This window comes from Glycine max, chromosome 8 (genome assembly GCF_000004515.6).
Source record: "Glycine max cultivar Williams 82 chromosome 8, Glycine_max_v4.0, whole genome shotgun sequence".
Taxonomy (NCBI): Eukaryota; Viridiplantae; Streptophyta; class Magnoliopsida; order Fabales; family Fabaceae; genus Glycine; species Glycine max.
This window is the reverse complement of record NC_038244.2, coordinates 16,779,091-17,067,448: the sequence shown is the minus strand read 5'-3', so window position 1 is coordinate 17,067,448 and position 288,358 is coordinate 16,779,091. Positions and strand designations below refer to the sequence as shown.

The following is a 288,358-nucleotide window of genomic DNA, read 5'->3' as shown; positions in this document are numbered from 1 at the left end:
TTGACCTTTATCAACAGAATGAATGAAACTACAATTTATCAATTACAAGTCTCAAATTGAATATGCTTAAAAGAGGCAAACTAACAGGCTATGGATTAGAGTTTGGTCAATTATCTTTATTTTTCCTTTCACGTGAATGATGGTTATAGATGAAGAATAATCTGTTCTCATGCATTGAGAAATACTTAGGAAACACTTAAGGTCTTGTTTGGATAAACTTCTTTGTAAGTAAAAGAAAATAAAATGGTCAAATGAATTGAGATTTTCCTATAAAGTTGAAGTTAACTTGTGTATCTCAGCTTTTGGAAATATTAGATGAGAAAAGTTTTATAGAAGTTATAAATTGAATTTAACTAATAGGAAAAACTCAATTTATTTTAGCTTATTTCATGTAGAAAGTTTACTCAAACATAGCGTAATTATTATTTAGCCGTGAAATTACCATCAGCTGGCTCTGTTGACAACAAGTTGGCAATATGTGATGCTGAGGCATCTAAACCCTCCCAATCATCTGGACCATCTTCTGAAAGTTCTCCCATATCAAACCCTGATTAATTTTAGATAAGTAAGGTTTAACTGCAAGTTCTAGCTTACAGTAACACAGTGCTGATTCAATCAGAATGAGTAGAAGCACAAGAGGGGGTTTATTTAATATTACATGCAGTGCAAGAAAAACCACCAAGTATGGTTACAGGACGGGTAGGAGCAGTTGGGCAAATCCATTTTATCTGCACCACATCACATCATAACAAACATCATATATTTTGTACACGAGAATAGATTTATCAGAATATTATAGGGATAAAGTGAGAATATGTTTGTACAAAAGCAGAATAGGAAAGTTTATTTCTTACATTTGGAAGTGGAAGAGATTCCAGCAGCTGATAAGAGCTGCAACAAAACCAAGCTCAATATTTTTATTATGCTTGTCTCATTAATTACAATCAGAGATGAATGCAAACGTCAATTAGGATAACACAGATTTACTAGATAAAAATCCATAGATTAAAATGATCAAACTGAATGGTATTTTCTGTGACAACACTAAACACACTGTTCAAAGAACAATTCTAGAATGTGCTAGTTTTTCTAGTCATTAAATATTCTTCTGTCAAAAGTCATGTCAAGTTGCTCATTTTAGAAAAGAAAACAAATGATCTCGTGGTCCCCTAATTGAGAGTCTGGTATATACTCTTCCAAAGCAAACTTCCAACAATTAAATATAGCGACTTTTTCCAACAGAATTTATTCCATTTAGTATCTCAACTGAAAGAAAACACCACACTGAAAGCATACAACACATCAGGAAAACACAAGTCTGCACCCCTCTGATGTATTTGAATAGTGTTCTTGTCAGAAATACTGCCCATACTTACCTCAACTCTTGAACAGCAGATAAAAAAGAAAAACACAAAGAAGGTTTTGGTGAAGAAAAAGTAACAACTAGGAGATAACTCATAAGGTAGAGGAGGAAGAGAAGACACAAGCTATGAAAGGATCCACAACAGAAAAAAGTACAATATATGCCTCATAGGTGAATTAGGCATATAACAATATTAAAGAGAATGCCATCCATACCTCAAACCATTGTCACCAAGACCATGCAGCCAAACTATAGTAGCTTGGTGTTTTCCTTTTGGCCTCACCACATGTGTCTTCCCAAACTCCAAGCTTCTCCTAGCAGTTCTACTACCTGCAAATGGCATATAAAGTTTGAAGATAGCTGATAGGTTTCAAAACATGTGGAAAAAGTAACGATTACCTTCCAAATGGACCAAGGAAACTATCATTGATAACAGTTAAACGATAGAAGAAGCTAGAACCAAAAAACCAGATGCATGAATTATAAAAAAGACTTTCCAAAGTCATGCATTTTATAGAAATGAAAAAGTTAATGCAAGCGACATGCAAGGTGTAAGGATAAAGAACAATCAAGAAGAGCAAAAGAACTAACCAGAGCCCATATGATAATGTGGATAGCTCATTTTGCTGTTACAAACAATTCACAATACTTTCTAGTATTGAAGTGTGTCAAGGGACTATGAAGAGGTTATGCAATGAAGAAAATGCAGAATGGTGATGCCTCTTTATACCCAGAAGGGTGAGGTGGAGTTGGAATAAAATGTGTATGTGTGCATCATCCCTGTGTACGTGTAGTGTTCACACCACACCAGCAATAGAGTGTGCCTAGAACCGCCTAAGAAAGCATCAATGAAAAGGAGAAGGTATAGACAGACAAAAGCAGAAAACCTTTTATGGGCAAAAAGAATCCAAGCAGTGTAAAAGCAAATTCATCCATTTCTAAGGCACACAGCAAGGACAGAGGAATCTATGCTTGTGGGCTGTGGCCAGAAAATAAAGATAACAGCAACAGCAGCTGAAGAATATTACTGAAAACAAGAAAGAATAACCATTGTGCTTGTAAAGATCATATTTGTTTATCAATTCCCCCTGCTCGATTGATTGATGGATACCCATTAACCTCAAACTAAAGTATTTTTTCTCTTTTCCTTCACTTTTTGTGTCCTCAAATTATCAGAGAGAAAGAAATTTGAGTAATAAAAATGACTGAGAATTGCTATTGGAGAGGGAACCGCAGCTTCTAGGTATTTTCCCCTACTTTCTATCTCTTAACTCATATTAACATTTAAGCTGTGAGTAACCTGGATCTCAAATTAGAAGTGACAAGAAAAAGCATGTAAGCCTTTTACTACATTTGCCTCTCTCTTGCTTTCTTGTTTGCCACTACACCTAGTTGCTCAAACCCCACTTGAAGAAAAGTTTTGTTTGTTTATAGTCATGAGAAACTGCTGCATAAGTCCAAAGGCTATTGCTTCTCTTGTTGAGTACTTTGGTAAAATAAAAACAAATGAGATAAGCTCTTGAACACACTAAAACACATTAGATGAAAAAAAAATAAACATCCTAGAATCTTCATGCATTCTTTGTTTATGTATATGCATTGAGCATTAAGCCAAAAGAAGGAACATTAAGAAACAAGAAGCACAATGGAACAAAACAAGGCCATTGTTTACAAAAATCTCATTTATAAATTATTAGTAGCAGATTGCTGATTATGTTCTGGTATAGAAAAAAGGCTTTAGTTGACTCTAACTTGGATACACAGCACTGGCCAGTTGTTTTATTTGGTTTATATGTTGGTTTTCCTGTTTTCATGTCCCCAAGTGGTGCAGATATTTGCAGCTTTGATTCTCGCAGTAATAGAAAATATGTAGTTTATTATGAAAAGTGGAGCTGGCATATATTCACGCCATCCTCGCAACAAGATAAATTTGAAGTATACATTATGCATAAGTCAATGACTACATTCATTGTACTCCACTATGTCTGTTCACCTATAAAATGCAGCTTTCATGCGGCTTACATAGAAATCTTAAATTGCAATATGTGCTTCTTCTTTCACCTAACTAGTTAGTAGTTTGGTGCCTCTTGGACTAACCTATTCATGGGTTCGAATCCGGAAACAGCCTCTTTGCATATGCAAGGGTAAGGCTGCGTACAATATCCCTCCCCCATACCTTCGCATAGCGAAAAGCTTCTGGACAATGGGGTACGAAGTTTTAAATCAAAGTTACTAATCTTTAGAGGGCGAGCCCTGGTACAGCGGTAAAGTTGTGCCTTGGTGACTTGTTGGTCATGGGTTCGAATCCGAAAACAGCCTCTTTGCAAATGCAAGGATAAGGCTGCGTACAATATCCCTCCCCCATACCTTCGCATAGCGAAGAGCCTCCGGGCAATGGGGTACGAAGTTTTTTTTTTTTTTTTAATGTCGATCAAACTTTGATAATATACAATGACTTCTCCTTCTTGATAATATGCATACATAAGAATTTTAAGTACTAAATGTGTTTTGTAATACTTACCATAAAAAATGCATTTAATACTTTGATAATATGTATCCTTATTTACTGAATATAGGACAGTGTTAGTACAATAACAGAAACATTAACATTAAACTTATTGACTTAAACCTCAAATAAGTGTACGTCCCACTTGCATGGCAGATTCTACCTGGATGGCCAATAAATGGTTAGGAAAAGGTTAATGTGTTTTCCCTAAGTCTTCCTAGGAAAAAGTTAAATGTGATTCTACTTACATGGCAGATTCTACTTGGATGGCCGATAAATAGTTCAGCACCTAATGTCTTCCTAGGTCCAAAAAATTAATGTGTTTTTCCTCACATAACAACTTAGAACAACTTTTCCCCCCCAAAGTCCTCCCTAGCCTCACAATACACTAAAAGAATAGCTTCAATCGAAATAATGATAATTAATAATTGCATTGTAAGTGTTTATTTAGGAAAAATTAAAGGTTGGTTCACACAACTTTGGTCCTATACTCTCTCGATACGTGTCACGTTAGATTCGGTTTAAAAGTAGAAAGTTAACCAAAGAGTATATAGACTTTGTGTAGGATACATTATGTCAAATTTCCAGGGCTCGTTTGTTTATTAGTAGAAAATATATTTTGTTATGAGTACCAACATTATATTAGTACCGGTGAATTTAGACTTGGATGTTTAAAGTAAAGTCTTGTATTAATTCAAATATTGTGAATGAAAAAATATAATTAAGAGAAAAAATTAATTGAAAATTAATCATGATAAGATGAATTGATAATTCGCAACACCTTCTCATTGAAGATTAAACAACTGCAATATTGCATAGTAGGTAGCTTAAATAGGCAAGACTGTTCTAGCAAGGGAACATAATATTGAGTACCAAATTGAAAAGGCAAGTAAACTAGGAAATTTTAAAATTAGTGCAACTCGAGTGTGACCATTTTCAAATATTTTTAGATCTTTCATTTGCAATAAGCTGTCATGCACATTGGAAAAATATATCCCTCTCCTGCTGATGAAGAAAACGATAGCAACACAAATTGAGAACTTCCCTTTCCTTGGGAACTAACAAATAACAATTAACAAATTTACGGATTTGTTATTTAAAGTTGCACATTACGCCTGTGGTATATATTATTTGGATCACTTTCATATAGGCTATGAAGATGGTGCTCATCTATTGAGTAGACATTTGTGAACCATAATAACTCTGTTACAAGCTTCACTTTCTGTCACTCACAAAGTATATAGATTTATTATCGGATGAGGATAAAATAAATTACTCGATCTTTGTTAGGACAAAACGAACTTTATATACTTTTGATGGGAAAGGTAGTAAAGGCACCATCAGAAAAAATTGATTCTTCTCGATTCACTCATACATATATTTTCTTTCATTAACAAAATTCGTTGTTTTTTTACAGTTTACTTGTAAACATATGAAAAAAAGAGTATAAATAAGCACTCCATGTTAATACACCCAGAGAAAGAAAAATAAAAGAAAGATAACTGTACATATAATAAAAGATATCATGTAACAAAAAAGCAATTTGATGTCAATAAAATGTTTACACTCTAACATGATTAATGATTTTTGAACTAGATGTCATAAGTCAAATACCCTTTTAAAAGGCCGCAACCCCTGTCAATAATAAATCTACATAAAATTGCACAAAACACACACTAGTGATGTGCTTTTGCTGTCATGTCAATTAATTGAGATTTTATTATCTTCATTTCTGTGTGAATTTTCAACTATCGAATCAATTGATGTGGCAGAGTGGATGCGCATTCTGTAGTAAGTAAATTTTACGATACAACTTATGAATCTTAAAAAGTGAAATAAAGTTGACGAAAGATTTTTTTAAAATCAAGAAGATATATTTTATTATTTTATTGACAAGACATATAAGTTCTTAATCAAAACCAAAATCATATAATATAATTATTTAAAAAAATATAATACTCATCTTTTAATGTTATCTTAAATGTAACTTAATTGTTTAATTTTATTGTAATAAGATTTTAATTTAATTTGTTGCATTTTTTTATCCTTAGTTAGATATCGTAAAAATCTTTCAATTTATTGGATTACATTGCTCGCATTGTGATTGTTATTCACTCATCCAAAAAAAATTTATATATTTTAAAAATCAAACAAATATTCTCTCATTATACAAATCATTCTCATAAATATAAGCGTAACTAGACCTTAGATAAGTACACCTTACACCATTAAATTGTTGTAAATATTTAAGTTAAATTAAATGGAAGGATATGAATAAAAGTTCACTATCAAATGTTATCATAAATAATCAAATTGAAAACATATAAATCATGAGTTTATTAATAGATTTTTTAAGTGATAATGTAATTTTAAAATACTAAAATTAAGATGAACCAATATGGTACATATGATCATATATAGATAACTGAAATAAGGGTTTTTAAAATCAGGCCATCACCTAAAAAATATCAGACCTTTTAAAAAATTCTAATGATTTTTAATGATTAATATTTATTTCTCTTATTCTCACATACAATATCTATTGGTATTAAGTGTTAAATTTTTTAATTAATACTTTATTAATATTTTATCAATCTATTTGATAAATTATGTGGTATTTTGTAAATATCATATACATCACATTTAAATTTAAATATTCATTATTTTTTATGAAAAATATCAAATTGATACATAATAATAAATGGTTATTTTTATTTTAAATAATATATTATCTATTAAAAAAAATTCATGTAATAAATTATTGGTTATTTTTTAAATTTGTAGAAAGTATAAGGTTAATTGAACGGTTAATGGAGAATGAAAGATAAAAAATATCACGAGTTTAATCGTGTTTGTTAACAAAAATTAATAATAATAATAATAATAATAATAATAATAATAATAATAATAATAATAATAATAATAATAATAATAATAAAATTTGTAAAATTATTATTTATTATCATCTTTAATTTTGATAATTAAATTAATAAAAATTATCTTTTATAATTATCAAAAACATCATTTTATAAAATTTGACATCCATGTAAATTCATCTTCTCTATATATTCAGTGTAGTATATGCCCACGATATAAAGTTAAAAGCATACTCAGAAGCTACTTATTTATAATTATTTAAGTGGATGGGCATTTGTTTGATGGGACACATATTAGAATATGCCTATGTTTTGTCCGTCTCTGATAAGAAAATTAATTTAATCTTTGTACATGTTAAATGATTTCCTATGCTGAAAACTATTATACCAATTATAGAAGGAATAAGGTACATGTTTCGTTACATAACTGGAATTAATTTTATTTTTAGATATTTAAACGGATTTTTTTATATAAGTAATTGTTCAGAACTTACAACATATATAAAAATCTATCGGAACATAAGTAATTAGAAAAATGTATAATTTTGTAATACAAAACTACATATTTTTTATTATTTAATCTTACACATAGATAGGATGAGCAAAGTTGTATTTTTTTTAAAAGAATGAGCAAAGTTATATAGCTAAAACCACTCACCAATAAATACCTTTAAATTGGATTACAAGTTAAACTAGACTATACTTTTTTTACAGCAACTAGACTATACTTTTAAAAATGTCATGTTAAGCCTTAAAAAAATAACTCATGTTAGGTTAATTAGGTCAAAGTTTTGAAATCGAACTAGTAAAAACCAATAAAAAAATAGTAATTTATAGTTTATCGTTAGATTTTAAATGAATTAGGGATAAATTAGTAATACTTGAATATATAGTTTTAATTATTTTAAATAATAAAGTAATATAAATTTATAAGAAAATTAATTAAGTAAAATTTTAATTAACATAAAAAATTATACTAAATGTCCTACAAGATAAAAAAAACAATAATAATAATCCATATGCAAATCACTAATGAATATAATTCAGTTGGTTGAATAAAGTGTGTGAATATAATAAAAAATAAGTAGAATATTATATCTCATATGAACCTTTATATATATATATATATATATATATATATATATATATATATTAAAACTAAAGAAACAAAAATTATCATTAAAAAAAATCAAAATTAATTTTCTATCTGGAGCTTTACTCATGTTTTTACCAGTTTAAGTTTATTCTTGATTTTTGGCAGGTGCTTTGAGTTGTCTATAGGCTCTATAATGATTACCTTACTAGTTTTCTCAATCAACTATCAAACTAGCTAGTTAAATTTGATTTTCACAGCTTATAAGTTTTTAGCTTGTCAGCTTCAGCTAGTTAATCGTAAGCTAGTTATATCAAACGCAACATAAGTAAATTGCTAGACTTGGGATTTAAGTTTTATTTATTTATTTTTATTTTGTCCTCCTTTTATTGTTGGTCTTGAATTTCAAATCTTATTTTTCAAAATTCTTCATATTCTTAATCCTTACTTGGAATCCAAGTTCCCTGATCTGTTAGTGTTAGATCGTGTCAATCAAAACAAGCCCGGGTGAGATAATAAAAAAATGGTTACTCCCGAAATTTCTATAAAAGCTTGTTATTGAAAAGTAAAAACAAGCTCTAAGTCAAATTCAAACAATAACAAGCCTTAATTTGAATACAATAAGAGTAGTGTCAAATTGCCAATATCACTCTGTTGCTCTCTCAAACGTCCAGATAATTAGAAATTATTATTATAGTACGGTTGATTGAGTGATTCTGGCACCAAATAATAGTTCAATATTTTGTGAAATGTGATTTGTAAAGAAAAATATAAACATGAAAGATGAAAACATAATTCACCTAGAAGGAATAATAGTATTATAGCTGGTAGAGCTGTTCCAAAATTTCCCGTCAACCTATATGTAGATTGGTAACTCCTCATAACTTCAATCTGAAAGGAAAGTGACTAAATGTGTCCTTTATCATTTTTAGTATGAGATTATGTGTGATGCTTTGAATCTATTCTGTTCAGATGCCGATTACTTGATTTAGGCTCCATTACCATTACTTCAGTGTGCTTATGTTACGTTCATAAGTGCACTGCAACGGCTAAAATCATTTGGGATAAATCTTTGTAAGAATTAAGAATATATAGCTGTCATTTCGTTATTTTTCAGTGCTTACTTTTTCTTTCGTTTATTTTTTTTTTCCCTCCATTACTTTGTCAGTTGGTAATCTTTCGCCTATTTCTCTTTATTTTTACTTTAAAAAAAGTGTCATTCATTTGTATGTATTTATTTTCCATATTTTTGCATGAAATAAACTCTCCGATGCCCCCCGCAACATCATTTTCCCTTTATTTGTTTATTTAAAAAACGGCATCGTTTCATATGCGAACATTTATTTTTCTACTTGAAAGTCAATTGATACAAGTGCCATATGGTCGACCCAACTTTGGATTAGGAATATAAATTCTCAAGTCCTGCATTTTAATTTTGGGGACTTAGATTACCTTTATAAACTTTGGAGTCAAATACTAATTTCATTTTCCAAAGAGTAATGTTATGATTTTACTTTCTTAAAAAGAGAAAGAATAAAATACTTCAACAATATTCTATAAAAGCTTCTTGTAAAGGTTCTATTAACAAGATATGCGTTTTTTTATAATATATTATATTCTATGACATACCGACTGGTTGTAGGCTTTTTAACCTGTAATTTCTTTCAACGAGATAAAATAATACGTGAATGACAGTGTAATCAATCAAACTGCTTTTTACATTTTTTATGTACTCCATATTAATTGCATATCAAGATGAACGTTCCACATGGTTGGAACTTGGAAAAAACAAACATTTCACATGGCCTTTCATCCGCAAAAGATTCTTCAACATGATTATTCTTTTACGATATGTTTAGGAATTTTAAACATGTCGAACGAAGGTGATGCATAATAGACTGAAATAAAACACACCACACCTACAAAAATTTGTGGTTTTGGGTGGCAAGGGGACCCACCTCGCCATTACGCTCACACCTAAATTATTTCCAAAGATTAACAAGTTGTCATTCAATTCTGTCTCTACTTCACTTGCCTACGCCAAAACAATCCATTTCATGGTTTAGTGCTCAAAATCACCCAAGGTTTCAGAAATTCAAAACCAGATAAAAAATCGTCAAGTTCTATCAATTATTTCACAATGCACAAAACATTGTCTAACAGAATTGGTAGCTCAAGCAAATGAGCATCCTGCGTTCAAATAATCGCATAAACTTTCTAGCTCAAAAGTTGCAACACAACAAGGTATAGACAAATCAAAATCAAACATAGGCCACAGGATTTTGAAAGGCCAGAGTGTATTCTAAACAATGTCTCTCCATCTTTCCAGAATTTATTCCAGATTTAATTGAAGGATTGCAATCAATGGTGATCATCATCGCCATGCCCATCGGGTGATCCACCAGGTCCTACCACTTCAAGCTGTTTTTGTAAAAAAAAAAGAGGATAGAATAATTAGCATCAATGTGTAAACAGTCATTTGATTACTATTGTTCTAAATAGTTGAAAAGAATTTTATTCAAGTTTGCTCTCAAAAGTTGAAAAGAATTTGATTCAAGTTCGCCCTCAAAAGTTGACACTCGACGGCAGTTAAAACAAACCTATGCACTGCACTACTTAAGGTTAGATTCTCCAACAATTACCTTGCAGCCACATACACTAAAAAGTGTTTGCTAGCTTGCTACACAGATACTTTATAGCTTATCGAGCCCTCGCCAAAAAGATAACAAAAGTCAAAGCCCTATGTAATTTTGAACTATTTTCTAGGATGTTAATCGATAATTCAGGGATTTGTTGAGCAGTTAGGAACTAAATTGATTTGTTAAAGATGACCAGCAGCCATGGTTGTTAAACTTGAGTGTTTAACTCGTGAACTTGCATGAGTTTACGTGATCACTCACTCAAAATCGTGAGTTTGCTGCCACTTCTGAGTTTGGTTCAGTTTCCTAAAACTGCCCCCACAAAATTCTGCCTTTTTCATTAGGATTTCGTCCTTCTTTATTGGCTATCATGCATTTTCAGCTGGTTTCTCCTTTGAACACTTCTTGTCCAATGACAGATGGTGATGAAAACAAAGATGCTGAAGATCATTAACTCTTTACTTTTATTTTGTGATTTCACTTTATGAACTTTTAAGTTTAAATTTGGTCATTTATGCATAATTTGATCACTGTCATACATTGACACTGTAGTGTGCTTTGTTACCAAGTTTGATGCTGGTTTTTTATTGTTTTATGGTTTTCATTTGTCATTTGATTTGAATACTATAATTATATATTATATTATTAAACTTGGTTTGGATACTACAACTATTTTTTATAATTATTATTTTGGTATAAGGTAAACTCTTTTGAGTCTACAAGTCCTTCACGAATTTACACTTTACACAAAATCAAATTTAATAACCTTGCCTGAAGCTGATAAAATTTTGATTCTAACAAAAAGTTCTGTTGTTTGACTTGTCATTTGCTTTTGTAAGGTCAAAAACAGGTCCACCAGAACTCAAGGGGCGATTGGAAGAGCTTCTATTGAATTTATTTGGGTTATCTCATTATAATAAAAGTAGTTAAGCTGAAAATTGAAGGAGTTTGGTTAAGCATATAAAACTGATTTACAACCCTCCTATAAACTCTTTTTAGCTTATTTCAGTAAGTTTCACTTTCACATAAAATTTACCAAAATAAGATTATTAAATTAAGCACTTATGACAAGACCTCTCACAGTCATATCTCATATGGTAAGCATTTATTGAATAAGTCCCTAATTAGACTGTTTATCCAAATGCACCCTTAAACCAATAATCTTGGTCTGGTCATCTGGATGATAATAAAAAGCTAATCAATGTTTGAAATACATAAGTTGTTAAGACTGAAAGCCTCACTTTCCCATTAACTAATTTACAATGTCTTCTGGCTAAAATGGGAATTATCTTGCAGCAATAAGCTAAAAACACCAGAGTCATGCAACACCATTAGATAATCACACTTAAGAGTAGTCAAGGCATTCAGATTGTGGAAATATTTAAAATTAAAGGAACTGAAAACCGCTCCAAATATATTTTATGGGAGCAGCCTCAGCCTGTGCTGTCAATGACAATCACTAAACAATGGTGCTTGAATATCAATGTACACAAGTGAAGCACACAAGCAAATATTTTTAATCTAAATACTTAAATATCTTGGCATTCAACTCCACAACTGTCAAAAGTATCAGAACAAGACATACTAAACAATGATTCATTGATTCTCTCCCCACAAAAACACTGTAACAGTAGAAGCTATTCTAAAAGTCATTATGAACTTACAACAAAATACTGTGCGCACACTGGACATTCGTGGGGCTTGTCTTTCTCCAGCCAAAACCAGACAACATCATGCTCATCCTCTGAAATCAAAACAAGTCGTTCACCCCCTCATAAACACCATAACCAAGAATTCTAGCCTTTTTCATCACCCTGGGAAGAAGGTCACATGCAAGAAGACATTAAGAGAAACAAGGAATATTCTGGTACTCACCACCTTCACCTCCTGGGCATCCGACTATCCTTTTATCATAGTAAGATTTGACAACAGCAGGTGCTTCCTATGATCCAAAACAAACAATGAAAGCAGATAAAGATGAAACATATATAAAACCATTATTAATAAAGAAAGATGAATACTTAGAAAGATAGGTCATTCAATCAAATGAAAAATGAAAAGGGAAATAATAAGAAGCTTGAGTAAGCCACTATGATAGGGTAAATAAATTAGATACTTAAATTCCATCAATTCATGCAAGCAAATCAGTCACTGTTTTAACTACAAAATGGTTATCCAAGTTTAGCTAAATGAACTTATATCATGAATTTTGGGAGAATTTTCTATCCAAACCAAATAATTGGGTTGGGTTGGGTCAGTTTTCATGAATTTTTTGCATTCGATCCAAACTGAATCAATCCAATCAGGTATAAGGAGGTTCAGGTCTGGTCATTGGGTTGCAAATGAAAGGTGGTACTTTTATAAAACATTCATTTAAACACACATATATACACGCAAATTATGCATTATGAGTTTTGCACACTTTCAAAATAAAAAAATACCTGCACATGCACAAATCCAGAAAAAAGATGCAATGAAAAATGAAATTTATACAGCTAAAATACATTGAAATAAAAAAACAAAAAAAATTCATTCGCACAATCAATGCTATGTGACTCTTATAGTTTTCCTCTTACACAGCAAAATTATACATTAGTAAAAAAATACAATTTAAATAGAAAAGGCAATAAGACTGACCTTCGTGCCGAATGGACCTTCGGGATGGTCTATTTCAAGAATATTCCTTCCCTAACCAAAAGAAACAGATAGTAGTTAACACAAAAAAGAAAACAATGAGAGTCTCCCTTGAAATGCTTGGTTTTACTTACATTGCATACAGAAAACAGCAGTTTGATTAATAGCTCTTTCTTCAATACTTTAATCGTAAGTTATTTTATTTTCTTTTGTGTAAACAAGCTAATTATTAACAAAACCGCCAGTTTTTACTCTAAAAATAGGACACAGAAAAGAGTAAGGAGACACACTATTCATTTGATTGAATCGAGAAAGAGAGAGAGACCTCGAGCTCAGCCTGAAGCTCCTCGCGCTCGTGACCAGTAGCGATTGGCATTACATCCTCAACCTTCTTTTTGATGGCAGTAGCATCCTCTGTAAGAAGATGAAGAAATAAGATGAGTTAATCTGGCGGATTTAGGAAACAGCGAATGAGAAAAAAGGAGAGAGAGAGAGTACCGGACTGGGTTGAGAAGTAGCGGGAGGAGCGAGAGAGAGCGGCGAATCTGGCGGCGGCGGAAGCAGATCGGGGAGTGGAAGAAGAAGCGGTGGCGGCTAGGGTTTTGAGGTGAGAAGAGAGAAGCCTCCGCAACATGTTGATCTCAGGTCACACCCTAAACCCTTTCACTTCCTTTGTCCGTTTGACGAATCAGAAACTGGAAATGGAATTGGTTGCTGCTACACTCAATGAAATCAATTCTAGACGGTCCTTGTCTCTTTTTCTCTTCGGCTATGGATTGGTCCAAACCCAACCCATGAAACGGTGCAAATGAAATACAATTTTATTATTTATTATAATTCTATTCGAAAAGAAAGATAATGTTAAGTAATTTTTTCACATTATTAATTAAATTAATTTAAATATAACTTTCAATTATTAAAAATTAATATTTTTTACATTAATTAAAAACCATCCAAATAATTATTATAAAAACTAAAAAAAACTTGTCATATATAATATAACAATGTTAGAATTCTTTAGAAAATTCTAATTATAAAATTTTTTATTTAAAAAACTTATTACTATTCTATTTTACTAAAAAAAAGTTTATGAGAATGTGATTGAGTAATAAAATAGTCTTGAAATTCTTTAGAGTAATTCCATTAAATTAACCTTTGCGACCATGGCCAGGGGATTGACTTTGCCATGTGAGACACCTAAGCAGTTTGTCACTAACTAATGTTAATGTTCTCTTTCAATAAACGGTTGGGTAGAAATATAAGAAGTAAAAATGATTTTGTTAACTAGTACTATCATAATTATAAGTAAAAATTGTTGAAAATATTAATATATTTTTATTAGAATTCTATTTAAATTTTCTATTTATTAATTCTTTAATCATAACAGAGTGACATTATATATTTGTAAGAATAATGTCGCGGACATTATTATAATGACCTCAAGGACACATTTTTTCGATGTCTTTTGATGTAAGTTTCACTAAAGCCATGTTGGGTTACATGAACTAAATAATTTAGTATATATGCAAAATATAATGTGCCATACTGCTTCCAATTTGGCGTCTATGTCTACGAAATATGTTACATACATACATGTGTCATACAAATGTCTTGATAATGCATAAAATAAAATATCCCTAACACGTATAAACTGCAACTCAAAGCACGGCAGTTGAAAAAACGAGTAAAATTTTGGGTCAGCCAATCAGCTGTTGCTTATATCTTTTAGCTCCAGCCTCTTGCCCTTCACTCTCATCTAATTTCCTCCTCAAATTTTTCAGATCATCTTCACTAACCAAACCATTTAATTCTTTATTCAATGCATATGCCTCGCCCATTTTCCTTCTGCACTCTTTACTCGCAGAATCATGAGAAACCACTGAAACACAACTTATAAAGAATAAGCAGGTTTAGTATGGAATCCCATACAATCGGTGTAGTACCAAAACATGTTGGACTTTATCAGAAACATATGTTCTAAAAACTTATTTAAGCTATCTGTTTCTTGTGATTAACATGCACATGTTCATAGAATATAGGTTAATTTGTACATAACAATTGAGGTCATATATCAGGTTGATAAGAAACTGCTATGACAGATAAATCAAAGAAATACAACTTCCAAGCAATACTCATCCAAACTAAAGAAATCCATTTTTGTGTATAGAACACAGCAGGATCGATATATATGACTCATTGTTGAAAGCCAATGAAATTGACAGTAACCTAAAAGGTCGAACTGACCTGGCATTGGGTAGTCTTTGCCAATTATGCAATTTGCTTTGGTCTGAATGCTTTTAGGAGCCGTCCAGGGTTCATAAATGTACTCCCTGGGCATATCTGCTCAAAGACGTTCGGTTCTAAGTTCTAATATTTGTTCAAAACAAAAACTGACTAGATGATAGAACATGATGGAAATGAGCCAATGAGGTGGGAACTTATAGCATACCTTTTAAGACTGGGAGAAAATGCCTAATATAGTCGCCATTAGGGTCATACTTCTTACCAAATGTAGTTGGAGAATAAATACGATTATACTGATCATGATAGACAATATATGAGATAACAGGTCAGTGGAATATTCAGGATTCAACCTCTGAAACAGAAGATTTAGCCACTTTCCACGGAAAATTCAGAACTTGTAACACAGTATAGTTCATACCTGATAAAAGAAAGATGAACAAGAAAGCCACATCCAGTTTCCATTATTAATTGCCCAATCTGAATCAATCAGAAGCCTCTCGAAGACATCTCGTCCTTTTTCCCAATGAACAAACTGTCAGCAGCATAAACAACAAATATTAGTATAGAATAACTTAGTATGAATAATTTGGCAAGCTTTTACTATCAGTCATTATACCAGATCGCCTCGAGTTAGAAAACATGCAACAGAATGCCGTGCCAGATGATGCATCCAACCCCATTTGCGTAGCTACAACATGAAATGATAAATGCAGTTCCTAAGTGAGAAGGCAGATAAAAAGTACCGAGGCAGAATAATTTGAAGGTATACAAATTCAAAGTAATAGAACTGTTTCTCATTGCTTCATTTGGAAGAGGATGTCAAAACCCAAACCCAAACCTGAACCATGATAGCATCAATCCAAGGAAATCCTGTCCTAGCCTCCCTCCAAGCCTCCAGCAGTTTATCATCATCCTTCCAAGGAATCTACAATGTATTTTAAATAACATCTATAATAAGTTAATAATTAAGTGGTGTCACATTTGCTTTAACAAAGTGGTATTAATCTGATATCAACCTCATAATAATAGACCAAGATTCGGAGATTAGTCAAAATAAATACTCTTAAAAGCTTAAACATAATGAGCTAGATTGTCATATCTTTATGTTTAGATGCAGAGGTATTTCATGTTCTAATGTACAATTCTAGTCAGTAAATAGTGTTAGGTCAATGCATTAGCAAGAACTTATTCTAATCTCACCTGCTTGCATATCCTATTGCCTTTCATCCTATCAAAATTTGGAGTCCCAAAAGCAGCCGTGTAAAAGAATTCTCGCCACAACAACTGCACAAGCCAACAAGGCAATAGCTTCAGTTTCCTCAAAGTAGAGCTCCAAAAACCATACAGTACTAACTTCAGGAGATAGCACGACCTGTCCTATAAGAGAAACGGGAGGTAATGTATGCTTCGGCATACTTTTATATACATCTTGAATACTCTGGTAGAAATATCTGGGGGAGAGACAACCAAACTGCCAAGGAAGTTAGCGAAAGGAAAAAATGTAGAAAAGATCCTAATTCATTTGTGGTTAATACTAATAGTGCCATCAAACAAAATGGCCATATTAAACAATTCAAGTGTTGCAGGTTTTGACTTACTTTCAGATAAGGTGATAAAACAGTTGTTGCTGGCTTAAGAAATGCAGATGGATTACCCTTGGGTTTCTCAAAGTTTGCCACCCACTTCTAAAATCATAAAAATAAGAATCTAAGGCATGATACCACTTAAAAAAACTATTAACAGTATGGAGCTTATAGACTATAGTTGTTATATTTTAATGCTAGGATGTAGAAAGTACCTTGTCTTTCATGCATTCATCTAACCTCTTCAATGCTTCAGACTCACCACCTTTGAAAGGAGAGAACTCATCCTGAATGAATATAAATTTTCTCATTAGGTGCTCAAGAAGGGATATAATCTGAAATATAGCACCCGCACCTGTTCAGCATCTCCATATCCAAGATCTCTGATTGTTGGAACTTCAGAAATATCACAACTTCCAAGATTGCCAACTGGAGGAAGTGAAGAGTACACAGTAGAGAGAGAAGATGGTGGTTCCCCAGCAAGCTTGACAAACGATTGATAACTAAGCGGCGGCTTCCCTCCATTCTTGTGTGGCATTTAGAACAAGAACAAAGAGAAATTGATCAAGAGTTAACATAATCAAAACAACAACAATAACAATGAATGACCAAGGAATCCAACCGTAAATGAATAATTGGCAAAAAGATAGGAGGAAAATCTATTCATTTGAAAGAATAAAAATGATAAAATTTAACCAATAGATAATAAATGGATTGAATATATTTTTGTTCACGTAAAATGAGTGAATTTTGTTTTTTTTTTTGTGAATAGTGAATTTTGGTTTTGGACCTTGTAATTTTTTTTATTTGGTTTTCATCCTTCAAAAATTTTGAAATCATTGTCTTCGATTCGTACTATTATGTGACACTCCTTACCAACTTGTGTTCAAAAAAATATCAAGTAACCATTATGTGAATGTGACAACCGACACCCGTAATCAACTTGAGCTCAGCAAAATATCAAGTAACCATCAAAGATAGCACTCACTAATGTCAATGGTACCATATCAGCATGTGATACATTAAATTATTTTTCTAAATTTCTAAAATGAATGATATTAATCTACTTTAACATGAACGTTAAGAACCAATAACAGCCATTTCAGATTTTGAAGGGGTCAAAACCAAATAGTAATTTTACATAGAATAAATAAAAAAATTTGCTCATTTTATAATAACTAAAAACATATTTAAGCCTTAATAAATTGAGATGATTATTAGTTAAAGCTTCAAACTCACCTTCTCTATGATATCCGTGGGATTGAAGAGTGTATGACTTACAGGAGAGAAAACCTCAATTCCAGCAGCAAGTGCAAAGTTCTGTCAACACTCAAAACATACCAACTAAAAATAAGTCAATAATCACTCCCCAACACGCCCTTTAATCACCAAGGACTTAGCTTCTCAAATGACAAAAACATGATCTGAAGTAAACAACATTACCTTAACTTTAACATCCAGAGCCTGATAATACGGTTCAGTGTCGTACTCAAAGCATAGCTTTTTAACATGCAACTGAAGTGAGTAACAAGCAGAAATAAAATAACTAGCTTAAACTTTGCAAACAATAGAAGGGAAAGAGTATTAATTGGATGGTGATAACGGTTACCTCCTTCAAGCATCGAATGACAACTTCAGCAGGGTCACCCTTGAGAATCAAAAGTCTTGAGCCAAGGTTCTTGAGGTTGAGGTCAAGGTCAACGAGGCACTCCAGCAAGAACTTGATGCGGTTCAGACCCGCGCGAGAGGATCCGGGTGCGGAAGAATTCGGGTCGGGTTCCATGAAATGCGGGTCGATGACAAAGACAGGGTAGAGATGAGAGGCTCCACGCGAAGCGACTTCGAGAGCGGGGTTGTCATGGATCCGAAGACCCTTCCGGAACCACAAAAGTGAACCCGATCCGGAACTCATTGAAGTGGTGTTCGCACAAGGAGACAATCGCATAGCTGATGAAGGTTTGAACAAAATCATGGGATTCGCGCCTTTCCTTAACATCAACTAACATATTTCCTACGAGGTGGTTCTCTCTAACGTGCGCCCTGGGGGTTTACTTAGTGCCACTAACGTGATTCGGAGTTTGGTTTACGCCCACGGCGTAGCTTAGAACTTGTTTAGACGGAGGGAAACGTAACGGTCCCTAAGCTGCCACGTTGTGGCTTTTACACCACGTACTGTAACTGTTGTTCCCTCCTCTGAATTCAACTAATTCCATTAAAGTGATTTTAATTTATCAATATAAAAAAGAAATTCCTATAAATATTTATATCTAATGAATAAGCTATTTTTCTATATGCTTTGAATAATTGATCTTCCAATTTTACCTAATAGTTATTGAATCTGATTGATTGAAGTAATTAATTCTTTTGTTTTTCATGAAACCAATACTTTTAAGCCAATTGTATTTTCTGGTTGGTTTTGATTTTTACTCACGTATTTCAATTAATTGAGTCACATTAATCCATTAAGACTGATTTGAATTGAATCATGTGAGAGGAGAGTTGCATAAAACCAATTTTGCTTTGCTTTTGGTGTCAGAATTCTTTACAACTGAAGATTTTTTTGGGTATGGCGATACACGTTGGGAATCAATTTTAACTGCCTTCAATAGTCAATAAAAAAATTTGATTCACTTTTTCAATGTTTACAAACTTGATAAAAACCTAATTTCCTAGGTTCAATTATCCATTGAATAGGGTTTATTGTGTTCAAAAGTTGAATCAAATGAATTCATGAAATTCTTTAAAATTTATAAATTCATAGATTTTTTTCAAATCTTATTATAAATTTATTAAAATTTAAATTACAAAATTTATATCATAAAAATCTTTTAAAAAAATCTTTTAAAGTCCACAGAATTTTTTATGCTAAAAAACTCTATTAAAATTCTAATTCAATATCACTCCTAAAACGACTTTTTTAATTTAACAATGCTAGAGAAGGTACAGAAGATTGTCTTCCTTCACCTTAAAAAAATAAAAATAAAAAAAACTGGAAAAAAAATGTTAATATTAATAACTAGCATGACAATGAACTCATGACATATGGGAGAAAAATGCAACAATTATAATAAAAACCACAACTAAATGTAAATCCACAAATTCTCTGTCTTTTTTCTAACGTGATATAATCATGTTAATTAATAAGGGAGAATCCAAATCTTTTTAGCACTATCTTGCAAGTTTTTAGTAGTTGTTCTCGTAGACACTGCCAATGTAAGTTGGACAAGACTTGAACATAACCTATATATTAAAAATAATATTAAAGATCAACACACATAATCATAATCAAAATCTAATTTGGATTGAAGAAAATCGCAATTGGCTAGGTTCTAAAAGGACTCTAAAAATAAAAACCTGTGCCAATGGATACTTTTTTAATATTCACTAATATTATGATCTGCTTGAACAGGGAAGGATATATTAGTGTGAGGGAGTTTGCTAAAAATAAACTGCCATAAGTCTAATCCAGAAGCTAAGCTAACACAAATTCGAAGGCAGAAAATTTGTTTTCAATTATTTATAGTGGATCTAAAAAATTCAACGCAGCAAAAAAAATTTGCTGGATCTCAAGGTTGTGAGATCAATGATATTGGCACATTGTAGAAAAATCAGTGATTGGTTGTTTCTTTCTTATTCACGTTAATCAGTGCTAATGTACATGATGTCTTCCTCTGAAATATGCATCGACCCTCGGTCCTTTCTGCTACTTGATTGGGTTTTGTCAGGTTGACCTCGCTGTGTGATAAAAAAAAAACAAAAAACATTTCAGCTATTTTTGTAACAATATTTTAAAGAACAAGATGTTGACAATGGTGGCATTAGAATCAACAAGCAAATTTTTAGTATTCTTACAGGTTATAATTCCTACCTCCTTACAGTTTATCTTTATTTAGCAGTTTTTCCTCTTATTTTTTATTTTTAAAATTACTACATAAATTAGGGGGAAATAACTATATGTGATGTGTCTATCTTTTAAGGAGAGTGAGTACATAATAAAACTCGGTTTGGATGAATAGAATAGTGGGGAGAAATGAATAAATAAATTTAAATTATATAAAAATCTTTTTATACTAACTAAAAAAATAAATTTAACCAAAAAATTAAACTTTTTACTATATACTAGTCATTTTTTTCTTAACAAATTATTTATTATCTTTTGTTATTAAAAATGTAATTTAATAAAATAAAATAAAAAAATGAAATGCAACATTCCCCCAGGAGGGAATTTTTTTATGAGACTCAAAAACACTTTCTTCCTTCTTATTTCTCCTCACAAGTAGAATGAAAATTTGGAATTTCTATTCTATCTTAGTCATTTCCATTTCCTTTCTCTCAAGATAAAGGAGGACTGGAAAATTTTCATTTTTAATAACATGAGCCAGCCAACTCAAGTGCTTGTTACTTACCTTTCTCAATACAAATGACATGTATAAATATGCTGCCTCCCATTCATCAGCTGAGAGTGTGCCTGATATAGAAATATACACACGTACTACATTACTAGGCTTCCCCTTAACCAGGAGAGGTGAAAATGGGCTTTCACATGACAAAGAGAGCCAAAATAATATTCAATGAAGTTTGGGGGAATTAAAAAGATAGAGTAGGCACAAAGGGTTACTTTGATCTTGGTTGCCATCTCCCAATGCACCGAGTCTTCGCATGAGCTCCACAAATTCTGGTTTTTTCATATACTCGTGTACAAATTCGTGCGAGTTCTTCGCAAAAACAAGCTCAAAGTCATACTGTAAACGATAAGTTTAAATGAGTAATCCTTGCAATCAAATATTTATCCTAGAAAAGCTAGAAATTTGGCATTGTTTCAAAAACAGTGATACATACCTCTTCAGCTAATGACTTGAATATGTGGAAGGGGACAATCCATTCAGGACAATCAACAGCATCCTGAAACAAGACATCGCGTCTTAAATGATAGCACAGGTATCAACAGTATGCAAGTTTCAAAAGGCTCTAAGAGACATGTTCTTTGAATGATAACATCATAACACTTGTTACATAAAGGTTCTCTAGGTTCATGCATGCAAACAATCATACTTCTCATTGATATTTGACATCAACTTTATGTTATGGGAAAACAGCTACTTGGTGTTAAGAAAAAAAGAACACCAAAGAGAGATGATACCTCCAAATGGAACGTGTACTTTATTCCAAAAGGGCTGGAAGATTTAAATTTCTGAATCACACAAGGAGAATTTCAGGTAAGTAGAATTCACAAAGTCATTTCCAAAATTATAGAGGTTCCACACATTAACAAAGAAATGATGAAGCAACAGGGTCATGAAAACAAAATTACCTTATCAGAAAATTCTTCATCAAAACGCACCCAATAGACACTGTTTCCAAAAGTTAATCCTTCAGCTACAAATTCACAGTGAAAATAGTATCTCTAATCAGGAATGACAAAAAAGGTCTATCATACACATACCCAACGAAATTCCCACTTATATTAAAGCATATGAATCTTTGATACTCATATTTTAGCTAATGCATTGCACAATATAATTATTTATCATTACATTATTGAATGTACAAGAAAAACCTTCTCTAAGCTTCTTGATAATCACATTGGCATCAGGCATAGTTCCAATGAAAATGCCTCCTGGGCGTAGCAAAGCTGACACATTGGCCAATGCTTGCCGGGCGCGGACCTCTGTAGACCATGAGTAATGCAATGCAAACTGCAGCATTTAAAAAGTTCAGCAGACTAGAAACCAACTTACACTTTCAAGATGGAAAGAAGTTCATAATTTGTAGAGAGTCGAGACAATAAGAGTGTAAACAGCAAGGTGGTTTGCTTGTGCTGACAAAAAGTATGGTGGTTTTGCTTATTCAATGGGAAAAAAGGCAATAATCAAGAATATAAATGGTAGACATATCACTAAATTACATTTTTCTTAATTTGTATCAGGGTAGCTGTAGCAGAATAATGGTTTTCCAAGAACAAAACTAGATGCCAAATAAATAATCTTAAATGCAACGAAAGAAAAACATGGATTATTAACAAGAATGTATGGGCCAAAATTAAAATGCAAAAAACAAGGTAGCTACTTGGAGAGGCCACTTCTAAAGATATTATATTTTCTAGCTGTACACATCAATTTTTTTTCTGCATAAATGCATCGATGATATATAATTAATTCAAGTGTATTATTTACCTGGCAACTACAAAGATCAAAAGGAGCATCATCTGCAAGAACTTTGTCCAAGCGAACCTGAAATTGCGAATGATATGAACAATTAGGCCTTTTCTGAAAATCTAAACAAAATACAGAAAATGGTATTGAAGCTGAAGATCCGTAGATCACTTTCTCCAGAGAAAACTAAGAGTGCATTTTATTGTGTTTTGTTTTCTGTTTTTCAAAAACTATTTTATAAACAAAATTTCAAAAAACTAACTTTTAGACAACAGCACAGAAGTGGGAAAAGAAGATGGAAGAATGTAAGGAAGAACATGAGCAATAGAAACTGAAAACATATTAAAATGAAATCAACTTAGAGACATTCTGTTTTTGTATTTTATTTTAAAAACTGGGAGGTATTATGTTTTAAAACAGTTTAAAAAACTACTCTTACCAAACACGTTTTTTGTTTTTGTTCTAGTTTTTTTATAAAAAAAATTTTTAAGAAAAGGAAACAAACAGACCCTAAAAATTTGATCTACTTGATGAATAATTATTGACATAGATGCATAAGTAACGTGTCAAAATCTTCTGCTTCAACTTTGTTAAAATACATTTACTTTGAATAATGTGATTTTGAGGGGAATGAATATGAAGGAAAGAGAAGAGACTGTGAATCAAAAGTTTAAACTGCAGTTGTGATTGCAGTTTTTGTAGTGATCCTTGGTATTGCAAAAAATTGTGGACAAATGCAGCTAATGCAACAGCAATTGCGATGTAGTCATAGAATCCCAAAAGATTCTGACATTATGGCCACAATTGCAGTTGCAAACCATTTTTTAAAACCTAGTTGTGAATCTCATATATATCTATCCTTTTCATTCCCTTTTTAATTTGTTCTTAAACAAACTATTAAGAATGAATAGAGATGAAGCGTTAAGTGCACTTCAAAACATTAGTAAGTTAAATCTTACTTTTGGGATCTAATTATCAATCCTAATGCATAGAATTTTATTTTCGAAGGACATAAATGCTAATCACCTCATAACAATCTCCACATATAAGGCGAGCAGGAAATGTAAACTTTTTACGTCGTTGATGATGATCAGCATCACCGTTGTAACGTGTTCTGCAGTCTTTGATCTGGAAAGATTGTTGAATTCAGTGAGGACACACACATGATAAATATGAATAGGTTGACATGACAAGGTATAAAATGTTTCACCATGTAACAACATGGATTTTAGCTATAAAATATAATTATAAGTTCATCCACTAAAGTCAGGGAAATATATAGCTGCAATGGCAAATTTACTACCACTAGCAAAGACATAATGTTAGGATTTAGTTGCAAGGTATGGAACTTGAGTCCCACACTGGAAGTATGGAATTTTGGTGTGTGGTTTATATGACCATAGGCTCTCCAACTACAATGGCTAGTTTTTGTCCAGTGGTTCTCCTAAGGTTCTTATCATATAAAAATATTTATCAGGTTCTTTACAATTTGAAATAGAAATAGTGAAGTATAAACTGTAGTACTCTACTATGAACAAACAAATGACTCAGTTGTGATATAAAAGAAATATTAACTAACTTTGAAATATTAACTGACTGGGAAGTCTAAAGGAAGAAGAATAGAATAAAGGAAAAAAATGGGATTTTGAAGCCTATATCTTGGTAGTGCCACTATAGCATGCTCAAAAGCTGCAATTGGCTGTTATTGAAACCTCCTCCACTATTTGAATCCCATAGTGGTACCGGACCACTCCACTCTGCTACCCCTCCATATTGCTACTATGTTTGAGAGTCTCGATATCGGATACATATCCAATAAGGATACATGAAGAAGAATGCACATATTGGCTCTTCATTGGCAACAAGTGTACCCTTAATTGTTGCCTAGAAATAACTTTATTGCTTGTGTTAAATAAGCCAGATTCAACTGCATCTTAGTATGATTTGATGGAAGTGACTAAGGAAATGATCAGAAAAGGAAAACCAGTGCAGACAATTATGACAAGATGTAATACTTACTGAGCCTTCAGCAATGTCAATACCAACATAATATCCAATTTTGGCCTTGTCCCATTTGATAAGATCACCACCCTGGTAAACATTATGAAAAAAAAGGATGATTAGCCAAGAAACTGGGAATGACTTTTGGTATATAAACAACTGAAAACCATGAAGACCTTGCCACAGGCGAGGTCGAGTACTGCATCTCCTCTACGAGCATAAAGCTGAATTAAGACGCTCTTAATCTGTTAAATGACAAATTTGACAAAGCAATTAATCAGCAATCATGTAATACCCCTTGGGAAACAAATCATATATTAAAGAATACAACACATACCCAGTTATTGAGTTTCTTCAAGTGAATTATAGGACTAGCCTCCCGTTCTTCCAAAGTTTGGTTGGATCTTGCACTGTAATGATCAGCTACTTTCCGAGCAAATATCTTCGTGCTTTCATCCTCAAGAAAGTGTGCACTACCTAAATACAATGCATCAAATGAAACAAACAAACACAAGAACCACAAACCCTTATCATCTTTCCACAAGAAAAGCAATTGCTATCATTGTCATGGTTTATCGAAATTCTTGATATTATAAAAAATTGCAGACAAATGCACTTGACGCAACCTCAATTGTGGTCACAGATGTCAGAACCCCAAAAACCATGCCTTGCAACCAAAATTGCGGTTGTGGACTTCTTTTTAAAACCTTGAGAAGTAGATAGAAAGCCTCTACTTGACTACTTCCCACGAATCATAAAAATTCTTTCCACACTAAAACTTAGTATCACAAAATTACTGTGAACTTCATTTACATTTAATTCAACAACATTCATTGCAATATTGTTTTTTTTATCAAATATGCCACCAACTTTGCTTGTTCATTATGCAGTCAATAACTATAAAAACCTATACTTTTAACTTCAATTCACAAACTGTAACCCAATATTACAAAATTAGGGTGCACTTTCATTCTCATTCAATTATCAATTGTTAACTCCGTATTCTAGAACAAACCAATGACCAATTCAAAAAGCCTCAAAACTTTCCCTATATAACCCCATTCATCCGCTTCAAAAATTCAACCAACCTAAAGTGTCAAAACAAATTAACCCTGATCCACATACCCTCCAAAATGGTGAAATGAAAAAACAACAAATGCGGTACTGCAAAAGGCATTAAAAAGTTTACCTTGAGGATCATGTCTAGCTCTGGATTGTGGTGGACCTAACGAGGTTGAGTGAGATTCTTGGTAGCCACGTTTCATTGGGAGTAATGAAGAAGAATAACACAAACACAATGACACTCACTGCGTGTGGATGACACAACAAGAATTGTTGGAGGGAGTACTTGGTTTGTTTTGTAGTACAATGGGCCAACACAAGGCTGTTCACAGGTCGATTTGGATTGGATTTGGGGGGAAATAAATTCCAAACCAATCAACTTTCACCGGTTCGGATTTCTCAAAAAATTGCACAATCCGAACCAAACCAGATGGTAACGACAGAATACAACACTAGGTGGCAGAACTTTGACTGCAATCAGATGACTAATTAAAATATGTACAAGTCTTCTTTTCTGTATTTCTGGAACAGTTCAAAATATAAGATCAAATAAAAAAATAGTAATAGTAACAAAAAGAATTGATGTTTAAATCAGACACATTAGGAAAAATGTTAGAAACAAATTATCAGACACAAAATGACAATGGAATTAAAAAAAAAAAAGCAAGTTAATCATTCAGTTATTCAAAAACGAAGAAGCAAATGAACCATTCAATGACGTGCTCAACTGACACTTACCATTTAGACAGATCAAGCAATAGACAACTTGCTACTGCACAATCAAATAAGGAGAAAAAAAATCAAATACAAAAAAAAAGGGACCGAAACAGAAGGAAATCACAATAGACAGAGCAAGCACAAAAATTGAACTCACGAAAGAGAAAAAAAAAAAACTCTCAACCACGAGCAGGTGAAAGAAGAAAAAACACACAAGCAAAGACACGTGCACTAAGACAGATATCAAGCAAAAGAGAAATGCAAATAGAAGCAACTAATTGAATCAAAACACATACAGAGAATTGCAAATCAATGAAATCAAGCAAGGAAAACAAAATCGAAACACAAATAACGAAATCAAGAACAGAACACAAATTGAATCAACAAACCTGGAAGAACCACCGAGAGTGAGTGAGCGGAGCGAGAGGGAGAGAGAGAGAGAGAGAGCGTGCGGAGTGAGAGAGACCGAACGTGCGAGCGAGAGAAGACGTGCGAGAGAGAAATTCAATTTTATAATTTTTTAGGAGAATTTAAAATTACTAGAATTTTAAATTTCTTTTAAATACACTACCCAAACAAAAGCATTATTCTCCTGAATCCCTCCTCCAAACACACTAAATTTTCAAGAAAAATTACTTGCAAAAGTAGAGCAATTTTATTTAAACCAGAATAATTAAATAATAGAGTAGGAAATTTTGTATAATATAACTTAAAGAGTTAAACCTATAGTGTTTTTTTTTTCTTATGGACTTTTCTTGTTGATTTTCATGGAAATTCTTTTTACGATTTTTTTAATTTTTTTGTAATTTTTATATAAATTTTGCTATGATTTTTAGGGGGGTATATATATATATAACTTTCCAAAATTACTAGTTTGATTGAAAAATATACACACAAATATAACTCTTTGTTAATACAACTCTTAAACAAGATTGATCTTCTATATACTAGTTTTGAAATAAGCACTTCGTACTTAAACCAACAATATATTTTAAAAAAAAAAATAATTAAAATATGAATAACTAGGGACGGGTCCAAGCAACCATCAAATGGGGGTTGGATGATTTTTTTTATTATTTTGACTATTTAAATATCTAATCTCTAAAAAATAAATATTTAATAAATAGTATCTTTTATAAAATTATTTATTAGTTTTATACGTAAAATTATTTTTTTTTCAAATTATAAAAAAATACTTGTGTTTATAACTCATAATTTTTTTAAGTATTAAAAAAAATTATCTCACAACACAATAACAATCAAACATCACTCACAATAATAATCTTACAATATAAAAAGAAACAAACACATCAATATATAATAATAACAAAAGTCTTCAAATATTATAGCAACTATATGTAACATGTTTATATTTATAATATAATGTTAATATTTATATATATATATATATAAAACACTTATAATAATATAAAAACATCATTAGGCAACATAAATCATAACAATTGATGATATATGTTAAATTATAATCAATGACAGGATATATTATTACAAAATTAGTATTTTTTTAGTATAAAAAAGATTAATATATAATCAATGAAATTAATTATCAGAATTTTTAAAATATATATTATTTTATTTTAACCCGAAGCAATATATATTATTAATTAATATATTATTATATACTAACTAGTATATTATTTAATTTTATTTTTACTATAAGTTGTTAAGATAAAAGATTTTTATGTTTTAAAAATGAATCAGATTCTTAATTATTTTAATTAGATATAAATAAATATAAATGATAAAAGTTATGTTTGATATACTATGAGATCGTGAGTTGTCTTTGTGCATATGATATTTTCAGACAATACACTTATAAGATGATCTAACATAACATTAAAGTAGTGTATTTAAGACTTTTTTTTTTGTTTGTTTGAGATTCTTTCATGTATTAAATATTCTTTTAGGATTTATCAAATTTCGATGAAGAATAAATGAAGTTCATAGTTTAAAAGACACTAATTAGACATGGCAATGGGGCGGGTTGGGTACGGGTATTGTCTCCCCAACCCCTTACCCCGACTCCTCAACATATTCCCATACCCGTACCCGATACCCGACGGGTTTGAGTTTATTGTCTCATCCCCGTACCCGTCGGGGATTGGGTATCCCCAACCCCGTTCCACACACCATTTAAAAAAATATTTTTTTTTTTGTAAAAAAATATTAAAAATTTGATTTTAGAAAAAAATAAATTGATTGTTAAACATTTATTTTTAACTACTTATATATCAATAAATTTATTATAACGCGTGTGTCTACATAAATAGTTAAGAAAATAATATTAAATTATGTAAAAATTCTAAAATAAAATTAATTAGTAATAAAAATTATATGCCTTTTGATTAAAAAATTCTAAAGATTTTAAGTGGCAGGGCGGGTTCGGGTTCGGGACGGGTCTAGTAATCCCATACCCGTACCCGTACCCGACTTTTGGTTATCGGGGGAAAACCCGAACCCGAACCCATACCCGGTCAACTCAGGTATTACCCGTCAAAGTCGAGAAGGATTCGGGCGGGTACCCACGGGTACGGATTTTCTTGTCATGTCTAACACTAATTCTTATCAAAATGTGCATTTAGTTGTTGTAGACCTACTACGATGAAATAAATTATTTTTATGCTAATGTATAAAACACATTATCCTATCAATATGAACTTTGTATTAGGAAGGGACGTACATTTAATGCAAACATTAAATGTTTCAATGGACTCAAAATCTTAGACGAAGAACAAAATGAAGAATTCAACCATTGAGAGACAACATATACTTAGAGATGAAGGATATATACATAGAATAAGTTTTAAAGAAACAAGACACAAACAATCCACACAAATCATTCTTTCTTGTAAAGTTTTTTTTTTTTTTTTGTAAATTCTTGTAAAGATACTAAGTTCTCAAAATACCTTGTATATCTTGAGAAAGAAGATTAAAAGTGTTGAGTGATATATCGATATGTTAAACAATCATACTTTAGTTAGTAAGCAAACTTCTAACAAATCTTGTTGATTTATTTAAAGTCGACAAGAACAAAGAATATTGGTCTTAAGTCAAACTTGAGTTAGAACTTGTAAGTGAAAGAGCTAGAAGTGACAATGAACAATACTTTGATAAGTTAATGAAAACTTGGTGATTATCAACCATCGGATGTAATCTTATAGTTGAGACAAACCAATATAATTCTCTTGTATGCTTGTTTTGTTTAACTGACAAAGAACTTTAAATCTATTTTTTAATTTTTTAAAGAAATATGTTTTTCTCATCCTTTGACCCTTTACATTCATTAGACGATAAAAAATATTTTAGTCTTAAGAAAAGTTTTTTAAATTTTTTAAAATTTTATTTCTTGTGTTATTCGCTTCTACAGAATTATATTATTATTAATTGTTATTATATATATTATAAATCTGATTTCAGTAAGACTGGATCTGAATCGTAGGTCAGATTCAAGTCAATTGAGTGAGTTTAATAATATTTTTTTAAAAAAAATATTATATAAATTATTTAAAGAAGAGGGAGGGGGGCTAAAGCCCGAGGCGGCTCCCTTTGCATTCGTCCCTGTAAATATCCGTCTATCATGTTTGAGGAGTTGTTTTTTTTATAATAATTATCTACTTTAAAGATAGTTTTCTGAATTAGTTAAAGAACAAAATCGTCTAAGAAATATATACACAAAATAGAATAATTGCATTTATAATAGTTATAGATAGATATTATAAGAAGAAATATATGTTTTCATAATTCTCAACTTTCACAACTCCCTCAATCTCTTCTTCCCCCCTTTTAATTAGGATTTAGATGTATCAATTATCATCATGAACATTCTACTCTTAGTCTTCAACAGAGGTGTACACTAGATGTAGTGCAAAAGACTATTATTGTATTTTGAATAAGGATTGTAGCGTGTGTTTTGACTTCCGAGTGCACTAGCTATGTGCAATTTGATCAAGCATATTAAGAATAACGCACACTAAGCAATCTTATATCATCAATTATGGGTCCACAAAGTGAACCAGTGTTGTCACTCTTGGTGGTGTAAAATGTGCTTAGGAATCTGATGCGTGTGCGTGTTGACATAGCCTTGAATCGAAGCTTGCCTCTAATGAACCCTCCTTTACCCTTAGATTGATATTGCACTTGGATAGTATCTTTACCAGCAAATGCTTCTACCACCATGGAACCTTCACATGAATTGTTGGCATCGCCCACAACAAAAGTAAGGTCATAAACCTTACCAATTATTGTGATGACCACTTGTGCAATTGCACTCTCTTTCCCTGCTACAAGCTCAATAGCTCTTTTTCCTTCAGGCACAGCAAAGTGATCAGAATCAATATACTTCACAGCCTTGAGAGACTCAACCATCCATCCTGGCAAAGGACTGTAGGCATCCTCTATGTGAGGTGGAATTAGAACCCCCCAAGATTCTTTGGGAAACACATATGGACCCTCTTCAAAGTTTCCATTCTTCAACAAATTGTCTACACCCACATTACAAAATGTTTACTTTGATAAACTTTAAGATGGATATGTTGCAATGACAAAAAGGACTATATCTTAAACGTTTAGAATAATAGCAAGACTTTATTTCTTCTAGTTTATTTTCATTAATTAAAGATTTAAATATATTTTTGTCCCTATAATTTAACTTTTTTGTTTTTGTAATTTTTTTTCGTTTTAATTCTTACAAAATATATTTATATTATTTTGTTTTTCATCATTGAAAAAATAAGACAGACATATTTTATAAAGACTAAAACAAAAATAAATAAATTACAGGAAGATGAAAAAAATATAAAATAATAAGATAAAAAATATGATTAAACCTAGTCTAATTTTCAAATATGGTCAATGTAATGGTTTTCACATCATTAATCAATAAGAAAACTTGCTAGATATGATTTTATCATGAAAATTTTATTTTTTTAGTGCATCTATTGTTGTTTTGATTGGTTGTGGAGATGAGCATTATCATTCATGAATGAGATAGAGAATTGACCTCTAGTTCGTTTGGGTGAGTGCAAGAGTTTCAAGGCAACAGAATCAATAAGAGGACCACAAGCAGGATCCTCATCCACGCCAGGGTTATGGATCACAATTTCCACTCGAGGGTAATCTGCTCGGAACCCACATGCATAAGAGTCACAACCATTGCTTCCATACATAGTTTGAATGGGAAACACTCCCCAATCACTCTTCTCATTGGATGGCACCACTGACACGTTGAGCTTCTCCTCTTGAGCACAAGTGCGTGAGGCACTGAATGTTAATGAGTAGAACATGCCCTTCACAACTTGGATCTTCTGCTTAATGGAAGCTTCGTTGCCAAGCCTAACAGCATAGGTACCATGAGGCACAACCAGCACCATGTCACCTTGCTTCTGCCCTGATTTTATGTATTCAACCATTCCTGAGATTGTCCAATGTGGAATGCCATTGGGGGTAGTCACTATTGAACCTTTCAACTCTGATGGTTTTGGACCAACCTCGAAGTCTCCATTTGGCAACAAACCTGAAATAAAACCAGCATTTAATTATGCCAAATTGTTAACGTACGTATTACCTGCGATTCTATTTTCAGGGTGAATAAACAGAACCAAGAGAACAAATTAAAAGTGAGATAGTGTGATTGATATAATTAAGGTAGTCTTTGGCATAACTTTTTTTTTAAGGATATCGTCATGTGTTATACAGATCCAACACAATGACCATAACGTAATCTTCTTGAGATAATACTCTTCGTATATTATATTCTTTTTTAATATTTTATTTTATCTCAAAATATTATTATTGCATAAATATTAATTAATTTATTCTAACTGTTTTTTCATATTTTTTTAAATAAAAAGAAAAATAATAAAAGTTAATGGGTAGTTTGTGAAGATAATTATAAGGATAAATATAATAACTTATGAATGTAATTATGAGAATAAAATTGATTTAAAAATTTATGCACCAAAAATACATTGTTTCCTTTATACATATAGTTATAATAGATATTACCGTCCTTTAGTGTATCTCACTTAAACATTTTGAAAGGTGAAGAAGAACTGAGGTTAGGCATGACAATGGGCCCGAATCCATGAGGTCCGTTCCGGACCCACCCTGATTTTGATTGGAATAGGAGTCGGGTTCGAATTTTCTCCAACAGCAAAAGTTGGGTTCGGGATTGGAGATGAGATTATTAATCCCGACTTGAATCCGCCTTCGAACTCGTCCTGCTAATAATTAATTTATAAAAATATTCTTGCATATATATAACACACTAAACCTAAAATTATTGAATTGAATTTTATGCTACCGTTGGATTAAATTTTATATTATCATGTACAGTCTAAAGATATGTTGTGATTATTATTTAAAATTATTTTTTTCTTTTTATAAAATTGTATTTTGTATGAGATTTTATAAGTATGTCGGGGAGGAGGCGAAAAAATCCGACTCCATTAGAGGAGGGGATGGGGGGTAAATCTACACCCACCCTTATCGGGTTGGGGGAGGGGAAATGAGAAGTCTGTCGTGCTCCATTGTCATGCCTAACGGAGGTGCATGATTTTTTAAAGCCAAATAAATATGTATACCCTTAATTTAACATGCATTTAATGTATATAAGCGGGTGAGTAATGAAAAGTTCTAGCTTACCATCTGTGATGGACAAAGAGGAGTGGCAAGTAGCGAAGAATAGCACTAGAAGCAATTTGAACTTCTGCATTTTCATGTGTATTCACACATAACACACACACAGAGAGAAGAGATAGAGAGAGTGAGCTTCTTGTTGTCGAGAATTCATGTGCAAACATTGGGTTTTAATTGAATGGTTAATTGAATATGCCACTCCGTTTGACGTAAACTACATAAATGCCATTTGAACTATCCTTAATACAAGCATGATCAACTTCTCAAGTTTCCACGAAGAGATAGCTTTGCCCCAAAGAGATGTCAGTACTCAGTAGTACCAAACAAATTTGCGATATGATATTGAAATTAGTTTTGTCTATGTATAATCTTTTAATACGGCTCATTGTCTCATTCGTTGTTTGTTTTATTAGGTGAGTAAATTGAGACAGATTGACACCAGACTTTGCATTTCTAAATTATGAAAGCGGTAGTATTTTTATAAAATAGAGAAAGTGTGGCCCCTACTACATGATGAAAGAATGTAACACGAACATATTTCCTTCATGAATTATTGATCACAATGAGGACATCACCCAAAAATATATAATTGATTTGGTGGTCGACAAAAAAAAAAGTCGGGAATTCGAATTATTTTTTTTACTAACAAAAACTAATCAACTAACATCTAACATTTATCAATAATAAAATATCACCCTTTCAACTCAAAGGATGCCTTCATGGGGATTGACAAGAATCTGATATCTGCACTAAATGTGCAATAATGGAGCTGGGAACGGGGAAAAAGAAAAAATCCATCATCTGCAGATATTATCCTTGGCAGGAGGCAGCCCATGTGACATGGTATAAGGGACTTTGATTTCAGTGTACCTTCAACCTACCCAACATAAGTAGTAGTTTTTAGGACAATTTTGTTTTTTGTTTCTGAGCTATTTGGTCGGAAATAATTCTATAAATTATACAAAATGAGTAAATTGTGTATTAAGCAATTGATACTTAGTTAGGGGCAGGCTTTAGAATAATTGTATGTATGTACAAATATTAGGCAACAGTTAGCATAGTTACTTGTGTTTCTAAATTTTTAGTTCATTTGGTCGCATGAATGCAGGTTCAGCATGAAACAATTGAAGATCTGCAGTACTATGTGTTTCAACGATGAATTTGGAATCAATAATTATAAATCATTCTATAATATCTTCCTGCAAATTCTTCTATCTAGCAAATAATTTTTTTACTTATTATTAAGACATTAAATAAGCCTCTAAAAAATTAAGGCATTAAATATATTTATTTTTATGTAATACTTTTTTATGAAGTATTCAAAGAATCACTAAAAAATATTGAGACTATATAGCGTTACTTGTTTAGAAAAAGCAGGCTACATCATAGAACGACTCCAAACATTAAAAAGGTTAAAATTTTCTTTTTATACATATTTCATTTTGACCAAAGATAAATTATTTTTTATACTATAAAAGCTTAAAACTAACGGTACTTATGTAATAATTAATTTATCATTACCAAGCGGGCTATCGTGTTTCCTCAATGTTCTTAGTTGTTATTTTATCTAGGGGTTTTAGCCCCTTCCTTTTAAAAATAAAAATAAAAAATAGGCAGGGGTTGAGTCTGATATCTCAAATACATAACTTATTCCTCTAAAGTGATATATATACTTTAAAGAGATCCAAATACGTGAAATTATATAAATTCATTGAAAAACGAATGACTTATAATTTACAATTCCATATAAATAAATGGTTAAAAAAACGCACACTGGCTTTTTTTTCTTAGAAACTAGTAAGTGATAAGCTTGCAGTTTCAATTTTTATTGTATGAACCTTTTGGTCGTTGCAAATTATTTTGATATAGATTACATGTATTATATGTAGGATTAATTTGTTATTTTTTTTTTCACATTTAAATATTAAATTTAAAATTTTCATCTGGGATCAATACCTCACACTATAGCGACAAATTTAGTTATTTATCAAACAAAATATTGTATTTGCAGATATTAGGCCTTTGGCCTCTGTTTCTGAATGAAAGGCAACTCTTACATAAAAAATAAAAAAAAAAAAACTTGCAATATGAATATTGTGCAGACTTTATGCTAATTAATTTTGGTGCCTCATGAGTTTACTATTCTTCAACTGAGCTTTCTTTTTGCATGTGGCCAGATATGTGATGCAAAAGAGACAATTAGGACTAAATGACTTACGGAAGTAAAAAATATTATTGGAGACTACTACTTTCCTATAAATCATGGAGTATTCTATCAATAATCTACGATGCATCATAGACTTAACCCTGTTTTTACTTAGAGTAAATTAACCAACCCCTGATAAAAGCAGGTTAGAGTGAGCTTCCTTTTCCTACATAGATCTATTCTATTTGATATGAATTAATTAATCGAGACATAAAGTTACTTGGAAAATTAAAAGGCTGTCCAAAATAAAACTGAAATATAAAAACTACTATTCCAAATTGCAGCATCTTGTCAAGATGTTGCATTTTTAGCATATCTCATTGATCTGAATTTGAAGTGCATGCTATAAAAGGAGAAACCATTGAAAGCCTTACCATACAAAGAAAATACATTTGACTGCACAATTAATTTTTTGTATTATAAAATCCGTCTTCCACTTCACCTTGGTGTAAGATTAAAGAAGGTAAAACCAAAATTAGAAATTAAAGAGAAAAAAAAAAAGGAAGAGAGAACCACACTAATAGAACATAAGGAGACAAATCACGCACATAGGTTAATTACAGTGTGTCCCAAATCATGAATAGGCCATTAGTTCATAGTTGAAAGAAATTAAAACGAAATTCAACGATGAGTGAGTCTGAGGGTAGAAAACATTAATTAGAAAACAAACATTTATTTCTCGTACCCTTTAGAAACATCGGACGCGAGCCTGGACGCAATAGCGGAGTGGTACATGATGTCGTGAAACGTCGACGTTTCCACGGTCTTCTTCCGCAGCTCTTTTGCCTTCTTCTCCGTGAAGCACCCCGCTGCGAATTTGGATCTGGGCCGGCCCGGGCCCACTTCCCGCTCCGGATCCGATTGATAACTCGTCTTCTGCGATGGGCCGATGTAGTCCGGATCCGCGGGCCATCCGAACAGCGGAGCCCACCAATTGGAGGAAACGGGCTTCCTGTTGCTCGGGTCGGGCCTGCCCGGAGAACCAGCGGAGGCCCGGATCATGGTTGGTCGGAAAAACGTGAATGTGGTTGCCATTACTGAGAGAGATGATAGAGCGTGCTGCGATAGGTTTTGCTTTTGCTTCACAGAAACTCATAGTGAGTTGAGGATGGGGAAATTATTGGGTGTGGCGAAGGTCCATGAGAGCGTACACCGCATTATGCTTGAGATTGAAGTATTATTTGATGGGTAAATAATTAAGGCAAAATTATATTTTTATCTTCTTAGTTTTTTTAATTTTGATTTTAATTTTCTTTAAATTTATTTATGAATTTAATTTTTCAGTTATATTAAATCCTTTAAATGTGATTTTCAAGCTCACTTGAATGTCAATTGTCCAAAAAAACATTCAATATCATGTGTCATATTTTGATTGAACACAAAAAGACGCACCTAAAAACTAATTCTAACATTTTTTTATTTATCGTTCATCAGAACATAACATATGACAATTAACATTTTATTTGTAACAATAATGTTTAAATTTAGACTTGGGATTACATTCACATAATTTGACATAATTGAGAGATTAAATTCGTGAATAAGTCTAACGGAAGACTAAAATCAAAATTAAAAACAACTCTAATGAAAAAGAAAGGATATATTTGTCTGAATGTAGAATTGGATTCGTGGGGAGCGTAACAGAGGATAATAATTGTGGATAAGGCAGTACATGTGGCGGGTCTCGAACATCGTGTTAGCTGTTGTATTCAACTCACCTGTCTCTTTTCTCGTTTCCCTTTAGTGTTTTTTTGTAAGATATTCGGTGCACTTTTTTGTGAGATATTTTGTGCACTTTTTTGGTTTTTACTTTTATTTTGGTGCACTTTTTCTCTCTGAAGATGTTGAGAGGCACTGCAAAAATGACAATTAAGGTAATGACTATTGGTCTAATGCATTTGCTCATACTTTTCATATCCAGAAATTTGAAGCAAAAATGACAATAAAGCTAATGACTACCATAGTGGTTTAATTGATCACGTTGTAAGGAACCTTAAATATAGGCAATATCATCATTTTCTTTTGCCTTATTCATTATTAGGCTATACTTGGTAAAGATGAAAGTAAGAAATTTTAATAGAAAAAAATGAAGCTTGTGTTAAAAAGTCATTTATGCTTATTGGTTATGTTTAAATTTCACAAACCATCAATTCAAAAAGTAAAACTAACCAAATATTTGGGTTAAATTTTGTTTTAATTTTATCTTCAAACTCGATTTCAAAAATAAATTAATACTAAAGTTTTTTTATGAGTAAATGTTAGTTGGGGTTTAAATCTTCGACTTTTCTCATTTTTTCTTTTTTCTTTTTTAATTATTGGATTAATTATATATCCCTAATAAATAAGAAAGTTATTTTTTATTGACAAATGAGTTTAATAAAGTTTTTTTTTACAAATTTAGTTTATTAAACAAAATATTTAAATAAAAATTTACAAACTTTAATCTAAACATTTTTTTGGTTACACATTTCAAACATCTAATCAGTCTTACTAGATAGAAATGATAATACAGTCATAACTATTTTCACCTGATCAATAATCTTTTTAATGCAAATTTAGAATAAAAAAATTAAAATGAGAGAATAACGAAACTACTATTGCTTAAAACAAACTTGATGTACCAGAGGTGCAACTCACTACCAAAGATCCATTCATTTGGACGCCTCAAGCCCAAGTAGCATTTGAACAACTCAAGATAGCTCTGTCCACGGCTCCAGTCTTAGCATTACCCAATTTCTAGCTTCCCTTCACTATAGAAACAGATGCGTTCGGCGTCGGCATGGGGGCGATCCTCTCTCAGAATGGCCACCCTTTGGCGTTCTTTAGCAAACCATTCACCCCTAAGCTCCTTCGTGCTTCGACTTATGTTCGTGAACTGTTTGCTATCACCACGACCGTTAAGAAATGGCGCCAATACCTCCTCGGCCGGCACTTCACCATTATCACTGATCATCGAAGTCTCAAGGAATTACTTACCCAAGTCATTCAGACACCGAAACAGCATAAGTACCTGGCCCCCTTGATGGGATACGATTATAGCATTCAGTATCGCGCTAGCATTCACAATCAGGCCGCTGATGCGTTATCCCGGCAACAGGAACCCTCCTCTGTGTTCATGATTTTATCAGTTCCCTCCTTAACTTTTTTGGATGAGCTTCGTCGTCAAGTGGACAACAACTCTGACTACTGTCGCCGCCAACAAGAGATCATCGAAAATCCAACTCAACACCCTGGTTTTTTCATGACACATAACCTCGTGTTGACTGTGGGCCGTATTTGGTTACCTCGAGGTATACCAATTCTCTCCACCTTGCTTACATAGTACCACAGGATACCCACAGGCGGCCATGCCAAAATTACAGAAACTTTGGCACGGATTTCAGAAAACCTCAACTGGCCAGGTTTACGGGAAGATGTTAAGCAGTTTGTCACCAACTGCCAGGAGTGCCAAGTAACTAAGTATGAAACGCAGAAGACGGCCGGGCTCCTATGCCCCCTTCCGGTTCCTCATCGCCCCTGGGAGGATCTTTCCTTGGATTTTATCCTCGGTCTGTCTTCCTATCACGGCAACACTACTATTCTTGTCGTAGTAGATCGATTTTCCAAAGGTATTCACTTAGGCATGTTGTCGACAGCCCACACAGCGCACATGGTGGCATCATTATTCATTGAAATGGTGGTCAAACTTCATGAAATCCCTCGAAGCCTTGTATCAGATAGAGATCCACTCTTCATTAGCAGGTTCTGGCAGGAACTCTTCAGGGCCAAAGACACGCACCTTCGCATGAGCTCTGCTTACCATCCTCAAAGTGATGGTCAAACGGAGGCTCTGAACAGGGTTGTTGAACAATATTTGAGTGCCTTCACTCACCGGCGACCTCACAGGTGGGGGAAGCTCTTACCATGGATTGAATTGTCACATAATACTTCGTGGAATGCGGGAACAGGTACTACTCCTTACGAAGTAACATTTGGACGGAAGCCGTTCAATTTCCCGGAATACATCACTGGGACATCCAACATCGAGGCGGTAGAAAATTTGTTGGTTGACAGAGACGCGACTTTTCAAACAATTCGCAAAAATCTTCTGAAGGCACATAAAGTGATGAAAAGACAAGCTGATAGTAAGAGACGTGAGGTGCAATATCAAATGGGTGATTGGGTCCTTCTTCGGCTTCGTCCCTACCGACAGACATCCATGTGAGGTTCCCCAGCGGTTTCAGGCAAGCTTGCAAAGCGCTTTTATGGCCCCTTCCAGATCATTGAACGAATTGGCCCAATGGCTTACAAACTTAAGCTACCAGCAGAAGCCAAGATACATCCTGTGTTTCATTGCTAGAAACTCAAATCATTTCGAGGATCTCCGGAAAGACAAACTGAACTCACTCTTCCTCCCACATTTCTCAATGATCAACCTCTAGTGTACCCCCTGGCAATCCTCGACCATCGTCGTCCCTACACCGGAGCTCCATGGGAAGTGTTGGTGCAGTGGCAAGTTCTGTCACCCGATGAGACTTCATGGGAGAACTGGACACAATTACAGGAAGACTATCACCTTGAGGACAAGGTGATCATACAAGGGCCGAAAGGTGTTACGAACATAGAACAACAAGCAGAAGTAAACAACAAAAACAGAGCAACAGCTGGAGTGGAATACGCAAAAGAGGGGGTGCCAATAGAAGACAAGCCCAAGCGAAGGATTAAGAAGCATGCGTACCTAAACGACTTCGTTTGAGGATAGCGACAAAGGGAGAATGTTGAATCATCCCAAAATCTTTGAAAATCTTCGTTGCAAATATTCTTGCTTGATGCTGTCGGCTCTCCAAGGCAGCACTAACAAATTTGGTGATTGTAATATTTTTAGGATCATTATGTTACTAGGAAGTTTATAAATACTTGTAAATAAAGAGCAAGAAGGAATGAAAAAGTTTATGAGTTGCCTTCCCCTGTTTTCTTTCTTCTCCTTCCTAGCTTTCTGGAGGTGCTGGTCCTCCTAAACCCAGCGTAGTCATAACAATATGTAGCCAAATTTTAAATGGGAGCAATGAGTTTTTAGTTAACGACACTATTGATATGAGCTTAGATACAATGTTACCATTAACGATGATGTCTAATTTAGTCTAAAATAGATGAGAAAATGTTGACAATATTGGCTTCCATGCCAAATTAAAGGTGTTTATTTTATATTTGTGTCTCGGTTAACTCATAAGTTACCATTGCTTTGATGAAGCCATATTTTATCAACATAAAATTACTCTTTTACTTCATGTATTGGCATGAATATGAAGTAGCGAAGCTGTGCAGTACACCAGAAGCAGGACTTTCTCTGCCTATTTTTAGCAGGCTGAAATGCTACACTGAATATTTACTAACAAAATCAAATTATTATTTCTTTTGCTTTTTGTAATCACTAGTTTATTAAAGAATATGAATTTTCTGGTATGAATGTGAGTCTTTAGGCTTAGGAAAAGCAGTTTTTTTTTTAATAACGAAAAAACACTGAATATTAAAGAATATTCTTTACTCATGCTAGAATTGGCCAATCGGTTCAGAATAATATTATTAGTTGTAAATATGATGAGCTTCTCAATATTTGAGTTCTTCACAAGCCTTTTCTCTCATTTAATTAACTCAGTATTCTCCCTATTTCCTCCTTGAATATTATAGTGATATAGTCGGAGGAGTATCAAATTGGTCCTAGGTTAGGTATTGAAGTGGCAGCATTTGATACATAAAGCTCCATCTTTTAATTCTTATTAGATTTGTTCTGGTTGAGCATTATTTCTTGTTTATATGGATAAAGGACATAAACAAAATATGAAAGAAATTATAAAAACAGTAAGCATCACAGTATTTGCTTCCACGGCAGATGGAAGATTATCTTGAATTGCTTTTATCAAGGTGGAATTGTTCCTTCTTTTTGTCCTGCAATACATCATTGAATGTATCTGCAAGCATCGTCTGAGGAATAGCGCAGACTTTTCACCGTCACTTGGCTACTTGTGCATCTAAATTTCACAAGACGCACCAAACCATATAGCGCATAACATAACCTTGATTGATACTTTTTTCCTTTTCTTCTAATGGGCAAACTCACAAACAACAATCACACCAGACATAGAAACAGTAATCACCAACCATGTGCCAACATGTTCACAAACTTTTCTCCATGTTTGTAACCATAAAGGATCCATAATAATAATAATAATAAATTGTATTATGTGTAAAGATATACCATAAATCCTAGTAAAAGTATGCCATAACGATATGCAGAAGGTTTCTTGAGATTGAATTCCTTCTATTGCACATCTCCGAAGCAACACTATGGTCAAAGAAGTAAAGCCCTGCGCCACAATCAAAGCAGGAATAAAAGCAGCAAAAATATATGCTGGAGAGACTTTCCCCCTGTCCAATAGCACATTGTTTAGTCAGTGTTTTATTTTCCAAAATTTCAAAAACAAGAGGAGATTGAACTCCAGAACGTCCACACACACTACCATCATGAAAGGCACCTCCATAGTCTGCAACTAAACTTTTCAACAATTCTGTATCTTATAGCCAGGACCTCACTCTTCTGCCCGTCAACACTTCAGAGAAAGAACTCATTTTGTTCGGATTATATATCAGATTTGTTACAAACCCACTTATTTAAGAATATTTTATAATAAATTGCACCTTGGATATATTTTAAATAAATTGAAATTATTACTTGCTGAAATGCTCATTTTAAAAAAACAATTGAATGTACCTTAACAAATCTATATACATTACTTAGGCATTCCTATTGTTAAAATTTGCTTTTGATAAACTTCCAAGTAAATCAAAGGTTTTAAATTAAAACTCAACTTGTTAGTTTTCCAGCTTACCCATCGAATTATGAATAGAAGTTACGGAGTTATTACCGTTTTAAGAAGCAGGATGTGTGAATTAATTGCGTTCAGTGACCAGAAACAAAACCATGCTAAACTATATCCATTCTCAATCTGGTGATGAATTTACAAATGTATATTTGTCTCCACCCTCTTTAAGTGGGAAAAATGACAAGCAGATGAAACGGAACACAATATTGACAGCTTAAAAAGAGAGAAATGATGGAGAAGATACAGACAACTTAAAACCCCTAAAACTAGCACGTCAAAAACACCCCAGAGAAGAGATGACCTTTCGTCTCTTTCTCTTGAAGTAATATTGCTTAGAAAGAAATGGGAGGAGGAAAAAAAAACAAAACAAAGATGGAAAAAGGAAAGAAAGATCGTAGCCCCTTACAATAGATAACAACCCTATGTATAATCAGCTTTAAAAGAAATGAACTTATTGTCTTTGCGAGTCAGATGCAGACAGGAGTCTATTGATGAAGGGTGATATAGCTGCAAGCAATGCCTTTGGACACTCTTCATGGGGTAAATGGCCACATCCAGATATGGCAACCAATCTCTGCAAGTAAAATGGTAAGAAAAGCATTAGAAACTTGATGAGGCAGAATCATATGCCATGATAAATGCTTGGGATATTAATTTTCTTCTTCTGATTTTCAGGAATGGAATGAAATACAAGTATAGCCACATCTAACAGCCTTCATTTTCTCCCTATTAATTTTCTTCTTCTGATTTTCATCCTATAATACACACTAACAGTATTTATAAGTTTTGCAGACAATTCATGACAAGATGGTGAAAGCATACTTACAGAATTGACAAGTTTTGAGGCCATAGCTTGACAGGATTTCAAAGTGACAAGGGAATCTTCAGCACCTGCAATGACTAACACTGGAATGTCTCCTACAGCTTGTAACAATGATTCAGCATTTTTAGCCGAAAGGATGGTTTCAGATGACAATTTACCGATCTCGTGAAGCGCCTCATCCCATCCTTCAACAGATAGTGGAGCCTATACACATAACAATGGCCACATATAGCACTAGTTAATAAATTTTTTAATCCAGAAACAACGCTCAATAGAAGTTATAAAGGAGCGTAATGAAAAGAAGGATCTCGTGAACAAGTTGCAGCCTAAATTGCACTATCATGTGATTGATGCTCAATAAAAATTGATTTCAAAACTTTCAGTCACGCTCCCTCAGGAAAAATGTAGGTATTCAATATAAAGCATAAAAACTAAAGAAAATTGTATATTTATCCATTGTGCCTAACTATGTAAATATAACAGAAACCAAATATTGGGTGTTCTTAGGCACTAAATTTGTTATAGCTCATTGTACAGCATTCCTTCCATATAATTTCTTCTTTCAGTTCATAAATTGGAACTTATAAAAGACATGGCAATTCTTATTTATATCATGCAAATAAAGCTTAAGGTAAAGGCATACCTTGTAGAGAGTCAAAACTTCTGGTGTCATTTTGGTAGAATCGTACCAAGCCCGCCGATTCACCACTTGGGTGATTTCTGTTCTTAATAGAGGGCGAACCAAATGCTTCTTTCCAAGTGAGGTATGCAGAAGGATTCTTGCAAAGGATGGAACCACTTCCCTCGACAAGCTAACATTTAGCAATACAATCCCCTTCAAATTAACCTGAATGGACACAAAACAGATCAAACCTTGAAATAAAATCAATTGTGCATTCTGCACATCAATTATTTCAAATCAACAATGTTTAATTAAAACATGCATTGATGAAGATTCAATAGGTATGTGATCACACATACCACGAGAAAAATACAAAGAATACAGCTACAAAAACACCTTATGTTGTTGCCGAATTTCCAAAATCATATTGTGAATTACATTCGAATAAAAGCATCATAATTAGGCCAATCATAATCACTAAGTCATCTTCTTACCCAAAATCAAGCAAGAAGAAATACTCACATTGAAATAATTCATTGATGTTTGAATTCTTTGTGCAGCCATCAGGGCAAGCAACCCTCCATCATCATGACCAATTAGCACCACTGAAGAAAATCCAATCTCAGAACAGAATGATAAAAGCAGGTCAACCTGGAAAGAAACATCTTTCAGATATTCAATTTCAGATGAAACATGGATTAAAAAAATGACAAATAACGGATAGTTACAAAAAAGTTTGGGTGATGAATATAAATTCCAAAGAAAAAGGGCTACCCTACTATATGTTTGTGCTGCCTGTCTCCTCTCTATTCTTTTTTTCCTACTTTAGAAGGTTTAATCCATGATGCCTAACCCACATAAGATTTCCTTTCTTAATCTTCCGACCACTAAAGCACAATTAACAGCAATATCAGATATGCAACATTTGATTAGCTCTTAGCCTTGGAAACAAGAATTTGACTTCATATTGGAATGGGTAGCATTTTGATACAACCCCAGATAAACAACATGTCTTTAATACTTGTTTAGTTATTTAATCAAGACAAGGAAGAAGAAATAACAAAACGTCTTCTAAAACAACTTGCACAGATGATACATATTCTCACCTGACTTTCAAGCTTATAAGGATTAGGCAACTCTTTTTCCTCCCAGTCCTCCCGGCGAGGCCTTGAGCTTAATCCCCAACCAGGCCTATCAAATGCAGCAACTGTACAATTACTCTGCCGAGCTAGAGATCCCATCACATGCCTCCAAGAGAAGACTCCTCCACCAAACCCATGTACTAAAACAATACCTAATTGATCAATACTCTCTAAATCTTGCTGCAGAGATTGAAAATTCAATTTACTAGTTTCATCTTCACAAACACCATCTAGGTGAAAAACAGGGATATTTTCAGAAATAATAGAATTCATAGGACCATCCAATAGAGGAACATGTAGAGATGAGCCATGGAATTGATTGCTATAGCTTCTGTATAGCTGTGGCTGGATATTTGGAGAGGTACTTGGCAAATGTTTATTAGATTTTGCTAAACCTGCAGCCATTGATGAAGTGCTGCAACTAGAATTGGGGTCAACGCAGGACATTGACGACAATGTATGCGGGGGCGAACCAGGCAAGCTGAGCTTGTGATGGAGTGTAAGTCCTTGGCATGTAATGAATAAGCTGTCTGAGTTTGCAAGCAATCTAACAAGCAGTTCTTCATCACGAGCTGTCCCAAAAGGTCTTCGCCTCATCTCACAGTCACTTTTGGGGGTTCTCCCAGCAGAAGGAGTTGGAGAGCGTGGGACCTTTGGATAGCCAGAGAAAACATTTTTGCACAATAGGACCTGTTTGATTACTCAAAGAATTTAGTGTAGTCTTTTGCATGTGCATTGCCAAAGTAAAATAAAATTTAAAAGTCACCAATACAAGTCTTATTGATTTCAGAAATTCTTTTTGAGACAAACCTTATACAGTACCAGAGGTTCTTTTGGTGCTATTTTTCGATCAATATTGGATTTTTACTTCAGGCTCAGTAAAGGTCAGCATTACAGGGTGACAATTTTGATAAAAAAACAACACTGAAAGTACCTACGGTACACTATAAATAAGTTCTCCTTTTCTTTTAAGCAGGTCCGTAGTATTACATTTGACAGTGTAAAAAGTTATACACAGTCATCCAATCACAACCCACCAAGTATGATGAGTTTGTTGATTTTTAAAATAATTATCTAAAAATAATTCAAATAGTGATTTGTGATTGAATGATAGTGTAAAACTGTTTTACACTGTCACTGCATAAGCATTAAACTTTTTGTTTAATTCAAAAAGAAGTTAAACCAAAGAAGTAAAAAGCACTAGCCCGAGAAATTAAAGAGAGACTAGAAAGCAATTTTAAACTAACAGCTTCAGGGTCAACTCGATGAAACAAGAGCTTTCTGCGTGCTCTGCAGCTGGTTCTATAAGCAACCACAGTATGACCAAGGGCAAACACAACTGATGAAAGAAACAAGACAGGCATTCCCCATGGCTTCTTCAAATGGAGTCTATGCTTCCTGAGGGAAACCGAAGCCTCCGCTTCAATATGGGAATTTACGGTGAAAACACAAGCTTTGACCGAAAGGAGAACAATTGACAGAAAGGAGCACAGAGTCACAGTTCCAAGGTAAGGACCATGTGAGAGAGCAGGACCATCACAAACGGAATAAACACCTACAATCACAAGAGAAAAACAAACAAAACATGAGAATTACACTACCCAACATGAAAAGATTATAACCCCATTATACACAGGCACTTCATTCTACACAATAATGACGATATTTATTTTATCCATAAGAGTGACAAAAAAGGTAACCCCGCAATTTCCGATAAACTTAAACTTAAACTCTATGGTTTGAGGTAGAGCAACTGAATATGATACTACTGGTTATCTAAACCAATAAAATTTGAATTAGAACAGTATAAACTGCATGTATTAGAACAAAATAATGATTTGAAGAACAAAAATTGTTGTGATAAAGTAAATTTGTTACTTAGAACGAAGCATACAGAGAATGATAAGGGATCTTATGACGGAAATGAGAGGAATATCCGTGAAGGAACTCTTGAAAGCGTAACGGTGAAAATGATCCTTGATGCTGTAACACATGACGCAAGTGAAGTTCGGGATCAAAACGCACGGCACCAACACGTCCACCACCGCGACGACCACCGGCAGCGACGTCACCGAGAGCGACGCCACCAATGCCACCACGAAAAAAACCGTCCGAACGCACCTCCGAAGCTTCTCGAAGAAGCAATGCCCTCCCTTCCCCATCGCCGCCGCCGCCGCCGCCGCGGTTAGTTACGATCGTCGCAATAGATTCGTCAGTTAATTAATTAGTTAGTTATTTAGTTTGTTAGAAAGTAAAAAACGGAGAGATCTAGCGCGTGAGGCTCCCTATCTGACACCAAAAACATTGGGTTCTTCGCCGGCGCCGGAGACATTTCCGGCGGCGGGAAAATCGAGGAGAGGAAGTTCAACGTCGCCGGAGAGATCGCGTGGCAACGGAGGCGGAGGAGGAAAACGCCATGAAAGACGGAGGCGGTTGGCTAGGGTTTCCGATGGGAACAATGCCCTCTCTCCGTTTTTTTCCGAACGTTTTTGAATGCTTTCTCTTCTCCTCCTACTATCTATCTATCTTCTCTCTCGTTTTCTCTTCGTTTTTTCTTCCAACCTCTCTCTCTCTCTGTCACTCTGTTTTTATTTTTTTTAATTTATGTTTTGGCTTTTCATTGTTTTTTCGTTATTATTATTTAAATGTAATATTTTTTTGGAACAAAACTTACCTGAGTTGCATCCACTCATCAAAGTTATAATAAACTTCAAAGCTTAATAAATGCTTAAAAATAAAAGTGTAAAATCAATAAGTTGTTGGCGTCATTCAAAATTAAACTCTTTTTTTTTAGAATATGAAACAATTTTTTACTAATTAGATTCACCTTTGTTGGTTATTTAAATGTAATACTAGTAGTATATGCTATGTAATTATGTATATGGTGAAATTAAATAATGTAAAGTATTTATTGTTTTTTTTTGTTTTGTGAGGATTGTTTACGTTTGGTGGCTGACAAAGAGACACTGGATACTGGCAGTGCTGGCAGATTGGAAATTCTTCGTTAATTAATTGGAATAATTTATAGGATACTCTCTTTCTTGTTTGCTTCAGCCTGGAGCATACCTGGCTTTACAACCTTTTTGCTGAATTCACCAAATTAACCCTAATTTTGCAACACTATACACTGATTTGCATAATTAACAATTCAATGGAGGTGTCAATGCAAGAGGTACGTTACAAAAAAAAAAAAAAAAAAAAAAAAAAAACCCAAGAACCTGCTGTTCACGTCTTGCAGATTTTCAAATTTTAAAGATAATAAACACAATAAGAGAATCTAAAAATCTAAGTATTGTCTCATTTGTGCAAAAAAATGTTATAAGATATATAATTTAGATTGAATAATAACCCAATTTTTTCTAATATTTGTTATTAAATTGGTGATTAAAATTTTGAACCCAACTTACTAAGATTGACCTAATAGTAATAGTTTAAGTAGTTTACTTTACATGAGATTTTAAATTCAAATTTCAGTGCTGTTATTGCGTAAAAAAACAAAAATTGAATCCAAAATTTTAATGACATTTTAAACTACTAATTTATTGTCAGAATGATTTTCAAAACTGTGTTCCCGTCACCATGTACTGATTTTTAACTCAAAATTCATAATTTTTCAAGGGAATCTAGCGATAAATTAAAAAAAAATGCAAGTTTAGAAAATTAATTAACCAACAGTGTTAAAACGGCTAGAAAGCCAAACAAATTTTATAAATGAAGCAGAGAAGCACCACTAAGGACTCGATCTTCTCGGCCAGCCAAGAGGTAATGGTCTTAATCATGATTGAGAAAGTAGTATATATTTTAATTTTATTTTTTGAGAAAAAAAAACTAGTTATTTTTATCGTTTTACCTGAACGTCATAAATTAAACCAAGCCTTCTTCACAGTTGTAGTAGTGTACGCATATTTTGTGATATTTTCTATTATTATATAGAACAAAATAGTTTAAAAAGTGACAAGAAAATAAACAAGTGTATTATACTCTTCAATAACTCATAAGTACTTGGCATTTTTCTTAAGTAATAGGAATAGGAGTACTAGTTGGCATACTCTTTCGTTTTTGGTCGTAATAGTTGTTGGCATGCATGTTTGTTTTCCGTAATCGTAGTTGGCTTTCTTTAACAATAAATAACAATAGTTATTGGCACGCATTAGTTTTTGTTCTTTTTGGGTAAAATTGCATTTTTGTCTCCCAATTTGTTTTTAATTTTGACTTTGGTTCCTTTAAAATTATTGACAAATTTTATCCAATCACACAATCTTGTTTCCTTAATCCAGAATTGAATGTTCAATGTTGACTTTCACGTGTCACGTTCTTATTAGATGAGTGTCACGTGTTATGTTATGATTGAATATCAAATTCATGAAAAATAAAATGCATTATTGTTGTCATTATCCAATCAAAACATGACACATGACATTCATCATCCAATAAGAACGTGATAAGTGACGATCAATACTCCTTTATAACAGTTAAACATTCAATAAAAATATGATACGTGAGTGTCAATATTCCTTTGTAACAGTCAACCATCCAATAAGAACGTGATACGTGGCAGTCAATATTTCTTTATAACAATCAAACGTCCAATTCTAAATTTAGGAACTAAGATTGTGTGATTAGATAAAATAGGAGAATAAAATTCATCTATAATCTTAAAGGGAAACCAAAATAGAGACAAATTGGGAAACAAAAATACAATTTTGTCATCTTTTTTCCTTTTTTAAAGATTACATAGATAACATAAAAAAAGTTTTAAGATTGTATGATAAGAAGACATAAAAAAAAAAAAAAAAACTAGCTAGTATTGCCTTGCGTGGCATGATCACGTGAAATAAATTTGATGTGAAATTCTGCCTTGACATTTACTCATGAAGAGAATTATAAACCAGGAACGATTTTCCCATGACGATGATGAGCCTTTTGGAACATTGATTATGCATATATAATATTTATGTAGATGTAAGAACTAAGAAATGAAAGGGGACAACCAAACAAAGGGGCATTGAATTGAATAGGGGCGGCGAGAATATATAACATTAACATTTAACAGGGCCTAACGGTTAGGGTGCAGAATGATTTGGTTCACACACACATGCACAGAAACAGAGTAAGGAGTTCTGGTATGGTCGGGACCAAAAATTCAAAGATGAGGGCAGCTACGACCCCACGCTCCTTGCCTCCAGTTAGGTCCGGTCACTATCTCCACCAAGGTCCCACTCGGCCACAGCCTGTTCCTTTGTTTGGTGACTGCCACCTCTCATATTCATTTTTCCAATTTCTTTTTAACATAAAAAATATAAATATGCACAAGATTAATCAATGATGTTATCATAATCTCTTACATTTTAAACATGTGTTTGTTTGGTTTACTGTCAAAAAAATCTCAAAAAATTATTAAATCAAAAACATTTTTTTTTTTACAAAACTTACATAAAAATGTGTCTGTTTAATTTAATGTTAAATCAAACACATCATATATTATAAGAGAATAAATTGTGTGTAACTCAAATTACATATGTGAGCATCACAAGAGTGATTTTCTAAAAATGATAAGTCAATATCTTATTGTTCCCTTTATATTATAGATTTCATCTTCTTTCTTCACTTTTTTTTTTCAAGAAAAGTCTTATGTGTGGAATTTATCTTTTTTTTAAAAAAAGTTTACACCACTTTCATCTCAACAAAACACATTTTTCATCTTTCCACTCCATTTATTTTTAATGGTCATATTTTCATTTCAACCAAAGATAATGTAACACTTTTTTATTATTCTAAAATTACTTTCATTCTCTTTAACTTTATTTTATTTCATTTTATCATTTATAATTAAAGTTATCAAACTTGAGAGTCTATATAAACTCACCATGAATAATCATATTTTGTAAAGATTAACTTTATTTTATTTCATTTTATCATTTATAATTAAAGTTATCAAACTTGAGAGTCTATATAAACTCACCATGAATAATCATATTTTGCAAAGTTGATATCATCATCTTCATGTATAATAGTGCAATGAACAATCTCAAGAGCAAATCACACCTTACTAAACAAAAAAGGATGAACAACAACTTACAAAATAAATCCTTCATTAGAAATGGGGCCTTCACCAGAAACAGAGTTCCATCAAATCATGCTTTCACTGGACCTGGGAGAAGAGCAAATTGTGACTTAGAGGCTAAAGCAAAGCGTGATCTCCAATTGAGAAATAATATTGTGATTCGTGATTGGGGGCTGAAGAAAATGACAACTTCAAGGCTGGATCAAATTGAGGGTTTGGTGTGGTTTTCACGAGAGTTTAACATGTTAGAGGTAAAGGTTATTCCATTAAGGAAAGACACAATCAATGTATCTTGAATTTTAAATATATAGAAAATAATTTAAAATAACTTATGTTTTGGTTTATTTTTTTATATTGTCAACTCACTAATTTGATACTAAACTCATGAGTCTATCAAATTTGCATCGAATCTGATAAAAAGTAAGATTGCACACGAGTTAATCCGCAAAAATCATGTTTGTTTTATATTTTTTTTTATTACCATGTTATTAGTATGTGTATCAACCAACTTTGTCGATAAATAATTTTAGTCAAAGAACTTGACTTATCATCATTAATGGAGTTCTTTCCTTTCAATCATATATTTTTTCATCCACGGGATTTGAATCCAAAACCTTAATTAAGAATTAACAAGACGAAATTTAATACCACTTGAACCAATGACTTGTTAATTAAAAAAAAAAGAAATAGAGAAATTAAATATATGAAAAACAACATAGTTATTTTAAAAAAATGGGAAAAAATAATTGACTTTTAATAAAATATTCAATTTTTTTCTTTCTATTTTTCTTTATTTCAAATTTGAAAAATTCTCCTCCCTAATTTTCTTTCCACAGCTCTAATTAAGCATGGCATAAAAATTTGGAAATATATTTCTGAACTTTATTAATATCATTGAAGTAAAAGAATTTTGTCTTATTTTTTTGAAGCATTATATTTGAAAGACAATCTTGTTCCAAATATTGTTCAATATTAAAAATGACACATTTTTAAGCAAAGATTCAAATATTGATGATTCGCTATGTTGCGGAAAACTAATTCATTTCACTAAATCCAATCCTCGTTGGTGAGCGAAAGAATTTTGTTTATTAATTTGTTTTAAAGTTTTGTATCTCTTTGCTTTATTTGGTTAAAATCAATAGTATTTTTTAAAAGAATCATTTTCTCTCTCTCTCTCTCTCTCTCTATATATATATATATATCATATATATTCATAATATTTTACAACTTAAAGTTAAATAATTTCACTTTTAAATTTTACGTGTGTTCACTTTAATTTTTTGCTACTTATGATATTGATGCAAGCTAAGAGACTGTTCCCTAATCATCTAATAGTAGCATTACTTTGGGCATTGACAAAGGCACATCACATAGGGTGCAGCAAGTACCAAGGTAACCAGTGCAGCTTTGTCTGGCAATGGGGACATTCAACTAAATTTTTTTCCTTCGGCCATAATGAATTTTAGTTCCATACACGGAAATGGAAGAAAACTTGGTTTGCCATTTTGGTTGCCCAAAGAAACGTCACGGATGATTGATTCTTCTTCTTACACTAGTAAGTAAGAATATGAATATATCTCCCCCATGTGCATTGTAATGTTTGAACACTTCAAGTCCAAAGAACTGACCCCTTTTTCTACAAACACTGTTAGAGACAGAACGGATGCTCTAACTCTTTAAAATGTGAAAATGAGACACAGGGGCAACTCAAAAGTTGGAATGATATACAACATTATATGAGAGATTCTTCCATGATTTCCGATAAGAGAATGTAATAATTTATATATTTATAAAATTTGTCCAGCAGCTTCCCACGTCTCGATTTCTGGTTTCTGGGTGCTGAAAAATAAAAATAAAAACAATTTTTTTTCATTTCCTTTTCTTAAAATAACTTCACATCCATTTTTAAAAAAATTTATGTTGTTAGAACGGGATACACTCTAATTATATATATTTCTTGAAATTTGGATTCACATTAGATGATTCACATTAGTTTCATGTTAAAAGTTGAAGTAACTTTAAACTTGTGATTAATTGTGTGATGTGTCAAAACAAACAGCGTGCATCCTTTAGAAGCTACACACTCTTGCTTCGGCATAAGATTAGCATATTTGACATGATTTTTATTGGTTACGTGCGTATTGGACGTGTGTCCAAACACTATTCAGATCGATTAAATTTCCCTATTAAGGTTGAATCAACAATGTCCTGCGGGATGCGGCCAACTATTGTCGTATTTTATGGGATTTTTCAGAACCCACCACGTAAATAAAACACAGGCTAAGTAGCTTTTAAGTTGGATAAAAATAATTCTACTAATTCACTTTTAGAATAAAAATATTTAAACATAAATGACATTAACTTTACAGCAATTAACCCAAACACGCACTAGTAATAGTATATTTTAGATTTTTGAGACACCTTTTAGTCAATCCAACCATGTTCCTGCTGATGTATGACTGGTCCCCCTGTCTGTCTCTCTCTTTACCCTGTTTTATGACAACATCCTTTGTTGTTTTCATACACATAAATATACCAGATGATCTAATGAGTAATGATATATACAGTTTTTCGGTTGGAACAAGCAACAACTGAAGAATCTCTTTTCTCCTTTATCCTCTGCGTTCACACTTCACACAATAGTTGCAAGTTGGGAATCTCGAGTCACCCTTTTTCTGCCATGTACTAGGGCCAATAACAGAATGGTAACTTTGGCTAAATTACCACAATGGAAACAAAATCCGTGACAAATATGATTCCAACTCGAATGATTGTTCAAATTAAATTTTCATTATAAGTTAATTAATTAAATTATGTAGTGTTATTAAGTGGAGTCACTTCAGCTATCGTGGAGTTAACTATATCTCAAACAAATTGCAGCTTGCAGATAAGAAGGGCCCTATTCTGAATGGTGTTACCTTTTTTTTTGTTAATTATTATTGTATTGATTTGTCGCATATTATGTTTTCTTCTTCTATTATTGGAGATTAATGATACGTACTTAGATTCTCTTCAGTCATTGAGTGTTTTCTGTTGACCATATTGGACCGTTTCACTGTCAAGATAAAAATTGGATGGTCAATATATGGTGATAGCTAAATTGGACACTAAAATCCATCCCTCCTCCCCCTACCAACCACATATCTAAAGTGTAATCAGTGGTCACTTTTTAAAAAGTTGATTCCAGATATCTTCATATGGTTTATATGGTCATCAATGCAAATTAGGAAGTTTCAATTTAACTTAAACAATGCAACATTAATCTTCTAGATAAGGACACTTTTAAATAATGTATTTGATATTTGACAATTAATATTATCATGAATTCATGGTTTTCAATCAACCAACAAGTAAAGTTTAATGCAAGAGTATGTAGACTAAATTCTGTGGTTGGGTGGAATGTTTATTTATTTTTAATTAAATGTAGCTGAAAAAAAAGGTGATGCTTTTTATTGAAAAAGTGCAGTTATTGCTTCAAAAATATTGAATCATTTGGCAGCATAAAATGGCATTGACGCATTGTCAAATGTCAACTGGCGTATTTCTTTTCCACCTCCAATGCTCAGATTTTCAAAGTTTGAACATATACAAACTATTGTGAGTTGTGTATACATATAATCTAATATATTGGAGAACTCTAATATATAGTGATTATTATTCTGCTTTAAATGTAAACGTAAGCCGTTTTAATATTTATTTGACACTATTTGATATATTTAATTACCTCCTAACGTTTATAATAAAATCAACAATAAATACATCATTATCAATATTGTACCATATATAGTAGCATCTCATGGACTCCCTTGATATATATACACAACAACACACTCATGTTTATTCAAATTTGAAATTTGGGTACCTAAGATTTGTCCATTGTTGCAAAGTGCTAAAAACACAAGAGAGCATTTTGTCCGTTACTTAATATAGAAACAATGATAACCTTAAAAGTTTTGCATTTCATCACCTAATATCTGTGACCTCTTTGCTCTTTCCTTCTCAAACATGCGGGAAGCCTAGAATGCAGGCAATGCAAGTTGTTGTACCTGGAATACCTGTGTCTGGTGCGTGTGGTCCCTTAATAATTTGGTTAGGCTTTTATTTACAACCATCATCAACTGCTATATATATATGATACATCCCCACCAGAGTAGTTCTCCAAGGCACTTCTATACTTGTTTGGACTGTTGCGTTTTGGACTCAGTATATTGTTGAAATATTCTTCCTAATACACATGCAATAAATTAAAGTAATTCCAAAAACAAGGTCCAACTTTCTCTTGTGCATAGAATGGAACAATAATGACTGATACAACTAATTAGCGTTCTGGATTGTCTTTGTCATAAAACTTAGATTGTTTAGGCTTATAATTACAAGACATGGAGCACAAGTCAATGGTACATAAAATAAAATAAAGATGCCTAGGAGATATAAGGTTGACCTAAGGAGAAAGGGAGGGAGAGAAAAATCATGGATTCGAATTTTTTCATTAAAAAAAATTAACAAACCAATAACTAACATTTATCCATAAAAAATAAAGATGATTACCAAAAATTTCTTAGTATCCCCCTTAGTGTTACAAGAAAATCTAAAGGCTATAGTGTCATCTTAAGTCATCGTGGTTGAAAAATGGATATTCCAGAAGATGATGATTGTTTTTTTTTGTTCCCGGAGATGACAGAATTTAGGCACAACAACATTGGGCCGATGTCTGATGATATGACAATTTATGTGCCAATAGACTGGTTTAATCTGGCATGATTTCTTTCCCCCTTTAATAATGAAGATGAGCAGGAAGAAAAGAAATAATAGCTAGCATCCTTCTAAATTTCTAGTTTGAAAAGTATATTAATTTATATAATTTATATACTTTATTTAATCTGGTTTAATCTACTTTATTTAATATACTTGTTTAATCTGGCATGGTTTTTTTTAATTCAGTGTGAAATTTATTTATATTGTTATTCTATGATATTTTATTAAGTTATCAAATGAAATTAATTATGTTTTTAATTCACTACTCTCTTTCCTTAAGAAAAATCACTTCTCCTTTTTTTCGTTTTTCTTATATCAACTAACTACTCTCTCTTTTTTGTATTGTGGAGGGCAAAAGCCCAAAGAAACTACAGAGGAGCAAGCCGGGCCGAAGGAAGGCCCATTACACTCTTAACTCTTAATAGCTAGGAAAAGTATTCTATTCCGAAATAGTTTCATAATAAGGGTGTTTAGTAAAAGAGTATTTTTGTCCATTGGAGTTTTTGAGAGATGTAGGATGTGGAATGGGGGGTGCAGGATATAAATATCCTTTTTAACAACTCTTGGACATTAGGATTTGAAGACAAGAGAAATAGCAAATCACATGAGTGGAGTCCAATTCAAGGGTTATCGATATTTTTTTTTTTCCTTGTTTGCTCCAAATATGAGTTTAACTTTCTTTCATGGTTATGATGACAATATCAGAATGAGGTGGTGGTTGCTTATTTGGACGTTACCCTCACGTGTGAAGCCTTTTTTGGTACCTCAACATTGCTTCTTCCAAAGAGGTTTAGCTACCCAAGTTTGGCAGGTAATGATGCTCTCTATATCTCGTTTAGTTACCCATTTTTTCCCTCTCCTCTATGAGCATGTTATTAAAAAGATTTAAATACTTTAGAGATTCTTGAAATATATTTGACAGTAGATTTAAAAAAAAAAATTATTTCTCATAAAATTTCTGAAACTTCAAAAATTTTATAAAAAATTCTTATCGATAATCTTCGTCTAAAACGTGATGATATATCAGTTGGTTAAATACATAAGCGATATACATATAAAGTCATGAGTCCTTTGTTTCACCATCGTCAAGACCAATAAAAAACTAGTCCTCTCCACCATCGGAAACGTGGCCAACCATGACTCAGATTTAAGAACCAGACAAATCCAGATCTGAGAAACAATGAGAGCAACATCAAGATCTGAGTTCCTCCGCGCCTCTGTCGAAGTTCCGCCTCCTCACACACGTCAAACCACAACAACAATGGCTCAGAATAAAGACCTGAGTTCCACTGCGCCACACGAATAATGACGGTGCGTGAAAGTCGTGGACCACTGCTCTTCTGATTCGTCAGCGTCACCCCCGCAAGGTCACAAACCCAGTCATGGCAGAACATTATGGCCCAACACTACGGCACTTAACATTGTGCCTGATGGAGCGCTAAAGCTTTCTTGTGGTGTTGGATGAAATGCCTCAGTTCGGATCGGGCTTTTGAATTTGGCAGCGACGACATCATGTTGGGGTTGGCAGCGACGGTTGCTTTCGAATCTACCAACAGCTCCACCGCTGTGTCAGAGGCGGCACACAACTCCAGGTGAAATACAAGGACCGTTTCATCAACAATGAAGTTGATTGTCGCGTGTGCTAATCTAATAACCTAAATCATTTGAACGTCATTGTAACGTTCGCGCGTCAAAGTTTGAGAATTCTGATCCGACGATAAGGGCTTTTTTTGGAAAAGAAATTCATTGAAGCCCAAGCTCATGCTCACACGTGTATACATGACCAATTAAGAGACACATCATCACATTTGAATGAAAATTAAGAATATATTTAGATATAGAATTTTAACCGAGAAAAGTAATTTATGAGAAAATTTGAAATTCTGTAATCTAGAATTCATTGTTTAGATGTTTTTTTTGAAGAATTTAAAATTTTGAAATTTTAAAATAGAATTTTAAATAATTAAAAATCTGAAATTTCAATTCCCTTCTAAAAGGTGAGAAATTAAAATTCTCTTTTTACCGTCTTCTTCAATAAATACTTTCTGAGATTGTGGAACATCGATCGGTCTTAAGAACATAGAGGAATACCAATAACTAGCACACCAACAAGTAAAAAATTTTAAATTCTAAGAATTTCAAATACTTCAATTGAAATTCTTTTATTTTCAAAATTTTGTGTTTGGATAAAAAAAGTTAAAATTATGAGGGTGAAAAAAAATGAAAGAAAAAAAAAAGATATGATTGTTATGCTAGTTATACGTGTTCTTCTATACTCAGACCCCGATCGATGTTCCAGCGTCTCATATGATATTTCTTGGAGAAGATTATAAGAAGAGAATTTCAATTTCTCACATTTTAGAAGGAAATTAAAATTTCAAATTTTTAGTTGTTTAAAATTCTGTTTTAAAATTCCAAAATTTTAAATTATTCATAAAAAGCATCCAAACAATGAATTCTAAATTATAGGAATTCAAATTCTCTGATAAATTACTTTCCTCAGTTAAAATTCTATATCCAAACGTACTCTAAAGATATCTAACTAAACAAAATTTCGGAGATTAATGACAAAATTCAGAAATATTTCAGAAATGTCCAAGATATTTCGGTTAAAAATTAAAACTTTAAAACTTGTTTTTGGTAGTTTCTACTTGTGAAATCATGGACTGATTGATACCCACCATTTATAATGGGGGGCCATTTTTCACCAATTTGGGCCTGGGCCAGGGAATATGTGTAAGCATCTACCTTATGCGCTGATGTTCAGTGGAAGAGAATATAGACTCCCAAGCCCTCTTTTGAGTAGTGGGTCAGTCCCACAAATTATTGTGACTTCAAAAGTCCAACTTTCCAACCTTTCTTAACACCTTCTTGATTATAGAATTCCTTTTGTAGACTGAAAAAAAATTTAAAAAATAACTGAGATGAAAATCTTATTTTACTTTTTATTTCTTTTATTTTTTATTATCTTTTTTCTGCACATGAATACACCCTGAATGAGATAATAGACACATAGTGATTGGTTGTAATAAAATTCATCATTATTTATGTAATATTTTATTATTTTTATTTTTTTGTTCTTTTCTGTTTAACATTAGAGAAAAATCACAGATAAAAAACAATTCATCTTATGCACGTCTTTGGTTTGTAGTTAAGAAAACCTCAAACCATGGTACGATATTTGTAAACTCAAAACAAAACACACTTTTATCGATTGTTTGAAAAGAACATCTGCACCCAAATTTCTGTAACTATCACAAAATATTTTCACGATTAAATCAAGTCAAAGTTTTGGCATTTTATTTTGAAAGATGAACATATTCCGTAGGCAATGGGTTCGGATTTCTTGTGATGCAGGACCAAACGTACAAGTTAATCGTTCATTTTTGTCAGGATTTGAGGATTTTCGCCGCGTTAAGTTAAAACTGCAGCATAATTTGGACGCTGGACGGAATTAAAATAGCTAGAAAGAAGCAATTAAAACTTAAAAGCTGCACGGAATCAATATATGTGTCAGTGTTTGACCAGCCACTGTTTTGAAAGATATTTTTCTCAATTTTGTAAAAGCAAACAATTAAAATAGTTATTTACAAAAACATCTGTGTAAATAAAATCGACTACATTTTTTTAGATCAGCAAACACATTGACAACATAATAATATTAAATGCACTATTTATTAAATATATAAAATAAACAACAGTTTTTATATTAAATTTTTTTAACCAAAAACTAGGAAAAATGATAGCACTAATACGATATATTTACTTAATAAATAACTATAATATATATATATATATATATATATATATATATTAAATGGATTTATTTTAAAATTTAATAATTTTTATTTTATTTTTAATTTTTATCATTTAATTTTCAATTTAACTCAAATATGTATTTTATTCCCTATATGAAATATGTTCGGTTAAATCATAACATAATAAATAAATCGTTGTCCATAACTTTACTTAATTTATTAATTATGCCATATCAATACTTAATAAGATAAAATTAGTGATATAAATTTACAGCATGTACGTTGATAAATAAAAGATTAAATTATAAACTTGTCATGAAAATTAAAATATAAAATAGTCATTTTCAAATAAAAAATATATTTGATTCTTTAAATCTATTAGAACGGGGATGATTTTGTTTTACAACCTTTTATTCATATGATGTGTCGTACTATATTCTTCTTATTTCTATATATGAATAGTTTATCGATAGATATGTCTTATATACAGAGTGAATATTAAATGAAAAAATTTCTTATCAAGATCTAAAAGTAGTGAATGGCAATATGATTACTTAAAAAATTATGTACACATGGTAGTTGTTCCATGTACACATATATGTAGATATTTTTTAATAAAAAAATATTATCTTATTTATTGAAAGTCATTAATTAATCATTAATATTTCTAAATATTGATGTTAATGAGTTGAACTCTTTTTTTAATGAAGGATAGTTATATTATTTTATTAATTAACAGTAAAACTATACAAGAACAAATATGATTAAAGTTGTTAGAATTAACCTAGAATCTTAAAGCCCTTACTAGATTATGGGTTACAAAATTGATTTATCTCTTTACAAAATTTACTCTAGAGTTTGAGAGAGAAAAAAACAAATTTACATTTATTCAAGATAGACGAAATGATAATTCGAACTTTCTTTGGAGCAATTATTAATGAGTTAAACATAATAGATTTTCACATATTTTTTAAATTAAAACTCTCCATATAGTTTTTTATCCATAAAGATTAAATATAAATATTAATTGTTTATAATACTCATATATCTTAATGAACTCAGAGCTAAATTCACCTAGTAACTCTTACAATATACTTAAAAAGTAAAATTATTTGCTAATCATGTTGGACTATCTATGTGTTAGTTTGAGTGAAAATTCTTAATTACGGATAGATTACCAGGAGAAATGAAAACATTAAATTATATTTTTAAAAAAATTAAAGTCCAGACAGACTTGAGATGTCTCAAATTTGATGCTCATCCTTCGGAATACTAGGTTTGGAAACTCAACTTAACAATTGGCTCTTGAGGTTTTAGTTCCCATTCTTACATTCTATTATAAATTAACCAATACAATATATGTACGTTTTTTCAGCACGAGATGGGAATTAAATCGTAACTTCACCAAAAAAGAAAACAAAGAAAATAATTCTCCGACAAGATGCAGTATTACTTTCAGTTATTCTTAATGTAGTTTGTTGCAACTTTGTAGTAAAGGACTAAAAAAACTAGCACATTTTTTGTTAATCTTAAATTCGCCCTGTGTATTAACATTGCACATGTTTGTTTGTGAACATGATTTGATCCTACTCCTACCGTCGCGGAAGACTGAAGACCAAAAATAAGCCAGCCCGAAGCTTCATACAAGAGTTACGTGTATCAACAAACGTTGTGAACACACGAAAAAAAAACACCAAATTGTAGTTGTAGTTGTATTGTAATTTTCAAACTGTAAATCATGAAGATTTTGATGATATCAAGAAGAATTTGTTTGAGAAAGGGAGAGATGTAAATCATGCAAGCTTTGATGGTGTCGAGAAGAAATCACATGTTTGTCATCATAAAAAAGGAGGAGAATGTAAATGTATGTATACATGATTTTGATGATGTCAAAGAAGAATCTAACAAGGCTGTTTTAAATGATAAGCATTTGCTTCAAGAATAATTCAAGATTGTTTAAATAAACAAAGCTTTGTTTCAAGATTCACTAAAGACCAAGTCTTGCTTTAAAACAAAGTGCTTTCAAGACATCCAAGGCTCTGGTAATCGATTACCAGGAGATGTAATCGATTACCAGAAGACAGGATTGAGAAATAGCTGTTGAAAAATGTTTTGAATTTGAATTTTCAACATGTAATCGATTACCATATGTCTGTAATTGATTACCAACAACGAAACTTTGGAAATTCAAATTCAAAAGTCATAACTCTTCAAATTATAACTGTGTAATCGATTACACAAACATTGTAATCGATTACCAGTGGAAAGTTTTCAGAAAATCTGCCAACAGTCACATTTTTTCATTAGATTTGTGAATGGCCATTAATGGCCTATAAATAGGTGACTTGGGCACGAATTTTATGAGAGAGTTTTGCTGGTCCAAAATGTCTTATCCTCTCAAGAGACAATGAGAGAAATTCCAAAAGAACTTCATTGTCAAATGCTCTCTCAAAAGAAATCCTTAGCCTTGCAAAATCTATAAGGATTCTTACATGATCTTTATTGTAATATTCTTCTCTTGAAGAAAGAATTCTTCTTCCATTTTTCTTATTCAATGAGATTGGTTAAGAGACTGTGAGTCTCTTGTTGTAAAGGATTCCTGAACACAAGGGATGGGTTGTCCCTGTGTGGTTCAGACTTTGTAATGGATTTTACAAAGATAGTGGAAATCTCAAGTGGGTTGCTTGAGTACTGGATGTAGACACGGGTTGTGGCCGAACCAGTATAAAATTGTGTTTGCATTCTCTCTTCCCTTATCTCATTTATGTTATTGCAATCAATTTTGCCTTGCATGTTTATAGAACATTATTAAATTGATTGTTGTTGCTTCTTCTGCATTCTAAGCCTATCCCTTTTAAGATTATTGAGGTCACAAGGTCCAACACAAACATAATGAAAAAAAGGTTATGAATAATTGTGCATATACATAATACATTGACGGTCCAAAGCTCCACTGTTCATTTAGTTAAATGATTGATTTATGGGTCGATAATGAAATTTTTTAAAGCAATTATAGGTTTAATGAAACATGGGGCTTTGCATAGTGCTAAAATCGTTAATTTTGCGACAACTTGCAGAGCAATTTGCATATAGTGCCGGTGCAAAAAGCAGGGCACCTTTTTGTTGGGCCACTCATAGTTTTTGATGAACCGTGAATGGCAGAAGTTCACGTTCCAAGGTTTTGAATCGCACATGTAACTTTCAAAATCTATACACACTACTACTACTAGTATATTGACATTGTGAAGTGTGAATATGAAAAATATCTCGAGGGTAGTTTGGCCATTTGGGAAAAAGGGAGATTTCGGCAAATCAGCTTCAAAATTGTAGATCCTAAATCCTAATTAATTCATAAGTATGCTCTTTTCCACTTGCTTGACCATTTCACTCACAGCCTCATTTCCACTTGTAGGATTCATCAGTGGGATTCATTGTTTCAATGTTGCTAATGGACTGAAATAAACCTAGTTCTCACCAAATTTAAACCCCACATGTTTTTATATATATAATACTAAAGCATAGTATAATTTAAGTGATTTGGTATTACCCATCTACCTTAAAGATATAAAGAAATAATAAATATAAAATAGCAATAAAATTATATATAAGTGATATTAAATAGGCAAATGTTACTCAACTTTTTAGGATACAATCTAAAGAATTTTTAAAAAATTACATATTATTATTAAAAGTTTAATGTTGATAACGATGTAAAATAATTTTACACTCTTATCCAATCATAAATTATTATTGAAACGAATTTAAAAGTAATTATTATTAAAGTCAACAATCTTATGGTATTGTGATTTGATAATAATATAAAACTTGTTAGACGGTTAATAAATAATCTTTTTTCTCTATTATTAATTATTAATGTATTCTTATCATTATTATCAATGTATTTTAATATATTTTTTAATATTTTTTCTTGCTAATTCTTTACCAATTATTTTAGTAAGAGTTTACTTAAATATTGTCTTTTAACAAAAAAAGTTTCAATTTGAAATATTTAACCGTTATTTTTAAATCAGTATTATTTTAAGATCTTGTGAATGAATATTTAAAAAATAATGGTTAACTAATCAAATACAATAAGGAAATTTGATTAAAATTATTATTTTTACTAAAATATTTATTTTTATTAAATCTTAATCCTCTCAACTTTTTATACCAAAAGAATAGCATTACTTTTATCAAATTTACACTCTTCTTTTTATCCTATAATACCCAACTTAATCTTTTATCCAAAAATATAATCATTTTTATTAGATAGATCACAAGTGATTTTTATAAGAGATAACTTTATTTGAATTGAGCTAGATTATTTTATTAAAAAATATCTTAAAAATATATAAATGGTTTTTTCCTACTTTTTTTTAATACAATGTCATTCAAGATATATTTGAATCTTAATTTATCATGAAAGATTACATTATTTGAATATGACTGGAATTTTACAGTTTTACTTTTTAAATTTTAAATTTTAATAGTATGTAAACTCCAGTGATATTCTAACCTAATGTAGTATTTTTATTTTTTAATTTTTTGTCGTCTTCAACCTTGCAGGGTTTTGATTGCTACTGTGAGGTACTATAAAGGTAGGAGATATTTACATTTGCTTCTTCTCCCTTTTGTTGAGAATACAATACAATACAGACATATTCTCTCCAATCTGCACCCACCCCCATTCCACCTACCTTATCTCTCTCTTTCTCTTTATCATCGCCTCTCTCTCTCTTAATCGTTCTTCACGAGAGAGAGAGAGACTCACACTAGCACACATACATGGACGCCATCGTTCAAACCAGAGGCCTTCTTTCTCTCCCCACCAACCCCAAAACCAGGGTTTCGCATCACCTCCATCTATCTCACGGCCTTAAACACCGTTTTCTCTCTCTAAAACCCAAACCCCTATCCACCCCTTCTCTCTCCGCCGCCGCCGCCGTTAAATTTCATCCCTTTGGCCCAAAGCCCCAAAATTTATTCATCTGCCGGGCCGAGGCCGCCGCGGCCGCAGATGGGCCAGCCCAGCCCGCCTTCGGGGAACCCGAGGTCGCCGAAAAACCCAAGCTTTTGGGAATCGAGATCACCACCCTGAAGAAAATCATCCCTCTCGGTTTGATGTTCTTCTGCATCCTCTTCAATTACACGATTCTGAGAGACACAAAGGATGTTCTGGTTGTTACTGCCAAAGGGAGCAGTGCGGAGATTATACCCTTTCTCAAAACGTGGGTGAACCTTCCCATGGCCGTTGGGTTCATGTTGCTGTACACAAAGCTAGCGAATGTTTTGTCAAAGCAAGCTCTTTTCTACTCCGTGATTCTTCCATTCATTGCTTTCTTTGGGGCTTTCGGGTTTGTGTTGTACCCTCTCAGCAACTATATTCACCCTGAGGCGTTTGCGGACAAGCTTCTCAACATCCTCGGACCTAGGTTCCTTGGTCCCCTTGCGATCATGAGGATTTGGAGCTTCTGTTTGTTCTATGTCATGGCTGAGTTGTGGGGGAGTGTGGTTATTTCCGTGCTCTTTTGGGGGTTTGCCAATCAGGTAATTCGGTTTTGTTCGTTTCTTTTTTGGTTTGATTCTTCGATGATGTGTGATGGTATCGGGTTATGATCTCTAATTCTGGTGTCATAAGCATGTCATCTTGATTGCCTTAGTTGGATTTCCTGTTGTTTGTTGTACTTGAGAGGATATTCCATATACTGCTTGAACCTGGGTAAATGGAATTTTGATATGGTTATTTTATTCATCTATCAGCATGGTAGGTATTCATTTGTTTTACTTTTCGTTTGTTTTTTTTATTCCTTATGGTAATCTGTACGCTGGCTTTTATTTGTTTTCTTCGGACTTGTATGTCTGGTGTACTGACACAACACTGCATATCTATTCATTGTTGAGACTTGAGACTTAAAGAAATGAATGAAAATATGGTTTGTTTTAACATGATAATATGATAGTAATACTATTTTTAGGATGACTCATTATTTAACTTTTTGCCACGTGCATTTTCCCTCCATTAAGAAGGTTAGTGTTTAGGACTATAGATATGGTTGATTAATTTATATAATTAGTATGTCAATGAATAAAATAATGGAATTAAACTCAATAACATCTTTGGAAGTCTGAGTTTTTCTCTTTTTATCATGCTATATCTATTGGCTTCTTTTGCTGAATGGAATGCATTTGTTTGTCAGATGAGTTGGTAAGCAAGATGTTTTTTGTTGTGTATTTTATTTACAATTTGAAATTTAGCATAATTTGGTCATTTTTTTTTCTCTTTTTAGAGAATGGAATTCTACAGTCATCTTTGATTCATTCAGAATTTGATGGAATGATTGTGAAGTCCATGTGACTCTAGTTTCTTGCTTCATTTTCGATACTGTGCGTCAATTAGCATGCTATCATGTGATGGCAGGGTAAAATGGTGAATCTGTTTCTATGTTCTCCAATTTTGAGTTTGCTTTATTCGACCAACATGATGAAGTGAATCTACTATAGAACATTGTAATGAATTTAAAGCGGAAGATTTATTTCATTTTATGCATTTCTTCTTGGCAAATCTAATAGAGAGCTGTTTTTCTGCAGATAACTACTATAGAAGAAGCAAAACGATTCTACCCACTGTTTGGACTTGGGGCCAATGTAGCCCTTATTTTCTCTGGCCGGACAGTGAAATACTTTTCTAATCTGAGGCAGAATTTAGGTCCTGGAGTTGATGGTTGGGCCATCTCTCTGAAAGCAATGATGAGCATAGTTGTGGGTATGGGGTTTGCAATTTGTTTCCTGTACTGGTGGGTGAACAATTATGTTCCTCTTCCTACACGCAGCAAGAAGAAGAAGGTAAGTTCTCGGAAGGAAGCTATGCCAGTCTTCTTTTTAACTGTCTATATTTTCTTATAGTTGTTTCTTATTTGAAAAAACTTGATTTTTAATATAATATTTGAATGAGGTATCATTTCTGACTTTCAGTAAATTTGTCATAGCTATGTGGTCTTACTCATTTTTGTTCTTTGAATTTTGATGTCACACATGGACATTATGGTTTCTGATAATTCAAGGTTTTTTTTGGTATTTGAACTGAAATTTTTATCTTGCTATGCATTTTTACAGGAGAAGCCCAAGATGGGAACAATGGAGAGCTTGAAGTTCTTGGTGTCTTCAAAGTACATCAGAGATCTTGCCACTTTAGTGGTTGCTTATGGAATCAGCATCAATCTTGTTGAGGTTACATGGAAGTCTAAGCTCAAAGCTCAGGTAACGTAAACATAAATTGTTTGTGTTATTTTGGGTTTTATAACTGGCTATTTCACAGTACACCTTTTTTTGCTTACAAACTTGTATAAACTGCAGTTTCCTAGTCCCAATGAGTACTCTTCTTTTATGGGTGACTTCTCTACTGCAACTGGAATTGCCACATTCACAATGATGCTTGTCAGCCAATTTATATTTGACAAGTATGGATGGGGAGTTGCTGCCACAATCACCCCTACGGTCCTGCTTTTGACAGGAGTTGGTTTCTTTTCTCTTATATTGTTTGGGGGCCCGCTTGCACCTGGTCTTGCAAGTCTTGGAATGACTCCACTTCTAGCTGCTGTATATGTGGGTGCTTTGCAGAACATATTTAGCAAGAGTGCCAAGTACAGCTTATTTGATCCCTGCAAAGAAATGGCCTACATTCCATTGGACGAGGATACCAAGGTTTGGATTTTTATCTGCTGTCATATTTACACTAAATTGACTTGAAACTTTCAATTCTATCTGTTGCAATTATATAAAACTTTCAAATACCTGAAACTGTGCTAAAGTTCTTTTAAACTGTTATTACAATTCTTGTTGCTGTATCTACTTCTATTGAAATTTGCTTTGCACTTGTCGCCACAGGTTAAAGGGAAGGCAGCCATTGATGTTGTGTGCAATCCATTGGGGAAGTCTGGAGGTGCCCTTATCCAGCAATTTATGATCTTGACTTTTGGGTCACTAGCTAATTCAACCCCATACTTGGGAGGAATACTTCTGCTGATTGTTTCTGCCTGGCTAGCTGCGGCGAAATCCTTGGATACCCAGTTTACTGCATTGCGTAAAGAGGAAGAACTCGAGAAAGAGATGGAAAGAGCAGCCACTGTCAAGATACCAGTGGTGGCTGAGAGTGAGGGTGGAAATGGTTCTCTAACAGCTGGTTCACCATTGAATCCATCCTCAGGTGACTCCTCAAGTAGTCCATCTGAAGCATCGACTCCTCACAATTAAATGTGCTCTTCTTTCTGTGAAAAATTGCCTCAGAATGAAAAAATAGAGCACTTTTGAGAGAAGTGTTAGATGAAACTATTTGTTGTAGGTTTATATATAAGCTCTTATAGAATAAGCTTGCTAGCTACTTTCTCAAGTCAGATAATTTTTTTGTCCCCATAGATCAGGTGATTTTCTTTACTTGTTATCATGGTTTACTGTTTTTAGTGAACCGCAATTTGTTTTCCTATGAAAGATAGAAGTCATTTAACTGTTCCGTAATCTGTATTTTTCCCTGTTTCTATCAATTGTGCCCTTTGATTGGGTGATAAGGACTTAGCGTGGGCTTAGCCTTTATTTTGGGCTTCATGAGTTGTTTTGTAGCCCACAAGTGTTCAAATCATGCCCTTTTGCTATTGCTAAGTTACCACAATTTGTCTTGGAAAAGGAAAAATTAACCCCTGCATGTTCCAAAAATTACGAGTGTTCAACATCAGGTTTGGCCCATTTCATTTCAGATAATTTTGACGAGTTCAAGTTTAGAAGGCCTTTTTTTTTAAAGAATAAGTTTAGAAGTTAGAGCAAGACATTTTGAAGACGAATTTGCATTATATTTTAGATTGTTTCAACTCAATTTTTTTTTTGCTATAATGTTTCAACTCAATCTAAAGTCTATTGTTCTTCCAAAAAATATAAACTTTATAATTTTTTGAATTATAAAAAATATTTTGCATAATATAATGATGTATTTATTGATAAAATTCAATTATTTCAATTGCATTGAAAATATTACGTTTACAATTTCATATATTTTGGGTTTATTAGGCTCATGATCACTTGCTAAAAAATTACTATAATTTTAGGGGGTGGGTTTTGTTTCAAAAAGCACTTTCGGTTTGACCGTTACCCAAAAGATCAATTTTAGTAGGGGACCAGTTTTAGTATTACTCAGAGTTTCACTCGGCTAGATCAAACAAAATATTAAATAGCATGGGACCAATTTAGTGTTACTCAGACTTTCACGTGTCTGCTTCAAAACTGACAAGAATGATCACGAGCTAGGGTGTTACATGGTGCCATACAAGAACTATGGAATTCTTTTTGTTTTCTTCCTCTTCTATTTCACTTTTAACAGAACATTGGTATTTTTTATTTACTTATTTGCGGGCAAGAGAATCACAAAATAGCATGAAAGATTACTGCCTGAATTCGTTAGCCTAATGTGCCTGCACATAATTAGTTTAATACTTAATCAATTGAAAAGTAAAAGATAAAAGTTTGATGAAACTCACGTGAACTAGTTGATGTATAATTTCTCGTGTGGGCAATATAGGGACAGTTCACTTAATTCAGTTTTACAAATGATACCTAAATGAGTAAGATTTAAATGTAAAAGATTTTTCTATTGTTAGGCTATATTTCTTTCTTTGGTCCATAGTTAGGCTATATTTAGGTTTATTTTCTTTACCTAAAAAAAAGGTTTATTTTTTTTAAAGAGAAAGGTGCCTTTAGGAAATAATGTGTACTATTCTGTAGCGGTTATAAATGCAGCTTATAAATTCTTGTTTCTCATTGGGGTTAGTGGTTTGACATTAAAAATGAACCAAATCTTCTCTTTTACAATTTACACTTTATGTTGAGAAAGTGTGATGGGTGGTGTTGAATAATTGAATCTACACAGTATAATATAATCATGACCTTATGGACAGTGATGTTATGTTCAGACAGCGGACACAATTTTATATACGGAGCATCTTCCTTGCTGCCCTACTAGATTGTTTTTTATTTTCACAGAAAGTTAAGTTGCAATTCTGAGTGTTGTGGAATTTTTTATGAAGGATATCAACCAGGTCCAACACAGTATTGAGTTCTATAAGAATGTTAATAGGAGTTTGATTTCCTGAACGCAACCTCAGGGATTAGTCTCATAATTTTTTGCTATGGGAGTACCTTTTTTCCAAAAAAAAAACTTTGATCAATGGTACTGATATATTTAATTATTTTGAACCTTCCACTCAATGTCTTCTTCCGTATCTTTCTATGCAATGTAGGTGTTACAAGTGTTAATTTACTTCAAATCAACAAACGTAAATCCATGATTACAAAAACTCAATAGGTATGTAGTATCAACATTACCATATAAAGCAAGCAAACAAATTCCGCTGTTGTTGTTTGCCTATATCCATATTGGATTCCTGGTAGCGGTATTCTGCTAATGTAAAGGGGACAAAGTCCAAACTCCTTACGTACACATGAGATAGAGAGAGAAGAGAACAAAGGGGTCTGCTTCAAGTGCCTTTCAACTTTGAAGGTGCTATAATTAATTTTATTTTCTGCATGCTACAGTAGGATGTGAGTGAGCAAAATGCATGTTGTCTGGCATCACAAGAGAATAAACAGTTGTATATGTGGTCCTATCCCTATCTCAACACCCCCTTATCCATCCTCTTCATTCCTAGCTTCATCTGCTAAGAAAATCTCATTTCCACAACAAAGGTCAAAAGAATAAAAATCTGATTATTCTCTTGACACATAATGCAACATGCACAACACAATGCCTAGTACTACACCAACTGGTTCCTCCTCTACTAGTCTGTTTGAGCTTCTCACCGAAATGAAGAAGCAATCCTATCCAGAATCACTCACCTTCCAAGCAAAATCTCCCTCCCAATTCTCCTCCGAATGCTGGTTCGACGATGCATGCATCCTGGACATGGATTACTTCGTCAAGACCCTTTCTGGCATCAAGGCCAAAGGTGTTCGTGCAGACCTTATCGGCTCCATCATCACACACTACGCCTCCAAATGGCTCCCTGACCTCTCGGCAGGTAGAAATTATTAGCTAGTCTTGGACCACTACACCTCCGTCCATGCACTCAATCAATATTGTTTACATAACACATTCACTAATAACACTTGATTATGCATTTATGGGTCATTAAAAGATTAGCAGAAACTACGATTGTTCTGGACTACTTAATAATTTCTCCTCTACAGGTGACATGGCCGAAAGGGGTCTAACCCAATTCGAGGAATCGCCCGAAAGCGTGACAGCTTCATGGATGAAGAAGAGATTCTTCGTGGAAACCTTGGTGGGTGTTCTGCCTCCTGAGAAGGATGCAATTCCATGCAACTTTCTCCTTCGGCTTCTGAGAACAGCCAACATGGTTGGTGTTGAGGGTACCTACAGGCAAGAGCTTGAGAAGCGGATTTCGTGGCAGTTGGACCAGGCTTCCTTGAAGGAGTTGGTGATTCCCTCTTTCAGCCACACTTGCGGGACTCTATTGGATGTTGAGTTGGTCATTAGGCTGGTTAAGAGGTTTGTGAGTTTGGACAGTGAGGGAGCTAAGAGTGGTGCTTCTCTGGTTAAGGTGGCTAAGTTGGTTGATTCCTACCTCGCTGAGGCTGCTGTGGATGCCAATTTGAGCTTGAACGACTTCTTTACCCTTGCTGCAGCTCTTCCTAGCCATGCCAGAGCAACGGATGATGGCTTGTACAGAGCCATTGATACTTATCTAAAAGTATATGTCTTCTTTATTATTATTTTTGTCAAATTGATTGGTTACTAGTTTGGAATTCCAGGTTTTGAGTAATCTAATTCAATTGAAGGAAAAAAGAGAAGATAATAAGAGAAACAAACAAGAGTACATATGATTTTTGGACATGCCAAATGCTATTCAACATCTAGAGAGACTTGGGAACAAATACTTGACCACATGCAAGGGAGAAGATTATTTTGCTAATTGTGTTACACTATTTTAGTTTTTTTTTATTGAACAAATGCTAATTGTCAGTTTTTGTTAGCAAAGGCATCAAACTCGTGATTTTTTTTCTTTTTTAACCATCCAACCAACCTTTTATCTTCGTGCTACATTATGTTAGTGAAATTTAATAATTACTTGAGTATAGGAAACCTCTCCAATGTACACGTCAAAGCTGGTATTTCAATGTTATAGTAATATTCAATACTACTTAAATGGTAAATGATAAATTGTTTTAAGCTTGATTTGCATTTTATGTTTTGAAGTGTAACACTCTCACTTTAGTAGTAGAGCTAAATCCTTGTGTATATGCACTTGATTATCAAGTCACTTTAGAAAAAATGATCATTGTGATGAGAATGAGATAAAATCGTTAGCCGGACATGTTTTTTTTATCGGCAAATGTTAGTTGTTAGCATTGTTAGTTTTTGTTAATAGGCCGAACTTCTCCTTCTTTCCCTTTTCTCTTCATGAATTCTAACTCTGGCTGGCATGCACTATGTGATTATAGGCACATTCAGGAGTGTCAAAGCAAGAAAGGAAGGGTCTGTGCAGGCTAATAGACAGCAGAAAACTAACACCAGAGGCATCACTTCACGCAGCACAAAACGAACGGTTCCCGGTGAGAGCAGTGATTCAGGTGCTACTCTCCGAGCAGAGCAAGCTGAACCGCCATGTGGATTGGAGCGGCTCGCTGGTGAGTGGAACAAGAAGCCCTGGAGGGTTGGACTTACCAACACGGTGTCTGTCGAAGCGCGAGGCGAATGCTCAACAACTCGAGATAAAGAGGCTGAAGGAAGACGTGTACAGGCTGCAAAGCCAGTGCAGTGCCATGCATGCACAGATGGAGAGAATGGTTGAGAAGAAGAAAGGCTTCTTCAAGTGGAAGAAGTTTGCATTTGGTAAAAGTGAGCATGACAAAATGGAACAAGAGCTTGAAGGAAATGGAATGTACACTCCTGCGGACCTGAAAACTAGATTGGTCAATGCCAAAGGTAGTAGTAAGAATACTCACAAGTGGAGGAAATCCATGTCATGAAAACCACAGCTTAGTTTCTTATGTCCTGCAAATCAATATAGTGTGTATGTTCGTTTATTGGTGCATGCAATAATGTAAGATCAGCTTTTGTATTTGGAATAAACTCAATAAGGATGTGAGTAATAGTATGCCATACTACTCACCTAATGGCTGATGTTGAAATGTTACTGCAGAGTAGCAGGTTTTTAAGTTGATTTTGTTTAGGCATTGTAAAGTAGAATATTATTCAAATTGTTTTTGAAAGTTTACCTGAATAAATTGGATATTGTCTAATATTAGAAGTATGCTTGTCTGTTTTACGAACTATAAGGAAAATTATAAGTATCCTTCCATTTTCTCTTCTATTTCATTTCAGTCTAATTTTCTTTTTGTCTCTCTCTTTTTTTTCATCCCACTATTTATTACATTTATAATTTTCTTTCTATACTTTTATCTTTTCTTCCCATTTTTCTCATTTTATACCTCAATCCACCAAAATGGATGTTTATCACTACTCAAAGCATAAACGTGTACCAACATGATTTTTTTAAAGAATCCCTACATTTTGTCGCAGACTAAAGTTGGCCCAATCCATTTCATAGCAGGCCCATGAAGCTCTACATTTTAAGGCTAATTTAAGACATGTAAAGAAAACAACACAGGTTGAGCCATGACCTCCCAAAAAAGAAACACTGTTTAACCAGATTTTTTTTTAATCTTTTTTGTGGCTGTTGTAGTTTTCCGCTGATACTGAATAGATAATAGTTGATAAGCTTAAGGCAAAAAAAATTAAGAAGTAACATCGATCTATGCTTAATTTAATCCACATATAACTTCATTCATTAGTCAATTCACTAAACGAGTGTAAGATAAAATATTTAAATAAAAGTAACAAATATACATGTTTTGTCAGAAAGGTTAATCTAGTTGATGAAAAATTAATTTATAAAAATGTAAGTTTAATTTCCCCTACTGATGTGAGGATTTTGTTGGTAAGTAATTTGTAAGTATTTTTTTATGTATTCGTTTTATGATTCTAATGAGCCTCCGAGATTTATTTTATTTATTTTTTTTTATAAAAAAATGTTAATTTTATTTTTTGAAGGGAAATATAAAATAAAAATACTAAGTGTTCTAGTAATAATCAATATATAAGGTGGTTTTAGTTTATAATTATTTTTAATATAATAGTTATGAAAAAAATATTAACCTTTTAGTTTATTAAAACTAAACTATCTGTATTTATTCTTTATGATTTTATAGTTTTCACTTTTAGTTTTCTTAAACGGTAAGTTAATTAGATTATAAGTCTTATTATCCCAATGTTCTTATTACTTTGGTTAGTAAACTAATAAAGAGTAAATATTTATTGTTAAACTTATAGAAAAAACAAAAAAAAATATGAATAATATAATTTTATGTATTTTTATAATTTTTTAACCAATATTCTGAGTTAATATTTGTTTTTCTTATATTTTTTATGATAGTAATTGGATTATTATATGCGTCAGAAACAAAAATGTGATGAATTATTACACACGTGGTTACATAGACTAGATTCTGTCTGAAAAAACAGAAGATGTTTTATAATTAAGAAAACAAGTTATGGATAAGATGGTGGTTATCGTTGGCAGATGGTAATACACACACACACATAACTATTTACTCTGCTATGCTGTCTCTACCTTCATTCTTCATACACAATTTGACATTGTCGTGTTCCTTTGAGATTGCTTTTTAACCGATAAACCCTCCTTTGATGTAACTCCAAAAAACGGCTGCGTTTGCTAAACCCTCCCATTCCCAACTTCATGCTCAAAGGGACCATCATCCCCTTCGTCCTTCTACTTCAGCTTCCACCAACTTGAAGCTCAAAACTTTCACTTTCTCCCTCAACTTTGACACCCTTCACCCCCCTTTTAGAAAAGCTAAACATATTTGTGTTTCAAATCCTGCCACTATCACCACCTCCTCCCTCAGCAACCACCACAACCCAAACTCTCATATTTGCCAACTATGCCTTCTTGGGAACTTGGACCGTGCCATGAGCTACTTAGACTCCATGCACGAGCTTCGAATTCCCGTTGAAGACGATTCTTACGTTGCCTTGATACGCTTCTGTGAGTGGAAGAGGGCAAGGAAAGAAGGGTCTCGTGTTTACTCATACGTTTCCATTTCCATGTCCCATTTGAGTCTTCAACTGGGGAATTCCTTTTTGAGCATGTTTGTGAGGTTTGGGAACTTGGTGGATGCTTGGTATGTTTTTGGGAGAATGGAGAAGAGGAACTTGTTCTCTTGGAATGTTTTGGTTGGTGGGTATGCTAAAGCTGGCTTCTTTGATGAAGCTTTGGACCTCTATCATAGAATGTTGTGGGTTGGTGTGAAACCTGATGTTTACACTTTCCCTTGTGTTTTGAGGACTTGTGGTGGCATGCCTAACTTGGTGAGGGGTAGAGAGATTCATGTTCATGTCATAAGGTATGGGTTTGAGTCAGATGTCGATGTGGTTAATGCTTTGATAACTATGTATGTGAAATGTGGGGATGTCAACACTGCTAGGTTGGTGTTTGACAAAATGCCTAATAGAGACTGGATTTCGTGGAATGCTATGATTTCTGGGTATTTTGAAAATGGGGAGTGTTTGGAGGGACTGAGATTGTTCGGTATGATGATTGAATATCTGGTTGATCCAGATTTGATGATCATGACCAGTGTGATTACTGCATGTGAACTTCCGGGTGATGAGAGATTGGGAAGGCAAATTCATGGTTACATTCTCAGAACGGAGTTTGGGAAAGACCTTTCAATTCATAATTCATTAATTCTAATGTACTTATTTGTTGAACTTATTGAGGAAGCTGAAACAGTTTTCTCTCGAATGGAATGTAGAGATGTGGTATTGTGGACTGCAATGATATCAGGTTATGAGAATTGTTTGATGCCTCAGAAAGCTATTGAGACATTTAAAATGATGAATGCACAAAGTATCATGCCAGATGAAATCACCATAGCCATTGTACTCTCTGCTTGTTCTTGTTTATGCAATTTAGACATGGGGATGAACCTTCATGAGGTGGCCAAGCAGACAGGGCTCATCTCTTATGCTATAGTTGCAAACTCACTCATTGACATGTATGCCAAGTGTAAATGCATTGACAAGGCCTTGGAGGTTTTCCACTCTACTCTTGACAACAATATTGTATCTTGGACATCTATAATCCTTGGTCTTTGGATCAACAACTGGTGTTTTGTAGACTGAAGCCAAACTCTGTTACTTTAGTTTGTGTCCTATCTGCATGTGGTAGAATAGGAGCTTTGACATGTGGAAAACAGATCCATGCCCATGCATTGAGAACTGGAGTAAGTTTTGATGGTTTTGTGCCCAATGCAATTTTAGACATGTATGTAAGGTGTGGAAGAATGGAATATGCTTGAAACAATTTTTCTCAGTTAATCATGATGTTACAGCATGGAACATTTTGCTAACAGGATATGCAGAACGTGGGAAAGGAGCACATGCTACCGAGCTTTTTCAGAGAATGGTAGAGTCAAACGTTAGTCCTAATGAAATTACATTTATCTCCATATTATGTGCTTGCAGCAGATCAGGTATGGTGGCAGAAGGCTTAGAATATTTTAACAGCATGAAGTATAAGTACTCTATTATGCCTAATCTGAAACATTATGCATGTGTGGTTGATTTACTTTGCCGTTCTGGGAAATTGGAGGAAGCTTATGAATTCATACAGAAAATGCCAATGAAACCAGATCTGGCAGTTTGGGGAGCTTTATTAAATGCATGTAGGATTCACCATAATGTTAAACTTGGAGAGCTTGCTGCAGAGAATATCTTTCAAGATGATACAACAAGTGTTGGATACTACATTCTTCTCTCTAATCTTTATGCTGACAATGGTAAATGGGACGAGGTTGCAGAAGTAAGAAAAATGATGAGACAGAATGGGCTCATTGTAGATCCTGGATGCAGCTGGGTGGAAGTCAAGGGTACGGTGCATGCTTTTCTCAGCGGTGATAACTTTCACCCTCAAATAAAGGTAATCAATGCTCTTCTGGAGCTGTTTTATAAGAAGATGAAGGAAGGTGCATGCTTTTCTCAGCGGTGATAACTTTCACCCTCAAATAAAGGAAATCAATGCTCTTCTGGAGCGGTTTTGTAAGAAGATGAAGGAAGCTAGCGTTGAAGGGCCAGAAAGCAGTCATATGGACATAATGGAAGCTTCTAAGGCTGATATATTTTGTGGGCACAGTGAGAGACTGGCCATTGTCTTTGGACTTATTAATTCTGGCCCCGGGATGCCTATTTGGGTGACAAAGAATTTGTACATGTGCCAAAGTTGCCACAACATTGTCAAATTTATCTCTAGGGAGGTTCGCAGAGAGATTTCTGTAAGGGATGCTGAACAATTTCACCATTTCAAGGGAGGCATCTTCTCTTGCAAGGATGAAGGTTATAGGAGCTAGCCTGATTAGCAGGAAAACTGTGAGATATTTAGCATCTCATTGATTAGTCGGAGTTGGAAAATATTGCAACATCAAGGTCCTGCTCAACAATGATCAATGGGCCTTTGAATCATCAATCAACCCCATATATAACATTCTATACAGAGAGCGGGGAAAAATAATGTTATGTATGTTGCACATAGGTAAGTATACAATTTTTTACGTACATAATTATTTTTTTCAATATTTTTATTCCCCCCGACCCCCTAAAAAAATGAAAAAAAGAGATATGTATGCTCCTGTGATCCAAGATCTCATTGTAGCCTAGAGTGATACAAATAGAATTTTGATGGAGTGGAAATGTACACAATGAATTCCACGGTGCTATAGTTTTATAGTAAGTTCTATAGTTCTATAGGGTGTCTTTACATAGACGTACTAGTAGGATAAAATAGTCCTGGATGTAGGAAATTAGGAGAGAAATAGATGTAATATTTAAACATGACTTCTCATGTATGAGAGAATTCATTCCCATCACGTACCAAAATGTTTTTATGACACTTAATTCAATGAAATGAATGTTCTTTATTTTACAAGAACATGATTAAAGAACTTGAAAGTTGAAACCTTGGGCATGATTATGTATGAAAGAGGAATACCCAGTGCCTATTTTGTGAGAATTTTCAAATATCTAGCACAAGGCAAAGCTGGAAAGTAAAAGAGAAACCAGCTTCTTGCAGTAAAAACAACAAGCTGTTATCACATTATTTGACAGTTAAATATGCAAATCTAACAATAGAAAGCATGTATTCTACACACTTATTCTCTCGATTTTATTTACTTCAAAAGAAAATTTTCTCTCAATCATCTAGCATCAGTCAATAATGAAATTGTTGAAAAAAGCATCAAATATCCATTCATACTTTCACTGCTTTCTTAAAGTTGATTGGCTTGATAGATGACCAAAAGAAGCATTTTGCTGCTTCAAGATCCCCACTACCATTATCAATTCCACTTCTCCACATTCCCTTTGCCTCATTGTTTCCTGCTGTCTTCATCTTACTCAGTTTTTGTTTCTTGAACAATTGGGAAAAAAAAAATACCACAATGCTACTTACATTGACTGATTTCTAGTTTTTCATGTTTGTGCTCAATTGACTTTTCTTCTTCCAAGACATCAAGTGATCTGTTATTCTCCTCAAGTTTTTCTTCTGTGGTGTTATTTTCAGCTCCTTTTCTTTTTCTTCTTGCTTTTGTTCTTTGTTTGCAAATAGGTTAGCTTCAGATGCCCTTTGTTCCTCCTCTAAAAGCACTATCTGCTCCTTGTGCAAAGGTGTTCTTGGCCTGACTCCAGGAAAATACAGAACATAGGTTTGCTGTCTCGGTCCTCATACGTGGAATCATCACATCTATTTCTTCTTTGTTCCCATTCAGATCTTATTTATTTTTGTAGTTCATCTCTTTGTTTATACTTCCTGTGAAGCTCTTTCTCCGCATCATACAAATTGCCTTCTGTGCTTTAAGTCTAGCCAGATTCCCCCTCCTCAATTCTCATCTTTGGATCTGTATCAATACTAATGCTGCCAAAAAGACTCATAAGCATGTGGCAGGTTGTAGTGGCTTAATGATGGAGAATGTTTAAGGGTTTTTACTTCAGTATATGTGGCAAAATTCTGGGGTGCCTTGGATGGATTATAGTTGGCTTGGTCCTTGGGTATTCGTAAGCTTGAATTGCGTCTAGACCACTAAGCTTTAAAGGAGCAACTTATTGGAGAATGTTTAAACACAATTGGGAAGTGGAAATCTTGTTGAGATGATTTAGGAAATCAAGTTATAAGTAAAGATAAAAGAATAATAATTTAAGATGATTGAGATTTTTAATTAGTTATAGTGATAATGTGTGAAATACACTTGAAAAATGTTAGGAATCTCTAAGTGAGAATGAAATAGTAAAAACTTCACTCTCTAAATTAAATATTCTAGTTTTTAATAATTAAAGTAGATGTTCTACACGATAAAGATAGTAGATATATTTAAATATGTAGAAACACATTTCCCCACGGAAGAAATTGTTGATTTATTCCCAATAGACTATGACCCGTAACTTAATAAAAAATCAAGTAAATTATTAAATGATCTACTAAACATTGGCTACGCACACTGTTTTTTCACCTTTCCTTTTTAACCCTCCTTTTTTTTTTTTTTAATCTTTTGGCTGAGTCATCTTCAGCCAATTACTTCAAGGAACACATTTGTTTATACAACAAAATGCTTGATTCATGGGAACATCAGCGATCCAGCCAAATCATGACCAGATCCTCCAATTATTATAATGTATCCCTTTCAATGAAAACCAAAAAATGTCTTCTTCAGCCCCATTTCGTGAAAGAACACCATAATGGCACGTAAGCAAGATCTGATTTTCTTTTATAAAAAAGTTGGCCCGTAAATAACACGCAGCGCAACAGGCATTGAAGTTGAAAGGTACCCAATAAGAAACGCAAGCCTTACACGAAAAAAAATCTAAAAATTCCAGATTCCATTTTATCCCCGAACGTAACGTAAGCACAGTTAGATCTCAATATCTAAGTGCTGCTGATGATAGTACACAACACCAATCACTTCGTAAAATATAATGATATATAGTGTGTGTTTTGGTCTAGCTAAATTTAACTTTCCAAAGTACGTTAACACCAAATCAAATACAGCTATAATTCGTACATAATTTTATCTTTTAAGTGCATAGTTTCTTTTAGGACTTAAGTATATAGTTATATTTTGATTTTGGAATTTATATGTATAGAAACATATATTATTAAGATAAAAAAAATACTAAGAACACACTATTTAGGGGTGTATTGGATTAAGATTTCAAAGGATTTTAAAAGACTTTTTTATGATTAAAAAGTCTTGTGGTATTCAATCAAGACTTTTATAAAATATAAACAAATCTTGTGGTATTCAATTAAGACAATAAAGATTTTTTTTTCAGGGCAACAAAATCTGTTGGTATTCAATTGAGATTTCTTACCACTTTTAAAATGTCTTTTGGTATTCAAAAGTAAATAGATTTTGATGGATTCTTTTGTGGAATAGATTTTGAGAGACTTTTTAGTTAGAAATACACATAAAATACTCCTCTAACAATCTCACCCAAACCCTTGAGACTTTTCATAATCTTCCAAAGACTTTTTCTTCTCATGCCGAACAAGACACAAATCACTACCAGGTTCATTCTCTTACAACTTTTCAATCAATTTTACCTATTTTTTTAATGGCAATCGATAGTCAATATTGTTCATACTATATGTATATTACGCAAATCAAAAGAAAAGGGTGCTGTATATGCTTCAAGATTTCGTATTCATATTGTTTTCAACGTCCAGGCAATGAATATGCATCAAAAGAATGACAATTGATATGCATCAAGATTTCATATTCCTTTTTTTTTAGTACTGTATATGCAAATCAAAATAAAAAACTCTTTTTTTTTCTGTTTCTTCAACTTGTTTTTTTACAACGTCCATTATTATTATTATTATTATTTTCTTGTGTTATTATTAAAATGTTAATTATTAATGTGTTATTATTATTTTTTTGACAGCGTGTTATTATTATTATTATTGTGTTAATAATTTTTTAATTGTTATTGTGTTATTATTATTGTTATTTTGTTAATAGTTTTTTTTTAAAATGATTTGTAGTAAATTATAATATTTGTAGTATATTAACAATGATTTTTTTTTTAGTCCCACCCAAGTCACAGCAAACTTCGAGGAAAAAGTATGGTTGATTATGAGTATTTGAAGATCGTTGTTGGGGGTAGAGTTTCTAGCGGGAATAATTCTATATCAGTCGATCCAGATGATACTGATGCAACAACTTTTGAGCCAGAAAATAGAACTGTTGGGATAGAAGAATTTTCATATGATCCTAATAGTGATACATTCATAACACCAAATAACTATGAACCAGCATATCAGCCTCCATCACCAAACCAACCAAGTCCACCATCCCACCCCCCTTTAGATTCAGAGGTTCCCATAGAAAAACAAAACTGTCACAAGCGAAGGAGATCCGAGTATGGAGGGAGTTCAAGCGCTGTTGGGATCAACAATCAAGGCAACATTCTGGAAAATCTTTCTGTTGGCATTGGGACTATTGCTGTGAATTTTGAAAAAATATCCAACATGATGGAGAAAAGAGAAAAAGATAGAGATAGAGATAGAGAGCTCGAGGGTATTATTTGGGATGTTATAAAAGAAATTCCAAATTTGGATGACATAACGCGTTTCAAGACAGTTGAATTGTTAAATACTAAAGCAAAAAAGGATTTTTTCTTGAAGATGTCACCGGAAGAACGCTCATCTTGGATAAACTTTAAGTTAGGGAATAATTAATATTTTGATCATCTATTATTAACATATTATTTTAAACATCGTGAGTTTGTTGAACTATATCTTTTGGGTCTCTATTTTGGTTGAAGTATTTGGTTTGTTTTTTGGTCGAACTATTATGGTTGTATTTTGGTTGAAATATTTGGTTTGTTTTTTGGTCGAACTATTATGGTTGAAGTATTTAGGTTATATATTTTGTGAAATTGTTGTGGTTAAACTTTAGTTATATTTATTTTATATATGAATTTGTATTAACTTTGATATTAACTTTGATATTGACTTATAACCATGACCATGACATAAAGAACGAAGAAATGGATGGAGATATATATAATGAAGATACAAATGATGAAGATATAGATGACGAGGAAACAAATGAAGAATTTTATGAAGCCACATACACATATGTGATGACAATTTATGCTTTAATAGATATATTAAATCAGTTTTTGAATATGATGCGTGGTGAACATATTGAACGTCCATTAACTCGACGACAAATTACTAGTCGGGGATATGACTATATACACAAAGCATTAAACGATGATTCTGCAATCTTTCGACAAGTATATAGGATGTATCCTAATGTATTTCGAAAGTTGTGCACGATTATAAGAGAAAAAACACCTTTGGAGGATACAAGATTTATTTGTGTTGAAGAAATGCTTGCATCATTCCTACAGATTGTCGGCCAGAACACTCGAGATTGTGTAATCCGCAATACATTTGGCTGATCACAATTTGCTACAAGTGAAAATTTTCACAAGATTTTGAAAGCTCTGAACTCATTAGCACCTGATTTAATGGTTAGACCAGGCTCAACTGTGCCTGCAAAAATAAGGGAAAGCACAAGGTTTTATCCTTATTTTAAGGTATGTGATCATTATCTAATTATAACAAAATTATAATTATAATTGTGATTATTATAATAATATTTATGATTATTGATACACACACTTTAGGATTGCATTGGAGCTATTGATGGTACACATATTCCCGCATCAGTAAAAGGACGAGATGTAAGCAGTTATCGTGATCGTCATGGAAATATATCACAAAATGTATTAGCTGCTTGTAACTTTGATTTGGAATTCATGTACGTTCTTAGCGGGTGGGAGGGTTCAGCACATGATTCCAAGGTGTTAAGTGATGCTTTGGCAAGGAAGAATGGACTTAAAGTGCCCCAAGGTAAGTATTATCTGGTGGATTGTGGATTTCCTAATCGACGCAAATTTTTAGCCCCATATCGAGGTGTACGATATCATCTACAAGATTTTGCAGGTCACGGTAATGACCCTGAAAATGAAAAGGAATTATTTAATCTTCGGCATGCATCCTTAAGGAATGTGATTGAGAGGATATTTGGTATTTTTAAATCGCGGTTCACAATTTTTAAGTCAGCACCTCCATTTCTATTTAAAACACAAGCAGAGCTTGTGTTGGCATGTGCAGCACTTCATAATTTTCTTCGCAAAGAATGTCGTTCTGATGAATTTCCAGTGGAACCTACTGACGAGTCTTCATCTTCATCTTCAGTGTTACCAAATTACGAAGACAATGATCATGAACCCATTGTTCAAACACAAGAGCAGGAACGAGAAGATGCTAATATATGGAGGACTAATATAGGTTCAGATATGTGGAGAAATGCTAATAATTAGGCGAACATGAAGTGAGAATCACTTTGTTATTATTTTTTTAGGCAATAATGACTTTGTTATTAAAAGGTTTAAAATTTCTATCGTTTTTATTTTTTTTATTCAAACATTATAATTTATTTATCATCTTTTTCATTCACTTTTGTAACTTCCGTTATTTTTTTGTTTAAAATGTATTAATCTTTCAAAATCTTAAAAATCCATAAAGTACTTTGAAATCTTAAAAATCTGTGTTAGAAATCCATTAAAATCTTGGGTTAAGAATCCTGATTGTAAAAAGTCTTTTAAAAAAAATCTTTTAAAATCCCACAAAATCAATACAATCCCACATAATCTTTTAAAATCTTCAAGATTGTTTTTGTCAAAATATTCTCTCAAAATCCCAATCTAATACACCCACCTTAAATTACTCCTGAGAACATTCTTTGTTGTTGAGTAAAAATTATTAGAAATTACATATATTTGTGAATTTTGCTACTAATTTAACATATATTTTTATTATATTAACAAAATTAACTAAAAAATTAGTTAAAAGCTAAAAGTTAACTAGTAGTTAAAAACTTAAAAATTAATTTATTAATATAAATGCTCAGTAAAACTAGTTGTTAAAGTAATTAAAAAATATAAAATACTATAAAAATAATAAAATTATGATTTATTTTTTTAAAAAAATAATAAGGAAATTTAATAAATATATTAAAGATAAAAAAATAAAAAATATAAAAAATTAAAAGTTAATCTTCTAAAAATGATACTTGAAGTAACTTTTAAAAAAATATTATAAACTATTTAAACAACTTATTTATTAAGCACTTAAATAAATTTTTTAACTAATAAATAGTAATACTTTACAAATTGTGAAACATAACTTTTCAACTAATTTTGTAATCTTCAATAATATTAATTAATAACAGAATATGTTAAAAGGAAGTGTAACAAAAAAAATATTACTAACCCTCCCCCCTGAAACGAGATAAAACACCTGAGTAAGAAAAAAAAAATTCTTTAGATAAATTTCACTATTAAGGAATCAGTGATTAATTTTCCAAACAGTCTAGTTGTGAGTATAGAAAAAAGAACAAAACCAATCACTTCCCTTATTTAAGTTATTTTTTGTAGCATAGCTTATAGTAGCAATTGACATTTATTAGCACTGAGTAACACGCCCGAATATGGCACCCTCAATCTCCGACGAAATGCCAAGCACCACCACCTCTCTCCTCCGCCGCAACCGGTGGCTCCCCTCCAGCATCAAACTGAAAACAACCCTTTTCTCAGAACTCTCCGGCGCGGTGGGTGACCTAGGCACCTACATCCCCATAGTTCTAGCCTTATCCTTAGTGAACAACTTGGACCTCACCACCACACTGGTCTTCACTGCTCTCTACAACATCGCCACCGGTCTCCTCTTCGGCCTCCCCATGCCGGTCCAGCCCATGAAGTCCATCGCCGCCGTCGCCATCTCCGCAGCGCCCCCCCTCACCATCCCCCAAATCTCGGCCGCTGGCCTCTCCGTCGCCGCCGTGCTCCTCCTCCTCGGTGCCACCGGCCTCATGTCCGTCCTCTACCGCTACCTCCCCCTCCCCGTCGTCCGCGGCGTCCAACTCTCCCAAGGCCTCTCCTTCGCCTTCTCCGCCGTCAAATACATTCGCTACGACCAAGACCTCGCCAAATCAAAATCCGGTCCCCCCCGCCCCTGGCTAGCAGTCGACGGCGTCGCCGTCGCCCTCGCCGCCGTCCTCTTCCTCGTCCTCACCACCGGCGCCGGCGACGAGCCACCTCCACCACCACCACAACAACAAGAAGAAGAAATCGACGATCGCCGTGAAAAAGTTCGGCGGAGGTTGAGGGTTTTGTCTACGATTCCGGCGGCGCTAATAGTGTTTTTGTTCGGCTTAGTGTTGTGTTTTATTCGTGACCCTTCGATTTTCGGAGATCTTAGGTTTGGGCCTTCGAGGATTTCTTTGATTAAGATTACATGGGAGGATTTGAAGATTGGGTTTGTCAGCGCCGCAATTCCGCAAATACCGTTATCCGTTTTGAATTCCGTTATCGCGGTATGTAAGCTGTCCGGGGATTTGTTTCCCGAACGTGAGGCTTCGGCGATGCATGTTTCGGTGAGTGTGGGGCTTATGAATTTTGTAGGGTGTTGGTTCGGAGCCATGCCTTGTTGCCACGGGGCTGGTGGTTTGGCGGGACAGTACAGGTTCGGGGGTAGGAGTGGTGCTTCGGTGGTGTTCCTTGGGATTGCAAAGTTGGTGCTTGCTTTGGTGTTTGGAAACTCTCTTGGCAGAATTTTGGGTCAGTTTCCTATTGGGATTCTGGGAGTGCTTTTGTTGTTTGCGGGAATTGAGTTGGCTATGGCTGCTAAGGATATGAACACTAAACAAGAGTCGTTTGTTATGCTTGTTTGTGCGGCTGTTTCTCTCACTGGATCAAGTGCTGCCTTGGGGTTCTTTGTTGGCATTGTGCTTTACTTGCTCTTGAAATTGAGGGAGGTTGAATGTAGAGGGTTTGGCTTTTGTGGATCAAACCACACCAAGTCTTCTCTTGAGGACGAACAAGCTAGCTTGATTGCCTAGACAACAATTTGATTCACATTTTGCAAATTGAAGTAGCTTGCTTAATGTACTACTACTATATATGTGCAATTATTTGCAAATTGGCTTTGGTCCAGAAAATGATCACCAATGTTGTGATCATGTGGGAAATCTTGTGTGATATGTATTAGTGTAATGCTTCAAAAATAGAGTGAACAATATATGTGTAGTTAACTAGTTATAGATATTGGATAGAGTTCTTCATCCATTTGAATAAAGGACTTTTGCCGAACTACAAGGTAATGGATTGTTGGAAACATCCGAAGGTGGTTGAAGATACTTTTAGGACTTCATAGTCTATATGTAATTCAGTGTTTTGGATTTTGGATGTACTCGCTTTAAGGATGCTCTCTCTGAACTCTCTAGCTCAAAGGGATTGTTGTTTGCTCATTACTTAATTAAAAAATTTGAGATTCAATTACAAATATAGGCTACCAAAGTAAAAAGTTAAAAATTAAAAAGGAGAAGAGTATTGCCTTTTATACATATTCTAACTTTTTTATATTCATCCAAAGGTTAAAATAATAAGAATCCAAGTTAAATACACTAATATTACATACAAACTACACTCAAATAATAAAATAAAAACACACCACCAAACTTAATTAGAAATCAAAATTTTAAAAAAAGAAGAATAAAATGACTTTTCGATTTGTTAAAAATATGAGATTAAATGAATGATAAATACACTCCACCAAACTAAGATATTAAAAATATAAAATTAAAAAGAATATTGTGTTTCGATTTTTTTTAGTAAAAAAAAAAGGAAGCAAAATAGTTTGGATCTGGAAGACCAAGCACAGACCAAACCAAACAGACGACAGCTACTTCTAGCTTCTTCTTCTACTTCAAGTCTTTCATCTTACGTTAAAGTCCATTGTCATTGTTGCTTCTTCTTCTGTCTTCGAAATCATCATTGTCTATTTGTCTCACTTGAAAATCCCGCAACGCAATCTCGCTTCAAACACCAGTCACAGCAAACAGTGAATACTTTGATCCGTGTCTGATTCAGGTTTGTCCTCTCACTTGTTTCGGACCTTGAGCCTTCACTTGTTATGCTTTTATTTCTTCTCTTTAGATCTTCTTTGAGACTCTGATCTGCGGTTGATTTTGTGTGCTGCCTGCATTTTCATCCCTATTGGTAGTCGTGGATGTAATGAAGCTCAATTTTTTAATGGAATCTTGACTAGAAAACCATTTGGGTCGCCTAGTTTACTGGATTTCTCAATAAAAGTGATTAACTTGTGTTACCCGGAATCATGAAGTTTCCGTTTTCAGCCATTGTTGCTCTCTGGTTTGTTTGTGACCTTGTTCTGGCAAATTCACGCTACCCTGGGGGAATGTATAGTTTTGATAGGAACACTCATGTAACCTATAAGTATGATCGAATGAGTGAAGTTCAGAAACAGTGTGCCTCTGTGTTATCTGCTTCATCTGAATTGAGATATCAATATAGTGTTACTGGTATGAAAGGAGAGCTTTCTTTTGTCAATGGGGATTGGAAGCAGGATGGGGGTAAGTTTCCCATAATGCCATTTGATGCTAACAAATCTCCTGGTCCTGGGACCTTGTCTGAAGACCGTGCTCCGTTGAACTTGGTTTCTTTTTGGGTATCCGATGTTGATCATGACCACCGGTTGAAGAAGTTGATTCCTATCAATGGTTTCATGGTGATGGGAATTACTCGAGACGGTAATTTTGTGGACAGTTCATATGATGGGAATGCTGAATTTCAGCTATGGCCCAGCCATTCTCAGCTCTCAATTCCCTTCCAAGGGATTTACACTGAATCAAAGAAAAATGGTGGGGAAAGGGTGTTGTGTTTGTTAGGGAACACTATGCTTCCCACTCGAGAGGCTGACCCTGTCAATCCTTGGGAAGGGATGAAGAATCCTGGTGATATACCGTTGTCAGAAGATGATCAAATTATGCTAGTTCTTCACTATCCCATGACATTCACTCTAACTAACAGGGTGATCAGTGGAGAGTTAAGAAGTTTGAACCGTGAATCCAATTCTAAATACTTTGATGTGGTTCACATATCTTCGCAGTTGAGCAAGTCAGCAAAGTTCACATTTGGCTCACAACAAATTGTATCCAAAGCATGCAATCCATACCCATTTAAGGATAACCTGATGGATGATGGCATTAGTGTCTACAAAGGGGTGAGGTTTTGTGAAATCCTTGAAGAAATTACTAGAGATAGACCTTTATCCATTGTGCCAAACTGGAGATGCAATGGCACAGATGATTTCTGCAGTAAATTAGGTCCTTTTTTGACAGATAAGGGAATCAAATCGACAGATGGAGGCTTTCAAGATGTTAAACTTTATATGCAGGATGTTGTCTGTGAGCGAGCAACTAGTAAGAGTGATACTGGTTCTGCTAGGGTATCAACGGTTTTTAGAGCAGTTTCTCCATCAGAGAATCAGTATACTGCAGCAAAAAGGTCTGGGCCCAGCAACACATCTCTTGCCGCCGAAGGGATTTGGAAGCCTTCTAGTGGGCAGCTTTGCATGGTTGGTTGCCTTGGATTCGTTGATGCTGAAGGGAGTAGCTGTAATACTCGGATCTGTATGTATATTCCTACCACTTTTTCCTTGAAGCAGCATAGTATTATTTTGGGAACTTTGTCTCCCATTAATAACAGTAGTGCCTTCTTTCCCCTATCATTTGAGCAACTTGTGCTACCTTCAGAACTCTGGAATTATTTCAAGCTCACTAACCCAAATTACAGTTACTCTAAAATTAATTTGGCCGGCACTGTCCTAGAAAAAAATGAGCCCTTTAGTTTTACAACTGTCATTAAGAAATCATTGCTGACATTTCCCAAACTTGAAGATAATGAGGCATACCGAGATAGCCTGTCTGTTCTTTCTGAAGATCTCACTTTTCATGTCTCTGGTTTTCCTGACCCTGTGCCTAATGTCCTGGCCCCAAGAATTGACATTCAAATGGAAATTCTCTCCATTGGTTCCTTGTTTGGGCACTATTGGAATGCTAAAAATACTTCGGAATCTGAACAGGAAACACCAGATCTTGCCAAGGCTGCTGAATATACAGAAAAACAGCTTCTTATAAATGTATCTGCGCAGCTCAGTCTTACTGGAAAAGGTTATAGTTTTTCTGTGCTTTTTCTGGAGGGTCTTTATGATCCACATGTTGGAAAGTTGTATCTAATTGGCTGCAGAGATGTGCGAGCATCATGGAAGGTCTTATATCAGAGCTATGACCTTGAAGCTGGAATGGACTGTTTGATTCAGGTGGTCGTGGCTTATCCTCCTACCACAACTCGGTGGCTAGTCGATCCCAGAGCTTCAATTTCGATAGAAAGTCAAAGGACGGATGACGACCCCCTTCGATTTGATCCAATAAAGCTCAAAACATTTCCAATCATATACAGGAAGCAACGTGAGGATGTTCTCTCACGTAGAGGTGTTGAAGGGATTCTCCGAATCTTGACGCTTTCATTTGCCATTGGGTGCATTTTAAGCCAACTGTTTTATATACAAAAAAATGTGGATTCACTTCCATATATATCTCTTGTGGTGCTAGGTGTTCAAGCTCTTGGGTATAGCATTCCTCTGGTCACAGGTGCAGAAGCTCTTTTTAAGAAAATGGTTTCTGAATCTTATGATGTGTCGTCTAGTGAATTGGAGAGCAGTGAGTGGCTCCATGTCATTGATTACACTGTGAAACTGCTACTGATTGTATCATTGCTAGTAACTCTGCGACTTTTTCAAAAGGTATGGAAGTCTCGCATCAGATTGCAAAAGCTTACCTCTCTTGAGCCACATGGTGTCCCCAGTGATAAATTAGTATTTCTTTGTACCTTCACCATACATGTGATAGGGTATGTAATTGTTCTAATAATTCATGGCACGAAGACCAGCCAGAAGGCTCTTATAGCAAAGACATACTTGGTTGATGGAGGAAATTCTCATTCCTTGCCGGGTTGGGAAACAGAATTGGAAGAATATGTAGGTCTTGTTGAAGACTTTTTCTTGCTTCCTCAAATTATTGGGAACTTAATCTGGCATATCAATTGCAAACCACTCAGAAAACTATATTTTATTGGAATCACTCTGGTCAGACTTCTTCCTCACATATATGACTACATTCGAGCTCCAGTTTCAAATCCTTACTTTTATGAGGAATCTGAATTTGTCAATCCTAATTTGGATTTTTACTCAAAATTTGGGGATATTGCCATTCCTGTGACTGCTATCGTTCTTGCAATTGTGGTCTATATTCAACAAAGGTGGGGCTATGAGAAGTTGAGTCAGTTTCTGACATTTGGGCGGTATAAGATTCTTCCAACTTTCAGATACCAAAGGTTGTCTTCTAGGGCTGGTGAATCTGAACTAGTTCCTGGTATCAATGGTGCTGCTGCTGCAAAAGAGAATGAGCAAGTTGATGTAGAATGATGTACACTTTAGAATTACTGACAACAGCTTTTGTACACCCATAATATGAAAAGTAGGCAAGAGTTTGGGTGGATGTACTATTATGTATGAGGTTGCTCACATATTCAATAATCAAGTGAATTTTGTTGTGGTTTTATTACTCTTCAACTTCTGATTCTTTATTCTCCAATTATTGCTGCTTAGGTATCCTCTAATGTTCTAGCAACTCCTACCTTGATGTGCGTTGCAAGATTGTGATCAAAGGACTGACTGTGTTTATTTATATATTATTATTATTATTATTATTTGGGAACGAATTTGATACAAGAAAACTTAGCAATGAAAGTTTACTTGAAACAGAAAAAGTGTATAACAAAAACGTTAGAAATAGAAGTTTACTCACAAAAATTATCAAAAAGTAAACTTTTCAGTTATTACTTTTTTTTTTTCTTCAACCTTTCTATTCATTAAGTAAAAAAGATTCTGATTAATTTGTGATTCGACGAGAAATAAATAAAGTTTAATTAATAATTATTTTCGTTAAGGATCAAGTTTAAATAATACTAAACGATTCAACTTTAATTTAACGCATTAATCAGTTGCATGTTCTCCTTATTATTATCACTTTTATTTTTTTACAAAAATAAACTTATCAAAGTGTATAACAAACATTTTTCACACAGGATCAATTACTCAATTTAACATACTTTAAAAACATAGTTATTTAGGATCAATTCAGATATTATGAACATTTAAAAGAAATTAATTTGATAATTTATAACATTACTGAATCAATTATTATTTAAATGTTTACTTTAAATTAAAGCCATAATGACAATAATTTAATTTTTTTCATAAAAATAACATGTGAGTCTTTAACTCATAATTTCTTAAATAAATTTAAGAAATTACAAATAAATTTAAAACTATAATTAATATATAGGATTTCATATTAGACAAATTTTAACGACCAATCTACTTTTACGAAGCTTCAATTATCATAGTAATTGAAAAACAAAACCGGACAATTTGTCTAAAAACTATTATCTTAAATGAGATTAACGTTTAATGAACACTCAACTTTCAACCCGAAACAACATCCAATCTCCAAGTTTCATGGTCATAACTAAAATTTGGTAGCATGTTTGTTGTAGAACCGGCTCATTAAAACATTGTTGGAAAAATAGCTAGGATGTGTTTGATTTGTATTTTTATTTTTTGTTTTTATTTTTATTTTCTGAAAACTATTTTATTTTGAAAAGATTAAAATTCTAAAAATATATTTAATTTAAGTATTTCGTATATTCAATAAGAATGTATTTAAAAAATTGATTTAGTCATTCCAACAAACACCTTATCAATAACAAAAACTTTTTCAATCTAGCACATAAGACTGTGCCATCACCACACTTCAGTGTGCCATCGAACCACTCTTGTTCGTTGGCGTTCCACCTCACCACCAACAAGCATTTGAGGACGCTGCAAAACCTACCCAGAAGGGAACAAATGAAACAACGAGAATAAACAATTGAAAGTTCTTGCTCACACATTTCACAGTTCAGAAACCAGAAAAACCCTAACCTTAACGGAACCGCACAGCTCCGGCACCGATTTCCAGTGCGCCGCAACACTCGCGGCAATGATCCGCGACAAACCGATGAACTGAACGTCGCCGTTCGTGTCGTACACGGCGTAGACGGCGCCCGACGGCAGTTCTATGGTGGGGCCGTCATTTTCCGGCGACACCGCCACCGCCTCCGTATCGCCGAGGAGAAGAAGGTAGGGGAAGGGTGGGTCCAGAGTATTGGAGACGAGAGATTGTCCTCTCTGCAAAGGTAGCAAATAACATCAACCATGCACAGTTTCCAACGCAACGAACCTCGTTCTTGTTCTCGCAGAAGCTCCACAAGGTGACGTGGGTCTCGTGGTCGGAGCTCTTGAGCGCAGCCAAGGCGTCGGCGACGGTGGCGGAGGCGGAGAGCGACCTCAGCGGCGGCTTCCCAAGGCAGAGGTCCGATACATCACGTGCCAGAAAGCTCACTGCCATGCAAAGGGTGGGCATCGGACACCTTAATAATAATTACGACACTCATGCCATCACATTTTTTCTTTTTAGAGAAAACATTAAAAACGATATATCTTTATTTTTAGCCTTTTTTTAAGAATATTTTTATTAAAAATATTTTTAAAATTTAAAACAAACACATTTTTAAATATATTTTCTATTTTTATTAAAACTAAAAACAAAAAATAAAAAAACCAAACTCTCCTTACATTGTCAGTAACCAAAATAGCATGCATTAATGCAACGGCATGACTCGAGGTGCCTCTTATAGCCTTCCACGTGCCATGTTTATCAAACTACTTTTTACTTTCTGTAGTTACATGTATGAACACAATAAGAAAAAAGAATTCAAAGTTAAAAACAAAAAAATGCTCATTAGAGTGAACAGTTATCAGTTCACGCCAGTTTGTGCATCAACAATCTAAGGTAATATACAAAGACATGTTTTCCCCACCCCACTTTCATTGTTAGGAAAGTTCAATATACATATAAAAGAACTAATGTTTTTACTTTCATCTTCTTCAGTAGCACTTTCTCTAATTAGTAGTTGTACATTTCTATTAGCTAGAAATTTCAATGTTCTTTGATGTTCACCTCATCATAGATATATATAGCAGTTTGTAAGTTGTTGTGTTTTAGTTGCCTTGGCTGGAGGGCATGATGGAGGGGAGTGATATATACAGAGCAAAAATAGCTTACGTGCCAGCAGCTCTACAGTTTGGAGAAACAGTATAATAGAGTAAATTTTTACAATGAAACTAACATAATTATTCATTGATAATTAGTAAATAGTGTACTACTAATAACATACATCCGGTAATAAGTTTGTTAATTTATATAATAATTACCTAGTAAAAATAATTTTTAAGTGGTTGAAAGTGTAAGAGAAAAATTACCTTTAAAATAAATCTTCATTGGGTAAATTATTGAATTAAAATTTAAACTCTTATAGAAGAGTAAGCAACACGCTCTTTAACAAAATTTTCTTAATACATTTTATAGATCTAAAAAAAAATTATGATTTTAAGTCAAATTATTAAAAAATGTGTTCAAAAGAGAGAGAAGTACTCAGAAAGTCTCTCATTATCATTTTGTAGAAAGACACACCAAAAAATTTATCTAAAATAAATGTATCTTTAACAACAAAAAATGCTAAAAGCCATTGGGTCTGAATATCATACAGAAAAACTTTAAAAATGATCTCTCCATGCAATCTTCCTAACAGAGAAAGGAGCAAATGGAAGAAACTTATGCAATGATGAAACCATAAATATAAGCTCTGCAAACAAAATCACACTACATCGGTCCATTCTCACAAACATAAGACTTGACCACAGGCTCCCCATCGTCATGGAAGCCAAAGCCAGGCCTCAAGCAAAAGGCAGACTGAAGATCCCACGTGAACTCACACGCGTAGAACTAGGGAACCCCGCTCTTGGTTCAAAATTTCTTCATTTTCCTACTCAATATCCTCAGCACTTTTGGTTCAATGCCTAGCTTGCTTATGGAAACAAAATTGGTCATATTGGCGCAATCCGCCAGACACTGCTCTGAGCCTGTGAGCTTTCTATCAACTACTGTCATATCCGTGTGGTTTGGAACAATGTTCTGGGACCTTGGAGGCAAATAGTAAGTCAAAATTAGAAATAATAGATTAAATTGAGCCAATTTTGGTTTTCTATATGAATTTTGATTCCTTTTATGGCTTCCAGCTCTAGCAGACAGGACCTATTTAATGCCATGGGTTCAATTTATAACGCTGTTCTCTTCGTTGGGGTCCAAAATTCTGCCTCAGTACAACCAGTGGTAGCCATTGAAAGAACTGCCTTTTATAGAGAAAGAGCCGCCGGAATGTATTCTGCCTTGCCTTATGCACTTGCACAAGTAATGAGATCACTTTTTTATTAAAGAAAAATAATTGCAATATAATTTACATGCCTATTTTAACACAACTCACTCCTTGATGTTCATAGGTTATAATAGAGCTACCTTATGTTTTTGTGCAAGCTAAATCATATTCTGTCATTGTTTATGCCATGATGGGATTTGAATGGACTTTGCACAAGTTCTTTTGGTACGTGTTTTTCATGTACTTCACATTGCGCTACTTCACCTTCTACGGCATGATGACTGTGGCGGTTACACCAAATCACCTTGTCGCTTCAGTTGTGGCTTCTGCATTTTAGGGAATTTGGAACCTCTTTTCAAGGTTTGTCATTGCACGACCAGTAAGTGTTTCCAACCTTTGAATGTGTTGTATCTATGAAGGGATTCAATTCAATGGATGTCTTTATGATGATCCTCCCTTTTTTATTTTCGATTATGTTGCCTTTTTAAAACAGAACATTCCTGTGTGGTGGAGGTGGTACTATTGGGCATGTCCCGTGGCCTGGGTACTATATACGGGTCGGTTGCCTCACAGTTTGGGGATATAACCAATGTGATGAAATCAGAAAATATAGTGCAAGAGTTCATAAGAAGTTATTTGGGTATCTGATAGGCAAAGGTCTACAAGGCCCAAGAGGAAAATCAATCCATCCAAGCATTTGGAGGATTACATTTGAAGGAATTTTGTTATAGGGGATTTGTTGTGCTAACACTAGAATCTGTTGGAATAATTCTGTTAGTGTTTTTTGTTATTTGGCCTTTGCTTTCTGATATTTGCTTTTGTCCTTTAGCAATTGCACCAACTATATATATGGCCTATAATGAAGAAATGAAATAAGAAAGTATTAGCCTTCTCTTACCTTGCATATTCTGGAGGTGCCTTAGTCCTAGAACTCTAAGGATAGTTACCCCTCTCTTTCCTTAACAATTTTGGTGCTTTCATTGAGCACATGGCTGAAATCATGCATTCCAAGTCCAATATAAACCGCATTAAAGAAGTCATTGCCAAACTCACCTCCACACAATTTCATCTCATGGCTACCCAGAACTCCATGGCCACCAAGCTAGACAACTTGCTTCTGAAGATGGCACAGTTAGAAACCAGTCAACATTCTCCAACTTCATCAACTGTGAACCAACATATAGTCTCCCCATCTCCTAACCCTCATCGTATGAAACTAGAGGTGTCTTGTTTCGACGGGTCTAATCCATTGGGCTGGATCTTTAAGATCACTCAATTCTTTGAATACCATTCTACTCCAAAACATGAACGATTGACCATTGCTTCCTTCCTCATGGAAGGACTTGCCTTGACATGGTTTCAGTGGATGACAAACAATAGCCAACTTGCTTCTTGGCCTAGTCTTCTTTAGGCTTTGGAGGCACGTTTTGCACCATCACAATATGATGATCCCACGAGGGCTTTGTTCAAACTAACACAGCATAGCTTAGACAGTGATTATCTCTTAGAGTTTTAAATGCTTGCAAACCGCATCATTGGTTTAATGTCACCCTTTCTCTTAAGCTGCTTCATCTCTGGTTTGATGTCGAAGATTCGTTGAGAGATTCAGGCGTTACAGCCTTTGACACTAGTTCAGGTAACGGGTCTAACTAGACTACAGGAGGAGAAGTTTTGTGACTTCCGTCGTTCTCCTCGTGACAAGCCCACCTCTCTTCCCCTTTCAGCACCGCACTATGCACTCGCCGTGAACCAACATCCTTCATCACTTCTGTTACCATCTCCTCCCAAACCACCATCAATTCTCTTCAAACATTTATCTCCCGAGAAGTTGGCGACACGCCGCAAGAAGGGCCTCTTCTTCAATTGTGATGAGAAGTACCACAGAGGTCACAAGTGTGCCTCTAAGGTTTTCTTGCTGATTGCGGAGGAAGCTGACAAATCGCAAGTGGACCATGTCCTTCTGGATCCGTCACCTGATAAAAGCTACCTATCACCTCGAGGATAAGGTGTTTTTTGATGGGCTATGGAATGTTAGGTAGAGGACTACAAGGCCCAAGAGTAATTCTGGTATAGGATATGCTATGTTGACACTAGAATCTGTTAGAATAATTCTGTTAGTGCTTTTTGTTATTTGGCCTTTGCTTTCTGTTATTTGCTTTTGTCTTTTAGCAATTGCACCAACTATATATATGGCATGTAATAAAGAAATGAAATAAGAAAGTATTAGTTTTCTCTTACCTTGCTTATTTTGGAGGTGCCTTAGTTCTCGAACTCCAAGGACAGTTACCCCTCCTTTCCCTAACAGTATCAAACATGACTTCGTTGGAGTTTCAGCAATTATGGTGTCATGGTTTGCAGTGCTATTTGTTATTATTTTTGTTGTCTCAATCAAGGCCTTCAACTTCCAAAGGCGATAGATTAGGCTCTTTTTGCTAACATGAATGATCCTTTATGTTATTCAAATAAATTTGAACTTAGCTTGAAGGCGACGATTAGTCTGATTGAATTACATGAATATGCCATATTGCTCCATTAATTAGTTTTTCTTTTTCTGGTTCATTGGAATCCATATGTTAGCATGTCAAATAGTCTTATGTAGTAATTAAATAATTTATGAAAGAGCCCAAATTGATCAAAATTATTCCTATCGTTTATATATATTATGGAAAAATATTTGTGGACACTCCAAATACTAGTTACCATATAGAGAAAGAGTATAAAAAGATATAAAAGTATATATAATTAGTTATATGATGTAATGGAAGAGATACATATAAAAAGAAATGAGAAGTGTCAATGAATTATTTAAAATTATAGGGTATCCAAAAACGGAGGAAGATGAGAGTCATGCGGTGTATATGAGTCTTCCATTGTAAGTATAGTATAGGAAAATATTTTATGGATACCATTATGCTATGAGACAATTAGGGAGAGAAAAAAATATATAAGTATAATAAGATTTATGATATAATAGAAAGAATGAAATAATAAAAAATGTGAAATGTTGATGAAATATTTAAAATCAATAAATGTTTGTATATTATTACCGAAGGAAAATAATATGGGCTTGGATATGTTTACAATCCAATTAATCTGCGCATTAAGTGAGTTAGGACTATAGTTGACTAAGTAATATGTTAATCTATCTTATTTGATGATCCATTTAACGTGTGGGTTAAAACTAGCTCTATCAGACTGATTATTTTTTAATACTATCAATAATTGTTTTTATTAGAATTTAGAAATAATTAAAAAACTTAACATTTGGGAATTTTGTATTTGAATATCAATCCATGCAGAAAAGAGAGTCGTTAGTCTATCTAATGCATGCAGGGGATATATATAACTCATACACCATCATGATTGTCATAAAAAAACATAAGTGTCTAGTCTCTAGCTACCACAAGGGATTATCGAGACGTTGACGTACAATCAGTATTGTCTTTACTCATGGCTGCGCAACCTGGTGAGAAAGCGGCGATCATTGCAAAACACTGCAACAATTGTTTGGAGTATGGCATATCTGCGGGAGATACTGGTATGATAATCGATTTCCTTTCTTGCCATCCCAAAGTACTTGTGAACGTCCCTTCCGAATCTTCCGAGGGCCAGATGGCCTACGTTTATCTTGTCCAGATTTTGAAGGTTGTCAAGAGCTGCGCTGTTTTGAAAATTATAGACTCTTGGTGTTCAGACATTTTGGAGACGGCGTTGCCCCAAGTTCGTCGCTTTTCTTTAGAGGGTTCTTGGTAATGCCGATCTCCACTCTCGGGCCCTCAAAGAATTGCGGAGGCAGGAAATACTCGCCCGAGAGCGACTTCACCTCGGGCGCTGCTGCGTCAAGGGGAACAAGAAGGAGCTTCAAGATGCAGAGGCCGATCTTCACAAGGTTCGCCACCAGAAGAAAGATCTCTTGGAGGAGAGAGCTGCGTTACACATTTTAATTACACATTTTAGTACATGAGATTATATACTATTTTATAATACTAAATTCATGTATTCAATCGATTAAATATGTACATTTTTGTTGGTCAATAAATAAATAAATAAATAATAGAAATCACTCACAACTAAATTATATATATATATATATATATATATATATATATATATATATATATATATATATATATATATGTTAATTACACACAACTTGAATATCTTATTAGGATAATTTCTTCGTTCATAACTTTGTCAAGTTTTAAATCAAGAAAGTGAGATAAACAACGATGTTATTGTTTGACGGTCTTGAGTCTAATATCATCATAGACAATATAATATATTTTCACTCCATAAGGTAAGTTGTAAATAACAAATAAAATAGGTCACGAACTGTGTTGATTGCTTAAACTTTCATAGGTTTTGTCTTTTCTGAAATCTGGATATAAACGATTAATTTTTTTCTAGTTGGAGGAATCAATCAGATAGCGCAACATTTCATCGCAATAGATAAAATATTTACATTTTTATTAGTTATCACCCCAATTTACCAAGTAAAAGAATAAAAAAATAAATAGGTAATAGAAATCACTCACAACTAAATTATATATATGTCAATCAATTACATTTCAACGATAAATTCCATTTGAGAGAAAATCGTTCGTTCTTGTCTTGATCTTTAGTGTTCAATGATGGCTGCGCAATCGGAGCCCCTCCAAAAGTGATCACACGATGATGATGACGATGAGAAGAAGAAAACGGCTATGAAGAATTGTTTGAAGCAATTATCAATGGAAGAATGAAAGAATTTTAGATCATTTTTGTATTGAATAAACAAATATTTTGAGTTTTTACTATGTACTTGCTTTTAAAATAAAAAGCATTTAATCATAAATTATATTGCTTCAAAACATACTACTAATATATTTGTAAATAACAAACTCAGGTTATAGCATGACATATTTTTCGATATGAAAATAAAAATTAATTTGGCGTTTATTTAAGAGTGAAAAGAAACCACAACGCGCGCGTAAATCAGAATACTAAAACCCTTTTTTTCCCTCCATTTTGATGCCCAAACCCTAACAGAGAGAATATGAATTTTCATATTCGTAACCAGAGTGAGCAGAACCACTCTCCTCAATCCTCATGGAAGAGAAGATGAAGTTGATGATGATGAGAAAGCTGCAATGAATGATGAGCATAACCCCTTCCATTGTTCCAAGTACCTATATGCGGAAGGTCGCGTTGGGCATAAATATGTATGCCCAAGATTCAATCCATTATGTTATCAATTTTAGTAAAGAATTATTCTTTATTTTATTATCATATTTATTGTTTTATTAATTTGTTAATTTCTTGATTAAAATTAGAGGCTTGTTATTATGACAGAGATTATGATAATGAGAAACAAGTCTTTTATAATTTTAATCTTGACCATAGGATTATTGTGAATAGAACAGTGATAACTGTTAAATATAAGTTATTTTTTATAATGAAAATAACCTTAAAATATTTATTTGGCAGTTATTTATGCTTAATTGTTAAGAATTGATGTTTTTCTTATTCATGGCTTGTAGATATGAAAATGAGGGATTAAAAGCCAAAAAGACGCAGAAAATAGCAAAAATATGAAAAATGAAGATTTTGACATCAGGCTTAGCGAGAACTATCCGCTCAGTGCGCAGTCCTCTCGGCGAGAAGCACATGCTAAGCGCAAGGAATGCCCAACCCAAGACGCGCTCAGCGCGAAAACATCCACTGGCACTAAGCGAGAAGAGTCGCGTTTAATACAGGCACTCGTGCTAAGCGAGCAGCGCAGGCTTAGCGCGAGTACGCATGCCCAAGTCCACTTCAATAACTATAAAAAGAGGGTCAAGCCAAGGAGAAAGGACATGGAGTTTCATAACACTCTAATACACACCTAAAGCTTGAGAACTCTCCCTTAGGGAATTCCTTCTTCTCTTCCATTATTTTCTATTCCCTTTTTCATCCTTTCTCCTCCATCAATTCACTATACCCCCTTCAAGTGTAAGGCCCCTTATGGCTATGAGGGGCTAAACCCTTAGTCAGGGCCTAATAGACCTAAAAAGCCAAAAAAGATGTATTGTATGTTTCATATCTATCAATGCAAAAAGGTGTTTTCTTCCATATTATCCTTTAATTTCTTATTTTAATTTCATATGTCATTCATCCTTGCATCATTTTTAGGGGTTAGGTGCTTGACAAAGGGTAATCCTTAGTAGAAATGCAAGGAAGGTCTTATATGCATCAATTTTAGAGATTAGTCGTTCGACAAAAGGTAATTTCTAATAGAACTAAAAGAAAGAAGTATCTTAATAAAATCATTGATAGACATAGAGTGATTGCATTATACCCATATGGATCAAGCAAACATCTAGAATTTGAACTTCATGTATTTTATCTATTGAATCTTTGTAAAGACATCTGGGAAATAGATAGATAAGATAGACTTGTCATCATGAGACATCAGGGACAAGTATTCTAATAGATGTGAGTAGGAAAAATTAACCTAATTGATAGAGAAAAATCTAAAATAATACATCTTAAGCAAATAAGACATGATAGGTGCTAACATTCTCATCCTATTGAATTTCCTATTATATCTTTTGTCTCTTATAATATCTATTATTTGAGTTACTGTTTCTTTTAGCTCATCTCATTTTTTTTCTTATAAATTGGAAATTATCCAACGCAAGTACAAAACAAAGTTCCTATGGAAATCAACACTCGGACTTTCGAGTATTACTACTTGGACATTTTGGTACACTTGTCAAACAGTCAATAAACATCAACAATCTAGATAAATCAATATATATGTAATGGTTTTTATTGAATAAAGATTAATAGATCTCATTTATTAAATTTCATATATAAATGATGATGTATATGTGAATGTCATAATCGAACAGACTCAATTGAGATTTTCTAATGGTTAAATTTACCATAAACGGTCAATAAAACAATTTCAAGAAAAGGTTTAATAGTTCTCTTTGACCTAATATTGTCATAGTAATTAACTGGTTATTTATTATGTTTTGATTTCGGACACCTTATGCTTTAGAACACTTGTTGAATGAATATTGAATATGATTAAATACCTGTAAAACTAATGATTGATTAAGAAGGAATCCATCAACTCTTGGTAATGAGTTTGAACTCTATGAATAAAATTATACCCTGACTTAAAAAATGAATTTCTTAAATCATTATATACATACAAATCGAACTTGGTTAACTATTATTTTTAATTTCAAATTGCTAAATGGTTAGCAATAGAAAATAACAAGGAAAAATATTTTAAAATATCTTAAAAGATAAGATAGTTGTTTCGATCTTATCACAAATATGTTATCTTCTCGTGCCATAAATACAACCCTAGGCTGCATGTTGAAGAAACCGACTATTACTTCTCTTCTCATTCTCTCAGAAAATCAATTGTTTCACCTGTCAAAGTTGTTGACGAATAGATATTAATCTCAGTATATATACATGTGGAATCTTCATATTATTGAAGAAAATTTTTATGCTTCAAGAATTCATCAACATATACACATTTAATATGTCGTCTATTTAAATATAATTTAGATGCAAAATAGATCCTCTCTATTTCACTCTGTGTTTTGAGCACCTTTTTTCATTTAGATCGATGCTAGCTGCTCTCGTCACCGATCAATTTCCTCCTCTTGCAAGCAGCGCAACGCCACCATCGCCTACACTTCTACCTTCTGTATCACAGGGCATTGCATATGTTTCTTATTTCTCTTGCTGCTTGCAGCTTGTACTAAAAATTTGATCTTTCTCCAACTTTATGCATGTTTAGTTAATACAATGCTAAATATCCTCTAGTTTCTTTATCAGATTCTGTGTTTCTTATTCCTTTTTCGTGCCTGTACAAAAGAAGAAAAAAAAAATCTTTTGCCTAGATTGAAGCTTATGGGAAAATTTTAATTTATTTTAAAAAGGAATGACACAAAAACTGGGTTTGAAATTAATCGGGGTTAAGGGAAATTAATTCTCTCCGGTCGCTCTAAATTTTTGTGCAATGTTATCATGGTTGCGACAATTTAAGATTCTTAATTAAACTTCCAAATCAATTTCGGAAGACATAAGGACTAAAGAAAGGGTTTCTGTACCAAAAAAAAGAAGAAAGGGTTTGAATTTCAAATTTCATCCTTTTGATAGAACGAATTCAAAATTTGGGATGCCTTCTTAAATATTTTATGCAAGGTACGTACAAATATACGTACGAACATCTTAGGAATCAAAACCTTAAATTATTTCTCCTAATTTTGGCCATTAATTAAAACGACAAAGATGGATAACGTTTAATAGGATCCTTATTATAACACAACAGACAAACAGTCATATGCATCAAATCAAACACTAATTAATACCAATTGATGAGAAATTATGTACAATCATATCGTGTTGATAACACATACCCCTCTATTCTTTTTTAATTATCGTTTTTTTAAATAAATATTTCTATTTTTTTCATTTCCAAAATTTAAGATATCATTAACTATTACTATTTTTAATTATACTTTTATTTTTTTATCTAATTTTTAATTAATTTACATATGTATTTATTGTGAAGTAAAAATAAATTAAAAAAGAATTAAAAAATCTCATGACAACTAATATTCATTAATATTAAAAAATATCATAGATCTTACTTTCACAGTTGATATTAATAATATAAAATTAATCAATAAATAATTAGACAATGCTAATCTACAAAATTTCAACAATTAAAAGATTAAAAGGAACAAATACTTAGATAATATGTCCATGCCTTTATTATCATATTTCTTACTGTATCCTCTATGTTCTCTTGAATGAGATAAAGTAGATTGGTTTCTGTATAAAAAAAAAAAAGTTCATGCCTTTATTAATGTTCATTGAGAATAACCAACATTCTAGATTCATGAAGTGCCATGACAAAGAAAAAAAAATGACGCTGTCACCAGGTGCACCTTTGTATTCAAAAGGAATGGTTAAGAATTAGGATTAATGAACTCAAAGTAAAAGCACCATACAATACAAGGAACCAAGTGACAATTTATACCCAACTTTGAGATGCCTGTAGATATAGGAACAGAAACTCAAAACACAAATCTCTTATAATTTTTCACTTTTCATTAGCATAGTCTATGCCGCAGAATGCTTTGATTCGACACTCGGATTCTAAGGCCTTTTTTGTTGCATAGAAACGTAGGTATTCATAATGATCAAATGGCTTATAACGTCTTGGATGGTCTTCATCAACTAGCTCTTCTGGCGTTTCAACCATCTTGCCGCCAAGTGAAAATAGTCCCATGGAGTACCTGTCCTTCTTTCCTTTTATAATCACTCGGTGTTCACAACAGTGTATCCTATCGTTACTCCAAACCTAAGAAATGAAAAACAAGAGCACAGTTCTGTAAATTTATTTCAAAATTTCTCTTGCTGTCAGTTTAATGAACTCCTGTCATTTTTACGCGTTTCCGGATTCGAACCCATGACCAACAAGTCACCAAGGCACAACTTTACCGCTGCACCAGGACTCGTCCTCAAGGGTGGGTTTGAGTAAACAACTTAATTAAAGTCTAATACAATAAATATTTATTATGTAAACACTTATGTGTAGAAGTTAGTTTTTAATAATCTATACATAAAGTTAGTTTTTATACAAGCTATATAAGTTTTTTACACAAGATATCATGAAGGATTTGTTGAAATAAGTTCAAAACAACTTATAGACACATAATAAACTATTTTAATAAATTTTCTCAAATACTTATACAAGTGGTTATATCATAATAAGTCTAAATAAACCGTAAATAACCTGACACAGGTCAAGGGACCAAGACTAAAGCTAGAAATTAAAATACTTACGTTAGATGCTATATATAGATATATAATTCAAAACATTTTCATTCTTGAGCAGTTTTGTACTTTGGTTAATTAGATGCACATCAGAAAAATGACCTACCTTAAATGCATCGCCTGCAAGGATCAGAAGCATGAAGGGTGAGAGATCAATATCAACCCACTCTCCATTTTTCAATTTTACTTGCAAACCATTTACATTATTCTGATGCAGAATGGTAAAGAAGGAGGTGTCAGTGTGAGCATGCAATCCCAAATTGTTTTCATCCTTCTGCGGTAGTCTATATTTGAAGCTCCGGAGCATGTAATTGGTTGATTCGAGAAGGGAATCACAGTGCCTTTGGTCCAAACCATAGCCATCAAAAACCATTCTTTTAGCCATATGGTCCAATTCTACCAACAGCTTTGCATAGAGACTGAGAGTCTCACTATTATCACAAAATGAAAAATTGAAAACAATAGTCAATAACGGCAACACATAGAATGACTAGCCAAAAAACTACAACAACAAAAACCTTATCTCACTGCATAAAATCGGCTACATTAATCACACGTACGACATCATTCGTCTCAGTTAAAGAAATATATATGACTAGGAAATTAAATAAAAATATAAATGAAAAATCAAACAACACAACTAAATTTAATGTTTAGAAGTACCAGAAATGATCATATCCTGCTGGCCACATTAGTTTGGTGAAGTTTTGAACTCCTTCCATGGTCAATGGATCATTGATCCCTAGGGATTCATATAGAGGGAGATGAGTAAATTGTCCATAATAGCCATGGTAGGGCTTATCACTCATCTTTTGCAATTTTGTTTCCAATGGAAGATAAAATAGTTCTTCCATTAGAGCAAAAACTGAGTTGTAAAGGTCCATAGGAACTTTATCACACAAAGCATAAAAACAACCATGATCCTCAAGTGCACTCCGAATCACTAGGCATGCTGAAGCCCACTTTGCTGTACCAGGTTTCAACTCCTCGTCAGTGAAGTCCACAATAGGAACCTGGCAGGCTGTTTGAGAACCCATTGTCGATCCTAATAATATTAATTTCTAATCTTTCCTCGACAAACTGCAAATACTATGTTTACACTGTTAATCAGATTTATAGAAGTGTTTCTATGCAGTGGAGTTCATTCTCGAGGCTTAGGTCTTTGTTCTTCTGATTACTTTATAAATCCATCTTAATTTTTATGAAGAAAAAGGGTATAGCAGTACTACGTTAAAGTTTTTTATATCCTTACACAAGTTATTAGGTGAAAATTTAATTTTGATTACATAATAACACTATAGTCACTTTTGATATACTACATTCTTATGCTGATTGTAAGTAAAATAAAGAAAAAAATGATAAAAGTTAAAGAGATATAAATATAAGAGAAGTATTGTTTGAATAAATAAAAACAAGGAAAAAAAGTGAAAAAAAAAAATTATCTGCTTAATTAAATAAGTGAAAGTGAGTGAAAAGAAATAAATTGTATAAAAAGTACTTTACACAAATAAAAAAAACCTAAATTTAGCAAAAAAAATTAAAATTTTTACATATTATTTTTTCTAACATGAAATTATTTTATTATTTAATTAAATTTTATTTAGCAAAAAAAACTATTTAATTTTTAGGAAAACTAAAAAAGAAAAATCTCTTTCTTCAATTATGGTAGGAAAGGTTATTTTATATAATCCTAAAAGAAATTCTTTATCCTCACCTCTTCTTTTTAAATAAATAATAAAAACTAAAATGTTTTTTTTTTCCTATGTTTCCCTTATTTCCATCAAACTAAATAAGGGTTAATGTTTGTCCATTTGCATGTCTCCCAGGCTCCCCCTCCCCCCGGTCTCTCTCTGACGTAATCCTCAAGCAGTAATTCACATAATTGTAAACTTTAATTTGAAATCTCATGTTTAATTAAGAATTGTAGCCTTTTCAATCCAATTGGATAGCATTCAAAATTATAGACGGAAAATTATATATAGACCAAATAAAGGGATCGGAATATTAGTGATAAAAGCAATAATAGGTCAAAGAAGCATAGCATTACGCATTCACTTAAGCTTTGCTACATGTAATATGGACAAAAGTCGAAAATTGAATATTGGAGCCAGAAGTTAAAAGAAGAGGAATTATATTCCCGTGGTACAATATACATCAATTAAAACAAACCACAAAAGGATATGAAATATTATCATGTTCTTGTTGGAAAACAAGCATATTTCTCGGAGCATATAGAATTTTTTTATGATACCATTGAATCAATCAGAAGGGACAAATTAAATAAATACAGACGTAACAAAATATTTCATTTAATTTGTATTTTTATATATAGCTGATTGATCTCTTTCTTGTATTTTTAATCACAGCTAAGCCTATCCAAAGTCGTCCAGGCAGGCCTAGCTAATAGGGTACCATGTTATGTGAGCATTTAGTGGGTCTGTGAATGGCTCAAGGACTATAATGGGTTGGCAAGAACAATAAATAAAAGCCTATGGATAATAAAAACATAAGACCAGGGCCTGTAGTTTCTAACGCTTCTTACGCAAATTCGTGTGCATTTACTTAATTAATACTAGTATCGTACGTGTTACACGGGAAAATTTTTCTAGGACATTGTTTACCTATATATTTCCGAAATTTGTTTCCTTCATTCCAACTTGAAAAGATTATCAGGTACAGAAAAGTCTGCATCATTTAATATTATAATAACGTTAGCTAGGTATTAAATATACCAAATGAGAAACACTAACAAAATTCAATTTAAAATCTGATGCTAAAACATAGTTTCTTTTTTTTACACATCAGAAAATAAAAATAGTAATCCTACTTTTAATGATGAATACATTTTGCTAAATTAAGTCTTGTGATTTTTCTCTTTTACATGAAGAGAAAGAGTTTTACTCCTTAAAAGTTGTTGGTATCATTTTTCTATTCTCACTCTCTTTGTTTTTCGATCTCATTGTCCATTTTAGTTAATTCCACAGACCGAAAAAATTATACTGATATTTTCTATCATCGTGTATATTAATTTGTTTAAGCTCTTCTGTTCTTCGGTTCCATACAATAGACACTTAGACAGCTAGCAGCTAATTCTTGGCGGAGCAGTAGAAAAAGCTAGTAAAACACATGATTCATAAAGAGAAACATCAAACGTTGTGCAGAAAGATACGAGACAGGACTATGACACATGGTGGTACCACAATTAATCTCTGCGTAATTGTTATAAAAATTAAAATTGTGCCATCTAAGACAATTATTTACTGAAAATAATTGTACGGAAGTTGATTAATTTCTAGTGTGGTCCAGACACAACTTGTACATATAATAATACCTGATATGTCAAAGATCCGACAGGAGCATGGTTCCCTTTTTCTAAGTTAATTTAGTTTATTTTACTAAATGGTCCTCCCCCAGTCAATTTTCTTTCATTGTCATGATCTAAACTTTCAAAGGTTACATACACAATTTAAATATTCAATAACATCAAAGTTGCCTTAAGTTTAAATTCGTTCATCTAATCCAATAATTCATACATTATTTTGTTAGGAAAAGGACTTTATTTTTCTAATCGAATCCGGTCATTTATACACTCATCTCAGATGAAATAAATTAGGCACTTTCAAATCTGTATATAATAGGTACATTCTTAATTAGACAATTTTTATCAGTCTAATCGCAGTGTCATGATTATAGGAGTACTCATTTTTAAGTTCTTAATTAAGTTGGAACTCGGAATCACTACCCTCCAGTTAACCATCTTGTTTGGTCAGAGGTGCGTGTGGTATTGGTCGGTGACTTGGTGGAGATCCGGAGTACTCCAGTAGCTTAGTCTAAATTGGTGAATACTTATGTTTTTGAGGTGTGAAAGTTAGCAAAATATCACACTCAAAATATAATGTAGTAATAAATTGTGCGTATATGTAATAATATGGTATATGTAGATGTCAGAAATGGACTAAAGTCAGTGTCACAAGGCTCAAGACTACTTATAAGCAGTTATCCCATGTTACAGTAACTACTGTAACTTTAGTGTTGATTGTAGTCTTCAATTAACTTCTCGATAGAAATTTGGGCTTACTCATGCAAGGTGGCTTGGGCCTAGGCCCAATTATACAAGCAATTTTAATTCTTTTCTTATATAAAAATTACGTTAATTGTATTTAAAGTGATGATTAAAATTTTAATTGGTCTTTAGATATACAATAAATTATGTTGAGAGAAAAATACTTTTAAGGGTTTAGATATACAAACCTTATGAATAAATATTATAATAAAAATAAGTTTAGATATTCAAACCTTATGTGCACTCAAGGTTTTCAATAAAAATTTATTAGTACTTTCGACGAAAATAATTTCGTATAAATATCATAATAAAAATAAATTAATTTATTTTCCTAAATTATTATTTAGTTATACTTTCTTCAGTTTTATATTAAACTAGTAAAATTTCAATCCAATTGCATGAGTCAACTTAGGTTTTACAAGTGGTTTAAAACTCATTGCTTGTATAATTAAAAGGGATGTTATACCAATCTATTATGCATAGCACACGTTTTTTTTTACTTGACAATGCCATAATTCTTTTTCAAATAAATCAAAACTACAAAAATTGTCTTTAATGTTAAAATCATCAGATCAAATTTTATTTTGTTGACTTAAAAAATGAAAGGTAAAAATCAATTTATATCGATTTTTATATTAATTAACTAAAGGCTTTAGACTTTATTCACAAGCTGTTAGTCTTTTTCAGTTATTGATTATACTACAGTTACTCTTGTTATTATTCTTTTTTATGCCTCAAACATCAAATTATAGGAAATATAAAATAAACCCAAAAGAGAGCCTGAAGCCCAACCCGAACTAATTTTGTTTGCTGTCCCAACACTATCTGCTTGGTTGTTCAAGTGAAGTTGGAAGAATCTTTTCTCTACGTGACAATGCATTCTCAATCACACCATAGAACAAAAACAAAAATTTTAATATTATAAATGTCATTACAGTATAGAGCAATAGAGCATACCTGTTATATAAATGGCTTCAAACCCAGCTTAAATTAATCATTATCCTCCAACCTTGTAAACAAATCAGAGAAGAAAAAAATTTAGATATGGGTTCAGAAGCCACTCTAAAGCTTCCGGTCATCGACTTTACTAACCTCAAATTGGAAGCCAACAATCCTAATTGGGAGGCAGTAAAATCCCAAGTTCACAAGGCACTGGTAGATTATGGTTGCTTTGAAGCAATTTTTGATAAAGTTCCTTTAGAACTTCGCAAAGCCATATTTGCTGCACTACAAGAGCTCTTTGATCTCCCTCTACAAACAAAGATACTCAATGTGTCTAAGAAGCCTTATCATGGTTATGTTGGGCAATATCCTATGGTCCCACTTTTTGAAAGCATGGGCATTGATGATGCAAATGTCTAGGAGAATGTAGAAAACATGACCAACATCATGTGGCCTCATGGAAACCCAAGTTTTGGGCATGTACCTATTAAAATGTCAAATACATAGTTTATGTAAACTATTCCATTTTTTCTTTTACCTCTTTCTTGACTTGTCTTCTAAATTTTGCAGCAAAGCTATACAATCCTTCTCTGAGCAGCTATCAGAGTTGGATCAAATCATTAGGAAGATGATTTTGGAGAGCTTGGGTGTTGAAGAGTACTTGGAAGAGCACATGAACTCAACCAATTATCTTCTCCGGGTTATGAAATACAAAGGCCCTCAAACCAGTGACACAAAGCTAGGCCTCAGCACACACTGACAAGAACATAGTGACCATATTGTACCAAAATGAAGTGGAGGGTTTAGAGGTGATGAACAAAGATGGAAAATGGATTAGCTACAAGCCTTCCCCTGACAGTTTTGTTGTCATGATTGGTGACTCTCTCCATGTATATTCTATTCATCACTTGTCATTGAAACAACATAAATTATACCAACTCTTAAAATTTAGAGTTTAATCGCCGTGCACAGTAAGTGTAACAAATTTTATAATGTCAACTAATAAAAAATAATCACCAGTATGACTTCCAAAATTGTCGTAAAAGTCAAAAAACTAATTTTATATGATGGTTTGTGATTGGATAACACTATAATTTTCTTTTACATTGTCATTGCATAGTCCTATAATAAAAATTTATTGACATTATGAATTTTGCAGGCATGGTCAAACGGAAGGCTGCATTCACCCTTTCACCGAGTGATAATGAGTGGGAATGAGGCAAGATACTCTGCAGGGCTATTCTCTATCCCCAAAGGAGGGAGCATTATAAAAGCCCCAGAGGAGCTTGTGGATGAGGAACACCCTCTGCTCTTTAAGCCTTTTGATCATGTTGAGTTCCTCAAGTCTTATTACACTGAACAGGGCCAGAGAGATCAATCTGCACTGCGCACTTACTGTGGTGTTTGAGCAGCCATTGTTTGTGTTGTACCATTACCATAACAATAACAGTGTGGTGTGCTCAAATGTTCCCTAGACAATTTACCTTGGACTTAATAAAATCTCGCTATATGTGTTTGCTGTGAATTTCTCCAATTGAAACTTGAAACGCTTTTGCGTTTCAATACATGACTCGGTGGTTTTAATCGACCTTTCATAGTTCTTATTTTGACACAAAACTAAAACTTATTGGGAGCAATTACTAAGATAATTGGTATCAGAGTATTAGAAGAAAGATGATTTTGGTCTGTAGGGAACAATGACTTCTACAATGGTAGAACTTTGAATGATAGTCTTTTGATTAAAACAAATCATAAACACTTATTATGAGACCATCATGATCACGATCTCTCTGCCACTATCACTTCTTTCATCATTATTCTCATCACCACGTTTGACTGTATAATAATAATGGTGGTAGTGGTAATAGATCTCTTTAAGTGATAGTGGTAAGAGGCAACAACAATATTCTCATAAAAAATATTTATAAATAATTAAGTTTTTATTTTAGCAGTATGTTATTTTTAATTTTTATCCAAAGGCTATCATTAAAAATTAGCATTTTGTCGTAATAACAAGTTTCTCATTTATAAGGCAATATATATTATATTGATATCCTTTCAAAAAGAAAAATTTGGGGAACTCCGAAAGGAAAGATAAGTGTAATTTTTCAATTAAAAAACGTGCAAGCGTAACTGTTACTAGCGTCAAGAGGTAAGTGCAGGAATCTCTTAAAAAGATCCTATAATGGTATAACGTCAGGTAGGTTATATAGTGCAGTTGTCTCTTAAAAAGATTCTATGATACTTTTTCTTAACTAGGAGCCAATCCATCTGGTAGGTATAATGTATCACTGAATATTAATAAAGCGATAGGATTTGGGCATTTGGAGTTATTCTAAATGTAATTAAATAATAGACCCACAGAGGTTGAGCCGTCTTCATACCGAGAGATTCGTCTTGATCATATTGATAAGGTTAAGGATAACAATGCAGGCCTAACATACGGAGGATAAAGCAGTCATTTATGATTTGAAAAGGATTTTATAGTTCTTATGATTTTTTAATTCTTTTGGCACCGAATAATACTTGTGATCGCGTCATAGATTTTCTACTTGTATGGTGAGATCAGAAGAGAAAAAAGAATATACAAAAGATAATATATATATAGAGAGAGAGAGAGATGTTTCTCATCCTTACATTGTGTTAGGATATTCTTGGTTCCTAGCAATGTCACTTTGAATGTTAAATCTGTGTTGAAAAGTTTGATGAAACATCTTCATGTCTTGTTAAAATACCTCTTCCACAAAATCATAACACGAAACTAGCTCATACAATCTATAGTTGATGTGATTGAGATTGATTTTGAAATATTGGCCAACAAACAAGCTTAACGTCGTATTTGACTAAATTTATTTAACAAAATCCTAATTTGGGTTCATTAGAAAAGAGGAAAATAGTCCTATCACTCCTATGTTATAGTTAGTATATTGCATTGTGTAACTAAACATAGTTACAAAACATGTCAGTTCAAGCATAGCTCTAAACTCTCAAAGCATTTTGCCCGTGCTTGAAACACAACAACACCGCCACAAAAAGAAGGTTGGCTTTGCTCCAGGAGTCAACAATTATTTGTTTGAAGTTTTAGCAGTCCTTTGCTTTTTGGCACTTCAGTCATTTTCATGATGGAGTCCTTTAAACTACCTTAGGATAAAGTATAAACTAAATCAAGCATCTTGTGTCATAGATTCATAATCCTAACACACCACAAAACTCTTTTTTCTCAAAAATTGAAGCAAAAATATCCTTCCTATGCTTTATGCCTTTATGCATACATTTTACACATTAAACTTGGAATGGTGGTTTGGTGTTCTAGACTTATTATTTTGGAGTCTATATAAAGTGAGTGAAATGTGTGAGTGATACACAAGGATAATAATAATTCAACATGCATCTCTTTACGGCACTCTTAAAAACTATATGATCATTAGTATTTGGCATCTCTTCTTATGATATCATACACATAATGTTATTTTGTAATTATACATCTCACGCTCTAAATTTGTATGTTTAGTATTTTGCTGTATTACTCGAAAATTTCGAACATATATAACTTAGGAAAACCGTTATACCCTTCTATTGTCAATTAATTGTGGACCATTTCTTTTTTTATCACGTAACTAGTAGTAGTGGAAATCTAGTTTGTTAAGCTCTTTTATCCCTTTTGTCACTATCAGATGGAATGATTTATTGATCATTTTGACGAAACAATTCACATCACTGTTCCAATATGTAATTTACGTTTTATTATCAATAATGTATTTTTTTATGATAATAAAAAAAATTGCATGTTTAGAACTAATTTGTTTTATAATGAATTAATTTATCCCACTCCAGCAAAATACTTATACAGCTAAGACAGTTTCTCAGCTAGCACTATTAAGAAATATACAGAACGAGTTTATGGAAATACTTATACAACTATGAACAAGGTGGTTCTACACATTCTTAAAGTAATAAAAATTTCAAAAATCAACCACTAAGATCCACCATACATATACCTAAAAAGGGGGAGGGGGAGACTCTATTATTGAATATTTTATGATTGATCAAAATGTATAATTGAGTTTTGCCTGCTACTTTCAGATTCTTATTTACCACTAAAATCCCATAATGTGGGTAAGGTTGCAAACTCAGTTTCGATACGGATAAAAATTTGTCTGACAAAATTGCTTTAGAACATATATATGCTGACACTGAAGTAAAGATTAATCAAATGGGCTCTTCCTAAACTCGCACACCCTAAGTACTCAACATAATAACTACCGTTGTCTCTGTACTTGAAACTTCATTTTGTTTCTAGATCACCATATTCATCAACAACCCTTTGTAACCCACATACTGACATACATAACATAACACGAGAGTTATAACATTGTTGAATATCTGTACTAGTAAACACTTCCTTTTGTTTCTAGATCACCATATTCACCTCAAATTTCTCAACCACTTTAACAAGCTTGTACCTTATAATAGAAGGGATATAATTAAGGAGCATGATAGTGCAAGCAAGCAATGCCTCTTTCATATTGGTTAGTGCCTCTTTTTTGTCGGTCCTATCTATATATCTTTCACTACTTTTTCTTTTATCACCATCCCAATAACTAATTAATACTGGTAATGACATCTTGTCGCGCAATGCACAAATTATATCCGTGGCAGTTATAAGAAAAATTAGATATAGATTCATGCTTTAAATTTGCGCAAGCACCTTAATTTTTTATAAGTATTATACGAGTTCTCTAAGATAATTTTTCTTATTATGTATAAATAGCCTATTATGTATAATAAATTAGCTAAATGTAACCACAAATTAAAGTTGAATCATGGTAAAAATAGCTAAACAGGGTCCATGCCATGTTTTTAGCGGTTGTTAAGTAGAAAAATGTGGTAATTGAATCCTTAGCAATTTAAATAGGTCTTGTACCGTTAATTTTACAAACACAACAGATCAATCAAACATAAATATTTTTACTAATATATTTTTCTGCCTTTACTTCCTTTCATTGCTTTTCATTTTACTTTCGCACAAATCCAATTCTTGTTCGATCATTCAACACCAAGTGCTCTTTGAAATAGCAAAGATAGAAACTCATAGTTGAGCAAAGTCACCTTCTTGGCACAAATTTCTGATTATTTTAGGAATCATTGTAAGAAATTAGCTTAATATTTAACTTCGATCGACCATATCTAGCAAGATATTTAAGTTAGTTTTTAATTTTCTTTTTATTAGTTAAAAAATTTATTTAATTATATGATAAATAATTTTTTTTAATAGTTTTAAGTATTTTTTGAAACGTTAGCTTCAATATTTCTATATTTCTTTCTTTTTTATCCTTAATAAATTTATTAAATTTTTTTATTATCCTTTCAAAATAAATTATAAATTTATTATTTTTGTTTCATTTTATATTATTTAATTATTTTAATAACTAATTTTATTAAACACTCACAATTTAATAAATTAATTTTTCAATTTTCAACTTTCAGCTAGTTTATCAAATAATTTTGCTGAACATAGAGTTAATTTTCACTAAACACTAGTATTTATGTTCTAGTATAAAAAAATAATTTCTTAATGTAGTTTTTGTTAGACAAATTAAATTTCATTCATGTTGTTTGAAAAAAAATTACATTACATTTATTTAAAGTCCCTAATTTACATTAGAATTTAATTGACATTTTTTGTTATTATTAAAAAATTTAAACTATCAATCAAATAAAAATAATTCTTAATATAATTATTATAAAAAAGTTAACAAATTTATCATTTAACCACACATATATATATATATATATATGCATTATTTATTCTTTAAATTGAGGTAGTATATAAATGTATATAAAGTAAAGGTTGGTTACTGTATGCGTTAGAGGAAAAAGTTAAGATAACACTTGTGATAAAAGAAAATATGAGAGAATTTTATCTTAAATAATTTGAACATATATGAAGAAGACATACTACTAGTATAAACTATATTTTCCAGTGATTTTTCATCTCTAAATGATTTATTTCTAATTATCGGTTAAAAAATTTCTTTAAGGCAAAAAAAACTCTTTTTTTTATGAGATTGAAACAAATAAAATATAATACTGGTAGAACTGTAGAAGTAGTCTCTACCCCACTCCACTGGAACCTGCCATATATGGTTCCCACGACAGGAAGGCTAGAAACCAACACGTGGTTGCAGTCTTGCAGAGAGACAAGAACATCATCGCCTTCAGACAATTATTATTTCATAAGCCGATATGATTGACATTAGTTATTAATTTCCTCACTTTTGCATTATTTTGAAGTGAGAAACCCAAACATGTGCTCTGATTTGAAGTTCTTCGCTTTCTCATCAACAACGCCAATCTCTTATTCACCCGATCCAAAACAAAACAAAAAAAGCTGTTACAAATGTTCATGTCATCGATCGATGAGACAACCACAAATGGTCGAACGGCCTTCTGCGTTCACACCCTCGTGATTTTATAAGGAAGTTTTTTTTATTATTATTTAATTATAAAATCGTTATGTTATTTTTTATTTTGTTCTTGTTTTTGAGAAATGATATAGAACACAAAAGGAATTGTTTTTACTGCATACTAATATTTGAAAGCAGAAAATAAGATATCAGATTTATGATTAAAAGAAACAAAATAGAAAACATGTTTTTTAGTAAATAGGCCTTTTCATGAATGTATAAATTATACAATTTTTACAAAATATTAAAAATAAATAATATATGCACTAGCAATATAAAAAAATTTATATTATCAAGTTATGCACAAACAAGTTTCTTAATCTTAAAAATCATATCAACAATAATTTTTAATTAATTAACTATGTAACTTTTTTATACTACCGGTATAGAATTTAAAGTTAATATTAAAATTATGTAAAGTTTAATATGTAAATTTTGTGAGCAAATACCATATGCTCTGATAGAAAATATGGGTCGTGCATCATGTACCAGAATTGAGTATTCAATTTCTGCTATTCTATCTAACCCTTTCAACACATTGAGAATGGTTTTACTCTCTATAGTTTGGTGCCAAACGATATTTGTCTTCTCTACCCCTCTCCAACGACTTGCTGTTTGAACCCCCCCACCCCAAAACCAGATTAATTCCATTTAAGCAAATCATGTGTCTTTGAAATTTTATTTTATTATTTTCATTTTTGCCTTTTATGGCTGGTACAAGATTTGACCGAGAAGGGTAAAAAAAGTTCAAGCCTATGGCTATCTAGATTCTAGCCCACTTGAAAGTCGTTACTCTTATCCTCGTTTACATCAAACAAACCGTTAATAGATGAAGAAAGCCTAACAGCTGAAAGAGCCTTATTAAAAAGCTTTGCTTTGGTGCCAAGGTACTCGTTCCAAGTCACTGATCGATAAAGAACGGGCCTTGTTGGGCCTACCAATTTTACTTGTGGACTGATTTGGACGTTTGTTGGGGGCCCATATAGATAAGCAACCGAGAACCTCTGCCGGGTTCGGTTCACCCGAACTCGATGCAGCACACTCGGGTACAACCCGTTTGACAAAATGTGGAGCAGATCGCCGACGTTGATCACGAGCCCTCCGGGAAGCGGAGGCACCGCCACCCACCCTTCCCCTTCCTTGAGAACCTGAAGCCCATTGACATTGTTTTGGTGCAGGATTGTGAGGAGAGTGGAGTCCGTGTGCGCGGCCAGACCCATGGCCCGATCCGGATCCGGGCAACTCGGGTAAGAATTCCAATGCAAAGCCGCACAAGCCCCGTTGAATTCTCCTTTCGGCCCAGCCCATTTAATGTCTTCCTTGGGAATACCAAGGGAAGCCAACATAAGGCACATTAACTTCGCTGCTAGCTTTTTCATGGCTGCTTCATATTCCACGACAATATCACTGCAAATTATAGAATAGACCACAAAGAGGAATGTTTAGAAAAGAATCATATTATTCATATAATACATTTCTTTCTATTTCTCTCTGTATCACTTATTTATTATATTATATACTTGTCTCTTTTCTCCAAATCTCTCTCTTTTTCTATAAAATATTACATAAAAGTTAATGTAAGAAAAACATTTCGCTTTAAAAAGACATAAATCAAGTATATGTTACACCACTCAGCTTCTCTTTTCACCTTTTGTTTTCCTGAAAGAAAAAAAAAGTTGTAAAAAAGGCACCACCTGTTTTTTAACGTGTGAATGTTTTACTATTTTAATAAAATCAGCACCACGTTGAACTATTGGGGTTGGAAAATGACAGTGGCAAGCAAGTGGATTTAGTTTAGTAGATTCTCATAAGGGTGGGTCCTTCAATGTCATTATAGTGATCTTTGCTATTTGCATTAGGATGAAAAAATCGGCTTCTAACTTTGCCTAGTGGAACCTTCATCACAAAATCAGAAGCAAAAGTGTCTCTCTTCCCTTCCTTCACTTCTTACCAGAATTAGAAGAAGAACATAAAGAAAAGCAGAACAGAAGGAATAATATCTAGCTAGGCAGCATATTATTTTAAGTGTTACTATTAAGATTTGAGAAAGTGGTGAGTGAGGGTGTTAAGTATTTGTTACTATTGATTTGAGAATTGTCTGTCCCTCGTGTAAAAAAAAAGAACTATTTGGTAGCATATATAGCACGTACGTACCAGTATTTAGCATAGTCTTGTGGCCAGAGTTTGAGGAAAAGATCAAGAGGGGAATCGAGAATTGTGAAGCACTCAGACCACATGAGCTTGGGGAAGAAGGAGGAAATGCGAGCGCGGCCGTAGCCGGAGACGCCGTCGGGGGAGCGAGCTGCTTTGAGCTTCTGGTGAAGAGGAAGGGAGAATAGAGCAAGACTAGCCCTCTGAATGTCACTGAAGAGGCTCGTGGGGATGCCATGGTTCACCACTTGGAACACACCCCATGTTTTGCATGCATGGCCTATGAGGTTTGGAGCATTTGGGTCGTTCAAATCGATGATGGGGACAACGGTCTTAGTCTTATTGTTGGAAGGGTAATTTGTGAGACGGTGATCATCATCATCAGGTTGTGTCCAAGCGTAAGAGTCAGGGAGTTCTTGAAGTGAGTTGAAGTCGTGGTGTTTCTGATGAAGGTACACGGGGTGACCTCTAAAGGCTTCCGAGAGAGAAGGCATAGTGGAAGAAAGAAATTAAGAACCAACAAGAGGTGATTTGTGTTTGTGTTTAATCAATGTTACACCTGTAGATAAAGTATTGAGCAAAATTTGAAATTATGAGTTGGGTTTGGGCAATTATAGCTATTGGCCTATTGCCATTGGTGAGTACTGACTGGGTAGATGCTACGGAATATGTTACTGAAAGATGAGTTGAGATTGAGAAACATTGTTGTGGGATGTCAGTATATATAGAGGATGGTGCGGAAGAAGCCGACAATGCTTACACTTAACCCAAACCAACCAAACCAAATGAGAGGGAGACAGAAGAGAGGTGGGGGAGTAATTCTATTTTGGATTTTGACACTTGTTTTTGCCACTCATAACGCCTCTGTATCCCATTTTTTTTTCTTTCTCTTTTTCATTCCACTTCATATCTTTCAAATACAATTAAGGTATAAATGATTAAATGGAGTGAGAGGAATCTTATATGTTACCTTCTATAAAAAAAATCTTATATTATACCAAAATTAATAATCTTTCAATACCTAACATGATATTAAATGTAACATTTCTAATTGTAGAATATGATATTAAATGTAACGTCTTTTATAATACTTAACATCATAACACTTCATTGAATATTTTTGTTGATCGTAACCCTTTGTTGATCGTAACCCTCCATTGCTCAGAACCCTTCATATATAATTATTTCTTAGACCTCGACAATCTGTTTCAGGTGCTTCTAAGATCAATGACTCTAATATAAAATTTTTCAATGTGTTTTATCCTCACTCATATATTTTTTCAAAAAAATTTCTATAATGTCACTCATCTCATAATTGCTTTAATCTAAGCATGCTTAACTATGGAGTTTTTAAAGAAAAGACTACCATAAAAGTATATACATTTTGTTTGTATAGGTAGTACCAATTAATTCTTTTAGGTCATCTTTAATTGTACAGCCTCTAGATCACTCTCTTTTTAGTGTGATTCATCTTAAACACCTAGTGAAAAAAAGATAAAAGAAATAATATATATATATAAATTATAGGTGATATGTAATAAAAAGAGAAAAAAAATAATGGATATGTTGAATATGTGTTTAAAAAAATGAGTGTCTAAATATCATTGTTCTTTAGGTTATTTGAGTAATGAAATATGAACATTCATATATTATAAAGTAATAATACATTAATCACTCATAATTTTAAACATCTCATTAACCTCTCTTATTTTTCTTTATCTTTTTATTCCTATCACATTATAAATTCTACCTTGCATATATTTTTCTTCTTTTTTTTAATCGCTAAGTATTAGGTATTAAATAACATATCATATGTCTACTAAATATTTTTTCTATATTATAAACACTTATTTTGATATCCTATCTTTTTTTTAATCTTTTTCTTCCTATCAAATTGTGTTACTTATCACACCTACATTTTTTTTCTTCTTTCTCTTTTTCACTAAAGGTGTCTAATAAGATATATCAGTGTCCAAAGATTTATCCTTCTATGTTAGCAAAAGTTTCTAACAAGTAGGAGTGTTGAAAATTAAATCAACTGGTTATAAAATGAAAAATTAGTTTTAAAAAATTGAAAACTGATTATGAAAAAAAAATTATGATTTGATTTGGTTTTTAATTTCTTTTTGAAAATCAATTTTGATGTTAAAAAAACAAGAACAATCAAATCTGTTGTAAGAAACTCAGGAATATTGTTTAACCAACTTAACTAATTTTATATAATCTCGTGAAACTTCAGAGAATATCAGTATTAGTATAATTTACTCTAGAAAATAATAGTAAATAGCAAGTAATACATAATTTATATACTTTAATGGTATAAAATGGTATGTCAGTATTATTAAAGAGTAGTATTAATGCTAGCTAGCAACATTCTCTAATATAATTTATCCATCATGAGACTCTCAGACTCATAACAATATATAACAAAATTAAAAGAGACAAGGGAAACGAAGAAAAGAAAAACAGTTAAATACATGGACAAGAGAAAGAACAAAAGAAAAGGCAAAGGAAAGGTTCAACATATCCTTTGCGAACAATATTGCTGGAGTATGAAAAGCTGAAAGGATAGCCATTGCAACCTCTCAATTCATTAATAATAGAGTACTATTTTTTTTGGCATTCCAACGATATATATAAACATTTAGTTTATATATTTAATTTTTTTAAAATTTCTTTCCTTTTATCCCATTATTATTTATCACATTATAATATGTCTATTAGCATAAATTATCCATCCATTATTTTCCTTACGCGAAAAGGTGCTAGGGCAGCTAGGGGCCCTTCCCCAACATGTGCCTCTGTCTTCAAATATAGAAAATCTGAAATATTTAAATCAAACTCTTCCAGCTTGGTTCTCATATCCTTCCGAATCACCATAGGACAATATATATAGGCCATTTGAGTAGTCAGCATCATGACTTCAGAGTAATCTTACATACACAATCAACAGTAATATACACTCAAGTCAAGTGCTCAACACAAAACCTCGTTTATCAATGTGATATATTATACCTTTTTTTATCACAATTCGGTAATCCTGTGTATATATATAACATATTATCAATACACGTGTATACACGTATAATTTCATTTTAATTTAAATATAATTATCTTTAAAAAAGTAATAACTAATCTCATTTCATTTTTTCTCCACAAGGTTTTTTACATTTTGGGTAATTTTTAAAAAAAATTTAAAAAATTATAAAAACGAATAAATCCTGTTATGAAATATGACTTTGTGATGAGAAAGTCAAATTTCAAAACACAACTTTTATATATATATATATTATTAAATTTAATTTGATTCTAATTTTTTATTTTACTTTTTGTTAAAGTCATCTCACTAATAAACATGATTCTTTTTTAAATTTCGTTATCCTAAAGTCGTGATTCAATTCACAATTTCCTTGTGTCTAGTTTTTTATTTTTTTAAATTTGAAAATCAATTTATTTAAAATGATTACAATATATATATATATATATATATATATATATATATATATATATATATATATATATATATAAAATGAAATTTATGTTTTAAAACTCAATTTATCTATTTTTGTAACCCCTTATTTATAATAAAAAAATCCCAACACAAGACCATTTAGTATCGTTTTGTCACAATTCTATAATCCTACGTAAATGACGGAGTTAGAATCTCTATCCCTCCTCTCTATCAATATCTTACAACTCAAACGGGTGACTAACATAGTAAGATCATTGGGTTATTGCCTTCCAAAAAAAAAAAAAATCATTGGGTGATTAGTCAGACCGATGAGTCAAAAATTAAACTGCACAAATCGATATAGTAGTATCATCCATCACTAATTATATATATTAAATTTGTTATTTATATGTCAACCAATCAACTTGGTTGAGTGGTGAAACTTATTTATTCACTACACGAAATTAAAATATTACTGACAAACTTTTTGTCACTAAAATTTTACCAACGATTTTTTAAAATTTACATGTAAATTGCTTTGTGATTATTGTTAAGTATTTTTTATAGTGATTATTTTGTGAACATATGAGAAAGGCTTTGTTAATTAAGAAAAAAAAAATCTATTTTAATAATTTATGTCTCAACTTTTTTTTTTGTTTTCAGTAAATATTTGTAGTTTATAAAAAAAAATAGCACCTAATATTTTACACACAATTTTTTTTTTTTATTACACCATGCATTGGAGTGAAATAATGCAGCATAAGCACTCTTCAACTTATTTTTAAGTAAAATGAACTAATTTTTTAAGAGTTCCGTATATTTAGACAGAAGAAAAGAATATATAGCACATAATTGAGCAACATATATATGTAAAAGTCATTTGCTCATTTACACTCTAAGAGCTGATTTTAATAAAATCGAATTAGAACTCATTTGTTACAGTTTTTTTTAATAAAAAATCACTTTTAGAAAAAATAACAATCACTATAAAAAAAATCCATTTTTGTTTCAGGTATTCAGATTAATCAAAAGCTGATAAAAAAATTATTTTATATAGCTTCTTATAAAACCAGTTTTTTTTTTAAAAAAAAATAGGTTACTTTATGATACCAAACAAACATAAATTATACCTGAAAAAACAAATATAAGTTAATTTCTGGTTTTTCTTGATCTATAAGAAAAAATCATCACTAAACTATTTTATATAAAAATCACTTTTATCGAATATGTAACAAATTGTCCCTTATTTATGTCATAAATAAATTATGGAAAATAAAAAATACAAAATGGGACTGGATGAGATTTCTGTTCTATATGCTTTAACTTCCACTTGTATTAATTGTACATATGATCACTCCCAAGAAAAGCAGTGAAATTTATTTTCGTATTTTGCGGTTGGATTTTTGTTTTCCCTGTCCCATGTCCCTTTAGTTGGCCTATTGATATTCGGCATCAGCAATGGTTTGATAACAGTACAACAATTTTGTGGGTTGTTCCCATATATAATATCACCAAACACAATGCTTCTGTACAGTAACGGTACTCGTTTACTTTCTTCCTTTTATTCCTTTATACAAGGTATTAGGTTGCTCTAATTTCCCTCTCTGTGCTGTAGTATTTGTGGCACCGTATACGAAGAGAGAGTACTATAACATGTTGATGATCCGATTAATACTCAATTTAAATCTTTTAAGTAAGGTTTTGGTTTGAGATTAAAAAAATGTAATTAGAAAGAAAAAATTATTAAAAGTGATCAGTCCAATTATGATAAAATTGATGGATATTTCACCCATTAATATTATGATGACAAAATATATATCAAAAAAGAGAGTAATAATGAATGATAAAGTTTAAAAATTAAATTACTTTGCTTCAAAAAATTAAATTACATAAACCTCCTTGATTACTTTATGTTTCCACGGGTTACGTATATGTAATGTATTACTAATTTGATACTGATAATGAATACATTGATGGCACTCTTGTAATTTGTAATTGCTCGTACGTACATGACTATAATTCATGAGACATGAACTCGGTCTGTTCGCAACATCACACATGAAATTCATATCAAATTGCTCACTCTTTGTAGGCAGAAGGAGTTAATTCGGGCCATATATTGGGATTGTTACTGTAAATACAGGATAACTATTTTGACAACTTGGATCTATGACCTTTCAACATCAAAATCGTAATTTACAACTACATTGTACAACTCTCTCAATATATCTCTATCTTTATCTATCTATATACTTTTTTATTTAGAAATATATTTTAACAAATTATACTCCTTAGAGCTAGAGTATATTCTTTCTAAAACATTTTTAAGGTATATTTGTTAAAAAATTCTTTCTAAAAACTTTGAGAAAAAGTATATATATTGAGAGAGATAGAGAGTATAAGTAAAAATATTTCCCTTTTAATAATATGATAACTTTAAATCAGAGTCATACAACCATTTTATAAGGTCAAGATTAAAGTTATTTAGAAATCTACCGCATTAAAAAAATTATGTGCATTTTTATTTTAGTTTGTCTATTTAAATAAGATCTAATGATATATTTATAGTTCTCATTTCTCACAATGAGAAGTTTTCTTATTTGATATACATGAATTGATTTAACTTTTTTATTATGTTATTATAAAAATAATTATAAGATAGATCATAATAAAATTAGTAGATACTTTGTAAAGGAAAAAATGATATAATGAGAAAATAATTTATATGAAGTCTTTTAAATATGCAAATAAGATGTCAACTTTTAGTCGTGTACGTATACAATAGGGGGAAATTAAATCATAAGAGCATCTTTAATGTCAGATCTTGAGGAAGGATCTTATGTTCAAGATATGATTTTGTAGAGATCTTACAATAAAGATAGTGTAGAGATATCCAGGGTGGAGAATAGGTTTTTGTAGAAGAACCCTCAAGATCTTTGCACAATGTTAAAAAAATTACAAACAAAACCAACAAACCAACAACCATCCCAAGAATAAGAAAAAAAAATAATGGAAGAAGGAAAAAAAATAAGAACAAAAATGCAAGAGCAGAAGAGAAAGGAAAAAAATTCCTTCCTTTAGCGGACGTTAGGCGTCGCGGGAGAGAGGAAGAAGGGGGAGGGGGGGAGGGAAGGTTGCGATGTTGCACAAGAAAGAAAAAGGGGAGAGAAGTAAGAGGGGAAGCGGAAAAAAGTGAAAATAAAAAGGCTGAGTGGGGAAAGATGAAGTGGGAGGAGAAAGTGAGGATGAAAAAGTGGAATGTTGGGGAATAAATTAATTACTTAATTATTTTAAAATTAATTATATTTAATTTAACAAATAATTAAATAAAATATTTAAAAGTGAAACTTACACAAAATTGTCTAAGATCCCAAAATGAGATATACCGCTAAAAGAAAAAATGAAACAGATCTGATCAGATCTTCAATCCTATGTGTCGCTATATGATCCACCAAAAAGTGGTCTAAAATCTCAATTTGGGATCTACCACTAAAAATGCTCTAAGACACCTCGTGTTATCTGACATTTACAAAAAAAATTAATTACTTAATTATATTAATTTAACAAATAATTAAATAAAATATTTAAAAGTGAAACTTACACAAAATTACCTAAAATTCCAAGATGAGATATACCGTTAAAAGAAAAAAAAATAAATAAGATCTTATCAGATCTTCAATCTTATGTGTCATTATAGGGTTTATCAAAAAGTGGTCTAAAATCTTAATTTGGGATCTACCACTAAAAATGCTCTAAAATACCTTATGTTATCTGGTATCACGAAAAAGATAGAGAGAAATGTTGGTATAATAGGTGATAATAAAAAAAAAAGATAAAAATAATAATAAATACTGATAAGATATTTGATATATGAGGTTGTCTAAATATCATTAGTTTATATGCTATAAACACTTTGTTAGAAGAATGACTTTTGTAATTTGAAAGAATTAACCTTTTAATTTTAGAGATGAGAAATATGTTGATATATACTCGATAATATAAATGCGTCTGAAAAATATTAAGTAAGAAGCATTTTTATTGTGAATATATAATTACTTTTTCGTCGCAGATTTAGAGTCTTGAGTTAGGGGATAATTTATTTTAAAAATAAAAATTAATATTATTATCATGGAGGAAAAAATTAAGGATAGAAGATTTAAATATATAAAATTAAGGGAGATAAAATATACACTTAATTTAATTTTTCAAAATAAAGTGTGATCCGCCACTTTATTATCTTGTTTCCTCGGAAATGGATCCTCTCCCTGTATATTCTATATACATCTTTTTCCTGAATATACATTAAAATTATCCTACCTCTCCCTCTCTCTATATATATTACTTAAAATGTATAAAAATTATCCTATTTATTTTATTAATTTAATCGTGCGCGTGCATATGAATTAAGATGATGATTGGTGTGCATCAACTTTGATTTTGGAAGGGGAACAAAAAGAAAGTCGGCATGCCCAAGGGTATAATTGAACAGAAGAAATTTCAAATGTACATGGCGACAAAATATGGTGCCTTTTACCTAGTTTGCTAATGCTACAAGATGAAGAATGTTTTCCTAATTAAACTCCAAAATGTCAGAGCAAATCAATCTTTATTTTTAAGTTAAATAAATTTGGTTATAAACAGTTAAACTTATTTAAAATATTTGTTCAACTTAATTTTATCGACAAATTTTTACATTAAAACCTGTCTTCAATATCAAAAATTAACTCTTGGTGGAAAATAAGTAGGTATGAAGTATATTACATTTAAATTTTCCAATTCATTTTACTTATCATTTCTTTTGTCTTTATATTTGAAAAGTAATACTTTAATTGAAATATATACATCTCTTTTACTTGCCCTTTTTCTTTCTTTCTTATTTTTTGATATAAATTTTTCCAATTGAATAAATAAAAATAATAATTTTAAAAAAACACAAGGATTTACGATTATATAACCGATATTCCAAGGTGAAACAATGGTTAAAACAATTGTTGTTCATTTTATATTTTAGGAGCAATATTTTCATAAAATTTCATCTTGTTGGTAAAAGTGCTATTTTAATTACTATTTACTTTTTCAAACTGATTTTATATTTAATAGTTGCTTTCATTTTGAAACTCTTTATACTATTATTAGATATAAAAGTAACCACATTATTATAGATAAACTTCACAAATAATATAGACTTTATATTAAGATTAAAATTTAAATAAACTCGGAATGAAAAATGAAATCTCATTCAATCATAGATTATTATAAAAATTAAAATTGTTAGTTTTTATAATAATTATTTTTTAAGGGTGATGTTTAGGATTTTTTTTAATATATAGACAGAAAGAATTTTATTGATAAAAACAAGACCAACATGTGTTACAGGCTGGATAATAAAAATAGTAAATAGATACAACCTGAACAAAACACGAATTATAAAAACTGCATACAACTCTTAACCCATAATACAAAATCTCCCCTCTACATGCATATATCCACACACGGTATAGCATGCAGCTCCACACAATAACTAAGATCCACTACACGAAATACGTGAAGCTCTACAATTGCATGAAAATTGATTGACAATGGAAAAAAATTATATAGATTATTTAGTATAATATAATTTATTATTATTGTAAGTTGTATTCATGATTTAGGTTGAATTGAATGGATTTAACTTTGGCCTAATTTCAGCTTAATATTTTTTTATCAGTAAATCTTAACTATTATTGTTGTTATTAATTTTTGTTAACAAAAAATGATTGAACTCATCTCTTCTTCTCTCTCAAGTCATAACCATTCATTCAACTAACCTTATATCTTTTGGTCTAATATTTTAATAAATCTAATATTGTGTTTAGTCGTGATCATATGAATGATTAATTTAGACTGAGTTGATTTGAAGTTTAAACGTTAACAAAATATATATAATTTGAAGTTTAAACGTTAATGTGTGTGTATCAAACCGAGTATTAAATCGAAAGCTAACCCAAAAAATAAAAATCACATAAAAACTAATGGTCATTGGTTTGATTTGGTTTTTTACTCTTCAAATGGCACCGTTTGATTCAATTTGTAGTTTTACATTCCTAGAAACTATTATTGCAATTAGTGTTATGTTGTTGAATATATACTATCTAAGTTTTCATGGTTGAAAATAAATATTATGAATATTATTTTAGTTTTTTTAAGTTCACTCGTTTGAACTTGAAAGCAAATATTATGTTTTATTTTTATTTTTTAAGTTGAATGATTATTATTTAAGTATTATTTAATTTTAAAATAATTATTATTTTACTTTAAGCTCAATTGTTGTCCATTTTTATATAATTGATTGTTGAACTAATTCTTATTCAATTTTTATCTGATTAATAACAAATTTTAAAAATATTTTTTAATATTTACTAGTAGAATTTTCAAATCGCAAAAATTAAACCAAACCAAACCTCAAAATAATAGTTTGGTTTAGTTTGGTTCGGATTTTATAAATATTTTAAATTGAATCAAATCACACCACACTTAATTTTTTTTTTAATTCAAACTAATTTTAAATCAAAATTATACCAAAATCACATCAGAAGCACTCCTATGTATAACATTAAACATAGGGTGTGCTTTTTTTTACAACATATTGGTTATAATAATAAAATAAAAAAATAAAGGGTACATAATATATATATTTCTAAATCAAATTGATGTATATAAAGCTATCTTGTGGTTGTTTTTTATTTGAAATTGTGAGGTAATATACTTGGTGACGAATTTAATTAAATGGTCAAATTAAGTAATGATCACCCCAATTTCGTTTTTAGGTTTAGAAAAAAATAGATTTTGAACTTATACGTGGGAGGCAATTCCGTTTGTACTGTACAGAGAAAGCGCAATAAATGTTTAGTCGTACTGTCTGACTATAGAGAACCCACTTTGTTTAAACTTTTCTTATTTGCAGCTAATGATTTCGAAATATGCAAGATGCTTTTCTTCCTGTCTCCTTGTTGTGTCGCATCTTTATCATTTTCCTATATTAACAGCACAAGAGTAAATATTTTATTACATGTAGAGACTCTTTATTAGTTATTTTAAGAATTATATCTTCTTTTTTTGTTAGTGTCATTTTTTGAAAGACAAATCATATTCAAAATATTGTCAGATATTATTATAAAAAATACATAATATAACATTGTCAGATCACGTTTTTGAAAATTATATATAATTTTTGTAAAACAAAATCATAGGCCTATAAGTTTTGTCGCATAAAGATTTATGGTGACTAAAGTCACTAAACTATCACTTTAGTGATTTTCAAATTAACATATGGCCGTGAAAGACTTTTGCCACGGTGAGGTGCAAAAATAGTGGACAAAACTATTTTCCTTTTTTCTTTTTTAATATATGATCTGACTACCTGACCACAAAGTGTGCTAGAATACTGTGGCTGGGCATACACATAGAATAAATAGTAACATAAATTTAGTTTAAGAAGTGCATGACAACATTATAGTTTTATTCTCATATGTTTCTGTTAAAAATAATAATAACTTCTAATATGTTAATATCAAACTTAAAAAACTTTTCCTTGTTCTTTTCTCTCTCATTCGACTCACACGTCGAAATAAAATTATTGTAGTGTAAAATACTATTTATTAGCTACTTGTATTAAAAATTTATTACTACATGTTAAAATTAACTGATGTTGTAGACTTGTAGTCCTAAGTTATTTTAGACACATAAAAAAAACTAAAAAAGCTAATTAATAGATAAAAAAATTACAAAATTAACTTTAGTATTAGTATTATCCAGTAAAAAAAACTTTAGTATAAATACTACATTAAAAAACTAAAATAATATTTATTAGGGGTATTATTAAAAATAATAATTAATATCACATTAAAAACTAATATAATCCTTATTGTGAAATAATTTTGTTTTCTAACGAGACACTTATTTTGGGACGAAAAAAATATTTTTTAAACTTTTTTGATAAAAAAATGTTTTTTAAAAATCATAAAAAGCGTTATTCAATCATTCACACTTAAAATGGATTAATAAAAATTGTTGTTCATGATTAATGAGTGCGTAGCTAACAAAACCAAAAATTCCTAAATATGATAAAGTCAAGGCTCCCTGATTTGCAAAGCCAACAAATTAAGTTGAATAGAAGCCCGTCGGCCCTCTTATTTTAAAGAAACAAACAGATCGATCTACGCTAATGCTTGCTAGATTTCCACTTCCATAAAGTGATCACATGGAATTCAACAAATTAAACATAATTAGGTACTAGAGGTAATGCCACAAATTATAATTTTGAAAAGAAAACATGGATTAGGACAGTTTTCCTCTTGTTTTATTTAACTAGAAAATGATGGGAAACACCAACATAATAGCAAAAACACAATTCAAAGTGAGTTATAAGTTATAAACTGAAAAGTTATAAACTAATTGATTGAATTAAAGATGTTTGATAAAAATATCAGATAATATAAAATTACAACATAATTCTCATACATAGGATGCAACAGCACATCATATATCATACATATACTCTGTCAATCCTTATTGTTGATTACAAAATCTCATTTAAAATAATTAATGTAGCATTGATAATTAAACTTTTGAAAATTTTAATAATTAATCAACGGGTGTTGGCGTTGCTAAGGAGGGAGTCTCCTAAGTGTACTATTGACTAAAAAATAAAAAGAAAAAAGATTTTATTAAAAATCTAAAAAAAAAAAAAACACTTAGAAATTACAAGAAAGCGTACTTTTACGTATTTCAATAAAAACATTTTCTCTTTTGCTTTTTTAATCGATAGTAAACAAAGAGACCTCTTGGTTTTATTTGCTACGTGTTGTGTATAGTTTGCTGCACATGATTTTATTTCTTCTTCATTAATTCACATATGCATGTTCGACCAATCACAACAGATTCTGTATTTCAATGGAAATCGCTAAGAAAGGAACAGATCATTCATAACAGTGGAAAGCTTAAGAAGATGGCAGAGTTGGTCATCTTAGTGCTTTTGGTGGCCATTTTGCTTAGTCCTCTTGTAATATTCCATCATCATGCATTCAGTATTTTAAACAGAACCATTCTTCACGACTATCAAAAACTCTCATTTTAAAAATATAAAATCCAATCCCATAGTTAAAAAGAATTACTCAAACGAATTTAATTTTTAAAGAAAAAATTATCAATTATTATTTTAAAACATTTTCATCTTTTATTCATTTCAGTTAACGTTTTCAGGGATTAATTTAGGTCACTAATAACTTCTTCAGAGACTATAATATTGGTATACATTTACTAAATTTTCATGGAAGAGCATACTTGTCCCCCATACAATCCTAAATTTTGATTAGTCAATTTTTTAGTCTTGCACCCCTCTTCAAATTTTAAGAAAACAAATAATATGAGTCAAAATAAGATTGGGCCTAATTAAATAGAATATGGCTAGAACAAAATTACTTCGGATCAAGGCATTCAGTAAAAATTAATAGCAAAAAATATATTATTAGATGTTTCACTTAAATTTAAAAAATGTAGGTAAATAACAAAATTAATTTCAACATGAAAATGAAAAAATATTATCACATAACACCTCACTAGCTTTATTAATATTCAAAGATGGTTGAAAAACATAAATAAGTGACAATAGAGAAAACATTAAATGAAATTTATTTAAGAGAATGAGCTCTCTCAACTAATAATTTTTCTGCTCTGCAAGAACAAGCTATGTAAATGAAAAAGTAGGCTGATATGGTCAGCGAAAAGTGCAATAAAAATCCAGCCAGCTCTGTTTTTTGGAAATGTCATGTGTTGATTGATTGTGTTCCATGAGAAAAGTTAACGCACTTCATCATGTTCCCTTTTAAGTCCAGATTTGAAATATCAATGCTAATATCGTCATAGCTAGCATATGAAGCTCCCTTGTGCAACTCAGCGTTTCACCTGAACCTGTTGTCATGTAAACAAAATGACAAAAATAAATGCAATTATGCGTGCAAATGTTTATCACCATTAAGATTAATAAAATTAGCTGATTGGTTGATAAATCTAAAAGAACATATCTATTCACAATTTGAAATGGCATGTAACTCTGATAATTTGGTCACAGATGAAAAAAGACTTACATGCAGGCACTATATTTTAGAAGTTTCAAATTCAAAATATATGTTTAATAAACTACACTTAATATTACCCGAAATTACACTCACATTCTTCAAGATTTAATAATAATAATAATAATATCCCAGCAACATAGAATTCGAGATCGACTGTAAGACTGTGGTCGATGGTCTCAATCATTCAACTTTCGGGTTCTCTAATTTACATGTTATTTTTAATACTTTCTTTTTTTCAAAACTCAGTTAGAGAAAAATAAATTTTGTCTTCCATTCCCTAGCTTGGGCGTATATCTTATTTTGAATGAAATGACATAAGTTTTCTCTTCTCAGAAAGAAAATATATTATAATTTGATTTTATATCAAATATCTAACTAATTGAGGTAAACTTCCTGAATAAAACTGAACATGATGATTATGAATTATGGGAAATTTTTGAACCTGCAGTTCCAGGAGAGGCAGACCCATGTGTTGCTGGCGGTGGCGGAGTTTCGGAGCCGAACCCAAGATCAAGCCCATTGCAATCTCCTCCCAAAGTGCCTGCAATAATATTCCCCTAAAGCTCAACATAATTAACTAGTAAACTAACAAACTATAGAATTTCTAAATTCTAATATAATATACTTATTTGATTGAATGAGTACGTTAGATTTAATCGAACTAGTTTGACCTATTATCCAACCAATAAAATTATTTATCAAAAATAGAAATTTATTGTTGCATCGAAACAAATAAATATTTATTAATCCTATTAATATTGAACTTGATAAAAAAAAAGGATTTATAGCATTTGTCAATAAAAATTAACTAGTAAGCATTCATATATCAAACATGCATTTAGCTCTACCAAGAAATATACTAGTAAAATTCAAAGGCATTGGATGAATCTGAAGCACGGATATGCTGCTTTGGCCAACATACCAGTATCGGATACGCCCTGGATACGTATCCTGCACGTATCCAGTCTCAGATCAATTCAAAAAAGGAAAAAATCGTTCCAGCATAATACTCAAATTTAAAATAAATCAAATCTTCTTAAAACGGATAACACCAAAATAAAGATATATAAAACCATATTGTTTATATATTTGATAAGATTAAGGTATAATCTTTCATTAAGAAAAGTCTATTTCAAAAAATCCTTCCTTAAAAAATGTAAAGATTGGGATAACAAACCTCATCAAGTGTAATTTATTTATATAAATCAAAGTATCAAACCAGCAGAGAATAGGAGATTAGAAAGAAAGAAAAAAATTCAGAAGTTCAGATTTATTTAAATTCTAAAGCTGCTCCATCTTCTTTCTTTAATTGGGAGGAAATTAATTGATACTATTCCTATTCGTAGCTAGGCAATAAGAAGTTATTTATAATTTTTTATTTTTAGTAATGTCATTCCAGTATTTTGGATTTTTGGATCATAGTTATTTGCAATTTCTATCTTATTTTTATTAATGTTTAATGAATATGTTATTGATTTTGATTTTTTTAATATGTATAGTATCTTATATTTTTTTTAAAATGGCGTATTATCGTATCCAATACTCGTATCAGGCAAATTAAAAGAGGATGAGAAAAAAGCAGTTTACATTTCTGAAAGCAAAACAACTTTGGATCATTAAGTAGATTGTCTGAGCCTTCATTGCATTGACACTTAAAATCAAAGCCATGACTCACACAGGTTCCATCCCCGCAGAAATTCAACAAGCAAGCTGTGTATACAAAAATAGGAAATTAAAGCGTTAAACAATTGGCAGCTAGTGAACAAATTAAAAGGCAATTAATAATGAATTGTGAGCTTACGGTCATTCACTTCTGTAGGTGGAGAAGGGGTTGCCGGAGATCCATTACCACAATTTAAATTAACAGTACCTGCACCTTTCATCCAAAGTTCACCATCTTTTTGTTTGAATCAATGGAAACTTTTTAATTTCGTTACATAAATTACATTGGTAGAAGTTAACTAGTCTTTCAAGTTTCAACAAGGCTTTCATACACAACACTTTGAATTCAAATCCTTCATTTAAAGAAAATCACCCGTGTATCTTAAATCATTTTTATTATGAATATAAAATTGTGTTTTAATATTATGTTACTCCACTTCTAGCATATAAGTGTATTTTAGATACTAAATTAATAAAAAAAGTTATTCAGAGGCCAGTTCAACCAACAAGAAACAAGAAACAATCGTTTTATGAAACCAAACACACAAAAAAAATCATGTTTTATATATTGATTGATCAAATTAAACTCAAATTTCAAATTTATCCTGTTTAAATAAATAAAGTTTCAAAAACCTCTTTTCAAAACTCAAATGTAAATTCTAACTATTTTTTTTAGTCAAAGATGAAGAATGTTTTTTAACTCATTCAGTAAATCTCGTTAGCAGTACACGATTGTTGTTGGTTTAGAAAAATTTACATATATAAAAAATCGAATAAACTATTTCATTAAATAGATTATTCTTCTACTATTTACCCAAGTTTGTGGTAAATTCTAACTATTTACTTGAGTTTGATTGATTTGTAAGAGAAGAAATTTTTATATAAAGTATAACTTATGTCCTAACTTTCTCCTTTAATCTACATCCATTCTTTCATTCTTCAAGGTAGAGAATGGATATAGTATATAATGAAGGCACTTTTCTTTTTAATTTATATCGTATATATAAATATAAAGGGTAAGAATAAGATGATCGATTACTTTACTCACAGTTAGGAAAAATGCATGGCGGTAATTCGACAGAACCAATTTTAGGCTTCTTCCAACCAGATTCACAATCGCATGTAAAACCGAGCAATTCAGAGGAAGAAGGTCGGCATGTTCCTTTCCCACAATATACTAAACCACATATATTTGATAAATCATCTGCACAAAACACATCACGATATAACCTATCAGCTACAAAATATTACTAAATGAAAACCAATCCAATTTCCAATTAAATAAATAGATAAAGGATTAACTATACCTTGTGTTTGGTTGGACATTAACTGTGTGGAAATAGTAGCAGAGACATCACAAGTGAAGAGGGGATACAAAGAAACAAGGGCAAAAATTGTCCATGTCAACATTTCCATTGGGAAGAAACTAAAGAGAGAAACTAGTCTGGGTGAAATAATTTATAACCAGTATAACCTATGAAAAACTTCTTGAATTAAAAGGTATACATATAGCCTAACTTGCCTCAATGAAAATTGACAAAAATATTTTTTTTTTGTCTTAACCTTCCTAGTCATTAGAGGAAAGGGATTTTGATTAACTTTGAGTTCAACAGGAAGGTGAGTAAAATCGATTCAATAATTATTTCTGTCAAATATCGAATTTGGATAGTATCCAAACAATTCAACCTTAATTTCAACACATTGACCATTTATATTCAATTATTTTGTTTCGCAAAAATATATACAGTAACAATGAAAAAAATGTGATATATAATTCAAACTAAAAAATTTATCTCAATAACATATCAAAAGCAAGAGATTGGGGAAGTAATGTACGGTTCAGGTAATTTACATAAGATTCCAAGTCGAAAATTTCGTTATCATCATGTGATACGAAAAAAAAAAATCTTACCATTGTAACAGACATAATAAAAAAAATGCAATGCAAATACAATTAAAAGTATAAAGATTGTGACTTAAAATTTACCTTCCTATTAGTTTGTCTCTTTTTATTTTATTTTTTTGAATTCCTTTTTTTTATGTAGATATTTTTTTGAATTCCTATTAGTTGTGTCTCTGTTCTAATTCCATTCTATCAAAAGAGCATGAATTTCGGCTTTCGGCTTTCGGCTTTTTGCCAAGAAAATAAGACAATCATATAACCCTGTCACTTCGATTTTCCCATTGAAGACGTGTTGAGATTTCCGTTACATGCCGGACACAATCAAGCATCATTGGTAGACTTGAAAGAAAAGACAAAACACGATTCAAGGCATATTATTACTCTCCTCAGCTCATCTAATAAAATTCTTCTGGCTTGTAGTCTTGTAGTACTTGAGATACACCAGGTTTGATCCAAATATCACGATTTTTTACGGAATGTTTGATACAAATATCACAAGTTTAGAGCACTAGACTATGCAAAAAAACATTACTAGTATTTGTCAATGCAAGTCATTAGAAGCAAAACGGAGGTACATTCTGATACTATTTTCATAATGCATGCTTTTGGCAAAATATAACCCGCATTAGTTTAAATATTGCAAGTATTCAATGTTTTCTATGCTTGGAGACTGGGTTTATATAACAACAGCAGAAGTTGCAAGCACAATTGCACATTCAAGTGTTCACTGGCATTGGCTACAAATATGACAAAGTATATTAAGAGATGATAACAGCTTTGAAATCATGTCAGACTAAATTACATCAATATTCAATGGTTGCAGATACAAATTAACAATTGAAGATCCCTCCAACATCATAAAACTACAATGAATCGCATCAGCAAACGAATGAAATATCAACAAACAACAGATACAAACCACCCACCCATTGGAGAAAAGAAATAAAGTAGTAGCACAAACACAAAAACAGAACTACCGTTGTTGATGTGTCCCAGTCTTTATGCTGATCCAAATTCGGTAAACCACTTCTCATGGCGTTCAATGTCAGCCTGAGAAACACTTCGTTGGACCTTTCTCAAAGCTTCTTCAAAATCACACTTGGCAACAGGATCCTTTGAAATATCATCCTTGGACATGTTCTTGATTTCATCACGAGTCTTTCCTGCTATCTTGCGCCTCATACCATTCAAGGAAGCATCGCGACAGACATTTGTCAAATCATCTCCACTATATCCCTCTGTCCGGCGAGCCACTTCGTCTATATTGACATCAGGTGCCACCTGGTGAAAGACAAGTACAATCAGCAATAATAATAAGTTTTAGCATCATGATTCTGCTGCCCTTTCCATAAACTGTTCTCACAGTAAGTTTAGTGACTGATAAACACTCCAGTATAAATGACATTCACATCACAAAATAATATTATCTGTCTTGACAAATGCTCAAATTCATTTTTCTTTTTTTATTGGTAATATAAATCCTTAAATACTAAATAGTAATAAATAAAGCTCAAGTCAACATAATTAATGTTATTCACAATTTCACATTATAAATTAATTACAGCTTTCACATAACAAAATTTGTAAGGGTCAAAATCCTATATGGCCAAATTAACAACACAACTTGCCTCAACAGTCTTCAAATTGATCCGGATCAGTTCTTTACGACTCTCAAAATTTGGAAGAGGGATATATATACGCTTTTCCAGCCTTCTCCTGTGTTGCATTAACATCAAATCAAATCAGAATATGTAATCTAGTACATTAAAAGAGATCTAAAACACAGATAGCTAATCATACATTTTTATCACTTACAACTTAAACTGTAGATAAAAGATTGCAGAAAAACAAATACAAACCTTAGTGCCTCATCTATATCCCAAGGGAAGTTAGTAGCGGCCAAAACCATTACTATTTTACGGCTACCATCCTCATTTGTGGCACTATTGCTTACACCATCAACCTGAACTAGAAGTTCAGACTTCACCCTTCTGGACGATTCATGCTCACCAGAAGCCCTGATTAAGTAAAAGTGAATTCAATCAGATCTCAACATAACTACAAGAGATAATACAAATTAAAAGTGAACCCAACAGAATCAAGGAACATGTACAAGCAATATAAACAAAGAATTAAATGAAGAAGATTATTTTGGGTAAATATAAGCATGTTTCAAAATCTACTACATACAATGGACGACTGAAAGAACAACAAAGGCTTACCCCCTAGAATTGCATAGAGAATCAATTTCATCAATGAATATTGTGCTTGGTGCATATGCTCTTGCAAGATCAAACAAACACCTCACCATGCGCTCACTCTCCCCACGCCATTTAGAAGCTAAAGTAGCAGAAGATACATTAAAGAAAGTGGTCCCACATTCAGTAGCAACTGCTTTAGCAAGAAGTGTCTTCCCAGTTCCTGGAGGTCCAAACATGAGGACACCTTTCCACGGTCTCCTGATTCCCTGCAAGAACAGAAATAATGAGCTCCAAATTTCAATATTCACCAAGACATCTAATTCACTGAGATTCAAATGTGTGTATATGATACGAGCTTTATTAAAAGAATAGGCTAATCAAACAAGCAATTTTCTAATAAAAAATTCAAAAAGTCATATGAGCTTTGATGAAAAAGGAGAAGCATGACTTATTTTGCAACAATAATTTCATAAACAAGGCTTAGTTGCAAATTAAATAGAACTGTATGAAAAAGTAGTTCGTCATAGTGTCAAACAAGGGTCTAAAATCAACTACCACGATAACAATTAGAGAGTATCATATACAAATCACAATTCCAAATTATTAGTTATAAAATAAACCATGATTATTATTAAAGATATATAACTGGATTGAAAACATTAGGTAAGCTAGTTTTAAGAGAATTCAGAGAAAAATAAGTTCAAGATAACCTGGAAATATTCAGGCATCCACAAGGGAAGAACAACAGCTTCTTCTAGAAGCCTTTTTGCTTCAGTAAGCCCTGCAACATCATCCCATCTGACTCCAGGAGAGGTTTCTAACACGTCCCTTTCAAGCATTGCAGCCAATTCAGGATCAGGACCTTCATATTGAAGCTTCTTTGACTTACCATCTTCAGCATCACCATTCTGTCCATTCCATGAGCAATTGTAAGGACACAACCACATATCTATGAAGTTAAATGTTTCTCAAACAATCTAGAATAAGGGATGCAATAAGCAAAGGGAAAATTGATAATCAGAGATACTACACAACATGAAGAAGAAACACTTGACCATGGATCTAATACAAAACCAACACCTGGATGCAATTGGCTGGGGGTGGGCTTGGATCCAAGATTGACATGCCTTAACTTGAGTCTAGGATGAGTCAAACATGATGTTTGGCATTGTGTTGAAAACATGATTCAAAGTTTTACACTAAGTCTCATTGAAGTTATTAGAAGTAGATTTTGCATCAACACTAACTTGAGTCATGTTATTTGTTCCATTTATACTCTTAGTTAGACTCAAGTCAATTTGGTAACTACATACCCAAAATCAACTTTGATTGCAAGTTTCCAAACAACATTGTGAGTCAAAATCAATAACCCAATATCTGTTATCCAAACAAAAATCACTTTACTATAAACTCACTTTCATTTCGAATCGATTCTACAAAATCTCGTCAATTCAAAATCAATTCTACAAATGCATAGCCAAACACGCACATTCTAAGTGTGCGTTTCGATTCACCTAGAGTGATTTGAATCGCATTGAAGTACTAGTTAACGGATTTTAGGTAAATGTTCACAAGTTTAGTTCCACTAATTCTGGGTTTGAGTTAAAGCAACTTCAGGTATTGAACCAAAAGTTTTATATGGAGTTTTACAACTGACTTGCTTTTAGAATAAAAGCATCAAAACATAAACTGTCACTTGAAAAACAATTTTGCAAATGCTCAACCAAAGACACTCTAAGTATGCTAAGACCAACCTATACAATTAAGGAATTATAAGACTAAGCAAACAAGTTGATAAAATTCGGTTGATTCCACGAACTAAATCAATAAACCATCCTTAGAAACAACCAGACTGTCTCATCAAAGCTGAAACTTACAGTTACAGCTGCAGCAGCAGTATCTGTCTTGCTAGCCTTTCCAGAAGAAGCAGCACCACCCTTCTTCCCGGTAGTCGTCGACGCTCGCGTCCCGGAGTTAACCCTACCGGTAGCGCCAGCCTTAGCACCACGCCCAGCGGCACCAGTTCTGGCTGTAGCGCCACGCGCCCAAGCCCCGTCTTGAGCCGATTTCCGAGCACCGACTTGGCCGGGACGCGCCGGTCTGCGGCTCGTGGTGTCCCTGCTGGGCGGCCGCCACACATCGGGATCATCAACGGGACCAGGACCGCTGGATGAAGTAGGGTACTCATCCAACGGCTGGAAAACGAAAGACGATGATGACTTGACCGAAATGGGAGGCGAAGAAGGGCGTCTTCCAATGGGGTTGTCTTTGAAAGCCCTTCTCTCTGCATCTAGCTGTTTTACAACTTCTGTTTCTTCCGAAAGTGCTTTCTTTACGTTCATCCATTTCGCGCGGATTAAAGGGTCCTCTACAGTGCTTAGGTGCCTAATTGAGCAAATTAAGGAATGAGTGAAAATGACAGAATTTAGAGCAAATTGAGAATAGAGAGAGAAGAGGGTACTTGTTGATCTGGGCGAGTGCGCCGTCGAAGAAGATGATGGAGGTGTCATAGAGCCCTTCGAGAGCGTAGTCACGGGCTAACTTGAGGTGCTCTTGCAACCCTGCTAACGAACCTCCAACCATTCTTCTTCTCTTCTCCACACCCACCAAACACAAACGATTGAAATCAAAAATCAAATTACTTCACTCACTTTTTCATTACATGGGCTTTCCTGTTTTCAATTTCAGTCCGATGGATGGGGGCCCACCAGCCCACAACCACTTTTCCTTTCCTAAATTATGAACTGGCCCGTTTCCTCCTAACTAACTATCCGTTTTTTTGCTTTTGCTTTTTCTTTTCAATCTCATGTTTTCGTTAGAATTCCAAAATACACCTATAAACTTTCATCTTTTCAATCGACAATCACATTGGTCAATTTACTCTTTGCTCAATAATTTAGTTAATAATGTATTATGTGAAAATCAGACACAAGTCTTCTCCCAGGAATTTTGAGTGTGTTGTCATTTTGCCTAACTCACTTGGTGTATAAATTTTTTTTTGTATAACTGGAAGGTATCTAAGTTTTTTATTTGACAATCTAACTTATCCTCCTTCCACCAACTCAGTTCATTTTGGGTAAATTGATACATCTAGATGTCACTTCAATTTCAAGCAAAAAAATTATCTAGCCAATGTTAATGTTTTTGTTTTACCTTTTGATTTGAAAACCCAACTCTTTATCATCCTTTGATTCGTTTGGTCTTCCTTTTGATTTGAATTCTATGGGTGGACCTTCGGTTAATCATGTTAATTGATTTCATCATAGATATTTTCAAGAATTGAGCTAGCCTAGCGCTGCATGTGCTTAAAAATAATTAGTGCAACGAGGAACAATGACCTCTTAGTTAATTAAGGGTTTATTTGGTGAACAAAGTTGATTGGTTATCTCAAAAATGAAAAATTAGTGAAAGGTTAAAAACATCCAAAACAATAATAATAAATCGTAAAAGTTGAATTACTCATTTATGATTTATTTTGGATAAAAGAAAATAAAATAGAAAGATGAGAAAGTACAATAATAATACATTTTATTTAGTTTGGCTGAAGAAAAAATAACGGAAAAAGGAGACAAAAAGTATCTTTTAAAAGCAAATTTCCAAAATTTTCTTTCGTTTTTTATTTAATTTAATTCAAATTTTAAAAATTTCTCTTTATTCACTTTTATTTCCTCTCATTCTCAACTAAACAAGGTTACTGTGCTTTATCATGTTCGAGGACCATTACATCTGCTTCAGGCATTCAATTCTTGGTACCCACGTGATGGTGGATCTTGATGGCCAAATTGAAAAAACTTGGACTTGCAACTTCTTAATTTTGTTACACATGAATTTCATCCTTTTGTCTTTTTAGGTTTTTGCTAATGATTTAGTCTTCTTTCTACTTTATATGTATAAGCACGAGTAATCTCATCATTCCATATGCTTTTGAGAAACAGAAAATGTTAACAATGTGATTTTCTTCCACACACGAGTGTTTCAGCCCACCACACATAAGATACCTGCGCTGCAAACATGTACATAGGCAAGAGATCCTCAAATACATACATGGTCTATAAATGAGGAAGTGCCGGGAAAAGTGAAGAATGCAACAATGTTGTCTAATTAATTCATCTTCATATCAAACATATTTACCCCTTAAGCAAAAATGAGTGGAAACCAAAAGTGACGAACACAGGCCAAATATATAACTATTACAAATCAAGTATAGGGTCAGAGTGTTCTGATGTGTAAAATATGTACTTGTAAATGAAAAGTGTATCTTATAAATGGATTTAAAAGTTTAGATATCATATCTTAGGGATTAGTTGTGTTCCCAAATAATTTAAATTGTATAAACTAAATAATTTTGGGTTATTTTTATTTTGAATTAAAGATTGCTTGTGTTTGTGTTTAAGAAAATAAAACTAAAGACAAACAATACTTTCAAGAAGATATGTGTATGAATAGAAGTGATTCCGATTATGATTTCGTATATACTTCTTTTCCTTAATTCTTATTTTAATTAAGGATTCTCAATTACCAATTAATCGCCTAATACCTCTTATTTTAATTATCAGCCTACGGTCATCCCGGAATAGCGACATGGACTAAATGTCCTGTCCAAGTCAAGGAATTGACTCCGAATAATCCTGAAAAATGATGATTAAGGCGGGATTCGGCATTTTTAAACCACAAAACGCTTGGTTTCCATTTTGGTTGCAAGTGTAACCAACCCGCTATTAAAGATATAGTAGAAAGAAATAATAGAAAAAGAACTCCAGTATAAAGATCCCCATTAGTACGTAAACCAATTGTAGGTCTAAGAATATTCTTTCCCCTAAATCAATCTTGCATTGGTCATTTGGAATTTAATTTAGGATTAAGGATGAATGACAAAGAGATTTGTAAAAAGGAAATTCATGTAACCAATTTGATCATATAAGCTTTATGAACTCTATCATTCTATAGGTCGGCTAATTACAAGAAAATGGTCACTAATACATAATTAACTAATAATCAAAGTTATTAATTTCAATATAGAAGTGAAAGCAGTAGAAAGATGCAATCAATTGAATAACCTAGAAGAACTTTATTAAAAAGAGAAATTAGAATACATGGGTACAACTACATCACAATCTAAATTCTAAGGGATTTAGCCAAACATGGTTATAGAATAGTCGAACAACATACAATATTGCATTAAAAATAAAAGAGATCGAAAACTCTTACAAATTTAGATCTCAATTATTCTGGGTACAATTCTCCTCTCTAAAGCACTTGTTGTTCGTAATATAAAATAAAGTATAACCTAAAAGACCTCCTACACTTCTATTTATAAAGTTTAAAATAAGTTGCAACGTGAAATCCATCACGGGCCAGATCAGCATGGTCTTCTACAAGAATTTGGGGGCGTTGATTCAACATGACCTACAGGTTCAATATGGGTCATGCTAGATCAACATGGGTGGTGCTCAGTGAAAAAATATTCATAATTCTTTTTTTCTTATCTCCTTTGGTGATCTTGTCTCTTTATTTGCTTTCTTGTTCAACTATTCATAGTTAATACATACTCATGAATTCTACCAACAAAATAAAGTAAAAAAAAAAAGATAAAATGAGATGAAAATACAATCAAATAACAATTTATCATGTTGTCATGTTGTAAGAAGCTACTAATATATAAATTTGAAGTATAAATAATAAGTTTCAGAGACAATTGTATGAGAATCATTATAGGCATCGATCACTCTTAATAAAGTCTTTATATTCCTTTTGGCACTTTGTTTGAGTAATATTTTAATAGATGAAAGTTTTCATACTTACATGTATCCTATGACTTTCATTGCAACACCATATTGTCAACTTATCTTGTGTTAGTCACGTTCTTTAAGATATGAAAATTGATAAACTCTACCTTTTTTTGTGGATAAGATGATGACTTGCAAGCTTGTTAGTTTCACTAAGTAGCTCTTCGTGCTTAAAATGCCTTAAAGTTTTAATGGTCTTCTTATCCAATGAAACATGTAAAAAGCGATGCTTGAAGTTATAAGATAGACAAAACTGGATGAAACACATTAAGAGTCTGGTTGGATGAGGCAATTTAAAATTCTAAAGAATTTCAAATTCTGAGAATTTCAAATTCTTTAATTTAAATTCCTTTATTTTTAAAATTTTGTGTTTGGATACAACCTTTCTCTTCAACAATCACAAAAAGAAAAAGAAAAAGAAATGAATCAAAAGCTAGTTTTTTTTATTAAGCAGAAACGAATCCATCTAGGGTTCCTTGACGGAGAGGTCGATCTCATGATTATCTGAAACTGCACAATCTCGAAGAAGCTGATGGTCAAGCAGTTCCACACCCGTTGAATGCGAGTGCAGCACCATGCTCTCTACTGGCACATTGTCCATCTCAAAGCCTGCAAGAATTCTCAGATCTGCAAGAATGTACTTCTTCAGCTTCAGAACGGTCTCGTCCAAGTTCGCTTCCATAGGAAAACGATGAGTCCAATATTTATGCGCCTTCAAGCTCAATGTCACAATCTTTGAGCGTGACTCTTCCAATTTCTCCTCAACCTTTTTATTTGACGCGGATGAAATATCTTGAGTCATCGGCCGCTTACCTAACGAATCGTATGGATTTGGAATCACCTTCGACGTCTGCATGTCCCGTGTTGGCTGCAGTTCGGCAGCGACAGGAGAAAGTCTGAGTCAAACATTGGCGACGGTGCTGCAGGATCATCGATGATTCGGAGGACAATGCAGCCGCCATGCTAGAGATCCCATTGCGAAACGATGGAGAGAGAAATTTCCAAATTCACTCCCTTGAAGATGAAATTTGAAATTCTATTCTTTCAACTAACTAAAATCTCTTTTAAAATTCTAAAATTTTGAATTTCTTTCACTAAAATATCCAAACAGATACTTTTAATAAAAAAGAATTTAATTCCCTATAAAAAAATACATTACCTAGTTAAATTACTCTATCTAAACACATTCTAAGGGTCTTCTACTCAAAAGAAGTAGTCAGACGTTTCATAATATTTTTTTTAAGAAATGATAATTATACTAAATCAAACTGAATGATGAAAATGTTAATACATGAAAGACTATAATCAAACAATTATGGACAAACAAAACATATGTGTTCCATGATACATAAAAAATATCAGTCTTCAATGCAATATTATTTGTCATCATTAAAATTAAGAGTTAAATTTTCTTAGGCCTAAAAAACATTTGTTCAATAAATGTTTAACTAAGTTGTAAATAGTCTTTATTTTCTTTATTTGTGTTTGTTTCAAACCGCCCACAGTTAAATGGGCTAACCTACAGACTAAACTAAGGATGAAAGTTAAAATAAAAAGATAAAAATAGCTATGTTTTTTTAATTTCCTTTTTGTGTTGTTATTTATTAATAATTAATTAAATTTTATAATACAACAAAATACTAAGTAGAATATAAAATAATTATTATAAAAAAAAATACCGCATGCCAACCTATTAGCCTACAAACCAAACTCATTAAAACTGCATTGTTTTTATTTTTACTGCATTAAAATTGCATGTTAAGTACGTTGACTAGATTTAAAAAGTCCACATTGAAATAAGTCACATATTTAAATTAAGGTCTGCGATCTGTTCGAATCGCAAGTTAAACAACACATAACATTGCATATACCTAATTCCATCTCCTAATTCACTAACTACCTACCTTGGATGGATAATATCTCAAAACGAAAGTGCTGTTCATTACCAATCTCTCACACGAAATTATAAATTAATTATGTAAAAAAAAAAAAGCGTACCATGAATCCATGATTTCCGGCACACACCTCAATTTTTTTTCCCGTAATGCAACATAATATTTTATCCAATAAAACATTATGCGAAAATTTTCGTACTATCTAACACTGTTCATCTCAAAATTAAAGTGAAAAAATTGTTGAGGACTGTTTTATAAATATAAAGTTATAAATAAAACTTGAAAAGTACAAATGAACCAATATTATTTTACAATGACTTGTTGAAATGCCACGATACATGATAAAATAATAATATAAGATTATTTTACGATGACTTGATCAAGAGTAAACATAGAAATAGAATAAAACCCTTCTGTTTCGATCTTAACATTTTTTTTCCATAACTTGATCTAAACACATTTAAATAAAGTAAAGTTGGGCCACCTGTATAATTGCCATTAATACGGTGGAGTGCTAATGATATCAATGACACATTCAAAAATTAAAAAGGAACAAGAAAGTACCCATAGAAACCGAAATAATGGCTTCAGTGAAGGGGGTTGAACGCATGGGAGGGTGAGTTGTCCAACTGTATAATGGGAGACTTCTAAGGTGGGGAAAGAAATATAATTTATAAGATATTAACTTATTTAGAGATATGTGTGAAGTTATGTAGGGATATCAATATGGAAGAAATTAAAAATTATATTAAAATATACCGATCTCTTTTAGACAATTTTTTCCCAAAGAGAATCCCTTGCACAATTAAGCTGGAATAAATTAGTTTTCTACATGCACCTTTCTTTTATCTCGAACTAGCAAGATATTCGTATATTTGCTCGGGTCGTTTTGTTTTTACGCATGTTCTAAATATATTTACTTATAAAATTAAAACTTCATATTAAAATAAATATAATTAATTATTTAGTATTTATATTCTCTAAACATGAAAAAAATATTAGAATAATAGAGCAAAAAAATAATTCAAGAAAATTCTAATTTTTAGGTTATTTAAGTCATCATCTACTATTATTTGAAAATTTAAACTATTGTTCATATTTTTACTTGTTTCCATCTTTAATAAATTTTATTTCAATATATTTATTATGTATTTATGCAAAAAAATAATATTAAAATTAATTTAATTTATGATATTATTCAGTACATAATATTTTATAATAAAAATATATTTAATAAATTGATATTTAAATATTTATTATATAATTATGCAATACTAATATTTAATCTTATTTTATAAGTATTAAAAAAACAGACAAAATATTATTTTATAATAAATATATTAATTAATTAGATTTAAATTAATGTATAGTATAGAAATTCAACCACATAATATAAATATTATTATAAAAAATAGTTTATTCATAAAATTATTTTATATGATTTTCAAGTAAAATTGATTTTATGGGATTCCAAATTAAAGTCATATCATTCATAATGGTTCGCCTATAATAGTATTAAGCATAATTGTCTCTCATTAATGATATTTTTGGTCTTTATCATAAAAAATAATTTAATTTATGATAACATTGAGTAAGTATTTCAATAGTTATTATGTATTTATGTAGAAAGGATTATCAAGTAAAAATGAGTTTTCAAAGTAAAAATAAACATTGTTTAGTCTTAGGTATGTAGTTTCATTAATTACTCAAAATAAGAATTATGTCGTCTATTATGGTCTTGGTATGATTATCTCCTGTAAATGATATTCGAGGTCTTTATCATAATTAAAATTACTTTTAATATGATATGATTGAATCTTTGGCATCCACTTAGGCATGGCAACGGGCAGGTCGGGACTGGATTTTACTTATCTCGCCCCTAAAACCCAACGGGGTGTAGATTTACCACCTATCCCTACCCCTAACAAGGTCGAGTTTTTCTCGTCCCACCCCCGATATGCTTATAAAATTCTATAAAATTATAATTTTTCATAAAATGAAAAATACAATTTTAAATAGGAACCATAACATGTTTTTTTATTGTACATGACAACATAAAATCTAATCCAACAGTAACATAACATAAAAGTTAATCAAATAGTTTCATGTTTTAGTGTGTTATATTTATGTAATGATATTTTTATAAATTAATTATTAGCGGGACAAATTCGGATCGTGTATTAATAATCTCATCTCTGAACCTGACTTTGGCTATGGGAGAAAACCCGACCTCAATCCCGGTCAACTTGGGTTTTCTCCGTCAAGTCCGAGACAGACCCTATTGCCATGCCTACATACACTTGTGTGAAATACTTGAAGAAAAAACTTATTTAATAAGTAATTTTAAATTATTTTGTAATAAAAAAATACATGTTATTCTTACCGCATATTGTGTAAAAATTAAAACTAATATAATTTATGATGATTTTGAGTAATTAATTTAAATTATCTTTTAATAAAATAGCAAAAAAAATCTCAAGTAGAAAAAAATTATCTTGTAATAAAAATACATTTAATAAATTAGTTTTAATAAAAATATCATATATTTTATGTAAAAATGATTTCTAATTAAAAATGATATTATAAGATTTAAAAGTAAAAATAAATATTATTGATTTTTTTATGTGCAGTTGTGTTAACTATTCAGATAAAGAATTATGTCTCTATGATATTATCAAGTCTTCCATATGTATTTGTGTAAAATACTCAAAGAAATTTTTTATCACATAATATGATTATAGGTAGGATTTTTTCCCATGAATAATATTTTTTATTTTTACTCTAAAAAATTTAAACTAATTAAATTTATGATAACAGTTAAAAATATTATTAATAAAGATATATTTAATAAAATAATTTTCAACATAGAGTCAAAATATTATTTGGTAACAAATATGTTAACTAATTAGATTTTTTTTAGCTTAACAATTTCAATCTTATCATATAAATATTAATCAACAAAAAATTTATTTATGAGATTAACTTAAATTGATTTTATACGATTTCTAAGTAAAACTAATCTTATAGGATTTCAAATTAAAAATAAATTTTAGAAATTTTTTATGATACTAACAAAATTTCTTATATATAAAATTAAATTTTTATATTAAGACAAACATATTAGCTATTCTCTAGAAATGAAAAAAGATAATATTTATGCAATAAATAAACAAATAATTTATTTTCAATGATATTGAAAAGAAATAAAATTTATTTTCCAGTAAATATATATTTAATAAAATTTATTTTAATATATTTATTATGTTATCTATGTAAAATAGTTCAACACTATTATATTTCAATATATTCATGTAAAAAAAGTATTATATGATAGGCATGAGACAAATAGTTAGACACTCATTATTGTTATCAACAATAGTTGATAAAAGTCATTAAATATGGAATAAATCGTGTTAGGAGAAAAATATCACCTCGTGTGCGATTAAGGTTCCCGACAGATTTGTAACTGCCTTGGGAGGAAACGACTTCGTAGCACTAACATGATCACAAAAATAAAAAGATACTCATTATTGTCCTTTCTAAAAGAATGAATCATGTAATAGTCATACAAGTGACCCATCAAAATAGATACATTTGTCAAAGTCAAAATGAATTTAGAGTTATTTGTCATGCCTAGTTGAAAGTTATTTATGTAATAAATAAGGATTTTAAAAACATAATTTGTTATTTATGTAAAAATAATTCAACATGACTCTATAAATATTAACCAATAAGAGTATTGCTTATGAAATTATTAAAAATATTATTTCGTAGTAAGTATAATAGTTAACAATGCATGTATTTAAATAAAATATTATACAATAAGTATAGGATAGGATATAAAATATAAATTTGTAATAAACATTTTAACTAATTATATTTAAATTATTTTTTAGTATAAAGTTTTCAACCACATAATATAAATATTATTCAACAAAATGTTTATATATGTCATTATTTTATATAATTTCTAAGTAAAAATAATTTTATAACATTTCAAATTAAAAATAAATAAATATTATTGAGTCTTTTATATGAATTTGTGTTAAATACTCGAAAAGTTTTTTTGTCATCCATAATAGTTTGTCGATATTGATGTTGAATAAGATTATTTTCCGTGAATAATATTTGTGTTATCCATCTTAAAAAATAAAATTAATTAAATTAAATTTAAATTTATTTTCAGTACAAAAATTTGAACCTTGGAATACAAATATTAATTAACAAACTATTTATTTATGAAAATATTTAAATTCATTTTATATGATTTCAAATTAAAATTAAATATTGTTGATTGTTTGATATCTAACTATGTTAAATACTCATAAAAAGAGTTTTCTCCATAATGGTTCACCCATGATGGCGTAGAGAATAATTATTTTATGTGAATGATAATTGTGATCTTTATCATAAAAAAAATAAAATTTAAACTAATTTAATTTATGATATAGTGAGTAAGAAATTTAAATTTTTTTGTAATAAAAATCATTTTAATAAATTAATTTTAATATATTAACTATATATTTATATAAAAATATTTTCTAATTAAAAAAATTTATAGGATTCGCAAAGTTAAAAAAAATATTATTGCATTTTTTGTATGCAATTATGTTAAATAATTAAAGAAAAAATTGTATCATTTATATCTTTAGCAAGTTTAACCATCATTAATCATATTTCCTGTCTCTGTCGTAACCAAAATAGTTTAATTTATTATGTTACTCATAAAGTAATTTAAACTAATTAAATTTGGTTGCCTTATAAAAAAATCAAACTATTGTTTTATAATAAATATATTAACTAAATGTTACTATTTTGATAAACATAAATTATTTAGTATTAAAATTGTTAAAGAATAAAATAAAATGTAGAATAAAAAATACAAAAAGAAATAATACAACATAAAAAGGAAAAAATATAAATAACATTTTAAGAAAAAATGAGTGGGATAATAATAAAATGGTTATTTGTTATACAGATTAAAGAGATAATAATAGAAAAAAAAAGTGAAAGAAAGTCAAAAAGTAACGCATTGCAGGGTCGTTATTGTCATGCTTTGAAAACATTAGTAAAGTTAGTGTAATGAGTTAATTGCACATTCGCACGAATCGCGTTTATACTTATATTTTTTTTTAATATGACTGATGTATATAACTATTTATTTAAAAATAAAAAATAAATATATGAGACAGAATCAAATAATTTTTTTAAAAAAAATATTGTAAAAAATAATAAAAGGAAAAAGAAAAAGATAGAAAAAAAACCGTAAAATAAAAAAAAAGAGGAATGAGAGTGTGTGAGAGAGATGAAAGAAAGAAGAAGAAAAAAAAAAGAACGTGTGAGAGAAATGAAAGAAGGAAAGAAGAAAAAGGAAACTACAAAAAATTAAAAGGGGTTCTCTTTTTGACAGGTCTGAACAAATTAAAAGGAATAGTTTTGTAATTTTAGTGGTACGTACACTGCTTTATTATATAGATAGTAGAGTAGATAAATTAATTTTCCCATCACAAAAATGTAAGTAGAATTATTTTCTTTTCCTATTAAAAAAACTTATGATACTGCACAGCAAAAAATTTATAACTGATCCATCACTAAAACCATTTCATTTGGAACTGATAATTAAAAACAAACATTAAACTAGTCCTCATTTGCATTTACAATTGACTTCCAATCTGGGAATAAATCTAGAAAACATTAAGCTTTCTATCTTACATACCAAATCACTTTGTTGAACATAAAGATTTTTCCAAATATGACCTTTCTGAATTATGAATCGTTGTGGAGTAATTAAAATTAAAAATAAAAATAAAAAGAGTGTGCTCGGTGTGGATTCATGCTTCTTCGAGTCTATTGACACAGTAGTGTCTTCTAATTTTTTAATTTTTTTTTGTATTTTATTTCAGCTTAGACATGTCTACATTAATCCTACAAGTATCTCGAAAAAAAAAAAATATATCTTACAGACTAAATTTGTTCCAATTCTCCGCCCTAAAAGTCGCCCTGTATAATGTGTATATTGGGTTTTGGTTCTAGTACTTTTTTTGGTACAAATTATGGTTCTAGTACTAATATTTGCTATGGGTTAATACTTAATATTGTATTTATTTTCTTACATCAATAGATTTTTTATTTTATAGAATTAATAAAATAAAACATGTATTCGTAAAATAAATAACTATTTTATTACATTGAATTAAATCATATAATATTTTAATGTTTTTAAAATAATATTGATATTTTTTATTCAATTAATGTACTAAAAAATATTAATATTTTTTAATCATCATAATTAGAAAAAATAAATAAATTATAAATATTGATATTATATTATCCTAACAGGAATACAGATATTAGACTATTGAGCCAATCTTTCCACATTTTTTTTAAATTTTAAATAAGACGTAAAATAAAAGAGGTGGAGAAAGAAGGATGAAGTTGAATAAAAAATGGAAAAACATGCAGTTACTTTTATATTTCTCTCATATCAAATACTTAATTTTATTTATTTATTTCCTTTCTACTCAAATTCGATCTTTCTTTCTTACCTGAACTTGATAGGTGTAAGGAATTGCAATAACTTCTCAACAAGTGTCTCACTTTGCTAACGACTTCCATGGATATAATATGTTCAAATTATAAGTAAAACTAGAAAAGTAGTAGTATAAATTAGTCAGAGGATCTGTTGATTCTGTTTGTATTTTTATTTTTGTGTGAAATAATATTTAAAATTTGTTAAAGAAAAAGAATTCAGATCTGTTTGGTTTCGTAGTCCCAATTGTGGTCTCACGGTTGGCCTGTTGTTCTCATCAAATGACCCAATTTGTTTTTGAATAGTCTCAATACGTACATACATTACAGTGATGTTGAAAGGGGCAGGTCATGACTGAGGCTGAGGGAGTCATCAATGAGCCCAAATAGGAAAATCGTGATGTATTGTAGGCTATGTTCAATTGGGTTTCGAATTGCTTCTAATGTATGTGATGTGACTAATGAACGATGAAATGAGATTTTCAAAATTTTCTTATACTGACCTTATTCTCTTTTTAAAAACATTAAACTTTTTTTTTAAATTTAATTAGAATATACTCTCATTATAAATAAATTTTATAAATCATCTTATCTCAAGTTGTCATATGATAAATTTATTCACTTACTTCCTCTAATATGAAAAAAAAAACATGATATATTAATTAAGAAAATTAATTAATTATATTTAATTACATCAATTTCAATTAAAAAAATATTTTTTTAACTTATTATTCATTAGAAATTTATAAAGATAAAAATGAATCATTGAAACTAGAACTTTAATTAAATAAAAAGTATTTTAAAATAATAACATTAAATAAGATAAAATTAGATAAAAAAATTTATACTTAGACCATGAAAAATGTTTTTTTTTATATTTGAGATTATAGGAAAGTATATATTTATTATTTTAAAAATGTAATTGAAATATTTTTTGATTGATTCATAATACAAATTCTTTAATATCGATAATACATGAAAATGATTTTTTTTTATTTCTAACTGAAAAGAATGTTTTCTTTAATCAAACAAACTCAAAGTTTGTCTTGAAGTACAATTTATTTCTAGAATGTCTAATTTGATTATCAAAGGAAAGGAAATATAAATGAATTAATGATGGCCAGAGTATTCGTTAGGGGAGAAAAGGTACTCAGAAGTCAAAAGAATAGTTAAAAGTCAGAAAAATTAATTATGAAATGTAAGAAAAAGGTTTTGTTTGTTATGTTAAAAAAAGGTGATAAGGAAGTTAAAGTAAAGAGAATGAAGGCATTGCTTGTTTGGTAATATTTTATTGATGGAAAGGGAAGAGATTGGAGGGAAAAACTTTTTTTCCCCCTAATTTCCATAATTTTTCACATCTTGATCCTCTCCAGGCGTATATGCTCCGGCCAACATCTGAATCACTAATTTTGTTATTACGTAGTAATTGAACAGGAAATAAAATGAAATGACTAGATAAAATTGTGACTCAGAAAAATGTGAAAGTAGATGGACGATTTGGATTCATTTTTTTTCATCTTCTCTGTTTCGAAAGAAATGGGAAAAGAAGTAACTTTTTTACACCGCACCTTATATTATTACGAAAAATAATTATATTTGAATAAAATAAAATAATTATAAACGATAAAATTATTTAACATAATTATATATTTAAGACTTAAATTTAATATTACTAGTTAATTAAGCTTTAAACAACTATATATGTAACAATTGATTTATGTTATGTTATATATATATATATATATATATATATATATATATATATATATATATATATACACAAAATTAAGTTTTTAATTGAACAATAGTAAATAAGATGAGTGATGATTCCTTTACTTGTTCCTTTTTAATTTTATTTTGTATTTATTTTCTCTCGCAACTCACTAGTACAGTAGTACCAAAAAAAGGGTCCAAATCTTATTCTATTTTGAATTAGTTTTAGGAAGCTTCCCTCTCAACCAATGTATTCTATATCAGTGCGGATTCATGCAATTGCATAATTTAAATTATGTCTGATCTTTCTTCCTTGAAAGCAATCGAGCAATAATATTCAAAGTGGATGTGATTAATAATTGATTTGTCTATGTTGTTTATGACTTTTTCTTTCCCCAATTTTCAACTCTCACGTAAAGGCTAGGGTTAAAAGTTTATCTTGGGTAACTTGTTATTATGAGATAAAGCAGTGTAATGCAAAACTTTTTGTTTTTTTATTATTTGAGATTAAAACATGAACTTAATCCAAAAGCTAGACACGTTCAAGTGTTTCCCAGCATATCCCTATTTTTTTTGGGTACATATATCCCTATTCTTACTTAGCATTATTTCTATACCAACATATGTACGTAGAGTTTAATTTGTTTGGTTTTACCTTCATTCAATATTCAATGTGGATCCATTTTAAAACTACTCTCAATAGCTTTTACGTCTAACACTCATGCATGTGGAGATTTAAAGACAGCTCTAAACATGCTGGTAGCCTATCTTAAGCAACTGTATCTTACTATATTTTCATTATTTGATTCTTATTTTCAAAACGTGGAACTTTAATCAGAACAAAAGAAAGCTCCTAAAAATAAATTAAAACAAAATATTTCATGGATATTTTAGAGAGAAAAATATATGAAAGATGAATGGTATAAAGTGATAAGAAGATAGATAAAAACAAACAATAAGTATTAATGAGATGTTTGATATATAAGAATATTTTTATATATCATTTTTTTATGGGCCAAAACCAAAAAAATGTATTAAATTTGGTAGAAGGGATACCAACCCAAAAAACGAATATTTATATATCATTACTCTAAATTAAACTAATACAGTTAGGAAAACCATGAATAATTAAACAGTTAAACACACACAAACTCCTTGAGGCTCAGTTTATATGAGACTGTTGCGGTATGGCTTCCTAATTTTGCTTGAAGTTATAGCCTACAAAAAAGATTGTTAGACAAATATGTATTGAAAATTGAAACGCAATCAAGTTAGGATGGACTTATATTAATTTTATACATCAGGCTATTCCTCATCGCCATCTTCGTCCCTCATGAAGAACCAATAGTTCACATTTCACATGAGTCAACATAGAAATTTAAACCTCAACAAAGGGATCTTGGATTCGGCTCCAGTTCTGCAGGAGTGGTCCACTGGCTAGTATCATGCATGTGATGCCTTGTGAACAGTTAGGCCTTAAAACATATTTTTAAGTACTATGATCCACTAGATAAATCGATTATATAATATATGGTCTATTTACATCATTAGAAAATAATTAACATTAATAACTAATATATGATCAACTCCAATTTTGAATGATCAATTGTCATGTATAAACCATTCAATTCATTGTAAATCAAGCCGTTCTTTACCAAATTTCGATTCCCGAACTGTCGATCTCCCAAAGGTCCAAGATGTACACGAAAGAATAAAACAAGACAAAAATCTAAGGAACACCATTAACTATATAAGACATAAGTTGTGTTAAAATTCTCCTATATTTTGAAAATAAACCAACAAATACTAATGTTATCGTTTAATTGATGAGTTTCAACGGACAAAATAATTTGCTACCAGATTTAGTTTTTTTTACCTATAACCCTTAATTAGAGGAAACCCTTTCCATTTTGCTTAAGAAAAAAAAAATAACGAGGTTGGAATATTGTGGATCCATATTGACTTGTGCACACTTGCCCTTTTATCATAGTTTATTTTTATTTGGCACGCAAGTCTTCTATGTTTTTTTATTTTTTATGCTTGCAAGTCTTCTATGTATGATTAAATATACTATACCAATAAGAGAATTTAAATAAAATGGACACAAAGCTTTGAAAAATATTAGTGGAGCATAGTTTAAATTTTGAGCTCAAATATAAAGGATATTCAAATGGATCAGTTAGGACTTAGGACTTATGCGGAAGGGGTTGTGGGGCATAGATAAGCCACATGCCATTCATGTATCTGTCGCAAAGCTGTTAAATCACATGCTTATCATATTAAATTGTCCCCATTTCCTGTAATTTTATTCCTTATCTATAGTTCAAAAAATTTCAAAACATTCCAAATTAAAAGTTTTTAATTGCCTTGCCTAGCTGTTACTCTTTTAACACAGTTTCATCTACTCCTCCTACTCTGTTCCCTTTCTTATGTCAGAGAATCAGCGTGTTTATGACGAGAAATTTGAATCTGGATGTTCTCAATTCTCACACTTGGTACTTGTCTACTTGAGCTACCCTTCATAACATTTGAATTGACAATACAGGAAAAGATTAATGGCAACAGAAATAACGTTTTAAATTGATTGATAAACCTAGCTGGCAATCCGTGCTTACATTTCTCATTCACATCACAATCAGCAAACCTTAAATTTCAATATTATTTTTGCTAATAGCAATTAGCAACCGCTTACATGTTGATGGAATCCAACCAGATAAAATATTTAGGAATACGATTGTGCCCAAGGAAAAGTGTAATACAGTACATATCTCTAGACTTACTCTATACTAATACGTGAATATATTAAAATAATTTATGATGAAATTTGAGTTTCTAGAGTTCTACGTTATCTTCACAAGAAAAAAAAGTTTCTTCACTTCTACGTTAATATTTATTGACATAAAATGCTCGAACCATTTATAGTTTGAATTCTTTATAATTCACCAATCAATGAGCAATATATTGCATAGTACTTTGCTTAGAATATTTTGATTTTTTTAATGAAATTTTTTTACATTTTTATAAACTTTTGACTTTTGTACTGCAAAGTAGTCCTAACATAAATAGCATTTAAATTATGATAATTCATTGAAAAAATACAATAATTTCAACGTCTTTGACTTTGTTCATGCATGTAAGACAAGGTCCCCCAATTATTTAGCGTCTTTAAAGAACATGTTTCACTAAGAAGGTTTAATTTAATTAATTGAGTAAAGTGTAAATTATCTAAATTTTCATATATTTGTCCGGATAAAAAAATACTTCACATTAAAAAATATTTTGAAACAAAGAAGAACAATGAGATTAAGAGAAGGACTTATAAGGATTGTATTTCATTCAATACAAATAAAATGTTATTAATGGTCAGACGTTGTTAATATCTGTTACTAAATCTTTTATCTAATGAAAATTTAACTATTAATATAAATAATATAGATTGACATTGACAATATAATTTACATTCTCCTAACAAAACGATTGTATTTTTATATAAAATTGATACATATCATTAAATATAATATAAAATTAACCATAATTGAAACAAGTAATAACAATTTGTTCCTTAAATCTTGGCTAGCATTCCTCAATAGATTTACATTTATCTCATCCTAAAGAGATGAATGAATGTTTAAACTTGTAATCTATCATATGAGAGAGATATTGTTTTTTTTCTCAACTAACCTCTTAAAGTTAAAATATTAAATATTTAGGAGTATATAATTATAGTAAATGAGAGTGTTTTGAAGAATTATTATTCAACGAGCAGTAAAAAAAAAAAAAACAATGAATATATGGGTATCCACTATATGTATCCTACAATTTGTGGAAAATTCCTATGGTCAAATTGGTTCTGGTGGGCGGTCTTCTCCCCCAATCAACCTTGTTAAATTGAACTGTGATGGTGTTTTTTGTGTGGTAGGATTATTCGGGATAATAAAGGTAACCTTGTTCAAGCTTTTTATAGGAGACTGAAATTTTGTTCTATTCTTGAAGCAAAACTTTGGACAATATTTTTTGTTTTGAGAATGACGGAGGAAGCCAGCTGCAAGAAGATTATTTTAGAGTCTGACTGCCTGTTAAAATAATGAATAATACCTTATGTATTGGTACTCTTTTTATCGAATTGGTAGATATGATCCATAGAAGTTTTTGGCTTTTCAACTTAGTAGTGTGGTTCATGTTTTTAGAAAGTCAAACATGATAATAGATTCCTTTGCAAAACATGGTTTAACCAGTAGTAGAGAAGGCTATTTCTTTCTCTCAATCCTTGATTTCGCTAAAAACTCCTTTCATGGAGGATGCATATGTAACTGTTTATTCATTAAATAATAGTTAATTTGGTTATGGGACGCTTTGTTCAGACCATTAAGAAAAAATGTTATTCAACGAAAACATTTTTTTTAATTATCAATGAGAGCGCTTTTAATGTTTTTTCTTAACTTCTATATCTTTTAACCTACCCTTTTCCTTTTTTTAGATTATCAATAGTTTTTTTTACAAGCAGATTATCAAATATTTATAATAAATTTAAAATATAACTTATATGTTAAAAAATATTTATAAATTACAATTTTTTATTATAACATAATTTATATATTTATAATTATTTATTTAATATAAATTTTAACTGAATAAAGAAAATATTTATCCTTTACAAACTAGAATATTAGTTATATTTTAAAAATATTAATCTTTGTACAGCTTAACACTTTGTTGAGTTAAGCTCATTTTAAATTAGATGTACATTTTAGAGAACCCAAAAAATCGAAAGTGATGTTATGAAACTAGAATATTAGTTATATTTTAAAAATATTAATCTTTGTACAGCTTAATACTTTGTTGAGTTAAGCTCATTTTAAATTAGATGTACATTTTAGAGAACCCAAAAAATCGAAAGTGATGTTATGAATTGTTGATTGAAAAAATAATAATTGAGAATTAACAATTTCATAATTTATTTTTTATCTGTATATTATAAATTTGAATCTTGAAAATAATATACCATTTTGTTAAAGACCCCATAGATAAGATTTGAATTAAATATAAAAAATATATGTGTTCTCATGTTAAAAAAGATCCCTTCTCATTCTTTAATCTTGAACAAACACACGCACTATTTTTTTTTTTGAGAAAATAGGGTCAGAGCCACTAGAGAATGATAGAATTAAAATCCATATGGGAAAGATACATATGATACATTAGCAAAAACTTTCAAAGAAGCAAAGGAAGACTTGATTAGTTTCTTAGTAAACGAGAATCCAGGAGGAAATACCAGACGAATTCGCAACACTCTTGATGAGTGACATAGGCTGCATGTACTCATGAGAAGAAGATCAACCAACTTGGATGAGGTTGGTAGCAAACTGTGAATATGATTCGACCATAAAACTTTCAAAAACCCTTAAGGAAGCAATCTTGATCCTAATGGCTATAGCCCACAACTCAGCAATATTGATAGAGCAAGTTCCAATCTTGCTAGAAAAGGCAAAAACAATGGTTCCAAAGTGGTCCTTCAACACCCTACCATACATGAGCTTTGCCACTAGAGCAACGACAACATCACAGTTAAGTTTATACAAACATGTCAGTGGCGCTTCCCAGAAGATGAAGAGATTGGGGTTGAGAACCTGGCAAGGAGTAGGAAGAGTCAAACTAGATTGAAGGGGATAAGTGAATTTCTAAAACTTCACAAGTCACTCTAACGCATAAGCTAGTGATAGAACTAGGTTTAGCAGAGAAGATGAACTCATTTCGACTTCTCCAAATGAGGGAGCATGCCAGTCCAAAAACTAAACCCCAATCCTATAAAACACTAGAGTTGGAACCTTTTAGATTTTTGGATAACCAATCATGCAAATCCATAACAAAGAAATGAACAGAGAGATTGTTTTTAGCCAAAGCAATCTAGGTTTGCCTGGCAAAGATGCAATCTTTGATACAATGCAAGGAGGTCTCAAATTCTAAATTACAAAAGGCATAAACATCGAAACCAATAAGACAAAGCTTAAATCTTCTAGGATTAGTTAACAACCCATTATTGGCCAGCTTCCATAAATAGATTTGCATTCATTCGAGAGCCTTCCAGCACCAAATGAGATTGAATGAAGGATCATTTGCCATAGGAGGACTTGAAATAGAAATGTTGGTAGAGGAAACAGAAAAAGTTCCATCCGGTTTATGCTTCCAAGCAGACATATCAGAGGTATTGGATATCACAGGTGGCACTAAGGTAGAAATGGTTATCCAAACATCATTGAGAAGGGAAACATGAAGCTTTTGATTATCCCAACCACCCCTGGGAGGCACAAAATCAATCACTTTAACTCATCATTTGAAAGAGAGATAAAAGCTTTGGCCTTTAGCACCACATGAAGTGGGAACCCAATTGTTGGTCTAGAAATAGGTTGAAATGCCATTGGAGACATGCCAAGCTAGCCCATCCATCAGACTGCCCAAATTCTTGGAAACTCATTTCCAAAAGTTTGATGTAGTACATATATTCCCCATCTTAGGTAGCTAATGTTGCCCACATGTGTACTTCACTCGAACCACATATGAAACACAGAGTTTATTCCATGTAAGGACCTCACCAAAGCTTCAACTCACTCAAGTCATCTCTAACAAGGGTTAAGGTCAACTCAAGGAATCCTAGAACAACTTCTTGGTTCGGCTACTAATTTGGGGCGTCTAATCTTAACCTTAGGTTTCCCCTCATCCCAAAGCAACTTCTAGCCAAGAAGGATCTATAGTTATCTCTCACCTAGACATAGCATACTCTAAGGGTCATCCTCATCTAACTAAAATGCGTACTAAAACGCCCATCACGAAAGGTGATTCCCAAGGGTCTATAACAACCTTAAGATACTCCACATACTCCAACCTAACTCGAAACACACTAAAGCACTAATCACCGAAATCACTACAAGAGCTAACTCAGGGTGGGAGATCCTGTCCATGTATCCCATGAACACATAGGGCATCGATCTTGTCAAGACATGACCAGGTACACGTAGGGTACTAAGGTAGTCATCGGAGCATCCTCAGACTTTGCCCGGATTAAAGGTAAAGAGAACTAAGATCTATCTCACTAATCATACAACTATCATCACTAATTTTTTAGGTCATCTACCTTACGCAAGAACACTCACTCTCGAACCCCTCTATATGCTCAGCAAAACAATGCCATACTAATGACCTTACACTCTCTTAAGGTTTCACACTAAGCCTCCTAACTGCTCCTCGTAACTTTTTCGACTACTCTATACCAGATATCTCCCAAGAACTAGGTTACAGGTTTCTATAGGACTACACCTACAAGATTCTCAATCTCGCACTTAGGTGGTAAACTAAGCACATCCTCAAGGAACACAAGTACAACGCTCACTAAGCTTGACTTCCGTCTATGAGTAACTAGGATCATGCATACTCAGGTGTTTCCTCTCGAAATTCCTTATTGTGATTGACAAGGGCGAAAGTCTCTCTCTATTTGTAATAGAAGTAACAACATGACAAGTTATCAAGCAATTTAACAATGCATGATTGGAAGATGATTAGCCCATAACAAGATTAGCACTCGATTGATTAGGAGACAATAATTTTAAATAAAAGTCCATTCCACTCCTATAAGTACTGGATTCCTTCGAACCCTCAACACATCTCGAACACAAGTACACACCTGCTTACATACTTGTGTATTCATATTTTTTCTCTCGTTCTCCTAACTTATATACTTACTTGAACATCAAAGTCTTTTGTTTTGCAGGTCCCCCCTCTTGTCACTAACAAAGATCACTCTCAACCGACGAGTGAAGTCCAGAAGCTCATCTTAGCCACATCCACTCTGACATGTGTTAGCTTCGGATTTTAGTAAGTACAAAACCTAAACCTCCAACAAGCTTGGGTTTACTGAGCTTATCCTAGGCTATGGTATGGATCTTCCTGACCTCATCACCATCCCCAAATAAAAGAACGAACGACACTTTTTATCGATGTTATCACAAACAAAAACGGACAGCATGGTGGTTTGCAATTTGCATGACATAATTTGGCATTGATTAAAGGACAAATTTTTCCAAAGTCACTCACCCCACCATCGACAACATGCTACTCTTCCAATTATTGAGCCACCTGTTAAACTTATCCATAATGAAACCGAAGGTTTGCTTATTAGCTCCATTATGTAGGATTGACACCCCCAAATATTTGCCAATGTCGTCAGTACACTGAAAACCGCTTCTAGAAGTAATGTCTTGACAAATTTGTCGATTGGCGTTTATGGAATAAAAAATGCATGTTCTCTCCAAAATCACCTTAGCATCAACACTCTTGCAAAACATATTGAGAGCAAACTTTACGACTCAATTTGATAAGGGGGAAGCTTCGGCAAACAAAAGGATGTTGTCATTGAAAGCCAATTGGGAGATGGACGATCTGCCTCTATTTAGTTGAATTGACCTCCAAGATTTGTTAGTCACAACAAGGTTTATAAGATGAATAAACCTCTCCAACACACAAGGCAAATAAATATGGGGAAATAGGATCCCTGACGCACACCACGCTTAGGGGGTAAACTCCTTTAAAGCCTCCCTGTTCCACAATATATGTATCTTCACTGTGAACATGCAACACCAAATCAAATGAACACAAATAGGAGGACAACCAATATTTGCTAAAGTTTCTTGAACAATTTTAAATTAAAAATAAAAAAATAATTTGAAATTAATTTATAAAACAATTAATGATATTTAATACAATAAATTTAATAATTCTTACTAGTACTAGCAATATTTTTAATATACTATTACTCATTAACACGACATTACACTTCTTACTCAGTTATTAACTATTAATTATTGAACCAAATAATTACAACTTCTCACTTGTTCCTTCTTTAAAACTAAAACAAATCCCGTCATCTTCTAGGTTTAAATTGCCACCATAGCTGACTGGACAAGCACCCTACGAAAACCAACATGTCATGGGTATGTGCTAATTCAATTTCAACTTTTAAAGAATCCACCCTCCAACCAATTTGACAAAGTTGATGCTTAACAACCTAAACTTCTGAACTACCAAACTACCCTTTGAGTTAATTCAAACAAAGGTGTAAAGTGTCACTGTCAACAACCAAGTAATAATAATTGTAACAAAGGAGACAACCTAAGGGCACGAAGGTAATTCAAAACTTAAACGACCAGATCTCACGAGCAATCTTAAGGTAAATCTAAAATTATAAGTAGGAAAAAAAATACACCACTCATTCACTTTGTCACTAGATGATGAACTGGCTTTCACTTTTGAGTCAATAGTCAACAGAGTAATGGCACTGAGCCACATATATTATATTATTATTTCTTCAGAAACAATCTTTATTGTATGTTTTTTTTAACTTTTCCCTTTTTTTTTGTGCATTGTTTCACTTCACCAGGATTTTAAACAACCACATCCCGCTCAGTCTCTTCCTTTGTCCGAAGCTGCTCCCAAGAAAAGAAAGGCTTGGAACCCTTTCTTTCTCTCTCTCTGTCTGTGAGCTCCTATCTCTCTTCAATGGAGGTGGTAGAGCTTGCAAGATAAACCCAGGTCATTCTTCTTGCATTGCTAATGAAACAAACCAACCATGTTTTTCTTTTTGTCTTGTGTTTTACAATGTCATGTCTTGGTTGAAGATATGAATGTGGGTGACGGTGCTTTTGGGTTTTATGTTGAGTTTGTTAGAGAATGTCCTAACAGATAATGGCATTAATAGAAAGATTGAGTCTTGATTGTTTTTTCTGTGAAGAACAGTTTGGATGAAATAAAAAAAGTGAGGGTAATATTAGAGCACATTTGTATGCTTTTCAAAAGGGAAAACCCAAGTGGGCTAAAGAAGAATCTCAGAACATTTCATTTCTTATCCACATTTTGATTGGTTTGTACGAACTCCTTGAAAATTTTAGAAATTTTTGAAATGTTGATTTACATGGACAAAGATTTTTTTTTTTATCTACACGCAGAGAAGATTAATTTCTTTCTCTTTCTAAACCATGTTGCTGACAAATTTTTGTTGGGTCTCTGTTTATCCCTTCCGAGCTGTTCAAAACTTTGATGTGCATTCTATATATCCCTGCTTCAATTTGTGAAATCTTTCACACAATTTGAATACCCTTCTTTCTTTGTTCTCTTCTCTTTGTTTACAATTGTATCTTTCATTGGATTGGATATGCAAGAGACATTTTTCTTTTCAAAATCTCTTTTATTGATGAGACATTCTTGTTGGCACGTTAAGAAACTTTAATAGAAGTTTCCCCTAAAAAAAAGAGTTCATGAAATAAGATAAGTTAACGTGATGAAAACATAAATTAGGCCCTGATCTCATATGTTAGCCATTGTCAATAAAACCTTTAACATTTTTTCCCCAGTAAGACCTTATGCTGACCTGTTCTATTGCAAAGGAGAAAAAACAATTTGTGGGTCTGTTTGTGCCTTTGTTACTATGGAGTTGTTATGCTTAATGCTGTTCAAGCTAAATTGAACTCTGAAAGTCATTCAAACAATTTTTCTGCTTATTTCAGGTGGGCCAATTGTATGCTTGATTTCAAATTACTAATTTAAAGAATAAACAAATTTATTAATCTCTCTGGGTTTAAAAACATAGACCAGTTCCACCAGGAAATAGCTAAATTTTCAGGTGAGTACTTAAAAGTTTCAAGTGAATTTTGTTTCTTGATGTGAAGTTGCTGATCCACTACACAATGCTACCTCTACTGAGATGAAGAAACAATAATCATTAGTATTGTGGATTCGTATCCCCCACTAACATTCTAACTAAAACTAACAAGTAACAACTAACATTAGCTGATAAAAATAATAAGTATTATGGATTCTAGTTGCTTCGCTTTCTCATGATTCGGTCTTTCTGTTGCAGGATTCACACGGCCCGATTGTAGTTCTTTGTGCTGTTCAGAGTAATTGCAGAGATGAAGAAAGAAAACAGTGTTACGCTGAAAGCTGGGGAGCTCCCTGGTCGATTGACTCGTGCTCGAGCTGCTGCTGCTCTTCGTGCATCTGGACAGCTACCCCCTTTGAAAGAGAGAGCACAGCAAAATCAGAATCTGTTATCCAAAGTCAATTCAAAAGGAGCAGTTTCTGATAATACATGTCTTCAGCGTAAAAGGAAGGCTGTTCTTCAGGAAGTTACTAATGTTTGCCGTGAAAATGCATACAAGGGTTGTTTCAACTCAACTAAAATTCAGGTTTCGTCCTTGTCTGATGTCCCAACTGTTCAGATCTAGAAAATGTTTTATTTAAAACTATTCCTCATGGTTAACTGTTTACTTTCTTCTTGAAATTTGTTGCTGGATTGATGTAGCTTTCATGGAAAGTTATTCTCATGCCCCTCACCTGACAGTGAATTTCTGTGACTGGTAGGCTAAGAAAAGCAAGCTGGCTAAGGCTGGTCAAATTAATGTGTCCAAAGTGGCTCCTTCTGTTACTGTTGACTCCAAAGCAAAGGAAACAGCATTGCAATCGGAAGATACTATGTGCTCAATTAATTTGGAAAACAATGAATTTCTACGACTGAGTGCTAATGATTGTAGATTGCCTGAAAGTCAGATGTCTGGAATATCTGCTCATCCTTTGATTTCTCAGAAGAAAGGTTTTACTCATAATTTGTTTGTACTATAGTTTCTTGAAAGACTATCAAAGTATCAATAGTTTTGTTGAACCGAAATCAAATATTTGAATGTTTTCTCAGTGTGCATTATACGTTATTATGTAAGTGTTCAAGCAAATGTCTCTTGTGAGACAATAATGCCAGTTAAACAAATATTTGCTTGATTAAGAAAATGAGAAATGAATTTGGTTAGTGAACCTGATTTCAAAATTAAATAGAACATTTTTACCTGATGTATTATACTCCCTTCACATATAGTAAGTTCTTATAAGACTTCAAATTGTTGCTAGTTTGTACAACAGCTGATCTATAGATTTTTGAGAGAATCCTACTCGTTGGAGCCGAGAAATTTGAAGATTATTTGTTTCCTCATAATATTATAAACACTTGTTGCATGGAATCCTATAATACTGTCCATAATCTGTCATCATGCATTTTATAATGCTTTTCACTTTGTTTTTGAATTTGTTCAATACCTTGATATGTTCTCAGCTTTATATTGATCACTATTGACATGCATCTACAAATTGTCGCAGACAAGAAAGATAACCTTCCAAAACTTTTGACTGCATTGAAGGATCCAGACATCACTAATATAGATGATGATGATCTTGAAGATCCTCAATCTTGCAGCCTCTATGCTGCTGATATCTACGACACCATGCGTGTTGCTGAGGTTTGTGCCATAAGTATCGTGCCATACGGTCATATTTTCTCGGTCAGCTCTGCTAGCTTTAAAAGCATGGAATTAGCTAACTTTTTTTGCCATCCCCTATAGAAGAGGAAAGAAAAAGAGCCTTTAATATTAGAAGATTTGTATATCAACCCATATATAGACTTTGGAATATACATGTTAAAGCCTATATACTATATTGGAAAACATTGCGGGATACTGGGATTCCGGGTTTCTAGTAGTCCTATAAAATGATATGCAGAATTCCCATTACCTTTCTATCATTTGCCTCTCTTAGATTTTGTTTCTTGCCTTAATTTTTTTGTCAAATATTTTGTATTTCAGCTTGCAAGAAGGCCTCATCCGAACTTTATGGAGACAGTGCAGCGAGATATTACTCAAAGCATGCGTGGAATACTGGTTGACTGGCTTGTAGAGGTTTGCTTCAATTAATTTTCTAATATATTATAATTATAATTCCAAAATGTTTGGCAAAATGGCAGTATAAGACACAGGAAATTGAGTGATACAGAGAAGATAACAACAAAGTGGTAATATGGAAAAAGATATGAAGATCACTGTTTATAAAGAAGAGTTTCTTAACATTCAACAAGGTATATGGGGTTACAAATTTCTAAGATGGGGTTGATAATGCCCCAAGACAAATGGACAACATTCAATTTAGAATTGAAGTTATACGGGAGTGGGGGCGAGGATTGACATGGATAAGAATATAGGATTGATTTAAAAACATGCAGTTGTGATCAGGCTAATTGAAAAAATATGGATAGAATTTCAAAACCAAGAGATTCCATGAAGAGCATGAAACTTTTGTTGGAGATCACACATCCACTAATAATATGACCAAATTAAAGTGTGTAAGTGGGAAACAACCAAACCTGAATTTTGAGATAAATATCAAAACTTATCCTAGTGATTGTTGTTGTGCCTATTGGACCACCCACTATTGGGCTCTTATTGGACCAAGGGGTGTGTGTTGAAGATCCTTCATCGACTAATTATATAGTCAAATTAACGTATATAAGTGTAGGACATGTTCATCTTACAAGTCGATTTTGTGAGGTTGAGTTAGGTCCAAATCCAAATTCTAGGAGGTTTTAAAATAGTTTTAGTCAATAAGCAATTAATTTAGCTGATTCCAAAGCTACAATATTAAGACTTTTTTATGGTGGATTACAAAAATGTGTGAGTTGGAAGTTGCTATAATGCTTATGATAAATAGATACCCGGGAGACTTCTTTTGTGTTTTTCAAAAACCAAGTTGTATTCTTAACTAAATTTTTTTTTCCAGGTTTCTGAGGAATACAAATTGGTTACAGACACTCTTTACCTCACTGTGTATCTCATAGATTGGTTTCTGTCCAAAAATTACATTGAAAGACAAAGACTTCAGCTACTTGGCATCACCTGCATGCTAATTGCCTCGTAAGTTCTCAAATTCAATGAAGTTGGCATCGTGCCTTCTCAGTCAAATTCAATAGCTCATATGTAATTACATTCATGATTCATGATATCATGATGTCAGAATTTTTTAGTTGATTTGGCATTGTTGAATGATACCACATTAAATTGATTCTTCTCGTTGAGAATGCATAGTGTCATATCCTTGTTACTATGTTGATGAATTGTCATTCAGGAAACATGTTATCTATGAGACCTTGATAATTCGGATTAGGGTGTGAAGGATGGAATGCATAAGATGGGAAATTTTGTGTTATTTGTAATGGATTTTGATTTGTTTCTTTTGTATTATGCTTTCTTTGACTGAAGGAAGTACGAAGAAATTAATGCCCCACGTATTGAAGATTTCTGCTTCATCACAGACAATACATACACGAAAGCTGAGGTATGCGATGCTTCTTCAACAATAAAATGTTAATGCCAATAATGTGGAATTTATAGTTTCACACATTGAAACTTTAAAGTTTTAATCAAATAAAAAATTGAAAACTACACTTAGAGACACATGCGCGAGAACTTAGAATCTCAATCTCATATTCTTTGGCTTTTCAAACTCACTTTTAAAACTATGGATTCTGTGTATTGTCATAATCATTATGCAAAAGTCAATAATAATAGTATTCTACAAGATTAAGAATATTATATAATTCTTGGACACTTTGCAATTGTTAAATAATGTGAGCGTGCAGGTACTAAAAATGGAGAGACAAGTGTTGAAGTCGTCTGAATATCAACTGTTTGCTCCCACTATACAAACTTTCGTCAGGTACTTGTTGGCATTTTTATCATTAAATCATTACTATATCCTTACAAAAGAATGATTGATAAGATCATAAGAAAATTTCAATGCATTATTGAGAGATCCTTAATGCAATTGTCCTTTTACATTCTTGGTTCTTAGGAGGTTTCTTCGGGCAGCACAAGCTTCATACAAGGTGAAAACATTGATCTTGGGCAATGCTGCCAAATTATTTAGTTTTGAGTATTACTAGTCACTTTTTTTTTATTAGAAAATGTTAATTGTTAGTTTTTGTTAGTAGGAGGAATCAAACCCGTGACCTTTTCTTCCTTCCTTTCTTTTTTTAACCATCCAACCAATCTTATATCTCCTATATTACTAATCACTTGATTACCTGCTGAAAAAATGTGCAGGACCAAAGCCTTGAATTGGAGTACCTGGCCAATTACCTAGCTGAACTAACACTGATGGACTATGGTTTCTTGAATTTCCTTCCCTCTATCATTGCTGCATCAGCTGTATTTCTTGCAAGGTGGACACTAGATCAGTCAAACCACCCATGGGTTAGTGCCTCACATTCATATTTCCCTTACATGTGAAGTTATGTAAAGGAAGCTAGCTAGCTAACATGAATGACACTCATTGTTTATTACAGAATCCAACTCTTCAACACTATGCCTGTTACAAAGCTTCAGATTTGAAAACCACAGTTCTTGCATTACAAGACCTACAGCTGAATACTGATGGCTGTCCTCTAACTGCCGTCCGCACGAAATACAGACAAGACAAGGTATAGATACCAACATTTCTTTCCTGACATTTATACAAAATATTTTTGAACTTGACCTTTTACTAGTAACTTACATGATGTTCATTATAAAATTCTGTCAGTTTAAATGTGTAGCGGCTTTGTCTTCACCAAAACTGCTTGAAACTTTGTTCTGAAGACAAAGATGATTTGACAAGCCAATGCTAGGGACTCCTAACTGATAACAAAGAAATCCTCATTCCTAATCTAATCTTCCCTTCAACTTCCATTCATTATTCCCTGAGATATCTTCTGTATGTACATTTTACATTATATTCTAAGCCCTCTGATATATACACAACAAATATATTCTGTTTCTGTATGTACATTACATGATAGAACTAGAACCCCAAGATGACTTGTTGGGTGTTTTGAGCGTACGTGTAGTAATGACCATTGTTGGGTTAACAAAAATGGCATATTTTGCCTTGGACTAATTCAGTCCTACCATCAAGTTTTTCTTACTTGTTTGTGGTTTGGCTTTATTATTTTATCCCACTATGAACCGATAAGGGGTGCATGTGGTCGATTAGAGGTCTAAAGTCATTTTAAAACTATTTCTATATTAAACAATAATTTCTGCAATAACTTGATCAACCTATATCGACTTTGCTTTGCTTTCAAATCTAAATGTAAATTCTGAGATCAATCAACACTGGGATTGACATTGATTTAGCAATCATGGTCCTAAAGATGGAACCTCTAAATTTAATGATAGGTTCTATGATTCTATGAATAGCTAAGCTTACTAATATGAATAGGATTGCCACTTGAATCTGAAAGTAAGAGCGCAAGAAATTTGAACGGAGAACAAATTGGGCTAACCAACTTAAGTAGTCTCATCTAATCTGTTAGAAAGTGGATGCCACTACCAACTATTTTGTGATGGGACTTTATTATAGTTTATTTTATTTAGAATAAATAGTCACTTTTATTTTTGAATGTGTAATTTGTTGACAAATGCGTCATTGAATGATGAAAATACAAAATTTAATTTCTAAAAGTGTAAAAAATGCGATAAATATATTTGACGGTTAACTTTCACCTGTCACCGTTAATAAAATAATCTACGTGACATAGAGAGATGAATTTGTCACTGAAATGATTGTCAATGTGACAATCTCTAATTGCCAACATATGTACATATTTGTCATATAATATTTTCTTGACTTTCGTTTTCTCACTCTCTAGGAATATGAATGGATAAATAATTACTTTTAAATGTATAACTCACTAAAAAATGCGTCCCTAAAAGATAAAAATACAAAATTTAGTTTTCAAAAATGTAAAAAGTGCAACAAATATATTTGATCGTTAACTTTCATCCGTTACCGTTAATAAAATAGCCAAGATTTGAAAAAGTGAAATATGAGATATATTTATCTTTTAGGGTAATTTGGAAAATTTTGTAATAATTGGTACATGGTTACAATGTTTTATTTTGGTAAATTGATACAATATTTATTTTGGATAATTTTTATTATGACAGATAAATTATGATTAATAATCAATATTATGGTTATTATTATATTTGTTTTAAATTATGTTTATTAATATATTTTATTAAGTGGTTATTGTAATGTTATGTTTGTAACGATAAAAAATAATAAAAATTTATTCTAATATTATATTTTACCCTTAAATGAAATGAAATTTTGAGTCTAATAAATGAGTCCAATAAAAACATACTGATATTTAAGTCCATTAAAGAATTACTCACATTTTTATAACTTATTAACATTTTTTGTCCAATGAAATGTATTGACATTTAGGTCCAAAAAAGAATTATTGACACTTTCCTCCAATAAAAAATATTGGCATTTTCATCCAATAGAAAATTACTTATATTTATGTCCAAAAATGATATCTTATTGACATTTTTGTCAATCTAGTCAGTATGATTACGCTGACAATCATTTCAATGATAAATTCATCCTTTTATGTCACATATGTTATTTTATTAATGGTAACGGACGAAAATTAATGACCAGATATATTTGTTACACTTTCTGTATTTTTGGGTACTAAATTTTGTATTTTCATCTTTCGAAGATGTATTTGTCAACGAATTATACATTCAATGACAAAAGTCACTATTTATCCTTTTATTTAACAAGACTCCGATGGTAATGTTTCATTATTTTAAACAAGGTTTTGAGTTTAAAATTACACAATCAAAAAGTTTTTGTTGAGATTGTTTGGCAATGTATGTTTCTAACATGTAAAAATAAAAATGCTTGGCGATTGCTGTATAAATTTAATAAATAAAACATTGTTTTTATAATAAAACATAATTTAATATATGAAAATACACGTGTTTAGAGGTTTAAATTTTAGAATAGGTAATTTGTAAATAGTATTTAATTATATTTAATATAGATAGAAGAAATTCAAGTTTTGATTAAAGAGAGTAGAATTTTATTTAATTACTTCTAAGTAAAAATAAAAAATACTAGTATTAATTTATTAATTTAATAATATACAATGTAAAGTGAGCAAGACTCCTAACTACTAGTAATAATAAGTTGTAAAGGCTGATATTACAATATTAATTTAATAGCGGATCATCAATATATATCAGCATTCAATAAATGTTACGTTTCAATCCCTGTCCAGTGGTTGGAAAGCCTGATCCCGATTAAATATTTCCAATAAAAAAAAGACTCAAACAAGGCATTGTAATGGACTTATGGTTGTGAGAGATTTTGTTTGCCAGCATACGATGCTTCTCAGCTTCCTACACTATACTAAATAAGAGGGTCCAAAATCTCATCCTAATTGTCTAGGTTTGCCGTATGATAGTTGCATTGCTGCCACTTCATTTCCTTGAAAGAATTGTTGATAGCATTGGGGATAAGTATGTTGTTTAGTTTGTCGAATCTCTAGTACACTTTTGTATTGTTTTCTGCTGCTTGGATAATTCATTTCATTGGAATTCCGAAGAAAAAAAAAAACATTAGGGACAAATCAAGCTATATTGCATTATTTTCCGCGATATTTATTGTAAATATTTTTCAATAATACATGAACCGTAGCTAATGATTTCTGGTTTCCTTGGGGAAAATGAAAAAAAAAATGGTGAATAATGCTCAACGTTTTCCATTTAAGAGATCATTTGACATTATTGTTAGTGACTTTGGCAATGCCATTCTTTTATGAGTCAGTATTTATAAACTTGCATTTTGATCATTGTAATTTTGCAAACTTAATTTAGTTAAAAACGAGTTTAAAGAAAATTTATTTATATAATGGAATATTATCTTAAAATTTAATACTATAAATTTCTTAACTTTTTTTTAATATAAATTTGATGTACTTCTATGCTTAAAGGTAACTAGTATTTTAACTTGCTTATTTCACAAATTAAATATTTTTTGTACAAATAAAATTCATAATAAATAAATATTTTTAAATATGTAAATTATATTATGATAAATAATTCCTCTCTAAATATAAATAAATTAGAATAATTATTTTGAACGAGAACATTTTCAATTATCATTCTTCAATGAGAGCTTTCCAGATATTTCTCTTTTTTTTTTTCAAGATGTACGAGCTGCTTTTCTTGAACGAAAGCATTTTTGGGAATTTTTCTTAATTTATTATTTTTAATATCTCTAGTTCTAACTTGGATTTTAATATTTTTTTATAAAGTATCCGTAATCAAAAATAAAATTGTACCATAATGTAATTTATTTATTAAAGTGTAATTATTTATTATAATTTTTTTTCTATAAAATATAAATAATTATTTAATGTATTGCAGATGTTAAAATACTAATACTAATTGTTTATAGCTTGGGATGTAAATAGCTGTTAGCCTGGATTGAGATAAGCTTTGGGTCTGGTGGTGTCACTTGGTGGAGTTCCGCCGGTAGAGAGGACTGAGGAGGATTTTAAACTTAATTAAAGATTAAAACGTTAAAAAAATTAACATATGAATATGAGTATTGAAATGTAAATCCAAATTTCCCATCATTCGGGTTTCATGGAAAGTTTGGAATTGGTAGGTGGTTAAATCACTTAAATATGTTAATTAGGATTCGATTTTTTTTTTATAAAAAAGATAAAGTCCACAGTATAAAGTTTTTTTTATATAATATTTTAATTATGAAATTTCATTTATAGTAAAAAAAAAAATTGATTCATTTAATGAGTATTTTAAAAGTTATTTTTAAAGTAATTTTTGACAATGTAATTTTTTTGTGTGTCAAAATTTAAACTCAACTATTAAGGATTGCACTTTTGTGAAATAGTATAACATCAGATGTGCTGAAGTTCTTGTGTAAATTTAGCTTACATAAGTCATGTAAATAAAATGAATTCATTTACTTTCATATAACAATACGCACAACATAAGCTTTTCTAGAATTGATTAGTGGTATAATTTTTTTTTCTTGTCTAGATTAAAGGTATATTGACTATATTCTACTAGAGGACAATCCAACTTAAGTGAGATAAAATTATTATGGACCATAATTTTTTTTAAAGTATATAACTCAACTAAATATCCAAGACTCCAAAATCATTAATTATTGTTAAACCTGTAAAAATCTGCATCTCACATGATTTGATTCACACATTTGTTGTAATTAATTAATAATAAAAATAATGACGTAACAAATTAATACTCCAGACAAAACCTTATAAAGAATTTCACCTAACAACAACACATTTAAGAGTGTTTCCATATATTTACGAGCAGACAGAAAAGATGTATCCTGAAAGTAGTCAAGGTAGAGCCATCGTCTTTCCTTTTCTTGTGGCTAAGGGAATGACTGTGTCTTCACTAGTTGGCAAGTTTTGACTTGGCCCAGGATGGTGGATAAGACTTGGGCCTCTTCCAGCCACACTCACTCCAATTATTAATGGATGATACTATTTATTTATATAATATCTATTTTTTTTTCATTATTCAACAATCTTATCTTGCAATATCTCTCTTCTCTTTTTTATCTCTGCTTTTAATATAGGTCTTGCTAACCTGAAAGTTCAAATGTTCTTTAGTCAATATTTTACATGTTAAAATGTTCAAGAGTCTGTTCTTTAGTCAATATTTAACATGACCAAGTAAGTTATGTTCAAATGATATATGCTTATTTTCCTCAAAACAAATGGAGACTGAATTTTAACATAACCTATCATGTATATTGGAAGATCCATTAATTCCCTTATTTAGTATAAACCATGGTTCACGCATTGTTCCTCATAGTCATACATGTAATAACTGCCAAGGGGGCCTGCATTGGCGCATCATACTTTGAAGGGTAACACTTTTGTCTGTTATTTATTTATGTCACTTTTACTGTTTTACAATAGTCTTCTAGAGTACAGCAGGAAAGGGAATGCCATATGATGTGATTGTGAACTCTTTTGCATGTCTATGTTCAATTCTCATTGACAATGAAATTTCATAATTATTAGCAGACTCATTTTAGAAATCTAATTAAGACTCGCTGCTAATTTACACCTTACACGAAAGCTTGGCAGAAGTTTGAGAAGCAAAGGGAATTTAAAATATTGGTTTGACAAAACACACGAGGCAACTACTTTTGGATAATGATAATAGAGAATAACTTAACATTTTATCATGATTAATTGATTATACACACACATATGAAAGCATTATGACGAAGTGTAAGCTTGGATTAGCTTTCAACTCTATCAAAATCAATTCTAAAATCAAGTGGAAAGCCGAAGCAACAAATAATTGCTTCAACTTTTTCAAAATTTCACCATGATTTTAATTGGGGTCAAAATTGATTCTTAGAGATATCCAAACACACTAGAAGATGATATATAGTGCGGAATCACATTTAAATGGTTGTAGCTGAAAAATGGATGAATTTGAAATTATGTGCAGAAATTGGAGAAATAATAAATTCCGGCTAAAATTAATAATGGCACTACACTCCCATTTCATGAATAAAATACCAACTCCTTTAACTTTTAGCAATCAATTAATAAAACAAAAAAAATACAACAACAAAGGGGAATTTGTATTGTATTGTCATGGAACAACTCCTTTCAACTTGCAGGGATGAGTCCCTTCGTTCTTATCCTTGACAGAAAAAAGATGAAACCTATAATAGTCCACCATCACACTCACTCTGGTACAAGCACAACTAAGAAGGCTCATTCCCTAAAGGGGACCCTTTTCCTCTTATAGTAGTGTAGTTGTTGTGCTGAAAATTTAAATATTTAAATTGGCTTTTCCGATCGATCCATCACATATTCACATGGGTCCTTTACAACAGCTGGATAGGCTTAATGGTTAGTCCAAGTTACTATTGACATAGACATGGTATGGTGAGACAATGATCAATGCTGAGTTGTCTCACCCAATATATGTAGACATCTAGCTTACTCAGTGTGATGAAGCCTAGCTACCAGGACACTGTTTTGTATTTTCATTTCTTGTTTTGAAAGGCCACTGCTAGTTTATCCTTTTGGAATCTTTATCTTCCTTCTTCTTGCTTATCCAAATGCCTTGTCACCTAAATCATCTCCAATGAAAGAATGGAAGATGCTAAGAAACAATTCCTTATTTTCTTTTTCCGTTGCAGCAAGTTCAATTGCCACATGACTTTCTTAAGTTTTGGCTTACAAATCTTATATAAGCAATGCATCTCCAAAGTTTATCAAAAATAAAATAAAAACTCCAAGCCCAAATTTCAAGAGAAAAGAGGAAAACATAATTAAGTAAGAAATATATATTATAAAAATGTGAATTGTTTGATATTTTTTACTGTTGAAACAAAGTTATATATAAATATCTGTGATGTGACATTTGAGAATCATTTAAATTAATTCAATATGTTATGAGCTATTCAAAGTGAGTATTTTTAAGTTTTGATTATTGAAGATGCTAAAAATGTCCTAAGAGATGTCGATACCTATTTCTTTCATATTTGGTGAAACTAGTTAATTGGAGAGGTTTTATGCAAAACCATTAATAGGAAAAAGCATCCATCCATATAAATAAGCAGTTATTTGAATCTATGGAAACAGAGAAGATGTATTAAGATGTATACGCAAAAGTTGGATTGAAATTGACTTGAGCTAGCCTAAAATGTCCCAGTGGTTCTCATACATAGGAAATTTTCCTAAGACGGAAAAATGGATTTTAGAAAATGCTTAGACAGAAATAGATTTCTTTTCTTTTCGTTAAACAGAAAAATCTTTAAGGAATCACTGTGCATTTCAATTTATACCGATAAATACAAGGATTATTAATTGATGAAACAAAGAGCCAAACTAACTCCGTTATAAATATAAGTGACATACAAGTGAATAAGATCATCATATTAATCAATCTGAACTAGCTCGAAATGTTTCTGTGACACCTCTCCCTTTTGGCAGGAGGAAGAGATTAGTTAACTATAAAAATCCTTCAACACTTAAGTAAAAAGTCTTGAGATCTATTTTGGAAAATACGTATCAGTTTGTAATTAAACGATTACATTGGCTGTGATGTAATTTCCTGTTTTAGGTATAGTCCATTCATCTTACAACTGAATATTACTATATATTTATGGATTTTAGCCCATTTGTTTTGTATGGGTGTTTGGACTTGTGTTACCTTTGTAGACGAAGTGAAATCATGTGTTTGGATTGACCGTTACATTTTCAAAAATAAGGAAAGACATATTTTTACGGTTAATGTACATTGAATTTCGTGTGACAATAAATTATGTGTTTAGATTAACGTTACATATTTCATATCGTAAATTACAATAATTATTTTTAAGGTTTCATGAAGTTATACGATTCTCCTAAAAAAAATGAAATTATACAGTTTTTATTTTTTTATTCTTATACTAACCTTTTAATTGTTTAAAAATGTACATTCACACTTCTTTTTATATCACACTAATCTCCTTCATTATTTGAAAAATATTGCACCGTACTCCACTATAAGAGATTTTACTGTAAATATTAAAAAAAAATATTGTGTAATTTATCAGTTTGGAACACAATCTTGCAATTATTTTATTAACTGAATTTAAATGGAGCATTTTAATTTTTTTTGCTAAGATTTCTTTTTTAAGTTTTAAAAATTTTAAACTTAAATTAATCATGGCCACTAAATAGTTAAACTGTTGAGATTTATTTACTTTATTCTCTAAAGTGAGGTCATTTTAGAGTATCTTAATCCATATTTTTAGCCTAACATTAAGTAATTAACACAAGTCTTTTATAAATTGTAAAGAGATCTACCATCATTTCAAAATAAAGCAATGCTATATATTATAAGAAATAAAATAAAACATACTTGTATTTTTCTCATTATTATTTAAATTCTTTACTTTAGTCTCTTTTTACGTGAATAACTTGATATGGCGGTTTACTATATCAACTATTTAAAAAGGAAAAGGAAAAAAAGGAGAGTTTAGGTGAAGTAATTAACAAATTGGAATCAGTAAGAAAACAGTATACTGATACAATAACTTGTACTGCAACTGAATGCAAATAAACAAACATTTATGGCAAAGCATTAATTAATCTAAAACGACGAGTTTTCCCTATTATTTATATAGGGTCCTATATGTCATTCATTAATAACTTGACATAAACAAAAGTCTGATAATTCATATATCAAACTAAAAATGCATGTTTTTCCTCAAATATAAGAAAACGATAACACATAAACTTGGATTGATGATCGCAAAATGTGCACGACATTAATTAGAAGCCTAACATAATCTTTCACTTTGCCGCGCTTTCTATGAATCCCTTTAAAGATCCTTTTGGTTGCAAACCGAAGCCCTTCGCATCTGATTTCTTCATAATCCTCAGCCTCTTGCATGACTCCATAAACATTCTGTTAAAGTAACATGATCAAACACATATAAGTTTTACATCACAAAATAGAAAATCACAATAGCTTAGAAAAAATATGGATAAAATCATCATCATTTACTTGTTTATCTTTTTTCTTTCTTTCTTTTATTGAAAAATTCATATACTTCATTTCATGGGACATTGGATCATTCTCATAAATGTTGCTAACTAAGAAGCTTTTTTTCTCCCTCTTTATTTTGATGTATCCAATAACAATAATGTTTTTTCCGTTTTCAGGATAGGCCACATGGTTTCCCCGTTCCTAATTTGATCCTCAACATTATAACGAGGGGCTCACGCATGTCGGCTATATGGGGTCCAATATATATCGTCGGTATCACAAAAAAAATGTCAATTTTCACTTTCCTACATCAACTTTTCTAAAATGCTAATCTCACCGAAAATTACAAATGCTCCTTATGAAGTTTTCAATTTTAATAATTGCTAGAACACCTTCATTAAATTATTATTTTGGCTAGCTAGCTTATCCGGTTTTCAATTTTTGGGGTAACTTTGTGTTTTAGGATGTTTTTTACATCATCTGTGGGACAAATTTATACACAGTGTAGATTCATTGGATAGTAAACATCGCATGCATCTCTGGAATTAAGTAATAATTAACACGTAAGACCTAGCATTTACACTAAGTATTGATAGTAAACGAAATTTTCGTAGCACGTAGTTTTCAAACATGGAATTAATCATGGTTTGGTAGTGGATGTGAACTAAAAACTGTTAGCTATGCTAGGTGGCTTGGCTCAGCAAACGTGGAAACTTGACTCTATAACAGTATATAAAAAGTATTTATGGTTTACTTGACTCGTGTATAACATGATAATCACTTTGAACACACAATTCACTGTTATTTACTGTTTAAATATTACCGAAATTCTTGAAATTAGATATACATATATTCAACAGAACAGGTAGTATACCATAATTATAATTTGATGGTCTTGATTTAGGTTTGAAGACACTATTTTTTATAACAATTTCTTGTGCATATGTATGTGTTTTTATAATAAACCCAAATTTTTAATTTTTTTTATTAAACTTATAATTTTTTTATTTTTCTTTTTATAATGAACCTTTCTCACTTTAAACAAGTCTACCTAATCCTGTTGAGCTAAACATGAGCTAGTTATTTGTTATGTATTCTTTAACTTAATCTAAGTATGATTAAACAAAAATGGTGTATATTCATGAAATTACATATATTCAATTTTTAAGTTATAAGAACTGATCTGATCTTACCATGCCTGTTCAATCAAAATCAATATATAAATTCCATCACAGCATAAAGAAGTTATTTTTCTATGAAAACTTATAAAATATTAATGATAAAGAATAAAAAATTAGAAGGTGGGAATTAAGGGCAAAAAGTACTTACTCCCAAGGGACATCTCCAACAAGCATCCAATCACCATCTTTGTCCTCATAAATGGGAACGTGTTCAGAATTGTCTGCATTTTTCAACGCCTCCACTGTGAACAGATTCCGGCAAACATATTAATTTTCGCTACTCATAACTAATTTTTATTTTTTTTAATTGGATAACCATACAAAATTATTTTATACCGTGAGTGCATCTATAATTACATGTTAATCATGATTAATTTACACATAGCTTAAATTTAATTATTCTGCTTAATTCTTTTTCATGAAATTAAGAGCTAGCAGTTGATCAACTTTATGTGTACACTAGCTGCACGCCATCACGTAATGAGCAGAATGTCTAATTATTATATATACTACTTGGTCTCCCACTTTGTCCTTCTGTCTCTCTGCTCGAAATTATTTTACTCGTGCCCATTCTTTTTAGGACAATTATTAAAATAAAAGATTCTTCATAATCGTTATGTTGTACAACATAATATCTACCGGTCAATTAATTCGTTTAACTCACAATATATGTATAAACATCATCTAATTTCAGATTGTACTAAGTGCTAATTAAGTTCATGAAGAGCCTATGCTGCCAAATTATAATTAAACCTATATCAAAAGCACGTTTAAATAGTAGTTACAAAAGGTCAAATCAACGCCAACGATCATATCTCAAGATCAACAAAGAAACTCATAGGATATTATGTTGGGAAAAAGGTTTGTTGTTTTAATAGTAAGACTTTTTTATGCTGAATAAAGTAATTACAGTGGAAGCCTATTGAAAAAAAATTTCATGATGGAATATTAGGAAGTTTGTTTTCGGAGGAGAGGGGGTTGGGATTTGAATTCATCTTCTCTTAAAAAAAAAATAGGACAAGCATACTTTTCAGATCACATTCAGAGATATATTTTTCCTCTTGGTTGAGTGAGATAGAACTAAAACTCGAACATAAAATGACTAATTAAAATGAAATAATCTTGCATTAATTAATCCATGTATTCCATGGTTTAACGTATTATTTTGCATGTTTGATATTCCTATGGTTTATTAATCATGCACTTTTATATTTTTGCATGTTTCTAACTTGTTGACAATATTTACCCTAGCTACTGGCTAGCATGCAAAGATACCAGAAAATTAAGAAAGAAATCGTGTACAGAAACACAAGCAAATCAAAGTAAAACGGAACTGACCCATTCCATAGCAACCAAAGAGCTTGTCCAAAGCCAAAGCTAAATCTGAGTAGCCCTTATGCAGACCCAAATCAATTTTACGCAAGAAAGGAGCACCGTCCATGCTAACCTTCACGTACATCTTTGAAGCACCTTCGTTCATGCTGTTCTTCTTCCGGTAAGAGCACACCGGAGGCCACCCCACCACTTGACTCTTATTCGTCTCCATTTTCCGGTCGCCTCCGCCGGAGGAGCTATTTTCATCTCCAACACCATCATCAATTTCCGAGAATGCCCTCTTCTTCTCATTTTTCTTATTGACTACACTTACTTGATGCTCCGCATCAGGTAGACCCAACCTTAGCTCAGTGATTTCAAGTCCAAGACCTTCTTTGGCCATAATAAGGGTACGTCTCACTAACTTTAATTTGTGTTGTGGAATGATATATCTTTAATTTCTATTAATTTGGTGTAGTAGTGAAGGATGAATGAATTGAATTGTTAGGAATATGGAATAGAAAGGGCTTTATATATATAGAGAGAGAGAAAGTGAATGGAAAAAAAAGAGAGGTTAAGTGGGAGCAATGACAGATCAAGTAAGGGGAAGTGGTCGGTCACATGAGAAAGAGAAACAATTGTGGGGACAAAGTTTGTCCCCTCGCCGAACCACCAATAATAAGTTCGATATGGGAGACATCCAACGACCCATGCATGCTGCCTTCTGAGATTTGATCATGGTCGTTCGATTAGATGACCAGAAACATGCCATGTGATTTGCGTCATTGAGGGAGCTCTTTGCAATTAATTATATGTTTGAAGGGTTACATGAATAAGATGCATGATTATGTACATTTATCATCCCATGTTTCACTAGGTTTATATATACTCTCTTCTTTTATCAATTTGTAATTAAACATTTCTGCTAGCTAGCTTGCTTTTCCAATAATATATCATTTTTGTGTGTATGCTTGTTTGTGTATTATCTATGCATGTATGTTCCCACGCACTCAATTGGATCATATACATACTGTACAATCAAAAGGAAATGAATTTAATATTAAAAATTAGCTAAATTTATCATATTTCTTCTGTCGGCAGGAATTACCCGGTACGAGTACTAGCTAACAGATACAGTAATAAATATGATATTTTCAGTCAATAGTAAAGATGGAATTAATTTGATATATAAGGTTATTTTTGTTCCGGAACATATATATATATTATGTACGACAAGTTAGTTCCGTGTCACATTAATGCATGTGATTTGTGAGCATCATGTTACGGGAGCAAGCTAGGGACTCAAACGTTAAGTAGGTAGGACCCAAGGCAATTTTCTGTATAGATAACGTAATTTATCCAACGAAAAATCATAATATATTGTATATTTTACGACAAAGAAGAGAGAAATGTATATATAGATGATGTAATGGAATTAAAGAAAGAAAAAAAAAATTATACAAGGTATTATAAAAATACATTGGGTTGTGGATGTATCGTTACTCGTGGAATGTGAAGGATTAGCAAATCATATCAGTCAAACTAGACAAACTCTAGGACCAGAAACACTTGGGACCTCATGAAAGTTACAAACGCGTATGGAGGGATTTTATTTTGCCATGCATCATTTTAATAACATGCCGTTTAATAATAATTTGGGAGCACCCAAATACACAAGTATAATAAGTGGGATTCCATGTAGTAGAAGGAGTGGAAAGCAAAGTATATAAGAAGATATCTCTAATTAACTATACATTTGGAAACTTGAATCACCCAAATATGATGTTCTTTCTTCAAATTTGAAACTTATCCCAAATAATGGTATCAAACAAAAAACCAAGGATCTTTAGTGATTAGAACGCATTATAAGAGCTCGATTGGGGAATATATATGCGCAACAATGAATTCCACTGCCAGTTATATATAACAAAAAGAATTATAATAAATTTGATTTCACTTAAAGTACTATAACTGGTTATTTTAAATAGATGAATAAATGCTTGCTAAGGGCTCCATTATGACTTAAATTCTATTGAAGACAAATCTAACTTGTGTTTTGGATTGCAACAATCGATATATTCCTTGAATTGCAAAGGCTTTTTAATTAGTCTTAATTTTATTTCAAGCCTAATAGTTTATGGATGTTGTTACATGGTTGATGTTTCCCCAAGTACAAGCAATAAATCAAGCATATACAAATATCAATACGCTCACATGACATAATACCTCCATGAGTGCAAGTGGATATGAATCTTAATTAATTTCAATTTAATGGTTCAACAGATGCTTAACTGAACAATATAAATATATATGTCAGAGAGAAAGAGACTTAAACAAACCAAGTTGGTTGATGGAAGATTCGTTGTTTTAAAAACAGAGATAAATTATTAATTAGTTTTCGAAACGTATCTAGGAGACAATGTCCTTATGGTTAGTCAGTTAGGGCTGGAACAAATATAATTTTATATATATATATATTTCGGTTGAAGTGTTTGATAGCTTCGTTGTGTTGATACTCACTAGTCAACCTTAAACCAGACTGATTTTATAGCAAATTAATGATTCGCATCATCTAACAATGGAAATTAGGAAATTAATCTGAACATGCATCAACACAAATCATTAAGCCAGAGCTATATATATTACAAATAAATCTGAACATGCATCAACATCACATCCAAATTTTAATTGAGTTTGAGGATTTTAATCAGGTCTCCACACGGGAAATGCCTAGACACAATCGTTAATTATATATGAAGAGTCGTTTTTCAGAATATATTGGGACCAGTTTTAGGCACGGTTGCAATGTTGCCGGTTATACATACAAGATATATAGCACAAACATGTGTTTCCGGAACTTGCTAGACGAACATCATAACATATATATAAACAAAAATGATCGCAGCTAAACTATATCCGAACGTTGTTAATTGAACCAAAATGTCTCTCCCCAACCGAGCATATGTTTCCCATGGCTTCAACATGGGCATGAGATTCACACCATAGCCCCACAGAGTCACACGTGACGGTAGTTGTTCCCTATCAGACCATATAACCTATAATCATCACATTAATTCTTCTCACAGTTTCATCATCCTTTCAACAGATTAATTTCTAACTCATCTCCCAAATCCCAATTCTAGGTACGACTTTGTATAATTTTATAGTTGGGCATCAATTATTCTACACATCATCATCATTCATCAAAACCAACAGTCCAATATTAACAACGAAATCAATAAAACTATCAATATTTTTCGTGATGATTTAGGCTATTACTATAGTTTGTTCAGATTATTTAACCGTTAGAATTTCTTTTTTTCATAAACATAGTGACCATCCACACAACCGGTAAAGAGAATTTCTTTAAATTGTAGATAATTTTCTCCTTTTTTAATTAAGTTTGAAATTGATAGACTTCGCAAATTAAATGCAAAACATATAAATTCGTGTGTGTGGTGATAGTTCTTTTTTTTTTTTCCTACTGACGAATATCATAAGGACACTAATGAAAGAATTAATTCTTGATAGCACTTTCAAGAAGAAGAAAAAAAAGATTTTGATTTCTTAACCCGTACTCTAATAATAAATGTCAGTATTCTCTCTACTTTTTTATAATGATAATTTTTCTTCTGCTAACTTATAAATAAAAGCGGTAGAAATTTCAAAATTAATGAAAGAAATCTTATTTTAAAGAAGGTAGAGGTATCAGGTATATATGCATTCATGTACCGACATTCACAAGCAATTAATTCAAATCAATATATGAAAAAACGTGGGGAGAGATATATATATATATATATATATATATATATATATATATATATATATATATATATATATATATATATATATATATTGAACCGCGTTGAAAAGAAACAGTTTAAACTTCAAAGTCTCCAGCCCAACAAATCTCAAATGGGATCTAATGTGGACCACGTGTCTTCAAATTCTAGACACAGTGATATTTGTTGCACAGGGAGACTAATTGGGTAGCAAATCTCATACTCAGGATGGTAGCCTAATTGAAGAAGTTTTGCTTGTGCCCTAGCCAACCTTTTTTAACTATAAAATATGAAAACAAAAATTGGGGGAGTGTGGTATTGGTTAGGACGGATTTCTCTACTCAACCCTAAATTTGTTCGGGACATTTATTTAAACTCGAATCTGACCATATCAAAACTGGACAAATTGAGAATGAAATTGGGTCATATCTTCATGCATTAATCTTAATATTGTGTGTAGTTAAATTGTTGAATGAAAGAAGAATATAACTTAAATTGTAAAACTTACAGTATAAATTTTAAAACAAATAATATTATTATAAATATAATAGCGTGTCAAACAAAATATTATTAATGATATATATTTGTCCAAAAAACTTAGACTTTTCAAATATAGAATATTGAACGGATTGGGATGATTCAAAGTAAAACCCAAACCTATACTCAACCTTAGACCCTTAAAGGGTGGATCGGGTCCTGCTCACCCCAAATGAAAACAATTCAGGCCATAATCTTTCTCAACCCCCACCCACTTTTTCATTATTTTACCTCCTACTTTTTTAAAATTCCTATTCTATCCCCCTTTAAAACTCCCTAGGGGTATTTGTGGGCCGGTTTGGGTAGATTTTGGTCAAATTCAGGACCCAACTTATTCATAAATGGTTTGATTCAGTCTGGGACCATGAGTTATCCATCTAAATTTAATATTTTTTTCTTAGAACTACTATTTTATATCATGATTCATCCAAATATCCAATACAATTAATATAATATTATCAAATATCTGAAAGTAATAAAATTGAATCATTTAATATCATCAACATAATATTCTAAAATAGACTAATACAAATTAAAATAAAATATTTTTCAACGAGATTTATTATAATAGTCTAAATCACAATTATTTTCTATAAACTAATTTGTTGCAATAAGCTTTGCTACAACCAGATTTGCTGAAACAAATGAACAAAATATGATCCATTAATATTATAAACATTATAAAAAAATAAATATAAATAAAAAAATGAAACAAATAACAATGTACGAAGTTTCAACACTAATAGTCTCAACACTTAGAGTTTCAACATTAGTAATATTTAACGTTAGACCAAACAACTCTAAAAAAATTTGATCGGTTCGGTTCGATTTTAATCGGATCTATAAATCTAATCCCATGATCCAACCTGTACATGAACAATTTTGATTGGTTCAACTTGGTTTTGACCCTAATACATAAATTACTCAAACCAAACTATTCGGATTAATTTTGATCAATTCGGGTTCCATGTGACCCGTACCCGTAAACACTCCTACACCTCCTTTTCCCCTTCCCCTACTAGGATGACAATGGGTAAGGTCCAAATAGTATTATAATAGCATCTCTATATCCGCATTTGAAAAATATTATCATATGATACCATACTCAGCCAAGTAACAACTTTAATTAGTTACCTCAATTAGGAAATCGTTTTCTGATGGTAGTGAATCACGATGAAAAATCATGGAGGTTTAATGCTACTATGATTTTTCAATATCATCCCCCACCAATCCCTCCCCCCATACCTTCGCATAGCGAAGAGCCTCTGGACAATGGGATACGAAGTTTTATCCCCCACCAATCCGAACCAGCTAGAAAAAATGCCGATACACAGTAACCAATATACACAGTAACCAATGTAAAGAATGCAAACGGAAAAATGGAATACTGGATCCGATGTTTGCTACACCCATGAACTTGCAATCTATTCTGATTAGCAAAATATTTTGAAAATCTACGTAGAACAGCATTTTTTTGTTTGAAAAAATAACATTTTTTTTTGTATTCTTAGCATTTTGTTTTAAATCAATGGGAATGTAACCTTCCTAGTCGGTTTACTTGCAAAGACCCCCAGCCATTCAATTGAAATTGAATATTAATAAATCCTAGTCACAAAATGTTGCCCACAGTGAAGAAGACATCTTCAACTTTTCCACCATAACCACAGCCGATGAATGATGCCCACAATTCAACAGCAATATTAACCTCCATTTTTTTTACTGAATTCATCCAAAATTACATGTCATTTTGGCATCCAGTAGCAAAATTTTCACATAATGTTTATACATGATGAATAAGCCAATAAAATAGGAAAGATACAACATGCTCTCCTAGATGTATGTTGACTGGATACAGGACCAGAAAACAAAAATTATGTAACTCTCCCAACGACCAAAATGAAAATCTAAGACAACGGTACAAAGACCATGCAGCTCCGGTCTACCACCTCCCAGAAAAAAAGGGGTGAACAAATTGAAAAAGTCAATCCTAAGACATAATTGAGGTAAAATTATACACATTTGCAAACCAAATAAATTTCACAGCTGGGGGGGGGGGGGAAATCATGCAAAGAAAATACATCGGAATAACGTGTGTAGAATTTGCCATAACCCGCACCAAAACTGTGACCGTTGTTGCTGCAAATTGCAACACAGTCGTTTCTGGAAGTGTCAAACGCCGTTTGGTTTTGCAAGCATCCAAGCTGGGTAACACGCATATATATTTAGCCTCATGGATGTGTATTTCGACTTGATTAGATAGTGAGATCTTTAAATGCCTCTAGTTTCCCGTTTGATGTGATGGAGCCCACATTTTGACCACCCACTGAATGGTTAGGACTCTCATTTTCAGAGTTCTTACGTAACTGATTGAAGGCCGAGTTGGGAGAGGCAGAGCTGTGGCATCCCTCAAAGTATGTAGAATATGGGAAGTACTCTGCACAACGCACCTTCCATCCTGCAAGAATATAGAATTAATCTCATGATGCACTATTACAATAAATTAAATAAAAATAAGAAATCGGAATGAAAAATAAACCAAGAACAGCACACATAGAATTAGGCAAGGATTTAAGAAATTTAGGCACCAAAGTTTCCTAATTTAGAATAAAAGAAAGCTGAAACTTTATAAATTTTGAAGAACATTGATCCCATCTCAGCAGAATAGTTTTAAAGGCCATTTACCCCATCCCAGAATAGTGGCAAAAGATTAACATAACTAAATGTTTTACCAAACAATTTTCATCTCCTTTAACCCATTTTCTAAGAGAAAATCATGTCTACTTCAGAGCAATTAATAATTATTTAATCTTCAAGAGGCAAATAAACTTATGGCCAACCAACAGAAAAACTAGTCAGGCAACCCAAAAGTCCCTGGTTATACTTACTCAATGCAGCATCCTGATCAGCAAGAACTGTTCCAAGAAGCTTGTGAACTGCAATACAGTCTTTAAGATTCCATTCCCTGATTGGTCCAAGTGCTCCATTTCTAGCATAAGATATTCATTGAAAGATTCATTAATGCCATCACTGAGATTTGAAAGCCAAAAATGAATCTAGAAAAGAAACAAAGAGATTAAGATTATAAATCACATACAGAAACAAACATGACACATCATTCCAGGCATCATAGGACAAGATACATAAATAAGCACCTCTACACACACTTCTTGAAAAGAAAAAAGAAATGTCACTTTTTAACATCCTCATTTTAAAGATTTTTTACACTGCTTTGTAGATAATCTGCTACCGTTTATTTGATCTAGTATGTCTTTGCATCTTGGCTCTTGTTTCCATCTCTGGAAACAAGAAAAAACATTTAACCACCTTTTAAAACCTAAAATTAGAAACAAGGCAAGGGACTGTCTTTTACAGAAACACCATTTAGCACTTCAGGAAGAAACCAATTCATCTTCATCCACAAAAAAAAAAAAAAAGATGGTAAATGTCACCCTCACAATCTAAAAACTCTATCTGAGCAAATGGGTGGCTCATACTCGATATTTTATAAGAGAAATGTACAAGAGTATACATCACTTTTATATTTCCCATATTCTCACTCTGCCATTAATTACTCCTTCTCTAAACCAATCAGCCTAAGTCCTCTCAATACTAATAATAAGGTCAGCAAGACCACAAGCACCCCCCCCCCCCCCCCCCCCACCAAAAAAAGGTGGGGTGAGATGACAAATTCCAGCAAGGTTTCTCATATCAAAGTCTACTATGATGCGGGATCTATTAGAAAATGCTTTCTTAATCCAATACATAACAGACATGACAGCATATGCATGTGTCAGAAACACATTAAGGTACTGTTTGGGCCAGCATTATGAGGTGTCTCTTCTTAAAAGGAGATGATGTTCAAAACAAGTTTTTTGAAGAATTCTTAAAAAAAAATTATAAAAGAAAAGAAAAACAATACACTTGTCGAGTAGCTTTTACAGAGGGGAAAAACTGACTTTTTTAAACAGAGCAATAAACAAGAATGTGTTGAACATACTTAAATAGCATCATGCTTAAAATGTTGTAAATCATTACCTGGGCACAATGTTATTTGTTGACTCTTCAATGAACTTAACAGCCTCAGACTTTCTGTTTGAATCCAAAATATGCAATATTTCTGCAAAAGCTGCTCTATGCATCAAAGAATCTGCAAACAGAAACAAATTAAGAAATCTCCATAAAGAAGCTTGAAAGATATGCATTGCTGTATTGATGATAAGGTTCACTTTGACCTTTATGTTTTTCAAGGAATGAGTTGTTTGCCTCAAACAGGGATTTCTCATGCAGCTGACTGCAAAAAATATTAAAAAAAAAACAGATAAAGTTAAAATAAAATGATAATCATAAAATGAATAAAAGAATTGTAGATACCAGTCTCCAAGAGAACAAAAGGGGAAAAAAGAAATAAAAACAGCTGAATTAAGAACCTAATAGTTGGGCGCTCAGCCTCTAAGACACTCCAAATCAGTTTCTCACTGTCAGTCACAGAAGCATTCATGGATCCCACTTTATGGAAGAATTTAATCTGCAACATATGGACCAAAATAAATCCCAACAGAAATGTTTTTCCTCCTTTTGTGTACATGTGTTCGATGGAGGAAAGAAGAAATCACAAGAATAAAGTGGAAAATGAGAATAAAGAAATTCAGAAACAGACTAGGAGTAGCCAGTTCCAAATCCAATGGTAAATTTTCTTTCAATTGCCTATGTGCCATATGCTTTTCACGTAATCCATGATAAAGAGGAAAAGATTAAAGTATAGCAATTATAAATACCATTTTTATTAGCATTATTATTATTGTCCCTACTACTGTTATATTAAAAAGATGACTTTGCGGCAATGATGAGATCAACTTGTATTATTATTTTGATTTTGATATGAAAAATATTACAATAGTAAATTTTCTAATCCCAATAACATGGAACTAATGTATTCTTCAAAAGAGACACCATACCAAACAACGATGAGAATCAGGGTGTTCAGCATCCAATCTCAGTAACTGCTTTACAGCCTACAACTCCAAAGACAGAACAGAACACGTTTAATTGGCATTATAGTTTAAAATGTGTAGTTACTTAAAAGCAAACAAAATGATGCCAGCTGGGCTCCTCACACCTGCAAGGCAAGCAAAATCTTTTGTTTCCTTGTATATAATTCAAAAGAGAGCAAGTGCGTCTCCAATGAATCAGGGGAATTCTTCTGCAGCAACTTCAAGTATTTAGTAGCTTCTGACAGTGGATCTTCAACCTAAATAGGGGAAAACACACAAGAAAAAGGTGAATTTCAAAAATGAATTTGTGTAGAAACATTTTGGCATTCAAATTAGCGACTTTGATAAACCTGACACTGTTATGCATTATACTGATTTTAACAGCTTTTAAATATGTCATGCACATAGACTATTGTATTATAACATTTTAACAGGTCAAAGTCCATAGATTTTTTATTTTTAATTGAAGAAAATGTTATTTGAAAAAAAAATTACAGAGGAACACTCTAAACCCTATCTAACCATCCATCTATATATAGCACAAGCAATGCAAGGGGCTTTGCAACTCCATCCTCCTGAATTATGTTATTTGTATTGTGTATTTCTAAAACCCTTTCATTCTTACTTCCCATACTATTGGTCTCTCACTTCACACATAATAATGCCATTATAACATCCTGTGATGATTAGATAGTTACAGTTTTTCTACCAAAACCCAAAATGCATGGTAACAATCCAGAGGGATAAACTATAGTTGCTCATCTTCTACATGAGCTCATGGAGAAAAGTTTTATTTTGAGCAGTGAATGAAATTTTAAAACAGCCAAATAAGAATCCCAACGGACACAGTTGAAATTATATTGTTTTGGGCCAAGAGAGAGGGAAAGGAGAATACAGATACTAAATAGAGATATCTTGCTTCATAAGATAAGATGTATTACAAAGTGATAAAAAAACATAAAGCATTACCCTTTATACTAAACACTAGATCTAAATAAGGAAACAAATCATGAAATGTAAGGAAATATGAAACCAATGCTAAGCGATCATCTTAATAAACTCTATATTACTCTAAAGATATAATCAAGATATTATTGGATATTTTATTTATTCTAATAGGAAATGAAATGCATTAAATTTGAACCTGCAACAACTTCTCTCCGTTTGGATCAGGGTCAACAGGTTTTATGTGCCGCTTCCCAGACTTTGATACCCCACTGGCACTTGACTCTTCATTCTTCTCTTCTGCCTCCTAAAAACAAAATTAAACAATAGGGTGAATGCCTTTCCAACAGGCAGTTCCACAGAAGCTATAGAAATTGACTACAATACCTTTTTGGCTCTTGCTTCTGCCTTTCTCTGCTTTTGTCTCATTTTCTTCTTCTGAGAAGGAAGCAACTTTGACATATTATCATCTTCCTCTGCTGTAGACTTTGGGGGAGAATCATGCAACTTAATATAGCCTCTGCAGCTCAAAGTGTTACATTCATGAGATCATAAACACAAAATCAGAACTCAGAAGTACATTGCTTTACTAGTATTAACTAAGGCATTTAGGACATAAAACCAATCAAACTTATAAACCCACAACAAACTTGAAGTATATCAAGAAAAACGTTTAAAAAGCAATCACAAGTTCAGTTTCCAATGCACATTGTACCTCGTATGTATGATTGAAGAGCTTTTAACTCCCATAACCCAGTTAATCAAGCTACCACACAACACTAACGGGTATAACCAGTATTGCAGAATACCAATGCTTTTAAAACCGGACCGGTCATCGAACCAGTCAAAGTTCAATGGTTCAACCGTGGTTGAACCATTGTTGAACCAATATTAATAAAACAATAATAATTAACTACTTTATAATTAATTCAAAATAAATATAATATCACATAACTTTGTAACATTAAAAACTAAAATAAAACATAATTTTACAAGTTCTTAACATTCAAAATATACATAAAAGTCTAATCAAATATATAATAATATAATACTTAAGTTTAAACTTCAATAAAATACAACAAAGTAACCGTAAAAAAAATCAATAAAGTCCATTAACAATAATAAGTTTATGTTTAGAATAAAAAAAGACAAATTAACACAATACAAAATTAAAAATATCAAGATATAAAAAAATATAAATTAGTAAATTATATGTTTTATAAGAAAAAAACTAATAATATTAGATAAAATTATTTATATCTATTTATAATATTTATTAAATGTGTTTTATTTATCTTTAAAATATTATACATTCAATTTTTTATTTTTTTTTGGAAAGTGCCGGTTCTAACCGGTTTTTATTTGACCGGTTCTTGGCCAGTTCTCACTGGGTCTGAAATCATTTGCTTTTTTAGAGTGACCGGACCGATCACCAGTCCTGTTCCCAATTGAACCGGTCCGGACCAGTTCTGACAACTATGAAGAATACTAACAAAAGACATGATATACACCTGATAGCACCAGCTGCTGCTTTATGAAAATATGCATGTGAGTGCAATTGGTCTTGAAATTTAAGCATTTCCACATAAGTACACAAAGTCATTTTCCGTAAGCAGTATGAATGAAAATCAAATTGGTCCTCAGTAATATCAGCATAATGCTTCTCCACTGCTAAAAATTTCTTGAGTGCCCGTCCAAGATCACCTTGACGGAAATAGCTTTCACCTGAGGCAAGCTCATACCTTCCAAAGGTAGATGTGACATGTTAAGAAATTAAACCACAATATTCGTTTGATGTGCAAAATATTAAAATATCATTATATACCAACCACATGCACTGCATGTCATGAAGGTTATTGTGTTGATCCCCATCTTTTGTGAACAATACAGCAGTTTTTTCAGCCAAAGCCACCTTGGTATCAAGGGAATAAATAAATATAGCAGAATCAGAAAATGAAAATGATAAACCACACCAATTACAATGCCCGTGTGGTTAACAACCAAATATAATAATTCAAAGCTAGACAAAAACCTGATCAGCCTGCAACATGCGCTTTACACATTCACTATTAACATAGCGATCGGCAAGATCCATACACCTAGCTTCATCTGCAAATGCAGCAGCAGCAACCAAATCACCAGCATGCTTCAGTATCCGACTCTGTTTTACAAAGACAAGCAACAATCTATAAATTTTGCTATAGACTGTTGAGGATAGCACGGCAATTCCAAAGTCAGTTTCACACATAGTCTAACTTGGACTACAAGTTACTTAATTATCTAACTTTAATTTTCCAAAAAAAAAGGACCAGAAAGAAATGAAGAGAAGTGTTTATAACTCTAAGCAAACCTTAACAGAATATAGATCAATGACTGTAGGTGTATGTTCTATAGCTTCATCAATTTTAGAAAGAGCAACTTCATATTGGCCTCGCCTGTCATAATGCTGCACCAGTACAAATTATCTTAGTGAATGGGGATAATGAATCTAAAAATCAAATAATAGCTACCAACCTGAGCCAATAAAAACAAAGTCCACATGAGAGTTGAAGGAGGTTCTTTGTCCATCCTGTAAAAGATAAACAGCGGTTAGCTATGTAACACAAGAAAAGAATTCCTAAGTACCAATTATAAGGTTCTTTGCCATGGCCTCATAGATTCTCATGTTTTAAGGGTTTCATTTTGGTGATTTGCTTATGGTTGTTCCAATGAAATTTCAATTACTGATCTGCGAAGTTATCAGACAGATGTGTTTGTCTTGAAGTTCTCTTCTCTTCATTCAAGAGCTAACCAAGAGAGAAGAGTTCCAAGATAACATCTGCAATTCTGCACTGTATGAACATTTTCATGTTGTAACACATGAATGGAGTAACAAATAATTTACCTTCCAGGATATTGGCCAGACATCCTAATTGAACGCTCTAACTCAAGAATAAGTTGTTCCAAAATGTCTGCCTGGACAAGTTTAAGAAAAAGAAAACAATAAAAACCCACATAATCAATAATGTTCAGCATCATAAATTCATAATATACAATAATGGCAGAAAAAATTGATCATAAGAAATCTCATACTCTCAATAATAGAAATATATGTGGCAAAACTGACCTTCCCAGGATGATTGTACAAAGATGATAGATCAGAGAACAGAGATGGAACTCCCTAGAAACAACACCAAAAGAAATTCCAATCAATTCTGAAACAACTAAACTAGGCATAATACAATAAGAAAAGGAACTTTGTAAACCTTGGTTAGGAGAGGCCTAATATAATTGTCTGCTGCTTCTCGAAATTTGTCACCTTGTAGAAAATCTAGTGGTATTCTCTGGAAAACAAGAAGATCAAATAAAGAATGAATCTCATTTAAATAAAAAAACTGCATCCCAACAACGACACTCATGTTGATAAGAAATATACTCGTGAAACACCAAAACAAGGATTCTCTCATTGGCATGCATTTCATAAAATTGTTATAGAAGGGAGAAAACATTAAACACTGGTCACACTTATTATGCTAATAGATATTCAATCCAAGTTTTCTCAATATTTATTATAAAGCAATAAACAATGAAATTCCTGCCTCCTAATAAAATGGATAGCAACGAAGCAATATTGAAATGGGTTTTGAAATGGAAAAACCCATTACCAGAGAAAGGAGGTACTGAAAAAAATCACAACTCACAAGTGATACAAAGACACAGATATATATTATCTTTACATAGATAACATACCAGAAATATTAGTTAGATGATAATTGTGATACATGAAGGCAAGATATTAAATAACAGGTATAAATAACTACCAAAAAATAACAATACATAACATTACCTTAACAGCAGAAGACCACTTATATTGTTGTACAAGTGTTTTGTACAATGAATCTAACCGATCTATTTGATCAGGAGAGTACTGGCCATCTTCTAAATATAATCCAACACACTTTTGGAGACCTTCATAATATCTGAAAAGTAACACGAATCATGAGCTTAAATTCAGTTTCTACAAGTACAGTAGGCAAAATAAACTAATATCATATACACAAAAATACAGTGTAGACAGCGTATCAAACCAAATAGAGCCAAATTTTAAAAATAAAATAAAGCAATTCTGCAACTGAACCAAAATCATCCCCTCGTCCATTTACACTGGTGGCTAATAAAAAAATATAACAATTTCTCTAAAAATTAGGACAAGACATGCACTTCTTATCCTAATCTAACTTTGCACCGTACCTTCACAGGTTTAATGACAGGTCCGATTTTTAAAACATCAACAAAAACTATCCCGTAATTTTTTTATGAAAATATACCATTAACTTTTATAACCCAAAAGACAAATTGGCTTCCAAATAACTTACTATAATAAGAGAAGAAATATATTTTTTAAATGAAGTATTCACAGCAGATATGAACCAAAAACAATAAATATAAAAGGCTATGACAAGATAAACAAAAATATATATCGTCTACATGTCATATGATAAATGGTGGGGAAGTAAAAGCCAACAGTAGTGACAAAAGTATAATCGAACAACCATAGAATACATGTGTTCATCTCAATCTTACCATTTGAAACACAATGAATAATTAAAATGGAACTTTTATGAATAGAACAATTTTATTGAGAACCAAGAAAGGTGCCAAAAAAAAACAACAACAACATCAGAGAAAAAAAAACACCAGAAAAGGACTAATCAATCGAGATACTTAAACCTAAAATATAAGTGGCAACAGAGATCACCTATAATTATCAGGATTCATGGAAAGTAATGCCTGGTACAAAGCTTCGCCTTCTTCTAGGTGACCAAGCTTTACTAAAAGTGAAACCTCTTGTTCTTTGTATACAAGTTTATCAACCTAGGAAGGCATATTCGGAATCAAGTTATATATCATGTATTAGTTACATTTATCAAATTCCCCAGGTTAATAAAACTAAAACATACTTACAATTTTAGATTCTTTTTTGTGCAACTCCTCCAGAGCTCTCTCAAGAAACCCGCATTCCTCTAACAATGAGATCTGGGCAATAATATTTAGTGCAGAGAAACACCACGGGGAAAAATAATAACAGCAGTCAAACCATATTAAGATTTCATATTCTTGAACATTCAACAGTAGAATTGACAGCAAAGAGAATTGTATTCAACAAATGTAATTTGACCATATATCAAACTATAAAAGTGACAAAAAAAATCCAATTGATTTATAAAGCCATAGTGGATACCAGCTATCATTAGCATATAAATTATTAAAGAGCATCACAAAAAGCCAATACACATTCAGTTACACCAACCCTACTAAGGGTCTTATCTTATCTAATTGATAGAAGCTTCAAAGTACCATGAATACCACCCAGAGGTCAACCTGAGAATTAATAATGAGTATTATCATTTACTCCACCTGCTGCTTAGGTTATGTGAATAAAATAACTGGTGCACAAATAAGCCATTTTCCAGCCCATTATGCCTCACAGAAGTCACCAATACCAAGACTTGTACTAGACAGTGAATACCATATCTGTTGGACATATTTTTAAATAGGCCATTGTTTGGACCAAGGGTTGACCCAGTCAGGTGGCCAGTTTACTATATTGACAGTCTGACAACCCAAAATTCATAAATCCAAACCACTGGGTTTGACAGAGAAAAAGGTCAACATGTATAAACAGTCAATCGTGGCATTGAAGTCACAAGATTTTCTCATACAGTTTTGAAGTAAATATTAGCAGTTAGTTATAAACAAAATTTTGATGTCTAAAACTTAAACCAAAAAACAGTAGCCAATTTAAATATTCATGTAAACAGAAAGCTAATTACGGTAAAAGTTACATGAAGCACCAAATATCTGAATAAGCATCATGCATTAAAAAAAGTAACAGCAGCAAACACACTGCCAGAGGAAAACCTTGTATAAAAGCATTTCCCCATGCTCACACCGTTCATTTTCTGGAGGATGATCCTCTTCCAAAGTCCCTTCATATGCTTCCAAAATTTCAACTGCTTTGGATGCACTGGTACACATTCAAAAGGTAGGTATTACAAACAAACAAAAGAACGAAATTATGATTTCAACAGCATTCATTTATAATAGCAAAACAAGAGTAATGCTTGAATCAAAGGTTCAGGGTATAGAGATCAGAAACTAAAGGAAATGGAGGACCTTTTGGGAACACATATGATGCAATTGGTTCCCAAAGAAACAAAAATTCTCCAATCAGTTCCTCAAATCAAACACAACAATATTTTTCTACATTAAGAAATTCCTTTATTTGTTATTCACTAACATTATTTATACAAAGAACCACACACACACACCCCGAGTCACCCCCCCCCCCCCAAAAAACCATCTTAGGACCTTAGAGCCATTATATAACCTTGAAATAAGCAAACTCATGCTGTAAAGAACCCCAAAACTGCCAATTATTATATTAAAAAAAGTACAATAGGGGCAAACAAAAAAAAAAGATTTGAGGCCCATGGCTGTCACCATTTGGGAGAAAATAATTCAATATAAATTCAAATCATACTTAGAGTTCAAATGATGGGCTACAGAAAATCCAATCCAGTTCATGCGATGATTTGGCTTCAAAGTCAAAAGTTGTTGTCTTGTCTCGACAAAGCCTGACAAATCTCGCATTTGTGCCTGTGAGTGAAGAGTTACCATAATGAGTCAAACAAATTAAATCACAAAAATCTTCATGACAATATTCAGGTCAGTTAAAATTTAGAATTTCAAATTTATGTCATCATCCATATATTTAAAATCATCTCCATGTAAGTGATGTAACCCATCTCTTTGTAACTTTCTTGTTTGATCACATGTTTCATATGACTTCTAAGCAAAACCTATCCTACTCATCAAATGTGCAGATTGCAATCAACTGAATCAAGTGACAGAAAATCAGTGTTATGGCCAGATATCTGCAGCAACAGTTTATGGAGTTTTTCTCTCTACTATTAAATAAAAAAGGCATCCTCCCATGATATGGCCTTTCTTTGTGCACTTCAAAATTCAGAAGGGAAGGAGACCAGAAGGAGATTTTCATTCACCTTTCCCCTTAATCCAGCCCAAGTTCAAATGTCATAAATAATTCTAGTTTAAGCATAAGTACTCTACGCTGAATTTGAAGTGGCCACAGAAGAACATCAAAAGCATGTTTGGTTTGTGTATTTCCTGTTATCATTTTCAGTAAAACACAAAACAGGCTTCAAAACATTCTTTGGCTGTGTTTTCATAAAAGAAACATTTCTCAGAATGGGCCAAATGCGAAAAAAACAACAAATAATTCACAGTTTCATTCTCAAATTTCAAATTCTGGACTGGAAGTTGAAACAACTGTGACAACTTAGTAACTATAATAAAAACTACACCAACCCAACATAATTTCTAAAGGGAAGAGGGGAAAGATCACGAGTTCCATTCCCTCTACTAACAAAAAACTAACATGTGCCGATAAAAATAGAAAAAAAATCTAAATTTTGCAAATTAGTGGTCTCTAGGAAATGAAAATAGAAGACAAAAATAAAAAAACACCTCCAGTTGTTAAACAGACTAACATTATGATTTTCAAACTTAAGTACATGCCAGCATAATCAAAGACTAACATCCAAGTCAAATTTATTGATTATAGAGAAGCAACTAAAGGCAAATGCATTTAAGATGCTACCTGTAGGAGTGATAGGTCACGAAGAATTTCAATATTGTCGGGATCAATTCTCAGTGCATTTCGATAGCACTTGATCGCCTCCCTGTATTCTCTGTCTGACCGATAAAGGAGACCATAAACATGCCAGCAAACATGACTTTTAAGGTCATTCTGTACCAGAACAAAAATCAAAGCTGGATCATCTGACAGACAACTATTGTAAGATTGATAAACGATGTAAAATTAAAGACAACAAACAAACCTTTAATCCTTGCCGAACAAGTTCGTATGCTTCAGACTTACGGTCCATGCAATTTAATGTCAAACCCTTCATCGATAAAGTTTCTATCATCAAGAAACAGGAACGGACACATAAATAAAAATTATGACCAAAGAAATAAAATATGCTGCAAATAAGAAATAATAGATAGAAAATGGGGAAGGGGGGAGGGGCTAACATTGCATTTCTTGCATGACTTACTTAAACAATTAAGGGAAATAAGATGACCCCTGGCCATAAGGAAAAACTTAGAAAATAATCACCAAAATAATAAAGTATACCTCCATGGTCTGGAAATTTTTTCAAAATTGCATCAGCTGCTTTGAGACCCTTTTTATATTGTTTGGTTTCATATGATTTCTGCAGAAACAAAAACAATGACACATAATCTCCACATCAAATTTACCCACCACCTCCAAAAACAAGATTATTCCACTTGCATAAATAAGTGGATTTCCCACCTACTACAAAGAACAAGAACAATGTCAAATGTATTCAAACTTCAACTACTTTTGTCTTTTTTCAGTTCTAACTCCTTAAAGATGCAATAACTATTTCCAAAGTTCATTGTTTTTATTATTCACAGCATGGCCAAATGATTAAGTCTGGTAGCATGCACACACACACACAGTGATAAAAGAGAGTTGAATGGCGACGCATGGACACCAATATTTTACAAATGCTCCATCAACACTTATCAATTCACTATCTCTCTTCCTATCAAGCCAGATCACCTATGCTACCTACACTTCTCTCTCTCTCTCTCTCTCTCTCTCTCTCTCTCTCTCTCTCTCTCTGTCCCTAGGTGTAGAATAGCATGCAGTGTCCATGCAACATTCTCCTTGATAAAAACAACCACATCCACAGTCATTCTAATATCAGTTGGAACTGCCTGCTTCCTATGGCCGCAGGAGAGAAGCCAAAGCCAATAAACTTAAACTCTGAAATGCCCTAATTCCCTGAAAACCCGATACTCCGTGTAAGAACTTACAAATAACAATTAAGGAAAATAACTGAATATCCCAATTTTCCTTTGGTCCTAGATTTGCGGCACCGAAAGAAAGTAGCTCCTACGGAAAACAAAGAGCACAGTGAAGCCAGCAAGCTAAAAGTCCATAGTACCAAATCAAGAATTCCCGGAAGACATCACAAATTAGAAGTTTAGAAGAATAAAATTGAACCGAAGATCCCTAACTATCCTTGATTGAGATTCTCAGTGAGCGAAGATAGCGTGAGAAGAGAATCTAGGGTTTTAAGATGGGGAAGCAATCGCGTTGGCATGACACAGACACACAGTAGTGATTAAAGTTGCGTGGAGCTACGATAAGCAAGCATAAAAAGCAAAAGAGAAATGGTGGAAAATAGAAAGCGAATCGAAGCTTACGACAATAAGCTTGAAGAGGTTGGCCTCCTTGGAGGGCAGAGAAGCGCCCATTGCTGCTGTGATGTGAGTGTTGCAGAGAGATTCGATAGGAAGAGAATGAAATGAAATTAAATGATAGGGTCACGAGAAAGAGAAAGAGAAAAGCCTGGTGGCGTTTTGTGAGCTGCAAAGCAAAGCGAGGCAACCCTACAAGGAAAGTGTGCGCTTATGTACTGTGTCTAACCATCAAATTACCATTTACTACCACACAAGACCCAAAATCTAATGTGTACAAATATTTATATTTATTCGAAAACACTTTTAATGTAATTTTAAAATAACTATTGCATGAGGTAGTAATTTTATCATAATAATTTATTTATAATTTAAATTTTAAAATAAGTATAGACATTGTCATTATTATCTTCTAATTAAATTTAATTTACATCTTACACATCCCTCACTTGTATCAAACTCAATTAGTGGATCTCAATTTAGGTCCATTACCCGTGGACTCCTCAGCCCAATCGCTAGGCATCGTTTGTTACCAACACCCTTAACCCAATTGTTATTTACACCTCTATTCTTACTAATATATGTCTCATTTATTTTTTATTTCAAAAATACATTTTTCAGAAAAGAGTTTCAGGAAGTGTTAAAATTTTAACACACTTCTAAAAATAGTTCATGTAAGTATTAAATTTTAACACATTTTGAAAAGTAATTTCCAAAAGCCATTTTTTCTATAAAAAAAAAGGACATTTTTTTATCTTAGTCAAAAACCAAAGATATTTCCCCAACTCATTAGTTGAGGAACTAATCATACTTGAATGCGTTAAATAAATAATTTGTACTCACGTAAATCCAACAAAATCTTACATCATTACAATAATACTTTTTGGTAAAAAAAAAAAAAGGACATCGGTTGTCTTTTCCTTGCTCTATGTTTGTTATGCATTATATACTCACTTTTTAGTTCCTTCATAAGAAACCCTAGAAGAAAAATCAATAAAATTATGAAAATACGGAAGAATTTGCAGGAACAGAAATCACATGGATGCATCAACACCCTTATCCTCTCAACAAACCCAACTCCTCATAGTCTTAGGTTCCTGCAACAGACGTCTCTGCATCTCCAACATTGTCGACTATATCGCCCTCTAGAACCCTTACATATTTAACATATTCCGTCTTTCTCGTGTCACGTAAATATCTCTAACAAAATTAAAAATATAAAAAATGAGAGTAATTAATTTCATCTTTACACATCATCAAAGGTTACATTTCTTCGATTCCTTTTTTTCATCCATACCAAGAAAATGGCTTCCTCCTTCCCCTTTTGACAAACCAAATGGGAGAAGAGATAATTAGCCTGACCTAATTTTCCAACCCGTGATTTTCCTTCCTTTGGTGTTCCATATTAAATGAATGCAAACATTTAATTAATGATTAAAACACCTTCTTGGAGGGGCATAGCCTTCTAGGTTTAGTGTGTGTTTTAAGTTTTTAAACCCATCTTCAACGCAAATTTTACTGTTTTTACACTTTAATTAGATTTAGAAGCTATTCTTTGTAGTTTTTTTGCCAAGATGCAGATTGAGTGCTCGCTAGCTAAGCTAATGTAGTAATGTGTTTCTAAGCACTCACTTCTGTTCCATTCTTTTCCAAGAATTTTCTTTCTTTCTTGTTGCGTTGAAATTGTTATTGTATTATTCCAGTTGCCGCGCGCTGCATGAGTTTTTTTCTTTTTCTTTTTCTTTTTTGCGCGTTACAGGAAAACAAGAAGCAAAGAGAAATCAAACTAATTAATATTCTGCATATATTATTAGGGCAAGAAGAACAGCTAGCCTATGGAGGGAAGACCCCAAGAGTTATAAAAAAAACCCATGCCAACATCATTCGAACCCTAACATGCAAGGACATCTGGATGCATAATATTTTTTTTTGAAAGTAAGATAGGAAGTTATTAGATTAATTTTTGAGATGTAAAGATGGTTAAAATAAATTTTATCTCTTAATAAAATCTTTTTGGTTTACATGACTAAAAAATCAAACATCCGCGAACATATTTAAATATGATACAAACATGAGTTTAAATTTAGACATAGCATACGCGTCATAAAAGACTTTATCATTGCAGTATATTGTTATATTAATTAAAATTACAAAAAAATTATTGGATATTTATATAAAAATATTCTACAATAATATATATATATATATATATATATATATATATATATATATATATATATATATATATTCTCGATAAACATAGAGATGCAGAAAATTTTAGAATGTTTGAAAGTTGTAAATTTGAGACAAAGAATAACAGTGGGGACAATTTTTTCATTTTTAATGATAGTTTTTAAGATAATAAAAATGATAGATTAGATTAGTATAAACGAAATATTATAATATTTTATTTTTTTTTATAAGTTTTTGTATTATTCCTTGATTTAAAAGAACGTTCGTTAATTTTGTCTTTTTCCTCCAAAAATATACTCTCAAAAACTTGAAGATATTGTATTTTGTATGATTACGTTATAAGCAACGTATTCCAATTCCAAATGTATTGAACAAATTAAATAGGAGGATATTAATATTCTGAATGCATATTTAGCTTGGCATATATATATATATATATATATATATATATATGTATGTATGCCGTGTACGTATCAGTATCAGTTTCAGAGATTCATGGGAGCGATCGAGCAATCATATTAATTTCGTAATTCTTTACATTGTCACAGGCGATCGAGCACCAGGTGCATTACAAATTATTGTAGCCTTAAAATCCTTCTCTCTCTTTTTTTTCTGTTAAGGTGTCATTGTCACTATAAAGTATAAACTAGATCATTTGCTGTATCAGGACTTCTGTGAATTAATACAAAACCGTAAGTCTGCAAGCTACTTTAATTTACACATGTTTTAAGTTATCTATTTTGTTACCAATACATGTTGATATAACCTTTAAATTGTGACAGTTTGCTTAGAATAACGAGAATTGGTTCAGTTAGCCAAAATGCATGTGTTGCCAATATATAAAGTGAAAGCTAACGGATATAACTATATGTTTTGCAATTAGCTAAATATTCGGAGAATAACAAGTCAAATTAATAAATTTGACTTGATGTATACATGTGTATTAATAAGGGAATTTTGCTTAGATTGTGTTCATGTTAGAGAAAGAATGAATGGTCCTAGCTGAAGCCACTCTTAAGTCTTTCTCCCAATTTTATCTAATCATGAATCTAAGGAGAGTTATAAGGATGATACTTTCCAACAACGATGTCATGTGATAATTTCATTGGCCCATTTTTGTCATGTAACTATGTGTGTAAGCTCAATTTTATCTCTCTCAGACATGGTATGAAGTATGTGGTTGTATGTGTCTGACATGTTAGGGCGCAATATCTCCTTAATCTTATCATTGTGTCGGTAGAGCATAGACTCCATACAATACTTCCTATAATTTCACTTTCTCCGATCACAAGAGTCAAAAAAATCATTTTACCTTCCCATGCATGGGAGTCGGTCGTTGGAGAATATTGTCTCAGACATGCGGAAAACATTTTTTACGTCGGTTAAATTGTGTATTTTACGTCGGTTATTAACCGTTGTTGTAGGAGACTTCGTAAAAAATGACTTTCTACGACAGTTTCACAGACAATCATTTTATAATGATACCATTTTAAAATAATTCTTAGTTAAAAATCGTCTTAGAAGAATACATTTTTTAAAAAGATTTTCAGATAACTGTCTTAGAATGTATTTTTTTTAAAAAAAAATAAAATATATTTTAAGACGGTTTTATAAAGAACCGTCGTGTTTTTTAAAAAAAATACCCTTTTATATGCATATTAGAGCTTTATTGGCAAGTAAAGAATCTTATATAAAATCATACCATAAGTGGTTACAATAACCAATACTGACAACATTTGCTAGCAAAGTCAGGTAAAAGATATTGATTATTGACTAAACATACCTTTGTGTCTGTCTCTTTCGTCACATGAGAGGATCCATTTCCACCTTGTTAGTTATACATTTGATTATTGACTAATTGCTTTAACACTACAATTTTCAGGATAAAAAGATGGGCAAACATCATAACAAAAAGGTGGTCATACCATTTCTTTGGGCTTCTTTGTTCTGAAAGCGATAAAAATGTAGTCCAACTCCTTTATGCTTCTTTTTGCCCATTTTATTTTCCACAAGAGCTTGGGCAACTGAGACAACAGCGACTCCACTTTCATTAGTCCATCGTGTTCTTTCTACCCTTATGGTGTAATACAACAGTCCAGCCCCCTTCTGCAGCACAAGTTTCTCTCTCTCCTCTTTCTTGCATCAATCATAAGAATTTTAGATTAAACCATAAATAATGACAAAAACATGTTTCATGATCCCCAAAATAGAATAATATAAGTTTTTGATTAATTCAAAACATAACGAAGCAACATAGCAAAAAAGTGAATATTGAAGATGACCCGATCCAAAGCGACTAAGCGAGCAAAGAAAAACCAACTTGGCGCCATCTTCGCGGTCAGGAAGTCATACATGACTACTCCACCGTTCACGGAATTACTAGCTTTCATAGTTTGAGAAAATATTTTTTAATTTTCTTGGCTCTCAACTTCTCACCACCTAAACACCAAACATATATATATATATATATATATATATATATATATATATATATATATATATATATATATATAATAATTTATTAATGTACATACTCTTATTTTTTTAATATGAATATATTAACAAGTTATTAAATTAATATATTTTAAGATATTTTTTAGTTATAACTTGTTAATGTATTAACATTCATTACATAAGTAAAAGTTAACTAAATAAGTAATTAATTGATAATATATAAAGTCTTAAAAGGATACATAACATAAAATATAATTTTCGTTGTGTATTTTGAGTGTTGACACAATGAAAATTAGTTTTCATCACATTAGTGAATGAGGAGGAATGAAACGTGACCTGATAAAAATTGTATAGTGTGAAGAATAGAAAAGAAGTACAAATAACAACTCTTTGATGGGCCAAGGTTGCTCTGGCCTATTCTGATACCCCGAAGTACATCCAATCTAATCAAGCTATTAGAAATTTAGAATCTTAAACTCACACCCGATTAGTATGCAGCACTGCTCGTAAAAACTAATTCCTAAAAAATAAATACAACTATAATTAGTTTTACATAAATAATTATATAAAATTAATTATAAAACTATAATTAATTTTATAGAAATGATTATTTCAAGTAATTTATTTTTATTCATTTATAACCGGTTATATAATTGGTTTTCAAATAACTTGTTACATAACTAGTTTATTAATAACCAGTTATATATCCATATTTTGAAAATAATAACTAATTATATAAAATTATAATTCATGCAATTATGCCAAAGAATTTGGTATCCATTGAAAAGTAGTTGGAAAAATAAAAATTTGTTTAAAAACATATTTCTAGGCTATAGAAGACAAAACACACATATATGAAAATATAATTTAATAATAGTGCGTGAAATGTGTGATATGGGTACCAAGTCAAAAATCATTAGAGAAATGGAAATCAGATGATTTTATAACAAATCAAAATTTCAAAATAAACTTAAAATGGTAGAAACAAATTATGCATCCTACAAAGCAAGTACATATTTAGTGACATTAGAGTGCAAATGTGAGCAAGATTCATACCACAGAAACTACGGCAACAAGATCATACAACATTATTCCCTCATCTGCAAGGGAAAGGCTAGCACATGATATGGCAATTGGGAGATCACCTGCAACACACTCACTAATATTATCACATGTTATATAAACTTACGATTTTGCCAAAAGGTTTCAATTAAATGGGATCATTCATCATTACTTCTTCCATTATAAAATTCAAAGGAATAATACAGCATCTCAAACAAATCCATTACAAACCAGACTACCATAAATGACCACATCTTAATATCTACATTTAAGGTGTCCATAAAAAACTACTAAATTATAGAAAATTGACATGACATTCATTAAAATAAATCATATGTTCGTTCTTTTTGACTTTGACTTTGTGTACTTGGAAGCCTTTGTCAAAGAATACATGAATTATACTAAATGCTATAGTAATTGACCATAAGAACATGGAAGCATTTCTCATCATCAGCAACATGGCCTCATACAATAGAAGCTACAAACGACTTCTCTTACCTAAAGTCTACAAAAATAATTGAACTTAAAGAAACTACTTTTATTAATCTCTGACAAGTTGTTGCCACTCGTAAAAGTGTGGCAATAATCCCCACTCAAGCACCTTGCAGTGTGGCCTTGATCACAAAGTCTGCCCATGATATTCAAAGCCATGGCAGGTGAAGTTCATTCATATGCATTGCCAATTGAACCACGCCTCATGGTTAACTAAATGGAAATGTGTTAAAGCATTAAATGAAAGCTTGAAACAATAGAATAAACATAGTTTGAAACAAAGAAATCATTAAATGAAAGCAAGGTAGATGAAAACACAAATAAACTTAGGCTTTCCTTTCTAGTGTTTTTAGGCAAATTTATATTCAGCACAATTTTGTCTATTAATTTCAATCCATCAAAAACAACATCATGAAAAATTAAATCAATATGAAATTGTATGTTTTTAATATTTTTCGCTATTTTTAATATTTGAAACGATTTTTACAAAATCATTTTAGAACGTCAGCATTTTAAGGCGGTTTTTGAAAAACCGTCTTAGTACATCTCTTATTATTTATAAAAATGTCATCACCTGATATTTTAAGATAATTTTCTAAGTACCGTTCTAGAAGGAGTGTTGTAAAAAATTACTTTTTTTTAGTAGTGACATGAGGCTTTTGAATGTCAAGAGCCGAACTTGAGACTACCAGTAATTTAGTAAAATAATTCCGCACAAGTTGCTCACGTATATATATTCGGTGATGCGTGCCTAGAATGTGTCTTGGCCATTATTGTATAACTTATGCAGTATTTTTTACAAATGTATCCTTCCCTCGCGGTTAAAGAAAATGTATCAGTGCAAGTTTGGCATCTGTTTCCCTAAATGCATGATTAACAGATGATGAAGATGTCTGATTATTTTTTTGGGTGCTGCAATATGAAGACGTCTGATGTGTCCAACAAATTCAGGCACCCTTCTATATATAATTGAACTCTCTCTCGCATATGGGTAGGGTAAAATAAATTACTATAGTTCATTTATAATGATTTTTTACATTATTTTTTTCTTTTAAAATTATAAGAATTAATTGTGGAAAAAAAAAGTAAGAGTAAGGTAGAGTTCTTTTCATATTAAAGGATGTGCAGCTGCTGGAACTTTAAAGGTTACCATAACTTAACAATGAGGTCCATGTGAGCACGTTCCCCTATAGAGTTGTCACCAATCAGCATCAACTGTGTATAATATAATTTTGCATTTTATCTTTTTATAGAAATGGATAGGTTGAATTATTTATTCACTCTTCTAGAATAAGAATATCTCATTCTCATCCCAAAAATGAAGGGGGGACCACCATGTTCTTTCAAAAGCTGATAAGTTTATGGTATACGGTTATGTAGCGCCGCTCGATTCGCATATTGTCGGGTGAGTGATACATTCGCATTTGCCTATAACCTGTTTTATACGCTACAATATTCTTAAGCCTTCTTCAATCTAATTCATTATTAATTATTACTATTGCCAGAGCATGTGCTACGCAATCGCATTAGCTCCTCAATTTCTGAATTTTTCAACCCAGACTCATGTTAAAGTAAAGTTCTAGATTTTTTTTTTCCCACAAATATTCTTTTAAAGCAGCTGGTGATTAGTTCGCTATATAAATATTTTAATTAGTTTCTAATTTTTTTATTAATTGAAAAAATTGTTTGACAGTTTATAAATAATTTTTTTAATAACTTTTAATATTTTTTAAATTTTCACTTGAATTAATATTTTATAAAATGCTAATTTTTAATTTTTATATTTTTTTATTCTTGATATATTTATCAAAATTTATAATTACACTTTTTAAATAAATCATAATTTTATTATTTTATGTTGTTTTATATTTTTCAACAGTTAATTTTATTAAATATTATAATTTGATAAGTTAATTTTCATCTATCAATTAACTTTTTGGTTAATTTTACATGTTTTTTTTTATTTTCTTCTATTGTTTCAAGCTAATGTTACCTCTCTTAATCTTGAAATCTAGCGGTGATTTAGGTAGTATTTTTGAAAAGACACATAATTTTATTAAATATTTATAATTTTATAATTTGATAAGTTAGTTTTTCCCTACCAATTAATTTTCTAGCTAGTTTTATATAACTTAATCTTAATGTTTTGTTAGTTTCTTCTATTGTTTTAAGCTAATGTTGCCTCTCTTAATCTTGAAATCTAGCGGTGATTTAGGTGGTGTTTTTGGGAGGCGACATTTAAATATCAAGTTAATTAGTAATGATTTTAACATATATGGTAAAGTAAGAGAGAATTGTAGGGGTATATAAAGTTAGATCGATGATGAAAGGAAAAATGTGAAAGATAAATTGTGAGTTTGAATCTTTTAATTAATAAAAATTAATAATTAATGTTGATGGATAAAAAGAAGTAAGTGTTTTGTAATCATTATATTTCTGCATAAACATACAATAACCCCAACTTGTGACAACTGTTGCTTTCGATGAACATTGAAAACTACACGATCGTCTACGTTATAGTTCCAACGAAGGTTAAAAAAGAAGATAAAGATAAACAAGTTTCTGGCTTAAATTCATAATTTAATTTGTTAATTAATTTTTATTCAAGTATTGATTGAGAATTTTGGTATTAGTGTCGAAAATTACAAATCAACAAATAAGAATTTAATTTTTAGGACTAATAATACTAAATCAAAATACTTTAAGGTTTTTTGTTTTAAAACTAACAATCATTTAGATTTTTAATTTAACAAATAATATATTTATCAAAAAATTATTATAATAACAAACTTTATAGTAAGTACAAAACAAGAATTAGGATCATAATAACTTACTCTCACAAACATAAATACTTTTTTACACCTGTACAATATATTACTTGAATGGACAACATTCACAAATACATTAATGTGTTTATAGAAAGTTATAGATAGAAGAAGATGTCATGGAAAGAATTACTTTGCTAAAATAAAAAAAAATGGACAAGAACATACATGTGTTCCTAGTATTGCAAAGTTATGACTTATGAGAGTAATATTCTTAATTTTTTGCTTTTTAATGACTCTTATATTACCACACTCTATATAGTGATATTTCATTAAATTTCTTATCGGTCAGAACCTTTCATCAATTAAAATTATTTATAAGTAATCTTTTTTAAGACCTCGACAATTTATTTCTACTCCATTCAAGAAAAATGATTGTTCTCACAAACTAACACAAGATTTTTCACTGTATTTTGTCTCACTCAAATACTTTCTAAAAACTTTCCAAAAGTCACGCAAGACTTATGAGTGTGTATTCTTTAAGTCATATTCAACTGTAAAGTCTCATACCTGCACAGTCTATCGATCATTCTCATTTTGGAGTGTTACAATGAACGCGACAAAGTTTAGTATACAAGAAATATACAAAGGTTCAAAGGTTCGTAATTAAATAAAAATAATACATTTTTACCTATTTATAAAAAATATAAATAAGTGGTCTTTGAAACAAATCATGACACAAGTGTCTTCCGGTCTTAATTAACTCCTTTAGATCTTGCCACATGTAGTATGTTTCTTCTTCATTCAAACAATCTTCAGTTTTTGTCTAACTATCGATCCAAATTTGTTAAGTTTCAATTCACCTTCCTTTCGAATCACATCATTCAACAATAATAAGCATCCCTTCTCTCATGAATATTAATTAATATATTTTTTGATTATTTCTTTTCTTTACATGTCTTTTAATTGATTCTATATTTTCGACATTAATCTAGCATCTTTCTACTTCAACACTAAAATCCTTATTCGAAAGGAAAATCAAATTGTCAATCGAAAATATTATTCGAACACTCTCAACACTAAGATTAAAAAAAAATAGAAATTATCATCCTAAAGAAGTTTCGGATTTTTAAGGTTGAGTTACAATTCGTGGTCTAAAAAAAAATTGAGTTTCAATTCACTCCTTGTGCTTTAGACTTTGAAAATGAGTTTTCTAGCTTGGCTCTCAATCTTGATGGCAGACGATCAATTAACACCATGCATGACATGTAGAGTTTTTTTTTTTTTTCTAGTAGCTTTGGGCAAAGCATGCATTGACTTGATAAATTAGAATTGTACACAATCTTTTAGAAGTTCAAGCTTTTGTATATGAGAAATTTTTCATCGCATCATTCATTAAGTTTTATCAATATCAAAATAGTTGGACTGAATCAACAATTTATTCCCTTTAATTTTTATTATATAATAAAATCGTATCTTAATAATATAAGGATATGGATTTATAGTTCAAAATAGTTAATCTTATTCTTACGTCTTGTTCGAACTGTAAAGAATTATTTAACTCAAATCAAAATTAAAGTGTGACTTTTCCTCTGTCGGAATACGTCACAAAGAATAAAATACCGAAGTTGGTATTTTCTTATAATCGTTTTTGACCAGTTAGGAATAGTTCGTTAAACTAAATAATTGGTCAGAAAAATTTCTTTATTTTTTTCTCAATTCAAATAGTACGCAATTGTTGCATACTTTTGTTTTCATTCCCTTTGAATATATATTTGCTGGTTTACACTAAGAAGAGACAGCAAAGACATTCCCACTACTTTTCTTTCTTTGTTTTTTTCTTCAGTTTTTATTTTCGTTCCAACTGTCTGCTCTGCCCAAAAAGTAAACATAAAAAAAAAAAAAAGATTTTGATCAAAGTTTGTAATACGAAACTTTTTTAGCTTAATTAGTGACCTGAAATTCAAGTATTGGGATCAAAGAGGTTTATTGATTTACAGTTTACCAAAAGAAATAAAAAAATCTACCACTTTTTTCCAAAAATATATCTTATAAAGAATCGATTTCTCAAATAAAAAAACAATTAATTTCTATATTTGAAATACACAAGTATTTAACGTGAGCAAATCAGGGCTGAACAATATTTTTAGAATTCAATTATGTTACTCACATAATAAGTTTAGATAACCTTTTTAAAAATATTATTATGTTCTTTAATCTTTCTTTTTACGTCAATTATTTTAGTTTTTATCTTCTCTTCCAAATTCTCTTTCCTTTTAAATGATTCTTTTTTTGTTGCTAGCACTCCTCTTTTGACGGTTAGATGAAAATGATAAAACACTAACTTGATTTTGAAAGTTAAAGGATTAATTTTTTTTATAATAAATGGATCAAATTTAGCAAGTTAAATAATTTATATATATATATATATATATATATATATATATATATATATATATATATATATATATATATATATATATATATATATATCGAAAGAGTAATTTAGACATTCTTTTACAAAAATATGTCATATAATACAATTTCTCATTACAATGATCGTTCCATGCATTCAGAAAATTAAACTTATATATACTACTTTTGTTTTGAACAGGAAATAACTGACAAGAACAAAAAAAAGGGAAAATAGAAGCGAAAGAAGGTAATTAAGGTAGGACGACAAATTATTATCTTAAAGAGTTTGACATAAATTAATAAATATAAACAAGAGGAATAAAAGTATTAAATATATTCTTAAAGTTTGGTATAAATTATTATTTTATCTTATTTTTTAATTTTTTACATTAATGCAAGTCAAAATTAGACAAATTTATTATTTTAGAGAGTTTATTAATTTATTAAGTATTAATTTAATATATATATTGATGCCATGTGTGCGAGACATTTTCCTTTTATCTCATGTAAATATATATATATATATATATATATATATATATACTTTGAGAGAAGTTAAATTATTCGATATGGCACTCGCAACTTTTGACATACTAAAAAAAAAAACACATTTTTTTAATAAAGAATTATCATGGCTATCGAGTGGATACGTCGATTTTCGCTTTGAATAAGTTATAATCATAGGAAAAAACTTACTAAATAAAAAATTATCATGGCAGCCGAAGTGTATACATCAATTGTTGCTTTGAATATATATATATATATATATATATATATATATATATAGACTTTTATATACACTGAATTTATAAAATTATTAAAGTTTTTCAATCTATAAAATTTGACACATAGCATAAATTTCTTTTAGTCAACATACACACACATAATCGCACTTGTTTATGATATCTTAAATCTTGGAAAACAATCGATCCAGTTTTTTTTTAAAAAAAAAACTATCTTACAAAATTAAAATAAGTAATTATATGTTTCTTCGAAATAATCTTAAACATAACTACTTAATAATGATGTTAAAAGTTACTTAAAAAAATGATGTCAGTTACACAGCTAGATGAATAAACTAATTAAATTAACATCCATATAATACATGAGGTTTGATTTTGGTAGGTAAATAATACATGAGATGATATGTAATAAAATAAAAATAAAAATATGGAAAGCAAAAAGAGAATGTTTATAGTTTTTTATAGTATGTAAAGGAAATGCAGTAGAAGTTTTTATGTGAATTCACCAATAGGGAGTGACCATGGACATTTATCACTGTTATTTTCGTATCTACGTACTATAATATATATCGTTCTAGAAGCCAAGTTATGTTCTACGGGTATATGTTTCTTGAACAACTTGACACATGCGATGTAGAAAGTCAACTTATTTTTTATTGGATAAAACTTACACCGTGTTCTGACGTCTCGTGCGATGCTTGAAAATAAATATATCTGAATAATTACGTACATTTTAAAATAAAGTTGTATATTATCAATAAGCTTGATTATCAATGCATAATTGTTAAAAAAAAAAAGTATAGCACGCCAGGTCAACATAAGATTGATTGAAGTATGTTATGAACTCATCCTTAAAATACATTAAATTCAACTTTCAGAATCAAAAATGTAATTTTTTTTTGGTACATTAAGGTTAACGGTTCTCCAGGAACCTGCAAAACGATAGGTTGAGTGAAACTGTGAAAATTGATAAAATTGATTTGATTTTATTTTTGACATAAAACTAACAACCGAACCGAACAATACAAACATTTTTCATCTAATAATTAATTTAATTGATTTTTAATTAAATTAGCAATTGAGCCGTTTTGAACCGCAAACATTTTTTATTATGGTTTATATAAAACAGAAAAATGCAAACATAGAAAGTCTTGTTCAAAACATGATAAGTTGGACTAGCATGGGCCCCAACTTCTATCACATCGTTATTAATTCCATGTTGCCGAAGAGCATTAGTATGCTTAGATTTCAAGATCCATTCACATCCCGTTATCTGATATTTTCAATTTGATTCATTATTTTCAGCTTGTTTTTATCTTATATTTTTTATTTATACATTAATTATTTTAATTCCATCACATATATCCTAGATGTGAATGGATGCAATTTTAAGAGTTGTCCTTAGCATTCATCTTTCCAATACTTATGAATTATGACGTCCCCATCCACTTTTCACACCGTTTATTTAATGAAAAAACTAATTAGTTTAATTAACTGTGCTACACGGGATTGTTTAAAGTTATATTTTATCAAATGTGTATTTTATGTGTTTATCTACCTATATCATAGGCATAATTGATTGAAAGAGACGTGTTCTAGACGATAAGATATAAGATTACGAGTTGAAACCAATTTCTTAATTGTTTTTGTATTTTTTATTAATTGTATATATTTATGATTTGTTTAAATTGAAAATAATATTATTTTACATTTTTTTTCATATGTTATGTTTTATCATTTTTTAAGAGTTGAAATCCTTTATATTTTTGTTTTATTCAATTGTCAAAACACATAATTAATCAACAACTTAATTAAAATTAAAAAAACATATTTAAACAACAAGTTAAATCGAACTAAAATATTTCAATTACAAAATAGATATAAAATTACAAATAATAGAACAAAATATTTAAATTTGAAACAATACAACAAAAAATTTTAAAATACAAACAATATAACATAAACTTAATGTTGTTGGCTTGAGCCTACATAGTGGGACATTTGTTTTTTGAATGGTCTGAGATGCGACACATAAAACATCATTTTGATTGATCTGATTCTTAGATATCCATTTCAGTGTATATATGAGAGACATGACAACCTTTAAAATTTCTTTTCATCTTTAGACTGAGACAAATTCTTGGCTCGTGACACGATAACCAATATGCTTTATTGTGCAATTCGTCAAGCAATCCTCTACACATGTTGGAAACACTTTCCAGCATGTATTGTCATCATATGCACACGCAAACTCACTTTCTCTCATTCTCATATATCTCCCTCTTTAACTTTTTCTTAACGTTAGTAGTAAAGCCTAAACCATGGAAGTTATGTCTTCTCCAAATCCTAGAATTGAATTTTTATTGGTTCAAGATGGGTTTTCAGAGGTTGCAAAGCTCGAACAAATTAAAATCGATGACGCTTTAGTGACTGCATTGGTTAAAAGTGAAGACCTAAATCACACACATTTCATTTTCTAGTTGGTGAATGCATAATCACTTTGAAAGATGTTGTTCTTCAACTCGATTTATGCATTGATGGAAAACCAGTTACTGGTCCAACATATTGTGATTAAGAAAAATTGTACGCATACTATATAGGTGTTGGTGAGATCTTAAATGGTTAAAATAAAATATGTTGACTCTTCTAGCAGAACCCACACAACAACAATTAGTAACCCATAGTAGGACATACATTTTAAGGCTCATTGGCGAGGTCTTGATACCACACAAGTCACAAAATAGAGTTCATCTGATGTATCTACCTCTGTTAGCAACTTTTGAATGGGTCAGATGGTACAATTAGGATTCAACATGTTTAGCACATTTGTACAGAGAAATATGTAGGACAATTTTGTCCATCATCCAAAAAAATGGGAGGATGTACAATGTTGTTGTAGTCTTGGACATGTTATTGCATGTCATTCATTCAACCAAGGGTCGAATGCCAACCGTTATATCCACTTGCAACATGGTAAATAAAAATTTCTCACTCGAACAAAAATTATTTTTTGGTAAAGCATTAGACACTAACATATTCCATTTCACTAGATAAAGAGGTAGAGAGCTACGATTTTCTAGGGTCCCTCGCAGTGATGTTATAAGCTACAAATCAAGATTTGATTACATGTGTACTGATAAGGTTAAACCATTGATTTTTGTTTAATTTATTCAAACGTCAATTACATTATTTTTAAAATTATTGATGTAAATTATTTTTTTCAGTTTCATTAGATGCCTCATAAAAGGTTTAAGTCATTTATGCCAAAACATGCATACAAGGATTCCGAAATATGGAGTGCTTGTGTTGCTTTAATTTGTTTCCTTGTCGTAGTCTGACAACAAATTGATAGGATCATGCTCCAATTTAGACTTTGTTAAGACATACAAAATCCACAGCATAATATTTACAAACTCCATCAAACTGACATGAAAGGACATAATGACACAAATTGGGCAGAAGAGCATCAACAATGGATTGTGATTTGAAAGGAAAGACGCAAATATGTGTTAATTGAACAATTTATTCAAGGACATCTAAAACATATGAGTCATTACATGAACTGATATCGAGCAAATTCAAAAGTTTGTCTAACACGGTTTGCAACTCATCCAAACATTGTCACCACATGTCGCTCAGCTCCAGAGATGGAAACTGAACAACATCTTCCACCGCAAAGCCTGCCAGTTGTTGTCAACATGCATGATGAAGGACTACGACTACTTCCTCAATCATATGAGTTCATTCCATAACAACATTATTATCAAGATTATGAGTACAATTCGCGGTTCTTCAATACTAGCGTAGAAGACTTTATAAGCAACCTCATAGGTGCAGATATTCAAACATCGAAATCTACTTATGCATACAAGCAAAGTATGCCCCTACCTTTGTTTGCATTCTTTCACCAAACTATTGTTAACAGTTCTTCAACTAATCCACCAAATATTAATGACATCATTTAGGAAGAACAACATGTTGTTCCTGATGAATAACTTCAACCACAAGAGCATGAATAAGTCATGGAAGAACATTTAATCACCTAATATAAATAACAGTAAGGGTTAGATGCTACTCAACACCTTTGTCTGATATTTACCATATTGCTTTAAACATTAAGAGTGTATTTGCTCTTGTGTATTGTAATGGTGACATGATTTCATCATATAAAGGGGAAATGTTTGAATGTTCTAGTGGTCCTAAAGTTATTACAATAATTGACAACATATCGTGTAATGTCTTAAGGAAAATGATTTTTAACGCCAATAGAGATCACAAAATTTTACTTGACATTTTTTACCGTCAACCAATTTATGTATGTAATTTTTATGTTGAATACGGTTGTATAGAGCTCAATCACGATAATGATATAGGAAAAATGTTTTTCATCTACTCGAAATTTAGTACCAAATGTCTAATTGAGTTGAATGAAAATTTTGGATGTTCTCCAAATGAAATCTTTGTCTTGTTGCACAAATCAAGATAACCAAGAACGCTTGATGAGATCATTGCTCTCATGCATGATGAATTTGTGTAGTAATTGCACAAACTAGTTGTCACTTTTTTTTTAAGACTATCTACTTTAATCCTGTTAGTACCTAAGTTATTTATCCAATTTTTTTTCCTCTTCTTCAATCATGCAAATTATCTACATAAAGTTGGTTTCAAGTTATGTCATTATGCCACCTATTTTAAATGTTTTATTTAAGGAATAACTATTTCATTTCCATAATAACAACAAAAACTCTACATGCATGTCAAGTCATATGAACGAATTGACAACATGAAGAATTTTAAACAAAATAAATTTAATATAAAATTAACAAAAATATATGCAAATTAATTTTTTAAATATATATATATATATATATATATAATATTTTAAAAAACAAATTTAAAACAACTAAAAAAACATTTCTAAAATGTTTAAAAAACTTAATTAAGAAAAAACCGATTTCTTAATTGAGTTTTAAAAAAAATAAAAATCTACATTGAGAAATTGGTTAAAAAAACACATGCGCTAGGTGAGAAAATGATTCCCTACGTAGGGCTGTTAAACTGGACGAGTCGAGTAAGTTTGGCCTAGCCCATTGGGCCACACATTGAAAATGGGTCAGTCCATATTCTTTTGAGCTCGAATTTCTTAGGCTTAGCCCAATCCTATGTCGGGGCATCGGGTCTTTTTAGGTCAATTTAGAAATTAATAAAAAAAGAAAAAGATTTATTCCATGTAAAAAAAATTTAAAAAATTCCAAAGGCAAAAAGTTATTTATTATGCATTTTTTCTGCCTCACAAGTATTGACAAAACCATTTTAATTATGTTTAATGAATACTCAAATTAATATTATTGCTTTGATATTGTCACTTCTTGTGGACACTTAATTTTATGTTGAAAATGACTTGCCTTTAAAAAAATATAAATTATAATTTAAAATTATACTAATAAGTTATTATATTTTTTGATATTTATTATATATTACTAATCGGACTCTTGAGTCCATTTGGCCCATCAAATTAAATGGATTGAGTAAAAAAAACTTGTTTCTATTCAGGTTGACTAGGCCGGTCCATTGAGCCAGATCCATTTTTCTAGTCTATTTCAAAGAATCGATTTTTCACTATACATAGTTAAATGTATCATCCATGTAAATAATATTTTGGATGCATTATTTGGATACATAATTAATTTATTTTTATTATTTGAGTAAAAAACTCGGAGAATTAAAGTCACACTATTCAAGTTGTGTATTCTAATATATTTTATAAAAATAGATGTTTAAAAATAAAGAAAACAAATAAATAAATGATTGTGTATTTTTAAAAAGAATAAAGAAAATAATTTTCTAAATTTGTTTTCTTGGGTTTTAATTTAGATATATTTCTTATTAAAAATATAAGATTGCTATTTTGTTTTCTATAAATCACTGTATGTTATTTATTATTCGTGAACATATTGATTATTGTGAATATATAACAATTTCAATGTGTCGTAAGACTCTGAGTGTAGAATAATATTACACACTCATCTGTAATTTATTGTTGATAAAACTTTTAAAATACTTATCTTAAAACTCAATAAACTTACTATATAAGATGCATTATGATTGAATGATGAAGTAAATTTTTTTACATTATGAGTGTATAACCCTTTTTCTCATATAATTACATAAAAATTTAAATTGTCATATTTATTTTACCCAAAAAATAAATTATTAAAAATGCTAAAAAAAACTATTTGCAAAGATGGTGTAAAGAATGTATGCTATCATTTTAAATAGGATTTTTTAACGGAACATATGAAATCTTGAATAGGATTAAATGCACATTTTATTATTTATTTTTCATGTTTTTTTTAATTTTTTCATTTAATTTTTTTATTTTCATATTTTCTATTCAACTTACTTAATTCTATACATTTTTTCCTTGCATTAAATGTATTAATTTTTTATCTGCAAGGGTTGAACATGGTACTAGAAAATTTATATATTCTCACACCCTACTCAATCAATTGAACTAGATTTCTTAATAAATTTATTGAAAATTTAATATAATGAAATTGTGACACGTAACAAAAAGAAAAACATAAGATGAAATAAAAGAAAATGCATTTGTATATTTAAAATTTAAATTTAAGACTATTAATTAAATTAAAATATTAGTTGATTCATATACTCAAAAGTGAGTGTCTAATATAAGAAATATCCATATATTAATCCTTCATTTATAATGTCATAATCATGACAGTATCAAAAGAAAATCTCATAAATTAGGGTTTATATTTTTTTATAGGTAGGAATCATGTCAAGACTTAAAATATTTATAATAACTCAGATATTATATTCAATCACCTAATCTAGATGACTTTAACAAATTATGTTTTATATAAATACCTGTCAATGTAATTTTATTTAATGTATCTTATAATGTTGAGATATTTGTAAAGATAAAGTAAAAAAGATAACTTATCATTTTAAATAGCCTTAGTTTTGCATTTTCCACCAATCATTTATGTTTTTACAAATTTGATCACTTAATTATTTTATTTACATATTTTATCACTCAAGTTACATAAATATACATTTTCTCTCTCCTTATCTGTCTATTAAAATTCTAAACATTGATTAAAATTTTAAAAAAAATTGATAGATAATATGACATAATAAGAAAAGAAAAACAATAAGATCTATGATAAAGTTTTTTCTTTTCAATATTTAGTATATATGTATGCTTGAGATTCGAATATAATATTGCTAGTTAAGTTAAAGTAATTCTAATTATTTTTTTTATCAAAGTAAAATAATTTTATATTTGAAAGTCACGGGATTATTCTTCTTATGGATAAAAATCATTGAAATAAAATTTATCTATTCTAACAAATTTTTTTCTATATTCATAATTAGAAAATCAAACATTTACCAACATAGTTAAGGAATCTAACCATCTCACAAATTAGGTTAAACTTTTGTAGGTTACCTTTACATTATTTGGTCTACACATTCAATAATAGATAACTAATTTAATAATTATCCAAATATGAATCCTAAATTTATAAAGTGATAAATCACGATGGTACCAAAAGAAAAAAAAAGTCATAAATCTAGGTTTAGATAAATTCTTACTCTTGTAATTTCTTTTTTTTTTAACCAACTTAGATTAGAATGTTGATATATTTGCAAAGATAAAGCAAAGAAGGTATGCCATCATTTTAAATAACTAAGTAACAAGCAAGCGCTAACGGAATTAGCAATAGCTATGTAACCCATTTTTGGTGCCATATGCATAGGATAGACAGTTGCTGCTTTTCATTCAATTAACTAAAAAATAAAAAAAGTGATCCTTAGTTGTCCCTCTCAACACGTCCTCCTTCTCATCAAATCCTTCTAGAACACCACCACCCCTATAGCCCTTACCCATCTGCCTTCTCACTCAACTTACCCAAAACCATATGTGCACCCTAATATTCCCCCTTTTCTATAAAATCCCAAACCCCCCAACCTTCCACTCCCACAACACAATCTAAACCCAAAAATCATATCTTCCACTCCACAACCTCAAACTTCTCTCTCTCTCTCTCTTTTCCTATTCTCAATATCCCACAAACCCTTTTCTCTATTCCATCTAAAGATCCATTATTTCTGCAATTTCAATATATGGGTCTTCATTAATTCACTAAGATTCTGCATAAATCATCGTTTCCATTGAAGTTTCTGTTCCGATGGAGTTAATTTCGGGATTGCCAGAGGATGTTGCCCGAGACTGTTTAATTCGGGTTTCGTATCAACAGTTTCCAACGGTGGCGTCAGTGTGCAAACTCTGGAAATCGGAGATTCACGCGCCGGAGTTCCATCGTCAACGGCGTAGCACAAAGCACACCCAGAAGGTCATAGCGATGGTTCAAGCACACGTAGAACCGGGAACCGGTTCGACCAAGCGCGTGAAGAACCCGGTTTACTGGCTCAGCGTGTTCGAACCGGAAACGGGTAACTGGAGTAAGATTCCACCACCACCGGAATTTTATTCGGGGCTACCCATGTTCTGTCAGTTAGTGAGTGTCGGGTACGATCTGGTTGTGTTGGGTGGGTTGGACCCGAATTCGTGGGAAGCATCAAATTCTGTTTTTGTTTATAATTTCTTGTCGGCCAAGTGGCGCCGCGGGACGGACATGCCGGGTGGGCGCCGCATGTTCTTCTCGTGCGCGTCAGATTCCGAGGGGACAGTTTTTGTCGCCGGCGGACACGACAATGAGAAGAACGCGCTGCGGTCTGCGCTGGCCTACGATGTTTCCTCGGACCGGTGGGTTGTGCTTCCCGACATGGCGGCGGAGCGCGACGAGTGCAAGGGCGTTTTCAGCCGCGGGAGGTTTGTCGCCGTCGGCGGTTACCCGACGGAGACGCAGGGAAGGTTCGTGAAGAGTGCGGAGGCGTTCGATCCGGCCACGAGGAGCTGGAGTGAAGTGAAGGACTTCTTGGATTGCGCCACGTGTCCGAGAACCTTCGTGGACGGTGGCGATGACGAGGGGGTGTTCTTGTGCAGCGGCGAGGACTTGATTGCCCTTCGTGGGGACACGTGGCAGAAGATGGCGTCCCTCCCGGGGGAGATACGAAACGTGTCGTACGTTGGGGCGTTTGATGGGACGCTGGTGTTGATTGGATCCAGCGGCTATGGTGAAGTCCACGTGGCTTATGCGTTCGATGTGAAGAGTTGCAATGGGAGGAAACTGGAGAGCCCAGAGGGGTTCAGGGGCCATGTCCAAACTGGGTGTGTTTTGGAGATTTAGGAAATTGGCTTTTTGATTTTTCCATATAAACATATAGAGTATAATTTTTGTTTTGTAAATTAGCCCTTTTCTTACACATTAGAGTTTAATTGATGAAAATATTGTGAGTGAAAAATGTTTTTGCCTCATTCTATAATAGTATAAGGTGGAGATAAGATCACTTTTTAAAGATTTGGGTATGTTTATTCATTTATGTTGTGTGGCTCTATCTCAAGGCAAAGACCTAATAACTAAGTAAGCAAGGATTGATTCGATTGCGGTGAAGCGATAAAAGAAGCAAAATGTCAAATAATAAAAAACTGTTTTGTTATTAAATTTGTTGTGTAAGAAAAAAACAAGAATGTTTATTACATATTAACACTTTATAGTTTAGTATCAAATGACCAATATCATAAACGTAACCAGAAATATTAAATATAATTAAATTTATTTTTAAAACAAATTATGTTTTTTTATATATATTTGAACTTTAGAGATAATTGTTGTAGTGGTAGTATTGTTGCTTGGTGTATGGAAGTGTCTCTGTGTGCTTTGGATTAAATTTGGAAAGTCTATTGATTCTTCTTTCTTCCATTATCTGGTGCTGTGCGGTTTCAATTATTACCTGAGGAAGTGGACTCGATTTTCTTTCTTTGGGATAAGCCCTCACTGCTACGTGCGATGGAACGTTTCTTGTTTTGTTTTTTTCGTTCATTAATTTTGTTTGATGGCTATCGATTATAACGGTCCCCACAAATCTCTCACCTCTAAGTTGACGATTGGCTGAAAAAAATCAATTCAACGAGTTCCAAGTTTTCTTCTAGAAGGGGCAAATACATGTTGGATTATTTATTGCTATTGATGTATGTGATTTGTGACCCTTTCTCAAACTAAAGTAACTTGAATTTCGGAGAGCATACAATATTTAACTATTTAATATTTATTATTTACATTTTTTTTACGAAGATTTATTTAGTATTATCTAATTATGCTTCACGTTATTGTATTTTTTTTATTCTATATTTTGTCGTCACGATATTGTATTTAATTATTATCTAGCGTAAAATACACCAATCTATTTTAAAATGAATAGCGTTCATAAATTTTAATAATAAATCTCTACTTTTTTCCTACATAGAATAAATGTAATAATCAGTAAAATTATAACTATACTTATCCTGCTTAGTACTACGCTCTTTCGGGATAAATAACTTTAATATCTTTAAATATGATTAAACATCGAATCGAATATTTTCATAATTGATCTAAAGATCGAAATTTGTAAAAATACCCTGTGACTTTACTAAGAAACAAAAAATTTAATTACATAATTTTTAAAAGAAATAAATGTTATGATCTGAAATTATAACAATACTTACAGTAAATCACTATTTGAAATTATAATCATACAATAAATCTCTATTTTCAAATTCTATGCATCGGTAAGTTTAGATAGAGACTTTGTAAAAATATATATTTTTGTTTTTAATTTTTTAAGAAAATCATTAATTTTATTCTTTATTATTTCAAAATAAGCATAACTAAAGCGAGAATTTTATAAAATTAAAGATTAAAGTAATCAACATTTTCAATTTTGGGAACTAGAATATGATTTATTAAAATTTCAAAGGAAAAGATTTACTTATTTCAAGACTAAAAGTCTTAGATACTGATTCCCTTTAATAATTTCTTTAGAATGCAAATTTTATAAATTTAGTATTCGTTGATGAAATAATTTTTAAATAAATTAAACATTTGGCTGTAAATAATCTTATAACTAATGTTTAATTATATTTTGAAAGAATATTATATGTCAAAATAAAGTTGTTTGATGAAATGCCAAATAACTTTTATAATGTAAAAAAATAATTGTAACCTTAATTTGTTTAATGAGGCTTCTCAAACTAATAGTTAGATAATAAGCTATATATAATTTTCATAATGAAATAAATTAGATGAGACCTTTTCCACTTTTAAATGATCACATGATCATCAAGAATAGTTGAGTTAAGTTGTTATAAACTTTTAAGTATATGTTTTCAATTCCTACTAATAAAAGAAAATTATACTCATATTTTATGGTATAAGTTAATTTATTAGGATACGTTATACATAATGCAAGTATTGAAAAGTAAATGCATGAATTGAAATTAAGGCAATATATGGCCAGAAAAGTAAATGGAATGAAAACAGTGATGCAGCATGCATTAATGTAAATGGATAAATAAATTAGATTGCGGAAAATGTAAATAACTATGTAAACGAGGTTAAAAGTAAACAAGTTAAAAGTAAACAATTTTAAGAGTGCATTTGAATAGAAAATTTTGAATGAGAAAAGAGTCAGGGAAGCAGTAGTCACTCTCTATTACGCAGTAGAGGTGCTCACAGGCGCGAATACCATGAGCCATGCCTTGCATCGTGTCTAAGTTTCTATGTAAGTGTCCATGATACATCAATATTTTTCTTTTTGAAAACATTTCAATCATATCTTTTTTATGAAAGCATATTTCTATGTTGTATCAATATTTTTTTTATTCAAATATAAAATTTTGAAAATAAAAAAAAATTATTTGAAATATTTAAAATTCTTAAAATTTAAAATTTTATATGAAGACACATAATGTTTGAATGTAAATGGAAATTGAAAGACGATGGTTGGAACAAAGTGATTAAGAACTTGCTTGATCATGATGCCTGTTTGATCCTTGGATGAGTGGTTTTTTTAATTTGGATAAGCCAAAGTATTATATTAATAAGTAAGATGATTACATCAGTTACTAGATGAGAATGATGATTATACAGATTAAACACCTTTCTCATTATAGCTGTCACAATAATTGTTAAAAACAGATTGCAAAAACCCTGTAAAAGTATATAATTAATTACCCTACCAGTTTACCAACCTTCCCTTGTGAGCCCGATAGTGGCCACTTACTTGTTCACCTCAAAATCCCCAGCAAACAGCCTCAAAAGCCTTGGATGAGTGGTGTGTGTAACTGATATTCATTTATTATCGTTGATAATTTTTATCTCAGATATCCACCTTTGATAACTTCTCTGATATTAGTTCTTCTATCTTCAAATTTTCCTTCACTTTCTTGTTGAAATGAAATCAATCAAAAAGGTTATATCATAATAATTAAGAAAATGTTTGCACCTTCTCAAAAGAGCCTATATATTAGCACGATTTTTAAAATCGGATAGGTGATTAATTATATATTTAGTTTCATGTTGAAATAGCCATTGAGAAAAAAAAAACCAAATTAGCACTTAAAATTAAGTCTATATAGATATAGTTATCCATCATTATAATATCGAGTTAAAATTGTATGAATCATCTTAATATTGAAATTTTAATTCAAAGAAGTTAAAAAAGTCCTTTTTTCTCTCTCAACAAATCGATTCGAATAGGTTATATTGTTTAGTTTTGAACTGATTTTATACCAACTTTTTCACAAGACTTAGATTTCGAAGATTGAACAAACTAGTCGAGTGTCTCCCATTCCGGTAAGACTGGTCAATTCTGTCATCTTTTTTTTTTTTTTTCCTTTTAAATTTCTATAAGGTTTTAGATGTTATGGCAGCCATGCAATGCAACTCCTGTATTCACATGAATGAATGATATCCATATATTTATTTGATTATTATTGTGTATAAGATTTCTTGAAATAATAATAGACCTGAAACAAGATTAATCTCTAATCCAATGAATTGAATACCAAACTAAAATTACCAGCCACTACTAGTATCTAATAGGACAACAAATAGAAGGTTAAATAAAAATACAAAAATAAATGTCGGGGGCTCACTCCAGGCCTGTTGGATACAAATAAATGATGAGTGTTTTAAAAGTTAGAAAGGCATACCTAGAAAGAAAACATTAAGTAATGAATAAGTTTTTTTTTTATCATTAAGTAATGTATAAATTTGATCCTCTCTATCCGTCGGATGGAAAAAAAAAACTACTATGTTGCACTATTTTCATATTATATATATTTTAATATTAGGTTGGGTAGTAATAAATATTTATTTTTATAATTATAATATATAATAATTTTTTTTATACATATAAAGTATATTTTATATTTATAATAAATAATTTATATTGTGATACGAGATTATTTTAATTATACTTAAAGAGTGTAATTCAATTAACGACAAACATAATTTTTGAAAAATGACAATGGTTTGATCCCACAAAATATATTATTAAGAAGAGACATAAGATTTCAATTGTAACCAAATCTCATACTAAGTTACTAACAACTACGCCTCATGTCTTACCCGACAACTAAAGATCTTAATTAAAGTGGTTACTAAAAAAAATATTATTTTTAGTTATTAAAAAATATTTAAAAATTATTGAAATTTAGTTTAGAATTAAACTTTAGGAATATTATTGAATAAAAAATTGTTTAAGAACTAAAATTTTTAGATTAGTTGGTTGAGTTACAGTAAACCTCTAGTATCTATCTTCAAAAATAATATTTTTAGGAAGTATCCTCACTCTCATTACATCATATGTTTTATCCTAATTTTATATATTGAGGATTTAATTTTTTTATTTCTTTCAAATTTATTCTTAATTTTAATTTGATTTAAAAATTATAAAAATAGGCAAATCTTTATATTATTATCTAATAAAAAAAACTAACATGTTTGTTTATTTTTACAGTAATTACATTAAAAATTAAAAATTATATCTTTATATGTATATTTAATTTTCTTAATTACTTATCTCTTTCTATTTATCTTCTTCATCTTAAATTTTAAATTGAATTTTAGTCATTTTCTAAAATGATTTTTAATAATGAAAATTAATCTTGTGTCATTATATAAATTATTTACTATAAATCTAAAATATATATTTGATTCTATATATATAAATATAAGAATATTTATTTATTATAAATTTTAGTTATATATATATATATAATTTTATGAAAGTGGTGCAGGCATAGTAACATTTTTTTCCTCTGATGGGTAGAGTCGTTACATTCATGAACAGTAATTTTGTTTTTGTTTTTGTGCGTGACTGTTTTAAGCTTTTAATATCATCCGTTCACTAATATCCAATGGCTGAAAATGATGCTGGAGACAAAAAGTGCTGGATAGGATCCGGTTCCCCTCAATACAAATTCCCACAAATAAAAAATGTTAATTTGTCACACACACAAAAAAAGACATGGTAATTTAGTAGCTGAGACTAATTAAATTTTTTTGACTCAATTGTCGGCAATCATAAATTTTGTTACACGACACTTTAAGATTTTTATATGTAGCGTGGAAAATAGCATTCAGTATATAGTGTTGCAAGTGTTTCATTTTCATGAGTAAAAATCTACTCACATTTATTAGGAAGGTCATCACAAGTAGGGGGAAGAAGATTATGGAAAAAAGTAATAAATTTTTATTTTTATTATAAATGTACTTTTTTTTGGGGTGCAATATTCCATAATATAAGACGTTGCATAAGTATTAAGAAAAATAATTAATTTATTAGATTTCATAAAAATATCAATAATTTTTTAATATATTATTTTATCTCTAATTAAATACTATTCCTACTCATTTACTTCCATTACACAAAATTCTTGTTAATAATGATAAATTCTTATATAAATTTGATAGATTAAGATTTTTCTACTTCACCTAACTTCATTGTGTTATTTGTAAAAAAAATATTTTGAAATTAATTAATGATATAAATGTATAAGTAAATACTAATAACTTAGAAAAAAAAGTTCACAAAAATTTAAAAGATGATTATATTAATGCATAAAATATTGATTAAGAGTAATTTTAGAAAAAAAATATTTAACATAACATTAATTTTATAAACCAACTTATATTTTGAAATATTTTGTAAAACGACTTATATTTTAAAACAAAAGAAATATGCACTTATCTAATTTAAAACCACTTATAATTTTGGTCAAATTATTTTATAACTGAACCAACATAGCTTATATAAATTGACTAAAGTGTCTTACAAAACACATTCATATTAAATGAAAACAAAAGAAAAAAAAAATTTAACTTTTAATTTTTTCCCACTAAATAGTATTGTGTTTATTTATTAGACAAAATGTCTGATATGTACTCAAACACTATTCAGAAGGTGTATCTACATGATATTGCCATAGTTGAAGGCATAGTTTCTTTGTTTTGCAATAGAAATCATTTCCAAAGTCAAACTAATTTTGGTTTGCAGAAAGGCATAACACATCATTTCCTATCTTTCTTCATTAACTGGGCACAAGTATTATACATTTTTTAGTATAAAGAAATTCACACAATCATATGATTTGAATCCAATAAAAGAATGACAGTATTACAAACGCCAAACAGTTATATTATATCCTTCTCATGCACATGACAAGAACCTCTACAAATTTCTCATACATGTGCTGCTTCAAGAACATCCTCTGCACCTTTTTTCTTCCTTCCATTCCCATTTGTTCTCTTGTCAACCGGTTTTCAAGTAAAAACCGGAGATTCTGTGCAAGGACATGATTCCCCGCGCGTCCAATAGGATGAAGAAGACCTGTCACATTATGCTCAACAATTTCTTGTGTTCCACCAGCATCTGTTCCAAGCACCTACTCCATATTTTTAAATGGAAGAAAAAAATGTCAATATTCATTTGTTCCATTTTAGAAACTTTGAACATAGATAGAGCCATATAACCTAGAGATTTTCAAGTATGTCAAGTTTCATTGCATAATTGTAACTAAATACTTCTAACAGATTATGATAGTTAAGATGTTCAGTTAGTTGGTTAGAAAGGATAGGATATAAAACCTTTCTAACCAACTACTAAACATCTTAACTGTCATACCATGTTAGAAGTAGTTAGGTACAATTAAGTAATGAAAGTTGACAAAGTATCAACTACTGAATCATAGAAATAATCAGGATATACTCAATATAAAATTAATAGTAATTTGGGCTTATGGTTATGATATTACTTATAAAACCTTAATATATAGATGGAAGGTTACTTGTTGAACACACAAGAGTCATACCGTAGAAGGTTACTTGTTTAACAACAACAGTCTAAGGAGCTATTTTTACATTTCTAAACTCAAATTAAGTAGCAGTATTTCATAGGATAAAACTACCACAGGACTAGGGAAAGCAAATTAGCATACCGGAAGACCAAATGCCATGGCTTCTATAGTCACCCGTCCAAATGTTTCTCCCAATCCCTGTTCAGCATTTTGCAAAAATAAAAAAAATGTTACAGTGTATTTATTTTTTCAAGCAATATATTAATAATAATGCTAGCAGAGTAATGGATGCAGCAAATGTAATGCTTATACTATATAACGACAAGAAGAATAATAACAATGCCTTATTCCACTAGGTGAGAGCTAAGCTGATATAGACTCAATCTGAGTTCTGATTTCACAATGCATATATTCTATGACATGATAAAGTAATTTAAACATGGATTTACCTGAGAGTTTATGACATAAACATCTGCTGCAAAGTAAAGTGCGGCAACACGTATTGTGGCTGAGGTCCACAAAACTGACTTTGACAAGTTTGAATGCCGTGCTAAAAAACTTAGAAGACCTTTAACATAATCCACCTTGTTACTCTTAGATCCCACAGAACCAATGAGAATTTTGAGAGATTGTGCTATTGTTCCATTGTTCTGGGAGAACACTTTCCTTGTTCTGTGAACATAAAACTATATACATCAGTAGTGCAACAAATGAATAAATTCATGACACTACACTACCATATACTTTTTAGATTCATGTAACCTGTTTATAAAATTGCTTGAGATATTGTTCAAGGCTACACTGTTATCCTTCAACAAGTTTCTAAAATGATGTCTTCTAGCCAAGGTAGATAGGTATTCTCCATCATCTGATGACTTTTGCATTTTCTTATCATCATCTTGCAATGGTCCATGTTCTACTATTGAGTGTGCTGATTCGAGAAGCAATAGCTGACCCTTCCCACGGTTGATGCTACTCAGAGTCATAACAAGCATATCATTATCATTCAATGCCATTTCTCTTCGGACAGAATCTCGCAACAACTTCCTCCTCTCATCCATTTTTGCAGCACTGAAGGATAGAGCATTAAGTGTAGAGGGAATGCCAGCTACAAAAGCTAGTTCATCATTAACAGACAATGGAACAATTGCAAGCTGAGAGCTCAGTTTTATGCCTTCTTCTTCACACCATTTTTGCCATTGCCTAGATTGTGATTCAGACAGAAAAACCAATGTATTCACTCTCTGCAACACATCCTTTGCCCGATCAAAGTACTCTCGTCGGTTTTCCATAATCCACCAAGCAACTTGACTTGCACCAGCGGGGAAATGTTCAATGTATTGTTCTGGAAATATATAAGAAAGGTGTTACTTACTCATTGTTTTCCATAATGTTTATGAACCATCACATCTCATGATATATCAAAGCTCTGAATTTGACAACGGTACAAATTTTGAAAATAAGCATACTTAACCACTTTTTCTATCAATTGTCATTGTCAAATGGTTAAGAGGCTAAAGTTTATGTTTATATGAAAGAGGCTAGGCATGGAGAGAATCCTATGTCAATGTCATTAGTAAGATATTGAGATTAAATACATTGCATGACATGGTAACAAGTAAAAGTCCTATGCCAATAATTTTGGAATTAGTATGAGGATATGATATTAAGCCTCAGATATTTTGGTATCCTTCATATAGAAAAATAAGGTCTTCAAAATTTTATATTCAAGTTTTTAATCTCAACGGTCCATGTTCTATATTATAAGGAGTAACAACTACCTAGCATTATGCTGTCGTGCAAGAGCTAGAAATTGATGTTGATTTTACATCAATGTGTGCTTGTGCTCGAGTTTAAAAACTATTTAGCCGCAAATACATCCACTTTTCAACACTGCATAAGGAAAAACTTAACCAAGATCATACCAATCCATGATGCACAGACAGCTGATCCAGCAATGACAAGATCTGACTTTTTTGCAATTTTGAAGCTGAGATATGCCTTGTCATCAAGCACCTTGATTCGTCTCCTAGCAAGTTCTTGCATCAAACCACCCTTCCTGCTAAGCACCACAGCTGAAACAGAAGCTCCACAACTCAAGAGTTCAGTTGCCAACTCCATCATTGAAAGTGGAGCTCCTGTCATGGAAAGCTCATGAAATATCAAAACAAACCTTCTTGACCAAACAAGGCGCGCAAATTCCCCCTTCTTGTCACAGGTTTCATAACGCCTCTGAGGACTCAATTGCAGAATTCTATCCTCTATTGAACCAAATGGACCAACAAGGAATCCATAGGTATCATTCCTTAGGGGAATTTCTGGCTCTTGCTCCTCTATACCACTGCTTTCAAGGAGTATATGTTTTCGCCTCCTCTTACCTCGCAAAGCATGTGTTGATCGCTTTCTTCTGTTCCTTTTCTTTGAGCTAGCCTTGAGTTGAGATAGAACACTGTATTCTTTATTGGCCAAAGACACATCAATTGTTTTGTTCTCAACTAATTTGATATTAACAGATAAGGAAATGTTCTTGGCAATCAAATCATGATGCTGATTCTGTTCAGCATAATAGTTTGTTTTACTTGTATCACCTTGGCTGCTTCCAAAGCCTGAAAATTCTCCTTCCTTATCATCATGTGCCCACCTTGACTGAACACAAAATCCAAGATAAGCCCAAAGTGTAATCAGAAGCAGCCACAACAGTAACCGGTTGCTTTCTCTTCTTGCTGCCAAGGTAGAATATGGTCGCTGAAATGAAGGAGAATGTTGTGGAGATAATCTTCCAGATAACGTAGCTTTCAAACTGATAGCTGATCTTGATGAAGATTGCTTCTGCTTAGTTAAATGTGCATGAACTTCTCCTTTGTTGTTGCAATCTTCCATTGTTAACTATATCATAAAAGAAGCTTGAGGTTGAGGCACACTTGTAAATTCATTTTCTTTTTGTGATCATTGCTTTGAACATTGTTGCTTCTCTTCTCTCCCACTCACCTACCATATATAGGAAGTTTAAGGTCTATCAAGAAAGAAATAATGGTAAAGAAAAGCTGTGTTATAGTTCTTGAAGCAATTTTATTAGCTAAGAAGTGAGAGTAGGCTAAGGTTCTTAAAAAGAAGCTAAGACTAAGAGCATGCGTTACATTTAATGGTTTCAATTCAAGGATATGTGCTTTCAGGGTCAACGACCATTCTTGAATTGGCTCCTTCACCTGCAAAGTGAAAAAGAGAGCTCAACAACTGAACAACAAAAAAGTGAAAGAGAATACACAGAGAGAGGGGCATGAGTTTGACACAGAACGGATGCACGTGCGTCGCACATGTATAAGGTTGGTCAACCATAACAGACTCAATTTTCTTTGTGACCAAAGTACAAAAAATTGATAGTATTACATATGACAAACAACTATTTTTATGCCACTTTTTATCTCTTATATTTTTTGGCATAGATTACAAGTATCTTTTATAGGAGATAATCTTGTTTGAGTCATATTAAATTAATTTTTAATATTTAACGTAACTGTATATAAAAATATAAAAATTTGAACTCAAAACCTTTGGTTAAATTAGAATAATTCTTGGTATGTTCTTTGTGATTATCTTTTTCATAAAACATTTAAAAAAATTTAAAATTTAAAAATAACTTTTATTGTCTTATGTTGAGGATTAAGAATCAATTTTCGTAAATTATTGTATTAATTATTAGAGGATTCGCTGGTCGCAACAACTTTCATGTGCAAGGTCGGATGTCACGTCACAGTATTGGCAAAATGGTAATGAAAGGTTCTCTCAATTTCTATTATATAAAGTAACTTAGTTTTTTTTGTTGATCTTTTCATTAAGTAATTGATGATATATTCATAGTTTTTTCATTAAAAAAAAATAGTTTTTGAATACATTCAAATATTTTTATCAAAAAATACAATTATTTCTTGAAAAGCAAATTAAAACAGGTACTAGACTTCGGCTTCTTGGTTGGACAAAGGCAATATACAGCAAAACAGCAAATGATTCACGCGTCACGATTGGTGTTTAGTTGACCAACTGTTTTTTTTGGATTATAGCCACTTAATTCTTGTCATTATTGTAAAAGAAACTAGTGTTCTTTTGTTAATTTAGCAAAAGTAGAATTTCATTCAACCACTTCAACAGATCTATGACGAAAACAATGAACATTCAAGTTTTGTTCATTAATATAGCAGTGATCAAGTCGCTGATTTGCCAAAGACTAGACTAACACTATTTAAATTGTAAAAGGGATATATTTTTTTTATTTGTTTGAGAAGAGAATTAAAAACAAATTAAGACAAATATTCACCTCTCAAGTGAAAAAATAGACGGAGGAAAATTACTTATCTATTTTTCTTGTTTTAGTTTTTATTTTTATAAAAACTAAACCTTATAACAAAAAAATTTAAAAATAAAAGATAATTTTGTAAAGTTAAATTTTACTAAGTCTACTTTTTTATTAATATAAAAAAGTTAACATTTTTCACTCATTTCAACTTATCTTTATTAACAATAAAAAGTTTTATTTCTACTCATTCAGAAAAAAACATCTTTCCTGCTCAACTTGATGAGAATCATGAAACTGACCAAATACAGGCTAAAGGCCCAAGTGGAGAAGGACGAAGACCTAAGTGGAGAAGGATGAAGGCCCAAGTGGAGAAAGATGAAGGCCCAGAGGCAGAGGCACTATCAAGACAATTAATGTTGCTGAAGGCCCAAACTAATTTGAAGGCCCAAGTTAAATAAGTTTTTAGTTATAATTTATTTTTATTGTAATTTTGGCCCAAACTGTTTAGAAGGCCCATGTCTATTTTTATCTTTTTGTTCAGATACACTATAAGTATTGGGTTTTATTTTCAATAAAAAGAAACTTTTGGCATTTTCATAAAATTTGGTGAGAGTTTATCTCCGGGTTCCTTGTTGAACCAATTATCAGACTTATCAAGGTAATCCTTGTGGCGTCTACCCAGACTTATCTTCCTTCATTGGAAGTGGCGTCTACCCAGACTTATCTTCCTTAACCGGAAGTGGCGTCTACCCAGACTTATCTTCCTTCACTGGAAGTGACGTCTATCATGACTTATCTTCCTTCACCGGAAGTGGCGTCATCCAAATCTTCGTAACCTGTATCAAGCGATCCGCTCCTACTCAGGTTCACATCACAACTTGTCATTTCTTGTACCTATTTATTTTCCCCTTATTTCCTCAGTCTTTCATTTTTCATCCAAACAACTACTGAAAGCCACTTTCACGGGTAATAACCACTATAGGTAGGATCAAAATATATAGATACAGAAGTAGCAACAAAATCAAATAGTCTTGAGGCAATAGAAATGATAATTGTATGATAATGCAGGAGAACTGTAGATAGTATGATAGCTAACTATAGTCTTTCAAGTCACAATAGGTGTACAAATTTGGAAATAGAACCGTTTAGCTAAAATAATTGAACAAAAAAGAAAAAAGGAACAATACATTAAAAATGTCTCATATGCTTATAGATTTGATATAAGCACATAGTCAAACCAGATGCATAACAAAACCCTTTACATGAGAAACTTTTCTTTCACCCACGATGCAATCAGCTGCTGCACAATAATAACTATGGCCTTTTTCTATATCCGTAGTTCTAGAGAAGCCTGCCTGTGCTTCACTAGAAAAACCTGGAAAGAAGCCAGAAATTGTCGGTGTTTTCTTGATTACAAGGGTACCGAGGAACAAGAAATTTAGCGCCTCAAAAATGAGATTCACTTCAGAGGATAAGTAAGTAATTTCAATCGTTAATGAAAATAAAACTCGATATTTCAATATGCATGTGCACATAATATCGACAACTGAGATTGCTTATTGTTCTCTAAAGTGAATTGCTCACTTTAGAAGAGTCAAATCTACAAAGTAACTATATAGTAGTAATAACTAGTTCGTACCGTACAATTAAACAAGCAACTACCACCCATCAAGCTGCAATAACTTGTACTATGGTGAACAGCAAGAGCAGGCATTATATAACTGCAATGATGAAAAGAGGAAGGGGGAGAAAAATGAAACAGATGAGTGAGTCCAGGGAAAACCACACTAATGTTTTGTTGAACCCAACAAAAAAGGTCCACGGAAAACCCTTCAACTTTATTTAAAAATTCCTTTCTGCTATTCAAAACCCAAAGGAAGATGGGCAAACAAAAAGCCGAAGCAGGTTCTAAAAAAAGAACACAAGTTCAGTAGCTACAAGTTACCTAAAAAAATCTGAAAACTTATTGTAGCCCAAAGTGCTCCAGATCAAAAGCTAGAGAACAAAGGGCCAGGAGAAAGGCCTGTATAACAAAATTACCAAAACTCAAATTTGAAGCAACAACAACAACAATAATAAAGACATTAATTAAGAACTAACAAACCTTCATCTGCTTATTTCAAATTTCAAACAAGCTGCACCCTATTCACTGACCAAAATTCATCTCTGAATATCTGCAAAGAGCATAACCAACATTCATTGAAATTATATATCTAATACACAATTGTGCCATACTATAACCAAGATGTGCATTCCCATCTTCACTCAAATAAAATAATACTTGAAAACTATCAATGGTGATTTTGCAATCCAACTTGCCTTCGGGGTTTATTCTGCCGCTGTCCAAACTCATCACTTGCAAGCTCTACAGACAGACAAATCACAAAATGATAATGTCAGTCATCAAGGGCAATGGATAATAAAAGGAAATGGAATGTCAATTTTTACCAGATCTCTGAGGTGGCTTCAATTCATTATTAGCTTTATCATTATGTTCCTTGCTGCAGAGGTTCAGTAACAAAAGAAAAAAAGAAATCAAGAACCTAGCAATAGGATACAACAACATTGAAAAGGAAATGGTGGTAAATAATATGAACATATCCCAATGCTGTAAAACTTGGCAAACCTTGAAGTACCCATTGCAGAGGCCTGTCCAGATTGTCGACTGCTTGCACCATCAACAGGAAGGAATGGGTATGTAGCCCCTAAAGCTCCTGCAGGACCAGCCAACACTGGTAGCCTAAACCGAAGTAGGATGAAATTATAATGGGTTCTAATACAAAAGGTACAAAAGTAACAAAAAGGAATCAAAGAGTTTTTCTTTTTAAGTAAAAAAAACTAATTAAAACAAGACATCCTTGCATGATCCCTTCCAAAATATCACTGTTATCATGATTTGTTGTCATTGATATTGGCCGTTCTTATAGAAATGTAGAGAGACTGATTAAGACCATCACAAAGGCTAAAACATGTGAATTGCCCATTCCTCAAACATTACCCAATAGTCCAACACACTCTAAATTCGGAAATTATATCCATACCATGTCATTTCAGACTTTCCCAAACCAAGTTGAGGCTGACCAACGTATCCAGGGAATGCCATGCCAACAGCAGGAACTCCCATACCACCAGGATGCTGGCCCCCAAATTGCATGACTGCATTCCACCAAAACCCAATCAGAATTAGGAAAAAAAATCATTAACAAGATAAACAAATTAAATGAAAATAATAACTGCCGAGTATTGTTTTAAAAGGACTACAAACAGAAATCAAAATGAGTGTTAATACTAGAGCTTACATGGTCAAAGTATGCATCTTGACATTAAATAATATAGTTACTTAATTTTTCACAGGACACTGCTACAACTTACAACAACTTCCACAGCATGAGAAATACATTCCAACATCAGAGTTCTAATAAGTAATAACTAATAGGCAGATTGGATCTAAAATTTCCATTAAGTCAGCAATGTAGGTACAAACCTGGCAAGAAGGCTGGGAAGTTTGGATCTCCATGACTAACAGCCACATTTCCAGTGGTGCCCATTACCTGTGCCCCACCATAAACGAAAGAGCCCCTTCCTGCACCTTGGGAACCTCCCCTTCCCTTCCCAACCGAAGCACCTTTGGCTTTACCTGATTCTGATGCTGAATCCATTTCTCCAGAATCATGTGAATTCACTGGCGTGGATGTTCTGGGGGGAGATGATGATTGAGACCCACTGCCAGGCCTATTGCCCAACTGTGGGGCAGTAGCTTGCACAGAAGTTGAATTCCACCCTGGTGCAGAACTTGTCTGAATAGCCTGGAATTGAGATGGAGAAACTTTATTCAGTGAGTGAGCACGCTGATAATTCGTCTGTACTGGGATTGATACACCCCTCCCAGTCCCAGAAGCCCTGAGATGAGGAGATTGAGAAGCACTGACTGCAGAATATCCAGGCTTTCCAACAGATGGAGGAGGGATGGATTCATCAATATACAACTTTGCCATGCTAATGGAATCAACAACATTCTTTCCCCGAAGCTGTGCATTGTTTTGTTGAACTGGAAAACCCTCATCCACAACAACAGGACTAATGTTCCTGCTACTGCCACCTGTTTGCACCTCCCTTCTTTGTGCCAAATTATTATCTTTGTTGGAAGAGCCTGAAGGGTAAAATGGCAGGGATGCTGAGTTCAAATTTGAAGCAACCACTTGATTTTTAGCAGGCACAGGGCCAGATTCTGCCTTGGCAGCATGTGTGGAAGTCCTCCCCGAACTATCAAAACAAAATACTTGTCAGAAAGTCTTGACATTATATCATGTGCCCAGCAAATTTTAAAAAATGAAGCCTGTACTTACTGTTTATTTTGCACTTGGGAAGATGCCGCATTGCTTTTATTGGTACGTTCATACTTTTGGGGGCCTCTCCCTCTCACAACCCTCTTAGGCACCTGATTTTGATTGCTACTGTCATTATATCCTGTCCTGTTTCCTCGAACATGTCCTCCGTGATAATTGCCTCGACTTTTACCTCGGCTGCGATAATTACCCTTAGAAGGCCTCCTCTAAATTTTAGACAAGAGTGTCAGAAAAATGACAATTGAACAAACAAGAATGCTTGACCACACAACACTTTAAAGATTATCACCTCTTCATAATGCTTTTCGTGCAAAGTAATTTCCTCATATTTATCATGTCCCCATTTCCTGTTGTCTTTGGCCTCCCACAGACTCCTTCCCCCATGTATCTGCCTAAGAGGCATTAAAAAAAAAAGAATTCAATTAAAACCCACTGACAGTATTTACACTATCATCCAATCATGAATTGCCATGTATAGTAAAATTGTCAAATTTTGTAATAATTAATTTAAAAATCACATCTAAGGTGATTCCTAATTGGTTGAGACTTGAGAGTATATGCTAACAGTGTATCAATTGAGAAAAGACATTGCATTCCATGACTAAGTCCAAAACTCTACAATTTTATCTGTATAGAAAAATAATTCTGCTTGAGTCAGGTAGGATCTCTATGGATGACAAAGTTCTCCTTTTGTTGCAATTGCATCCTCAAGACTCAAACTCAAGACTACTGGTTAAGCTGACTACACTAGACTAGTTGATCCACACGATGGTCCTACCCAACTCAACTATGATATTCCATGTCAAAAATCAATGTATCATCACATTGTATGCACATATTCCACACGGCTAAATTTGAAATAATGCAAAATATGAAGGAAACCATCAGATACCTTTGGCAGGCACCAGCATTATCCCTAAAACGGTCATCGTGCATGTAAAAAGCTCCAGCTGTGGGCACCGCAAATGGTTCGTTCTCCTTTTTCTCCTCCGAATGGTCCTCAACAGAATCTTCTAAAGGGGGTCTGACATCATCATCACCAGGTTCCTTAACCACATCCACTGAACCTTCAACATCAACCTCAACCCCACCACTTGCACCACCCTTTTTCTCGTACACCTCTTCTTCAACTTCCACTTCCTCCTCCTCTTCTTCTTCTTCAACAACAACATCATCATCATCATAGTCTTCAACACCTCCTTCGTCATCTACATCATCAGAGGGAACCTCTACCTTATGATCTTGCCTCTTATGAGTGACTTCTTCTTCTCCTTCGGCTTCGGCTTCTTCTTCGTCATCGCTGGCTTCACGCCTCCGCATTGTTAACGGTCTCTTTGCCTCTTCCGGGTCACTATCGTACTCAACATTGTTGTTTTCTTCAACAACCGCGCTAGCCATCAATACCAAAAAAAAAAACACCCCCCGATAAACCCCGACCAAAACCTAGACTTCTCCGAACAGAAACCCCACAAAGCAGAAACCTTAAAAACACAAATTTTAACAAATCCCAACCACCAAAACTGACATAAAGAGGAAAAAGTAGTTTATGGGGTACCGAATAACCAATCGAGAGTCAAGACCAGAATTTTCCCCTCAATAATCGAAACCCAATATGTGAAGTTTCTTCAGTCGATTGAAAAAAGAGAGTTAATTGGGATGGAAGGGGTTGCGTTGCGCTGTGTTATGTGAAAGCGTAGAGGAGAGGAATTAAAATAGGAGACAGTAGTGTTAGGATGAATTATCTGGGTTTTTTTTTTTTTTTTTTTTGCAAAGGTATTTCGGTAATTCTACCTTTATTTGAGATTTGGAATCTCATGATCGGTCAACCTCTGGCACGTGAGATCAAAATATAAAATAAAGATCAATATTGAAAAAATTGGAGTGATCGAATCACTGAAAAGACTAATTTACAATTCATCAGATCAGTTGTATTATGATTTGAAAAAAAATCTCCTCCTATTTTATAAACTATAAACTTGTGTAATAATATGGCGTGGATGTTAAGTTGATAATATTTTTTATAATATTATAATCTTTTAATGTATTTATTAATTATTTTTAAATTTCATAGCAATATATATTAATAAATATTTAAATAACTATGCATTTGCACATTTTTACATTATTTTAATTTATATAAATGTATATTTTAAATATTTTTATAAATATATCGATTTGTATATAACTTGGTATTAGTGTTAGCTATTTGACCCACATATAACAAGATAAGAAAAGAGAAAATCAGGGATTGTTTTCTCTATTCTCTAGTTTGAAGTGGTCATCTAAGATTTTTATACTCTCTTAAAGTACCAAAAGGATTATAGTAAAAACTCACATATCTTCAAAGTTCAAAAACATCTATAAAATTCAATTTAATTTATTAAAAAACACTAAATTAATCAATTAGAAATATTAACCTTTTTTCTTAAAAAAAAGAAATATTAACCTTTCAAAATCAAAATATACAAATGCAACCGAGTGGCATACAGTTAAGTGATGTGCAAACATTGTAAACAAAGTAGAAAATTTAAGTGAAGACGAACGTTTCAACCACCTAATAAAAAATTAAAATGGTAAATATATTTTTGAAAGAGATATTCACCATTTAAAATGGTTACTAAAATTGAATAGTAGATAAAATTACGTAACAAAAGTTCCAGAAAGGGGACTGCTTGCATGCGATAAACCTGTGATAAGTAGCCTCTGGAAAGTTTAAGATAGAAAATAAAATATATCCCAGAATTCATTATCTTAACCTCATCTTACACAACAAGTTTACAGGAAACGTTTTGCAAGAATTATACCACGATTGCTCAAGCAACAAAATGTTACAAAATTCCAAGCCAAATTGCCGTACAAAATTATGGAAAAATACGTGATGAGTTCTGAGAGTTGGTCACTGATTTCACTACTGAAAATGGACGTAATTTTTATAATTTCCTCTCTATTTCCCAAATATACAACCTAGTTGTAGTAAAGTATATGATACACTAAAAAAAATAAAACTAGAATTGCCAGGACTCGTAGTAGCAATGATAGTAAAAGCATCTAGTTGTCAAAATGGGAGTTAGATATGGCAATGGCACTTGAGAAACAACCACCCGAAGACAAAACTTCAATTTTCACACGGCCCCATCCAAATGCTTCTCAGCTGACGGGGCTCCTTCATTATTTTTACCCTACTCTTCATCGGCCTCGTTACCATTGACGAGCACTGCACCATCAGTAGAATCGGCATCCACTACAACTGCCTCCTCTTGGCTTCCTTCTCCATTTTGTTCCTCTGTATAGTGCTCTTCTCCATTTTGTTCAGTCAACTGGGACAAAAAGACATAAAAATAACACTCTTAACACCACCACTGGGGTTATAGATTATTCTTTCTGTTGAAGCAAAAAGATACAACATTATTTTAGGAGAAAATTTTGATGCTTTTTGTACGGTGTTAACCCTATATTTAGTATACCTCATGGTTAGAGTCCCCGTTCTCAAGAGGCTGATCCCCTTCTTCTATCTGCATGTTTCTGAAAGCTTCAACAAGGGTGATATGTGATTTATCAGCCTGTTTCACATACTCAGATGCAGGAGAGTAAATGCCTCTATAATAAACAAACAAAATAAGTTAGTAAAGAACATATGTTGAAGAGGTTTAGCACACAAAACACTACTACATAAATTATCAAAGTTGCAAGATACTTGAAAGAAAGTATGCATTTCCCCACTGACCTTGTTTCTGTAGCTTTAGATTCAACAGCAAGTGCAACTTGCCAATCATCAAACAAATTAGGATACTCCTCAGGATCAGCCAATGATTCGGCGGCTTTTGGATTAACCTGTGCATATTAACAAATAAATATAAGAATTTATATTTTTATTTCACATGCAATATGTAGCATGATAAGAATCCAGGACAGGGCAGGCCAATGGAATGAGAACAGAAGTTCCTACCCACAGTATCATGTGCACAACATAAATGTCAGGCTATTCCGTTGCTAAATTATATATATATATATATATATATATATAACATTACCTTACTGAGATCTTTTCTCCAAATTGCCACTATCTCTGAGACCTTGCTTGGGAGATAGGATCGAGCCATTAAAGCAGCCTCTGGAATCCGATTGCTGCCAAAAGCATAACTCAGCTACATCAAACTGCATTCTAATCAACCCTCTCTTTCTCTCTCTGTACAGTGATGTCATTAATAAAAGATCACAACAGTAGAATAATACCTTTCTACCAAAAGTTGAAGGCAGTCCTCAAGTTTACCCAACATGAATAAGCAAAGGAATGCAACATTATTCTTCCCTTGCTCTTTAGCAAGAGTTGCAAGTTTTGATATTCCTTCAGCATCTCCTAAAGAAGAATATAGCAGCAATAACCCACTCAAATCCATTGCTTGTTTTAAACACTCTTCGGCCATTTCTAACTGCAAGAACAGATAATGAAGAGATAAAAAAGAGATACCCTATACCAATCAACATCAAGTGTGTCCAGAATCATTATTAATTGTGACAAGAATAAAAGAAAAATTCAACATCCTAATCATGCACCAGAATCACCATTTAGGCCTCCAATACGATTGGGAGTTTTGAAGGGGATGGGATGGAGTGTTCACAACGGAATGGCTTATAATGGGATTGAGTAGAAAGGAATACTGCAATTTTGGGAAGTTTTAATGAAGTAATGGAAGAAAGCCACTCACCATTGTTTGGCAGCCACAAAAGTGACTAATGGAGTGCAGTGGATACAAATTTAATTTCCAACTTTATCTTCTTATTACATGGTGGCAGCAAAAGAACAAAATTAAGGATATCATCAGTGACCATTTACAAAGGTCAGTATGGCATTTAGAAGCCCCCCCCCCAAAAAAAAAAATTGCAGGTTTTGAAAGTTTAAGGAGTGGTTTGGATTCCCTCCTTAACCATTAGCCCATTAGACACACACAACAATGTTTGTTTCTTCTACCAAACAGACAGTATTCAGTTATAATAGTTATATTTAAATAGTTTAATTTTTATAGGCAGCAAATTAATTTCGGATGAAAGGGTAGAAAAGGGGAATACAGATTGATTAACATTTGAGAACTGCTCACCATTAGTGTGGTGTAAAATAAATGTACTACATCAATACTTTGCCAATTTTGGAGTATTTGGGCTTTCCATAGTTTGGCACTTATTAAAATCTCTGAATCCTCTTAAGCATGGTCATATTCAGCAGTACATCAGGACACTCATAAAATAGATTTGGACATGAATATATTTAGAAATGTAATTCGGCCAAATGTTAAAGAAATCACAGAAAATGAAGATTCATTTGATAGAGAAAAACACCTTTCCAGTAGACATGGCTAATTCTCCCAATTGCTTCCATTTGGACTCACTATGCACTTCAGTGGCAATACCCTGCAAAAGAACAATGAACATTGCTCACAATATAAACTCAAATCAAACTCGTGCAAATTAGAAATGCAGAAAATTAAATAGCAGTGTTATTAAATTTCACAAGTAAAATAATATATCCTTGCAGGAACATATGAACTTACCTTAGCAACCTCTAATCTTCCAAGCTGTATGGCTAGATCAAACCTATAGTCAGGGTCGGTAGCTACTTCAAGAGCATCCTCTATCATCCCTCGTGATTCCAGGAAATGAGCCACACTGGTGTAAAAACAAGTAAAGAATTGCAATTAGGATGTATGTGACATCGGAGCACCAAACATTGAAAATGAAATCCAAGAAAACACCATATGCAGATAGAAAAATATTCTAAATCAAGGACACAAGCAGAAAAAATGTATTATATTCATATAATTATACATTAACTTCATAAAAGCATCCAAGCAAAGATAAATTACAAACAAGCAAGAAGACTACGGCGAGTCCAGAATGGATTATCAAAGTACCCAAGAAGCAAAGTATCATTCATAAACAAACAAAAAACTTATGACTGTGTGAGTGTCAAAGATTCTCCACTCAACCACAAATGATCCTCTTCCATTTATAAGCTGGTTGATAGCTTCACTCATGGGATAAGACCAGAACTTTCCTTGATAATTATTGACATAGAATTTTTGTTATTTTGGCAAGTAAGTTTCCATATTGTTATAACACATACCCTTACAAAAAAGCCTTTCTCAAAACATATCAAACATAATTTCTAAATAAAGAAAGTAAGGGTCATTCCGTAACAACATAACAGAAAATAACTACTACCTGTTATGATGCTCTTTAGGAATTGATGGTAGAATTTCATTGGCCCTTTCCAAATCACCACGCATGACAAGTGTCTTGTATTCAATCAAACTTAAAAGTAGCGTGTATCCCATAACACTGAGTAAAACAGTTAAAAAATAATCAGGATTACTGCATTGAGATATTTTGAATAATGCAAACCATTGATCCACTTACTTGAATTCTTTGTCCATCAAATAGACCTTACTTTGGCTGGCAAGATATCCCAACAAGTACATAGGACGGTCCAAATGAAACATTGTAGTAACCTAAATTCATAATGTAATGCATCAACAGGAATTGTATGATCCTTGTAGTTCAATAAATATACATATAAGAAATTCATCAACACAAAGAAAAGATGATAACAAAGAGTTCAATAAATAAATATGGAGCTCTTTAGAATCTAAAAGGGAAAAGAGTAAATACCTCACCACCAACACAATAGTTAAGCCTCCAAGAAGAATTGTTGTAGATAAAACAATCCCCAACCCAGATCCCTGTCCTGACACGTTCATTCATTTCATGAAGGAGCTCAAAGGCATCTTCAACACCTTGCTCATCTACAGGGCTTCCACTATCTAAATATGATGCAACGACATCACGCTGCAACAATGGAAGTTAAAATGTTTACTGTGCTTCACTAGTAAGTGCCATCAGATATTCATTTAACCAAAAACATAGGGGGGAAAACGATGCTTTTTCATAAAAAGTCAACAAGTGTAAAATAAAAGGGTCAAGTATTTAGAATCCTCACATTGTACTTAAGGATATAGAATGATGTATCACTAGCAATCGTCACTAAATCACCGCTATCAGCCCAGTACAGGTTCTGACACAAGAAAAATTTAACAAAAATAAGAAACAGTAAGAAGAAATAAAAGCAGAAAGCTGATGCCACCTCATGCAAGCACTTACTTTAACATTAACATCAATACGACGAATCAACCTACACTCAACCCAATCGTAAAAGCAGATGAAATCATTTGAGCACATTGCCAATACAGTGCCGCCAAATATTCGCTCAGCTGAAAAAGTTGGTCGGATACTCTTCTTTTCCTGAAATATACAAAATTCCATTTCCATTTAAAACTTCCCTAGAGACAACTTATTTCATTTGGCAGACATCTAAAACAATAAGAGAATGTTATTTTTGAGAACCAAGTCATGCAATATACATAAAAATATATAATCTCTTATTATTATCAAGCATCGGAAGCACATTTTCCGGTTCCTTGCCAAATGAAAAGCTCAAGGAAAATTAAATGACACCATAGTTTTATTATGTGGTCCTTTTCATAACAGTAAATCATTGGCAGGACCCAGCTTGCCTATCCTTTTAACAAATTATTTAGAATTGTAGGTTGTCACCATCACTTTCGTCATAAGACAAAGTATAAAATGATAAGAGTAACTGAAAGTGAAGCACAACCTGGAAATTTTTGCTGAAAATTTTAACCTTCGATGTACTTTCTCTTACAGCATACTCCCCATCTGAAGACCAAACAAATTCCAGTGCTGAACCAAATGATCTATTTCTCCATGCCAAAGCAGTGTATATAATATATTCCCCATCTCCACAAACAACAACGAACCTCCCATTTGGATTGTGCCTTAGACTCTGAGAATAAAAGTAAATCACAAGTCAGACACCAGTCAACATGCTTAAAAAAAAAAGTGGAAATAATTAAAACTAAGGGGCAGATTATTATTTTAAAGCTCAGTTCTTTGAAAATGGATTGAAGACAAAAGAATAGTTCCAAGATACCAAATAGTTCTTGTCTTAACATCTGAATTTCAATGTCTAGCATTACATAATAAAACCTATATTTATTTAAATAAATACCTATCTATATCCAGATTACATGCACAAGATCATGAATCACCAATTTAATCCTATAAAAACCGATGACAAAATTTATGCATTCAAATACAATATGAAGACAATAAAAAAATTGATCAGGGTTAAAAAAAATTGGAAGTATAAGACATGAATCACAACAATAAAGAAGCCAGGATTGATACTCTATGACACTTCACTCAGCCTTTTTGGTCAACCCCTCCATAGGGTCCGAGACATTGACAATCAGCTCTATTACCAATTGATAAGCACCTAAACACTTGGGGAACCCACCCTTACAAGCTAGCTATTAAAAAGGGGAAAGGGGGGGTGAACCAAGCACTTAAATACTCCACTGAGCATCCCATACTACTCAATATGGGACTTAGGCACCCCATAATACCTAAGTCCCTATCACATAATATGAGCATAAATGATAAAATATAGAGAAGTAATGCAAAAGAATGTGACTTAATATTACGGAAAAAGGATGTTCACTCACTTGAGGATAGAGATCACAGGTGCCCAACTCCTTAACAGCCAATGGTAACCTTTCTCCATCAGCAATCTAAAAAACATAATACTTGCATGTGTCACTAAAGCAAGTTTCCACTTTTGCTTACATATTACACGGACAAAAAGGGTAAAAATGAGCCCATACCTCCACATCTGCTCCTACACTCCTTATATTGACAGTTTGAATTTCATTATGCTTAGCCCAAATTATTTTCCCACTGTTATCCATGCTGGCTACAGGTTCTTCTCGGCCAAGTTTGACCATAATAGTACCTTCATCATAGCCTATCACGACCCTGCAAAAAAAGAGGTTTCAGTAATTTAGGTCATGAAGAACGAGTGAAAAGAGAAACACTGATTTTTCAAGAGAAGAAAAAGTAAATAATATTCGGCATCGGTGGAGAGATTAAAGCAAACAAGATCACATGAAACATAAGGAGAAAAAAGAGTTTGCTAATTAGTTGGCAGTTTGACACTATTGTCCCACTCATCATGATTCAATGGCCTACAGATATCAAAAATTACTTTCACAATTTAATCCAAAAACAAAACTCACCGACGTGAACCCTTCAGGTATCCAATAGCCCAAACTCTTTCAAGACTATAGTTCAATGTGTTCTCAAGCCTGCAAGCATATTACACAACCATAAAAATTTAAAAATGACAGATATATCCATAATCTCAGATATATTTCAAAATAATTCAAGGAGAAATGTTATGAAAAAATATATTAGTACAAGAATTAAGCATCATTATCCAGTCTTCCTAATCCTCAAGTGAACATCAAATTTAGGCATACAAGTCTTTGAAAAAAATTGGTGAAGAAGCAACAAGTGGAAAAAAATATCATAATTTTTGAAAAATAAGATATACCGGTACAATACAGCATTCTCTATGATGAAAAAGTCAACCGAAATCAAATTATTCAAGTTTCTATAAAAGAGTGATGACATTGAGACAAAAAGACAAGAGCAATGCACCAAATTAAATATGAAAAAATAAAACTCTCAACTCAATAATCTGTGAGCAACATAAAATTACCTATAAGTTGTTGAATGCCAAATGCGCACTGTTCCATCCTCAGAGCCAGTAATGATTATAGGTAGTTCAGGATGAAAGCAAACAGCAGATACATTGTGTGTGTGACCTTCTAGAGTCTGGACACAACTTTTGGTTTGATAGTCCCATACCTGTTTCAAAGGTTTTATTGGCATAATAATTCCTATCCATATACACATATAGGCAACCAAATTAAAGGGAAGATGAAGAGGAAAAAAACAGAAAATAGAAAACAAACCTTGGCAGTGTGATCATCAGAACCAGTTATCAGGTAAGGTTTGTCACCACCTGTAAAGTAATCAACACAATTCACTCCTTTTTGATGGGCATCCAACGTAAAATTGGGGTCAGGAGAGCCAAGATTCCAAATCTGCAATTGAAGATAACATTAATACATTACTTTTAAATTTTTATCATAGATGTATGGAAATAAACAAAGAAAATTCAGGACACAACTAGCGAGAAGAACACATGTATATACCTTTATGGTGCGATCAAGAGATGCACTGGCAAAGGTGTTTGTGTCTTTAGGATTAAATGTCACTTGCATGACATAATGAGAATGTCCCTCAAATATCTGGGTACAGATCCAGCCCTTTTCCCAATCCCAAAGCTTTATGAGCATATCATCAGATGATGACAACACATATGGAAGGGTAGGATGAACTGCCACACACCTAATGTAATCTGTATGTGCCTCAAATACTTTAACTTTATCCATTGTGTTGTAATTATATACACGAATAAACATATCATCTGCCCCTGCAACAACCCACTGTTTGCGTGCAATAAACTTGGCTGACCTAACTGCAAAATCATGCTGCATATGAGACCCCATGAAATATATAAAGAAAGAAAATGACATCAAGCAAATGAATCAAGAGGCAGATATACGATCAATGAAATAGACTAAAAAACGTCCACCCACCTGGTAACTCAGTAACCTCAAAAGACTTGGCCATGGTCTGAAATAAAATAATAAAATAATTCAATCTAATTGCACACACTCAAATCTCCATAGAAATTAATGATGAATATCAATTCGAAGAAAGTTTTGAGAAAATTCTAAATATATGAACAGGATAGTTAGAGGCTGTATTTTAATAACAATCCGTAAATCTATAAATACATTGCATATAGAATGTGTAACAGTCTTGTGAAATTATGAATGATATTAGAGAGGCCAGGCAACCAAGTGATGATAAAAAAAGAAGGATATGCCTCATTTAATATTAGCAGAACTAACAAAATACAACATACAGAATGTACAAAACCATGTACAAGAGTATAATTCTTCTGGGGGTTTTCCCCTTTATTTCACCCAAAAAAAAAACTGAATTCTACCAAGCTATTTGATTATCATTTTTTTTTGGGGTACACAGGAGGGGCAAAAATCCCATAGTCAATGCTGATAATAAATCTACAAAAGCACTCACTTCATCAGAGACAGCTCAACTAACAAGTAACAAAACTGTAAGGACATCAAGGATATTCAAAAAGGATGGAATTTCATCTAAAATAGTCTATGACCTGGTGCAGAGAGGGAAATGATAGGCTAAAGGGGAAGCAAATCAACCTGGTTGGGATTTTAATGCTAAACTGCTAAAGTTTAATATATATATAGTAGTTTAAGATATATAGTTCTAATATTTAGTAGAACACCAATATCTTTTAACATTGCTTTCAAGTAATATAGAGACATACACCAGTTTTTTCATCAAAGAAATAAAATATGCAGCAGCTTTGAATTTTAAGGAAGCCACAATAAATAGGTCTCCTTATTTGTGGATTAGCGACTCATTATACATAGGCACCATGCAAAAGGTGGCTTGTTTGGTAATCCATCAAGAAACACCTGTGTCTGACTCAAGTGCCAACACATGTATGAATTCAACATTACATTTCTCAATCCAGTGGCACATATTTATTAAAATATACAACTCATAAAAATTGACATACCTGAGATTGGTAGTTCCAGATACAGACAGTTCCAGAGTACAAACTTGCTAGAATCCTGCATTAACGATGGTAACATCACATGATTCAGCAAAAAGTCCAAGTATCTACTATTTAATTATCTTTCTAAACTCCACAGTAAAAGAATAACGTAAGCAGTATTCCCATGTAACAAACCACCATTTGTGAAAAATGTTCACAAACTATCCTTATAGATGCCATACTGAGAGATACCAACTTATAATGAGCAGCAAATTATAAAGCTGGTTATAAATTTAGTTTCATATCTTAAAATAATTCCAGTGATAAAATCACAAAGCACAACCAAGGATAAGGCATTACCATGGTTCTGTTGGATGTAGATCCACAGACTTTACTCTCTCTGATCTTTGGGCAAGCTTTCGCTGTTCAAATATTACGAAAACAATCAGTTCGAGCAGCCAGAAAGTTATAAAACTCTGCCATGCTTGGTGGCAGAGAAATCTAAATCACATAAAATCTCGCTGACAAGGTAATCAAACCATTCTCAGCAACCAAACCAAAATAAACCTCAAATCAAATGACAGAAGAAGAGTACCTTGATTTCGAGTCTGAGAGGCTGCAAAAGCAAGCGAACAACAAAGAAACAAACAAAAAGGAGTCAATGCACAATTCCACATTAGATCCCACGGAAACCAAAATTGCATGAACTAACAAAGCAAAATTAGGAGGCTCGCGCTTGAAGTCACAGATACGCAAGCAATTGAAATTCGAATAGGATAGAAGGCAACAAGAAAACATCAAATCGAAGCGAGTCCGGTCCAGATCTAAGATTGTGGAGAACGGTGAAGCATCCGTAACAAGAGACAAGAGAGGAAGCTCACCATTTCTGAAGATTGAAGTGAAGGAACTTGCTAGCTTTTATGGGTCGGAAATCGGGAACCGAATTCGAAGAGCCCGATAGATCGAGCTCAGAGAGAGAGGAACGTGACGAGGTTTGCAGTGCAGAGTTGAGAGTGCAAATATGATGATGATCGAAGGGAAACAAAGGGGAATGCTGCGTTGCAGTTAAGGCACGGATTTACGATATTGCCACTGGGAAATGAAGACGATGTAATGGACGGCGTAGATCTAATCATACACATGAATTACTGTGATAAAATTATATGGGAATTTCTCGTGACTCGTGAGTCTGTGTAAATGAAGGGGTTTGGGTTTGGGACCATTCTTACGTGGACCAATAGATTTAGGTTAGTGACATGTTTTAAACATGTCATGCCATGTACGTTTACTTCGTGATTCTTTGTTTTTAACCTCATTAACCCTGTCATTGGTATTGGTAAAACAGATTGGAACTAAAGAAAATTGTTAAAAAAAATTACCATGGGTCTCAAACTTCTACCATGTTATTTTAGTTCAATATATTGTTCTCAACTCCATTTTATTTTATTTTTATTTCATTTCATTCTACCAAACGAGGGTTAAGTTCTTTGTTTATCATTTTTGTAATTAGTAGGATACTCGTGTATCCACATGGGTTATTCTTGTTTTCCCGCATGTTCGCAATATATTTGTTTAAATATATTATATTTTATATTAAGATAAAAAAATAATTAGTTATTTATACTCTCTAAAAAAATAATGAAAGTATTCAAACAAATAAAATAATTCATTCAAATCTTGATTTTTAAGCAAGTTAAATCATTGACTGCTGCTATATAGGATATTTGAAAATTGAATTCGTGTTCTTACCTATTTCCATCTTAATATATTTTATCCCAACATATTTATTATGTATTTATTTAAATAATAACTAATAGACTTATTTTATATTCAATTATTAAAGATAGAGTAAAAAATTATGTTATAATAAATACATTACTTAACGGTACATACATTAAAATAAAATATTATATTTGTTAACAGTACATACATTAAAATAAAATATTATATAATAAATATGAAACCGCTGGTTAGATACCCATTCTTGTACCCGTTAAAAGGATCGGGTATCAATGTTATAAAATATTTATTTTTAACAAAACTATTATAAAAGTATTAAACAAAAGAATGGTTTTATTTTAAATTATTAAAGGTGGAGCAAAAAAACATTTGTAATAAATATACTAGCTAACAATACATGCATTAAAATAAAATATTATATAAAAAGTACTATTTGTTCCGATAGTTATGCTGTTATAGTGTCACCTTCATTGTTTAGTTATCCCATAAATGTGTAAAAATACACTAAAATTTATTTCTTATAAAAAGCACCGAACAAAGTACTATTTTAAATTTGTTCCAGTAGTTATGCTGTTCTAGTGTCGCCATCATTGTTTGCTTATTTGACAAATCCCTTCCCTTTGAACTAATAGGGCCATCTTATTCACCAGTTGAATTGGAAGATTCTGTTGCAACCAGAAAAGCAAAATGATAAATAGAAAGATTCTGCCATCCAACCAAGAAATAGATAGTGCAATATGTCAGCAAAATAGATGGTTTACGTGAGGCATAAGGGACGATGATATTCTAAAGAAGAGTCTGCACATATTGCCCACTCCCATCCACAATCCTCCACAAAGATAAAGCTCAAGCAGGTAAGATGATTAGTAACCAAGAGGCCGAACAAAACTTGTAATCTTGAATCAAACCGAGTAGATAATCTCTATTTTGCCCCCAAAGTAGATATCAATCTCAGATTTCACAGTAATTTTGTAGATCAAACTAATCAAGTTCCTGGACATGCTTAAAATTGCCATCTCTACATAAAGACTATGATAAAGGTAATGTGCATTTGTAATAGATAGCGACAGTAGAGAATGCCAAATGGAAGAGAAACAAAGAGATTGAACCCAGATTACTGATAAATTCAATCCATATAAATAAAATGTACGCTAGGGAAATCTCAAATACATATTTTTTTCACATAAACAATCACTAACAGACTACTCGTTCTTCAATGCTGCTCAAGAAAAACTCTTATACAACGAAAAGTGATACATAATGTAAGGGTAAACTTCCTTACGTCTTCCATGTTAATCATATGGAATTTGGATATATGCTGCATCACAGATGAAAGGAATGTCAGCATACATACCAACAAGAGCGCACCTTATGCTCTCCAAGACAGTAAAGAGATAACCAAATGATACGGCAGTCCAGAAATGCATTCCCAGTTTACCCCAGTAGAGTGATAGTGGCATCCAACGGCTCACAGTCCCTATAACCTGCAGGGCAATCTCCAATAACATTCCCATCACAACATGAAATCTGAAGAAATGAGGCCACTCTTTTCTCCTCACGATTCCAAGATATGCAACAAAGAAGTATGCCATAAGAAACCAGCTAGGCAGGCTCCCAATTGCCATAAGAAAAGGGTACGTATAGAATTCAAAGCATTCCAAAAACGGGTGAAGATTGTATGCCGTCTCGGCATACATCCATGTCTCATGGAGAGGCATGAGGTATGGGAGGCATGCTAATGATCTCCACCACCATTGCGGTTTCTTGGTCATTGGAGGATAACGAAAGCTAGTTGGGACATCCTTTGATGCCCGAGGGACCATATTAGACTTGCGCAAATGGGGTAACAGAGGGAGAACACGAAAGAGAAAATTTTGACCCTCACTTACACGTAGGCTTGATGCAGTGAACGTGTTTGACAATGTCATTCCTACCACATAAAGATTGTACAAATAATTCAGTTAGAAAAATAAAATTATCAAGGACACTTATTGCAAAGATTGGTTTGACTACAGTAAAACCTGACTAACAAATTTCTATACATTATAGTCATACCCCCAATCAGGTGCTATTCAAAAGTACCACATTTTATAATAATACACCAAGGCCACTGAAGCCCTTTTCTGCCAAACACAGTATACATTTTAGAGTAAATAATTTTACGGAAATTTTGCTGACTTTTAGAAATAACTACCTTGAAAATCATCTCTAACACAATTTCTGATTGGTTGACAATGTAAGTAAGTAGATTTTGAACCCACACTTTTAAATGTTTTGACATTCACAGAGAAGGAGAAATCAAATAATAGTCTCAAGCATGGTTTTAAATTGCAGTCCCTACAGGTTTTTGGCTCACCACGTTGCGACCACAATTGTGGCAGCATCAACGGAAAGGGCGACCACAATTTAAAACCATGCTCATAAGTCATAACCTCAATAATTCAAAACACAAATATTCAAAGCATTAATCAATGGAAAAGTGAACGAGTCAATGGATAAGTAAAGCATGGCATGTACCTCTTGGCAACAAGGATTGAAATTCCAAATTATGTCCCCAAAAGCTCCGGATGTTAGAGACGGCAACCTTGGGAGGCATTCGAGAAGCGCAACGAAAGACAGAGGTACTAGGTATGACATGGTTGCGTGACCTAGAATTCAGAGGGGCACACCCTTGGGATACAATGCAACCATTTTGAATCATGGTTGGTCAGCTTAGCTGATTCAACAGCACAGTAAATAACAGTAAATTAACGATTAACAGTTGAAAATTATGACGAAAACATATGATAACTAAATAATTAAAAATAAAAAAATACACAACATCATAATCACATCACAGCTTATCGTTAGGTTCAAAGCAAGCAACAATTTAAGGATCCGGATCGCATTGTGAGAGTTGTTTTTTTAAATTGAGAAAACTAACCTGAGTCCCAGAATGAATTTCCACCGAGTCCCACTTAGTGACTCCAGTGTTGAGGGAATTTGCGAGGTTCGTCTTTAGGTTTATCTGCTACCGTCTCTCTCTGCACATTTGTTTTCACAAGACAAACAGATAAATAAATAAATAAATAAAATAAAATCTACAAATTGGGCTGGATAATATTTTGACCCAACATGGAGCCGAAGCCTACAGAAAGTCTTCCATCAAGGATCGGCCCAATCAAGCTTTATTTAGAATTCTTTCTATCAAAAAAAAAAAATCTTGTAAGCATAGGTCAATAATCTTTATATGGTGTCATAATTTAAATGTATTTTTTTAACATTGTGTTTAATGGACATGCTATACAATATTAATTATAGTTGTATACTTTATGTAATATTTTAAGATTGAAATATTATATCAACAAATTGAATTTATTAATCAATAAAAAAATCATGCATGAATTTATTAAATCAACAAATTGAATTTTATTAAATCTTATCTCATATATTTTCAGTCTTAATTAAGTTATGCATGAATTCAGAAAAAAAAATAATTATGCACGAGCTTAAATAAATCCTCTAATTAATTTCAGATCAAATAAACTCATTTTATTCGGCCCAAAAAAACACCTCTAACCTTGAGTGCCACTACAATGACAAAATGATTAGAGGGAGAAGACAAAAACTAGTTTGCCAGCTAAACTCTACAAACACCTCCTACTGGTTTATATTTTGCACATGTAATTGCAATATTCTGACGATGATTTCTTTCATTCACAATTTCACATGTTCAAGTGCTTTCCTTTTTTATTCGAATGTTAACCCACATGTTTAATAGCAGTATATCAATTTTCAACCATGGTTGTCAAACGTTTAGAAAATGTTTCTGGCTTCTGTGCCTTCGTCACTGTTATTTTGATGGCACAGAACACGTACGTGTTCTTGATATTTGTATAGTATCCTCAAAGTAGACTTTCAGAGGAGGATCACTATGAAAAACACAGCTACCTATAAACTATATATATGGAATACAACATGGCCCTTCATATATCTTTATGTTGTTACTCATATCTAAAAGCTAATTAAATAAAAGCCACATATTTAGAGAGAAATGCTTATTTTAGGGTCAACGCCATATAGTTGTACCCACATGATGTAAGTAATAATTCATGGAGTCATCATATTCAGTCAGGTTTGTAATATATTAACATAAATTTTCCGTCCGGATAATTAAATTACACCATATAGAAGGCATCTTTATACACAATAAGACAGTAACGCACAACATATGAATGTACCGCACTCAATATATGAATGCTCCATATCACGTAAGTAGTATCAAGACTTATTATAGGCTACCACTTTCTTCCTCATAATTCAGCTTTGTTTTATCAATAAGACATGCGCATTAATTTTCTGCGACAACATGATTACAATTGTCAAGACTCAAGAGATACGTGCTCAGAATTTAAAACTGGAGCTTAATAAATCACATTCTGGGTTGATTACTGATTAGGCTTAGACAAGAATTTAAAACTTGAAGACTAGCTTAATATATAAATATATTGGCCAACAGTAGTTAATTAATAAGTTACATTGTTTTCATGGAGTGTTCAAGTTAATGGAATTACATGTTTTGGGAAACTTAGTCCCCCGGAGTCAACGCAATTAATAAATAAAAGACTTGAGTTCAATTCAGGCATAACACATCACACATCTTTAAAGAGAGACAGAGAATTTTAAGTGTGATTAAACTCCAGATCAAAGATCAGTCTCATACTCATACTTTAATTATTATGGTTAAAAAAAACTATCTCTCCAATAATAAAGATGTTTTCAGTGGATTTTGAATCCTTGCTCTACAGATAATGTACGCCCACACAGAGTTCAGTCTGTCAATTATATTGAGCCATATTTTGTGGTTCAACCAAGCTAATTCACTTACTCTGTTAGTTTATCATCCCTTCTCTGCACTAGGTCATATATGATATACCCCATTTATTAAAAAAGAAAAGAAAAGTAATAATAATGATAGTATAGAGAGGAGTGGCATCTGGTTTGGGGTAAACAAAAATTGAATCAGTGTAACTCGGAAACTAATAAAGTAGAAGTGGGAATGTATTAGAACCATAAGGTATATTCCAAGAATAAACTTCTCCACTTTCCAATTTTCTCAAAATTTCCCGTGTGTCTGTAGGGCAAGGAATGACCCAAGAGAAGCACTAAAACACCAAAATCAGTTTCCTTTGTCTAATAAACTAGCTTGGCTTCTTCTTAATGCCTATTGTATAGCTTAGGTCAAAAGAAACTATGAATTGATTAGGCTTCATAGCATTATTATTGAATCCTTCTGTGTCCTCTTGCCCTTTCTTACACCAACCAAGGTCTATGTCTAAAAGGAAAATTCTACAGCAAAAAAGTTTTTAATTGATGCTGCTGCTAAGACAATATTCATTTAGCGGACCACCGAGATATTTAACAGTTAAATCATTTTTAAGGATTAACTTGTTCAATAATCCCACTATATGAGCTCCACTTTAAGATTCAATTGAGTAGTGACAAAACTGTCTCCAAACTTTTGGAAATATTAAAAAAAAAGAGTCCATGTTGCCATTAAATTTTGTGGTTTATGCTAATTTGTAGCTGAAGTGACCATTCTTTGTATTAGAAAATGTTCTGTTCATGATAGCAAAAAGTATTCAGACACTTGAGAAAATTGAGAAAAGCTCCATGCATTTGTTATGTGGGAATCAATTACTAGTTACTTGCTTTTGATGCGACCTTGTTAATGAATCTGTTACATTATTAAGAAAACTCAGCACATAGCAGGAGTTTTGTTCCTGCTCCTATCCACAAGTGATCCTTTAATTATATTTTTCATTTTGGTGCTATAGAAAGATCATTTGAAAGGAAGATCCAAATTCCATTGAGCTAAATAAAAATCAAGAGGATCTATGTGTAAGAATTAAGACCTCAACGCTGACCAATAATAAGAAATAGCCATCTCTAAGTTCAGCTGTCATTGAGGGCAAGCTATTTGTACCCATCAAACTTACTTTTTTTTTTCTTAGTAAGCGGAGAACCTTTCAAAATGGGTCTAAATAGAAAGGAAAGTGATTCTGGTCCACCATTTTGTTCCTTTTGAATTGGCAACTTATCTGATCTATCAATTGTGGATACCTTATAAATCTTGCATAACAAGTTTTCCTTACCTTGTACAATCATTTTTTAGGAAGCAATCAAACATGACCCCCTCTCGCCGCCGCGTATACAACTCTGTCTCTTTTTCTCTTCAGTTTTTTAATTGAGTGAACAAAAGAAACAGAATCTAGCTAGTGTTCCACCCAAGTCAAAATATCTACCTTGCTTCACAAACTTTATTGGTTCTTGGTGTATTAATGTGAGAACAGGATTCACAGTTAGCTTGGACAAATTATTGAATACTCCGATTTTGCACTAAGGAACCAAAACAAGTGCTACTAAACTTTGTTTAATTGTTTCTATACAAAAAAAAAAAGAACAAAGGAGGGTATGGTACCTATTCCAAAAAAATTGGTAGCAAGAAAATAAAAATTAAGCAGAAATTTGGGGAGAGTGTTTGCTTTACAGCGGAAAGAAGCAACTTATCAGCTAAAGGAAAGAACCAATGATTCATATACCTCAATTTGAGACATTTTCTGGATCCTTATGAATGTCCATTCTATATAACTAGTTGTATTTTTTTAAAATATATTGATCAACATAACGTGTTTTAGGAGTACAACTTGTCAAAGTTTATTATTACTAAGAATTTGGTTTACACAAATTTCAGTTTCAAGTTTTCAACTGTCCCGAAAAGAATTCTCATTAGACCATGAAGAATGATTTTCATAGAAAGAATTTGCATAGTTCTAAGAAACAGGCAGAGTTCCAATCAGAGAGGATTGAAATTATCTGTTACTTTTATACGTTTCTTTTCTCGTTCTCAAAAAAATAAAAATAATAACACGTAATTTGAAAAAAAACCTCTTTCATTTAAAAATTAACATTGAAGTGTCCGTTTTTTTCATTCTGAAAAAGGAATAAAGAGAAAAGGTTATTTCCGTCCTATTCACATATAAAACAGTGAAAATTAAGTCATGTTTATGGGAAATAATCTTTTAGAAGTTACAGAACGACGGATTAAAGGTCTAACTTAAGTTTAATTTAATCCTATAAATTAACTTGATGAAATTTACATCATACTTTATATATTATATTTTAGTCTGTCGATATGAAATCTTCTTCCATAAGTTTGTCCAATCCACCCGGATTAATAATTTTTTCATGTTAGATTGATTATGTTGGACCAAAATGATTTCGGGTTAAAAATTTACTAATCAAATCCAACTCAGCTCATTTTGACAACCATAAGCTAGCATAGCGGTGGGATCATGGTATCATTTTCATGAATAATCTAAGTAATCCTGAAACCATTAAAATCTGAGCCAAATTATGGGTGGGATCCCGATGGTAATTTCTGTTGTTACCTTTATTGGTAGCAATCCAGGTGTTAACTTTCCAATGGTGAATCTTCGAAGTGGGAATATAGATTGAGGGTAGGGTACTGTTTCCTCCCATTAATGCATAATAGCATTCTTCTAAGTAACCTTAGTTACTCTTGGATCTAAAATCAACTTTAACTGTTTTCTCTATATAATATATGATGTTTCTGTCTTCACGGCTAATATATTTTATGTATCTGCAGAAACAGCATATCCGATTTAACGGTAGGCCTAAATTTGTTCTAGCCAATTTAGTCAAAAGATGGGGCTAAAAATTGTTTAGTGAGAGTTCAATTTAACAAGGCAAGCACTGGCTGCCATACCATATAGACCTCAACTTTTGTATAAACAAAACTAGAAATAACTATATATGCAACTTCTAAAAACTGTTACTTTTTTTTTTTATCTAAATCACTAATTTCTTTTATTGTATGTAATCTTGTTTGAACAAATAGAATCATGATAAAAAATTTCCTTCAAGTCATACTTAGGACTCGAATATAAATTTTTTGATTAAGTTAGAATAATTGACTCAGATGCTTGTGGTATTTTGTTTAAACGACAAATAATTAGGAGCTGAATTCCAATAATAATAATAATAATAATAATAATAAGTAACGGGGTATAGGGGATGTAAAAGACATGAGTATAATGCAGCCGTCTCTTGAATTTTAAATAACAACCGTAGAATTTGGAGAATTTGTTCTTGGTTTGAATATATGCACAATGTAGCTACATTCGTATGCCAGGCCTCTTCTTACGCACTTGCCTTATTATGGGAGCCAAAAGGAAATTGACCTTTGACGTTGGTTCTTCGTTGCATGGGAGAGTTTGTGATTAAAAAGATTAACAGTTATAAATTCTAATTGTTGGAATTTTTTATTCCAATAACTAATATTTTAAGACAATTATATTAATTATTTATAATTAGTGAATTTATTTGATGTAGTTAAATTAAGTGAGTATGCTAGGTAACTAAATAAGATGATATGAACTTAAATGAACAAATGTCAGTGTTGGTTCATTAGAGGATAATGAGAATCATAGTAGGTTAATACACTATAAGAAAGTTGTGTTCTCAATATACCGAGCCAGTTTCTTCTCCCCATCTGAATGTCCCATTGAAAAATAAAAAGATTCCGATTATGGAATAACTATAATGTTATTATTCTTGATCATGATAGATAACCACAAAGATATTACAACAAATGTCAAAAAATGCTTAGATCAGGAATCAACTATGGGTCTATATATTTTATCTAATCCTTAATAATTAAATATATTGTAGATCTTAGGACTTATGATAAATTGTCCTAAATTAAATTATAGATATGTGACTTTTAGCTTTCGCATAAAAATAATAAAGATTAAAGATATTCTAACCTTCATTGTCCACTAATTTTCTTAATTTGGCAAATGATTGGTATCCGTCCTAAGTGCAAAGAGGTTTTGGGCAACTTCAGTCTCTTCCACAATTACAAAGCCAAATTGCTTTGCCATTAGCAAATGGCATGGTATTCGTTGAATAGTTAGAAGTGGAAATTGGTTTTGGGTAACTTGATTGGGCTCCTGTTTTTGTAGGCTTGAACTTGAAGTGTAATATATATAGTAAAACAAGTTAATTTCTTAGGGTGTATTTGATTTAGACAAGAAAAATATAATTTGTTTTTTAATTAAAATAAAGTTTAAAAGGTGTGTGTCTCACCGAATAAAATAGAAAATTTCTCTTTATATTATTTTTCTCCAAAACAAACATACTCTTAGACATGTACAATAGTTGTATCTTTTATATCATTGTTTTTTTCTTTATTCTTTTATCATAGTAATTGTTTTATTTTATGTTTTTCTTTCTTTCGTTATATTTTTCTTCCTTTCCTTATATTTCACTTCTCTTTATTTATATTTTATTGTACAAAGAAATTGTATAGATACAATGACTGCGTAACAATAATAAATTTTGAGGTGTGAGAAGTGTGTAAGTAACAACCACATCTTTCACTCCAATGGATTAAAAAAAAATTACTAATTATTATTGGGTAAAGTTTTAAATGATAGACAAGCGTTATATTATACACTTGAAAAATATCATTATAGCGATTTATCATATAATTAATATTTAAGTATATATATTATAAGTGATGTATGTCAGTATGTGGGAGTGTGTCTATTTTTTTATTTTATTTTTTTGGTGAAATTAGTGTGTCTATTTATACCTAGTTAATTTAGTTTTGTTAATTCATTGATGCTATAATATCTAAAGTTGATACTTTAATATAAGCTTGTACTTTTTGTAGAACAACATGGACAAATTAACGAGAAAAGATGTATTGGTTAAAGGGTGAGGGACGAAAAAATATGTGCAACGAACGACAAGATGGAATTTATACTTTGGCATAAAGCTAAGATTTACTACACGGTGCTAATTGAAAAATGACCTTATATGAAAAGGTTACTTTTGTTTAGAGAACTAGTATGCATAACTCGTCCGCAAATCTTTAAGGTGTATGATAATAATTATAAAAGAAAGTAAAATAAAAATGTAAAAGGAATCAATTTGATATGTTTTAAATTCGGATAAAAAATTAATCGAACATTTTTTTTCATATATCAATTTTTCTTACATGAAAACATAATTTCTAAATCATAAATAAATATATACATCACATTAAAATGAAAATTTTACATTAAAATATATCCTTTCTCTTTGCTGCCTCTTCTTGTTTACTTTGTATTGACTCTATTCCTTGGTCAATCTTCTTATACCTCATTGAGTGCTTAATCAGTAACACCACGAGCTGCTTAAATCCATCTTTCTCTCTAGTTAACTTTGCCCATCACACCAACCAACTCACTAACACCGTTGCTTTTTAATAATTTCCGATCATGGTTGAACCACCTTTTTTTATTTTAGGGTAAGTTGATTGTTTTGATCAGTCCATCGAAGGTGGTGATGATGAGTGGCCATTTAATTTTTTAATATTCCAGGTACTAAACATTTGATAGTGTCACTTCCTCATGACTCATTCTAGTAATATATTTTGTTTCCACAGTTTATAAAATATAAATTACACAAACCGGTTTCAACTGCTAAATGTTAATGTATAACAAGTGCATGTCCCTTTTTTTATACTATAGTACATTGTCTATTGTAAAATTTATTTATATATTTTAATCAATTTTAATAGTTTCAAATTATTTTATCTAATTTTGGAAAAAACGCATGTTGTTACTGGAAAAATGGTACAATTAATTATTTTTTTATAGAATGGTACATTTAATTTTTGAAGTTTGTATCTTTTTGCCAAAAAAATCATATTCATATGGACATGATGCAACAGGGACTGATGAAATTGAAATTGTTACTTGTTCCTTTGGCCCAATCAAAGGAAATTCAAAAAAATCTAGTATTAATATTCTTAAAATGCATCAATAATTCTCTTTTTGCGAAAACACGTTTTAGGAATTATAGCGTTGATCTAATGGAAAAAAAAAACTAAAACTGAGGCTTTATGGAAAATGTTAACAATTATTTTGATTAAGAAATTAAGAATGCATTTGATAAAATTAGTGGATAAATTATCTAAATGTTAAAAAGTAACTGGGTTTAATAGCTAGCTAAAAACATAACTAGTTGAAAATATTTAGCTGAAATCGAGAAGTTGGTTAACTAAATTAATTAAAAGTGTTTGTTAAAAATAATTATTAAACTAAATGCAAAGTGACATAAAATTATATATTTAATTACTTAGTTATAACTTGAAATTTCATAACTATATTTTTCAAATAATATCATTTTTCATATTTTAATTTATTTCAAATGATTTATCATACCAAAAAAGACTCTTGGAGATCAAGTTCATCAAATTTTTCTTATTTTAATGTTAAATTCAACTCTAAGTGAAAAATGCTCTAAGTTTTACATTGGGCAAAATAATCTCATAAACCCCTTTCTTCCCCTATATATAGAGGAGACCAACAAGTATTATATGCACCAAAGAATTAAGTGGACTTAGCATTAGGCATGGAACCCCTCAGTCAATATTTTTTATATTTTCCTTTGAGTTTTGAAACTCGAGAAATTTAGACGGCTTGTGATTGTGTTTTAAACCACAACCAAGATTTTGTCATAGTAAGAGTTATCGTGGAGATTGTGGTGGATGAAGACATTGGGACAATGTGTTCTTGAAAGTGGTCATGAGATCGTCTTTCTTTTTCTTATTGAGGAATTGTTTTCTTTTGTTATCTGAGTGGTAATGAGTCAGGGTAGATTGTATGATCTTAGGTTTATGATTATAGCAAGTTTATTTTCTTGGATGGGTTGTGAATACTCTAAAACACTTTGTTTTGTTATGATTTTGGTGAATTTGATTGTTGGATGTTTTGATATTTTGCCGTTTTGATATTTTTGATAATTGATGTTGGACGCATGTGATGATTTTCTGATAGAAAATGTTAACTTAGAATTCCAAAACGTGTACTTAAATGATAGAATTAGACTTTTTTTTCTTAATAAGAGTTGTATCCTTGGATGTTATCTAGTTAAAGGATTTGATTTCACTCAAAAAGAATTTATATAACTCCAGATATTGCAATTTTAGTGAGTAAAGGTTAAGTTGTCAGGATTATGTGGTCAGTTTGTATATTTCCTAATTTTAGGTTTCTAAACGATTGAATGAGATTTTGAGGTTAACATAGAAGTTGCATATGACTCTCTTATATTTCTAATGAGATGAGAACCAACTTAATAGGATTAGTTCAACTCTAGACATGATTATTATACTATATGAAGGCATAGTAACTTAGGAGAAAAAATGAGTGTGTAATATTGATATCATAATGAGTGGTAATACGATGCATGATGTTTATACTTATGATTTGACAAATGAAGTGATGTAATGATATTGTTTCTTAAATGAGTGATTTTGCCCATGATTGATATTGTGATTAAATGTATGATGTCTACAAGTATATGTGAAAGTAATATGCCATGATATGCATATGTGTTGCGAAAAAATGTTAAGAAAGCCTAATTCCCAGGGAATAGGAATCTCCATGGGAATTCGAAAATAAATTATGCGCATATTGTCTATGAATCATGCATCATGTTGTTGATAATTGTTTTTCATAAGTAAATTTTGTAATTAAGTCACATAGAAATTATCTGATTTTCTCTCTCTTTCATTATTTCTTTTTGTGTTAAACATTAAGATTTTGGCATCTTTTGAGTTTTTATCTAGTAGGTGCTCAAACTCGTAAATTTATAGTATTTTGGTGGTGTATTTTTTTTTATAGAAACATGGAAGAAGGCATGAAAAAGAGTTGAAGATCTGGAAAGTCTCACTTAGAATGCCACACTCGCTCAGCACGACGCGGTCGCTTAGCATGCAGCCCTCGCTTAGCACGCAGAATGTCAAAAATCATGATTGTGTTGCATTTTAAGTGAGGAAAAAGAGAAGGAATGGGGTATTCAGTGTTTCCCACAAAACAAGAGCTAGGGCACGTCCATTTAGAGGGAGAATCACCCATTGGGAGGCTTCCTTTCATTTCCACACCATTTCCCTCTATTCTCTTCCACCATCTTCGTCCCTTTTGTAATTGTAAACCTCTAATGATAATAAGAGGTTAAATCATCCATTGTTTGGAGCTTAACAATCAAACACTCTTAATGTAATGATTCTTACTATCTATTTAATGTTATTTCAGTTTCATTGTCTCTTTTCTGTGCTTATTTTCATGTTTGTGGCTTAATCATCCATGCTCATGTTATGTTTTAGGGTTTAGGCATTGAAAAATGTTTATCTCTTGAGAACTAGAAAAGAACATCTAAATAATTCATCTCTAGGGAGAGAATGGTGTTATTTAGCTTGTTTTAAGCATCTTTGTCTATAATGCAATTTATCTAGTTTATCTCTTAAGGGATTAAGGGAGAAATTAAGTAAATTAGGCACTTTCGTGTGAGGAATCATGGTTAGAGTATACAAGTAGATATAGGTGATAATTGAAATAATATTGAATAGAGAAAAATTATTAACGTTACATCAAGAGTAGTTTTGGTAGGCTAAACTCTAACATACTCGTAATTTTGCATCGACCGTCACTTTGTTGTTCCAAGTATTTGTTTTTCTCGCCCTTGCACATGCTAGCTTATTAGTTTAATGTTATGTCAATTTACTTTTAATGTCACATGTTACAAATATTTGAATCAATTCATTAATTGCTTGAAAATTGGATACACACAAACTCTGAGTACAGTCAAAGTCCTTGTGGACTCAACACTCAAACTTCCGTTTTAAAATACTACTTAGACAAATTGATATACTTGTCAATAAGTTAACAGTTGTGCATATGTGTTTTGAAGTGAACAACGTTTATGAACCTAATCGAGGAGGTAATGAATAAGTTGATGCATGACTCTAACCTTGGGGGTGCAACGGTTTGGAATCTCCTTTAAGCTCATGTTGATCACATGTGTTGGAGTATCCTTGCAAGGACAGAATACCTTAATGCGTTGTTTGTGATGTCATCTCGGTGAGATTGATAATGTCAGGTTGCTCATTGTGTGACAATTAGTCGACTAAATGGATTCCCGAGCTACATTCAGAGTGTTTTCCAAAATGGTATCACATGCATACGAGTCTATAGGTCTAATATGCATCATATTTCGTGAGTGACTTTGTGTATGAAATGTTTGATTTGAATGAGACATGCTTGTGTTGTGGAATGTAATTGTTTATAAATGTATATTATATTTTTATGACTTTCTTAATGTTTTAAATCTATTGTGAGATGTATCTCACCCTCCATCTGTTTGGAGACATGCTTATGTTGTGGAATGTAATTGTTTATAAATGTATCTTATATTTTTATGACTTACTTAATGTTTTAAATCTATTTTGAAATGTATCTCACTTCCCATCTGTTTGGAGACATGCTTGTATTGTGAAATGTAATTGTTTATAAATGTATCTTATATCTTCATGGCTTCCTTAATATTTTAAATCTATTGTGATATGTATCTCACTCTCCGTTTGTTTGTGTTTGGGCTGAATGTCACCCTTGCAGGTGAGTCTCTATAAGATTATGATGATGATGCTACATAAGAGACTTAGGTCTCCACTTTATATTACTATTAATTTTAGGGTTATTGATGCACTGAAATAATGTAACATTGAAACACAAGTTTTGTTCATTTATCTAAGGATTAAATTAATGAATAGTTTTTCACCATATTTTTTTTAATATGGTTTGTATGGACTTTGGAGCGTCAAGATTTGTTTAACATGGAATTACGTTTTTTATTGATATGTTTTCTTTGAGTTTACAAATATTTGACATGTAATACTATTATCGCGAAATAGTTTTTTTTAAAGTCGATACATTCTTTTAATTAAATTCCACTACGAACGTATTTAGAAAATATTACAATTGTATGTGTCTTGGGGTAGGGTAGAAGGGTGTTACAATGATGGTGGTGACACCAAATGGTAATGGTTGCGACGACATTGGTGGTAGTTGTGTGGTATTGACAGAGGTGGTGGTGGTGATAATGATGGTGACAGTGGTGATGACACTAATAGTGGTGGTGGTGGTGGTAGCAATGCTAGTGATGTTGGTGGCGATGGCGGTGATGATAACGGTGCCAGTGGTTGTGGTAGTGATTGCTAGTTATGACACTAGTGACAACAAAAAATATCATTGTCAAATGTGAAATATGTGTGTTTTTTAAAACTAAAAATCAAATTTACAAAACTTTTTATTGGTTTTGAAAATAAATATAAAAATATTTCAAAAATGATCTAAATATCATTTCATCTATATTTTTGTCAAACATGTTATGTTTTGAAAATTGGATTTGAAATCTGAATCCAAAAACTCACAATCATTCCAAAGAAACCCTAAGATAAGGTTGTTTTAACTTATTTAAACATGATTGTCTAGTTCAATTCGATCCTCTTACATAAGGTATTAGAGATCTTATTAAAGATGGTCAATAAAATTTTCAGACGGAGACTAATCGTTAAAAAGTTAGTGAATACTTCGCACAATATCATAAATAAATAAAAATATGATTGTCTCTTGAAAAAAAATTCATGTGATTTGATAGTCAGATAAAAAGAAGTGTAAAATATACCAGAAAATTTTAATGAGAAGTGGTTGGAGAAGACAAATCCGAATATTCCAATAACTGCAACATTTCCCCACTACGATAGCGACAGAGACACTGTGTTGAGTTGATGCCACGTACAGTTTCCCTCCCTCTCCCTCTATAAATTGAGAGGCACCCCTGTGTTTGTTGTTAATAGAAAACCGATCGATGGGTGTGAACTCTTACTCCAACAGTAGAGTTGAGCACCTAGCTTGCAACAACAATGGTAGTAACAATAACATGAAGATCCAAGCTGAGATACAAATGCCACCCTTGGAAATTCACAAGGTTCGGTTGCCACCAGAACGCACCACCTTGCAGAAACTCAGACACAGACTCTCTGAGATCTTCTTCCCAGATGATCCACTCCACAGGTTCAAGAACCAAACATGCCTCATGAAGCTCCTCCTTGCACTTCAATATTTCTTCCCCATTTTTCAATGGGCCCCTCACTACAACCTCTCCCTTCTCCGCTCCGACATCATCTCCGGTCTCACCATTGCTAGCCTCGCCATTCCTCAGGTCTCGCACCTTTTCTTTCCCTCCGTAATCAGAAATTATTACATGATCCCACACTATATCAGACAGTCTCCACCTAACACATAATTGAGTTTTATTAAATCTTTCTCGTAAATTGGAAACTTTGGTTACATGTCAGGTGAAGATTAGTCGAAATTATGAACATGTGGTGGTTCTAAAACATGTCATGTTAAGATTGGTTAAGACTTAGGACCATGAATGCATGATGGTCCTGGAAGATGTAATAATTTCTCCTTAATAGTTAATAATACTCACATGTGCATGTTTCATTGAGGTACGAATAAATTTTGAATGTTTTTTTATGCAGGGAATCAGCTATGCTAAGTTTGCAAACTTGCCTCCTATTCTTGGATTATGTTAGTACCCTTTGTTAGTGCATGCCATTGAGTTTTTGTGGTAGATGTATAATATATATATGGTCAATGATGATGTGAATTAACTTTTCAAGTGGAGTGAATATTGTGCAGATTCCAGTTTTGTGCCTCCACTGATATATTCCCTGCTTGGAAGTTCTAGACATCTTGGTGTTGGTCCAGTTTCAATTGCATCTTTGGTCATGGGATCAATGTTAAGCGAGACGGTTTCCTTTAGTCAAGATCCAATTCTCTATCTTAAGTTGGCTTTCACTGCCACTTTTTTTGCCGGTTTGTTCCAATCTTCTCTGGGTATATTAAGGTATTAAATCATGGTTTAATTTTTCTATTATGTTTTTTTTTCAATTAAATTTGAATACAGCAACTTGAAGGCTATATATATATTGATTGGTATTTGGTAAGTAATATTTTATGATTGATAATAGCCTTTGATGTTCCAAACAGGTTAGGCTTTGTAATTGATTTTCTCTCAAAGGCAACACTGGTGGGTTTTATGGCTGGTGCAGCGATTATTGTATCACTGCAACAGCTGAAAGGGTTGCTTGGAATAGTTCATTTCACCAACAAGATGCAAATAACACCTGTACTGATTTCTGTTTTCAAGCAAAGAGACGAGGTATAATTTGATGTTGATAATTTGTTTTAGTTTTATTCCTAATTTGTAAAAATATATGCTAAAACTGAGAAAATAATTAATATTTTTTAAAGGACGGCCACAATTTTTTTAGATATATTTTATGGTTACTGTTTTGCATATATTTCAAAATCGTCGGAAGAGTAAAGCTACTTCAAAAACAAAAAAGAAATTCCCCACCGCAATACATTTTGATAGCACTGATTCTGTTTTAATAAGAATTAAACTATCACTGAAATTGCTAATTGAAAACCAGCTATATGTATATATTCTCTTCTTTGACTTTTATATTACGGGATTAGATTCCAACTAGTATTAAAAGATAAAATAAAAAATAAAAAATCCTCCTTCTAATTATGTCATGAATGGAAACATGCAATAGCTAGGCAATTAAGGGTCACTTTTAAATGAAAATACATATTTCGTATTTGTCCTACTTATACAATTTTCAGTGTAATTACGTATGTGGTCACTAAATTTTTTGAGCAACTTGTGCAGTGGTCATGGCAAAACCTTTTGTTGGGATTCAGTTTCCTACTATTCCTGTTAACAACAAGGCACATTGTAAGATTCTTATTCTATATCTTGAATACAAAAATACAAAGACTATTGCTCTTTGCTTGAAGATAATTAATTCATCTGCTTCTTAAGATCTGAAATTTCTTAATGATTGCAACAGAGCTTGAAGAAGCCAAAACTATTCTGGGTTTCAGCAGCTGCCCCATTGACATCAGTTATTCTGTCAACCATTTTTGTATTTATTCTGAGAAATAAGACACATAAAATTGCTATTGTAAGAAAGGATACTCCCCCTTCTATTTTTTTAAAACACACACAAGAGATGCTCAAATATAACTTTTCTTCCTAATAACTCTTATCTTTTTCTATGTCAGATTGGTGAATTGCCAAAGGGACTTAATCCCCCATCATCAAATATGTTATACTTCAATGGTCCTTATTTGGCTCTTGCTATCAAAACAGGACTTGTCACTGGGATCTTATCTCTCACTGTAAGTTTGACCAAACTGAGAAACATAATTGGTCACGGAAAATTTTACTAAAATTTTAGCTTAAATGCAAACGTGCACACACAAATACTACAATACACCATATAACTCAACTGCTACTTTCTTCTGTTTCAGGAAGGAATTGCAGTAGGAAGAACATTTGCTGCACTTAAGAACTACCAGGTGGATGGAAACAAAGAAATGATGGCCATTGGTCTTATGAACATAGCTGGCTCTTGTTCTTCATGCTATGTCACAACAGGCAATGATTCTTCTCTCTTTTGACCATCTGACTTGAAGTTAGTTAAGTTATTGAAGAGATGGAAGTTTTGAGAAAATGTTCATTCTAACATTAAAATAAACTTGCAGGATCCTTTTCCCGATCAGCTGTTAACTACAATGCCGGGGCACAGACTGCAGTCTCAAATATAATCATGGCATCAGCAGTTCTTGTGACCCTTTTGTTTCTGATGCCATTGTTCTATTACACGCCAAATGTAGTATTAGCAGCCATTATCATCACTGCTGTTGTAGGGCTAATAGATTATCAAGGTGCATATAAGTTGTGGAAGGTTGACAAGCTTGATTTCTTGGCCTGCTTGTGCTCCTTTTTCGGTGTTTGGTTCATTTCAGTGCCTTTAGGCCTTGGAATAGCGGTAAGCTAGGATTTCCTTAATGTTTATGTTATTAGAAAGCTAACATACATTGTATGCTAATGCTATGTGACTAATATCACTGACTTGGCCAAAATCTTCAGGTGGCAATATCAGTCTTCAAGATCTTGCTTCATGTCTCTAGGCCAAACACACTGGTTTTGGGGAATATACCAGGGACGCCAATATTCCACAGCCTAAACCAATATAGAGAAGCTTTGAGGATTCCTTCATTTGTCATTTTGGCTGTTGAGTCTCCCATCTACTTTGCTAATTCAACGTACCTACAAGAAAGGTTAGATAAAGCGATTTCTGAATTGTCAATTTGTGAATGTTTAGTACATTTAAAAGATTTTTTAGAGGCATTTTCTGAGTGATTCTGAGATTCCAACCACTTGAGAGCTTTTCCTGCTATAGGATACTGAGATGGGTTAGAGAAGAGGAAGAGCGAGTAAAAGCAAATAATGAAAGTACATTGAAGTGCATAATTTTGGACATGACAGGTATGTATTTCATCTGACTTAAAGGTTTGTTATCAAAGCTTTGAGATGCTTTTGACTGAAAAAATAGTTTTTTTTTTCTTTCCCTAGCTGTTACAGCCATAGACACAAGTGGAATCGATACTCTATATGAACTCAGAAAGGTACTGGACAAAAGATCACTTCAGGTATAGATACTAATTGTAACATTTCATAATAAGGCATAAAGACTTGCCCCACTTTTATTTCTAATCTTTATATTCACAATTGATTGGTGCAGCTTGTGTTGGCAAATCCTGTTGGAAATGTGATGGAAAAGTTGCATCAGTCAAATATTTTGGATTCCTTTGGGTTGAAAGGAGTCTATCTCTCAGTAGGAGAAGCTGTGGCTGACATTTCATCTTCCTGGAAAGCTCAGCCTTGATTTCCATAGATGAATTTCTAGGACAAATGGGAAAAGATGACGGCTTCTAACTTCTTGGAGAAAACTCTATTAAAATAAGAAGTTTTTTGCCTCTCTGAGACAATCTATGTTTTGGTAGAAACCTTGACAAACAAGGCATTTGTTCTTTCCGTAGAGCGTTTCTTATCCCAGGCTGTAACTTTAATCTAGTCAGTTACCTTTGTCCATTTTTGGCTTTTGTTAGAGGGAAAGAGCATCCAAGCAAAGAATATTGGGATGACTTTATTCTGTGGACATTGATAAATATAAATAGATATTTTAAGAGCAAAGAAGAATCAAAGACGAGCGTTCCAGTGTTCTCCTTTTTTTCTGATGTGACTATATTTTCTTCTTTTTTTTCTTTTTCCTTCAATACAAATATTATGTTTTCCCAATTTGAAAAGAATATCAAAGCATTAACAAAAAAGAAAGCGATCGTTAGTGGATCCAGAGCTTCCAATAACTACGTGTAAATTAAGTAATTCGTCATGTAACTTTTACATGCACAAGCTTCATTACCATGACAAAGGGATGAATAAACTGTGGTTTAAATATTATCAAAGTACAAGACTGTGGTGCATCAGAACTCCATCAATCACGTAAAAGAAAAGCCAATTCAGATATTTATCAATGTAAACCACTATACGAAAAGTTTTTTTTTTCATGAGAAATGTTAAGTGTACTCTGAGACTTTTTTCTAAATCAATGTTAAGTGTACTACTCATTTAATGATTCTCTCTTAATTTAGTATTAAATGAGAAACAAAACCTATTAATTAATTAATGATTTTCCTCTTTGAGAGAGATCTTTGAGAAAGAATGTCACCGGCATTCCTCTTTTTTCATAAACATAGCGAAAGTACAGTGACAATGTAACATTAGCAATTAAACTAAATAGAGGAAGATTAACCACAAAGTGTGCTGCAATATATCAATCAATGAAGAAGTGAAAAAACAAATCTGACTGAGAGGTTCATTCTGCTACCTGATATTAGAACCTCATTAAAGGTTATCGGACAGAAAGAAGTAACATAATTCCGTGATTGTAAACAGATCCGAAAACTCACAAAAGGGTAAAAAGAATAAAAACTCTATCAACTAAATGCATCAACTTAACCAACAACACTAAAGGGAAGGAAAATCGAAATAGAATAGAATTAAATTACAATAAGGCTTCCGGAAATTCCTGAAATATTATGTACTCTCGTCTGGTTATGTATGTTTCATTTCTATTACAACTAAAGAATAGAAAGGAAATGTAGGTCTTTCAGAGACAGCATAGAACTATTGACTTTGTGGGCTTTATCTTGTAGATCATCCAATACATAGAAGCAAAAGTTGTTGCCATCCTGCAGCACTTCTTTCTTGCATTCAAAAGTACTTCTGCCCATCAAACATCTGCAAGGAACTCGACAGTATTAAACCACAATACTAGTCAACGAACATTTGGAAGTATATAAAACAGAATGCTTTCCAACACATCATTAACTATAACAATAAAAAAGTGATGTCCATATTTTGTTAAACTATTTTACCGTTCAACGGCTGCCCAAATCACCCACTACTCTTTCCAGACTCCAACATCAAATTAACCATATTAAACTGTTAAAATTTTTAATTTAATGATTTACACAATAAAATTAAAAAAAATGCAGAAAGATAGGCAAGATAGGTGCCTGTCTTTTCACGAGTGTTTACATAATGAAAATTCTTAGATACCGAGTGGTGTTTACTCAGAAAGAATGCAAATTTTACAGTTTGCAATAGGCTCCCATGCTCTAACCTCCAATTGGAGTATCGATACTCCTAGCCAAATATGTAAATTAATACATTTTAAAAGATTTAGAATTTATCTTAAAAATTGTTATTATATTTAATAAATTTTAAAATAATATTTATTAAAAAATAATTTTTACATTTATTAAATATTAAAAAATATGAGCTGCACTTTATCCAAACGGCATCTCAAGTGATCCATGTAGCTAATCTCATCTAATAAAATGAAGCCTTTTCTAGTGATTCCGTCCTCCCTGGAACCCAAAAATCAGACTTCTTTCTTTACCCTCTACCTCATGTTCAACCCCATCTTTCTCCACCCTTAGGGGACTAACCTCTTACACTAGACCCAACTCCTATTGGTTTTCAGGACATGGGGAGCATACTGCTAGGAATCAAACCCCACTGCTCGCCCTAGGTGTCCCAACTCTAGACTACATGAGCTACCAACAAAGAAAATAGTATAAAACTTAATGCAACATGATATGCAAACTGAAATGCCAATTTAAAACTTAATGCATAAACTAATGTTTGGTCTTCTGAGCATAATATTCGAAAAGGGGGAAAGGCAAGAAAAGCAAGAAAAAAGAAACAGCCAACACAACATACATATAGAATTTAAAAGCCTGCCTAATACAAATTAAGTTTGCCATCCTGAACATGCATTCAGGTTTCTGAAAATAAGTAAACACAAGATAAAGAAAAGATATAGCACAACATATAAAATATAACACAGACAAACAAATCTTTAAACAGCACATGTCTAATTAGCCAGATAAACATCCATCAAGGAGGAAGTTCTTACTTGAACGAAATCGTGTTAATGATATCTCCTGGAGTTCACGCTTCATGCACAGACGTTCACCTAGCAAAGCCATCACTGCAATTCCAGTACCATTCACAATCCACCATGTTATAGAGGAGGGCCAACCCCCATACACAATGCATATAAAAAGATGGACAATGTAGATGGTGGCTGAAAAATCCAAGCACTTCTTTGATCTTTCGATCAAATAAAACACATATACCGCCCTGCATAAAGTTAATAGTGGTGTAAGTACAACCTAAAGCTACTACATAATTTCAGTCAAAAATGCATTAAAGCCATAACCCAACAGCTAAGAATGCCTCCTTTGGTTCATTCCTCCCAAACAAAATAATCACAGAACAAACACAATATTTCATACAATTTCTAAATCTAAACCGTTAAATCCAATGGATTTTTTTATAAAAAAACACTAAACATTTCCTATTTTGTAACATTCCAAACACAAGATCTAATTTATAAACCAAATCTCATTTCTTTTAACATTCCAATCGCACCGGATGAAAGAGACAATTAAAATTTCCGAATTCAAGGCACATCTATGTCAAAGGTTCAAAGCTTAACTTTTTGTTTCTTTTCTCACACTATAACACAGTACAACCAGTCCAACACAAAGAGAACAAACAGATTAAAGAATTAACATTCATTTATAAGCTTGTAAGCATAACACTGCTAAACCAAACAAAAACAAACAAAAAAATGGAAAAGAAAAAAACTGGAAAGATGCTAAATACATGACAATAGTTTAAGAAAATGCTAAAGGTTCCTACTTCATACAACAACATCAAAGAAGCAATGACGATTAAATAAATAAATACATAACTAATGAACCTAACCTTTCAAGTTAAAAACTACGATACACTATTGAGGAGTGGAGTCACAACTCACAATCAGAAAGTTACAATCAGCAAACAATTATAGGCTAACCAATAATAAATTGAAACATAATATTTAAGGTGTAAAAGAACAATTACCCTGCAAGTGAGCTGAGCAGAAATGAAGCAATAACACACCAACCAGTAATGGTAGAGGTAGTAATCGCAACATAGTCAAAGAAATACACGAGACTCAACCGAGACACACGTGTGCCAACAAGTATCGACAAGAACAACCCCAGGGTGATATAGTACAAACATTGAAGACACACAATCTGAGCAACAATAAGCCAAGGGTCCCATACCACCGAACCATAGAACATGACGCCGACCCGACAAACACCTAGTCCTCCCCGAAAACTTCCTCAAACAAATCGAAACCCAATTCTCAAACTTCCACCACTGCAGCAGCGACCCAGTTACTCAAACCTCCGCAATTGAAGCCACGCCACTCGTCATTCGACAAAAGTTTAAAAATTTAAAGACCACAGTTTCCATAAAGCACTTAAAAACCCAAATCAAGGTTGCCCCAAATGCAAACAATGGTTCATGTGCATCCAGATCTGGATTCTGGAAGCGATAAATGTTGGAGAAGAAAACCGATTGGAAAAATAAGATCAGTGTCAGAAAAACGAAATCAATATAAGTTTGTGATCGATGAATCTTACGAGAAATTGAAGAGGGAGAACTCGCCGGAAATTGAGAAGGGAAAGAACGAATTGTTGGAGAGAAAATTGGAGCGTTCTCCAACGGCGATGGCGAGAGATGAAAATTTTGGGAGAAAAATCACAGAGAAATTCACTGAAGCATGAAGTTGAAACTGGGAAGTGTCGTTTAGCTTTCTAATTAGTCGTTTTCGTATATTTGGCGTCGTCTGACTCTAAATTACCATTTTATTTTATTTTATTGCTTTTATATTTAATAAATAAATAAATTACAGTACTTTTTAATTTTTCAGTCGTAATAATGAAAATAAATTATGATTTGAAATGAACTTTACTCACTTGCAAATAAATTATTATTTTAGTGACAACTTTTCTTAATGGTCATTCTAATTTCTAACTAGTAATACATTTTCTAATATAATATTTTATTAATTAAATTTTATCAAATATATATATGAGCAATATTCATTAAATATAAATATAAATTCACAAAATTTATAACTTTGAATAAGTTTTGACCAACAATTAAATTTGTATTCAAACTAGTGTATTAACTAGTATGTTTCTTTTCTTACTTGTACAAAAAGAAAAATCGTATGTTTGTAACATTTTTCTTATCATCCTTTACTCGTGAATTAATCACATAAGTATTATTTCTTTTTGGTAAAGTACGAAACAAAACAAAAAAGCACAACTAAGGATCCAAAGGCGAATCTACAAGCAGACTAAGAACGAAATCTGAGAGTTACCATAACAGTCCAATCTCTGCTCATCATTGGTCAACCCTCTAATACTAAAAAAGATACCAACATTGACATGCATTATCATCTTGTCAACATCCCAAGTTTTCAGGATATCTACTATATCTCCACAATCTGTCTCACATTCCACAAACTTATACCCAAGCTAACCTTAACTGCCATAAGTTCAGCTAGGAGGGAGTCACCAACCCTGCACTTGCATCCACAATGAAACAAAACAAAAAAACTAAATTCAAGTCACAAACTTATGGGCTAGAGGTGATGTAAATAGTTTTTTTTTTTCCCATTTGCAGGAGGACTGATTTGTTTTAAACTAATCAAACTTAAAATTTGGTTTCAGTATTTTTTATCATAAAATATATTTTATATGTTCAAAATATTTATTTATAAGAAAATTAATTGTAATGTAATTTTTACATGATAAATCAACGACGGTGCTCATAATATTTTGTTAAATAAATACTTAAAACACTAATTTATGTAACAGACCGCATAGCGCAGTGGATTAGCGCGTTTGACTTCGGATCAAAAGGTCGTGGGTTCGACTCCCACTGTGGTCGATTTTTCTCTCCCGTTACATTAAACTTGAGTAATACTAAATGTTTGAATTTACTTTTTTTTTTTGGATATTACATGTGTGAATTTACTTCTAAACTAAGTCTTAGGGTGAAATTAATCAAAATTTACAGAGCCCAAAACTCGATAAAACTTTATCAAGATTAGACATTGAATCCGTAAGTTCAGTAAATAACTAGTCAAACCACATGAATTGATACACATTAAAAAATCTAAAAACGAATCATAATCTATAAATTTCATATTTTTAAAAAAATTATCAAAAATACTTTTAAAAATCCCAGAAAATTCACAACTTCTGCTTAACTCGAAAACCTTCCAGATCAGCAATTCACTCAAACTGATTTAACCAACTAGACCACCAGTTCACTAAAAAACCTGACCGAGACACAGTTCTGTAACATTTCCAATCTAACCAGTTATATTCTTACTAGTTGATCGTCAAACCATTTCGGTCTAGCCAGTTTTTATAATGGTTATTTTGGATGAATAAACGCAAAACTGGTATAGCAAGGGTTGATAATGCCACGTAAAATAAACGCAAGTATTAAACGGGAAATGAACATTATAATTCATTCATCGTCTAAAAATCTTATACAAATAATCTATATATAAACCTAGAGAAAGTAACTCTGGCCAATTCCAACCACATTGTCGTTTTTTCTTCTAAACTCTTTCGTGAAAAAAATCAGGATTCCAAAGAACCACCATAATATTAATTAAAACTTAGGTTACCAACCAACCGAGAGGGTTCTACTTACACCAAATATCCAAGGAGCCACACTCACTGTCAACCCAGCAAAATTCTCTTTTGCTTATACAAATAGTAGAGACTTGAGAGCAAACCAACAACAAAAAAATTAGGCAGAGCCTGTGTTCTCAGACTTTTCAGTCTCCATTGGTTCGGTAGATGCTGGTGCAGCCTGACTACTGCTATTCCCAGCATTCTCATTACTGTTGACATCAGAATCCCCCTGGGGTTGCTGTTGCTCATCACTCTGAGAAGATGGGGTTGCTGGTCCTGCTGGAGTAACTGCCTTTGTTGGCTTCTGTGTTGTCATAATCGGCTTGCAGAACCTATTCAAAAAATATGTATTTTTTTAAACAGGAAAAAGGAATAATGAAGAGAACTCAAGATGTTCTTAAAAGGTTCACAAGTGACAGCTAATCCTTCCCCAACTAGACTGATTTATAAGAATACATTAAGCAATGCCACAGTAAAGGGATAACCAACAAAGTCTAAGATAAATGTGTTTTTAATTCTGTAAATATAACTTCATTTTACTCCTTAAAAAAATTACTGATTTTGGTCCTCACAAATTTTATAAATTTTTAAAACAGTTCTTCACTACTTGGCGATCTGCATCATGTCACCTATAAATAATTACTGATGTGACATCATAAATAAGAACTATTTTTAAAAAAATTAAAATTTATGAGAATCAAAACCAATTGAAAAATATGTAAAAATGACTAAAACCAAATGCATCAGACATATAGACACTAAATATATACTTAAGCCAAATGATGTCTAAATAACCCAAAAACTACATATCCAAAGCAAGAATTTAAACAAATACCTATCGACATCTTCAGCTTTCTTTCTCATTTCAGCTGACAAGAGTACAGGGTTGGCATATTTTGGAAGTGAGCTCTGCTGCTGCTGCTTCTCATTAAACCACTTCTCAGCTTCAACACATTTATTTATGACCTACAAACACATAGAAAGAAAAATGGTTTCAGATTTATTCACAACCATTCCAAGAAACAAGGGAAAGAAAATTGACATGCAATTACCTTCTGTTTCTCGTTAATGTCAATGTGCTCAAATCTAGGATCATTTGACATTGCAACTTGTCTGTAACTATTTATACAATACACGAACTGTTCAATTATAGTACCCCTCTCCGTGAATTCTTCGTATCGCCCATCAATTGGATCACCTTGCTGCAATCACATTGAGATTGCCTATGTTAAAACTAGCATGGAAATACCTCACACCATTTATGTTTGTGCAAAAAAACACAAAGGATAACAGCAAGAGGTACTCTGGTCCCTTTTCCTTGCACAATATTACAGTTTGACTGAGGAATGGGAGCTAGGATTCCCTTATCAACAAAACTTCCTAACCTTTTTGAGTTCTTCAAGCTTGGCAATATATACACCTTTAGTTTCATCTTCACCCTCATCATAAAGCCAATCTTCCACTTCCTGAAGTTTAGCAGTAAAATCATCTCTCTCTGAAGCAGTGACAAACTCTTGGTATTCGTCATTAAGCTGAAATGATAACGGAAAAAAAAAAATCAACAATTATATGACAGGCATTTGTAGTTGATGTTAGACCCTGAGTAAGAGAAGAAGAAAAAGATAACACCCACCTTGTTTCTCATGTCATAAACATAAGCCTCAACTGCATTTTTCTTGTCTTTTGTTTCTTCCATCACACGATCTTGCAAAGCCATTTCAAACTCCTTTTCTAGTGCTTTCTGGACATCCACAGGCACCATTGCTCCATAAACTAACTCTGCTACAGGAATGTTTGTTTTCTTAACCTTTTTCTTTGGAGCCTGAACCTACAACATTAAGAGTCCAGTCAACCAAATTACAAAATATCACTTAACCATGTTGAACAACTCTAACTGAAGCACAAAAAAAGCAACAGGAAGAGTATATAATATGTATTATATATCATTGTACATGACTGGCAGTGCACTCATGGAAAACATGAGGTCTTTTTATAAAGAGAAAAATATCTATTTTGATCTCTCATTTTTTACAAATCGCGACAAAAAAGGCATACCTCTTTACTTTGTTTCCAGTTTTCAAAGATTTGCATGGTAAAAAAAATGTTTTCACTATTTACACAAATCATTAAAAACAAAACAAAATGAAAACAATGTGTTATTTTTTTAATCAAAAGTAAAAACAAGAAACAAAAGGAGAAAACATTTTCTCAAGTCAACAGGCACTAAGACTTACATTTAATCTGAAGCAGGAAATCAAGCAAATTAAATCAACAACAGGATGATGCAAACACACAGAAGCACCACATAAGAACTCAACAAAACATGTTCAAAATAAAACAACAAAAATATTGCTAAAATAATCAACAATGGCATAAAAAATGAAAAGACATTTCGAGCATATGCTTGAATATTTTTTCTACAGTACTTACCTTGGTATCAGTATCCTTTTGCAAAGGCTTATCTCCACCCTCAGGGATGCCATTTTCAACCCCAGAGGCATCAGTACTAGCCTTTGCACCTTCCATATTAGCACCAGTGTCATTGGAGGCGGGAGGTGCAGCAGCCTCAGCAGGGACTTCATCAATGTCCATCTTAGTATTTTCCCCTGCTGCCTCTTTGGTAACTGGAACCCCAACTTTTTCCTCTTCCAGGAGCTAAACAAAACAAATAGAAGTTGTTAGATCACAGGAACAGATGCTCTGTATACTATCATAAGTTCACAAGGGTGGTTATAGTAGGTGAGGGAAGGGGGATCCCTAAAGACAGAAAAAACTTACTGTTGCAGACTCAAGGGATACAATTCCGTGCAGATTCAGACGAACTTTCACTTTAACTTTTGCCCTTTCACCATTTGTAGTTTGGAAAGGACCAATCTGCTTACACTCAAATGAGTCACAGCACAGCCAAAAAAATAATATAACCAAAAAAAGAAGAAAGTTGGAAACTGGCTCACAGTATATGTGCTGATCTTAGCAGGTGTTTGCAGCCCACTTGCATCATCATATAATACATCAACAGAGAATGTTCCTGCCCTGCAGAATGTCAGTGCCTTGATACTTGGTATGGGATTACCCTTAGGAAAAACAAGGGAACTCTGCTGATTTTCTGATCCATTGTCCTGTGCATCTGGACCAGAACCTTTCCATGAAAGAGAAATCGAGAAAGGAAGGCTTTCGTTGACCTTTACAAAAATAGCAACATCATATCGCATGCAAAGCTTAGTATATGAATAATTTCACAGCAATGACAATTCACAAATATGTAAAAAGCACAGAAGAAACTGATGCATGAATTTCCTAAAGGCCTAAACACAGGTAGATACCACAGATATGTAATTAAAATAAGCATCAATCATGCTAAGATTCATAAATCATACAGTAATTCCTAAAGGTCAGTACAGTTTACAACAAGTACAGAAGACAATAAGCAAGCAAGCTTACAAAACCAACAGTGGCGTATGAGGGTCCTTCTGAATTGAAATGAAATAGAGAACAATCCAACGTATGAAACTTTACCTGAAATTCTCGTACTTTGAACGTTGGACTAAGAATTGCGCATTCCAACGCACAGCCCCTAGCAACACACTCACTAGCATTCATTGTCCGCCTAGGCTCCTTTTTGAAAAACTCTGTCAATATTTTGTTAATGGCCGGTACCCGAGAACCTGAACCAACCACCTCAACTGTGTGTACATTTTCAACGGTAAGACCTGCTTCAGCAAGTGCCTTCTCCAGAGGTCCCTTCACACGTTCCAAAATTGGAAGACTTAGTTGCTCAAACTCATCTCGCTTGATGAAGCCCCGGACATCCTTCTCATCCATCAAGCACTCAATGTTGAGAGGCGCCACAGGATTCGCACTAAGCATCTTCTTGATCTTCTCACAGGCAGTCCTGAGCCTGATGCAAGCCCTGGCATTCTGGAAAACATCAATCTTGTACTCCTCCTTAAACTTCCCAGCAAAGTGATGGAACAAAACCTCGTCAAAATCCCTACCGCCGAGAGACCTATCATATGAATGAGCCAACACTTTCAGCTGCCCCTTCTTGAATCCAGCAATGCACACTTGCATGCTAGCATGCCCAACATCAACAAACGCAACATTCAGCTGATCGTTTTCTGGAAGGTCCGTTTTATAAATCCCATAGGCCAAGGCAGTGGCAGTCATTTCCTGAATCAACCGAAGTGGGTGCAGACCAGCAATCGTGGCCGCATCCAGCACCGCCCTTCTCTGCAGATCAGTAAAATAAACCGGGATTCCAATGCAACAATCCACAACCGCTGTAGTAAGATTCTTCTCCGCAATTTCCTTAAGATTCGACAGCATCATTCCAAACACTTGGGTAGGCGTAAACGTCTTGGACTCACCCATGTACCGCGCATGAATCAACGGGTACCCATCACTCCCCTCGGTGACAAGAAACGGCAACGACTTAAGATCCCGCTGCAATTCGGGATCAGAGAATTTCCTACCAATGAGTCTCTTAAACTGGGAGATTGAATTCTTAGGGTTCATCATAGTGGAGGCAGCACCAGCAGTGCCAATGAAGCGTTGCTTGTCACCGAAGCACACAATGGCGGGCGTTTCACGCTTGGACTCATCATTGAGCACAACGTCAATCCCTCTCTGCCTCGCAACCGCAACAATGCAACTCTCGTTACCGAAATCGAATCCCACCACGCTCATCTTGCTGGATCAAAATTCCGTCCAAAACAGAAAGAAAAAAAAAAACAAATCTGAAAAATCGAAAACACCCGCAATTACCACAAAATCGTCCAAAAAACGGCGCGCAAAAATAATAAAGTAAATAAATGAATTAGAAATATAACAGTAATTTAAGACGTGAAGAAAATGAAGAGTATAGGACGGAATCGGTTGGATCAGAATTGGGATATTCCGATGAATGTAACAAGCGTAGGGAGGGAGAGATCTGAGAGGGTGGAGGAATAGGGTTTTACCTGACGTGAGCGATCGGCGAGGGAGGAATATGGGGGGTTCGGAATTTGTATTGTACCCCCGGAAAAGATATTGGGTGGGGGCTGCTGTGGAATTTTGGTCTTTAGGTCTTAAAAATACGAGAGAAACAAACACTGGTGGATGTGGGTCCCGCTCCCACCCGCACGGATGCTTTTGCAGTTTTCCTACCTCACCCAACTGTTTCTAGAAGCATCTTCTCCCTCATACTGTATACCATTAAATAAATTTTTATTTTATATAATCAAATAATTAAAATCATTATATCATAATCAAATTATTGGTTTAAATAATAACTTACTCCCTATAAAATAATATTTTTTTTACTTTAGTCTTTTAAGGATTTATTTTGGTTTTAGTTTCTTTAAAAAATTTAGTTTTAATTCTTGTTGTCAAGTAACTAACTGATATTGATATTAGAAGTTTATTAAAATTCATGTTAAGAAAGAATTTATCAAATTTTATATACTTTTAAATATTATAAGATTTTTTTAAAATTATAAAAAAATTTAATTGAATATCAGCTTACTTTATTGAATTTTTTAAAATATTTTAATAATCCTGATTGAATACTATAAGAAGTATTTCTATTATTTAAAAATTTTGATTAAATATTTTTAAAAAAATTATAAAAAAATAATTTTTAAAATCTTTTGAAATCGTAATTGAATATCTCTCCCTTAGTCTTGTAAAAAGAGATAACTGTTTTTTAAAAAATCCTATATTTAAAAACAAATGTAGTAAATAATTTAAATAATATTACTAAGCTATATTACTGTTAAATTTAAAAATTGTATTATATGAGCTTTTTTGTGTGAAAATATGAGTTTTTATGTGTATATTTTAAATAAATTACATCTTCAATTTCTATTTATAAAACTTAAATTAAAATTATGTTTATTTTTTTATAAGACTTAATTTATAATATTTTGTATTGTTTTTTATTAAAATATCCTTAATTAATTTTAATAGAAAACAATTAATAATTTTTTCTATTTTGTAGTGGAAGATACAAAATAACAAATTTAATGACAACACAAGGCTAGTTTTGATAAAAGATCTATTTTTGTTTCAATTTATAAGAACAAGCTTTTTAACCGTGTCTGTTGATTTATATAAGATTAAATCCATATTATCTCGTGCATTAATTATTTTTATAATAAAACACTCATAATTAAATAAGATAGAGATTTGTATTCACATGCATCTAAAAGAGATAAATATATAAATTTTTAATCATGAATTAGATAATTGAGTCTTACAAATAAGAACAAAGATAGTACTCCTCTTGATTTAGAAAGTATATTGGATTAAAAATTTAAAAGATTATTTTAGCATGAAAAAGTCTTATTGATTTTGAATATTATGTATGAATATTATGACTAATCAAATTTCTTTAGAAGACTTCTATAGTAGTTTGAATTTTAATAGATTTATCGTACGAATTTAAAGGATTTAAAATGATTTTATAAATTTTTAAGATTTGAAAGGATTCAATGAATTTTTAAAAACACAATCAAAATTACAAGAGTTAATGAAAAAAATAATTAAAAATGATGGGATTTAGATAAAAAAAATAAAGTAAAACCAATATAGTTTTTTAAATCTTTTAATAGCTATATTGATTATACCTTTATGTTCTCCTATAGTAACATTTCTTACAATAGCATATTCTCATTCTCACTTTTGGGTTTGAACAATAGATTTAAAATTATATGTTGATTTTCTTATTTTATTTTAATTACTATAATTATTTCATGATAAATTTAATGACATGTTTAGATGGGATGCAATAATAAGCAAAGCATGATTAGTCTTAACATGAAATTAAGGATGGGAAAATGAGTAAGAAAGTTATTGAGTTGTGTGGATGACAAAATTAAGGATGACAATTATGAAAATATTTGACTAAGTAATGAACATAGTCAATATAAGGAAAGCATAATTAATCTTAACAAATAAGACAAATATTAATTTAATTTAGAAAATAAAGAGAAAAATACAAAGGGAAGGAATATAGTTGATATTTTTTTATTCCAAAAGAATAGGAAAAAAATATATGACACACACATCTTGAAGACCAGAGAAAAAGATATGTGTGATGAGAGAACCAATAGAAAAAAGTCTAATAAAATCTTAAGGATTTGAGTTATTTGATAGATGTTTTATATTAAAAAGTCTAATAAAATTCATCAAAAACCTTTTTAAAAAATAATTAATCGAATTTTATATATTATTAAATATCAAAAGACTTTTTATAAGTTATGAATAATTATAATTGAATTTCACTAGATGATGTTATCTTCTTCAAAAAAATCTTAAAAGTCTTAATTGAATGTCACCTAACTTATTTACAATATTTAAAATTTCTAATTGAATACCACAAAACTTTTTTTATAAAAAAAATATTTTAAAATTCTTTTAAATTTTAATTCAATACATCCCCTTAAATATAAGAAAGAAAAAATTGTTTTACATTGACTAAGAAAAAAATTGTTAATAATATTTATTTGCATCAACCTCAATTAAAAAATAAATTATTTTTCTAAATTGCTGTTCATTAAAGGTTTATATTAAGTAAAAGAATGAGTCATTTAAATTAAAACCTCTATCAAATTAAGTTTTTTTTAAAATAAACTCATTAAATGAAGTAAAAATTAATTGACATTTGCTTGTATTTAAATTCAAAACCATTTTTTTTGCTAATATTAAAATTCGGAGGGTGTATAAATTTATTAAGACACATTTATTGTTATTAAATAAATTATATATTTTTGGTAATTACGATGAATTAAGTAATTGAGTTTTATAAATAAAAATAAAAGATGAATTAAATAAAAATAATTATTAAAAAAATAATAATTTTCTCTCATTAAATGAATAATTAAATTAAGTAAATTATAGGATTTTTTTTACAGGAGAAACTTATATAGGATATTTATTACTACATCTGACAAATTAATTCACATTGTTTACATGGGATAAATAAGGCAATAGGATCGATTTTTTTTTTTAAGTAGGAGCGAAACTTTTAATTTACAAATCTTACACGTATTGAAAAGGTATATTAAATAATAAAATGCAGAATACGGTGTAGTATCAAATATTTTTAAAATGAGAGAAAAAAAAATCTAAAGTAAATTTAAAACTAATGTCGTAATACAATTTTTTTGTTATTTTTTTTTGTGTGTACCAGACTGCCATTGTCATAAGATAATTTACCATAGAGACAAAGTTTGCCGGTATTTTTTTTTTTTTTGTTATTTATTTAAGATACTAGGTATTTTTACTTTATACATATTTTAGTTTAGATACATCCTTCATGATATTCCTATCTTATCGATCTTAACATATTTTATCATATTCTAAACATTTTTTTAACATATTTTGTTATATCTTATCATATCTTATATCCACTAATTACAGAATTAATATATGATAAGATTGTGGCTTAACAAGGTTTATATAATGCACACTAAGCCAAAGGAGAAAGATAAATTACACATTTTCATGTTGTGGATAGACAACCTCAAATATAGAGAAAATATATACCAAAACAACGACTATATATACTACATCATCAATACCTATATAGATATAATGACTTATAATATATTCTAAATATTATTAAGTATTACAAATATATATACTTAAATAAATATATGTGTATTTATTTATTTTAAATAAAACCTTTTACCAGTTTTCTGAAGAAAAAAATTGTTCAGAAATTATTATTTTAAAAAAATTAAGTTGAAACATACATGAGTCAAATTTACTCAATTAGCAAAATAGATTGGACTTGAAATTCTCGATAAATCATTTAAGACATAATTAATTATAAATGTCCAAATAAAAATTTGAACACATTGAGAGCATTTTCATTATTGCGAGTCGAAAAATTATTTTCCATGCAAATCAGTAAAACAATTTTTAAAAATTAATGATAGAAAAATACAGATAACAAAAATTTAAATGTTGACAAAAAAACCAAATATTTATTTAAGTCATCGAATGATTTACTTAAATTACATATTTAAAATTTGAAAACATATTCAAGATGAAAAATATCAGAGACAAAGAGCAATATTTGCCCCTTTATAAATAACAATATTATCAAGATTGATAATTAATAAAATAGTGCCGAAACTTAGATGAGTTTGACAAAATAATTAATTACATTATTTCTCTTTTGTAATGTATGATTGATTGTAGGTTGTATTGTTGAAAATTACATAATTTTTTTACTGAATTTAAAATTACATTATTAAAAAGCTGTATTTTTTTAGTATTCATATATTGTATTACTTAATCTAAAAAAACACATATTATTCTAATTACGTCACATACAATGAATTATTAATAGATAAATTATAAGTTAATAGAAAATTAAATATTAAATCATATTTTTTTTTTACTTAAATAGACTCGTAGACCGCATTTATATTATATTTAATTTATTTAAAGTAAAAATCAGGGATATTTTCCTCTTGTTTTGCCGTAAAAAGAATGCGGGAGAAGTACACATTTTCATCCACCTTATTTGCGTACAGTACTTAACTAAACAAAAAACAAAAGAAAAATCACACTTTTTTTTATCTACTTTCGGTATAAAACTTTGTTAAACATACATTTAATAGAAAAAATTCAGCAAAAAAAAAAACAAAAATATTTAAAAAAAATTTATCCCTTTTCCATAAAATAAATTTCTGATAAATATAAAAAAATATTATATATCAACTAAAAAATAAATTTTACATTTTCATTCAATTTCAGATAAATTTGTTAACTTTTTTTTAAAAATAATCTTAAAATAATTTATACAATAAATTATGATTAAATAATAATATAAAATTATTTTATATAAGAGCATAAAACTCTTAAATATATACATGTAAAAAATTACATTACATTTGAAAAATCAAAGTTGTTTCCATGCTTTTATTATGATTTACGACGAAGGTTGAAAACTCGTCCTCCAACAAGTAATTTATGATGACGACCCAAATTCCAAGGTAACTGCTTCCTTGTCTTCTTCTGCACCTTCCTTCCGATCCTAACCGTTCGAAGCTTCACCGGAGCAATATCCGAGGGGCTGCGCATGGCGATGACAACGTCGACGAAGGCGCTGAGAATTAACTTGTGCGACTACTTCTTGTTGTTCAGGTTCATGTGACAGAACAAAAGCTCCTGCATGAAGTCCCAATCCACTTTTTCACAATTCCTCAATCTATTAGAAAAATTAAAATTAGTCACAGAATAAACTGCATGTACTCCGTCACTAAAATTTCACGATATCAGAATTTTAACATGGAATAACAATTTTCCGTCACTAAGTTTTGTTATCAATTAATTCGTCACTAAAGTTCCGTCACTACATGCGCCACTAAAGATATTTAATTTTTACGTACCTCGCTTCCACAACGCTCTCCATGGATCGCTGGAAATCCTTGCTGGGGTTCACTGAGTTCGCCAGCACCACCACACAATTTCCCGGAATCACCGTCTGCTCCTCCGCGATCTCGCTTTCCGACGTGGCGGAGCTGGACCCTGCTTCGGTGGTTGTGACCGTGAAGAGGTTCAGTGGCGATTCATCGAACCTTCTATAAGAGTCAAACCTGATGGCATGGGGCCCAGTTCTGGAGACTTTTCTACTCTGTTGGCGGGTTCTTCAAGATCATTGAGGAACAGGGACTTGAAATTTTCAAAGAGGAAACGGTCGATGTCCGCTAACATGGCTTCGTCGTCTTTGACGTAGTTGTCGGTGCATGTTTTTCATGTTGTCTATGTCGAGAGAAGGAGTCCTAGGATGTTTGCACGACGTGAGGATCCATTTCTTAGAGGGTAATTTGATGTGTGTACGCTGGTGGGTTTTGATCTTGAAGAGGTAGTCTCGAAGGGATTTTGGGATCTTCTTTAATTTGGGATCCATGATGATCGAGGATGATAATAGTTTTTCCCAATGGGGATTTCAAGGAAAGTGAAGAGTGAAGAATGGGGGAGTGAGATTTACAAATTGTGGGGATGAATTGTTTGACCAATCGAGGTGTGTGTTATTTAAATGCATTTAGCTAGCGTAATGTTTGGTGTAAAAAAGCATGGGTCTTGGTTCAGAATCGTGGTCTTCACATCAAATCTTATTCAAAAGAGTAGAATTTGATTCAAATGGTGTTTTTTTTTAGTAGACTTTGATTACGTACCATTTTTGACAAATTTGGACAGTAAATGAGAGGATTTTCTTTTCTCTCTCGTTTTTGGAAGGATTTACTATATATAAAATTCGTATACTGCTATTTTAATGATATTATTTTTTTCCCCTTTTCTACCAAATTAGTCATTTTTTTGCTGTGTATATATATATATATTGTATAAATGATTTTGTTCTTAAGGAATGCCTTGAATGGGGACGATTTGAAGATAAAGGGGGAGGAAGAAAATTGGAATGCGCTTGCTTTGAAACCCATGGTAAACATTAATTGAAAAAAGAAAAAAAAAACATAAACTTACGGTTAAATACTAATGATTCATTTAATACGGCATCAATAACGTTAATTAATTTGAATTTATAATTTAATAATTAATAGAATATTTAATATTATTAGTTAGGAGTATTTATAACTCGTCCCTATTGAAAGTGAATTTTAACTTTTAAACTATAAAAAACATATTGTGATGTATTTGTAAAATAATTTAGACTGGGTATAATTTTTTTTCTTTTTATATATATTGTGAGCATAAAAAAGAATGATATATTTTTATTAACCAAAATTTTAAGACTCAGACTCACCTGACCGGTCCAACAGGTCAAATCGCAACCTGGTGGCTGGATCAGGTTAGATCTTACGTTCGATCGGTGTGCTTTCAACCTAGAGTGACCTGTCAACTCGGTGACTGATCTGGGTTGGATATTACGTTCAATCGGGTGTACTTTTGACCTAGAGAACCCGAAGCGACCCGTTGGGTTTGCAGTCAAATTGGTGACCCATTGACCCAGATTGGATTACTGATCCTTTTTTTTTTTCTAGTTATAGTCATTTTTTTAAACGTGTGTTCTTTATATTTTGTTTGTGTTTTTTAAGAGTTGTGAAATTTAATGCATCAAGAGAATGATTTTTGGAACATGGGTGACTATTTTTGTTGCTTTTTATTATTGTGAACTATTTGAGTGTTGTTTTGATCAATGGGAGACAGTTTTGTTTGTGATTATAAGTTGAATTTCTTTTCATATCAGCGGTTACTTAATGTTTTAGTTTGTCTAATTTGTTGTGAGTAGGATAATTATCATTGTTGAACTATGTTAGTCGTTATTTACGACTAACTTTTGTATTGAATAGTTTCATTAAATTAGCATATTTCCCTAAATTTATGGTTCTTTTTGTAGGATTTGTACATATTTTCATGTTTAGTTTGATTTTGCTCAGCAGATACTCCCATTTTTGTGAATTAATGTGAATCAACTTCAGTTTCAGGCTAAAAGTAGAAGAAGGTGAAGCAGCAGGTGTCTCGCTAAGCGAGGCATATGCGCTTAGCGAGTGACATCCGCTAAGCGAGGCACTCAGCCCGTTTAGCGCATGGGGAAACCCTAGAAGATGATCAGTCACAAATGTCGGCGCCCAGCGCGCTGCAAGCTCGCCCAGCGAATCGTTTGTTCCTTCTCGTGCTTAGCGCGTTCAACTCGCTAAGCGAGAATTCACTAACTCGCGCTTAGCGAGAAAATGACGCTAAGCGAGCCTTCAGAATCTGAAATGTCAAGGAGCCTTTAAAACACTGAAGTTGGCGTAAAAAGACAACAGACACAGAGGGAGAAAACAAAGAGACACAGAGAGAGACGGAAAACAGAGCAAAGCTCCTGCCTTTAAGAGAG

At 32.0% G+C, this 288,358-nt stretch overlaps 28 protein-coding genes, 1 non-coding gene and 2 pseudogenes across 42 annotated transcripts in view; 12 read left to right on the top strand and 19 right to left on the bottom strand.

Annotated features, from left to right (window-relative positions):
- The window catches only part of LOC100782153 (acyl-protein thioesterase 2), a 3,912-nt gene extending 1,205 nt beyond the window's left edge, over positions 1-2,707 (bottom strand). Inside the window, exons 1-5 of one of the 3 annotated variants that reach the window (XM_006585580.4) lie at positions 2,412-2,707; positions 1,579-1,693; positions 855-891; positions 659-728; positions 443-547 (exon numbers count right to left, since the gene is read on the bottom strand). In XM_006585580.4, the coding sequence (XP_006585643.1) occupies positions 443-547; positions 659-728; positions 855-891; positions 1,579-1,693; positions 2,412-2,478 (394 nt within the window). In that variant the 5' untranslated portion in view covers positions 2,479-2,707. Of the gene's footprint in view, positions 1-442; positions 548-658; positions 729-854; positions 892-1,578; positions 1,694-1,954; positions 2,212-2,250; positions 2,386-2,411 lie in introns of those variants that run through there. The other 2 variants (XM_041018314.1, XM_003531656.5) reach the window with 2 other exon arrangements.
- Positions 2,708-9,943: 7,236 nt separating this feature from the next.
- Positions 9,944-13,912, bottom strand: LOC100780886 (cytochrome c oxidase subunit 5b-2, mitochondrial-like). The gene is made up of 6 exons (NM_001253167.3): positions 13,610-13,912; positions 13,437-13,525; positions 13,115-13,165; positions 12,353-12,419; positions 12,142-12,221; positions 9,944-10,259 (listed from the first exon to the last, which is right to left on the bottom strand). The coding sequence occupies exons 1-6, from the start codon at positions 13,743-13,745 to the stop codon at positions 10,200-10,202; spliced, it is 483 nt and encodes a 160-aa protein (NP_001240096.1). The 5' UTR covers positions 13,746-13,912; the 3' UTR covers positions 9,944-10,199.
- Positions 13,913-14,679: 767 nt separating this feature from the next.
- LOC100780347 ((6-4)DNA photolyase) lies at positions 14,680-19,171 on the bottom strand. Of its 2 annotated transcripts, none has more exons than XM_003531652.5 (14): positions 18,548-19,171; positions 18,382-18,453; positions 18,178-18,258; positions 17,294-17,464; positions 17,154-17,225; positions 16,954-17,040; positions 16,728-16,826; positions 16,556-16,639; positions 16,194-16,280; positions 15,972-16,043; positions 15,774-15,887; positions 15,561-15,648; positions 15,356-15,451; positions 14,680-14,990 (listed from the first exon to the last, which is right to left on the bottom strand). In XM_003531652.5, the coding sequence occupies exons 1-14, from the start codon at positions 18,932-18,934 to the stop codon at positions 14,809-14,811; spliced, it is 1,692 nt and encodes a 563-aa protein (XP_003531700.2). In that variant the 5' UTR covers positions 18,935-19,171; the 3' UTR covers positions 14,680-14,808. The 2 variants fall into 2 exon arrangements, with proteins under 2 accessions (XP_003531700.2, XP_006585645.1); XM_006585582.4 differs by having other exon boundaries at positions 18,382-18,438; positions 18,548-19,039.
- A 1,258-nt stretch (positions 19,172-20,429) lies between these two features.
- On the bottom strand, positions 20,430-27,368 carry LOC100779811 (mRNA cap guanine-N7 methyltransferase 1). 2 transcript variants are annotated; one of them, XM_006585583.4, is made up of 15 exons: positions 27,260-27,368; positions 26,892-26,925; positions 26,281-26,675; positions 25,429-25,568; positions 25,268-25,336; positions 25,110-25,181; positions 24,117-24,218; positions 23,112-23,168; positions 22,496-22,634; positions 22,250-22,314; positions 22,079-22,129; positions 21,778-21,840; positions 21,557-21,680; positions 21,345-21,406; positions 20,430-20,673 (listed from the first exon to the last, which is right to left on the bottom strand). In XM_006585583.4, the coding sequence occupies exons 3-15, from the start codon at positions 26,354-26,356 to the stop codon at positions 20,578-20,580; spliced, it is 1,116 nt and encodes a 371-aa protein (XP_006585646.1). In that variant the 5' UTR covers positions 26,357-26,675; positions 26,892-26,925; positions 27,260-27,368; the 3' UTR covers positions 20,430-20,577. The 2 variants fall into 2 exon arrangements, with proteins under 2 accessions (XP_006585646.1, XP_003531699.1); XM_003531651.5 differs by lacking the exon at positions 26,892-26,925 and having other exon boundaries at positions 27,260-27,363.
- Positions 27,369-30,559: 3,191 nt separating this feature from the next.
- LOC100779277 (uncharacterized) lies at positions 30,560-33,727 on the bottom strand. 2 transcript variants are annotated; one of them, XM_003531650.5, is made up of 3 exons: positions 33,534-33,727; positions 31,891-32,403; positions 30,560-31,372 (listed from the first exon to the last, which is right to left on the bottom strand). In XM_003531650.5, the coding sequence occupies exons 1-3, from the start codon at positions 33,607-33,609 to the stop codon at positions 30,846-30,848; spliced, it is 1,116 nt and encodes a 371-aa protein (XP_003531698.1). In that variant the 5' UTR covers positions 33,610-33,727; the 3' UTR covers positions 30,560-30,845. The 2 variants fall into 2 exon arrangements, with proteins under 2 accessions (XP_003531698.1, XP_040874245.1); XM_041018311.1 differs by lacking the exon at positions 33,534-33,727 and adding an exon at positions 32,915-33,126.
- A 2,534-nt stretch (positions 33,728-36,261) lies between these two features.
- LOC100778751 (uncharacterized) lies at positions 36,262-37,030 on the bottom strand. The gene has a single exon (XM_003531649.5). It carries the CDS (start codon positions 36,766-36,768, stop codon positions 36,406-36,408), a length of 363 nt encoding a protein of 120 aa, XP_003531697.1. The 5' UTR covers positions 36,769-37,030; the 3' UTR covers positions 36,262-36,405.
- A 5,662-nt stretch (positions 37,031-42,692) lies between these two features.
- Positions 42,693-47,786, bottom strand: LOC100778209 (uncharacterized). Its single transcript, XM_003531648.4, has 7 exons — positions 47,075-47,786; positions 46,428-46,735; positions 45,145-45,870; positions 44,561-44,689; positions 44,060-44,263; positions 43,420-43,620; positions 42,693-43,167 (listed from the first exon to the last, which is right to left on the bottom strand). The coding sequence occupies exons 1-7, from the start codon at positions 47,340-47,342 to the stop codon at positions 43,045-43,047; spliced, it is 1,959 nt and encodes a 652-aa protein (XP_003531696.1). The 5' UTR covers positions 47,343-47,786; the 3' UTR covers positions 42,693-43,044.
- Positions 47,787-64,341: 16,555 nt separating this feature from the next.
- LOC100777154 (ADP,ATP carrier protein 1, chloroplastic) lies at positions 64,342-68,268 on the top strand. Its single transcript, XM_006585584.4, has 5 exons — positions 64,342-65,304; positions 66,346-66,600; positions 66,871-67,014; positions 67,111-67,458; positions 67,642-68,268. Exons 1-5 carry the CDS (start codon positions 64,543-64,545, stop codon positions 68,005-68,007), a joined length of 1,875 nt encoding a protein of 624 aa, XP_006585647.1. The 5' UTR covers positions 64,342-64,542; the 3' UTR covers positions 68,008-68,268.
- A 1,928-nt stretch (positions 68,269-70,196) lies between these two features.
- LOC100777676 (coleoptile phototropism protein 1) lies at positions 70,197-73,059 on the top strand. Its single transcript, XM_003531647.5, has 3 exons — positions 70,197-70,814; positions 70,984-71,507; positions 72,259-73,059. Exons 1-3 carry the CDS (start codon positions 70,529-70,531, stop codon positions 72,784-72,786), a joined length of 1,338 nt encoding a protein of 445 aa, XP_003531695.1. The 5' UTR covers positions 70,197-70,528; the 3' UTR covers positions 72,787-73,059.
- A 1,480-nt stretch (positions 73,060-74,539) lies between these two features.
- On the top strand, positions 74,540-77,439 carry LOC102663980 (pentatricopeptide repeat-containing protein At1g15510, chloroplastic-like; annotated as a pseudogene).
- Positions 77,440-82,363: 4,924 nt separating this feature from the next.
- LOC100796294 (protein ALP1-like) lies at positions 82,364-83,343 on the top strand. The gene is made up of 2 exons (XM_006585543.4): positions 82,364-82,495; positions 82,586-83,343. Exons 1-2 carry the CDS (start codon positions 82,427-82,429, stop codon positions 83,282-83,284), a joined length of 768 nt encoding a protein of 255 aa, XP_006585606.1. The 5' UTR covers positions 82,364-82,426; the 3' UTR covers positions 83,285-83,343.
- A 1,017-nt stretch (positions 83,344-84,360) lies between these two features.
- LOC100776620 (molybdate transporter 2) lies at positions 84,361-86,226 on the top strand. Its single transcript, XM_003531645.5, has one exon. The coding sequence runs from the start codon at positions 84,454-84,456 to the stop codon at positions 85,861-85,863; it is 1,410 nt and encodes a 469-aa protein (XP_003531693.1). The 5' UTR covers positions 84,361-84,453; the 3' UTR covers positions 85,864-86,226.
- Positions 86,227-86,313: 87 nt separating this feature from the next.
- LOC100795773 (uncharacterized) lies at positions 86,314-90,592 on the top strand. The gene is made up of 2 exons (XM_003533012.5): positions 86,314-86,893; positions 87,027-90,592. Exon 2 carries the CDS (start codon positions 87,141-87,143, stop codon positions 90,306-90,308), a length of 3,168 nt encoding a protein of 1,055 aa, XP_003533060.1. The 5' UTR covers positions 86,314-86,893; positions 87,027-87,140; the 3' UTR covers positions 90,309-90,592.
- Positions 90,593-93,841: 3,249 nt separating this feature from the next.
- On the top strand, positions 93,842-94,538 carry LOC121175220 (ABC transporter G family member 36-like). The gene is made up of 3 exons (XM_041017739.1): positions 93,842-93,981; positions 94,065-94,236; positions 94,326-94,538. The coding sequence occupies exons 1-3, from the start codon at positions 93,842-93,844 to the stop codon at positions 94,536-94,538; spliced, it is 525 nt and encodes a 174-aa protein (XP_040873673.1).
- Positions 94,539-102,891: 8,353 nt separating this feature from the next.
- Positions 102,892-105,192, bottom strand: LOC100794707 (probable 2-oxoglutarate-dependent dioxygenase AOP1). The gene is made up of 3 exons (XM_003533010.2): positions 104,696-105,192; positions 104,139-104,463; positions 102,892-103,556 (listed from the first exon to the last, which is right to left on the bottom strand). The coding sequence occupies exons 1-3, from the start codon at positions 105,067-105,069 to the stop codon at positions 103,296-103,298; spliced, it is 960 nt and encodes a 319-aa protein (XP_003533058.1). The 5' UTR covers positions 105,070-105,192; the 3' UTR covers positions 102,892-103,295.
- A 3,876-nt stretch (positions 105,193-109,068) lies between these two features.
- LOC100776086 (probable 2-oxoglutarate-dependent dioxygenase AOP1.2) lies at positions 109,069-110,639 on the top strand (annotated as a pseudogene).
- A 5,505-nt stretch (positions 110,640-116,144) lies between these two features.
- LOC100794180 (gibberellin 3-beta-dioxygenase 1) lies at positions 116,145-118,360 on the bottom strand. Its single transcript, XM_003533009.4, has 2 exons — positions 117,659-118,360; positions 116,145-116,911 (listed from the first exon to the last, which is right to left on the bottom strand). The coding sequence occupies exons 1-2, from the start codon at positions 118,147-118,149 to the stop codon at positions 116,275-116,277; spliced, it is 1,128 nt and encodes a 375-aa protein (XP_003533057.1). The 5' UTR covers positions 118,150-118,360; the 3' UTR covers positions 116,145-116,274.
- Positions 118,361-130,702: 12,342 nt separating this feature from the next.
- LOC121175315 (neurogenic locus notch homolog protein 3) lies at positions 130,703-134,346 on the bottom strand. The gene is made up of 6 exons (XM_041018310.1): positions 134,191-134,346; positions 133,932-134,087; positions 133,023-133,091; positions 132,809-132,931; positions 131,664-131,762; positions 130,703-131,054 (listed from the first exon to the last, which is right to left on the bottom strand). Exons 1-6 carry the CDS (start codon positions 134,297-134,299, stop codon positions 130,969-130,971), a joined length of 642 nt encoding a protein of 213 aa, XP_040874244.1. The 5' UTR covers positions 134,300-134,346; the 3' UTR covers positions 130,703-130,968.
- A 1,216-nt stretch (positions 134,347-135,562) lies between these two features.
- On the bottom strand, positions 135,563-139,639 carry LOC100820625 (katanin p60 ATPase-containing subunit A1). The gene is made up of 7 exons (XM_003531642.5): positions 139,449-139,639; positions 138,865-139,372; positions 137,698-137,895; positions 137,009-137,253; positions 136,646-136,804; positions 136,415-136,502; positions 135,563-136,067 (listed from the first exon to the last, which is right to left on the bottom strand). The coding sequence occupies exons 1-7, from the start codon at positions 139,568-139,570 to the stop codon at positions 135,786-135,788; spliced, it is 1,602 nt and encodes a 533-aa protein (XP_003531690.1). The 5' UTR covers positions 139,571-139,639; the 3' UTR covers positions 135,563-135,785.
- A 22,677-nt stretch (positions 139,640-162,316) lies between these two features.
- On the top strand, positions 162,317-168,701 carry LOC100793657 (cyclin-A2-4). 2 transcript variants are annotated; one of them, XM_006585542.4, is made up of 13 exons: positions 162,331-162,488; positions 163,460-163,575; positions 163,813-164,140; positions 164,316-164,544; positions 165,099-165,238; positions 165,581-165,673; positions 166,548-166,681; positions 167,027-167,102; positions 167,407-167,483; positions 167,619-167,652; positions 167,870-168,019; positions 168,112-168,246; positions 168,348-168,701. In XM_006585542.4, exons 3-13 carry the CDS (start codon positions 163,865-163,867, stop codon positions 168,399-168,401), a joined length of 1,398 nt encoding a protein of 465 aa, XP_006585605.1. In that variant the 5' UTR covers positions 162,331-162,488; positions 163,460-163,575; positions 163,813-163,864; the 3' UTR covers positions 168,402-168,701. The 2 variants fall into 2 exon arrangements, with proteins under 2 accessions (XP_006585603.1, XP_006585605.1); XM_006585540.4 differs by lacking the exon at positions 163,460-163,575 and having other exon boundaries at positions 162,317-162,488.
- A 7,799-nt stretch (positions 168,702-176,500) lies between these two features.
- AUX22 (auxin-regulated protein (Aux22)) lies at positions 176,501-180,951 on the bottom strand. Its single transcript, NM_001250920.1, has 3 exons — positions 179,689-180,951; positions 178,499-178,592; positions 176,501-177,088 (listed from the first exon to the last, which is right to left on the bottom strand). Exons 1-3 carry the CDS (start codon positions 180,065-180,067, stop codon positions 176,974-176,976), a joined length of 588 nt encoding a protein of 195 aa, NP_001237849.1. The 5' UTR covers positions 180,068-180,951; the 3' UTR covers positions 176,501-176,973.
- A 4,793-nt stretch (positions 180,952-185,744) lies between these two features.
- Positions 185,745-199,434, bottom strand: LOC100820094 (N-terminal acetyltransferase A complex auxiliary subunit NAA15). The gene is made up of 26 exons (XM_003531641.5): positions 199,229-199,434; positions 198,126-198,204; positions 197,827-197,909; positions 197,586-197,735; positions 196,446-196,561; positions 195,824-195,929; positions 194,867-194,938; positions 194,661-194,776; positions 193,749-193,881; positions 193,168-193,245; positions 193,029-193,082; positions 192,807-192,877; positions 192,437-192,491; positions 192,273-192,368; positions 191,955-192,083; positions 191,752-191,834; positions 191,434-191,664; positions 190,310-190,442; positions 190,122-190,229; positions 189,103-189,234; positions 188,942-188,998; positions 188,414-188,511; positions 188,219-188,277; positions 188,022-188,133; positions 186,872-186,972; positions 185,745-186,441 (listed from the first exon to the last, which is right to left on the bottom strand). Exons 1-26 carry the CDS (start codon positions 199,277-199,279, stop codon positions 186,239-186,241), a joined length of 2,706 nt encoding a protein of 901 aa, XP_003531689.1. The 5' UTR covers positions 199,280-199,434; the 3' UTR covers positions 185,745-186,238.
- A 19,917-nt stretch (positions 199,435-219,351) lies between these two features.
- On the top strand, positions 219,352-220,876 carry LOC100819561 (F-box/kelch-repeat protein). The gene has a single exon (NM_001317544.2). It carries the CDS (start codon positions 219,563-219,565, stop codon positions 220,622-220,624), a length of 1,062 nt encoding a protein of 353 aa, NP_001304473.2. The 5' UTR covers positions 219,352-219,562; the 3' UTR covers positions 220,625-220,876.
- A 6,009-nt stretch (positions 220,877-226,885) lies between these two features.
- Positions 226,886-231,017, bottom strand: LOC100793124 (uncharacterized). Of its 2 annotated transcripts, XM_014779143.3 has the most exons (6): positions 230,754-231,017; positions 229,542-230,604; positions 228,379-228,961; positions 228,066-228,288; positions 227,758-227,814; positions 226,886-227,205 (listed from the first exon to the last, which is right to left on the bottom strand). In XM_014779143.3, the coding sequence occupies exons 2-6, from the start codon at positions 230,494-230,496 to the stop codon at positions 226,960-226,962; spliced, it is 2,064 nt and encodes a 687-aa protein (XP_014634629.1). In that variant the 5' UTR covers positions 230,497-230,604; positions 230,754-231,017; the 3' UTR covers positions 226,886-226,959. The 2 variants fall into 2 exon arrangements, with proteins under 2 accessions (XP_014634629.1, XP_040874243.1); XM_041018309.1 differs by having other exon boundaries at positions 227,106-227,208; positions 229,542-230,995.
- Positions 231,018-232,938: 1,921 nt separating this feature from the next.
- On the bottom strand, positions 232,939-237,997 carry LOC100792594 (protein MLN51 homolog). 4 transcript variants are annotated; one of them, XM_006585535.4, is made up of 12 exons: positions 237,146-237,997; positions 236,543-236,645; positions 236,254-236,459; positions 235,392-236,170; positions 234,949-235,063; positions 234,534-234,647; positions 234,356-234,408; positions 234,227-234,272; positions 234,012-234,081; positions 233,853-233,930; positions 233,547-233,628; positions 232,939-233,282 (listed from the first exon to the last, which is right to left on the bottom strand). In XM_006585535.4, the coding sequence occupies exons 1-9, from the start codon at positions 237,649-237,651 to the stop codon at positions 234,054-234,056; spliced, it is 1,950 nt and encodes a 649-aa protein (XP_006585598.1). In that variant the 5' UTR covers positions 237,652-237,997; the 3' UTR covers positions 232,939-233,282; positions 233,547-233,628; positions 233,853-233,930; positions 234,012-234,053. The 4 variants fall into 4 exon arrangements, with proteins under 4 accessions (XP_006585598.1, XP_006585600.1, XP_006585599.1 ...); XM_006585537.4 differs by having other exon boundaries at positions 233,552-233,628; XM_006585536.4 differs by lacking the exon at positions 233,853-233,930.
- A 1,159-nt stretch (positions 237,998-239,156) lies between these two features.
- Positions 239,157-248,902, bottom strand: LOC100818132 (coatomer subunit beta'-2). Its single transcript, XM_014779142.3, has 24 exons — positions 248,722-248,902; positions 248,436-248,456; positions 248,201-248,262; positions 247,862-247,916; positions 246,831-246,867; positions 246,384-246,709; positions 246,141-246,272; positions 245,885-246,033; positions 245,400-245,468; positions 244,989-245,139; positions 244,830-244,895; positions 243,920-244,108; positions 243,406-243,546; positions 243,245-243,319; positions 242,917-243,093; positions 242,665-242,756; positions 242,470-242,586; positions 241,800-241,914; positions 241,588-241,659; positions 240,487-240,683; positions 240,285-240,378; positions 239,978-240,084; positions 239,718-239,850; positions 239,157-239,570 (listed from the first exon to the last, which is right to left on the bottom strand). Exons 1-24 carry the CDS (start codon positions 248,722-248,724, stop codon positions 239,433-239,435), a joined length of 2,718 nt encoding a protein of 905 aa, XP_014634628.1. The 5' UTR covers positions 248,725-248,902; the 3' UTR covers positions 239,157-239,432.
- Positions 248,903-250,694: 1,792 nt separating this feature from the next.
- Positions 250,695-252,764, bottom strand: LOC100818669 (protein TIC 20, chloroplastic). Its single transcript, XM_003531639.4, has 3 exons — positions 252,504-252,764; positions 252,098-252,296; positions 250,695-251,510 (listed from the first exon to the last, which is right to left on the bottom strand). The coding sequence occupies exons 2-3, from the start codon at positions 252,279-252,281 to the stop codon at positions 250,873-250,875; spliced, it is 822 nt and encodes a 273-aa protein (XP_003531687.1). The 5' UTR covers positions 252,282-252,296; positions 252,504-252,764; the 3' UTR covers positions 250,695-250,872.
- A 12,565-nt stretch (positions 252,765-265,329) lies between these two features.
- On the top strand, positions 265,330-269,296 carry LOC100817604 (probable sulfate transporter 3.4). The gene is made up of 13 exons (XM_003531637.4): positions 265,330-265,693; positions 266,019-266,067; positions 266,179-266,386; positions 266,530-266,701; positions 267,218-267,283; positions 267,399-267,512; positions 267,613-267,729; positions 267,862-267,988; positions 268,096-268,382; positions 268,484-268,674; positions 268,797-268,882; positions 268,970-269,046; positions 269,139-269,296. The coding sequence occupies exons 1-13, from the start codon at positions 265,340-265,342 to the stop codon at positions 269,280-269,282; spliced, it is 1,992 nt and encodes a 663-aa protein (XP_003531685.1). The 5' UTR covers positions 265,330-265,339; the 3' UTR covers positions 269,283-269,296.
- Positions 269,297-270,425: 1,129 nt separating this feature from the next.
- On the bottom strand, positions 270,426-273,653 carry LOC100817072 (protein SYS1 homolog). 3 transcript variants are annotated; one of them, XM_006585533.4, is made up of 4 exons: positions 273,445-273,653; positions 272,876-273,346; positions 271,881-272,107; positions 270,426-270,697 (listed from the first exon to the last, which is right to left on the bottom strand). In XM_006585533.4, the coding sequence occupies exons 2-4, from the start codon at positions 273,097-273,099 to the stop codon at positions 270,690-270,692; spliced, it is 459 nt and encodes a 152-aa protein (XP_006585596.1). In that variant the 5' UTR covers positions 273,100-273,346; positions 273,445-273,653; the 3' UTR covers positions 270,426-270,689. The 3 variants fall into 3 exon arrangements, with proteins under 3 accessions (XP_006585596.1, XP_040874242.1, XP_003531684.1); XM_041018308.1 differs by having other exon boundaries at positions 273,470-273,608; XM_003531636.5 differs by having other exon boundaries at positions 272,876-273,623.
- Positions 273,654-274,688: 1,035 nt separating this feature from the next.
- Positions 274,689-274,762, top strand: TRNAR-UCG (transfer RNA arginine (anticodon UCG)). Its single transcript has one exon. It is a non-coding gene; the product is annotated as a tRNA-Arg (tRNA).
- Positions 274,763-275,325: 563 nt separating this feature from the next.
- On the bottom strand, positions 275,326-280,618 carry LOC100816539 (heat shock 70 kDa protein 14). Of its 2 annotated transcripts, none has more exons than XM_003531635.4 (10): positions 280,482-280,618; positions 279,040-280,259; positions 278,478-278,705; positions 278,302-278,397; positions 277,954-278,178; positions 277,157-277,351; positions 276,909-277,055; positions 276,576-276,725; positions 276,359-276,489; positions 275,326-275,855 (listed from the first exon to the last, which is right to left on the bottom strand). In XM_003531635.4, the coding sequence occupies exons 2-10, from the start codon at positions 280,207-280,209 to the stop codon at positions 275,639-275,641; spliced, it is 2,559 nt and encodes an 852-aa protein (XP_003531683.1). In that variant the 5' UTR covers positions 280,210-280,259; positions 280,482-280,618; the 3' UTR covers positions 275,326-275,638. The 2 variants fall into 2 exon arrangements, with proteins under 2 accessions (XP_003531683.1, XP_006585595.1); XM_006585532.3 differs by having other exon boundaries at positions 277,157-277,345.
- Positions 280,619-288,358: the final 7,740 nt, after the last annotated feature.

Excerpts from the sequence above, each read along its gene's own strand:
- LOC100780886 (NM_001253167.3), bottom strand. The coding sequence starts at position 13,745 with ATGTTGCGGAGGCTTCTCTCTTCTCACCTCAAAACCCTAGCCGCCACC. Across the intron at positions 13,166-13,436 it reads AGCTTCAGGCTGAGCTCGAG|GGAAGGAATATTCTTGAAAT; the intron begins GTCTCTCTCTCT and ends TCTTTTGGTTAG. Across the intron at positions 12,222-12,352 it reads ATGCCCAGGAGGTGAAGGTG|AGGATGAGCATGATGTTGTC; the intron begins GTGAGTACCAGA and ends TTTTGATTTCAG.
- LOC100780347 (XM_003531652.5), bottom strand. The coding sequence starts at position 18,934 with ATGTTAAGGAAAGGCGCGAATCCCATGATTTTGTTCAAACCTTCATCA. Across the intron at positions 17,041-17,153 it reads ATGAATGCATGAAAGACAAG|AAGTGGGTGGCAAACTTTGA; the intron begins GTACTTTCTACA and ends TTATGATTTTAG. Across the intron at positions 16,640-16,727 it reads CCGTTTCTCTTATAGGACAG|TTGTTGTGGCGAGAATTCTT; the intron begins GTCGTGCTATCT and ends TGGCTTGTGCAG.
- LOC100779811 (XM_006585583.4), bottom strand. The coding sequence starts at position 26,356 with ATGAAACGTGGCTACCAAGAATCTCACTCAACCTCGTTAGGTCCACCA. Across the intron at positions 24,219-25,109 it reads TTGACATTGCTGAAGGCTCA|ATCAAAGACTGCAGAACACG; the intron begins GTAAGTATTACA and ends CAATCTTTCCAG. Across the intron at positions 23,169-24,116 it reads TATGTGGAGATTGTTATGAG|GTTCGCTTGGACAAAGTTCT; the intron begins GTGATTAGCATT and ends TCGCAATTTCAG.
- LOC100779277 (XM_003531650.5), bottom strand. The coding sequence starts at position 33,609 with ATGAAAATGCAGAAGTTCAAATTGCTTCTAGTGCTATTCTTCGCTACT. Across the intron at positions 32,404-33,533 it reads CTCTTTGTCCATCACAGATG|GTTTGTTGCCAAATGGAGAC; the intron begins GTAAGCTAGAAC and ends GTTTTATTTCAG. Across the intron at positions 31,373-31,890 it reads CTCACCCAAACGAACTAGAG|ACAATTTGTTGAAGAATGGA; the intron begins GTCAATTCTCTA and ends ATGTGGGTGTAG.
- LOC100778751 (XM_003531649.5), bottom strand. The coding sequence starts at position 36,768 with ATGGCAACCACATTCACGTTTTTCCGACCAACCATGATCCGGGCCTCC.
- LOC100778209 (XM_003531648.4), bottom strand. The coding sequence starts at position 47,342 with ATGGGGAAGGGAGGGCATTGCTTCTTCGAGAAGCTTCGGAGGTGCGTT. Across the intron at positions 46,736-47,074 it reads AAGATCCCTTATCATTCTCT|GTGTTTATTCCGTTTGTGAT; the intron begins GTATGCTTCGTT and ends TTGTGATTGTAG. Across the intron at positions 43,168-43,419 it reads CCTCAAAACTTGTCAATTCT|AGATTGGTTGCCATATCTGG; the intron begins GTAAGTATGCTT and ends TTTTACTTGCAG.
- LOC100777154 (XM_006585584.4), top strand. The coding sequence starts at position 64,543 with ATGGACGCCATCGTTCAAACCAGAGGCCTTCTTTCTCTCCCCACCAAC. Across the intron at positions 65,305-66,345 it reads TTTGGGGGTTTGCCAATCAG|ATAACTACTATAGAAGAAGC; the intron begins GTAATTCGGTTT and ends GTTTTTCTGCAG. Across the intron at positions 66,601-66,870 it reads CACGCAGCAAGAAGAAGAAG|GAGAAGCCCAAGATGGGAAC; the intron begins GTAAGTTCTCGG and ends GCATTTTTACAG.
- LOC100777676 (XM_003531647.5), top strand. The coding sequence starts at position 70,529 with ATGCACAACACAATGCCTAGTACTACACCAACTGGTTCCTCCTCTACT. Across the intron at positions 70,815-70,983 it reads GCTCCCTGACCTCTCGGCAG|GTGACATGGCCGAAAGGGGT; the intron begins GTAGAAATTATT and ends TCTCCTCTACAG. Across the intron at positions 71,508-72,258 it reads CCATTGATACTTATCTAAAA|GCACATTCAGGAGTGTCAAA; the intron begins GTATATGTCTTC and ends ATGTGATTATAG.
- LOC100796294 (XM_006585543.4), top strand. The coding sequence starts at position 82,427 with ATGGTTAGACCAGGCTCAACTGTGCCTGCAAAAATAAGGGAAAGCACA. Across the intron at positions 82,496-82,585 it reads GGTTTTATCCTTATTTTAAG|GATTGCATTGGAGCTATTGA; the intron begins GTATGTGATCAT and ends CACACACTTTAG.
- LOC100776620 (XM_003531645.5), top strand. The coding sequence starts at position 84,454 with ATGGCACCCTCAATCTCCGACGAAATGCCAAGCACCACCACCTCTCTC.
- LOC100795773 (XM_003533012.5), top strand. The coding sequence starts at position 87,141 with ATGAAGTTTCCGTTTTCAGCCATTGTTGCTCTCTGGTTTGTTTGTGAC.
- LOC121175220 (XM_041017739.1), top strand. The coding sequence starts at position 93,842 with ATGCCTAGCTTGCTTATGGAAACAAAATTGGTCATATTGGCGCAATCC. Across the intron at positions 93,982-94,064 it reads TGGGACCTTGGAGGCAAATA|CTCTAGCAGACAGGACCTAT; the intron begins GTAAGTCAAAAT and ends TATGGCTTCCAG. Across the intron at positions 94,237-94,325 it reads TGCCTTATGCACTTGCACAA|GTTATAATAGAGCTACCTTA; the intron begins GTAATGAGATCA and ends TGATGTTCATAG.
- LOC100794707 (XM_003533010.2), bottom strand. The coding sequence starts at position 105,069 with ATGGGTTCTCAAACAGCCTGCCAGGTTCCTATTGTGGACTTCACTGAC. Across the intron at positions 104,464-104,695 it reads GCAGGATATGATCATTTCTG|TGAGACTCTCAGTCTCTATG; the intron begins GTACTTCTAAAC and ends TTGTGATAATAG. Across the intron at positions 103,557-104,138 it reads TTGCAGGCGATGCATTTAAG|GTTTGGAGTAACGATAGGAT; the intron begins GTAGGTCATTTT and ends TTCATTTCTTAG.
- LOC100794180 (XM_003533009.4), bottom strand. The coding sequence starts at position 118,149 with ATGCCTTCTCTCTCGGAAGCCTTTAGAGGTCACCCCGTGTACCTTCAT. Across the intron at positions 116,912-117,658 it reads CAAGACTATGCTAAATACTG|TGATATTGTCGTGGAATATG; the intron begins GTACGTACGTGC and ends TATAATTTGCAG.
- LOC121175315 (XM_041018310.1), bottom strand. The coding sequence starts at position 134,299 with ATGGAAATGTTGACATGGACAATTTTTGCCCTTGTTTCTTTGTATCCC. Across the intron at positions 133,092-133,931 it reads GCCATGCATTTTTCCTAACT|GTACTGTTAATTTAAATTGT; the intron begins GTGAGTAAAGTA and ends TGAAAGGTGCAG. Across the intron at positions 131,055-131,663 it reads TGCCTCTCCTGGAACTGCAG|GTTCAGGTGAAACGCTGAGT; the intron begins GTTCAAAAATTT and ends ACATGACAACAG.
- LOC100820625 (XM_003531642.5), bottom strand. The coding sequence starts at position 139,570 with ATGGTTGGAGGTTCGTTAGCAGGGTTGCAAGAGCACCTCAAGTTAGCC. Across the intron at positions 136,805-137,008 it reads TCTCTATGCAATTCTAGGGG|GGCTTCTGGTGAGCATGAAT; the intron begins GTAAGCCTTTGT and ends TTACTTAATCAG. Across the intron at positions 136,068-136,414 it reads TCAATTTGAAGACTGTTGAG|GTGGCACCTGATGTCAATAT; the intron begins GCAAGTTGTGTT and ends GTCTTTCACCAG.
- LOC100793657 (XM_006585540.4), top strand. The coding sequence starts at position 163,865 with ATGAAGAAAGAAAACAGTGTTACGCTGAAAGCTGGGGAGCTCCCTGGT. Across the intron at positions 164,545-165,098 it reads TTTGATTTCTCAGAAGAAAG|ACAAGAAAGATAACCTTCCA; the intron begins GTTTTACTCATA and ends AAATTGTCGCAG. Across the intron at positions 165,239-165,580 it reads ACACCATGCGTGTTGCTGAG|CTTGCAAGAAGGCCTCATCC; the intron begins GTTTGTGCCATA and ends TTTGTATTTCAG.
- AUX22 (NM_001250920.1), bottom strand. The coding sequence starts at position 180,067 with ATGGCCAAAGAAGGTCTTGGACTTGAAATCACTGAGCTAAGGTTGGGT. Across the intron at positions 178,593-179,688 it reads CTTTGGTTGCTATGGAATGG|TGGAGGCGTTGAAAAATGCA; the intron begins GTCAGTTCCGTT and ends ATCTGTTCACAG. Across the intron at positions 177,089-178,498 it reads GTTGGAGATGTCCCTTGGGA|AATGTTTATGGAGTCATGCA; the intron begins GTAAGTACTTTT and ends TTACTTTAACAG.
- LOC100820094 (XM_003531641.5), bottom strand. The coding sequence starts at position 199,279 with ATGGGCGCTTCTCTGCCCTCCAAGGAGGCCAACCTCTTCAAGCTTATT. Across the intron at positions 197,910-198,125 it reads AAAATTTCCAGACCATGGAG|AAACTTTATCGATGAAGGGT; the intron begins GTATACTTTATT and ends TCTTGATGATAG. Across the intron at positions 192,369-192,436 it reads CTTTGTTTTTATTGGCTCAG|CATTATGACAGGCGAGGCCA; the intron begins GTTGGTAGCTAT and ends GTACTGGTGCAG.
- LOC100819561 (NM_001317544.2), top strand. The coding sequence starts at position 219,563 with ATGGAGTTAATTTCGGGATTGCCAGAGGATGTTGCCCGAGACTGTTTA.
- LOC100793124 (XM_014779143.3), bottom strand. The coding sequence starts at position 230,496 with ATGGAAGATTGCAACAACAAAGGAGAAGTTCATGCACATTTAACTAAG. Across the intron at positions 227,815-228,065 it reads TTTATGTCATAAACTCTCAG|GGATTGGGAGAAACATTTGG; the intron begins GTAAATCCATGT and ends AATGCTGAACAG. Across the intron at positions 227,206-227,757 it reads CCATGGCATTTGGTCTTCCG|GTGCTTGGAACAGATGCTGG; the intron begins GTATGCTAATTT and ends AATATGGAGTAG.
- LOC100792594 (XM_006585535.4), bottom strand. The coding sequence starts at position 237,651 with ATGGCTAGCGCGGTTGTTGAAGAAAACAACAATGTTGAGTACGATAGT. Across the intron at positions 234,648-234,948 it reads GGAAAGTCTGAAATGACATG|GCTACCAGTGTTGGCTGGTC; the intron begins GTATGGATATAA and ends ACTTCGGTTTAG. Across the intron at positions 234,273-234,355 it reads GAAGCCACCTCAGAGATCTG|AGCTTGCAAGTGATGAGTTT; the intron begins GTAAAAATTGAC and ends GTCTGTCTGTAG.
- LOC100818132 (XM_014779142.3), bottom strand. Across the intron at positions 246,868-247,861 it reads TCTGGAACTACCAATCTCAG|ACCATGGCCAAGTCTTTTGA; the intron begins GTATGTCAATTT and ends ATTTTATTTCAG. Across the intron at positions 240,379-240,486 it reads CTTCAACTTTTGGTAGAAAG|CAATCGGATTCCAGAGGCTG; the intron begins GTATTATTCTAC and ends TGCTTTTGGCAG.
- LOC100818669 (XM_003531639.4), bottom strand. The coding sequence starts at position 252,281 with ATGATTCAAAATGGTTGCATTGTATCCCAAGGGTGTGCCCCTCTGAAT. Across the intron at positions 251,511-252,097 it reads TCAATCCTTGTTGCCAAGAG|GAATGACATTGTCAAACACG; the intron begins GTACATGCCATG and ends TTTATGTGGTAG.
- LOC100817604 (XM_003531637.4), top strand. The coding sequence starts at position 265,340 with ATGGGTGTGAACTCTTACTCCAACAGTAGAGTTGAGCACCTAGCTTGC. Across the intron at positions 267,284-267,398 it reads TGTTAACAACAAGGCACATT|AGCTTGAAGAAGCCAAAACT; the intron begins GTAAGATTCTTA and ends TGATTGCAACAG. Across the intron at positions 267,730-267,861 it reads CTGGGATCTTATCTCTCACT|GAAGGAATTGCAGTAGGAAG; the intron begins GTAAGTTTGACC and ends CTTCTGTTTCAG.
- LOC100817072 (XM_006585533.4), bottom strand. The coding sequence starts at position 273,099 with ATGTTCTATGGTTCGGTGGTATGGGACCCTTGGCTTATTGTTGCTCAG. Across the intron at positions 272,108-272,875 it reads CTGCTCAGCTCACTTGCAGG|GGCGGTATATGTGTTTTATT; the intron begins GTAATTGTTCTT and ends AACTTTATGCAG.
- LOC100816539 (XM_003531635.4), bottom strand. The coding sequence starts at position 280,209 with ATGAGCGTGGTGGGATTCGATTTCGGTAACGAGAGTTGCATTGTTGCG. Across the intron at positions 276,490-276,575 it reads ACATTAACGAGAAACAGAAG|GTCATAAATAAATGTGTTGA; the intron begins GTAATTGCATGT and ends ATGTGTTTGTAG. Across the intron at positions 275,856-276,358 it reads AAAGCTGAAGATGTCGATAG|GTTCTGCAAGCCGATTATGA; the intron begins GTATTTGTTTAA and ends TTTTTTGAATAG.